At 37.7% G+C, this 243,793-nt stretch overlaps 8 protein-coding genes across 11 annotated transcripts; 1 reads left to right on the top strand and 7 right to left on the bottom strand.

Moving 5' to 3' along the window:
• Positions 1–110,154: 110,154 nt before the first annotated feature.
• rnf213a (ring finger protein 213a) lies at positions 110,155–146,320 on the bottom strand. Of its 2 annotated transcripts, none has more exons than XM_028454403.1 (67): positions 146,209–146,320; positions 144,562–144,680; positions 144,215–144,363; positions 140,833–142,248; positions 140,158–140,306; positions 139,868–140,017; positions 139,460–139,656; positions 138,983–139,266; positions 138,677–138,903; positions 138,381–138,593; positions 138,084–138,276; positions 137,884–137,939; positions 137,291–137,465; positions 137,054–137,209; positions 136,846–136,944; positions 136,632–136,754; positions 136,210–136,393; positions 135,926–136,099; positions 135,660–135,812; positions 134,955–135,571; positions 134,692–134,851; positions 134,369–134,586; positions 134,031–134,168; positions 133,787–133,951; positions 131,452–132,649; positions 131,178–131,359; positions 130,892–131,047; positions 127,186–130,797; positions 126,987–127,111; positions 126,105–126,221; positions 125,896–126,020; positions 125,698–125,811; positions 125,526–125,587; positions 125,225–125,378; positions 125,012–125,153; positions 123,686–123,880; positions 123,459–123,598; positions 122,396–122,553; positions 122,096–122,302; positions 121,703–121,890; positions 121,495–121,615; positions 121,266–121,366; positions 120,843–121,025; positions 120,503–120,669; positions 120,294–120,399; positions 119,680–119,794; positions 119,393–119,597; positions 119,114–119,310; positions 118,896–119,027; positions 118,702–118,812; positions 117,871–118,113; positions 117,704–117,779; positions 117,584–117,618; positions 117,405–117,505; positions 117,152–117,308; positions 116,910–117,081; positions 115,729–115,823; positions 115,395–115,646; positions 114,393–114,525; positions 114,113–114,196; positions 113,868–114,048; positions 112,866–113,067; positions 112,706–112,783; positions 112,434–112,631; positions 112,153–112,242; positions 111,880–112,055; positions 110,155–110,773 (listed from the first exon to the last, which is right to left on the bottom strand). In XM_028454403.1, the coding sequence occupies exons 2-67, from the start codon at positions 144,659–144,661 to the stop codon at positions 110,617–110,619; spliced, it is 16,239 nt and encodes a 5,412-aa protein (XP_028310204.1). In that variant the 5' UTR covers positions 144,662–144,680; positions 146,209–146,320; the 3' UTR covers positions 110,155–110,616. The 2 variants fall into 2 exon arrangements, with proteins under 2 accessions (XP_028310204.1, XP_028310203.1); XM_028454402.1 differs by having other exon boundaries at positions 110,617–110,773; positions 146,225–146,320.
• Positions 146,321–150,212: 3,892 nt separating this feature from the next.
• Positions 150,213–151,415, top strand: LOC114468746 (neuropeptide B-like). The gene is made up of 2 exons (XM_028455798.1): positions 150,213–150,576; positions 151,235–151,415. Exons 1-2 carry the CDS (start codon positions 150,325–150,327, stop codon positions 151,349–151,351), a joined length of 369 nt encoding a protein of 122 aa, XP_028311599.1. The 5' UTR covers positions 150,213–150,324; the 3' UTR covers positions 151,352–151,415.
• Positions 151,416–151,786: 371 nt separating this feature from the next.
• On the bottom strand, positions 151,787–160,771 carry LOC114468244 (guanine nucleotide-binding protein G(o) subunit alpha-like). The gene is made up of 10 exons (XM_028455028.1): positions 160,766–160,771; positions 159,847–159,979; positions 159,683–159,774; positions 159,479–159,571; positions 158,381–158,541; positions 156,885–157,013; positions 154,525–154,654; positions 154,351–154,422; positions 153,798–153,885; positions 151,787–151,974 (listed from the first exon to the last, which is right to left on the bottom strand). The coding sequence occupies exons 1-10, from the start codon at positions 160,769–160,771 to the stop codon at positions 151,787–151,789; spliced, it is 1,092 nt and encodes a 363-aa protein (XP_028310829.1).
• A 528-nt stretch (positions 160,772–161,299) lies between these two features.
• LOC114468919 (ethanolamine-phosphate cytidylyltransferase-like) lies at positions 161,300–185,570 on the bottom strand. Of its 2 annotated transcripts, XM_028456092.1 has the most exons (13): positions 185,245–185,569; positions 175,045–175,133; positions 173,441–173,602; positions 170,563–170,629; positions 169,365–169,449; positions 169,026–169,067; positions 167,454–167,586; positions 164,589–164,671; positions 164,396–164,473; positions 164,241–164,306; positions 163,425–163,490; positions 163,256–163,344; positions 161,300–162,360 (listed from the first exon to the last, which is right to left on the bottom strand). In XM_028456092.1, exons 1-13 carry the CDS (start codon positions 185,373–185,375, stop codon positions 162,219–162,221), a joined length of 1,233 nt encoding a protein of 410 aa, XP_028311893.1. In that variant the 5' UTR covers positions 185,376–185,569; the 3' UTR covers positions 161,300–162,218. The 2 variants fall into 2 exon arrangements, with proteins under 2 accessions (XP_028311893.1, XP_028311894.1); XM_028456093.1 differs by lacking the exon at positions 169,026–169,067 and having other exon boundaries at positions 185,245–185,570.
• Positions 185,571–191,578: 6,008 nt separating this feature from the next.
• On the bottom strand, positions 191,579–213,814 carry LOC114468752 (transcription factor MafG). 2 transcript variants are annotated; one of them, XM_028455809.1, is made up of 3 exons: positions 213,634–213,814; positions 194,810–194,882; positions 191,579–193,854 (listed from the first exon to the last, which is right to left on the bottom strand). In XM_028455809.1, the coding sequence occupies exons 1-3, from the start codon at positions 213,798–213,800 to the stop codon at positions 193,402–193,404; spliced, it is 693 nt and encodes a 230-aa protein (XP_028311610.1). In that variant the 5' UTR covers positions 213,801–213,814; the 3' UTR covers positions 191,579–193,401. The 2 variants fall into 2 exon arrangements, with proteins under 2 accessions (XP_028311610.1, XP_028311611.1); XM_028455810.1 differs by lacking the exon at positions 213,634–213,814 and adding an exon at positions 211,684–212,078.
• Positions 213,815–215,888: 2,074 nt separating this feature from the next.
• Positions 215,889–224,678, bottom strand: LOC114468545 (pyrroline-5-carboxylate reductase 1, mitochondrial-like). The gene is made up of 8 exons (XM_028455514.1): positions 224,592–224,678; positions 222,224–222,295; positions 221,987–222,057; positions 221,032–221,211; positions 218,394–218,615; positions 218,225–218,317; positions 217,467–217,630; positions 215,889–216,624 (listed from the first exon to the last, which is right to left on the bottom strand). The coding sequence occupies exons 2-8, from the start codon at positions 222,288–222,290 to the stop codon at positions 216,456–216,458; spliced, it is 966 nt and encodes a 321-aa protein (XP_028311315.1). The 5' UTR covers positions 222,291–222,295; positions 224,592–224,678; the 3' UTR covers positions 215,889–216,455.
• A 1,495-nt stretch (positions 224,679–226,173) lies between these two features.
• Positions 226,174–228,654, bottom strand: myadml2 (myeloid associated differentiation marker like 2). The gene has a single exon (XM_028455315.1). The coding sequence runs from the start codon at positions 227,969–227,971 to the stop codon at positions 227,060–227,062; it is 912 nt and encodes a 303-aa protein (XP_028311116.1). The 5' UTR covers positions 227,972–228,654; the 3' UTR covers positions 226,174–227,059.
• A 5,087-nt stretch (positions 228,655–233,741) lies between these two features.
• notum1a (notum, palmitoleoyl-protein carboxylesterase a) lies at positions 233,742–241,663 on the bottom strand. Its single transcript, XM_028455236.1, has 11 exons — positions 241,106–241,663; positions 238,887–238,939; positions 238,713–238,808; positions 238,317–238,377; positions 238,174–238,232; positions 237,874–237,976; positions 236,637–236,828; positions 236,435–236,532; positions 235,426–235,573; positions 234,450–234,497; positions 233,742–234,356 (listed from the first exon to the last, which is right to left on the bottom strand). The coding sequence occupies exons 1-11, from the start codon at positions 241,417–241,419 to the stop codon at positions 234,053–234,055; spliced, it is 1,476 nt and encodes a 491-aa protein (XP_028311037.1). The 5' UTR covers positions 241,420–241,663; the 3' UTR covers positions 233,742–234,052.
• Between the last annotated feature and the right edge of the window lie 2,130 nt (positions 241,664–243,793).

The raw sequence follows: 243,793 nt of genomic DNA on the forward strand, positions 1-243,793 counted from the left end.
ACGGATAAAATTAAAATGAGATTTTTTTTCAGAGGCGGAGAAGCATGAGGATTACTGACACAAACCCTTTAAGACCAACTTCAATTATTTCCTCAGAGATGATAAAACATTGAAAAACCAGAGCACTCAGAGGTACTGTAGCTATAGCTTCCAGATCATCTCTAAAATCAAACTTGTCATTGATTCTCAGCTCACCAAATGTAATTTAAATCAGTTCTGAATTTTTGGAGATATCCTGCTAACAAACATTCACAGACAGAAGTAGGGCCCTATAAAATTCATTTTTTTTTTTCCAAATTCCATTTAATTTTTTTCCTAAATTCTGTTTTTTCCACTCGTTTTTTTTTTTTTTAAATAAATATTTATAATTTTTTAAAGAAAATGTTAGTTTTTATCTCCTGTGAGGAAACAAAATAAATAATAATAATTAAAAAAACACAAAAAAACGGGTGGAGCTTTTCAGGCACAGCAAAGTTAAACGGGCACTGGTGGCTCTGTATTTAGGAGTCAGTGATGATTTGCGTTGCTTTTTAGACGATGTTCGTGGTGGTTTGAGATGAGTTTAATGCAACCAGGACGGGAGGAGAGGGGTCGGTGCACCTAATAAGCGGTCCCCGGAAACATTTCTTCATAAAAAAACGTTCTTTGCCCCACAGTGACGGCGTTTCATGCCGATTTTGTCCATTTCTGCGTTTAACCATTTGCATTGGTCGATTCCATGATGCAAAGCTACAAACACAGTGAGTCAATAGGCTGCACAGTGTAAAGTCAAGGCAGTTGACTTTAACCACATCATCAACCCATCAAACTTTGTGTACTATGTAAGATGGCGACCCCACTGGCTCTTTAATTGTTAAATAAGGCTCATCTTTAACAGGCAACAACAAAAGGATTATGGGTCCATGTAAGACGCAGATGTTCTAATGAGTACATTAAGAAGCTATTAGGCCCAACTTGTCGAAACAGTGACAGAACCTTTGAGGCCTTTACTTGGATAAAATGGATCTGTATTCCAGTAATGACAGTGTAAATGTAATAATACTCACTGGCGTAATGCTAATCATAATGTGTGTCTTCTACTCAGCATTAAAACGACTTGCAAAAAAATATCTAACAATGGTAAGTGGATTTGAGTATGTCATGATATAGATGTCTGATATTGTAATTTTGGGTTCCATCTTTTGTTATTCAATTCAAGGGACCTCTCAGACTTCCTGCCACCAACATTGGTCAGGTTACACCAAGAGGCATATGAAGATTGTTATCATCCGGTGAGCCGTCAAAGTAAATAAGACATCTTCTATGCCCAGGAAATGCATACATTCAACATGAATTGAATGGTCAAAAGTCCCAGGGCAGCTCAGGATAAGCAGTTCATTCTCCCAATGATAAAATGCCGAAACGCGAACAAGTATTGTTTGCTCCGCAATTTGTCTTCAATAGAGACAATGCTTCTTTGATTGTATCCCCGAAATTCAAGTTCAATGCCAAAGAATCAATAGGCTGTGGTACTGGGGCCCCAGAAGTCAGAGGTCAAATGAGTGGGAGGGTGTACTGGGTGTGAGTAAGGGAGGGGGGAAATAGGAAGTAGATGTGTTTTAGGGTCAAACAGAAAGAGTTCATTCTTTGTATTAAAAATAAAGGAAAGACGTCAAGTGCTGTAAGTTTAGGGCGATCTTTGACCCCAATCATTTAATAAGGCTTTGACCATACTGCACTCACAACTGTTCCTGGTTAACAAATAATTAGTACAAGCATGTTCAGAATGGAGTAGCATCGGCAAAAGAAGCTGAAATCACAGTCTGAATCCTCTTTTTTATAAACAAACAAGATATAGTTCCTAAAATGTTGTCCACTTTATTCTGGGATGCACTACTATAGATATAAATACTGGGGTAAGATCTTCCAAAGAGCATCAAAGAGCACTTAACTATATATAAAATGTGTCCATAGTTACATGACATTGTGAAGTATTTGACCAATATTATAAGCTATGGTTTAATAATGTGATTTTTGTCCTCATTGGTGTCCTCTCTGCTTCTTTGCTTTTACTCTACAAAATAAAACAAATGCAATTTTTCTATTGCTGTGTCTATTTTTCCATCAGATTTTAGCCTTTAGCAACATTTCTGTGCTGATTTCACATCAGCACTGCTTTGTCCGCAATTTATTTTCAGTTCACATGCACTTCAGTGACCCCTCACTGATTAGATTGTGAGGTTGTTGCGTTTGGTACAGTTTGTATGTCTAGCCAGGTGTTTTTCTTTTGGTTTTTTTTAAGTTTGTTTCACAAACAATGTGATAGTGACTTGCATTCTACTCAATCTCACACACCGGAAAGTAACTTTTTAATACTTTGTTTCCAAAAAGTATTTCTATTAGCTCACTACTGATAACACTGACGTAGATTCCCTGGATGTGATGGAGACATAATTTTTCTTGGTTTGTACGGTAGTCAGAGGTAACGAAGTATAAATACTTTGTTACTGTACTTAAGTAGTTTTTTTCTGGTATCTGTACTTTACTTGAGTATTCATTTTTTTGGTCACTTTTTACTTCTACTCCTTACTTTTTTAAGCAAAGATCTGTACGTTCTACTCCTCACATTTAAAAAAATGAGCTTGTTACTTTTAAGACCTTTGAAGATGATGCCACGATGTAAAAAGATGCAAAATGTTGGTAGTTTGAGCTTTTTTCAGTTGGGCGGGTTTTATGGTTAACATTTTCAAGTATTTAAAAATGTTAAACTCAGGGTTTAATTAAATATTTGGTTTTTTTTTTCTAAAAACATTTTATTTACACATTTTATCTATAATGAGTGCTAAATTCTCCAGGTGTTCATAAAGGGTAGCATGTACCAGTTCTTAAAAATGTTAAACTCAAGCTGATCTGGGTTTTATTGAGCATTTACATTTTTTTTTCTTAAAACATGTATTTATTATGAGTGCTAAACTCTCCAAGTGTTCAAAGGTAACAGAAGCTGCGTTTCCATTGCGAATTTTCCTCTGGGATTAATAAAGTACTTCAAAAATTACCCTCGGAAATGCAAAAAATCTAAATAGGGCAATAAAAACTGGTATGGAAACACCCAAATTTTGAAAAAAACACTCAAATATCGCAAAAAAGTTTTTTACGCTTTCACAAGGAGCTATTTCAGATGTTTCAATATTGAAATGTGTCGCAAAAGCGCAATAGAAACAATTTTTCCGCAAATACACATCACAGGACGTGACGTACCTGGTCACATGACCGCTGCTCTCCGAGTAAACATGACGCTTTACGTGTAGACAGAAGTGGAGACCGGGACATTTTTTAACTATACACTTATGCGGAGTGTCATAAGGAGCTTTGGAGCGTCCGTTTTCCTGTGCCGAAGTCTCAAGGGATGAGATTTCAGGGGAGTCGTGAGGATCCAGCCCAAAACAACGTCCAATGGAAACACATTCAAAGCGCAATTATAGTTTGTCAACATTTAGAATTATCACTTTTATTTTGCCCAAATCTGTACAGGAAACCCAGCTTCACTTGTTTCCATCTACCAGTATTCTACAAGTTCTCAGATATAGAATTTGCTGGTTTAAAAACCCTGTCTTATTACTGAAATGACATTTGTTTTACTTTTTACTTTTTTACCTAAATACATTTAATAACATGTACTTTTTACTCAAGTAAGGGAGGAAAGTCAATACTTTGACTTTTACCAGAGTCCTTTTTTGTTCAAGTATTTACACTTTTACTTGAGTACTTAAGACTAGTACTTTTGGCAATTCTCACGCTCGTCATGGTTTGATTTCACTCACAAATGCATATTTCTGTTTTTCTCTATCGGCTGTTTAAGATGGCTCCATCATGAATCACTGATGCCTGTCTGGGGGAAGCATCATTGTAGTATTTCGCTCAGACAATAGCCAACTGTCTGTGTCTGAGGTTGCTGGCTTTGTGCCCACTCAGTGACTGTCTGAGGGGGCAGTAACGGAGGAGGACATGCTTCAAATTTGGTAACAGTCTCCGTAGATTAGGTTTAAGACAGAGAAAAAAGGGATTAAACTAAACTAAACATGAACCAAAGAAAGCAAATGTCCCAATGAGAAAACACAATAACATGAGTGGCATCCCTACTATTATTAAAAGGCATTGAGGCAATTTATCACTAGTCCTCGGGGTACACCAGTTGCTTTTCTTCCAACAATCTAAAAACATACCCGATAAGTCTCTAATTGAGCTGAGAGTGTCAACAAATGTGTGATCACATGTTCTCATCTCATTTCACCTTATGCGCTGAGTCAGCAGGGATAGGCTGCAGCATCCCCTGCAAACCAATACAAGACGAGCAGGTAGAGAAGACAAACGAGTAAAGGAATGATTTGAATATTCCAAAAACAAGAATTTCTTGAAGAAACGGTTCTTTCCCACTTCATAGCTGACAGGTGAGAAATCTACAGTAATCCCTCACGCAAAGCCTTCTATACGGAACATAATATGTGAAAGGGTGTGTGTATTCTTTAAGCTTCTGTGTAAAACTACCTGATGTGCAAGTATGAACTATAATTGTTCTCTGGGGATTTTTCTTCAACACACGTACAACTGAAAATACAATACATTTATTATTCATAACAAGAGCACTCAGAACGCAAACACTCGCCAAGCATCAAATTTCCTTTTTTGCCTGATATTGACATTTATCTGGATCAGTGATCCTGATCATGGAACCATGACGATTTACAGTTTAAAGGCATGTAAAAAATGTTTATCCCCAATAATAATGATACATTAGATCCAAACGTATGAGCACCCACATTTTTGGGGGAGAAAATCATGATGAAATGTGATGGAAGATTTGAATTTTTGAAGTTTGATGAGAAATTAGTATTATTTTAAATTTTTTCTTCATACTGATTCAGAATCAGTATGTTGGATCCACTCCAAAATGTAATGAAGTCTCCTATGGAGTAATCTTTCGATAGGTATTGTCAAAATTTGTTAAGTACATGACACAATCCTGTTAAACAAATAAATAAACTCTGGTGGGGGTATTACTGGTACCTCCTTGGCAGAGGTAAATAGTCACTTTTTTTTTCTCCAGATGAGAATGTTAAAAAGCCACCAACTATTCTTCCTAACTGTGCAATGGCTCAGTGGATTCTCCTTGTCTGTGATCCAGCAGAGACTATAGCCCTATTCGCATGGGATTAGAATGGAGCCTGCATTGGTGTGTTTAGAAAACATTTTGGGTCCTGGGCCAGGACGTTTTCAGATGTCCGTAAATTTTAGCAAAATCTCAGGCTTTGGTTATTCCGTGCGAATGCGCCACATAAAAAGCAGACGTTGGTGGGTCATTTATTTATTACATGTGGTCTATAGCAGGGGTTCTCCACTGGTCTCACCCTGGGACCCACATTTTTCAAAAATAGCTGTTGAAAACGCACACTCTCTTTTTAAAAAACATAAATCTATGTATTATCCTGTGCAACATGCACTTGACGGCATGCCCGTCAAAAGACAAGTTTCATTCAAAAGAAAAGACAAGTCCAACACGAGAGACTCCAAGTATGTACTTATTTTTGACCAGCTATTCGCGACCCACTCAGTACAGGTCTGCGACCCACTTTTGGGTCCCAACCCACCAGTTGAGAATCACTGGTCTATAGGTAAAACTAATTCCGTGCGAATAGGGCTTATGGCTGTGTTCAAAATCACATACTCGTACTACTCATACTAAGTTGGATGTCAAAATTAGTTTGTTGTGCGTTCACATTAGATAGTATGAAAAGATTCAGTACGCGAGAAATACCCGGATGTATACTATATCGGTATATTATATGTATACTATACATGTACGGTGGGCACCAGGGTTGGAGTAAATTACAATTATATCTTCATTAATCCATGTTCAATTACAACCTTTTTTCCAAGTTACAACTAAAATTACAATTATTTTTTTTCCCCCTAAAAGTCAATTACAATTATTAAAGTTCACATACAATTAATCATGATTATTGAGCCTCCTCATGTGTTAGCTTTCTGTTAGCATCTCTTATGATAACGGGCCAGTTTTGACCCATGTCTTTAAATCAGTTGTAAAATACACTGAAAAAATTATCATCTATCATCCAATTAGTTTTTCGTCTCTTGGTTACCTTGTTAGGCCTCCTTATCCATGAAGATATTGGTATTAATCTTTTTGGGGTCAGTATACCCCTATAGATTGAATTTTTTATTTTCTTTTTAAATGGTAAAATGATTTTCAAGAGAACTGACAGGTAGTAGGACAAGTTGAATAATTAACTACGTAAGTGTAAGCCACAGAACTGTAACACGGCTCCACAGTTTTGCGTTTAATTAATTTGTAGTTGACCATTTTTATATATTTTCAATGGCAATTACAATTTCAAAGTCAATCACCTGAACTAAAATTTAATTACGATTACAACAGCAATACATTTTTTCAATTATAATTACAATTACAATTATGTCATAATTATAAGTAATTATCAATTATGCAATTACAATTAGAATTGACCCCAACCCTGGTGTGGGCCCATGATGCTTTGCGAGCAGAATGTAGAATCGTCCTGGGACCGGCTTCAAGCTAATAATCAAACGTCCCCTTATAAAAAAGCATCTCTTCTTGTCTTCCATTTGTTTTATTTTTGTAACTCTTTTGTAAATAGGGCTCTTGCTTTGAAGCTAAGCAGGAGTTTAGTCAGTAGCACAACGGAGCGTCTCCGAAAGACCCTGAAGTGTCTGCTTCGGCAGAGCGTCATCTGAGCAGTCGCTACACCTGGATGTCATGTGATCGCCCGAGATGCCTCCAGCCAATCCCAGAGCACTCGGATGGGACAGCCCCTCCTGCTTCCAGCCGTTTTGGATTACTCAACGCGCGCTCCATTGCAAATAAGGCATTCTCCTTGAATGAATTATTCTCCTCAAAACATTTGCAGTTCCTTTTCCTCGTCGAGACGTGGCAAAAGGAAGGAGAATTCATCCATCTGAACCAACTGTGTCCGGTCGGCTGCTCGGCTGTGGGTGCGCCCCGCCCCTCCCGCCGCAGTGGGGGCCTCGCTACCGTGTATAGTGATGCGTTCAAGTGCAGAGTGTTAAAAAACGGAGAACTTTTGCACCTTTGAGTCTCACATGATGCAAATTGGTTCTAAAAACTCGTTTTATTGTGTTTTAATTTATCGTCCCCCTGGCCCTGCTGGTGCATTCTTGTCTGATTTTTCTGACTTTTTATCATCTATCATTAGGCTGGAAAAAGTTTTAATCCTAGGAGATTTTAACTTGCACATTGATAATGATGTCTCTGCCCCAGCAGCTGATCTTTTAGCTATGACTGAAGCTTTTAACTTTATCCAACATGTCTCAGGCCCCACCCACCATAAAGGGCACACCCTGGACCTGATCTTCTCACTTGGTTTGAAGGTGGAAAACGTGAGTGTCGAAGACGTCTACCTAAGCGACCACAGTGGTGTCTTCTTTAACATGGTGGTCCATCCTGAGCCCCGTCCTCTACCCGTGAAAGTAGAGAAGAGGATTATTACAGAGTCAACAGCAGATAGATTCTGTATTAGTTTTGATCCCTCTGTTTTTAATGACTGCACTGAAACCAATGAATTCCTGCATTGTTTTAATAGTCACTGTGCTATTATCCTGGATCAAGTGGCCCCTTTTAAAACTAGTAACACGGCTTGTCGACAGTCGTCTCCCTGGATTAACAACAAGATTGTGATTCTGCGGAGATCGTGCGTAAAACCGAGCGCCTTTGGTCATCATTTAAGTCCGTCACTCAAGTGGATGTTCTCTCTTCCATAAAAAGCATGAAAATGTCATCGTGTCGTCTTGACGTTGTCCCGGCTAGACTTTTTATCAACGTTTTAGAATCAATCGGTCCATTGATCACTAAAATGTTCAACATTTCACTCTCGGCTGGTGTGTTCCCGTGTTCCCTTAAACATGCTGTGGTGGAACCCCAACTGAAAAAACCCAGCTTGGACCCATCAGAACTTCAGAATTTCAGGCCAATTTCCAAGATCCCGTTCCTGGCTAAAGTTCTAGAAACGCTAGCCTGTAAACAACTGACATCATTCTTGGAGAGCAACAACACATTTGATACTTTCCAGTCCGGCTTCAGAAAGTTTCACCCCACTGAGACAGCACTGCTGAAAGTGTCAAGTGACATCATGATGGCTGCAGACTCTGAAAAATGTTCCGTCCTGGTCCTGTTGGACCTGTCTTCTGCCTTTGACACGGTGGATCATCATATCCTGGTTGGCAGACTGCGGGATGTGATTGGCTTGTCGGGCCCTGTGTTGGAGTGGTTCAGATCGTACCTGACCGGTAGAACATTCTCTGTGTACTACAACAACGAAACGTCAGAAACTGCGGATTTAAAGTGGGGTGTACCTCAGGGCTCGGTCCTTGGGCCGCTTTTGTTCCTGATTTATTTACTCCCTCTCGGTGAGCTGATCCAGCAGTGCCCTGATGTCTCCTATCACCTATACGCAGATGATCTCCAGCTGTACTGCAGTTTTAAGCCCTCCAAACCCCAAAACGTGCTTTCCCTCACAAACTGTCTGGTAAAGGTAAAACAATGGCTGAATGAAAATAGCCTCCAACTGAACTCCAGTAAAACGGAAACCCTAGTCGTTGCCCCGGACATTATTGCTCCTCTTGTCAAACAGCACCTTGGCGCCCTAAGTAGCACTGTTAAAAGTTCTATAAGGAACCTTGGAGTAATTTTTGATGAAGGGATGTCCCTAGAACGTCACTCTAAGCAGCTCATCAGGAACTGTTTCTTCCACCTGAGAAACATCTCAAAGCTGAGACACATAGTCTCTGGTCCTGAGCTTGAGATGGTCATCCACGCGTTTGTTTCCTCACGGTTGGACTATTGTAACAGTCTGTTTACATGCCTTAGCAAAAAGGATCTGGCTCGTCTTCAAGTGGTCCAGAACGCTGCTGCACGCCTCCTGACCCGTACCTGTAGGAGAGCCCATATCACTCCTATTTTAAAAACTCTACATTGTCATCTACAGGATGAATTTTAAAATCCTTGTGCTGACTTTCAGGGCCCTTCATGGCCAGGCGCCTGAATAAATTGAGGGTCTGATCCAGCCCTATGTTTCAAACAGGAGCTTGAGGTCTTCTTCTCAAAACCTGCTGATGGTCCCCCGCACCCGCTTTAAAACACGAGGTGATCACTCTTTTAAGGCGGTAGCTCCTCGTCTCTGGAATACTCTTCCACACACTCTGCGGATGCTGGACTCTGTGCATGTTTTTAAAAGTCATCTAAAGACTCACTTTTTTATGGAGGCTTTCTTGACACACTCCTGTTTGTGAATGGACTCTTTTATACATTGTAGCATCATTGTAGTGGACTTTTATATGCATTGTGCCCTTTTTAAACTGTAAATTGTGAAGCACTTTGTGACCCTGGTCTGAAAAAAGTGCTATATAAATAAACTTTACTTACTTACTTACTTACTATACATGCGTTTTATGGATCAAATGAGCACATGTTGATATTCTACTTGGTCACTTTCTCTCTTAAAATAAAAGGATATATTTAGCCTTAGGGTTCTACCGGTTAATGTCAAGGGATTGAAATGCATCTTGGGAAATATTTGTCATCCTAATCATGTTTATAGCATATAGTAATTATATACTCATTGAGTTTGTAGACTTTAGTATGGCGTGTGCCATTTCAAACACCAGCTGAGACATGTGAGCACCTATCCGTTATGTACAGTAAATAGGATCTAATTTCCAGTGTCAGTGTTTCTAATGTGTCCGTTCGTGCTCGCAAACATCATTTGTAGATCCACCTTTCTGCAATTTCCTCTTTTTCTATTGTCTAATGAACACAGAAAAACACACTTTAGCAGTTCTGCATTCAAACCACATTTGAACAAACTTTGTGGGACCTGTGGAAGAATGCATCATTGCACTGTCATCCTGAAGATGAAATGTAAAACACTTGAAACATGAAAAGCCTGTAATTATTGTCTAAAAGTGGTGGTTAGTGTACGGAGGGTGACCTTTGTGTTGGTGACGAGTGGATAAGAATTTATGTGGATTGAATTCTTCTGTCTTTGATATGCCGTCATCACACTGTGGTTCACAATTAGATGTTTGTTCACATTTAACATTTAGAGATTTTTCCAAATAGTTAAAAAACACATGTTTATGTTTCCTGATACAGCCATCAGGATAAATGAAGATGGTTGACATGATGAAAATTATTTTGAAAAATACTAATATTTAACGTTTCTTTATTTGTATTTCTTTACGCCATACTTATCCTGAGAATCAATTAATCAATCAGTCAGAATGAATGACATTTTATATGTATATGTAGGGGTGGAGCAGAGATTTTAAAAGTGAGGGTATTTTAGTTTATTAAATTAGTTTATTAAAACCATGATAAAGCTGTTATTAAGTTAGTGACACTCAATATGTAGCTCTTTATGAAAATATTTTAATACAGAAAACCTTAAAAGGGGGAAACTTTTTAACCCTTTTCTATTTTTTTTTTGGCCATTTTGCAACTTCCTTTGTCTCACCATTTTTTTTATCTTTTCCAAAAAATGTTGACACTTTTTTTATTTTTATTTTTTTTTAGATTTTTGCTTCTTTTTGCCTAAAAATATCCTTTTTTCCACATTTTTGTTCATTTTTGCAAGTTCTTTTTGACACTTTTATCCAATCTTTTTTATTCTTTAATCATTGTTTTGACACTTTGCATCCAAATAAGCAACCCTTTGCCCATTAGATAATACTAGTTTCCTTATTTCCCTACATTTTGCCTCTTTTTGTTCCATATCTTTGCCTTTTTTCACTATTGTTTGCCACATTTTGAGCGTTTAGGCTACCTTTTGCCATTACGTCCCACCTGTTTTCTCTTTCTTGCCCAGATTTTTGCCATTCTTGACTAGGGCTGCATACCAAGAACCGGTATTTTGGGTACCGCTTCCTAATCAGGTCGGTACAGGAGGACCGCTAAGATTCTGGACAAATGATACCGCTATCGATATTTTTATCTCGCGAACCGTGGCGTAACTATGACGCGGGCCGTCGACAGCAAGTGATGACATAGCGCCCGTTAGCCTCGTCTCTAGTCAACATGTCCGTGGTGAGAGCTAAGCGTTCAAAGGTGTGGGCTCGGTTTACAAAGAACACCAGCAATCTAATGAAGCACTAGCGAGGTACGCATGGACTAAAACAGTGTTTTTGACTGCATAAGTCGCGCTGCTAACGTTAGCGCTGCGTCTGCAGTGCAGCCTCCCAGCTTAGTCTCTGACGATGGTCCGCCAGTGGATGGTCTGCAGTTATAAACTCTGCTGATATTATCTGACATTTCTAAATGTAAATAACGTTTATCCTTAAAACTAGTATTCGGAGTTTCTGAGAAATCTATTGTTGGGGCAGAATAATTAGTTATGCTTAATAATATAATTACTTATATATTTTAATCCTTAAGCCTTGGGGTGTAACTTTTCATTGTGTGATTTCTCATGTCTTCAACTTTAACTTGTCTTCACTCTGGGTCAGAACAACCTGTCCAAAGTTTCAAAACAACCACAAGGACAGACACACACACTCACATAGCACACCCCATACACATTCATTCATACACACAAACACATAGTTCGCACACACCTCCGTTTCCATAGCAACCAGATAACGAGGAGCGAACTGTTTTGACTCAAAGAGTAAAACTGTCTTTCTTTCCATCTCCTGCCCTCCCTCTTTCTCCCTGTCTCTATCCCTATCTCTCGGGGGGAGGAGGGAGGGGGGAACTAAGGGGAGATATACGTGGCTTTAATATTGCTTTAATATTGTGTCTCGTCACTCTGTCTTTGGATCGCCTGGCCAGGGGGTCACCATTTTTGTTTCCACTTTGTATTCTTTTATTTAGTTTAGAATAAAATCATTTTTATTAATTCACCAACTCTTCAGTCTGGTTTTCATCACTTCCCAACGCAGAGGGTGTCATACAGCCAAAACGAGGTAACCTTCCTCTTTTTCCTGTTTTGGCATTATAACCGCTTCTTTTTTATCCCTAGCAGCCCTGTGTGCACTTTCTTTCTGCCAAATGTGTAAACAGCGTTCATGTGCCATCATTTCTTTCACATAATTGCTTTTAACCTTTGTTTTGCTCAAAAGTTGCTGTTTATGCTCAGATAGCGCGTCTCTCAGCTGTGTGAGCTGGCGTTCGCTCAAGCTGCCTCTGTTTGGAAAACCAAAGCATTCCACCCAAACCTGCAGCTTGTCACAACAATTTTCACCATACTTTTTCTTCATCTGGTCTACTAATGGTGCACTCCAGTCCACCTCCGGCTTAGCGGGGTTCACACTTAGATTATTGCCCATTATGTCCCCTAACAGTCTGCTACTATCTGCTGATCAGGCAGAGACGGCACGGCCGTGCGCTTAGTCACAAACTCAACCCCGGTCGCAACCAGGGGAACTCTCAACAGCTGCAAATTCCAGAAACTTAAAACAAATATCTGAATTAGCCGGAGACCCTCTCAACCTCGCCTTATGAAAATATAAAGTAGGGAGAATTTCCAGGGGAACCTTCCAACTTCTGACTTTATGAAAAAATATAAAGTTGGGAGGAGTATGGGGGAAGGGTAACCTCTCGACCTGTGTCTTTATGCAAATATAAAGCTAGGGAGAATTTCAAACTCGACCACTCGTTACTCCGGAGATTAAAAACCCTCCGAATTAGCAGGAGAATAATAAACAACACCAACGCAGACTGTCAGGACTCGGGCATCCCTAATATTATTCAACTTTAACTGGACCGGAGTGACCTTCTCACGCACCACAGCAGAGGTGTCAAAATAAAACAGAAACAAAAAGAAGCATGAAGGCTTTGTGAACAAAAAACCAGCTTCTCACCTTTTTTTAGCCGAATTGTTTGAGGTCCACCGTGGTCCGTTTTTGTCCCGTGCCAACCGTGCGACGACCCGATGCGAGCCTTCACGGAGGTATCCTGCACATTAAATGCTGGCTTAGGATCATTGACGCGTCCGTCACCCCCGTAATGGGTCGCGGGCCGCGCACACGGTCCGGACAGGGATCTCGTTCGTGACGCCAATTGTTAAGGTGGAAAAAGAGGAAGGTTACCTCGTTTTGGCTGTATGACACCCTCTGCGTTGGGAAGTGATGAAAACCAGACTGAAGAGTTGGTGAATTAATAAAAATGATTTTATTCTAAACTAAATAAAAGAATACAAAGTGGAAACAAAAATGGTGACCCCCTGGCCAGGCGATCCAAAGACAGAGTGACGAGACACAATATTAAAGCAATATTAAAGCCACGTATATCTCCCCTTAGTTCCCCCCTCCCTCCTCCCCCCGAGAGATAGGGATAGAGACAGGGAGAAAGAGGGAGGGCAGGAGATGGAAAGAAAGACAGTTTTACTCTTTGAGTCAAAACAGTTCGCTCCTCGTTATCTGGTTGCTATGGAAACGGAGGTGTGTGCGAACTATGTGTTTGTGTGTATGAATGAATGTGTATGGGGTGTGCTATGTGAGTGTGTGTGTCTGTCCTTGTGGTTGTTTTGAAACTTTGGACAGGTTGTTCTGACCCAGAGTGAAGACAAGTTAAAGTTGAAGACATGAGAAATCACACAATGAAAAGTTACACCCCAAGGCTTAAGGATTAAAATATATAAGTAATTATATTATTAAGCATAACTAATTATTCTGCCCCAACACTATGTTTATGTATAATTCTTTTGAAATGCAAAAAAATACCTAACTAGTCTTTTACTATGGTCTACTGCCGGTGGTCATTCATATACATTAATGTATATAAGTCCCTCCTATGTCCTAAAGACCCCTATACAAATTAAAACGATTGCCGAGTGCGCCCAGCCAATAGGCTTCAACTTCCTGTTTTTGAGACTGTCAATTAAAGTGGATGTGGAACTCTGCACGGAAACAAGGCCGCGCGTCACGACAGCAAACAGGTAAATATGATGCATTGTGAAGGATCTACAGCCAGATGTGATGATGACTGAGGTTGAGGACAATGATGATGAAGAAGAGGAGGACGGTGATGTAAGTTAGACATCTTTATGTGATCTTAGGCTGTGTTGCAGCAAAAAGCAATAAACTTGACTACAAAAATGTGTTATGACTTTGTATTTCAGCATCCAAAACCAGCATCTGCACTCGGACAACTCTTCGCAGAAGAAGATAGACAGCTGCAAAGGCGGCTCAGTCAACAGTAGCACAGTGCATCACCATCAATACGAGAAAGACACAGAAAAGAAAGGTCTTCCCCGTATCCCTACTGGCCATGACCCTGTCCACTGATGGTGGGGTAAGACAGACACACTCCCCTTGCTCTCACAGCTGGTGCTGGTGACGTGCTGACGTGGTGACGTATCGATCATTTCCTGTTTACACTCTACCGCTGTTTGCAGCGCTCTACTACTGTGTTCTGCTAACTCTAATCAAACTTGTTGTCATTGATATTTTAGCCTTGAAAACACTTGTTTTAATTTTTTACCGTACAGTTAAACGTACGAAGGTTAAGTAAAAAGCAATCTCGCCTCTTATAGGCAGTACAATCTCCTTTAAACTTCCTTTTGTCCTTAGCTTAGCTTAGCTTAGCTTAAATTTAGCACCTATGGCTTCTCTCTCCTCCCCTCCGCTCTCCTGCCCGGTGTGTCAGATGTTTAGTTACTCCTCGTCCTCCTTTAGGGACAATGGTAGTTGCATAAAGTGTAGCGTACTGTTAGATATGGAGGCGAGGATCAACAATCTGGAGAAGCGGTTCCGCACCCCTGATACCAAAACCGAAGCTAGCAAGCAGGACCTAGCCGGTGCGGACCGTGCTAGCTCTAGCTTAGCCTCCCCCCCGGCCAGCAATGAGTGGGTTACTGTCCGTGGTAAGCATAGTCGAAGGTCAAAAAGCCGCTCGGGACACCACCATGTTCACGTCTCAAACAGGTTCTCCCCCCTCTGTGAGGACAACACACTCACCGGGGAACAAACTCTGATAATTGGCGACTCCATAGTGAGAAACGTGAAGCTAGCGAAGTCAGCGGGCATCGTGAGGTGCATCCCAGGGGCCAGAGCGGGCGACATAGAATCAAATCTAAAGTTGCTGGCAAAGAGTAATCGTAAGTTTGATAGGATAGTCCTCCATGTCGGCACTAATGACTCCCGACGTCGTCAGTCGGAAGCAACCAAAGTGAACATTGAATCAGTTTGTGCTTATGCTAAAACAATGTCGGACTCCGTAATTTTCTCTGGTCCCTTACCAAATCTGACCAGTGATGACATGTATAGCCGCATGTCATCATTTAACCGCTGGCTATCGAGGTGGTGTCCAGAAAACGAGGTGGGCTTCATTGATAATTGGAGATCCTTCTGGGGAAAACCGAACCTGATAGGAAGAGATGGAATCCATCCTACTTTGGAGGGAGCATCTCTACTATCAGAAAACATGGCACATTTATGACATCTCATGAATGAGACCATGTTACAGAGGGGGAGTCCTCCACGCCCCTCTGCGCTTGCCTTAGGACAGTTTCCCTCCCATTGCTATCAGGATAGCTGTGTTCATCGCCATGACAACTGTTGTGATGGTGATGAATATTATTTTATGGAGACGGTGTCAGTCCCCCGACCCATATTTCACAATGATTTTAACATAAAATCAAATAAAAGAGCTATCAATTATAAAAATCTGAAAAAAATTAAAATCTCAAATCTAGAAACACCAAAACATAAAACCATTAGATGTGCTCTATTAAATATTAGATCACTGAGATCCAAATCTCTACTAGTAAATGACCTTATCTCAGAAAATAACCTTGATTTATTCTGTTTAACTGAAACATGGCTGTATCAAGATGAATATGTTAGTTTAAATGAAGCCACTCCTCCCAGTCATTTAAATACTCATATGCCACGAGACATAGGCCGTGGAGGTGGTGTAGCAGCTATTTATCATTCCTCTCTCCTAATCTATCCTAAACCAAAGGCCAGTTACACTTCCTTTGAAAGCCTGGTTCTAAATTTATCTCATATCGAATCAAAAACCTGCCAGCCAGTCTTATTTGCGATAATTTACCGTCCTGCAGGCCCTTATTCTGAATTTCTATCAGAATTCTCTGAGTTTATATCAAACTTAGTCCTCAGTTCTGATAAAATACTGATAGTAGGAGATTTTAATATCCATGTGGACAAAGATAGTGATAGCCTGAGCTCAGCCTTTATGTCCCTAATAGACTCAGTTGGCTTTTTTCAAACTATTAATGAAGCTACTCATCGTTTAAATCATACTCTTGATCTTGTTCTAACATATGGCCTTGATATTAATGAACTAAAAGTCTACCCTGAAAATCCTCTGCTATCAGATCACTTTTTAATATCTTTTAACATTATCCTAGAGGATCTCGCACTGTGCAATAAAATAGTTACAAGTAGAAATCTATCCAACAGTGCTGTGGCTAAATTTAAAGAGGCCATTCCTGCTGCCTTAAACTCAGTGCACCATCCAATAAATAACTATGATATTAATTATAACCCCTCTCAACTGGATCTGCTTGTCGATAGCTCTGCTAGTCTACTAAAATCCACCTTGGACTCAATTGCCCCATTGAGGGAAAAAACTATTAAACGTCAGAGGAAAGCTCCGTGGTTTAGCTCTGAAACTCACACACTCAAACAAACAACCCGTAAATTAGAGAGAATGTGGCGCTCCAATAAAACAGAGGAGTCACGAATACTTTGGCAAGAAAGCCATAGTAAATACATGACAGCCTTACGACATAGTCGATCTACATACTATTCCTCACTAATTGAAGAAAATAAAAATAATCCGAGGTACCTTTTCAGCACTGTAGCCAGGCTAACACAAAGTCAGAGCTCTATTGAGCCCATGATTCCTCTAGCCCTCAGCTGTGAGGACTTTATGACATTTTTTAACGATAAAATTCACAAGATTAGAGATAAAATTAGCCACTCCCTGCCTTCACCTGGGCCTGCTGTACCATTAAATGTAAATAGGCCTAACCTAAACTGTTTCACACATATAGGACTTCAGGAACTTAACTCTATTATTTCATCCTCCAAACCATCGACCTGCCTTTCAGATCCGATCCCAACTAAGCTGTTTAAAGAAGTTATTCCCCTAGTCTGCCCATCTTTGTTGGAGACAATAAATATATCCCTATCAATAGGCTACGTGCCACAGTCCTTTAAAGTAGCTGTAATCAAACCCCTTCTCAAAAAACCTACTCTTGATTCCAGCACTTTAGCAAACTACAGGCCTATATCTAATCTTCCTTTTATTTCAAAGATTCTTGAGAAAGTTGTGGCAGCTTGAGGCCTGTCTAAAGGACATTAGGGCCTGGATGGACCAAAATTTTCTTCTTCTCAACTCAGACAAGACTGAGGTCATTGTACTGGGCCCGCGACACCTTAGAGAAACCTATGCTAGCCTAACTGCCCTAGATGGCATTACTCTGGCACAAAGCACAACTGTTAGAAACCTTGGGGTTCTATTTGATCAGGACTTATCCTTCAACTCTCACATAAAACAAACTTCAAGAACTGCCTTCTTTCATCTCCGTAACATTGCTAAAATCAGATCTATCCTGTCTCAGGGCGACGCCGAAAAACTAGTCCATGCTTTTGTTACCTCTAGACTGGATTATTGTAATTCTCTTTTAGCAGGCTGCCCGAGCAAGTCGCTTAAGACACTTCAGCTGGTTCAAAATGCTGCAGCACGTGTACTGACTAAAACTAGGAGAAGAGATCACATTACTCCTGTATTAGCCTCTCTGCATTGGCTTCCCATAAAATATAGAATAGAATTCAAGATTCTTCTTCTCACTTATAAAGCCCTAAATGGACAGGCACCAGTCTATCTCAAGGAGCTTGTAGTGCCATACAATCCCCCCAGAACACTACGCTCTCAAAATGCTGGACTACTCGTTGTTCCATTCATCTCTAAAAGTAGTATAGGAGGAAGAGCTTTCAGTTATCAGGCCCCACTTCTCTGGAACCATCTACCAACCACGGTTCGGGGGGCAGACACCCTCTCTACCTTTAAGGTTAGGCTCAAAACATTCCTCTTTGATAAAGCTTTTAGTTAGGAACCAGCTCATAGCTCATAATTAAGATGCAATAGGCATAGACTGCCGGGGGGGGGGGTCTGGCATGCTCGGTTGGAGAGAGGTTGGAGAGGGCGTTAAGAGAGAGGTCATTTAGGTTAGAGAGGGACCGGAGAGGGTCCCATTCCTCTTTCAAACACTCCCTCTATGTCTGCTTACTCCCTTGTGTGTTTGCTCCTGTACTCCTTCTGGCTTTTGTCTTGCAGGTCCGTGGGATCCTCAGTGTGGAGTTACAGAGACTCAGCGGCTCTGTCTCCACCCTTTCCTCTGCACACACCCAACACAGCATAACGTGGATGGCTGTTCATCATAGGAATGGGATCCACACAAGGTTCCTGCTGCTTAACAGAAGGTTTTCCTTGCCGCCATGATGAATTCATGTTGGGTGTGGGATACATATGTATGTGTATATACGTATATATGCATATGTGTGTATCCATAAAATGAAGAGTCCGTCCTTAAGACTGCTCTACTGTAAAGTGCCTTGAGATACCATTGGTTATGATTTGGCGCTATACAAATAAAGATTGATTGATTGATTGATGACAGCTGTCCTCCTGCTACCTCTGTGTTCAGGCTTCTTCAACAGAGAAAGTAAACATTTGGTTTTCCTAAACAAGAACTGTTAGGGCCTCTACATTTTTCTGTTTACATAAATGTTTATTTGCAGGCTGTTGGGTTGAAACCAATGGATTAGTTCATAATGTCTCTGTTATTTTTAATCACTTTTTAAATTATTTCTAAAAAGCATCTGTTGAAGCATTGCATTCCTTTAAATGTACTTCATCAGCCTCACTGTATGCATGGTATGCTGCTACTTTGTTTGGCAGTACTGTGCACTACAAAAATAGTTGACTTACTAATGATTGAAAAAGCAGGTGTTGAAAAAAATCTTCCTTGATGTGAGATGTTACGTTACATTGTTTGTGTTACCTCTCTTGTGGTAATAAAAATGGTAATACATTTTTTAATCTTTTCATGTCTTTTATTACACCAAATTACATATAGTTACACCGATAAAAAATATCGGCATCGGTAAGGAGTATCAGTATCGGTATTGACAAAATCCGAACGATATGCATCCTACTCTTGATGGCTTTTGGCCTGTTTTAGTCACTCTTCAAACTTTTCGTGCCACATTTTTCCCACTTTTGGACCATTTTTTGCCACCTGTTACTCATTTTTTGTCACTTTACTTACACTTTATTTATCGCTGTTAACTCTTTGTTTGCTTCATCAAATGGCTGGCTGTGATTGGCTTCATCACTGTTCAATCAACCTAACTGGACTAATATGTTTTCTACATTGAGTCCCTCTGTAAAAAGTGTGGGGGATGGATTTTTGTTTTAATGACAGTGCGGGCGTCGCATCCCCTGCATCCCCATGGGTTTATATATATATATATATATATATATATATTTAAGCATAGCAGTGTGTTACCAAAGGCAGCTTATATGGGGGAACAGGGGCAACACCCCAGTAGAATGATTAAAACGCAGGCCTAAATATAGATATATCAACAAATCAATACTATTTTTTTTTTATTCTATTGCTATTTTCCTGCAAAAAATATTGGTAAGATATAAGACTATTAATATCTATCAATCTCATAGACATTCGTGACGATTTGTGTGAAATTTATTGACAAGTCACAATGTGGCGCAAAGTTAATATTTTTGGTTTGCATGTCCAGTGTTGTAACTTTGATTCCCGGTCAACATGTTTTCCGTAGGATGTATTAGAGTTTTTCTGTTTAGTATTTAGTATTGGGTTGGTGGTCACTTTTGGTGTTTTCTCTGGTATGTAACAGTGTGGTGATAGTTACTGACTTAAAACAGAATTACATTTCAACCATCATTTCTTCTATACACCCCTAAGCAACAGTCCCATCACAGACTTTATTTAAAAGTTTTTAGGAAATAATGAAGTCATTGGTAGTAGCCTTATTGCTAGTATTTAAACTGCAGTGCAGACAGGGTAAAAGCAAATGTAAGGTGTCATTACCATGACTCATCCAACCTCTGAAATCTGTTTTTCCGCATTTTTTCTGTCCTTTTGTTAATACATTTGGTTGATAAGTTGATTTGCGTGACAAAAAAAAAAACATCCCTATATTTTTGTTCCTTTGGCTGTAATAAAGTAAATATTATTTTATTTAGTGCCATGAAACTAAATACAATTAATCATCATTAAATAAACTTTATTTAACAATAAAAGTTCCAGATGCATGTTGTTTTTCATCTTGTATGAAGGCACATTTCTCAAATGATTCTCCACACAATTGTTTCCCTCTGTGTAGTATTACATTTTAGAGTTTGTCTAATCCATGTCAAAGTGATATGATCCAAATATCCTGACAGACCGGTTACGCTGATGTATCACCAGGATCTGGGAGGCCCCCTTAAATGAGATCAAAGCAGATTAGCCCAGCCCAAAAAGATGAAACCTGAAGACAAGGATCAAAGAGAAACATTCCTTCCTCAGCCAGACTATTCACCTGCTCTGCAGAAAGCAGTCCATCCACCTGTACGTTTAATGTGTGTCCAACATTTTAGTTTTAGAAACATTTTAGAAATGTAGCACCAAAAGTATGCAGCTAATCTTATCATTTCTGGTTCCTTGAAGAAGAAAAATACTGCAGCTGCTACATCACTGTAATTGACTTGGTTTTATAGGTATTTGTACTTTATTACTAAATCAGTCATTTTACCTGTAACTCAAGTACATTTTAAACGAGTAAAGTAATTTGTTACATTTCTACACCCAACCGTTACAGAGCAAATTATTATTATTTTTGTTTTAAAATGATCAACAGACATTGTGAAACTACAAAAAATGAAATGACCAGACAACAATCAAATGCATCACATCATAGTCGACCAATCAGATTAAACGTAATACATCGCACCAAAACAGATTGAATGAAGGTTATTTTCATGAGTTCATAAATGTAGCTATACTATATACTATATTTTTTTTACTTTGAATTGAATTAATTGGTGTTCTTTTAGTTAAAAAATAAATAAATAAATAAATAAATAAAATTAAAAAAAAAAAAGAATTACACATTTTGACAAACCTTTTATTTTATACAGATGTCGTTCCAATTGTGCAAAATTTGGTCTCGTCCTTTTGAAGTTTCTTGTATGTATGTATGACTTACTTGTACTTGAGTACAATTTGAATCAAGCAACAATACTTCTACTTGAGTAGGATATACAGTATCAGCACTCTTTACATCTCTGCCTTTAGATACAATGTAGTCCATGTTATCTTAAAAATGTCTTATTTTAATTGCATAATCTGTCATTTTAAAACAGGAGGTTAACATTCATAATGCTTAATGATATGAAAAGACTAATGTGCAAACATATAGGGTAAATATCCTTGGTGTATTACTATATCCTATTATTAATTGTCTAAGTCCAGGGTGCTTTAGATCTTCCTGCTCAAACACACCTGATTCTGATCATGGTTCTCTAAAATATCAGGTGTGGCGGACCAGGGAAGCATCTCTCTCCGAAGCAGGACTGAACTTAGTAGATCACTGAATAAAACAAAAAGTAAACAAAAATCTGATTTATTGAATGATAAGTACATTTAATTTGGGCTGAAATGTTCAATGGTATTTTTTTCCTTTTTTTTATTTTTTTTCAATTAAACACCATTTATTTATGTTCTTTATCTGCCTTTTTTTCTATTTTGCAAAACTTTGCTTTTTTCATTACAAGAATAAAGCACACTAACTGATAATAAACACACAAGGCTTAACTAAATAAGCTATTTATAAACTAATGAAGGTTTTTTTTTGGTTTCGGTTTTTTTTTTTTTTCAACTCTGTTGGGAAAATCCCAGAATATTAGGTATCTGTACACACAAAGAGAAAACATTACTAACAACACCACAACGACGAGTTAATTATTGCTGTGAGGTTGCAACACTATACTTCATGTATGCTCTTTTAGGATCACAATTACTTAATAAATGATGCTGTACCAAGGTGCCATACTATGTGTATGCATGTGTGAACAGTTTTTCGCATACATAATACTGTTTTTAATAGCAATCTTTAAAAAAATAAAAAATAAAAAATTACATATATATATTTAAGCATAGCAGTGTGTTACCATAGGCAGCATATATGGGGGAACAGGAGCAACACCCCAATAGAATGATTAAAATGCAAGCCTATATATATATATATACTGCTTATTAAAATAAACATTTTGTGGTCAAAGATAAATTGGGAAGCAGCTCAACAAATTAAACTCAAATGATGCAAACATTCAACAACCGAGTATTAAATAGCTTTTATTAAAGAGAACATCTTGCTTAATGGTAGGATATATATTTATCTCTAGGATGTGTTCTAAACCAAATCTCAGAAATAAAAAGACTATTTAATATCATATAGACAGTTATCTGATGATGATTTTATGGACTGATTAATGATGTCTTGCAATGACACAAGCACGTTGTTCCATTGTGGCTCCCATCTTTTTCAAGGTGACTTTTAATGTAACCGTCAAACAAAGACCTTTCTTCATTTCCGCTGAACAATTGTATTCCCAGCTGCAGTGGTATGGTATTGTTGTCTATTTAGCTGCATTAGTTTTACATATTTTAACATTTGCACATCTTATTTGTTCAAAAAGTCAACAGTTAATGGAGATAGCAGTTAGATAGGTGTTTCTTCGGGTTGGGGCGGTTGTGTATTAATGCTAACCTGTGTCACTATGTGGCTACTATGCAAATGTTGCTTTTGACGGATGAGGGGGATTTACCTCAGTTCCGCTATAAGACCTCAACCTGAACAAACATACATTCTGCTCATCTGTATTGCACTTGCTTCCATTAAACAAAAAAAAAAAAAAAAAGCACTTTATAGTGTCCCGCTATGTAGCATTTGGCAAACAAGCAGTTATTTGCCTACCCAAGAATGTTTAATATGTTATTATTTTGCGGTATCAGTGTTTAAATAAATTGATTTTTCTCATCGGACGTCTTTTCCTGTTCCCTGAATGTGAGCACGGCCTGTTTATTTAAAGCTGGTGGTAAAACACACAGGGTTGTGGGCAATGTGGTAACCATTTTTTTTCCAATGGTGTGTTTAATGTACCATAATCATGAGTTTTTAAAGAAGACATACTGTATATTTTAAGAAAGCTCAACACTATCCCTCTACGACAAGTGTCCGACTACTGTTCGAGGCTTGGTTGGATTTCAAAATGTCTGAACATGAGACGGCTAAAAGAAGGAAACGGCTGACATGAAATTGTAGGCCTCTGTATTTCAGTATTCAAGCGCTGAGATGTGTCTTTTGCAATACTTTGAGCACAAGCATAAGTATATTTAAAACACTAAAAAGATGTTTGTAATGAATAATTGCAGACAGTCAGTGTGCATGGTGTTCAAAGTTTGTTTTAAAGTAATTCATAGCTATCCTGAATTGGCTACAGTAATTACAATTCATAGTGTTTAAAATATGTGCAATGTCATAATGTTTAAAGTAGACATTGCCTATGTCTACTTTAAACATTACTGGCGGCCCACTGTCTAATTCTGGGCGGGGCCCCAAGACAAATCCACCAAAAATTGTAATTCAAGAAATTGGAAGTAATATGAAGCCCAACGTGATACACAAAATAACTCTAAAAACACACAAAACAACAGCAAAATGCACAGAACGTCAACAAAAATACACAAAGCAACAACAAAAACACAAAAAAATACTCATAATACACACAAAACAACTACCTAAACTCACAAAACAACAACAATTACACAAAATGACAGAAGAAAATACCCAAAACAACATAAATACAGAAAAAAAAAAAAGGCACAGATGGACAATAAACAAAATGCAAATATAACACACAAGAAATAACAAAAACACATATAATGACTCAAAATACAAAAAATGATAGCTGTAAAAAAAATCACAAGGTTGTTATTCCTAATACTGGCATGACTGTTAATAAGAATAATGCTTTGGATTTCATAGACACTCAAGTGCTTTACAGGATTAAGGAATTATCTTTCACTCCACTCTTAGTGGTGGTAAACTACTATTGTAGCCACAGTTGCCCTGGGGCAGACTGACGGAAGCGAGGCTGCCATAGTGCGCCATCGGCCCCTCCGACCACCACCAACACTCACTCACACACTATATTCATACTAGGCAATGTGGGTGAAGTGTCTTGCCCAAGTTCTCAGTGGTCTCCCATCCAACTACTAATCAGGCCCAGACTTGCTTAGTTTCCCAGATCTAACGGGATGGGGCAAATGACAGGCTGGTATGGCCACAATGATTATGTGGCCCTTGTATCAGACAATCACATTTTTGTGGCCCCGCTGTGTAACAGTTGCCCATCCCTAAAGTATTGCTTCACCACCTGTCAAGTAGTAAAGCATATACAGTAGTTGTGCAGTGCAAACAGTCCTTCTACAGCCTCACCAACTCACACAGCTATTTGGATTCACACCAGTGACTATGTAGGTTCCTATGTAACTCCTTGTGCAAGTAGATGAAGTGGTAGTTAACACTGTTGCTTTACAAAAGCTCAAATCCAGGGGTGGGTCTTTTATTTTGTAGAGTAAAACTTTTCCAAGTGTTATTTGAAGAGAATAAACAGGTACAGGATTGGCTTCAGTGTCTCAAACATACTGTTTCCTTTCTAGTCAGACATTCTGTTCATGACGGCATTTAAAAATAACTTTAGGGATATTTATCAAAATTTCATAGGCCAACTCATTCAACATCCCAACATGTGTGTTAGTGTGCATGTGTGTGTGTGCGTTTGTTCACTGCATACCCACTCTTTTACTGGGCAACTCAGAGAACATTTTGTGTGTGGTCCATTCCAGTGGTATTTGCAGTCTCTGGTCAGAGAGTGAAAGATGTCAGTGGTGAGGAGTGTGTGGCGTGGCGTTGGGTGGAAGCCACTGCTGCTGGCCAGAATCTGTGGCGCAAGACATAAACTTGTGCCAACCCTATTGATTTTATGCTCTGAGAGAACAGAAGCACTCTATGAACAAGAAGATAAAAAGGTGTTTCAGTATTTTAATATGATTTATGGATTACTTAATTAACAATATTTTTTTGATTAACAATATTTTTTTAGGCTGAGATGTTTTTTGAATGGATGAAGCCTAACTGCAAAACAAGCTCTGTACATTGCATTTGACTGTGAAATAGTTATAATTTCTAGGTTTTTTGTCCAAAGGCTTTTATGATGAAACAGACTATTTTTAAAAACAACAAGAGCACAAACCTCTGCCTGATATTCTAAGTTAACTGGATCAGTGATCCTGATCATGGTATCATCATCATTCACACTTGAAAGGCATGCACTGTGCGATTTTTGGCCCATTTTGAGCTAGTTTTTGACTCGTGCGTTTATTATTGGGATCGGGCCGAGTCTTTGCTAAATTCTGTGTCGTGCATCGTGTTGTACACACGGGGTCGAAGCGATTAACACACCTCACGACCGCTCCTGATCAGCGATCGTATGGTAGCATGCAAATCAAATATGCAGCGCCGCGGAGCGGCTTACTTCAAACTCTCACACTGCGCATGCGCGAACACCGTAGGACCGCTGTAGAATTGACGGAGTGTCTATCCACTTCGGTTCCTCTTCTTCTGATTCTTACGTTACATTTTCAGAAACAAGACCCCGACGTGTCGTGTATGAACGTATAGCGTGAGCAGTCAGATCGTGTCAGCGTGTTGGTCCGTATAGTGTGAGAACATGAATCATGAGCTGCGCACATTCAAACTCTGCAGTCAAGAATTATAGCTAGAGCTGAGTACAACAATGGAAAAAAATCGCACAGTGTATGCCCGCCTTTAGAAGAAAATGTATTTTTGAAACTTATCCAGATTCAGTAATTTAACCCAGATGCCCGTTAAAATGCAATGAAATTTTGGTGTAAGGTCTGAGTTTAATGGGGTACGGTTTATCTTTGGTAAAATTCTTGTCAATATCAGTTTAGTACTTTTTAGATAATCACGCGGAGGTAAAAAAGAAAGCCGTTCCAAACTTCTTTACTACTTGGTTCCAGAGAGTACGGGCAGGTAGAGTTGCCCTTACCGGCTTTAAAAAACTTCCAATATGATGCATGTGTGATAAAGGGTTTCAGTGCAGAAAACCTCAGTGAAACTTGAGTTTTTATATTATATTATGTGAGCCATGTTGCACCGTGCATTGCATGTACAGTAGCCTACGCCTCCTGCAGGGCTTTTTCCTTCTTAAAAGAAGGACCTTGGTGAGAAAGTTGGAAACCACTTTACAGCTTTTCCCCCGTATAAACAGAGTCCTGGCAGTAAGCTAATGGTTAACATTTGTATTCAGAAAATGCTTTTTGTTTTTTTGTATTTTAATATTCAAATGCAGTGACAAGTGTAGCTTGAATAGAGAAAATGGCCAAAGTACATGTAAATAATGTTTTGTTTACTTTACATGGGAATGTGCGCTGTGTTGCACGACTAATCAAATGATTTATGGTGGTAAACCGATGTGACAGACGTCATAAACACAAACCTTTAGTGATGAATTGCTCTTTTGCAGTAAAAGTGATGATTTTTTTTCTGAACAAAGATCATGAATAGTGTCAGAAATAATACACCTCTTTAATTGTTACCAGATCCTTTCTGCAGCTCCAAATACTGTTCATTATCCTTTTAAAGCCAACCAAGCTACGACATGCCAGTTTGAATTTGTTCAATGGTTTCATAACTCTGTCTTGAGTGGCTTTAATAAGTCAAGTCACCCAAGGAAAGGCGCTTGTTCTGCCACCTTCATAAAAATTGGACGGGGATTTCACTCTTTTTCCGAGCCTCTCGGACCAGCTCAATTCTTTGGGGACACCTAAGCCACTGTTACAACCACTTTTTACACATTGGACTCAAAAGTGATGTGGGTTGAATTAAATTGCAACATTATATCTTCGACTGAGCTTATTTAATGGGCGTCCTCAATCAGAGCAATAAATTGAGTGTGATGGCTAATTTTAGTCGAAATCCAATCCCTGACAATAAGTTACAAGCCTTGTGGGAATTTTAAGTCAAACCATGTCTGGCACTGCCACAGTCTTAAAGAAGGTTTTGAATAAACAATTGGAACAACAGTTGTATGATTTCAAAGCTCCTCTTCCTCCTGATACAATGGGAACACGATGTTGAGATCAAGTTTGCATTGATGGAGGAAGAAAGGTGTGAGTTATGGGGATATTATACCATTAAAAATTGGTATGGATACTAACATAAATAATCCAACTTACTTGTGTTTGCATTGTTACCTAACCATATACTGTATACAAGCAGAATGACAGAACACAGACGGGGATTCCAATACTAAACATAAATACACAACAGAAAACCATTCATGGCCCTGCAGTGCACACAAACCCAAATGAACTCTGTGCCACATGAGGATGTCAAATCATCAAAAATGTCTGAGAGAAATATATTGACTATATTAAAAGATTAATATCAAGCAATAGTCTTCAGCTGAGGCCATCAATATTTACAGTATATGCAGTAAAATACCTAGAAAACCAAAAATAATATCAAATTTTCAAATTATATTTAGGCAATTCTAATATTTCTAATGGGAAAAACAAATAGCTTCCTCACTCTATTGTTATTTTTTTTTTTTTTCTTTCTTTTTTGGGGGGAGAGTTGCATACTACTCCACCCCCACCGTCCCCATTCTTCAACCCCGATGGTTTGCATTTGCCATAAAAAAAAAAATAATAATAAGAAGAAGACAACATAACAATGTTTAGCATTACAGGCAGCAATGTTTGATGAATATATAATTAAACGAAAAAAATACAAGAGCATTCCAGGCATCCATGCACCACGACTGTCTTTTCTTATTCACATTCACCTTCTATACCAGTGATTCTCACACTATTTTGGCTCACGTACCCCCTTTTTCTTATTCCTGAATCTAGCACCCCCTCTTTCCGACTACAACATTTTGCTCAGATTCCTGAAAAAAAACAACTGTAGAAAATATATATATATATATATATATATATATATATATATATATATATATATATATATATATATATATATATATATATATATATATATATAAAATGAAGGAATGAATAATAAAAAACACATTTTTTAAACAAGTGGAATGAAACAGCATTTAGTTTCTCCTGAGAAGGTTTATTTCTGTAGTTTTTACCATTTCTGGCCACTCCCCTTGTATTTTCAGTTGATGTTCCAATCAAGATCATTCCCATCATCATTATTATGTTTATCATTTTTAATTAAAAACTAATGCTGGGCAGGTCAACGCGTTATCGCCTTAACACTTTTATTAATTAATGCCGACAATCATTCTATCACGCATTAACGTAGGTTTTTTTTTTTTTTTTTCTTTTTTTGAAAGTCTGTTGCTCATTGGGTCGGATGTTGTCACATGATACAGAGCCGGAACAAAAAAGAACACGCAGGACAGAAACATGAAGAAATCAGTACCGATGCCTGTCCATTAGAGTGGTGGTCCAAACCAGTGGGTGTGCCCTGTAGCTGTCATCACTCTAGTTTTTGAAGGCAAAATACAACGCTTAGTGGCACTTCCATCTTGCAAATTTGACGTTATTTAGAGCCAGAGTCTGCGCAGTAGGGTCCGGTGGGAGGGGCCCTGGTAACACGCCCCGCCCATGTAGCGTACTGCCCTGATGACTTACGCAAGCCCAGCTACGCCAAGAACATAAGTATCTTTACCACTGGAAATTCTATCAACGTCTTGTTCAGATCATGAAGGTTAGTACAAAACCATGATATATTTCAACCCAAATATAGCTAAATGACGTCTCGGCTTTTTTCACAACTTAACTGCTATTCACAAAGAGCGGCTGTCAATCATCGTCATATGACGTAAAATCCCGTTTTTCAACCTCAAATAACTTATTTAAAACAAACTTCACAGAAAAATGAGCACTTGAACACAATGTAGGGTGATTATAACTAATGATCACAGCAGAGTTTAAATTTGGAAAAAAATTATGTGACGAGTGTTTTAACTTTACAGTTTGACCAACATCCCATCTGTGATCATTGAGGAGGCGGGGTTTATGACCTATACTACAGCCAGTCAGCAGGTAAAGCTCTAAAAATAAAAGCTTCACTTCCCCAGGGAGCTTGTCTCGTCCATTCTTTTTACAGCCTATGGTCCAAACATGCAGGCTCACCATTGCACAAAAGTACCTGGCCACACCTGCCACATCTGGACCCTGTGAACGGTTGTTTTCTCTTGCTGGTCATATCATACAAAAGAAAAGAATTTCCTTATCATCTGGAAATGTAAATAACCTTTTGTGTGTTAGTAACTGGCTTGGTGTAGATGAGTAAGAACATGTAACTTTGGAGGAATTTTTAATCTTTTTTTTTTTTTTTACTAAGATTTCCCAAAAAATCTAGTACAACATGGACTTCAGACTAAAAAATCCCCTGCTGAAGAAATCAGAGCTATTTTGTGTGTGTGGTCAACCACTTCATCTCACTGTTAACAGGGACACTCGCTAATGATAATAGCCTGTTTATGCTGCTCACTAATAAAATAAAATGTTTCTGCTGTTACCTGTGATTTAGAAATATTGCTGTTGCTCAGTTAATCCTGGCTCTGGGTATAATATGTTGTACTGCCGTGTAAGGGAAATTCTGCTCTTAATAAGCACCTTATTTGTTTGTGTTAAGTGTTTACAAGCCAAATGTTACTGCACTTTTCTTCATACAGCAGTACTTTTCAAATAAAAGTGTGCAATAACACTATGTTTGAAATTACTATTGAATTTTGCGTACAACACTGTGATTAATCGCGATTAATTGCAAATAATAATAATGTGATTAATCATTGCCAAGTAAAATAGTGTGTGTGAGTTATCTGGTTTAATTCTATGGGACATGCGTATGATACATTTTTTTAATTTTAATTTTCAATTTTTTATTCATTTTCATATTTTTTTCGTTTGGTGCATTTTTCTGTAATGTATGTTTTTTTGGAGTCATTATGTGTATTTTTTGTATCTTTCTGTCGTGTTTTTGTGCATTGTTTGTATATTATAGTTTTTTGTTACCATTGTAGTGTGATTCTGGAATCATTTTGTGTATTTTTCTATCTTTTTTGGTGTAGTTTTTTGCATTTCCTTTGCCATTTTGTGTATGAATATTTATTTTTGTGTATTTTGAGTCATTTTCATATTTTTTGTTTGGTATATTTTTCTGTAATGTATGTTTTTTTGAGTCATTTGTGTGTTTTTGGAGCCTTTTTGTATATTTTTGTGCATTTCGTTTTGTGCACTTTTTCCATAAATATTGTTTTGTTTTCTTTATGTTTTATTTTACTCATTTAGTATATTTTTATTTTAAATATTGTGTGTGTGTCTCCATCTCCTCCGCACGTTCTCTCACACATGCGCGCGCATCATGCACATAATGTATGTATGTGTGTGTGTGTCTCTACCGCCATCTCCTCATGTATATAATCCCTGGCAGGTTGTTGAGAGATTTTAAAAAAAACAAAGACCCGGAAGTACCGCGAAAAATAAAAGTTTTGCAACACCAAAGTCGCAACTCTCTCTCTGACATCATGAACCCGGAGCCCAATGCACGAAACTTGAGAGAAAAAAAAAACGGACCCGGAAGTACCACGAAAAACAAACGTTTTGCAACACCAAATATGTCCAAAATAATGGATACACACCATGGAGCCATGTGGAAGCTGTTAAAAACGTTTCAGGTGGAACAGACACCACAATATCAACGTTGTTTTGTGGACTGGAGGAGGGTCTTCTTCTACTGATTATTAGAGGTTGTACGTAAATGACCGGATCGGTGCGCTAGCGCCCCCTCACACTGAGGTCAAAATCTGAATAGGTTTAATTTCTGGCTAAACATGAGCGCACCGTCTGGGCTAAATAAAATCAAAATAAATGTTTGGCAACACCAAATGAGTCCAAAATAATGCATGCACATACTCAAAAAAGTTTCAGGTTGAACAGGCACCGCGTCAGGGAAAAATTTGCTCAACAAACACACGCACGCACACACACACATGCAGAACTTCCTTGTTTTATTGGAGAGATATAATTTGTTTTCTGATGTTTCAAATTGATTTTCAACTTTTTTTTTTTTTTTTACAATTAAAACTCAACCTGACCTTTCTGTGCTGACCCCCACCTGAGCTTGGTGTGAGTTCACTGTGATCTACAGTGCAATAGCAGTGACGTGATCATGATTACTCCTAATCATGCTAGATTTACTGTGTGTTTATTTTACAGCACAGTTGGCAATGTGGAAGCTTGGCCATTCTATGAGAGAAACCCCGCTGGCTGCACAAGGAGGGGGAGGAGGACTGGGGGGACTTGGATGATGTTTTCCTCGATACTCGGCTGTAATGCTGGCTTCTCCTTAGGCCTCCTGACTGAACAGAGGTTGTGTTGTCAGTCATGAGTGACTGCAAACATTTCCTGCTTAAGGAAAAAAAAAAACAAACCTCTAACTTTTCTCATAAAGTTGCCTTTATTAACAGAGAAATGATCTAATTGTGTTGTATTCATTTAATTGGAACTCAGATGTTTGACATTAAAGTTCACGCGTGGTGTCCACAGTGTGATTGAAATAGTCCTTTTCATAACACTGCCAGTATTGTCCTAGCTTGCATGCTTGGTACCGAGTGGCACAGAAAGCTGTATGTGTGCCAAAGATGGTGCAACACTGCCACCATGTTGATGTGCACTACAGTGTGGTAACTTCCTGCCTGTTTTTAACACAATAAGCACTGAATAGTGAGAATGATGGAAAAAAAAAAAAAAATGTGTATACAGTCATAAATTGAGTAGGTGTGAAAAATATATCCACAAATCCAAAACACCTGAAATCCAAAGGGCTCATTCAAAGTTTAATGTTGCATTGATGGAGCTGTAGTTTAGGTATTTCATTGCAACACTCGCACTTTATTCTAACGAAAATGTTCTTCAATATTTTCTCAAGTCCTGCCCTCAAAAACATAGAATAACAGAAAGGCTAAGATAAAATCCCAGTGTGCATTGTATCTGCCTTGTTTACACTGACAGATCCCCTTACCACTTGTGTTAAATGTAGCCCTCCATGTTATTCTACCAAGCAAGAAAGATAACAATTACTGAAAATGAGGCTGAGTTGAGAAGAGGCCTGTGTGTAAAAAACAAAGGACGTGCGACTGTTTGGATCTGATAAGCCCTGTCGAGTGTTTCCTCTAATGCCTCTGAAAATAAACAGCTGGACTGATGAGGTGAATGGAGGCTTGGTTTGGCTCCTAACCGCTGCTGCAGCCCAGGAGCTTGTTTTAGGGGCTGGTCCACGCTGGGATCTGCAAAGGGCCCCCATTAGTGGCCGAGGCGCCGAGCTAGTTAAACAGGTTAGTGTGTGGCCAACTGAACCTGCAGTGACACACACTCTTTCATAGAAATGGTGAACGGGCCGGACCCTCACCCTCACACACAAACGTACAGGACCACATGAGGCTCTAACAGAAACACAAACAGGAGCATCCCTAGGGGTCAAGCTGTGAACCTCATAACTGTGTTATCAACATGAAGATGTTGCTTTAATGAAATGTGTGCAATGGCTTCACTCAAGCATGTGAAACACATTCTGTTATATTTTCATTTCATTTCTGTGGATTTAACTCAAAATGACTAGAAATACACAAACGTAACAGCTGCTTACAGGGGTGGACTGGACCAAAATTCCACTCTGGCATTTTCTGTCCAGACCAGCCCACTACTTTATCAGCGACACCATGTAGAAGCCGTTAATAAGTTAGTAATGCTCAACATGTTGCTCTTTAAGTCTTAATTTTAATTACTATTCCCCAGAAAACCTTAAAAGGGGGAAACTTTTAAACCCCTTTTTACCTTTTCCCTTTGGTTGTTTTGCAACTTCCCAATTTTGCCCATTTCTACCGTTTGCCAATAAATATCCTTTTTTTCCTCTATTTTTGTCGATTTTTGCATGTTTTTTTTATACATTTTTTGTTGTTTCTCAAAATGTTCTGCCACTTTTCATAATAATAAGCCCAATAAACAGAAGTTCATTTTTTCCTCACATTTTGTCTCTTTTTCACTATGTTTCCCACATTTAAGCTACTCCTTTTCACTACATACCACCTGGTTCCTCTTTATTTGCCCATTTTTGGCCACTCTTTATTGCTTCTGACCCATTGTAGTCACTTTTTGCTGTTTCTTGCAACTATTTTGTCACATTTGGACCATTTATGGCCACATGTTACCATGTCTGCTCCACTCGCTCTTAAAAAAAACACTTAGCCCACCGGACCGGCCCATTTCGGGTCGACGGCCCCACCGGTACATTGCAGGTATGTCAGAAGATTCACCTCATTCCTTTTAATTATAACAGTTTCTGTTAGAAGCTTGAAGAATGTATTTCCCCTGTAGTTTCTATTGTCTGTGGTCAAACCAACCAATCAGGGGTTTTTCAAACTGTTTGAAATTCCACCACAGAGCAGTTATGATACTAGAGTTGTGTTACAGTTAATTAAGTAGTTAGCTTTTGTTTTCTTCAATCAGGGCCAAAAAATACATTTCACCGGCTTAACTTGAATGAGGTGCCGCCGTGAAAGAATTCATAGCATGCTTTCAGTAGCTTCCAATGCTGGGAAAAGAAACGGTTCACATCTTTGAAGTAAATACTTTATAACCTTAATTTATAATTAAGATAAAAAAATAACCTGCATTTATTCAACTTTATTTATATATTGCAAATTATAACAATAGTCATCTCGAAGCACTTATAAATATATATAATTCTTATGACTTAGTAATACAACATTTTTAAATTTGTGAGGTGGATTTAATCATTTAAAGATGTTTTTGTGTTGTTTATTTAGCTTTTCTTTTCCACGAGTTGCAGAATGCCGTCCTGTTTTTGTATTTTCTTTTTAAAAGGACCCTCCACTGTTTTTTACAAATATATCCCAAAACCTTTGATTATTAGAAGATCTATGCCTAACAAAACTCATTATTTTTGCACCATATTTGTTTTATTAACTTTTAAAAATGGGACTACTTCACCATTTTAGAGCCTGTGCGCCGCCATGTTGAAATGAGGTCATTGATGACGTGAATCACCCCTTTTAGCCCATTGAGTTCTATAGCAGTGAAGCATTCAGGATCATTTAGCAGCTTTTTCAGTCAAATGACAGCGTGTGTGCTGCTTTGGGTTGCTCTAAAAATCAGTAAAAAGTTAAAAAAAAGTTGACGTAAACCACTTTTGTTTACCGCAATTTGATAGAAGAAGAACTCTGGGTGCATGTAAATACAGGCAACCAGGATGGATTGCTGCTCGATTGTAGATAAAATTATTTTTATTTTGGAAATTGAGTTTGAAAAAAAAACATATATAAGTATATATATTTTTTTTTTTTTTTTTTTGTGAATGTGAGCAAGCCTCGTTTTTAAGTGCATTGAAATAATAAAAAAAAAAAAAATCGAAAATCTAATCGAGATTTTCTTTTTTTTTTAGGTAACATCACCCAGCCCTACCGCCTAAACTTGTCGCCCCCTGCTGTCACAGATTTTTTTGGCTCACGGATTTTGTTTATCAGATTTCGGTAAACAAAGAGGTTTACAAAATTTTTATTGATTTTTTAAAGCAACCCAAAGCAGCACAAGTTATCATTTTGACTGAAAAAGCTGCTAAATGATCCTGAATGCTTCACTGCTATAGAACTCAATGGGCTAAAAGGGGCGATGGGCATCATCAATGATGTCATTTCAACATGGCGTGGTGCAGGCTCTAAAACAGTAAAGAAGTCCCGTTTTTAAAAGTTAATAAAAAAAAAAATATGGTACAAAATAATGCGTTTTGTTAGGCATAGATCTTCTAATAAGGACATTTCAAAGATTTTTGTCCACATTTGTAAAAACAGTGGAGGATCCCTTTAAATATTTTTCATAATGACTTTTGCAGTTGTCAGTCCTCAAAACAAACACATCTGAACTGGTTATTATACCCAGTATGTTTGTTACACACTGAGCATTCAACCCCTCAGTTTTACTTGAGTTTCGAGCGTGTATCCTGTCCAAATTAATGAAACATATAGGGTAATTCCGCATTTCACTTTGCATGAGAAATCAAAAGGGAGACAATAAATCACAAGGCAATGAAAGTACTACACCTTTAATGAAAGTGACATTTACAAAATGAACTTCCCTTTGTGATCCAGTTCACCAAGACACATACGTGCTCATCGGGGACAATTCACGTGAGCAAGTCAGAGGGAATTTGGGACTTTTTCTGTCAGACACGTAGAGACAAGATTGCGCCACCGGCAAACACAAACTCATTCATGAAAGGAATAGAGCAACCAAAAAAAAAACAAACCCACAGAAAACAAAACATGCTTTATCATCCGGAACACATTCAGCTCTTTCAGGCTCCTCCCATGTCTTTCATGCAATATTCATTACATCTATAGTCACATAAAATGAATGAGCAGGAAATATTGGGTAAATTGGGTGAATAATGCAACAAAACATGCATATGTGTTTAATTCTTTTAAGAGTTCATAGACAACCACTAAACAAGATATTACAACCCACTTCACTGCAACATTAGTAACCTAATAAGCCATCTACATAAGGAACTGTAGGTAGATGCCATAAGCCTGCAATACAAATATAAAGTTTTCAACTGATCAACTGGTTTAATTTCAAATACCATCTGAGAAGAATTATTTCCTCCATCAGTGGGTAACAAACCTCTCCGCTTCCAGCAACAGAAGCCTTGGATTGGCTCAGATTGCTCATTGAGCTGCTGGGCTTAAATAAAGACACTTAATCACTAGAGCTCAGTGGAGCTTTCATGGACTGTGCAGGACTTTGCCAAGACCTGCGGCAGTCACATCTCCCAACTGAAAGAGAAATGCTCCCATCGATTACTCCACGATGACTCACAGGAACAACTACAGAGTGAAATGTGATACACGTATCATTTAGATTTCAGCCCATCAGCAAGTCTATTTCAGCCAAACCTAAGCCCCCTCACTCACTTTACAGCAATGCAATCTGGAATGTCACCAAAGACATGTTTATTTATCTCCACGGTATTGATTTGAGAATGTACATTTCCAAGCTGGTTAAAACAAGCAAATAAAGGCAATGTTAAAGAGATATAGTCAAACCAAGTTACAAACAGAGCTGAATAAACATAGGTGGAATAAAAGGTGAAGAGAATAAAAACTTTTTGCAAACTGTGATGTAGTAATTAGTCAGAGTTACGTGAATGGTGTACTTCCTTGACTGGTTTTATAAGGTTAAAGGTATCCGTTACAAGGTGTTTTCCTAGTTCAGCTGGAAAACATACTTGGATGCCACTATCACGGCTGATAGTGGCATCCAAATGCTACCAGCATTTTTAAAGTCTTGTTTCCTGGAAAGTGCAACGTCAAAAATCCTTCCACCCTAAAATTCCTGGTCTTTTTAGGAATGACCTCACAGGATACAAGCTACGTGCTAAATATTAGATTGAAATGCTATTCCACCATGCACCGACACTGGAATGAAAACATGTAATTATGACGTGCCGAGAACATGATTTACTATATGAACTCTGAGTGAATATAGAAAATGGCACTTTCTACATATGTAAGAAGAAATACTTTTGATAATGTAAGAATTGTTACTATTGTTTTGGCTAAAAGTGGATATAAATGTTTCCAAAGACATTTCTTACATGAATTGGATGCAAAGACCCTCCATTATGCTATTGCCAAAATGTCCGGTTAACTTCAAAACCCTATTTACAAAAGGGTAAAAACTAATGGAAGACAAGAAGATGCTTTTTTTTGTGAAAGGGGATATTTGACTTTTAGATGGAAGCTGGTCCCAGGATGATTTTAAGTTCCGCTTGCAATGCATCATGGGTCAGTTAAGTAGGACTTGTGTGCCGATGGTGCATACTTCAAAAATGTCACGATATAGTATACATTCGGGCATTTCTCACATACTTAATCTTTGCATACTATTAAATGTGAACGCACTACATACTCATGTTGGCGTCTTAGACTTAGTATGAGTAGTACGTTAGTATGTGATTTCGACCATGAAAACTTAAACACTCGCTTTAACCAATAGGCGAGACCCTCTTCTTCTCATTTCTGCTTGTCTGCCTAGGGAAGTCTCCAGTAACTGCGCCCCCAGGTGACCAGCTAATGCAACTGCATCAGAAAGTGCACTGTGAAAACAAACCGAGCCAAATCAAGGCGATAAAATTACATCTGGTGCGCATAAAGTTAATTATTGTAAAAACACAACAACAAAAAAACATTGTTAATTATTTTTTCTTCATTGGAAGCTAAATGAAGTTCATCTGTTTTCATTTTAAAGCCTGGTTTATTGTTTCGCTGTTGCTTTAACTCTCCAATAGTCTTCCCTCACACTCGCCAAGTTTCCATACATTGTGCAGGAAATAAATGCATAGTTTTTTCGATAATAAAATTAGATTTTCAAAGTTAATTGATCTCTTATTCTGTGTCAAACTGTTTGATGGATATGAGTAGAATGCAAATGTTTTGTTCCACGGTTTGGGGGAATTATTGATTTTTACTGTTTTTCCTCAAAGGTTTTAACTAGCCAATACATTCCTTATGTTAAAAGCTACAAAATAAAAAACAATCACATTGCTGAAAATCCGTGTAATTAGGCAGGCTGTAACTACAGGTTTCTGGTGGTCGTTTTTTTATTGTCTGACACGTTCTACCCTGTCGTTTACAGGGTGGGCAGGGCCGTCTGCCCACACCATATAAAAATGGGTCAACTTACCTGGAAAATAAAATGCTGTTGGAAAGCGTTTGTCTTCCAGGGTAACAAAAAAATCTACCACCTCTGCTCACGGCTAATTAGCTGTTAACACCTTTTTCACAAACTGAGCTGAGGTGTTACACTGATGCGCTAAAGAACAGGCTTGATTGGAAGAGACGTCATTGAGGTGAAAGTGTGAAGTGAGAGGGATTTGTTTTACGTACATGACTTCATCGTTAGGCAGCATGTTGGTGTAGTAGGAAGCACTCCTGCCTCAGTGAGAAGGTCCTGAGTTTAATTACCAACTTTGGACTTTTTGTGCTTGAGTGAATATTCTCTATATACTGTGGCCTCTTCCCATAGTCCAAAAAATACATGTGTCTTTGTTTGTTATTTGTCTTAATATTTGCCAGTAGAAGTAAATGACTATGTTTGTTGATTTCTAGTATTGGCTCTGTGATGCACCTGCTTCCTGACCAGGTTGTACAGTACTTTCCATCTGATGTCATTTTTTTCTTTTCAATCATCAATAATCAAAATTAAAATAATAAAATAATTCATGTTTGGATGTTGTTGTTTTTTTTTACAAATGTTATGACTCAGTACATCTTGTGGTGATCTGTAGAGGGGGTTGAGACACTATCTCTCCAGTAGCTATAATCCCATCATCTCTTCACTCCATAGACGACTCAACAAGAATCTGTCCAACTTAAATGATACCAATCAACTGTTTTTAAAGCTAATGTTCAAACTAAATAGGTTAATTATTCAGGGCTAATTAACTTCACAGTATCAGTTGGACTCCCAACTATTCAGTTTCAGAACTAAATAAGTCTTCAACTTCAAGTCCAGTTGCTTCAACAAAGATACCAGGATCTGTAGACTTTTGAGTTTTTCTTTTCATTTTTTTTTTCTACAAAGAACAGTCTCTCTCTGTCAACATGTCAGTGGATATGATTCGTATGCCCAGCTATCCATAATATCTAATGTACTGTGTAAAGTCAGCGTTCTACTAAGTCTGAAAACAGATCTCCTGAGTGATACATAACAAAGCACTCTTTAGCCTTCACTAAAGCATCATGACTGCAAGTTTAAAAAAAAAAAACACATTATGACATGAAATAAATACAAAAAAAACACATTTATTTTCCAGGGTGTTATTGTACCATTCAATGACACACGTCAATAACTTTTTTTGCACCATTTCCTGTTATCTCCTACATGGCGACAGAACAGGTTCTAGGAGGAAAGGCTTCAGTGAGATGGAATTTACCTTTTACAGGAAGAGGGCAAACAGATGACTCTCTTTGTTGTCAGAAAAGTATCAAATGACTCTTCAACAACTCTATAGTTAAAATTGAAACTGCTGAGTCAATGTGTCTATCCTAAAATGTATCATATGGTGGAACAGAGCAAAGGATAATTGGCCTAAAGGTTTTATTTTACTGTGAAAAAGATGGAGATTACAAGACAAAAGGGTATAAGTTTGTTAATACGCTTGGAGTCATCAATCCATCAGTTTATTCATATTACCTTATCTTATTCTGAAGGCTATATTACCAAGGGTACTTCGTGGATCATCATCAGATCAACACAATTCAATTTCAATTCAACTTTATTTTATAACGCAAAGTCATCTCAAAGCCCAATCAAATTATAAAATGTGTAAGAAAAGAAAAAACCCAACAAATCCACGTGAACAACTACTAAAGCTTTTTTCTGTTTGCATTAAACTGCTTAAATAAATAAATAAATAAATAGAATGAAAAAAAAAAATCTTATTTTGATGATTAGTGATGGAAGAGTTTCCCATTGAGTGTATTTGAACCAGTTGTGTTGATACTCCCATGACGATGTCCCTAAAGTATTTTTTAGAGAAAAGTTATTAACAACATGAAGATATTTTAATAACAATGCAAGGGTTCATAAGACTGAGATTCTGTAGCAGCGTACATGTGACCGCGTCATGAAGCTGCCTGTCAGGATTGAGGCTGATTGTTAACATCCCACAGTGAGACCTGTTGCCCCGAGCTATTAGTCATCCTGACAAGAGCGGCGTTTGCACCGCTCTCTCTAGTCATGATGACAGTTGTTTCCACCATTCTTTCCACCTTCAGCTGTTATTGAATCTCTGATGTATTCCTAACACATAGTGGCAACTGGCAAGTGTGACACACCACAACTGAACCACAACAGGCACCGATCAATGACTTTAGAAAGGAGCCTTTTTTTAATATATATCTTTTAAATGAATGATGATCCCTGAGTTGGAGAATAAAAGATTATAATAGTTTATAAGTCATAACTGGAAATTTGTTGTCAAAGTTTTAAATTATTATTGTGAAATAGGTATTATTGGTGAGATTTTTTCTTCACTGAATAATAAGTCAAAGATGGTGCATGCGGAATAACAAAAAAAAAATACAGTCCAGTCTTACTACATTTTTGACAATGGCCCAAAATGGATTGATTAATTTTTCATGCGTGCCAACATGATTTCCTCATAGTTTACGTGCTACAAAGAACAATCACATTGCACGAAATGGAGTGAATGGGGTATCATGGTGAGGTGTCATTAGGGAGGGTCAGCAGAAGGAAATGCTGGCTCCTGATTGGTGGATGACTTTAGGTTCTTTTATTTTTTTCTGCAGTCAAATAGGGGTGCGTTACAGTTATGCATCCTCACTTGCGGTTTTTTCAGGAAATGCAAATATTGTAGTTATTATTATTGATTTAAAAGAAGTGAATCAACACATTTATGATTCAAACTATATCTTTCAGCTGTTCTTCACCATCCATTATTATCCACCGCCACAAAGTGTGAAGGGGGAAATAGATTTGGGCTCCGTCCATCCGTCCTTGCGTCCGTCCGAGTTAAAGGAAACAGCTTTTCTCATAAACTGTTTAAGATAGGATAACCAAATTTGCTGTGTGGCTTCAGGGTATCAATACCTGATGAAATTCGAAAATGAGAAGTGCGCAATTATTTTTTTCCAGCGTTATTGCCCTTTTTTCGTTTTGTTTACTCTGGGTGAGTTTGTGTGTTTTGATCTACCACTGTTGCTGTAGTAGTCGGAAGGCTCCATCTTGAAAGCCCATGGCCTACTGGTCTACTAATTAAGTTCTTGTATTTTCGGCTTGAAAAAACATGTGCTTGTGAGTAAGTTTAAGTGTACTATTTGATAACACCACTAAGACTTTCTTTATGAAAGTTAAGCATAAACGGTGTGTTATATGAATCACTGCCGATTGCGGTAAATGTTAGCATGAGCATATACATGGGTTTTCCAATAGATGTTAGCATGAAGCTAACAGACTTTTTGTATAGAGGTATTTTTTATCCCCCGCCACAAAGTGTGGAAGGGGGATATAGGCTTGAGCTCCGTCCGTCCGTCCGAGTTAAAGGGGACAGCTTTTCTCAGAAACAGTTTAAGATAGGATAACCAAATTCAGTGTGTGGCTTCAGGGTATCAATATCTTGACGGAGTTCCAAAATGAGAAGCGCGCAATTTTTTTCCGGAGTTATTGCCCTTGTTCCGTTTCTATTTTTTTTTTGGCGGGGGATGACTATGTCTTCTTGTTGGTTTTGCATTAGAATCTGGCTCTACCCACACAAAGGACAAGTTAAGCATGTGGATTCATCTTTAACTTTGAGAGAGGATGACATGTTTCTTTTACAATCCAATCAGTCAGATTTATGCTGCCATTGATACACTTCATTAACAGATACTAAGTCTTATAACAGCCATGAGACCATTGTCTATTGATGTCAGCATGTCAAGCTGAAGTTTTGACCGTTGAAGAATGACGGCATTAAAAATAAAAAAATAAATAAAACTACTGTCGACCACAGGTTTGGAAGTGATGATACAACCGATGACATAGTTTAGACTTTAGAGAGAGGCTGTAAGGAGTGATTTCTTATTAAACAGTTTACATTCAGTACAATGGTAAAGCCATTAGAGGCTTTCTCTTCTTTTTCATCATTTCCAGGATAGCAGGCCCTCACGTCAACCACTACAGACAAGACGGTGATTAGCAGACCAAATTCGGGGCCATAGATAATGCATGCGTTTAATTTACAGCTCTGAGGTTTCTTAACCTTGTCCTGTGCTGTTACGGAGGTGACTAGCTCAAAAACTCTGAGGTGTAATCAGCAATCAGAAAAAGGAAGTTGGATGTCAGGCTTTTATAAACGGCTTCCTCTAAGGAGGTGGATTTACTGTCCAGAGCTCTACTGACCCTACAATGTGTGTGCAAGTGATGAAGGAGAGCGAAAAAGGGGGGATGGTGGGATTACTAAAGCATTTTTAAAATAATAGCATAAACAAACTCATACCCTCTATGTCTGAAAAATCAATTTGTGTTTACACAAAATCCTCATAAAGCACTGAAGTCGTAAGCTTTGACCTTTCTCTGACTGTAATAACACAGGAACTTTCTGTTCTCGTTGAAGAACATACTGTAACTCTCATTGTTCGCTTTCCTGCATTTAAAACTTTACAACTGTCGAAACAAGAATCCACAATCAAATTCAGCTTTTGGATGACAGCGTTTCATTTTCACTCACCTGCAATTTATTTTTTTTAATTAATGACACAGGGAAAATGTTGCCAGATACGGCAGATAATTTCCCTGCTCAAAGAGCCACATAGATTAATTCATTTATTTGACAGGGACATTTCACAACAAATGTGTTGCACAGACCAGAGATAGCTACAAGCTAATTTTCATCTGTAGTCCCTAGATCTGCAATTTATGAAGGTGTATTATTACTAAAGCCAACTTTTTTTTTGTACTTGCCTTTTTAATGACGTGCCATTCTAGTGTGATATTGTGGAAAACATGCACAGGGATTGGAAACTAAGTCGACTTAGAGATGTTAATTCTGGGAGTTTAAACAAAAATTGCTTTAGTGTGGTCCACAATAAATGGCTTTTTTTTTTTTTTTTTTTACAAAAGATCGCATTTTGCCTTGTTCGTATTGATATTTTGAACATCTGTGCAAAAATGTAGCCAAAAAATACATTTACAAGTTTTATTGCTCAACCAAAGAATGCGTATTTTTCACAGATATCACAAACTTTAAAGATATAAAGGTTAGAATGGTCATAATGGTTTATCCTTGTATTTATATTAAATGAGTAAGAACATTAAAACAGTTTAATTTGGTGAACCTCACTAATGCGCTTCTGATGGTTTTAGATTGGTCTGAACTATAAGACTTTTGCATCAGTTTAAACAGTAATAAGACTTCCTATTTTTCATTCTTCAACATATATTGAATTGTGATGAATCAGGTTGAGAATGTGTTTTCTATAGCATTTTTTTAATTCCTATTATAATAAACGCTGTCAGTTGTTCCAATCGGTGTTGTCGAGTTACAAACAGAAATGTACTCATCACTGGTTTATTTTAAAATAATGCCAACACAATATCTGTAAATCCAGAAACACATTTGGGGATAAAATATAGGTCTAAGGATGTCATGACGTATACAGTTATCCTTTTGTCCTCCCTTAGGGACATTCACCAAAGCAGGACAGGTCCTCATTATTCACATTTATGGAAATTATCTGGGAGAGTTTAGCTGGTGGTGTGTAGGCCCCTCAGCGGGTGCCATGCAAACAGAGACAACGATCCCTCCAGCTGCTGCCTAACCTACCTGGGTCCCATCAAAAGGCCACTCAAGGGTTTTCACAACAAAACGGAGCAAATACAGTTCAATCGCTCCTGCTGCGTGGAAGAAGCAGAGTGAGTTGCTTGATGTTTTGCTGATGTGACTTTATTGAGGGATGTTGATCTGTTTTTCTAATGTCGCAAATACACGTACACGGAGGAAAACAAACACTGGTAGTATATTTTACACCTTCTGGAATTAATATTAAATTCTGACATTTTTACTGCAATTGAGAACACTGCATTTGGACTTAAAGCTGAAGACGTAGTGTAGGCCGCATAGATGAAGAAATCGAAGATCATTTGCTCCAAAAAAAATATGACACAAAAGTTTGTTTTCAACTCCGCGTAAACACTCCTTTTGTTGACATTTTTTGCATATTGTATTGTAGGATGTGGAGTCCCATGAACACATGCATAGAAGTGTTTTTACTTCATTCTGACCATGGTTTTTGGTGTTTCTTTGCCAGAAAAGGACAGTAATTTGCTTAACACAGTTTATGTTCTAAATTGTTCCCGTATTTCCCTTGTCATCAAAATGAAATAATTTCCCTATAATCCAACAATTTTATATGTTTCTGTCGTGTGGCTGCAGCACTATAAGACAAGGAGATACAGAAGCACAGAGATGTTCAACGTATAAGCAACCTTCCAATGTGTTTAACAAGGGTGAGTGGCACTAGTAAGTTTCTGGATTTTTTTGGGTATATTGCAACCTAAGTTTAATTTAAATTATTTAATTATAGGTTTATATGCACATATTATAGATGTTACGCATGTCAAGATGGTAAAGGCAGTTTTTACCAATCTTTGATTGTTAAAATTCAGTTGATGACCCCTGCTTTGACATTTGGGACCTCAGGTTTCACACAGCTAACTAAGATTTTGTAGGCATGGCCTGTCAGCAGGTCTCTCAGATCTATGGACACAGGTCAGATAGTGGAGCCCAGAGCTCACAGTGAACATGGTGATGCTGCTTTTAGTTGTTATGCTGCAAAGAAGTGGAATAAACTGCCAGCAGAGCTGAAGTCAGCATCCAATGTGAACATTTTTAAATCAAAGTTAAAGGCACTTTTTTTCTCTACTGCGTATGATTGAGAGAGAGATTTTTAGTCATGTTGTTGATGTCATGATGATTTCAATTGATTTTACTGATGATTTTAAATGTTCTTATTGATTTTAAACAATTGAATGTTTTATCATGTAAAGCACATTGAGTTGCCTTGAGTATGAAATGTGCTATACAAATAAATTTGCCTTGCCTTATATAGTTGACCTTGATTAGCTGTTCTTTGCTGGTGTGAGGTAAGGAGACAAAAAAAGCAGGACTTAAATTAAAGTCCATCACACTCAAGCACGCTGAGATGTTGGTAAGCTAAAGACCTGGACCAACACAGCTTTAATACATCTGAGTGAGATGAGCTGATTAGCTGCAGCTGGGATACACAGGTGAAGTGAGTGAGGCTGATTAGCTGAGCAGGACTGTGACAGCCAGGGGTGGACTGGGACCAGCCCACTACATTATCAGCAGACAGCATGTAAGCTATTATTAAGTCAGTGATACTCAACATGTGGTTATTTATGTCTCAATTTTAATTATTATTCCCCCAAAAAACCTTAAAATGGGGACACTTCTTAATCCCTATTTACATTTTGCAACTTCCTATGGCCCATTTTGGCCCTTTTTCAAAAAGTTCTGACACTTTTTGTCAGACTTTAGCTACCTTTTGCCAATAAATATCCATGTTTTTCTATTTTTTGTCCATTTTTCATCCAAATAAGCTAACTTTTGCCCAATAAATACATTTTTCCCCTACATTTTGCCTGCTTTTGTTCTACATTTTTGCTCTTTTTCACTATTGTTTGCCACATTTTGCCCATTTAAGCTACTCTTTGCCATTACATACTAGGAATGTGACGATATCTCGATACGGCAATATATCGCAATATTTTTTTTCGCACGAGTGATTATCAATATGCTCGCTCTATCAATTTTTCATTTTATTTTATTTTATTTTATTTTATTTATTTTATTTTTTTTCAAAACCTTTTCTGCAGGTAGGTCTTCACAGAAATGTTGTCACTCTTTGTTGAAGGAATTAATATATTATTTACTGGAACATTGCACTATAATGGTGTCACTGGTAAGAAAGACCCACTTTTTGTTTACAGAAAGTAATATTAGAGATACTTATTCGTTTACATTGACACTTATTTACAGAAATGTTGCACTAAAATAGTGTCACTGTTCATAGGACACTTTTTCAATGTATTGTCTTTCAGAGATATAAAATAAAAAATTATATTTTTTCACTTAATCTTTTTTTTTTTCTTGTTATGTCATAGAGTATCGTAGATTGATTTCTGACCAATATATCGATAATCGCATCAGAGTCATATCGTGAGATAATCGTTACTGTGAGCTTTGTATTGTGTATCGTATCGTGAGGTACCCAGAGGTTCCCACCCCTACTACCACCTGGTTCCTCTTTATTTGCCCATTTTTTGGCCACTCTTGTTCTTTTTTTGCCACTTTTGGATCATTTTTGGGCACCTGTTACCATGTCTGCCTCCATTCGCTCGTCAAAAAAATAAATAAAATTTTTTGGCCGATGCCCGGTATGTCAGAAGGAAGGCCAGTCCACCCCTATACACAGGTGAGGTGAGTGAGGCTGATGCAGGAATGTGACAGACATTTAAACATATTTTAAGTTTTTCAATCTTATTCTCTTAAATTGTACTGAAGCTTTGATTGTTTTATGAAAATATTCTGCTGTAGTCAGCACTGTACGCGTCAATATGTTTTTTGCTGAGGAATCAGACCAACCCAAAGCTAAGTAAGTCCTCCTTTATTTTTGATGGCCTGATGAGAAAGTGTACATCAACTATTTCAACATTTTCAGCCTTGGCATGGACAGCAGGCGCCAATGGAAAAGTAGGGAGGGTGCCACTGACCGTCATGCCATAGCGCTCTGGCTTCTCTCCTCTGTAACAGACTGACAGGAAGGCCCAAAGCTGGCCCTTACTAGTATGGATGAGCGCCATCTTTTAGCCCATGTAACCTGAGTGCCAGGGGAAAGAGAAATATGAATTATAAACATTTTATTGAAGCACACCTCCATTAATCACTAACTCAAAAAAACTCTTACTTCAGTTCTGTATTTTTGCTTCGTATCTTTTTTCAAAATGAACGAATCTCTGCAGTAATTCTACAACCTACAAAATAAGAAGAAAAAGCTATTTGGCTTCCATTGGTACTGTTGAAAGAAGCAAATAGGTTAAGTGATAGGGGATTTTACACTTTTTGGTTTTCTTATGTGACAACAGCCATCCAGTGACCAAAATCACATTGTGTTCTTCACTTTCTTAGTTTTCTTTAAACATTAATAAAATCAGCTAAGTTTCTGCCAAACTCCAGTCTTTTTCCTGAAAGCTGAAATCTAAAGTTTCTGATAAATCTATGATTCTTTTGAAATGCGGAAAAATACCTAACTAGTCTTTTACTCTGGTCTACTGCCGGTGGTCATTCATATACATTAATGTATATAAGTCCCTCCTTCGTCCTGTAGACCCCTATACAAATGGAAATGATCGCCAAGTGTGCCCAGCCAATAGGCTTTGACTTCCTGTTTTTGAGACTGTCAATCAAAATGAATGTGGAACTGTGCACGGAAACAAGGCCGTGCGTCACAACAGCAAACATGTAAATATGATTTTGGCTCTTACCTGACCCATAGACCTGAATCAATGAGATCCAATGCAACCTTGTTGTGTTCCGCGATGCGCGTGTAGAAAAGTGGAGGCGTGGCTTCCGGTAGATTGGCAGCAGCAGTGGGACAAAGTGAGGATGTTTAGGGCGGGACATTGAGACGTTTCTCAGAAACTCCATACAACAGCTTTAAAGACACCTCCTTTAGTCATGAGCAACAAGATGGCATGAGAACGAGTTGCCTAGCACAGGTTTACTGCTTGTGTTTGGAGGCTTTTTGATCAAACAATCAAGACAGAAGATGTAACCCTTGTTTTCTTTGTGTTCCGTATACAGCCCTCGTCAAAATAACCAGTCTTCGAATATAGCAGCTTAATGGAATTTTTAATTAACCAAATCAATTTTTCTCCGTAGAAAAAGAAAATTTTTACCAATTTGTGCGTGAATACCTATGTTTTCCCTCAGAAAGACTGTATTTACTCTGGGGACATTATTTGTTACCTTTATTTATTTTATTATTTTATTGACTCATCATTTTGAATGTTGTTTGTGAAAATCTGTATAGTATTTTTTCCAAAAAATATGCAGCACTAAGTCATTTTTTTCTTGGCTTTTGCCACTATAATGAAATATACGAACCAAAAATGTAAATATATGAAGCTAATACAAAACAATTGAGGAAAAAACCGTCACAGAGCAATTAGTCTTCAATTGCAGAAGCAAACGTAGGACAGTATGCAATTTCACAAATATATATATTTGGCTCCAGCTAAGGTTTCTTAACATTCGGTCAGTGACGTGCGGTGAGGTTTGTGGCTGGTGAGGCACTGACTTTTTCAGAGTCAGATTTACAAATATATGAACCCATTTATAGAGTAGCTTCAAGTCACCATTCAGGTTGCACATTGACTACTGGTTGTGTTTTACAGTATATCTCATATCAACATTATTACACACACACACACAAAAGAGGCTTGTATTATTCTTGTTCGTATTTTATCTTAAAAGAGCATCAATGCTGACAAAATTATTATCATTTTTTTTTAATTCACTTTTTATTTGGAAGACACAATCTCAACAATACAATTTTACAGAGTTTCCGTGGCCCTATCCCCATAGTCCTTCGATGAATAAAATGAACAGAGGAACAACAAAAAACGATAATGAAGAAGAGTCAAAGTATGTTAGTCCACATTGTCTTTCCGGAGTTTCACCATTTTTTTACATTAATACAGGGAAAAAGAAATCATTATTTTTAAGAAGATCTTTGACTGATCGGGTACAATGATGAAAGCTGAAACCCAACACACCCAAAGGTAAAATGAATATTCTGAAACGTAAAAAAAAGTGGCCAGAAAAACTGAAATACACATGTATTTCAAGTTTAGCTTTAGGACATTATACACACATGCACACACACACACACACTGACGTGTATTTCTCCTCTATCTGGCTGAATGCAGCACAATGTTAGAAAAAACAGTAAAACAGTGAATCAAAAGAAAAACCAAACTAAAATATGAAGAAAACATGAAAAAGCAACAAACGTGCCCAGTTAGTTTGCCTAGTGACACACAGACAGACACCAGCAAAAACTAGTCATGGTACAACTAAAAGTTTCAGGGTGTCAACAAAACAAATGTTGGCAACTTTGAAGTAATAATGAATCTATTTGATTCCTATCACTGTGTTCCATCTAGATGGGCAAAAACATGGTTTATTAATTGTAAGTGCATTTACAAAACCTATGTGTATCTGATGCATCAGGGGAATCAAATAATTACTCGATCAGTTGCCTGTTCCAGGGACATGGCGCCTGGTTTGCTATGAAAACCACAGCTGGTCGTATGTTAATGGGAATTAATTAACATGCTCATGGTTCAGCACCCTTGTTTGGACTGAAAACAGTCTCCACAGTCCGAGCTGTGGCAGGAGAGGCTCCACCAGCCTGCTGTGGTCACAACCCATCTCTGTCGGACAGAATAATTTCACCTCATTACCTCTGCCATGTATAAATAGAACTCTTTCCACCCATGGGCTCCTTAACAACATGTGCTCTTTACACACCTACAATTAACCTCTTGTGACTACAGCCCTGTGTCCACCTCTGTGTATAGCCTGGTAGTTCCCACCCCTTAGTCCCCAGGGATCAGACCCCACTTTTGTTGAACCTTATTCAGCAGCAGTCCAGACTACTACACCTCTAACTTGGCTCACGTTTATTAAGCAGTCATATATCTTGTGTTGTGCTTTTCCCCCCAGCTGGATTTATCGGATGACTGATAGAATTTACAATGTGTCCTGAACAGCTTGAAACATGTCACGGCAATCCAAACATGCATCAAAATGAGCTGCTTTCTCCATACACATCTAAATATGTCCCGCATAACTCAGTTCAGCCTCAGCAGAAAACAGTACACATCAACCAACAGTAGGAGTTCCTTGACTGAGCCATTTCACATTATGAGACGCTCAGGTTTTTCAAGGAGAAATAAAGCAAACGTCCCTGGAGAATTGTCGGTAAAGGGTTTTTTGTGATGGGTATCCAGCTGATGGACTGTAACGCGCCTGACATTACGACTCTTCAGGTAGAAATATATAGTTTTTCCGAACCCACAGAAGCTCCCACATCTCAATCCTTCAGTCCTGGAGATTTGCATGAAAGCTTTCATCTGGTATAACTGGTAACTAGAGCAATACACAAGCGCTTAACTGGAGTGAGCATTTTGTTTGCTACAGATTAAACCACCTAATGTATCCCAGTGTCTATGTTCAAACAAATGAAATGTCTAACACACATGTGAATGTGTATTTGTAACACCCAGACATATTCACTCTAGAGCATGACTGAGATATTACTCCTCGTTGCCGATTAGGGACTCGCTCGCTTCCTTCCTGTGGCTAATAATTCAGTCAGGGGCTACTTCAGAAAAGGAGAAACTCACAATGGATTTCTCAGATATTCAGCATGAAACCGCAGCTTTCCTCACCCGCGAGCACCACCTATAATCACGATGTCAAACCTGGGCTGTGCAGCAACCTCAGACGAGTTGTTCTTGGATAGGTACCACACCAGCGGCGAGAGTCACTCGTGCTAAAACTGGCACCGCACACGTTTTTTTTTTTTTTTTTTTTTTTTCTTAAACCTGTTGTGAGTGCCTTCCTTAAATGTTCAGTGACTGTCATAATGATTTTGGTCCCTTTGACTCATTTGTCTGTTTCCTATATTTCTACGTCTCATTGACCAACCACTTTGAAATGGTTATTTTTACTCCTGTAATAAATGTTAAAGATGTCTGAAATGTGTTTTATGAGTTTCAACTTTAGGTCACCTACAAACTGAACACAGCAAAACATCTTTTTTTTTTTTTTTTTTTTTTTTCTGTGTGTCAACCATTTATTTGTGATGCTTTATTTTTCTGATCTGAATTCCATCTCAGTGCTGATAATGACATTACCACTCTGTTTGCTTGAACTTCAGTTTCAGGGTCAGTTTAAAAAGAAGCAGTGCGTAATAGTTCAGCTGTGCCGAATGATATATAAAAAAAAAATAAAAAACTGACCAATAAATTGATTGATGTGATATTGAGGACAGTGGGATTATCCAGCAGAGCAGTGTTTCTCAAATAGGGGTACGTGATGGCACTAAGGGGGTACTGTGAAAGAGAAACTTGAAAATTAACAAATGACAGCATTACAAATGTGAAGTTTTATAATGTTTATTTTTAGTTAAAAACGATTAATCATAATAATGATGAGGAAAATGATCTTGATTAGAACGTTAACTGAAAATACCAGAGTTTCACCAGGTGGGAGATGACAGGAAATATTAAAAACTATAGAAATAAATCTATTCATGAGACACTAAATACGCATTCATTCCATCATTCTGCTCAATAGTTTTTTGTTGTTGTTGTTGTATTTTAAGTATTTGAAGTATTCTGAGCAAATTGTTGTCAGACAAAGGGGGTACTTAACGGAAGCCCTAAAGCAGGGGTTCTCAACTGGTCACACCCTGGGACCCACATTATGCCACGGTCAATAAATTGCGACCCACTTTTATTTTTAGCTGTTTCACAATTTTATTATGTATATAATATTTTTTAAAGCATAAATCTATATACTTTCCTGTGCAACATGCATTTCACAGCATGCCTGTCAAAAGAAAAGATTATTTCAAAATAAAGGACAAATCTAACATGACAGACAAATAGATATTAATCCATTTTTGATCAGATGTCCACGACCCACCCAGTACAGGCCCGCAATCCACTTTTGAGACCCGGCCCACCGGTTGAGAATCACTGCCCTAAAGGGCTGTGCTTTCATACATTTTTTTCCCTCCATTTTCCCGTGATCATGACTTAATTTTCTCGAGATCTCGAGATAACGAGACTTTGCTTTCCCGTGATAACGGGATAATTATCTCGAGATCTCGAGATTACAAAACAATAAATCATTGCAGGAAACATCATTCAGTGTAACAATGTCAGAGGAGCAGGAGCATAGAGATCACCACGTCAGGACTTCAGTAAGTTATGTCTCATTCTAACCGCTATGAGATAGCCAATGAGCTACAAGCTGGCAACGAGCTGATCGTCAATACCATTATTGATCATTTCAGCAGAGACGTTTGCGCAGGGACCGTCAACAAAGTGCAACCACCGAAGCAAAAAATATTGAATATTCAATATGTCTGTGGTCATGTGTAGCAACGTGACCAAATTTACTGTGGACGTTGATGGTCTTTATTTGGTCATACTACAACCTTTTGTATGCATATTATATTGATTCTTTTTTGTTATTTTTTATTTATTTTTTTTAATCTTTTTAATTTTCAATAACTTTTTCAAAAATGAATTTACAAAATGAGAGGAAAACACTTTGATAATTTGTATTGAATATTACAAAATTTCAATTAATGGAGAGATAATCGATAATTGAATCAAGTCGAATCAAACTGAACTGGAAAAATGAATGGTTTGATTAATCGATGCATCGGAAAAATAATCGCTAGATTAATCGTTTAAAAAATAATCGATTATCCCAGCCCTAGTCATGATATAATGACCGTGGCAAAAATGTGGGTCCCAGGATGAGTTGAGTTGAGAATCCTGGTCTAAACTAAACTTACAGTCACGCACACTTAACATCACCTGCTTTATAGAGTTTATGCTATCCGTAAAAAGACATAACAGGGAGAACATGCAAACTTCACAGAAAGGTACCATGTTTACCCTTGATTTGCTGTGAGACAGAGGTGCAACCACTACAACACCAGGCTGGTCCAAGCATGAGGTAATAGTTAGACAAAAAGTAAGATGAAATTCTGTGTTTTCCTTTATGGTTCCTACAGTCTGAAATCCTTCCAGCCGTGCAGTGCTGGTAAGTTTTTATGTCAGACGTGAGGATGTGGTTGATTTCAAACATTTATAAAAAGCCCATAGCCTTCACAGCATTGAACTTTACCTTAGATTGATAGAAGAATGGTTTTCTTGTACACTGACAACTTTCTGTAATTACTTTAAATGTTTCTTTGATTGGTTTACCTGAACTGATGGAAATTAATGATGAAGTTTCAATGTATCCAGGACCTTTATTGAGTTTATATATTTGGATTTCTGATATGGCTTAACGTAATCACAACATATTCATACTCCTGCCTAAAGCGCAGCACGCGCTCATGTTTGACTTTGTGGTTTTTCGAAATTGGACTCTGGCTCCGGTGGCTAAGTTTCTATAGCAAAATTTAGCCTTATCGGCTACTGAGGTGAACCAATGAGGTCTTTGACGTTTCCAAACTTTTCTAACTTTTTTTTTTTTTTTTTTGAAAGAACAACTTTAAATGAAAAGGCCATTGATCTGAACTCACACGCTCAATGAGGAAAGTTGTAGCTGACATTTGAAATGAATTTTCTGTTGGGTGACATGTTGAAGTATATACTGTAGAACATAAATGTCTGGTTGAATTATATTTTATAGTTTCCTGAAATGTTTTAATCTAACCAATCAGATTACGGTAAGTTTTTGTTCTTTTTTTTTTCTTTAATGAAATAAATGAACGTGTTATCGATCCCCGCGACCCTGAAAAAGAGGAACAAGCGGGTCTGAAAATGGACGGATGGATGGACGTGTTATTTGTCTACTTGACTTATATTACATCATCTACAGCAGTGGTTCCCAAACTAGCCTTTATAACACGTGTTATCACTCATATCATGTATAATATCTGTAAATGTGCATAATTATTTACTAATGCCAAATAAAATGTGACAAAAGCAACTATTACTCATGAAATATTTATGAATTAAATATTTTTAAAAGAAATTAAGGCATAGAGTTTGCCTCTGTATTATGAAAAGAGTGCATACAATGTAGTAAATGAGAAAATAATTATTTTGGTGTAGTTCTATATTGCAATAATGCATGGTTGTCACAAAATCCCACGGCACAGCCCTACTTGCCTCACGACACACCAGTGTGCCACGACTCACCGTTTGGGAACCACTGGTCTACAGTGTCTACAACCCATAAGATGGTACAAACAGAAACACCACAAATTTTGTGGAAACAACTGACTGAAACAATATAGATAGATGAGTAGATGATAATTACATGAAAAGTATATTTGGTAAGTTTTTGTTGTTGTTTTTGACTTGGTAATCCATGTGTCCTTGATTTCTAGAAAGGAACACATTCTCTCCTTTTAAAGACTAATAGGGGATGAAAATGAAATCAACAAAATCACTAACTACGTGATTTTGTAAAAATAAAAATAAAAAAATAAAATGTTGCTATTAAGTCTTAGTTTTAGTCCTTTGATGATAATCCAAATTAAGTCTAAACGTACAACTTCTAAGTTGACTAAACTTAAGTCAACTAAAATGACTTTTACTTACATTAATAAACTGGTATTGGTATGTTTTGATTTCCCACACCATCCAGGAACAGCCATACGCAATTTGTATCAATACCAGTCAATTTGTATCAATCCTTTGCGTCACAGTAAATTCTACAGCCAATTTATATATTCTCGTAGAAGAACTCTGATATCTGAAAATCTTTTTCTTTCAACATTTCTTTAATTTTTAGAAAACCAGAAACCAATGAAATGATTTACCTGAAAATAATACACATATATGAATAAAAATGCATTTAAAATAAACACAAAGCATCATTCCAATAATGTATATAAATAAGATAAGGAATAGTCAAAACAAAATGATCAAAACAAAACAAAACTGGAAACAAGTTTTAAATTATATACAAATGAAAAAGGCACTGCACAAAATAAAATATAAAGAAACCAGTACAACATAGCGGATGGGGATTGGTGCACAAAATAACTGTATTAACATTTAAAACAGACCGCTAAGTTGACACAAAAATATTGAAATTTAACAAAAACAACATAAATATCAGGATATTTGTTTAGATAATGGCACTGACACTGAGGCAGCACCATGGTGCAATTTAAACCTGCAAACATTTTTCAACATTTTCATGCATGCATGTTTTTTTTAATTTTATTTATGTATTTATTTTTTTATGGATACTCCCACACTTCATGTGTAATGTGAGCTCACACACGACCCACGTCTATGAGTACATGATGAATGAAATAACACTAACTACTAACAGCTACTTATCATACCTGATGTTGCAAACAATCTATTTAACAGTGTTTGTTGGCCACTTTACATTAAAGGTTTACCAGCAAACAAACATATGCAAGAATATTTTAAACATCACAATACAAGACTAGAAAGAGCTACAGCCCAGTGTGAGACATAACCCAAATTCATACTAAAAAAAAGAAAAATTGTGTATACAAAACGTTTCCAACATAAACTACTTAGACCAGTTGACAACCCTAAATAAGACGGGTTGAGGAGGACAGTTGCTCTAATGCATGAATGGCTCAGTAACATATGGAACCTCTGCATGATGATACTTTACGTCTGTGTGCTCAGCCAAAGCATAATAAACAAAAAAATAAGGAAAAGTTTGGTGTTTTTCTTGGCTTAAGTCATTGGTCTATCAATGTGTTCAATGTGAGACGTCACTATTGGGGAGTCTATCATAAAACTTAGTTATCACTAAAACCTTTTTCCAGACGTTGCAGCAAGAACTTAAATGTTGAAGGAATTACAGTAGTTTTACCGTGAAGATATTCAGCCACACTCTTAAACTTTATATTTATATATATATATATTTTTTCCTCTTTCTTTCTTTCTTTCTTTCGTTCTTTCTTTCTTTCTTCTTTCTTTCTTTCTTTCTTCTTTCTTTCTTTCTTTCTTTCTTTCTTTCTGCCATTGTTGTTGTTATTTTCCTAATTATGTATGTTAGTATATTTATTTTTGTTCTTCCTCTCTGCTCTTTATATATATATATACATAAATAGATAGACATATAGTTAAATAAATAATTCAATATATAATTAAAATGTGTGCTCACAGATCTACATACATAGATTCCCTTATTATTATGTTGTTTTCTTTTATTCACTTATTATTTAGTTTGAATTTCTAAGCTTTCCATTAAACTTTTATTAAGCGCAGTGGTTAATAATTCAAAATACCTAAAGCAATTAACAATATAAAAGCCATATGCTTTATGTTTCTTTTTTTCCTCCAACAAAACTTGTGACTTGTGATAGAATATCACTGCAGTCCAAACTAAACCTACAGTCATGCACACATTAACTGCTTTTTAGAGTTTATGCTAAAAAAATTAAGCCGAAACTTGAACTTTATTCACCAGTAACTGTTTTTTTCTTCACTCATATAAAAATATATGTATATATATCATATAAATAGTTGAAAAAAATACTACTGCAAATACTAAAATAGTCACATTGACCCTAAACCTTTTAGACAGTCCCACTGGGTCCTTTAACACGCACCACAATGACACCTGAAAGCAGTGATCTGCCCATCGTACTCCAATGGTAATAATACTCATTCTATGTCAGCACAGCAGCATGAAAACAATTTAGGACCATGATTAATGAACACCTTTAACTACTCCCAGACTGACCACGGTGATGGGACTCCCAGTAAAGAGTGCCTTCTGCTCTCCGTGCAGACGTGAGCCCATTTACCATCAACGCTGACAATCCCTGGGCTCCCATCAATCCAGTGCTGACAAGTGTACAATTCTCTTTCCTCAACACTTTATAGGCCTTTGTTTTAAGGTGCCAGCCTTATTTCTTTTAGTTTGTGAAAATTCTTAGTTTTAAAATGCTCTCAGAAGTTGCTGATAGTTTTTTGTTATTAACATAGATTTGAGATTCATCATTTTATTATGAAATGACAAGGCATCCTTACCCCAACATGGGAACTTAATAACATAAATAATCAGTATCCTCACAAAAACATCCTCCGGCATGATCCACGTGTGCCAACATGCAGCATTTATTTGATTTACATCCCTGGTGGTGATGATCCTTCAGCACGTTACTTAAATGCAACCAAATAAAGTGTGTCTGCTTTGACTAAATGAAATCTTTGTCCCCTCACTCCTCCCTGCTGGTACTGTACAATATGAGCAAACAGCAGGGGAGAGAATGCTGGCATGAATAGTGCGCTTCTGTGCTGACAGCAATGCTGGAGTTGATAGACATAGCATGTCAGCACCCAGAGTGCCCTGAGAGAGCAATGCTGGTGGCCTTTACAAGGATGTCTTTCTGCAAATCACTCATTGGGCAAATATACAAAAACCCCTGCCCCTGGCAAGCTGGTTGTCCATCACTTGTTCAGGTCCCCAGGTGCCAGTCAGGCTAATTATTGAGGCTAAAAACGTCCGTCTGAATTCAAAGTTACATCCTCCCTCTTCAATCAGCCTCTAGTTTTTCTTTCGATCTCTCATCACGTTGGCTCCATCAGTGTTGAGAGCAACGCCATACAAAAGAAACGCAATTACAGTAACACAGTGATGTAACGCATTGCTAATAAAAAATTTGGTAATATTATACCCGTTACAAATCTCAGTAATGCGTGTTACAACGCAATTTAATCTGAGATGTGAAAAATAGCGCCAGTGATTTGAAGAAACATCTGGACCAGTGCCACGCTAACACCAAATTGACAGAGAGCAGAGGACGAAGGAGTCAGACAAAGCAGCAGAAATAAAGTTTCTCTCGGTCTGCAGTGCTACTTGAACCAAGTATGGCTGAGACTGAGACTCATACAGATCAGATTCCTGCTCTTAAAGGTGCAGTGTAGAAGTTTTTGGTTTAGAAGTGGTTTTTATAGAGACATTCACAGTAGAAATGCCGCTAGCTGGCAGCTAAAAACAATAGCAGAACTGACTGGAGCCGCCAACGCAGCCATCAATTTGACTGGTGGTCATGTTATCTCTTGACTGGTTTTAGCGTGACACTTTGACTGGTGGTCATGTTATCTCATGACTGGTTTGACTACTTTGTATTGGGCGCTCATAGAAAATAGTTACACTTTGACTGGTGGTCATGTTATCTCGTGACTGGTTTTAGTGTGACACTTTGACTGGTGGTCATGTTATCTCGTGATTGGTTTTAGTGTTACACTTTGACTGGTGGTCCTGTTATCTTGTAACTGGTTTGTATTGAGTGCTCATAGAAAATAGTGTTACACTTTTACTGGTTACCATTTATTAGTGGAGTTACGGTAATTTAAACCAGTTTCAAGTACCCCCTTTTTTATTTCTGAATTCAAGTACCCCCTTTGTTCACTTACAACATTTTGTTTAGAAAACTATTTTAAAACAACTATACAGCATAATGATGGAATGAGCGAGTGATAACGCACATTTTAAAGAATCTCATTTTGTAAATTGCAGTGGTTCCCAACCGTTTTTGGATTGTGACTCCATTTTGCAATCAATATTTTTTTCTAGAATTAGTTTTTGATCTTTTTTTTAATTTATTTATTTTAGTTTAGTTTTTTAACATAATTCCAAAATTTTAAAAAATCAATTTAAATTTTTCAGAAATTTTGGGCTACCCCACATGGAGTCCCAAACCCAAGGTTGAAAACACTGATTTAGTGGCTCCATAATAGATTGATTACAATAATTTTTATCATTTCTGGTCATCTCACGCCTGGGGTGGGACCAAGACTGACACTTTTCCGCTCTCTCAAGTACCCCCTGTAATGCCATCACGTACCCCCATTTGAGAAACACTGATTTGCATTAACGTGTTCCCCTGAGATGCATTCAGGGTCCCTGGGAAACCCGGACATTCTGATTCATTTGTAAAAATCCGGCCAGACAGTCCAGACAAGAGAGGACATGTCCTGGTAAATCTGGAACATATGGTCGCCCTAACTGTAAACAGCTGCCACACACCTGTTGGATGCCCTACCACAAATATTCACTCATCATCAATCTTCAAGCGTTATCTGCAAAAAAAAAAAGAAAAAACATGCCCACAGAAAAATGTGTGTAAACATCTTTCATTTGCTTGTACATGTAATTGCTTTGATTAGTCTGCGAGTGCGGACGGCAAATGAGTTTAAATGTAAAGCTTCAGGGGGTAAAGTACACTGCTTACAATACAAGGTAATTACTTACATTCATCACTATGGTACTGAATGGAAATCTTTGCCCTCCTCAAGGCAAGCAGTAAAATAATATAAACATTTACCTATAGCTCAGCCTCTTTATTAGTGTAGAACACACTGTATTAGGCCGCGCTGCAGGCGTGTGACGTGCTGTAATCACTCTGTTTAAAAGTCATTGGCTTTAGGGCTAATAAAAAAAATATGATGGGGCCATTTTTTGCTTCACGGGAAAAGCCATAAATCACAGCATATCCACATGGATGACAAATGACTGATGTCACTAACATGTAAAACTCAAAGCTGAGTCTTCGTGGTGGTCAGTCAGAAGTTTACAGATGGACAACAGCAAACCTACACCAGGATTTGTAAATGTGTTGCAAATGAAATAGGATTACTACCTTTTTTAATGCATTTTTTAAGTATCACATTTATATGATTATTTTGTATATAGTAAGAAACTCTAATTAAATATTTCTTTCACAGCAACTATGAAAATAATAATTTAAAAAAACTAGCATTGAATGCATAGAAATAGAAAAAAAAATTGACTGTTTGAATATTTATTTATTTTAATTTTGTGTGTGTTTGTCTATCAGATATTGCCAATGAAGCTTCATTTTTCTTGTGTTCTTGTATCAAATAAGTTGCTCTGTCCTGCTTCTAGAAAATTGACTCAAACACAGGGTTCTTTATTCAAATTAAGTAAACACAAGAGTAACACATCTTTAAATTTTTTTCAAGAATAATTTTTGCAATATGGGCACATCCCTAATAAATGTGTCACTTTCTACATCCAAATTAGGCTTTGCATCACTTTATTAAGTGGATAGATTCCAAGGAAAATGGTTAAAAATAAATAAAAGAACAGGCAAAGAGATTTGTAAAATACAGCGTAATTTTGTTGTTATTGTTATTGCTTATTTTTCAGGTTCATATTACCTTTTTATTCTACTTGCATGACTCCCTGTACCCCAGTTTGAGAAACATTGCTTTAATCACCCCTCACTGAGCTATCTATTTTATATTTAAGACAAAAGATAAATCCTAAACCAACAAAGGGAGGGTACTGACCATGAAAAGCCAAAACAAGGTCAAAGGGAGATACCGACATAAATTCTACTGCATCTCTCATACAGGTGTGAAATCTTAGTTTTACTGATTCATGCTCACCAATGGTTCCTCCCTGCTATAGAGCATTAAATAGTGTTTATTTGGACATAAATTCACAACTTTAGGGGTGACCAGGGTGGGCCTGGTTATGGTGCAAGGGGCCCGTCTCGCTCCAATGATAATTTGTGGTTTGCTGCATGTTCGACTGCCTACAATGAGGGTTCAGACTGCTGCAGCCAGTAACCTCATTCTGGGAGGGACATATTTACATTGCATAAACTTAACTTACCTATGATTATTGCTTTAAAAAAAAAAAGAAGGAAAAAAGATTAAAGAACGAGAGAATTAGAAGTCAGAATAAATTCAAATCAATTTCCAATTCAACTTTATTTATATAGCGCAAATTACAACAAAGTCATCTCAATGCGCTTAACAAAATATAAAGTCCATAGAAAGAAAGAAAGAAAAAGTAAGCAAAGCGATTGGTATATTTACAATCAATCTTGTTTTAATGGCAGTCTGGCTGGATTGTTAGGGGACAAGGTCAAAGCAGCAAGTTGTAAATGATTCAATACATGAAAAATTCCCATCTGATGGCAAATCTGCACATCCCACTGATGCCCTGTCCCTCTTAACCTCCGTTCTCCTCCCACACTCTGAACTCAGCCACCCTCCAACCAACACTCCCTCTATCACTCTGTGTTTACCAAACTCCCAATGTCGAAAAAGGGCTGCAAATTAAGAGCTACGTTTGTGTCATCTGGTGAACCTCATGCCCCAGGATCTCAATCGGAACTGCTACAGGTCAGAGGTGAACGTGTGGCCCCTGGCTTATCAAAGCTGTGTTTATTTGAAGTCTATGCAGCGATCGGAGACAACAAACAGAAGGACCACAGGCTATGGGGCAAATTGGAGGAAAATCCTGTTTAAGAGTACAGATTAAGCAAACATGTTTCAGTGTGTGTAGCTGGTGCACTGTCAGAATTGTCACTCTTAATCCCAGTGACGATGCCTTGTACTGTTCTGGATTACTGTAAAACCAAGGCATACTCAGAAGATATCCAGTTGAACGTAGGGCTGGGCGGTATGGCCAAAAATGTATGTCATGGTGCGGTTCGACCCGCACGTCAAGAGCGTTTGCCGTGCGAGCGCGCTCCCAATTTTTCGTCATATTCGCACATTCACACAAGTTGAAAATATTGAACTCCTGCGACTGTTTCGCATGACGAAAGCCAATCAGAGCATAAAAAGGAGTGCAGCTCCTCGCTTCAGCAGGCAGTGAAACTCACCGAGTTGGATGTGTCGCTGGTAGGCGGTGCTTCACTTCAGACGCGCATATGAATCGAATGGGGACATTTTTTGATCCTGCGGAACTTGCTGAATGTTTCGTGCGGCAGATGCATCCGTTGCCTCAGAAGACGCATTCGGTGTGAACGCAGCAATAGTTTGCAACAGCAGCTCAATTACTCTTTGCCGCGCTAGCTAAGCTTTAACATTAGCTTGGTTTCTAGCTTTACATGCTGCATACTCAGTGCTGTGGTGGTTTCTTGTGGTGAATAAGGTAGAGTTTTGTTTGCAGCTCCACCAGGATTTATTTCCGCATTATAGTAATTACAAATTGTGATCCTTTGCTCTCTTTTTTTGTGCATTACTGCCGAACTGCCGACATACTAAGCTAACCGTGCCTCTGTGTCCGTGAGTGTTGTTCTCCTGTAGCATAGGCATGCACACGCAGGCACATTCAGCTTCAGAGCTTTCAATTGTGTCTTTCTTATCCATTTACACATATACATTTACACCGTAAATAACACCATAGCGCTACTGTTTACCTTCCTATTTAGAAGTGCAACATTGAAAAGTGTTCGATCTGAAACGCGGTGCAACGTAGCGTTTCGAAATTTGTGTAATCAAATGCATTGGTACGGCGGTATATTAAAAATTCATATCATAACAAAAATATATACCAGCATTCGGTATGAACCGGGTACACCACCCAGCCATAGTTGGACGACTGCTCGGGATGTGTTGACAAGTTTGTGCTTCACACTTTCACAAGTTCTTCAAAACATCAGATATAATATTTAGTGAACTTTTGAGCAACCTATTTTGATGGAAAAAAATAATTCTAATAAAGTCGAAATTTCGAGAAAAATGTTGAAATATTATGTTGAGATTAAAGTGGAATGTTTGCAATTTACGCATGCGCCGCGACCCCCTGACGTCACACGCGTGGTCATCTGGAGAAAACAACATGCACTCCACACTCCCCTCTCATTCTCGATAATTTGACTTTAATCTTGAAATTTCGACTTTAATCTCAAAATTTTGAGTTTAATCTCGAAATTTTGAGTTTAATCTCGAAATTTTGGCTTTAATCTCATATCTCAATATTCTCTCCATCAAAATGCCACAGTGGGGGGCACTCGCTCTAGTGGTATCTGTCATTGTGTCCTTAGGCAAGACACTTCACCCACATTGTCTAGTATGAATGTAGTGTGTGAGTCAGTGTTGGGGGTGGTCGGAGGGGCCGAGAGCTCACTATGGTAGCCTCGCTTCTGTCAGTCTGCTCCAGGACAACTGTGGCCACAATAGTAGCTTTCCACCTCTAAAGTGTAGAGTGAAAGAATAATGCCATGTAAAGCGCTTTGAGTCACCAAAATAAGGCGCTATATGAATCCAATGCGTCATTATTATTATTATTATTATTATTATTATTATTATTATTATTATTATTATTATTATTATTATTATTATTAAAATTGGCCCTAATCCTCTTTCATAATAACCAAAATCATACATGTTGAATAGCACAACCTGAGGAAAGGTGAGGTGGTAATCATGCTTGACCCATCTTTGTTTTCCTTCCAGTCTGCACAGTACATATTCACACATGGTGTCAGAGATGGCTCAAGCCTGGTTTATTTATACTCATCGCTGGATCTCTGCAAGCTGTGTGTGGCCCTACCGTTCTTGAGTTGTAAAAACTCTGCCAGAGGAAATATAACATTTTACAGTATTCCTTGCTGGTGACAGATCCCGATCCATGTGGCTGGTGGCTCTCGGGAACAATGAGAGGGGAAGGTGGGATCACGTGTGGGTGACAGAGGGAGCAAAATGTCACCTCTCTCAAACCTTAATCTGTATTTGAATTTGTATTGCCAAAATAGTTTGCCTGGGCCAGTGCTCACTTAACTAAACAGTAGCCACATTTTTTGTTTGCAAAAAAAAAAGCAGTGAATTATTACTTTCTCAGCTTCAAGAAGTCACTCATTACGGCTGTTTTCCAAACTTGGCATTACTTAACATTTATCAAATCAACAAACTTCAAATTGCTCAATTCATACATGTGTCATTAAATAAAACAATCCCTCTATTTTTTTTATTTTTTATCAATTATATTGCAGCCAATAATGAAATACATAATTATCCTAAAGCTTTCAAACTCTGATCAAACTTTCCCCGTGCTCAATTAAAAATTCTATCAAAAACCTCCTCCTTAATAAATAACCAAACAATGTTTGTTTTTTGTTCTGTTATTTGTTGTTTTTGTTTTTTTGTTTGACTTTTGATTTTGATGTCAATGTTTTTGTTTTTTCCTGTTTTCTGCTCCAATTCAAAGTTTTGCTGTCTTGATGTTTGTTTATTTTTTCGTTACTTTATTTTATTATTATTATTAATTTTTTTTTTCCCTCTTTAGTTAAGTTTAAATGTTTAATTATGTTTTGTTGCATTTTAAACTGTGCCAAATTAAAAATGTCCCATCAATGATTTCACATAGTTTTTCTCGCAGTGGTTATATTAAATGATATCTGTTGTGATGCCGAAGCAAGAGTGTGATTGGTTTTATTAGAATCCGAGCCAGTCGGGGTAAATAAAGAGAGATGATGAGGACTCAGGCGTCTCATTGTGTATGTACATGATGGAAAGAAGTACTGTATGTGATAGACAGTGAGTCACAGGAGAGGCCCTACAGTCCCAGAGGTTTCACAGAGGTCAGAACACTCAGCACTTATAAACTGCACATAATATGGTAAAGCAATTAAAAGTGTTTTCTTCTTTTCTTCTTTATTCTAGGGCGGATGGTAAGAATAAACAAAACCTTGTATAAAACAAAAACATATTTTAATCAGATAAAGTAATGGGGATTTTTTTTTTTTTAATATAACTTTATTTTTAGTGACTTTGAAAAAATGTCAACCAGTTCATAAGCTACATGACTGGACAATCTAAAACAGATTGTGTTTCAAAAAGCCGACCTCATTTTATATTCTTCAACTTGTCTAAGCTAATTAAAACTGAACCCAAAAACATTAAATTTCCAGTTGGACTTGAGGGGGGGTTAACTGGTCTTATATATTCACCTCTTCATATGCAACAAGGCACAAAGACACATGTGGTCTGAATTATGTTGTATGATGTAAAAACACTGTGGCACGGAGAGTCAATGAGGTACGAAGGTTTGTCATAACTTTTGAATGCCATCGTTTGCTGCGGCGTCTCATCATGATGTCGCCTTTAGCTCCAGGAGTTTGTTGTGATTCGTTGCTAATAGTGATTATCGTACGTCAATGTAGCATGTTTAAAGTTCTTCAAACAGCATTTAAGCATGCTCAAGTAACTGATCTGACCACAGGAGAGGATTTCAGGCCCGTTCTTTGTCTGTGAGGCTGGGGGATGTGACGCCCAGCATGATAGTGGAGCTCCATGCACGGCCTGCCACCCTCGCCCTGCCTTTCAGCACCTTCTGCCTCACAGAAAGGGGTTCTTTGTTCAACCCTGTGCTTGTGACGTCCACTCAAGTCCACGCTTCCATTAGCAACAGCCGACCAAATAACCAGGGATTGTGATTAGGCCCAATACTCGCTGCAGTTGTAGTGTTTGCTGAAGGAGGAATAAAGAAAATCTCTTCTGTGGCATCAAAACATTCTAATTCATACAAAAATCAACCAAATAAAATGATCACTTTAAGGCTTTAAGGGGAAAAAAATTATTTTATTTTCTCAATGTTAGTGTGAACGCAACATTCACATTAAAAAAAATACATAACAAGTACATAACATTCTAAAATATTTTAGCATACATGGTAGTGTTTATGTGTCATGCATAAGCAGGTTGCAGGGTGAGAAGAGCATTCGCATAAAGGTTAAAGCATTTAAACTACTCAAAGTAGAAGCTGCAAAAGGTAAGTGAAATAATAGGAACAATTGGATTTTTTTTTTTTTTTTTTTTTTTTTACTGGCTGTCATTTTCACCTCAAAATCCATCCTGCCACCTGTGTTGGCTATTTGAGTCAACGCCGTTTTTGAAATGGAAGTTTTTGTAGAGTTTTCCCAGTTTGCAGTGGTCAGTAGGCGTTCTAGTTAAACTGGTCCAAAAAAAAAAAATGTGGTATAGATATATCTGCACTAGTGAAGTTTACAACAAGATTATGTTTTATGTGTACGCCAACGATTAAACAAAATACATGAATATTAGTGCATTCAGAAAGTATTCAACCCCCTTGCCTTTTTTTCTACATTTTGTAATGTTAAAGCCTCATTCCAATACCCCATAATGACAAAGTGAAAAAAGTTTTTTAGGATTTTTTGCCATTTCATTAAAAATAAAACACGAAAATATCACATGTGCTTAAGTATTCACACTCTTTATTTAATACTTTGTTGATGCACCTATGGCAGCAATTACAGCATCAAATCTTCTTGGGTAGGATGCTACAAGCTTGGCACACCTACATTTGGGGATTTTTTCCCACTCTTCTCTGCAGATCTTCTCAAGTTTTAGACCAGGGGTTCCGGACTCCAGTCCTCGAGGGCCAGAGTCCAGAGACTTTTAGATGTCTCCCTGCTCCAACACACGTCATTGAAACCAATGTGTTGTTATCAAGCTCTGCAGAAACATGATAACGAGCCATTCAGTTGATTCAGGTGTGTTGGAGTAGAGATACATCTAAAAGTTTCAGGAATCCGGCCCTTGAGAACTGGAGTCTGGCACCCCTGTTCTAGACGGAGAGCGTCACTGCACAGCTATTTTCAGATCTTTCCAGAGATGTTCAACTGGGTTCAAGTCTGGGCTCTGGCTGGACCACTGAAGGACATTCACAGACTTGTCCCGAAGCCACTCTTTAGTTACTTTTTCTGTGTGCTTCGGGTTGTTGTCCTGTTGGAACGTAAACCAACGCCCCAGTCTGAGGTCCAGAGCGCTCTAGAGCAGGTTTCCATCCAGGATGTCTCTGTACAGTGCCACATTCATCTTTACCTTATCCTGATTAGTCTCCCTATCCCGTCCGCTGAAAAACATCCCCACAGCATAATGTCGCCACCACCATGCTTCACTGTAGGGATGGTATTTGCCAGGTGATGAGCAGTGCCTGGTTTCTTGTCAACGTGACGCTTAGCATTCAGGCCAAATAGTTCAATTTTTGTTTCATCAGACCATACAATCTTGTTTGTTATGTACGTAAGGTCATTTACATGCCTTTTGGCAAATTCCAAGCTGGTTGTCATGTGCCTTTTACTGAGGAGAGGCTTCCGTCTGGCCACTCTTCCATAAAGGCTTGATTGGTGAAGTGCTGCACTTGCTCAGAGTAATGCTGAAGCTCTGTCAGAGTGACCATTGGGTTCTTGGTCTCCTCCCTGACCAAGGCCCTTCTAACCTGATTGCTCACTTTGGACAGGCGGCCAACTCTGGGAAGAGTCCTGGTGGTTTTGAACCATTTCCAAATGATGGAGGCCACTGTGCTCTTCGGGACATTCAATGCTGCTCCAATTTTATTTGTATCCTTCCCCAGATCTGTGCCTCGAAGTTCGACAGATAGTTCCTTGGACCTCATGGTTTGGCTTCTGCTCTGACAATCACTGTCAGCCGTGGGATCTTAAATAGACAGATGTGTCCCTTTCCAAATCAAGTTAAATCAGTAGAATTTACCACAGGTGTGCTCCATTCAAGTTGAAGAAACATCTCAACAGCAGTCAATGGAAACAGGTTGCATCTGAGCTCAGTCTGGATTGTCATAGCAAAGGGTGTGAATACTCATGGACATGTGACGTTTCAGTTTCATATCTTTTATAAAATGGTAAGAAATCCTGATAAACTTTTTTCACTTTTTTATTATAGGGTATTGTGAGTAGATTGACAAGAAGATAGAAGAAGTTCATCAATTTTGGAATAAGGCTGTAATTACAAAATGTTGAAAAAGTGAAGGGGGTTAAATACTTTCTGTGTGCATATATATATATATATATATATATATACACACGAAAAATGCCTTAAAACTACTGTCATGGAGAATATTATATTATTCCATTCGGTGTTATAGGTCTACAATATAGATATGAATATGTACGTACGTATCTGAGGACAAGCATGTGATGACCAAAAGACGGTGCGTCACTAGCAGCATTTGAAGAAGCCAAAATGGATCTGACTCTCCTTTCCTGAGGCTGCTTTACAAGGACTTATGACAAACATTACCTAACTGAACCTCAAGTATTATACACAATTTTTTGACAAAGCTTGCAATTAAAGTCCACTCTCGGCTCTCTCTTTAGGAAGGTTTCCCTCTCCAACTTAGTCAATGGTCAGAATGCTTTGGCTGGTTCTGAATTAATGTGTTATAATGGATTTTTAAAAATTAATTTTGCATAAAGACTATAGTTTTCTGAATGTCAACAGTTTGAAAATAATATGCATATTTCCCCCAAAATTACCAAAGCTTGGTTAAATTATATTAAGTCCCTGTACCTTTATTATTATTTGATCATTAATTAAGTACGACAATTCTATTGATGTGCTTTTGATTATTTAGGAAAATACATCGTGAGCTGCAGCAGAAATGTTTCTATCTGCAGACCTTTCACTGACACTGAATAGGTTTATTTGTATCACTTTTACTCTGAATTTACAACATGTTTGATTTTACCTGTGGTATTTTTCCACAGCCCATAGGCCTCATAATCCACAGCCATGTTCACAAATAAAGCTGCAGCAGAATTCTGCTTATTTTACTTGGATACGGTGACACTGATTTTTTTTTTTTTTTTAACGCATATATTCTTTTACACGGCTGTCCTTTTAATCACACTGTCTGAGTATAAATTTCTGCTGCACATGAATTAAATCCAGGCTCCTGATTCGAGCAACGTCTCTGAGTCCGAGTGACAGGTTGGGCAAATTCTGCAAGTGCATAAAACAAAAATTCAACATCCCTTTGAAAATAAACATTTGTACCTGGTTGACATTGCTGGCATACACCCTTATATACACTGGTTCTATTTAAGGAAACCCATTACATATGCCCACAATACATATATCTAAATGGATTATAATGTTGGCCATATGGCATTAAACCATCATGTCAGAACATATTGTGGTAGTAACATCATCCAAAAAATAACCAAGATAGTTTTGCAAAGTTCATCTAATTAAACAAGCATGCATGCCAATCAAACAATGGGATGTGTACAGGCAAATGGGGGTGTGACCACATCAATCACGTGATGTCAAGATCACAGAACACTGTTTTTAAAACTGTAAAGTATTCCCATTTTTAAAAGTTATTAAAACAAATATTGTACAAAATAATGTGTTTTGTTAGGCATATATACTAATAAGTTCATTTCAAAGACTTTAAGGATTGTAAAAACAGTGGAGGATCCCTTTAAAATATTTTATTGGAGGTTAAAATGCCAAACAATAATGGTAAACGTTTTTTTTTTTTTTAAAGCTGGGTTATATCTTTCCTCATTGAGTTCGATGTGTATCTGTTTTTAAATGCAAATTGTTATGCACACCCTTGAAAATGGTTGTATGTTTACGGTTCAGATGCAGTGGTTTGGAGAATAATATATATATATATATATATATATATATATATATATATATATATATTTTTTAATAATAATACCGAATTTTCTAAATTGTGTGGAATTTTGAGTATTTTAGACTGAGACTAGATATTTTAAGAAATCAAGTACTATAACATTACAAAAAGTAATGTGAAAAAGTGTAAAAGTGTAAAAAAAAAAAAATAATTAAATTAAATTGAATTCACTTAAAATTTACAAAAAGAAATCCCTTAAATTATGAGTATTGATCATTTCAAGTTTTAAGTACTATAGATGAAAACTCAAAGATATTAAATTACCTACTCAAAAACTTTGAAGTAATCGATTTCCACAAAAGTTTTGAGTATTGTGAACTTATCTAGGTTTACAGTGTGAGGACAATTAAAAAATAGGAGCATCCGATAAATAAATCATCTCCTCGGGTATTCAAAAAATGTGAATAACTTTATTATGTGGTGTAAGCTTTAGATTATTAAAAAATTAGGATAAAAAAGTGATTACAACGTTACACAAGTTGTATTTTTCTAAAACACTATTAACTCGTTCATTTGTGTCTTTGCTTTGGTGGCAAAAGTTTCAGTGGGGGGGGGAAAGTTGTGTTTATTCATGCAGTAACTGGCAGTAACTGGCCATTAGATGTTGAACTTGACGGGGTTTTCAGGCATCCAACCTCTGCAGTGGCTCCAAAATACATGGTTGTAAATCATGCAGGTAGAAAGATGCCTGGCCTGCATTAATTTTCTTCGGGCCCACCACACACCTTTCCACTGGCCTTCACCTAAAAAATGTTGTGTGGTCAGTTTTTCCAGTCTGACCTAATTAAAGCAGATGAATATGAATCACGTGTCCTGTGCTTACAAAGGGCTGTGGCGAGTACATGCATCACCAAGATCAACACATATTTCAGAAGGCAACAGCCATTTAATTGTTTATTGTGGGGCATGCGTTTTAATGTGGAAAAGTTAAACCAAACACAGCAGAATATTCTGATGCAGCGAAGAAGGAAACTTTGATGAAATACTTGTAATCCTAAATCTAAATACCCTAAATGTTGAAAAGAAACATGTTCAAAAAACCAAAATGAGCACACATTTAAAATATCATTAAAAATGCAAAAAATGGTTAAATCAACTGAAGCAGGGCCTGAGTGCAATATAATAACAAAAAAAGAGCTAAAATGTGCAAAATTTTGTGGCAGAATTCAAGTGCAAATTTAGTCATTTTATGACATTTAAATCCTACACATTAACACAACATCCCTGTTGTACCAAGAGCACTGCATAATGTTTACTGGTACAAATTACGACAACAATGCTGAATGAAATTGCATTTACTTTCATTTATTTATTCATTCCCATTAACAGTCAAGCAAAATAAGAACAAAACTCAGAAATTCTACCAAACCCTCTGATCAGAAAAGATTTGAGCTAAACTTGTGTCTTTCAATAATCTATGATGTCAATCAATATTATTTTTAATATCTTAAAGATATACGCATACACATTAGTCTCTTAAATTGCTTTAGCCCCAAGTTTGAATACTAGATATATTGCTTTATAGACTAATTCTTGTTTAAAGCTGCTAATTCTGAGAAACATCTCGATGTCCCGCCCCTAAACAGTTCAACTTCCTCCCACTGCTTCTCCCAATCTACCAGAAGCCACGCCTCTACGTTTCGGCACGCGCATCCAGAACATAACAAGGTCGCATTGATATAGGTCTATGGGTCAGGTAAGAGCCAAAATCATATTTATCTGTTTGCTGTTGTGAAGCGTGGCCTTGTTTCCGTGCACAGTTCCGCATTCACTTTGATTGACAGTCTCAAAAACAGGAAGTCGAAGCCTATTGGCTGGACAATTGTTTCCATTTGTATAGGAGAAGCTTATATATGTTAATGTAGACCATAATAAAAGGCTAGTTAGGTATTTTTTCGCATTGCAAAAGAATCAGACATTAACATAGATTTCTCAGAAACTCTGGATATCAGCTTTAAGTGTTATAGCAGTTTAAAAAAAAATAAGTTCATAATTAATCTCAAGGAGTCAAAAGGCTTGTTGTACTGCAATCAAATACATGCTTTTCCAAGGAAACTTTTCTTTTGAACATGATATTATTCATATTTGAAAGTTAACATAAAGGGTGTGTTACCTGCATTCACTGCCTGCCTATTAGTAACAAACAGAGGTGCTTAGTGAGAGTTTTGGCTTCTCGTGCCAGCAAACACATCAGTACCTGGAAACCAGACTTCTTCCTCTCACGGGGAAATCCTGTCGGAATGAAAAGTGAGATGATGTGTACTAAAGGTGCGTTTCTTTCATTGAAAAGTTGTTGACCAGCTAAACTTGGTTAAACGCCAGTGAACACTCATCGCAGACTCTGTGCTTACTCTGGGTAAAGTTTTTCATTTATTCAGCAGTTTAGAGGAAATACATCACTCAAGTGATATCGAGTAGGTAACACAGTGACCCTCAGCCTTTATGTGACTTCACATGTTGGGTCCTTCATGCTATTCCTGGAAAGAGGGCCTGATCACATTATTGGAGCCATGCAGTGAATGAGCAGTATGGTGATTAATGAGGCTCTTTGCAGGATAGTGGCAGCCAGGACAGCTCCAATGTTATCTCACAGCGCCCTAACACAGTGCACTTTTGAAGGCCGACTCACCTGGGAGAACCCTTTATTTAAAGACTTCATCAATCACAAGCGGGTCACTTTGTACAGGCAAAATTGTTTGAACGGTCATGTCGCAGCAGTAAAAATTAAATGAACGTTTAGGCTCTGATCAGAATCTTTAGAGTTAAAAATGTACGACATGAAGACATATTGTAGATCAATAAATCAATGATAATTTATTAGAAACAAAGATGTAAAAGTGTCTCATTAAGAATCAAAATCTTGTTTTGATCTCCACTGTAAATTCTCTCTCATTGTCATTGTTAAAAAAGTTTGGTGCATTGCATTGTGGGATGTGGAGTCTTTTAGAAAGATGCATAGAGGGTGATTTTACTTCATTATTGTGTTTGCCACCAAAAACTCAGCCAAAAGTGACTTCCCAACACTTTTCTGGTGGGCAGATGTTAATTTTGATGTTTATATTGAAAAACCTGAATCTGGCCAAAATATGACGTCTCGCTGAATGAGGTGATATCACGGGGAATGCCGGGAACAAACTAGAACAAAAATGAAGAAACAACAGAAATCATGGTAAGGAACATTTCTATCCATCCATTCACAGGACTCCACAAAACTTTTCAGAAAATGTCAACAGACCAATTGTTCATAATGGAGATCAAAATAAACTTTTAAGCGACAATTTCAACCTGTTACATATTTTATTTTAGCAAATTATTTTTGATTTATTAATATAAGGCTTATTAGCTGATATTAAAAAAGATTGTCTCCTGTAAACCATATATTACAAAGCTTTAAAGGGAGAATGTTAATTGTTACATCTTCGATGAAGAAGAAAAGTTACAGGAAAATAAATAATGCTACCTTTACAGAACTATCACTCAAACAGGACTATGCATAGGAACGTGTAGATTCTGTTGCAAACAAACCTTTTTAAACTCACTTGTGCCAGCCATTATCAGTCCACAGGGACTTGCAATTCCTTTTCACAGAGTCATATTATCCCTGCCGTTGCCAGATGCGTTCAAAAGCTCAAGCAATTAATGAAGAGTTAATGGAGCCAGTCTTGGGGCTCCTGTTGCTCAAGGTCGCACACGCTGAGAGGCCCCAATACCTGTGACATCTATTCATGGGTGAGATATTCAAAGTGAAAAGGCCTACTGGTAGCAGGCCACACTTTATGGAGGCCAGAACAATTGGGAGTAAAGCACACCCATTCATTCAGGAGTCCGTGTGTGTAGAAACGCTGTCAACACACAAGGGAGAGCGAAACCCATGGGGGTCAGACGTGGGGCAGGGCCCCTGCCAGAGACTCTCACCTTTGCTCATAAATCCTGGCAATCTGAACTCTCACTCACTGTTGGGTGAAGGTCAGGTGTTTTGGGAACTTTGTGGTCTACATTTCCCTGCACACCTTCATACATGTCAACCCCAGAGAGCAGTCACCCAAACACCAACCCCCTAAAAAAGATCTTATTTTCTATGCATAATTCATACAACCATGTTGAGAAACATCTTTGCACAAAGGTCTGATTTAGTGATGATACTTTTTTAAGATTATTTAGGTGAATATGTATGAATGCAAACTAAAAAAAAAAAAGAGTTAATATTTTAGATTTACTGCAGTGAAAAGTTGATATTTTTTGTGCTGAAATGATGGGAGGCTCACAATCAATAACGGGCTGTTACCTGAATCAACCTAGTAGTTTTTGATGATTCACAATCAATGGTTTTTCCCATTACTATCATCTAAACACGTTCATTGGTGGTGGGGTGAACCATCTGTCGCCTTTTCATTTCATGTTTTTGTCTGAGTCAAAAAACTGCAGCCTCAAGGGTTCCACTTCCAATTTGGTGTGATTATTGTGGAAAAGAGTGTAATAATACATTTTCTTGTGTTTTTCTTACTTTTAGTTTTAACCTTCAATTGAAGGGCCAAATCATTCTAATAGGGCTTCCAGCACTCTGTGGTCTAATGTGGTATGCACTGAGGAAGGTGTGTTGGACTCTGGTGGTGCATGTCTGTCTGCTGTCTGCAGATTCAGCTCTGAGGCTGTGGGAGAAAACGAAGGTCGGCTGCCATTTGGCTCGGTCCAGATGAGCCTGTTCTGCAGTTCGCTGGGGTGTACGGATATTGGTACTGGAAGCTGGCATGCTACACACAAACTCATTATGACATGCACACACGTATGTCCAAGAGGCCACGCCACACACAGACAGACAGGCACACATTCACACAGCACCTCTAGTGGATCCGTTCCCAGAATGCTTTGGATCCAACCCAGCTGCATGTACGGGGCAGACTGTATGCAGGTTGGCCGTTTGGTTTGGCATTGCTAGCAGACTGGAAACAAGTCACGTGACTTCTGGTAAAAGTATTTCCCACCAACTTTATGTCAGCATGCCCAACATGAGGGATAGCATGTGTTACCATCTATTACAAGCTTTCTCCAAGAGTCAAGGTGGGTTATGGATACCAGACAGCACAGAGGTCAAAAATTGTACATTGTAAGCAGTTTAGAATGATTTTTTCCTGTGTTTTTTTGCATGTTTACTTCTACATTAAATTGTCTACTTCACAATTTAGGTAAAAAGCTATATCACTATAGAAGTTTGTTACAATTATTGAAAACTATCAATGTTGTGCCAGAATGCACCAAGACCGAGACGAACACCAAGACCATCAAAAATTATCATTTTAAAACAATGACAAAGTTCAAAAAAAATTCTTTCTTTAGTTTCTTTTAAATACATTTGACGGACAAAAAAGGTGTCTGCAACTCTATCAAAGCAGAACATATAAAACTCTCAACTACACAAAAAATTGGTGTAACTGAAATCTCGGACTTGAACTTCCGTAACACGCGCAGGTATGGTTAAGGGACTTGCTCAACATCCCACGGTGATGGCCCAGGTTGGATTCAAACCAGTGGGTCAAAGTATTTTAATTTGGCATATATTTTGTTGTAAAAAAATGTAAGAGAGACTGCCCTCTATCGGTCCAAACCCGGCAATTACAATCAAATGTCGCTTGATTGGCTGAGAATGGAGGTTTTATAGCGGCTTCTGATGACATAAACAGCCCTGTTAGCAACAGGGCTAATGTGTTGTTGCAATAGGATTACTATTGCAACAACACATCATCAGTAGGGTAAAACTAGTGGTATAGTAAAAACTATACCACTTGTTGACTCTGCAATCTGCGGCAAGTTTGATTGAATGAATTGCAAATAGAGAGGTTTAGTGAATATTGAGGTATCAGCCAAAGTCTTGAGGTTTAGTTACGCTTTAAAAAAAAACTACATTGATCAGCATGTTATTTTTTACATTTCTTGTGTAATCACTCCACATACATTTCAGACATTTGGAGTTGATATGTTCACCTGATATGCAGCTTTAACAAAAAATCATAACTTAGGCTCTCATGGCTTCCTTTTGCATGATTAAAATAGCTCACAGGATCTGAGTAGTCACTGGTCTACATCACTGTGGTGGCCCGGCAAGGTGGCAGTCCACCTGAGCTGATAAACAGACCCACAACTCTGTTGCCTTTGGAGAGTTTTAAACCGGGCAGACTGGCTGGGGCCTGCAATGACACTGACAGCTTTATAGTAGCAGGTCTGAAACAGTAAAAGCACCAGGACAACATGCACCCAAAGAAATAACAACTCTACCCCTAAGTATGGGAAGTTTGTTTGTGCATGGTGTGTGCAAATGTGTTTTGCGAACCACAATCGGGCGTGAAAATACACAAATCTCCATGCAAATGTAGCTGCTTGTGTTGAGCTGAGAGAGGGAGAGCAGGTCCCCAGTGCTGAGTGAATATGTGTTTAAGAGAACTTCACTGAGGCCTGTTTATAAATCTAATAAGAGGGAGTGTCGGTGAGCGGGAATGTCATGCTTACTTCAGAAACACAATACCGCCTCGCCTTTCCGAAGTGAGCTCAAAACAGGACAAACCCACGAGTGACTCGTGTGCTACACGGGCTTCCCCAGTCAACACACGCAAACAGGCAAGTACGGAAAAACGGGGTCGGATATTAGCGCTTACCACCATGCTTGAGCTGACGCCTCATGGGTGACACATTGCTGTACTGGTCAGAGCTGCAGCATTAGCTAGTCCCAGTCACAGAGGACAAAGACAGCCTTCATGTGGTGTTCACTCAGCCCTGGAGACTACTTCTCGTTTTGTGTGTCTGGAAATAAGAATGTGAGGTGGCAGTGAGACGCCATTGACCCGAATTCTCGCACATGATTTTGTTCGCACACTCGACATTTATTGGAGTCGCCCCCCCCCCCCCCCCCCCCCGTATGGACACAATTCCTATCTACTCATTTTGAGGTGACAATGATTATAAAATAACACAGATATAGTGAGAGCCTTTCAATGAGCAAACACTGATTTCCCTCCTTGGGATTTGGTTTCATTTTTCAGTAAACTACATAATGACAAAGACAAGGCCGTCACCAAGGTAACGGCTAATTTCAACAAGTAACAGTTTCAATTCGTGCAACACAAAACCTTTAGCCTTCTTGAGCGCCTCAGTGGAGGAAATATTAGTTCCTTAATAAAACATAACTCTGTCTGCAGGCTGAACTTGGAGGCCTTGCGAAAACAGATGTTGTCTTGTCATGTTAGTAATACCACGCGTGAGTCTAGGATCCATTTCATTGTGTTTACATACGGACAGTATTTCTCCCGCTTGTCCGGTGTCTCTCACTTGAGTTTTGGTTGAAATTGAGCCACATTCCACACACAGTGTCTTCTTAATTTGCCTGGCTGATTTGAGGCCTGGTCTTGAGATGACACTATTAATTAAGGGATAATTAAAGTTGTGCAAACAAAAGCTCATATTCTTATTTTTCTTGTAAAAAAAAAAACACATTTAACCAGATGAAGGTATGGGTTGTACGGAACACAAGAATTGAAGCGCTGTACGTCACAGTGACACCTCTCAGCCTGTTGGCTCAGAAATCGAAAACCATCCACAACACAGGACACATTCCAATGCTACGTTTGTGTGTCTTGGAGTCGGGCCTCAGCAATTGTTAAAGCATGACCAGGCCACCAGAGAAGAAGAGGAATTATAAAAACGACCAACCATATGGCATGATGGGTGAAACATCTCACCACGCCTTTATTTTGACAAGCTCTCTTGTGCAAAGATTTAGTGTGAACTGTAACATTATGTGTTGACTACTAGTTTTCTAACTCAATCAGGTTCATTACAATTAATCAACAGAAACACATAAATGACTGCATCATTTGATTGTAGAGCATTGTTTCATTATCGAAACATGTCCTCTTTATTCTTGGAGTACCCTAGTTCAAACTAAATAAAGTTAAATTTGCCCACGTTTTTTGGAAGAAAAGTCCAGATGTCAAAAACACTGTTTCATAATCTCATCAGCTCTATCAGAAACTCTGTTCTGAGACTCTCAGAGAGAAGGAGTCTGTTTTTGCAGCTATTTGATTAAATTTGTCTTTGAAGTAACTCCACAAGAGTGGAACTCGGGGCCTCTTCATGTGCTTCCGTTTCTCTTTTCCTTTTGTTTTGATCTCAATCCAGTCGAGACATCTATCTTTCTTCCTCTGGAAATGATAGCGGAAGAAGAAGGTGGAGACCGGCTTCGTGGTGTTGAAATGCAATCTTGATCTTTCGCAGGACCCAACTCTGGAACGAACCAAAAGCTCTAAATTAAGCCATGAGCAGTTTTCTGGCTGTCCACCTACACACATTGGTACAATCCATACAAAGGTGATAAGATAACCAATACCCTCTGTTCCTTCCTCAATGATACAGTTAACATGTAGTTGTGAACATCGGATGGACCAGGCCTATTGCCTATTTTGAGTTAAAATATACAATATAACTGCTGTGTGTGTTGTACAGTAAGTATGCACATGCACTGTCCTTAGTTTTCGCATTTGATTAGTAGATATCTTGAGTCCGTCACTAATGACTTCACATCTACAAGCCTCTGAAACCCATCAAAGCAAACCCATCCAGAGAGTAATGCCTTAGAGAAGAATCACAACCTTTCAAGCAGCAGATGAGCCTCAATCACGGTGCAGACTCTGCCTTTTCCCTGACAGATATAAACACACGGATATAAGTCAGTGCCTCACAGTCAAAAGTTCATTTTCAGGCAAGGCCCACAGTTGGATGAAACCACAAAGCAGTCATATAATGCACATAGAGCGTAAAAGCCAGTCAAATGGGCCTTGGAAGTTACCTTTACTGTGATTCCCATTCAGGGAAGGCTGAAATATATCATTCAGTGTCTGGTAATCAGGTCTAACTTAGAGCACTAAGAGGTCCTGATGACAGGGGTGTACCTGTAATGTACCTGTAATTACTGCTTCAAATGACCTGTGCTCGGATGTTGTTTTATTGTTTCATGTAAAAGCTTTAGTTCTGTTGGAAGATGAAAATTGGCCACAACATTGAGGTTTATGTCACCTACCCAAAATGACAGCCTTGCACATGTATTTATTTATTTAATGTTTTATACCGTATGATTAAAGTTACGATTGCATTAATAGGGTAACTAAATGGCAATTAAAGGGAAGGAAGTCTAAATTCTAGAACATTAGTTTTACATCCCTGCTCTAAAAGGTCACCATAACCTAATGTGTGCATATGACATGTTCAACCGGAGCATGACAAAGAGTAGGAGTTTTGTCTCGTGGTAATCACTGAAATGACACCCATTGATCCTTGGACACCCTGAATGAGGCTGTAGGATTGCAGAGATTTCCTCCATCCTCCAATATAGTTGTGTCTGTCTTCACTATGACAGGTTTTTGAGGTGTTGTAGGACCCAAATGCAGAGATACTAAAACCGACTGACAATGTTTGATGGACAAAATGACTTCTTTTAGTGGCAATAAGATATCATCACCTTTGATCAATGAATTTCAAACATTGTTCTGTGTAAAAGTGCCATATTAAACTGTACTGTTGTCAATTGGTCCAAAGATGAGTTTAAAAATGCAAATAAGCACTATAACAGGACAAAAGAGCTTAAAAACCAGCAAAAATGACCCCACTCCCACTTCTCAGGATCCTGTGCATTAAAAGTATATTATCAGCCAACCAAATGAATAACCAATACATGCATATAATACCACTTTAACAAAAATAATATAGTGTTCTTCAGTACTACAAAAGAATGCCATAACTCTGGGTTTACAATTGGTGATCATGCCTTAAACCATAAACTTGTGTAAAATAATTACCACATACAATGTGAATTTGAAAGCAATAAAATCATATGTGCGCGAAGGACACGAAACATGTTGCCAATCCACCACAGGGCTGACATACAGAAGCAGAAAGTCACAGGCCTTCATCCATTACATTCATCGGTGACTATTGGATAAAACAAATGGAATCAAACTAACATGTTTATGGACTGTGTGAGTAACCGGGAGTATTTACGTGTGTACGCTGGAGGAGGCAAGCCCTTGAGGAATGTGATACACCATCCTACTCAGGAAGACTGTCTCAGTCACAGCAGATAAAAGCCCCTAGAGTCAGGCAGTGGATGTTTGGATAAGGCTGCATGCATTATGCATGCTCTCTCACTGTAAAAGTACACATGTGTCAAAAGGTTCCAATCATCTTCACTTCACTCGACAGATCTGCTACCACGAAGGAGCAGTCGCACAGGGAGACCTGGACTCAAGATTGGAAGGGAAATCAGTGGTGACACTAATGAGGGCCCAAGAAAAATGCTTTGAGATGCATTTAGAATCCTCCTAGTTTATTGGTGTTTTTTTTTTTTTTTTTAATTTTAATTAATTTTAGATTGTATTCATCAGTTGATAATTTATCCATGAAAAAAGCAGTATGTGAAAGAGAATATCATGATTGTTAATCCTTGTCTTTCATCAAATTAAGCTTATTAAAAATGCAATTATATTTTACAGTCATATTAAATTGAAATGATCTGTAAAAAGTTGCAGCAGAAATTGTATCGTCTATGCTTGCCCAGAATTCCATAAGCTACAGCTGCTGCAGTAGAGGCCTTGCTATAGCAGGGCCTCACCTTTGACCTCCAGAGTGCAGGAAGAAGCAGAGGTTTGACCCTCAGGGGGTCATTCCCAGAAACTGTGCTGAAGGACCATGTGTGGTTTTGATATCCGTGGCTCTGCAGAGCAGGAAGCAGAAGTGTATGGCACTGGGACTCATCTGCAGATCATCTGGGAAGTAACACCTAGTGAGAGCACCAACTGCACCCCAAAGAAAATACTTAAATAATAATAGGTGTGTAGAAGTGGCGTATTGCTAAAATTAATGTGGACACGCTGTCATTGCATTCAAATGATTTCCAGAATTAAATGATGTAATTCATGTCAGAATGCGACAAAAATGAAAAATTAATTGCACATTTCATGTTACTTTTCTAAGTTTTGAAGGATAGTCACAATGTTGACCTTTTTTGATAAAGGTTACAGTCTTTACGCATTTTGTTCAAATTTTATTGCAATTGCTTCTTCAAAGAGGGGCACAACAGAAGAAGTTAGTCAACCAATGGGTTAAACAGCAGTCATTGTTAATTTCCTTGATGTTAACTGCTTCCTCTTCTGTTATACAAAAAGTTGTGGCTATCATCTTATCTCCTCCAGGAATTAGTATTAGCCATGGCTTCATTTAATATGTTGGTAGAAAGATGAGGAAGCAATAACCTTAGTCATCATGACCCTATGATATAGGGAGACACTTATAAATCCTAAGCAGTGTTAGCTGTGCATTGCTTGGTGATGTTTCCTACACCTGAATGTGAGAAGGTCCAGAGACTTTAGCCTCATAACTCAAAAAGACCTCCTACTGCGCATTTGCTTGCTTACATGATAACTGTCAAAGAAGTCTTCTTTGGCAAAGCTTAAACTCTGACATTGATAAATGGCCGAGTCCGATGAATATGTATTTGGTCCTGCAAAAATGGACAACTAAGGTAACATTATTTGTACAGTAGGATGTGATGATAAATTCAAATTCAACCCTGATGAAATGGCATATAAGCACACCGAGAGAAGTTCTCCAGTGATTATTCGGTGGATAAAAGAAACAGTGTGGTTTTTCTGGTATATAATAGTTATTTTTACTTCCAGTCACTTCATATGTGATTAGGCTTCTCTGAGACAACAAAACAGGGGCTCTCAGTCCAAACCAAAGCAAGTTATGTTATATGATCTGCGGTGCTTATGAGCTGTGAACAGCAGCTTTATTGATTTTTAGAGGGCTATAGATATTGTCACATTTAAAACGGTGCAACATATCTGTTTTCAAGAAATTCAGCCTCTTTTGCCAAAGTAAACAAGCCTAGTGAGAGGGGTGTGGTAGGGTTTGTGGGGGGTGGGATCATGTAGTAGATGGCGACACATGCAGATCTTGTCAGGATCAGGAGCTGCTCATTGGGTTGATGACAAGGCAGAGGTGGTCATGAAAACGAATCTTTTCCTTTGGGGCGGCTGGCTGTAGCGAGGCTTCTAAGTTGGGGACAAAGCCACAGTGTACGTTAGGATACTGTATCACCTTCAACAGTCCCACGTCAGGCCACATCACCTCGTACTCTCCCCTATCCATCCCCACCTCCACTTGTACTCTGATTCCTTGCCAAAGCAAACAGCAAACTACTGGCAGCCCACAATCCTAGTTCCCATGGCGACCGAGCACAGCGCTGGCCTTGATGATTTGAATCAGCAGGGGAGGACAAAGAGACCAATTGAAAAGTCAGCCACGAGGTTTGGAAGTAAGTAGAACTTTCTGCTGGACACTGCATCTGAATACAGAGAAGTGTGAGACTTATCATGTCCAGTCAACCAAATGACATTAACACATCCTGTCATTAAAGTGAGGCAGGATCATGTTCAGGAGGATCCTCCAACAAGGAGGTCTCTTGTTAATAATGGATCGGAGGCGATAAGGGTTTAATGTAGAAGGATGCAACTTCAGCATATGTAATTAACTTTGTTCACTGCTTAGAGTCACGCTGCATCGGGTTAGCGAGCCATGGTGCAGACGTGGATTTTACAATCTATCCGTTGGAGTTTTATGCCTTACTGTGCAGTAAATCTTCAAGGTACAATACATAAGAATGTGTGTTTTGTTTATAATATGTTTGGGTAAAATAATTTATCTTTAAAACAAGAGCACAAACCTCCAACAAGCACCAAATCTCCTCTTTGTCAGATATTGGCGATTATCTGGATCAGTGATCTTGATCATGGTACCATGATCATTCAATTTAAAGAACCTTCTATCCCCACTAATAACAATACCGTAGGTCCAAATGTATGAGAACCACCATTTTTTTAAAAGATCGCGATTATGAAATGCGCCAATCTGGATCCAATCAGAATGAATCTCAATAAGGTAATTGAGGAACAAACCCAAGATAACGGAGTCAAATTTAATTAAGATCAGTCAATTACAAACTGAGATGTAAATATTGGAAATTTCATCAATAATGAGATCTTGTATTTTCAATTCTTGCAAAATGTAATGGAATCTTCCATAGCCTAAGGTCTATCTTTGGTTAAAATTTTGGTCAAAATCCATTAATTACTTTTGAGGTAAACCTTCTAACAGACAAACAAAGATACACTGGTGAAAATATATGTATATGTGGTTAGTTATATCTCATCTTTTCTCCTTCTTTATTCATCTTGCTAGTTTTCCTTAATATTCCAAAGACTTAAAGATTGTAGACGATAAAAGACAAGTTTCAAAACTATGTAACATTGTAGTTTTAATATTCAATTTTAATTCTTCAAAGCAAATTGTTAGTTTTGTCGTCAAGCTTCTCCTATTGGTTTCACAGTGGCCATGTTATGTGCAATATTTCAAAACTGAAGGGAAACTGCTACCTAAACTGTAAAAACAACAATATTTTATTTTGTGACTAAAATAATCCAGCTGAAGTATCTCTGATTTTGCATGAAACATCACTCACAAATGTTATGCTCATTTTTTTTTTTTTTTTTTTACATTCTGAGTCTGTTAAAGCTCTCAGGAGTGGTTATTTGTCATTTCAGGACAGAATGAGTGAAGAAGCCGGGGAGAGTCGTCTCTGATGGCCGAGGATGACATCAACTTTCTTTTGCAGTTAAGCAAGAGTCAAAGCACTTCTGCTCATTCCTGGGGGGGAAGTGGTTGAGCTACGTGATCTGTAACTTAGACAATTTGTGCCAAATAAAACCTTCATAAATCAAGGCCATATTTCAGTGGTGCTTTGCAGAGATGTAAATCTGGGGCTCTGAAAGGCCCTGCAGCCTCGCCCCCGGACTGGATGCAGTGTGTTATTGTTGATTAAAATGGATTATAGGTGAGATTACAGTCTGTCTCCTTCCAAAGTCCATTCTAAACTAGCCCTGCCCTAGAGTCCAGGTCGCCCATTAGAGAGGTCCTTTTAAAAAGTGTGGTTTCAGGGACATCGTGGCCTTTTTTTTCTTGGTAGAGGAGGTGAAAGAAAATATTCGATTGAATAGGTAAGTTTATGTGAAAAAGGACAGCCCAGGCAGAGCTTTTTTTCAGGGTATTTTGGGGCTGGAGTTGTGTCTGCAGAGTGGAACGACTGAACTCAAAACGCTCTTTTGTGTTTAATGCATTCACGCATCAGTATATGCTTCCAATAGTGTTGTAGATTAAATAAAATGCATGGAGAAGTGTTGTCGATAGTCATTATTAGAATGAATCAATCTCCAACAGACAATCTATATTTATGGTTGTACTCACCATGTAACATGTTTTTGTGGGCACAATTGTGAACTATTTAAAACTAGTGGTGTCCCGACACAACTTTTTCACTTCTGATCCAATACCAATGTTGCATTCTTGCGAAGTGGTCGATATTGGTCAAATGCCATATCAGCATTAATCATACTTGCTTTTATTAATGTGTAGAGTGGAATGTTAAAAAGGGCTTGATCAAGTAATATTACTCAAACAGAGAACAACAGTCAAACAGTAGGTATGAGGAAAAACAGGAACCCATTTATTATTAACCAAAGGGTCACTTCAATTTGAACCTTAAACACAGGAACATCTTACAGGTGAATAAAATAAATTAGAAAATTAATTAGAAGATTTTGAAATATAACCTCAATAAATGAAAACAAAATATATCATATTTGAAATTTTAGATACAGGTCGATATAATCCGATACTCATTTGTCGTGCTGATATCGGACCGATATCAATACGTGATCAGAACACCCTTATTTATCTGATACGACAGCTGAATATGGATTAACTAAAGCTCATATACAGAGTTTCTGAGAGGACGTCTCAATGTCCTGCCCTCAACAGCTCCACTTCCTCCCATTGCCTCTGCCAATCTGCCTGAAGCCACGCCTCTACTTTTCTGCACATGCATCGTGGAACATAACAAGGTCACATTGGGTCACATTGATATAGGTCTATGGGTCAGGTAAGAGCCAAAATCATATTTACCTGTTTGCTGTTGTGACGCGCCGCCCTGTTTCGTGCACAGTTCTGCATTCACTTTGATTGACAGTCTCAAAAACAGGAAGTCGAAGCCTATTGGCTGGGCGCAATCGGCGATCGATTCCATTTGTATAGGGGTCTATAGGATGAAGGAGGGACTAATATACACTAATGTATATGAATGACCACCGGCAGTAGACCATAGTAAAATACTAGTTAGGTATTTTTTTATATTTTTTCAAAAGAATCATACATAAACATAGATTTCTCAGAAACTCCAGATATCAGCTTTAAATTATTTTATTTTATTACACAACAGAACTAAAAGTTATGAAAGTTCATCCAATAGCAACCCACTGACCTGAAAACTACTGAGGACAACTGCATGCGTCAATCATTGCATGCCCAATCAAAAGTACAAAAACTGTAAAAATCAGAACAAATGTATATTAGTACAGTATTAAAGTTAGCATTGGGATTTTTTAGACTTGCCATGTGAAATTTTATTGAAATGCGTCAGTATTTTAATAAGTATAATTTTTAGGCATTGAATAACATACATTTGATCAAAATCACACAACACTGTTGACTTGATGGGCCCTGACTCGGCCTGAAGAAAAAAAAGAAATAATTTAGACCATGAGCCTGAAGTGTACAACACCCAGAGTGGTTTTGTTGTCATAAGGTAAGATTTATTTCTGCTTTTAATTAAGGAAAATGATTCCCATGTGTTAAAAAGTTATTGTTGTTCTCCTTATAAGAGGTTTCAGTAAATTAATGGAGCATGTCCTCGGTGCTGCTCTCGGGCTGAGGGCTGACCAACCAATTATCATAATCCAGAGTTGTTTATTTTTTCTCCACTGCCAGTCAGGACATGTTGGCTGAGCCAGCAGAGAGCTAATGAAGCGAGGCCTGCGACAGGGAGATGCTCAGTCAGTCGCCGGCCAGACGGAGGGAGCAGGCAGTACAAGGTCTGTTCATTATGTCAGTCAGTGAAAATTCTGTATTGACTGAAAGCCGATCCGTCTGCCCTGGCTCAACAAGCCGTACGCTGCTGACAGGAATCAGGGAGACACTGACACATTCAGATCACATCACATTTCAGCTCATTTACAGTATTAGCTATGATTTTTTGTTTCCTACTTTTACCTTTACTTGGATTTGATGAGACCACACAGCGAGAGGACTGTTCGCGATGCCATAAAGTACAGACACTTTTTAATCATGATGTAGCAAAGAATGACTCAGTAGTTTTTAGACAAGGAAATCCACTGTTGTGCAATATCATTAATCATCATTTAAAGTTATAATAGTATTTGTTGAATACGGCTCTACTTTTTGACATGTTTTTTAAGCAATAATGTTGGTATGTGTACATTCACAGACATTGAACTTGGTCACATTTGGTGACCATGGTGGACTGGCCATCTGGCATACCAGGCATTGTTCCGGGGCCGTCGACCCAAAGTGGGCCGATCCGGTGCTCTACGTTTATATATTTTTTTGACGAGCGAGTGAAGGCCGACATGGTAATAGGTGGCCAAAAATGGTCCATAAGTGACTAAAATTGGCCAAAAGCAGTCTAGAGAGGCCAAAAAGTGGCAAATGAAGAGGAACCAGGTGGTACGTAATGGCAAAAGTAGCTTAAATGGGCAAAATATGGCAAATAATAATGAAAAGAGGCAAAAATGTGGATCAAAAAGAGGCAAAATGTAGGGGAAAAGGAAACAAGTGGTATTTATTGGGAAAATTTGAATGAAAAGTGGCCACATTTTTTTTTAATAGACAAAAATTTGATAAAAGTGTTAAAAAGAACGAGCAAAAAAAAATCGGCAAAAAGTGTCAGAACTTTTTGAAAAGGGGCAAAAATTGCACAAAGGAAACAGGTAAAAAGAGGTTAAAAAGTTTCCCCCTTTTTTGGAGGGAATAGTAATTCAAAGACATAAAGACAATTGGTCATCTGGCATACCAGACATCATTCCGGGGCCTTCGACCCAAAGTGGGCCGATCCGGTCCGCTACGTTTATTTATTTTTTTGACGAGCGAGTGAAGGCCGACATGGTAATAGGTGACCAAAAATGGTCCAAAAGTGACAAAAACATGACAAGAAAAGAGTGAAAAATGACTAAAATGGGCCAAAAGCAGTCTAGAATGGCCAAAAATTGGCAAATGAAGAGGAACCAGGTGGTACGTAATGGCAAAAGTAGCTTTAATGTGCAAAATATGGCAAACAATAATGAAAAGGGGCAAAAATGTGGATCAAAAAGAGGCAAAATGTAGTGAAAAAGGAAACAAGTGGTATTTATTTGGAAAATATGAATAGACAAAAATTTTATAAAAGCGTCAAAAAGAACTAGCAAAAATGGGCAAAAAAAAAATCGGGAAAAAGTGTCAGAACTTTTTGAAAAGGGGCAAAAATTGCACAAAGGAAACAGGTAAAAAGAGGTTAATAAGTTTCCCCCTTTTAAGGTTTTCAGGTGGAATAGTAATTCAAAGACATAAAGAGCCACATGTTGAGCATCACTGACTTAGCATTAGCTTCTACGTGGTGTTGCTGATAATGTGTTGGGCTAGTCTGAACAGAATTTTTGTCCCATTCCACCCATGCTGGTGACCACATTAGTGGGGTTAAATTGGCCGATGTCATAGCCATAATTCCATATACCCGCCATTAGTTTATTTTCCATCAAAACTGGACATTTACAGCGTGTCGTCGATTTAGATTTTTGGCAGGAGAGAGTTAATGTCAAAGTTAATAAAAGGTTATCAGGAAGGAAGAAGGAATTAAAGTCTTTCCCCTGAGAATGAGTTCTTTTTACAGTACATGCTGGCAGATATTTCTTCCTTTTCCTCTGTCTAGACACGCAGGGCAGGATCGTAACTTATACTGGACAAAAGAGCCATACAGGTCTCATGAGAACTGGCCTTGGTTACTGAGGTGAAGAAAACTGGAAGAAACACCGATTCTGGTAAGCTAGGGTGGAGAACACGGCAGGAAAGGAAGTTCTGTAGTGAGCTGATCCGTTTGCCCATAGGCTGCAGGGAATAAGCAACACTCCTTCACTGTTGGTGAAGGAACCTTTTCAGCTACTGTTTAAGTAGCCATAAGCATTGCAGTTTAACAATGGTCGAAAGAGGAAATTCAATTTCCTTTCCTGTTTCCCATGTTGCATATTGGCCTTTTCCAGAGACCTGCTCCCTCCTGACCTTTGCTTTCACCTGTTGATGTCCCGATCTGGCTCATGTCACTCACCCTATAACACTGACAGCACCCCTTCCACTGGGCGTTAATTGCTAACCAGTGTCCTGGCTAATAATCTCTCAGCTGTATGCGTGGCCTGGCTTTAAAACACACAGTGTAACCTGTCCCAAGGTCAACAACAACATATAATGGGTTTTTTTTTTTTCTTCCTACACTGTCGCACCTATTTCATCAACACCTCTTTTTCTACCCAAAAACAGTATTTGCCAATTTAGCTCAACAGAATCGGTTTCTAATCCTTGTAAAACTTTTTAAAAGAGTAAAAAAACACGTTGTTAGTTCCCACTGTTTGCAGGGGAACGGCATGCAACTGGCTTCAATGTACTGATGAATGAATGTATTAAAAAGAAAGTATATATCAATATTCATTTTCAGTCAGCAGTTGAGAATTCATTGTAAAAATAACATTGAATTCAAGTATTTGGGTTTTTTTTTTTTTTTACTTTCTTGTCAACCAAACACAGACATTATATTGTAATTTAAATCAAAATTATTTGCCAATTTTTTGCTTTTGTTTGTTTTTATGCACATAGACAGCACAGACACTTCTTCTTTTTAGGACTTATTTAAAAATAATAATAATCTGTCAGGCTGAAGGAGTGCTGAGCAAGGTCAAATAATATTCTAACAGAAACCCCAAAACACAAAAGTTGACAGGCAAGGGTAACTTAAACGAGTGTTTCTCAAATTGAGGTATCCTTAGGGGTACGCGATGGCACTATAGGGGGTACTTGAGAGAAAGAAATAGGAAAATAACAAGCTAAAGCATTACAAATAAGGAGTTTAATGATGTTTATTTTTAGTTAAAATGACCTGGGTAGCACAAAAAGACAAGAGTTAACAAAAGATGAAACAAAACCCACAGAAAAGGAGGACCACAAGGGCTAAACCAAAACAATACAGATCATGACAAAAATCACGTTACTGCAGTTTAAAAAAACATGGATTTTTATTTATTAATACTTTTGCACAAAAACACTAAAAGTAGCCAAAGAAAGAAAAATAAAGAAAGAAATCATCCAAAATATGAATAGACTATGTCATTTAGATCTTCTCTTGTCTTACAAAGTTGTTTTCAGTTGCATAGTTTTACCATGTGGTGTTGTTAGTTTTAGTTTAACATGCTTTTGTTCCAACCTTTGCATTACTGTTTTAAATTGAGGCTAACCTGCATCCTTCAGCAACCCATAAATAATCAATGCTGCATGCACTCTGCCATAGACACGTGCAGAGTTTTTTTCCCCAATCTTAAGCATGACATATTTTGGCAGCAGCAGCCAGAGCAGCTACTGTCATTGGAGGGAATTAAAATGAAATATGTGGATCCCCTGACTGACTCTAAACTTCACTAGACCATAAAGTTTTCAGTGATTGTCACCTTCACAGCTTATATGTGTGGTATTGTTTAACTGACTTTTAATGTGAACAAAGAAATCAATATTAGTTGTTTGACTACTGCTACGGGGCAAGCACACTTAGAAACAGACAGCTAAAGTGGAATAAAAAACTTGGAGCATTAAATAATGTTTTTTTTTTTTTTTATGTCAACTGCACACAGACATATTTTTGACTTTTTTTTTTTCTTTTTTTGCTCTTTTTTTAACTCACACGGACCACATGTACATTGAAGCGCTTTCTAAAGTTGTTATTTTGTTAAAACTAACTAAAGAGTAACTAAACCCTGAAGTTTTAGCTGATGTGCCTTTTTTAGGCTGAGATTAAAATAAATAAATAAATAAATAAAAACTTAAATATGGGCGGGGCTACTGGAACAGTACACTATGCTAAATACCTACTTCATTAATAGACCCATTTCGTGTGACGCATGCATACTAAATTAGGTGCATGCGCGCGCAGGCTTGGTGCAAAACAACCGGAGAACTGCACTGTACTAGCATCGGCACGCGATTGAAACACTTTTGTTTTAGTATAAAAACAACACAAAGGTCATCGTGTTGCACTGTTGATAGAGAGGCTGACGTATCTGACACACGCACGGAGAGAGAGAGAGAGAGAGAGAGCGCTGAATCATTCCTGATAAAGTAAGATAAACAGCATAAAGTTGCCAAATAACCACGTTACGTTTGTTCAGAAGCGATCGTGTCAACGTAATCGCTGCTGAGGCGATGGTGCACGGGGAGCGGACGGAGCGTTATCTCAGTCTGGATCCACTAAAGAGTGACCATAAAAAGCTGTAAATGGAATGATATGCAGACGTGGGACAGTGAGGAGGAGACTTAATGTAGAGATGGAAACTCATTCGTTGAAACTGATCAGAATACGCCGATATACGCGGAAACCTTCGTTACCCGGAGTACAGCAGCCCGCCTACCTGCCTGTTCATAACAAGCAGTTATACGCCTCTAGAGACTTGATGCTTTTAGGCTTTATTTTGTTTATCCACTGGGTTTTCTATCAGAAATCTATAAGTGTCTGGCCATCGAACATCGGGCCAGGATCGCACATCTGATGACCACTAGTTTTCGAGAATGCTGCATAGGTCCCGCAATCGTTCACCCGTACTTAAAGTGAGTTTCCTTAAATAAGCAGTCGCAGCCTCAGGTGACAAGCTTTCTACATACTTCCAACAATTTTCGAGCCTTAATAGCGATTCATGTATTTCCATTTTTAAAATTTTCAAGCGTCACATATATGGAAACAACATGGTTGTTATGCGTGCGCACGTCAGCCACGTGACTCGTGTTTGTCCACATTGAAATGGGTCTATACTCACTATTAATCTTTATTCGCAATTCTCTCAATCTAACCTACTCGCCACAGATTGCTGAGTCCACAGGTGCCAGTTTCTATTGGAGGGGCGGGGCTAACAGCGGTGGTTTGTGATGTCACAAAGCACCTTTCTCAACCAATAGCAAAATGATATTGTAATAACCCGTTTTCAACCCTCACTTTTACATTTGTATGACAATATATGCCAAATTAAAATACATTGCCTAAAATAACAATTTAACAAGAAATTATCAATCAATAATTTGGATAAATGAACTCCTTGCTTGCTATCAGGCTACAGCATTAACCAATGAGAGGCAGTTATTAGTGTTGTGGTGGTCAAGACCGGTCTTGGTCTCGAGACCGGTCTCGAGACCAAATTTTAAAGGTCTTGGTCTTGTCTCGGACTCTGAAGCATTTTGACTCGGTCTTGTCTTGGACTCGGGCTGCCCGGACTCGGGATTTTCCGTCAAGACCGTTCGAGACCAGCACTAATTCCTGCTATTTTTAAACATTTTTATAATGTGATAATAACACGGAGAAGAACGGGATAAAACAATCCTTTATTCATTAATTAATCCACCCCGTATAATGACCACAACCTTCCTTATTGTGACTGTGTGACGTGTGTGACACATTCATACTGTGTGGCTCCGGTGTCAGTTTGGACCGCGGAGCGCAAGGGAGAAATGAACTAATCACCGGTAAAAATCCCAGTAAAACTCCTGAAAACAATCACCAGTAATAAATATTATCTCCCTGGTAAAGACAGTAGCTCTAACAACTGGTAAAATGATAAACTGATGATATTACAGCCTGTGAATGCTGGATAGGGGACGCACTTACTCTGCCTCTGGGTCCTAGTGCCAGCCGAGCGATGAAGCCTGTTCCGTTTACCGTGTTTACTGAGTTCCGTGTGTGTTTAATAAGTCTGTGTGTGTTTAATAAGTCCGTGTGTGTTTAATAAGTTTGTGTGTGTTTAATAAGTCCGTGTGTGTCCGTGTGAAAGTCTGCATGTTTATGCATCTGTCCATCCACTCTTTTCATTATATCCATGTCTTTTAAGGCTTTATTACATAATGTCGGCTGTAGTCCGGGCCGCCGCCATCTTGGTTTTTGTCGTCACCAGCGCGTCATCGCCGCAGAGTTGCACTCAAATAATATTAAATATTTTTAAAGTGGTGGTTTTTTTGTGACTTTAGACTCCAATTACATGTATGTATATAATATGTTCCCCACAATATAAACAGGTTCAAAATATAATTATTTTTTATAGTTTCTGTTTCCACTGTATCCAGAATAATAATAATTATATATATATATATATATATAATAACTATTGATTAATTTGTTACATGACTTTTCCAGGGTTTGAGTTTGTTTTATTTAGTTTCACATCTACCTGTAGCTCTATGTTTTTTACACTGCTGACAACTTGTTTTTAGTTTTATTTCAGAAAGTTTCACTTTTACAGTTACAGTTGGAAATCTTTGTGAATTGAATATCCAGTTATATTACAGCAACCAAATTAAACTATATCAACTAAGTGAATTAATAAAAATAACCTGTGTAAAGGCTTTTTCAAACTAAAATCTTATCTTGTGAAATCTGTGACCTGTTAAACCTGAACAACTGAAAGAATCAGAATAAAGAATCATTATTTCTTGGTAGAAATGCTTTTAAACACTTGCTGTACATTCAGCTGACATAAAAATCTTGTTTTCAAATATGTAGAATAATTGTGAATGTATCAGTAGCAGTAGTAGTTTTAATATTTTAGTTAATTTTTTGCAGGCACCTTTTTTTTTGTCCGTCAAATGTATTTAAAATAAACTAAAATTAAAGAGAGATGTTATTTAACTGTTGAACCTTGCCATAATTTTATTTATTTATTTATTTTTTTAAATTGAAAAAAAAAATGTTTATGGTCTTGGTCTTGGTCTTGGTCTCGGTTTGTCTCGGTCTTGGTCTTGACTCGGTCTCGGCTCCCGAAAGTCTTGGTCTTGTCTTGGTCTCGGTGCATGCTGGTCTCGGGCAAGTCTTGGTCTCGGATAGTGTGGTCTTGAACACAACACTAGCAGTTATTCATTAATAAAGTCATAGCTCAACTCAATAAGTGTATAAGCATGTTCTTTTTTCCATCCAGATTAGGTGTAGTTAAAAAGATGTCACAGAAAACTCCTCACCTACAGTTTCTCCACTGAAGACTGTGATTTTTTATTGTTATTCTTTTATTCTTTTTTTATTTTCTTGAAGCCTTAATTCAAAATATATGAGATGTACATAACAATGATCTGGGTGATGGAAATGAGAAGACAAAAAATATCTCGTAAAACAACGTAAGTTTAATTCTTGTAAATATTTTAGATCTAGCCAATAGTCCATATTCATTAGCCTGTACTGAGATATACCAACAGGGGATTTAGCCAGAAATCTAAGAACTTTAGAGCTGTTTGTTTCAAAACGAAACACAAAGTAAGAAAAAAAAAAAACCCTGAAGTCAGAGATGCAAACATTTACATTTGCACAGGTCTGTTTTTTACTGATGCAGAGGGACTGTATACAGTAAGGCTGCTATGCTCCATATAAATAAATCAATGTAGCGTTTCTGAGGAAGAAATATACGAGCTGGTCAGAGCACAGATCTCTGAGGATTAACCTCATTCAACAGCACCAGGTTCAGGTGATGCAACAGCTCAGTGTTCATGTGCTGCTGGCTCAGATGAAGGCCAGATATGATTAGGGACAAATCGGGTTTTAAATCATTTCAAGTGGAACTTTTTCTGCTGTTTGGTACCTACAGCAAACTGCTTTTTCAGCGCAAACACACAGACGCTGATTGGTTCCCGGGCCTCATGAGAGATGCCCATGGGGCAGTATATCACATCCATCTTTAATGTTTAAAACACTCAGAGGAAAAACCAAAGTGTTCACAGTGGACCTGCGACTGGGTGAAATGAACCAGAAATCTACAAGTGCTTGTGTGTGCCTATGTTCTATGTTTGCTCATGGGTGTGGAATTTTTTAAAGGCTTTTTGTTCTTTATAATGTGTTTTTTTGTGCGTTAAAGTAGAGAACTACTTTATAAAAAATGTCTACTATACAATATTTTATGTCGTGATGGCTTGGATTGAAATCACTGAGGTGTTTGAAATCGAACATCTGATTGTGTTAGCTGGTGACACAGTTACTGGCACTGCATGAGCCGTAGTTTATATAAGGACAATGTTTAACAATTCATATTTAGTAACCACAGTTACTTCACGCAAATTGACTGCAAAGGCTCGAGATAGACATCGCACAAAGATAGTGAGCAAATTTGCTGATTTGGGAAAGAAATAGCCGATTGGGCTATTACCAAAACAAGGAGCGTTTATGTGCCATTAGGGCCGCTTATGTTCAAAGAAATGGAAACAACGAGCTGATTAGGTTGACATTGCGCCGCCCTCGTTCCGATCTAAAGTAAGAGCCTGTGTGTCAGGTCAAACTGGGAAGAAAATGTTCCTGCTTTTAATTTGTGTAATGCCCCTGATAATCAAATTGGATCTTACTCACCGATTATTAGATGTGGTGAATTTAACACTGAACGTTGGTCAACGGTTTGGGGTGCATTGAAAGGTTGCACATTTAGATCCAAATTCTCAATTTGTGCACCGTTGGTGGTATATGAGCACATCGCAGAGTGTATAGGGAAGTGTTTACCAATTCATTCAAACTCAAATTCATTTTAAATGCATGAAGGTTTTTCTTTTTTTGTTTTGGTTTTAAATGTGCAAGAGCTGTGCCCTACTAACACTTCAACCCAGTCAACCATTAAAAAATGTAGCTAAAATATGATAAATCTTAAGTTTAATCCAGGAATAGAAGCAAAATAAACTTTCATTAGTTGATGTACAATTAGGTTAAATTCTTAGCACTTTTAAAACCCCAGAATACATGTTGATGATACTTGCTTGTATTGCACAGGGTTTGCCAGAGGTCATACCAGCTGACTGAATGCTCATGCCAATGTAAACACCCCTTAGGTTGCCAGTCTAATGCAGGGGTGAAAGAGAAAGATAATTTGGGGGTCAGCAGTGGGACTCATACCCACAAAATCAGCACTGAGAGGCAGCTTTGATGTTAATCAGTGCATCACAAAGCCAGAAGAGTGAAATGTCTATATGAAACTGTTGGTGACTGTGCGAGTATTTCCAACATGATCTCAGAGGTAAACGTGACACTGTCGCAAAAAGGAAGGTTTCCATTTTCACCATTGGTGGAGTTTGAGATTCTTGGCAGGGGAGGGGCAAAAGAAAAAATAGAATTAAATATATAGACCATCTTGAAATTCGCACCAACCACAATGTGTGTAACATATCCAATAATGCAAAAATGATTATTAACATAATTGATCATTCTGACAAAAATTTGGGTCGACGCGTCACTTAATTTGGTAAATTCATGATAAAATCAAGTCAGCGGCCGCTTTCTGCTTCATTTTTGCTACACTACCCTACATAAACTGCTGGGCGCAGTGTCGCTTCACCATTTACATTGTGAAGAAGAAATGAGCAACAGAAGAAGAACCACACTCAGATCTTACAAGTTTGGGACCATTTAACTGAAAACGTATACTACACACCTGATGTAGATTATTATGTATATCATGTGCATGATTATATTAAGAATTTAATTTTTTAGAATGAATTTGTGAAAACTGTAATGAAAACTTTTGACCACTGGGGGGGCAATACTCCCCCTGCCCCACCGCACACTCCACGTAGGATTTTCATGCATGCCAACACAATTTCTGCATTATTTTCATGCTCCAGGGGCACGATTTTTAAACTCTTGTGTTTTGTTCGCAATTATTTTTGTGCAAAACAACTCAGAAGTTTTCATTCTGTTTTCGGGTTACGGCTATGGGTATGGTAATGGGTCATGGTCAAAGTGAAAAATTAAATCGACATACGTTTGCAATTCTTCCCTACAGCTCCACACAAATGTGTGCCACACAGCAGGAAAACAAGTCACTGAATGCAGCACAAAAAATATGAAGAAATTGTTGCCACGTGTGAAAAATTACATAAAGAAATTTTCTTGACATTTTCACAAACTTGATGAGACTGGGCTGAGATAATTCCTGGAAAAAATTGAGAGGTTATCTGATGATTAGCACAGACAGCAGAAGAGATTTGTACTTCATTATGCAAACAAACAACTAACAACAGCTTATTATAGTCATTTATCCTACATTTATTTTTATGAATATTAGGGATAAAGACAGGTCAGTTTTATTCTTCGCAGATTAGGCTTTGGAGGGCCCCCTAGTGGCTCATCAGGACCTATGCAATTGCATAGTTCGCCTATAGCAAGAAACGCATATAGTAGAAATACCAACATAAGCACAGATTCAACAAGTTACTTATTTTTAATCATGCATTTAGTACTGTTATATGTGCATGAGCATTGCAGACACAAATACTACAGCTGGTAAAAATACTCCGATTTTTTATAATAGTAACAATAACAAAAATAATAATAATTTTTAAGCGGATCACTTTGGTTAGAAGAGAGATCACTTTTACCCATGGGTTAGTTTGGATCAATTTCTTTGTTCAAAAAAGATGCCAATTTAGAAATAGATTAATAAATAAAATAGAATAAACAACATTTTGTATTTGATCGGCATTACTTGTAATTTGTTTTGTGATCTGAAACCTGCAAGTTTGACATAGATAAATAAAGTTGAAGTTTTCCCCTGCACTGAACACTGAAATAGGCGAAGCACTTTGAACACCTAAATCAAAACTTGCTGGGTCAGAGACAGGAAGCAGATGCCCTTCCTTCACCCTCCATATGGGAACATATACACTCTATAAGCCCATTAACACCTAGGATACAGAAGCCACGCTTCACAAAGTGCACGAAACCACGATAACATCTTCAGTTGGGTCATCATTGTTGTCTCCTCTCATGAACACAACGTTTCACTACACCTCAGTGAGACCATTTAGTTGTAAAGTCAAAGTGTAAAAATCCCAGTTGAAACCATGTGGTTTTAAACTGCCTCCTGTGCACCATGTTCTTTGAATCACTTCCAGCTGCTCGACGGCCACTAATGGCAGCATGGGCCCACAATGCTGTTTTAGCAGAGGCCAAGTCTCAGCCCCTCCCGCCTGCATGAAGCTATAGGGAGGTTTTCAACTACTGCTAAAGAAATGATCTCAGACCATTTAAATAGACATCCCACTGAGCACATCTTTCAATATGCAGGCGGTTTGTGTTTCCTTGAAAATTGTGCAACTTTTATAGAAATCTACAAAGACGAGAGGGCAATTTAATACAAGTTAAGATTTAAACCCAAGAGCAGTTTTAAACCAGGCTTGAAATTGGGCCACAAAATGCCAGAATCAGGACAAATAATGAAAAGTTTCAGGTATTGTATTGGTTGTTTGCTTTTGATATTCTCAGTTGTCTTTTGAATGCAAACTTTGGGTAAGTAAATATTTATGAGTCGATGCAGACTGCATGGTTCAACCATAGATTAATGACATCTATGGATGAGAAGATAACATGGTTATATGAGAGGTCATGAAAATGTCTTTAATTAAAAACCATGAGTGAATGAATTTAATCATTGATTAAAAAAAAAAAAAAAACATTAACATTGTGTAGTTTTTTAATAGTTATTATAAACAGCAAACACTTTTGTTTTGTTGTTTTTATCTGAACAATAGTTCTTTTACAAGACACAAACACTTTCATTTCAACTTGTACCAAAACCGGATAACTTCATTTCAAACAACTAAGTACCGGTAAAACAAATGATATAAAGGTTTAAAAAAAAAAAGTATAAATACCATTTAAAAACTACAATTACCTTTTTTTAAAAAAATAAAATAATAATAATAATAAAAAAATTGTAAAAATATAAATGTTAAATTTTAAAATACACATTCCTTCTATAAATATGTATATTTATACTTAATGTTAACTTCTTAGACTGTCTAAAATGACCATTATCATCTGCAGACTGTAGAATTGAAAACAAAACTGACTTAAAAATATTATTTATGGGGGCACGAAAAAGTATACACTTATTAACTTTCACCCCTTTGTTCAGTTTAGAGCACTGTGGAGCTTATACTTTTAATATGTATATAATGTTTTTTGTTTTAACGTAGAGTTATACGTTAAAACATTTAACAGTTCTTACGCCTGCATAATATATCACGTGCTTCAGTGTCAACTTTGTATGTATTATTTTAACTTTATTTTTATCTTATTAGATATCTTTTTAGTCTTATTTTGCAAAGTGAAGGTTAATAGCATTTTATTTTACATTCTACTCTGTGTATAGCTATTGAAAAGTATGTAAAGCAATAAAAATGTGTTATTCTTAAAAATAAATTATATATATATGAATATTCATATATAAATAAGAGAAGAAGAAGAAAAAATAAACATGCTAAAGTTAGCGTAAACGCATGTGCACGCTAATAAAAGCTCACAATGAGTCACAAAGTGTTGTGTTGAGGCACAGTGTAAATGTTTGCGTTAATGATATTCAAGCAACATCTTCGCCGCTTTCGTGAATACATGTACGTTATGTTTGTATTTACATTTCACACAAAGGATCACCTTCACGTGTAAAACACAGCGTGTCAGTCAACAGTTAAGTAGGCTATCGGTTTGAAACAGCTCATAAAAGTGAGCAGAGCACATAGTCACACAACAGAGCTGTTTAAATATCCTGCTCAGAGAGTCAACACATGACATGGCCTCCTTTGTTTACGGCTTGAGGTAAATGGTTGGAGAGAGATGACTTTCTCTGATAAATGGGATGCGAACAGTTGCTGGATTATTGTGTGTTTGTGTCCGTTCGCTTGTGTTTGTTAGTGGTGATTGTATGTATATATGTATATATATGTATATATGCATGGAGTAATGGCAGTTTTCTGAACTCTGACCAAAAAATGTATACTCATAATAAATACATAAAAAGTATCATTAAAAATGGTAGTCAACATCTCTCAATGTAAATAAAAACTTATACTTGAGTTAAACTGTTTTGATTGTGTATATCATCAATAATAGTTCAATAATAGTTTTATTTATGCTTGGTTTAAAGAGCTATGGAAGCCCCTCATTTACATAGAGCAACACTGCCCTCAATGGACTCATGGAGGTACTGCACAAAACACTGCAAGTGTGCCCATTCTTAGCCTTCACTTTATCAAAAACATTACCCCAAATTATTATTATTATTATTATTATTATTATTATTATTATTATTTAAGGAACTACTACTAGCAAGCATAGCCTACCATTTAAAAATATATGTATGCATTACATAAAGCCCTCTTGAAGCAATATGAGAAAATAAGGGTCAAATGCAAAACTTTGTATTATTCTAATTGCACAAGAAAAAAACTGTGAAAAAAAGCTAAAGGAGAAAATAATTAATTGGTCAGATCTTCCATATTATTGACAGAAACGCTAAGACCGACACCCAAAGAGCGTGCAAAGAGACAATAAGACCTCATTAAAGGTCTTTGTGTGCAATAAATGAAGTGGTAAACTGCACTCAGTCAAATTTAAATGGTCCCCACCATCCTCTAATACATGGGTTCTCAATCTTGGGGTCAGGACCCCATTTGGGGTCGCGAGACACTGGGAGGAGGTCACCAGATGCCTTCAGAAACTAAGAATATTTTTGGAACAATTTTTTTTTAATTTTTTTTTACCCTTTTTCTGCAACTACACCAAACTTGTCCCTTTTAATGCCTTTTTGCTACATTACTTTCATTTCTGCCACTTCTCCATCAAATTGCAATGCTTATTCTGCATATTTTTCTATTTTCAAGACATTTCTAGCACTTGTAAATCCTTTCTATTCATTTTCCCACCTAATGTTGCATATATGTTGACCCATTGTTGTCACTTTTAACATATTTTCACCATATTTCATGCTTATTTTTGCCAATTTAACCATATTCACACTTTGTTATGCTCATTATTTGCCAGTTTGTTTCTACTTTTTAAAATTGCATTACCCCAACACCCCCCTCCCCTCACTTCTGCCACTTTTAAGCCAATATTGACACTTTTTCTCTTCGTTTTTGGCCACTCTCATTTGCAACTTTTAACCAATTTCTGTGGTTTTAAAAATCCCATTTCACCACGTTTTCCACCATTTTTACTCACATTTAACTCATTTAATTTCTGATTAAAACAAAGATTTACATCTTTAAGATGACTATATACTTGGGCGCAAATAATAATACAATTCCTGGATAACAGTGGATATTATTCAGATAGATAAATAAATAAATGTGGTTATCACAGATTCATAGAACAATAAACCATAATTTTGCTGACTTTATGGAAAAATGCAATATACAGGCTCACATGGAATACTGGAGCCTATCCTGAGGCACAAGGAGGCTAATCTACACAGACGGACAATCACAGTCAGAGTCACACTCACTCTACTGCTAATGTAAAAAGCCTAGTGAACCTACGCTGAGAAATTGTCATAGATGTTGTATTTCGGCATCACATTTTGAAAAAATATAATATGTCTTGCTTGCTGTAACCATTAGGTAAATTTTAATGCAGAATGTCATCAACTATATGACCAGTTTATTCATTGTCAATGGGGAAACAGGAAACATCTGAAGGTGTAGTCTCCATAGACATCGAAATATGTGGATCTTATTTATTATGAATACTAAAAGTTGTAATAACATTCATTTCAGTTAGTGCACTCATTAATAATCTGTGATTAAATGTCACCTTCCAGTTATCACCAGCGAAGTGTAATTTAAGACACCCTGCAATTAGGAAGTATTGGTCGTGCAAGCTTCATGTAAACAGTTTAGAAACTATCGTACGAAGCATTAGAAGCTAGAATAAACAGGCTATTTCTCAAAGCCAAGAGCACTTATGGAGAATATTTATAAATGGTCTGATTTCAGCATCGTATACATTTAGATATAAACCGAGTCCTCTGGATTTGCTGGGAAATATTTCTGCTGTTGACAACAGAAATATATACATGCTTCATTTTAGAAATCAGAGACAGAACAATTTTGTGTTGCCAATGAGCAGCAGTAATAACCAAGTCCCTGCTTTTGGCAGGAAATGACACGCATGTCGTTCCTGGGCATCACAGGGTGGTGCTGACTTGCCCAAAATAGGCTATGCCAGTAATAACATTATTACACACAGATCTCTGTATGAATGTGCACGTAAAGAAAAAGAAGAAGAAAAAAAAAAAGGCTCTGGCAGTCATTACCTTCCTCTCATTATTTCCATTTAGTTCTCATGCAAGAAAATCCTCAGCGCTCTTATGCCATCTCTAATAGCTTCAACGGCCAACAAATCACAGGCTGATCCTCAACACGGACTCAGGCTTGTACTGGATGCTGCATGACTAGCAATGCCATGGGTGATCTTAAGATATACAAGGTTCCACATTGGAAGAAATAAGGTCTGCAGGTTGTGGACAAAGGTACTTTCAGACCAGCCAAGTGAAACAGTACTCTTGATCTACATGACTTTCAGTATAAAACCCATACTTGTTTATGTGTCCTATTCAGAACAGCTGCTCTATTTGTCTGACAGAAAGTCATAAAAGATGTACTTTTTAGCCAAATCCCCCCTTTTCTTTTTCTTTTTTTCCCAAATCATTGCATAAAAAAACTGTTTATATATCAATACTAATAGGCAGAACATCTAAAAACTCAAAGTTGCTCTTTAACGTTAATGACACACTCCCTAAAAAAGTCCATCATCATCATCAATCATGTTTCCCTGTTTACAATGTTTTTTTAGAATCAGTGAGAGCCACACACGCTCACAGTGTACCTCTGTATATGCCAACAATATCTAATAGTTTCTGCTGGGGAATCTTTAATAAACTACTACAGTACATCAGTGAGGTGCAGTCAGAGCCGCATGTGTCACCGTTACATGTAATACACAAGAAAATCAGCTTTAAATTGAAATTGACTAATACTGACTGAGCAGGCAGTTGGTGCATGCCCATTGTTGTCTTCTGTACATCACCAATACAATATACATGTTTGATTATACACTGCACATGCTGATGTTTAACAGTCTGTCTAATAAATGTAATGAATGTGTGTGACAGATTAAGTCGTTCTTATCGCCTGCATCATTTATAATTGCACGGTCAAAATGTGCGGCAGACAGTACTGTGCCTCATCGACTGAGGTATACAAACCCCTTCCAAAAAATTAGAATATCATGGAAAAGTTGTTTAAAGGACAGAACATTTCACCCCAAACCATGACTGACTGTGGATATTTCACACTGAACCTCAAGCAGCTTGGGTTCTGTTCCTCACCCGTCTTCCTCCAAACCATTGGACCTTGATTCTTGAATGAAAGGCACACTTTACCTTCAGTGGAAAAGAGGACCTTGGAGCATTGGCCAACAGTCCAGTCTGCAAAAACTGAGAAGTAAATGGTGATTTCTTTACGTTATTCTAATTTTTTGAATTCCTGTTTTGGTGGGTTTTATGAGCTGGAAGCCCAAATTATGTAAAAATAAACAAATAAATACTTGAAATTGTTTAAATTGTGGACCCTGACTCTATAATCTATGAAGGTTTAACTTTTTGAATGGAATTATAGAAATTAAACAACTTTTCCATGATATTCTATTTTTTTTTAAAAAGGGACTGTAATTAAGACAGTGGCTATCAGTACGTAATATTTGCCGATTGACCGGCAGTCTATCTGTACGCAGCGCCCCTCATTGGCCAGTTTAGGTCACGTGACAGGTGCACCACGTGACTTAAAGTTTCATCATTTTTATTTTTAGCTACCCAACTTACCCTTTTATTTTAGCCCTAACCCTATCCCAAACCTTGGAAATACCCTAAAATGTTTATTTTTTTACGTATATATATATATATATATTTTTTTTTTTTATGGTGGAATTTGCCATGGTAAATATGTTAAAATGAAACAACATATATGTCAAATGTGGGATTCAAACCCACGGGCCACGGTAGCGGAAGGAAGAATCGTTGAGTCAGGCGCCTTAGACCACTCGCCCATCCTGACACAGTGAAAACACAGGCACATTACGCTTATGTAGAAAAGGTCATCTTTCGTACGAATAGACTGCCGGTATATAGATATGTATTACGTACTAGGAGACACTTCCTATAATTAATGGATTACAAGTACTCACGTTGCTGTAGTTGAGTTGCTTTTATGGGTACTTGTACTTTTTTGAGTATTGTAACAGGTCTCTTGATGAGATAGGAATCTTTGGAGACACCAGCACCAGCAGAGTTAAGGCTTTATTTGCCACTTTTGTGTAATTGTGGTGTCAGTCCTCTAGCTCCAGCAGCTCCCCTGCAATATATAGATAGCAGGTGTGATTAATCGCAATGTGCTACACCTGTGATTAATCAGCAACAGTCCCGCCCTGAACCACATCTCACACATGCTACTATGCTAACCACCCACCACAAGTATATTTCTAAATCAGAAATTTTACTTGTACTTAAAGCTGATATCCGGAGTTTCTGAGAGGACGTCTCGATGTCCCGCCCTAAACAGCCGCACTTCCTCCCCGTGCCTCTGCGATCTACCAGAAGCCACGCCTCTACTTTTCTGCATTCGCATCGCGGAACATAACAAAGTCGCATTGATATAGGTCTATGGGTCAGGTAAGAGCCAAAAATCATATTTACCTGTTTGCTGTTGTGACGCGCAGCCTTGTTTCCGTGCACAGTTAAGCATTCACTTTGATTGACAGTCTCAAAAACAGGAAGTCGAAGCCTATTGGCTGGGTGATCACGGCGATCTCATAAGGGTCTATAGGAAGAAGGAGGGACTTATATACATTGTTGTATATGAATGACCATATTTTTTCGCATTTGAAAAGAATTATACATAAACATAGATTTCTCAGAAACTCCTGATATCAGCTTTAAGTCAAAAAAAAAATTAAAAAGTACATTTCTACACCCAACCATTAATGAGTAAAGTATGTTTTTTTTCTTTTTGTTTTTAAATGATCAATGGACGTTGTGTAACTCCAAAAAAATGAAATGACCAGACAACAATCACATATTCCATAAATTAAGTTCCAATTATGCAAGAGTTGGTTTCTTCCGTTTTAAGTTTATAAATGAGATGTTTACTGTATGCAAGGGAACCATAGAAAGAAGTATTAGCAAAAATAAACGTGGAGGGTGAAAGTAACTAGTAACTTTACTTTAAGTACTATTTAATTGAGCTACTTTTAGTAGCTTTTAGTATTTTATGTATGACTTACTTGTACTTGAGTACACTTTCAATCAAGTAACAGTACTTCTACTTGAGCAGGATATATCAGTACTCTCTATACCTCTACTCACCCTTAACCCCCATATACAGTACAAATAAAGGTATGATCATTCACTCTTTTCATTTTGAAAGAGAGATCAGCCAAAACCTTTTTTTATTGAAAAACTAAAAGTTTCAGTTAACGTCAAAATTCAAATATAATCAGAATGTTTATTGTAAATTACATTAGAACTTGTACCATTTCAGTGCGAGGACATACAATATACGCAAGAAGATACACTCGCAGAATAAAATAGAGTTAACATACAAGGAAATTTACAAATATACAGTGAAATAAATGTACAAATGTAAAATAACGTTTAAAAAAAAGAGATGTTGCACATTTAAGCTTAATCTATTGGATTCATAAAATTCATAACTCATAGTGTGTCAACGACAGGGACCAAATGTGTACTTGCTAGCGAACAGGTGTCACAGGTCTACTGGTTGTACTGTTCTCATCGTGGGATGGATACAAATCTAAGCAGTGATACATTTTTATGAAGTGAAGCCATTTGTCTGAATATCTAAACCTTGTTAGTCTGCTTTAGGGCGTTAGCCTACTGCAGATAACCAGAAACCAGACTGATTATTTAAACTATGACCACTCGTTGACACCAGTGTGCATTCCAAGTGGTTTTACATTTCACCGAAGCAGTGCATACACTCATCACAAGGACAAATATACAGCCAAGTCATTCTGGAGCTCTTAATGGCTGCCTTGCTTATTTTTGCCCCACTGCTGGGGAGAACATGAATTGTCTGGGGTTCATAAAAGAGCCCACCTTGACAAGGCCTCGGTGTGGACTCAAGGTCACTTTTCTTTGTCTGGTGCCACTGTGCTCCACTCAAGAATCCATATCTGTGGAATTATAATTGAGGATAAATATTGTCGAATGCAATCGGAGAGGGTTTTGTGTGTTTGTGCTGGGGCCGTACGGAGAGGCGCTGAAACCAAACACCAGCAAAAGCACCGACCACAGGAGAGCTTATAGTCGGGAGGCAGAGGAACCATCTCCCACTCTGGGCCGCCACGAGCTTCAGCCAATATAGTAGAAAGTAAAAACCAACATTGTTTCCACAACTAAGTCGAGGCATTAAGCAGCGCCGTGAACACAAGTCTGAAGAATGAACGAGCTCATGTCAAAAGCAGGATTATTTTCACTCAGGAAGACACGGTTCCTTAGGATCCTCGCTATTGTGATGCCGGTGCAGTCTTTTCTGCTCATCTCTCATCACCAGGGGGACAAAAAAATAACCCATAATCTCATTTCTCTAATCTTGTACAGGATAACTGTCAGCACCCCCCAAGCACTGGGAAATGCTTTCTTCTTCCTTGTTAGCTAAATAAAAGCTAGAGAAAGAACAAACACAGAGAGGAGAGAGGTGGAGAACAGTACTTCACTGTATTATATAACAGTCTCTGTGGTGCTCCAGTCAGCAACAAGTTTTCTCTCTTTCAGCAGACTTTTCTGTTGCATGAGCTCCAGGCATCTCTCATCCTTGGTGTAAATGGATAGTCTGTTGTTAGGTTTATGCAACCTGATCCAAATTCTCCCAAGAAAGAAAAACCAAGCACTGTCATGCTTCCGTAAATCGTACATAATAACAACTTGGAGACATTTATGACTAAGCCCTAAAAGTGTAATGATGGCAAGCACTTTAATCTTTTTATGGAACAGTTATCCATCACCAAGCTAAAGGAGGGGAACTGAGTCAGGGCTTTTAGGGACAAACATACATAAAAAGAAGAGAGAGGGGAAAAAAACGATCTTTGATGGAATCTGAAATGTTTTGGTAATCAACCCATGAGACGAAAAGAGAGCGTTTGAAAACTTCACCTATTTACTCTTTCTTCCTGGTACTGGAAAAATCATGTCTGGGCGGGTATGGATTCTTTCAGAAATAATAAAGTCAGTGAATGCCGTGGTAACATGCTGCACTGGAAGCAGAGCACAGGAGTTACAAAAGCTTTATTGGCGTTGGGAATAAGTTGGATTGACATATTGTTCATTGAAGGGTGTGGCATGATGATGATCAACTAGCGAACCTTACGATCAATGAAACTATCAAGGTCAAGACTGCACCAGCTCGTCCATTGGTAAATGTTTATGTTTCAGTGGTATTATTCATCTATATTGGCTACACCAAGCTAATGATCTGAAGCACAAAAATTCAGCCCAGACATTTTCTGTCCAGACCAGTCCATTACATTATCAGCAGACACCATGTAGTAGCCGTTATTAAGTCAATGATGCTCAACATGTGGCTCATTATGTCTTACTTTTAATTAATATTCCACCAGAAAACCTTAAAATGGGGAAACTTTAGCCCCTTTTTTTTTACCTATTTACATTTACAGACTTTAGCTACCCTTTGCCAATAAATATTTTTTTTTTTCTATTTTTTGTCAATATTTGCAAGTTGTTTTTTTGACACTGATATAATTTTTGTCCTTACTTTTGCTCAATAAATCCCACTTGTTTCATTTTTCCCTATATTTTGCCATTTTTTGTTCCACATTTTTGCCCTTTTTCACTGTTGTTTGCCACATTTTGCCCATTTAAGCTACCCTTTGCCATTACATACCACCTGGTTCCTCTTTATTTGCCCTTTTTTGGCCACTCTTGACTGCTTTTGGCCCATTTTTGTCACTCTACACTCTTTTCTTTCCACATTTTTGCCACTTTTGGACCAGTTTTGCCACCTGTTACCATGTCTGCCACCACTTGCTTGGCAAAAAAAAAAAAAAATTTGGCAGACCAGACCGGCCCACTTTGGGTTGACGGCTGATGCCCGGTATGCCAAATTGCCAGTCCACCCCTGATCTGAAGCTGTGAACCACTAACTGTGCAACCCAACAGGCTGGATAATCTCTTGGCCGCACCCTGACCTACGGGGACATATATTTAAAATGACGTAGTAATTAAAATACACTAATTTGATAATAACCCAATAACAGCAGCACTCTGAAGGACTAATTTAAAGAAAACATCGCCTCAGACCACCGGTAAAGCAAACGGCTTTGCAGAAAATACAGTAGCATGTTGGAGCGCTTTCCGGAGCCTTTGGGGTGTTTCGAGGTACTGATTTCAAACCAAAGTCATTAAAATCTTTGCTCGTATTCATCTGCCAGCGTCTGCCTGGCGTCAGAGCTTAACAATGATATTGGATCTCAAGGTGTAAACTTGATGAATATCGTAGGCTGTTTTTCAAAGGGTTAAGTTTGAAACCCCTGAAAGATGGAGGCCCATGGTGGCTCAGACCTTGAACAAGACTTTATTTGAAAAGGATTATGAAGTTCAGAGGGCATCCCTGGAGCTCATGCCTAGGATTACTTTTAGAAAGAACGACGAGGAGACTCGTTTGTGACTGATGACCTGGATTTCACAATGATTATTTTATACGTTTTTCTTGCGACATTTTCAATGTAGCATAATACAGAAAAGTGCAACCAGGTGCGGAGAGTCTCCCAACACATGGGAGGATATACAAGTTTCAAAACAAGCACGTTTTTAACCACCGTAAAGTTTTTCTTTTGAGGGGGGATGACTGACAACGATGCATGATTTGGATGTTTAATTTAAGCCTTTAATGTTCAGTTATAAGTATGTCCAACTGCTCTTTTAATCAAAGGCTTTTCTTAATGGACCTCTCTAACCAAAGCAACAATTACATTGTTAACCAAGATTTGCTATTACGTTGGAAATTAAATTTCAAGGTTTTGTAAAACCAAGACATTTTTATGGACTTCAAAAATCTTCCTGACTTTACTGACACTGAAAGGCTTTAGAAACTCTACAGTCAGAATAATTTAGCTTTTGTTGGCTGTAAGAAGAAGAAAAAAAACCAAAACACTAATCTTCATGGTTTGGCCATTGATTTTTAAAAGATATTGCTTGTGTTTGCAGCTCATGTTGCCTTGTGAAAATTATTGACGCCAGAACTATTGTGTGTTGCATTCCATGGTGGTAAACTGTAAAATTTGCAGAAGCTTTTGAAGTTATAAAGTTTGGATCAATCAATAAGCAAGAACAAAACACAAGATTTCTATCAGATCACGCGGCCATTGCCACCAACCTCTCCAACTCACTGTTCAGCTTTAAATGATCATCATTCTTGTCAACCATTAACAGCAAACCACGGCATTCAGCATTTTTGCTCCTAATTTCTCCTCATCAATCAACACCAATAAAAGATGCTCAGCAGAGGACAATGCTTCAGTCTTTTTGTTTTACTCTTCTTTGTACCTCTAACGTGCTGGACAAAAGCTTACAGAAGTGGAATTAAAAGTGTTTGAATTTGGTCAGTGAGGCTTATACAACAGGAGTTGCACCACTTGTTGTACAGTGTGTCCAACATAATGAGTTTACTAATGAGCAGCAAAGCTACAGCCAGATAGCCCAGTGTCAGTCAGCATCACCTATTCCTGATGGAACCTGACAGCTTCAGCTACAATCAGAATCACGCTCACCTTAGTTCTACTCATCCATTATCTCCATCTAATCCAGGGGTCACCAACCTTTCAAAAACTGTGAGCTACTTCAAGGGTATTAAATAATCTAAAGGGCTCCCGGTTTCACTTTAATTAAAGAGTAATATAACGAGGAAAACTAGCTGTAACTCAAAAAGGTAAGAAATGTTTCAACTTGCAACATTTCTTTTTTCTTAATTCATGCCATTGTTTCATTTCCTTTACATTCCATGAACGAGCCACGAACCAACAACTTTTTAAATAATCGATACACGTGTCAAATTTGTACATTTTTGTAATATTTTAGAAAAATCCCCTTTGCATTTTTTAAAAAACAATCTGCAGCTTCTTTAACAAAATCCTATTTGCATTACACTTGAAACAAATTTGCCTCAATGTCTCAGTGAAAATAAACATTTAAAGGAGGTTCATTAAATACAAAAATGAATCAAGTGCAACATGTATTCTATTAAAGCTCTCAATACACTTGTCATCTGTATTTATCTCTGTGAGTTTAAAGCCTGGCATGTAAATCAGATTTTAGACAAATCTCATTGGTTAATAGCGCTCTTGTTAGAAGAGGCCTAAGGGCACCTATTATGATCCATACAGGCTACCTGGTGACCACCAGCTCCATGTCAGTGACCCTTGATCTAATCTAATCTATTATTATCTTTAGCTATATTAAAGGTGCAGTCTGCAACTTTTATAAAAGTGACTTTTTGTCATATTTGCTAAAGCTGTCACCATGTAAGGACAGCTTTACATGAAACTTGTAGTTTGTGTGAAAATAAACACTCATTGAGTCCCCCCTGCTGCTCCTGCTGCCTTTGGCAGATTGCCAGAATGCACCGCGACCGAGCAAAAAGAACCAATCAGAGCCAGGATTGTGTTTTATGGGCTGTCTGACAGCTGTTGCTCACAGGCCCCGCCCCTTTCCCGTGGCTGGATCGCCGTCTTTTTTACAGTGTATGGTCAGGAGGAGTAGAACATGGAATTGGTGACTTTTCTGCTTGAAAGGTAATTACTGCTGCTTGATTTACATTATGTTTGATTTGTAATTGTTACACTAGAACTCTGTAGTGCATGTGTTGTTCATGTGCGTGCAGCAGCCTCCGTGTGGCTGCTGTAAGTGACACTGTGTTGCTGCTGCTGCTGCTGAGGTGTGTGCACATAGAGCGAGAGAAGCACTGCAGTAATATGCTTTTAACAGAGCATGTTACATTACTGTGATGTTGCTGTCGGACTAACGTTTGCTTGTTAGCACCTTTGAAAAAGGGACTTTGGAAAGTTTGGAGGCAGGGCAAGAGAACAGCGGGGAGGGAGGGGGAGAGTTGCGGGCTGCACCTTTAATAGGAGAATTCAGCATGGAGAGTTTGATGTAAATAGCCGTCGCAAGCTGCATACTCTGGTTATATAGTTGCTCTCATAGTTTATACTAGCAAAAAGCTTCCATTTGCTATTGTTATGCTAAACGCTAGGTCGTGCATGGAGGAAATTGAATCAAGGAGCCATCCAGCAGCGTTCTCGTGGCTGTCTTGTCCTTGTTATCAGCAGCATCAGCCTAATCAGAAACACATTGAGCTCCCACCAACAGAGGGTCAAAAAGTCACAAAACCTTTGGCAAGCACACATTTCCTGAACACTGCATCACATGCAGCCTCTTGGCTGTGATGTACTGTGTATAAAGTCGTCCATGAACCCCAGTTTGACAAATAATGCAATAAGCAGTCAGCACCAGGGTTGGGGTCCATTATAATTGTAATCGCATATTTGATAATTACAGTTATGGCATAATTCTAATTGTAATTTAAAAAATCTGTTGCTGCCATAATTAAATTGAAATTGAATTTAGTTCATTGTAATTGCCATGAAAACTGAAAAACTTGTCAATTATAATTTAATTTTACAGTTCTACACACATGTAGTTAACAGTTAATAAAATGTGTTTCATAGCAAGCTTTCCCACATCTTACCATTTAGAAAAAAATCTAAAAAATCTTGGGGTATACAGACACAAAAAGGCTCAGATGCCCACACCAAAAATATCATTTAAAATGTATTTTACAGCTGATTTTGAAGGTGTTATCAAAAGAGATGCTAACAGAAAGCTAACATGAGGAAGGGTAACTTTTATTAGGTTGTCTATTTGAGGCTCAGTAATTGTAAAGACTTTGAGGATAAAAAAATATTTGTAATTGAAAAAATACTAGTCACTATAATCATAATTGAATTGATTGAAGATGGGTAATTGAAAACAGAATTGTCACTGAAAAATGTAATTGACCCCAACCCTGGCAAACAAGAGCATAGGGTGAATAATATGCTATTGTTTAAATATGAATGAAAAACAATCACAATTCAACATTGTTGCTTGGTAGGAATGTGCTTTATTAAGATTGCATTGCAAAACTATGGATATGATCCATTGGAATCATTTTCAAAGAAAAAAAAGACAAAGTTAAGGATTTTAACTACACTAGTAGTTAAAACACAACCCAGTTGTGATTGGAAAAACTTTCTGGGAAAAATGATACATTAACTCTTTGGACTTAATCTACATTTTGGACTTAATCTACATTTTGTCCCTGAGAGAATTAAAACAATTAATCACAGTGCAAAATTAAACTTCTGCTACACATAAACCTTGTAAAAGTTAGGAAAACAAAAAAAAAAGTGCAACAAAATAAGAGCAGAAATGACATTGTCACGCGTAAGCAGAAAAAGGGTATTACACAATAAGGCTCAATTACAGTACTTCTAATTAAAAGGCACATCAATACTGTCATTTTAAGATGTAAACGGAGACATTGAGGGAATTACGTGAACAATAAATCTTGACCTCACTGTCTCGGTCCATGATCCTGTTTCATTTCAACGATGAACTTCCAGGATTCCACATAATGTGCAAGAGTGATTTCCTCAGGGAAGTGCTCCTCCACTTCAGGGGGAACGTCCACGTCTTTACGCTCCAGGTATGACACCAGTGTGTCTTTCAACCTGTGGTAGAGAAATACAACAAAGCTAAATCAGACAACGACGGGCCTGTAATACACATGGTTTACATCTATAAAAGGCTGATGAATTCTGTATTGGGCCAATGAGCTTAGTTTTTGTGGCCAGTGTTGCCATATTAGCTGCTTTCTGCGTGTGAATTTGGAGCTAGTGAACAAATGCCTTTTATTATTAGCTAAAACCAGGGTTAGGGTCAATTACATTTTTCAATTACAATTACATTTTCAATTAACCATGTTCAATTACAATTCAATTACAATTACAGTGACCAGCTTTGTTTCCCAATTAAATTTCAATAATTTTTAATCCTCAGAAAAATCACTTACAATTACATTCTCAATTACAATTAATCACAATTAATGAGCCTGAAATAAAGAACTTAGTAAAAGTTAACCTTCCTCTCATGTTATGATAACAGGTCCTAAATCACCTGTAAAATACACTAAAAACAAATATCTATCATCTAATTTATTTCCTATATTGGTGACCTTGTGAGGTTTCCTAATAAATGAAAATATGGGTTTTAATATTTATGGTGTGGGCATCTGAGCCTTTTTTGTGTCAGTATACCCCTAGATTTAATTTTGTTTTACATGGTAAAATGTGGGAAAACTTGATATGAAACACATTTTAATAAATGTTAACTACATACAGTATGTGTAGAACTGTACATAGAACTGTAATATGATTCCACAATTTTACATTAAATTATAATTGACAATTTCTATAGAATTTTCACGGCAATTACCAAGTCAATTATCTAAACTCAATTACAATTTGATTACGATTACAACAGCAACAGATTTTTAAAATTACAAATACAATTATAATTACATCGTCATTGTAATTAATTATGTGATTATATCTATAATTATAACAGGCATTTTTAGGTTCTTTTGGCTATTTTAGAGCAGGAAATCATCGGCTATATTTGGCAACGCTATTTGTGGCACAACCCCAACATTGGCTATAAAAGAAGTATTAAAACCGATGAAAAACGGAATAACTGTAGCTATAGTTCAAAAAGCAAATGATCTGCTATATGTATTCTAGTGAAGAGCTGATGAGATGGCAGTAAAAATAAGTTTTACCCCCAGTCTGGCCTGTACGTTTCAGGTGCGTTGGGCGTTTTGAGAACAAGAACCAGGAATTCATGCATTTCGAGGATGAATAGGTTGGCGCTGTTCCTTGAGAAGAAGCTAGTCAACAGACGCCTCTCGTTCTCGCTTAGATGCTTTTTATAAACCTCTGCAACCTGAAACGGGTCCTGTCGAACACATAAGACGCATGTTAACAATCAAAACCACCCTTAAAGTGAATACTGATCCATCTTGGTAAATTGGAAAGAATGAGCTCTGTCTTACCCTTTTGAGACGCAGCATGTTTTCTGATTTTAGTGACGCCAGTAGCTGCCACATAGCCACGCAGTGCTTCAGGCAACACATGCTTAGAACCTGAGAGATAAAAACAATAATATTTAGTTTAATCACATCAACTGCAGTGCACAAATGTATTGAGGAATAATTCAATTTTCAATCTTTTTTTCCCCAATTGGCAAGTTTAAAAAGTAGCAAACGACAAAGATTGGTTTCTTTCTGGCAGTAGGAAAACAAAATAAACTATGCAGTATCTCAGTGTGGCTGACCTTGAGGATGTGCTGAGCCATCTGGTTTCCCATCTGCAGAACCTCCTCCAGGAAACAGGACAGCTGCATTTGCGGCTCTCCCCCGGTCATGGCGAGGAAACCCAGGGCCACTTCCAGCGTGGACAAGGCCTCACACACATCGCTGTAGGAGTTGAGCTCTGCGGCCACGGCAAACAGAGTGAGGGTCTGAAGCGCCTCCTGTTTGCACAAACACACACGTGAGTGGATATCTTTAAAAGCACGTGGATTACCTGCACGAGATTCCAACTCACCTGTTTGATTTTTGCGCTCACGTCCTTTAGGATTATCTCATAGTTGCGGTCGTGTCGGTTCACCAGTGTTGGGATGCCCTATGGTAAACACACAGATGCATGGAGGGAATCAGTGAGTCAACAGTTGGTTTTTCTTTATTTTGCTTTTCTAAAAGCTTACAGTGAGAGTGATGAGAGGTTTGCCCAACAGGAAGTGGGAAATCAGCTGCTGCTGGATCTTAGGCAGGTCGTACTCATGAATGGTCTCCTGCCCTTTTTCCATGCTGTACTGAGTGTTGGCCAGAATGAGGGGCATCACGTCTCTTTCCAGCTCATAGTGAATCACATGCAGGTCAGTTAGATCTGCAGGGCTCACTTTGTAGCTGAAATGAAAAGTAATGAATTAAAAACAGAAGAAAATAACAGTTATCCAACAATTTTTTTATCATCTTGCACTAATTCTTTATCTCTCTTCTTAACACTTGACATACTAGCAGCCTGATGTTGTATTTAAATCTTGTGTACTCCTTTAAATTTACATAAAATTTACTACTTTTGTTTACTTTCACTGCATCAGATCTCTTCATCTACTTCAGACCTATCCATAGATGTAAAACGTATTACAACTTTCGAACAGTTTTTATGTTTGCATGAACTTTTTGTCATGAGAACCCCTGATTGTTTTTAAACAGCAAAAATACAAAATTTGCGATATCTCCAAAAATAAGGTGCAAAGTGAAATATTTTTGATGAGAATATTACAGCCTTGACCATGTCAATAATTAATAGCAGAACTGATTTGAATGCATTATTATTTTTGGCACAGGGACAGTTTTAAAGAAAAAATAACACTTGTACACCTTGTGTACACAGATGGTCCGTCTCAAAAATGTTCTGCAGTAGCCTATATGGAAAATATGTGGTTACAATGGGAGCCAATGGGGCAAATTTGGTCACAAGGTTATTTAGTGTCAGTATGATGTATATCTCCTTTTCTATACACCTCCAATACACAGGACTTTGGAATTAAGCAAATAAACATGAAAAAACCATTGTGGCAAAATTCTATACAACTAGCCTTTAAAATGACCGGAATTTTGAGAGGAAAACAAAAAAAATGTCACTTTTGGAACCAAAGACGCTCCGAGGGTTAAAAAAAAAAATAGCACAATGGCGCCCCCACCTGGTGTCCTCGCCAGTGTTTTTGTCCACACAGTAGACCATGTCATTGTGAAGAGCGATCAGATAGCTGATCAGGGCTGTAGAACACAAGCCTGGGCCTTGACGTCGTGGCAGTAAAACCTTAAAGTCACTTGTGACGCTCATGTCGCGTTGGCAGAACTCAGCAGGGATCTTAATCTCACCTGGAGGATGATGTAACTTGCGTTAATCAATTAATCAGACAGGGAGGAGATAGTTTGTGTTTACCATTTGTTGCCAGAGAAACTCTGAGCTGATTCCAGGTTTTCAGGAAAAGGTCAATGTGCTTCTGATACCAGGACTTCAGTGTAACTGCACACAGAGTTGAAACGCATGGATCAGAAAAGCTCAACTGAATGAAGACGTGATCCCTAATCAATGACTTTCACATATGAGATTGATTTCCCTCTTTAAAAACAAGGCAATGTGTCCTTTCTGGGCAAATTAACTCCCTAATTATAAGTGAAATGCTTCTATGAAGCTTCCGAGTTAAGAAGGGTTACAATACCTGCTCTCTCATTGGCAAGGAACTCATCAATGGTGCGAAAACGCAGCTCAGAGATGTTCTGAAACTTTTTGACCAGATCCCTCAGCAGTGTGAGGATATCAGGGAGATGCTTCACCAGCCGGATTTCAGCCTCCTGAAGAAGAAATAAAGGAGCATTGATAGATTCATCACACAGAGAGAAAAGATATATACAACAATCAGCCTCTTACGGTCAAGCAACAAATACAAAAATATACACATAAGCATCAAAATGCAAAATACAACCCTTAATATAAAAGCACAATAATATAAAGCAAAATACACAAAACCCATAAAAATATTTACATATAAAGGCATCGCGTACATTAAAGTCTCCCTCAGAGACAGAATCTAACTGCAGTAAATCAACACATTTTCAGTATTAAACCAGGTATTAAAGAAAGCAACCCTTTAAAAGGGACATATAAATGGGTGTGGTTTTTTATTTATTCATTTGAGAATCTTTTCAACCAGTGGTTGGTGTGCAACCACTGGTCTGTAGACCATGTGGTACTGGGCCGCCAAGAAAGAGTGGAGTTTATTACTGTATGTTCAGGCAAAATAGTATTTTGAAAAATTGCCACTTCCACATTTGTGCTTGCAACTCCTGCACTTGACAGCCTTTGATTAGACTTGGTGTGAAAACGAGGTGCGCATGCGCCACGACAGAGCAACACACGTACACTACTTAACCAGGAACAAAAAAAACTGTCTCGACCCAATGTTCTTGGTCTGTGTGAGTATCCTATCTGTTCCAATGGATTATTTTGCAAAGGGTGAAATTTTGTCCGTCGGGAACAGTAAATGCATAAGTGACTGAGACACAATACTGTTATGCTTGTGTACTTAATTTAGCAATCCCTCATTAACATTTTTTTTTTTACATGCATCCATGGACACATAATATAACATCCTATTTTACTCATAACTCCTAATTGCAATGTGTTATCACAAAGGTATGTTCACATGTTTGCTTTTTGTTACCCTTTGCAAGAACCTCCACAGCACTGGCAGTGTGTCTTTGCCATCATTCTGCTCTACGACGTGAGCGAGGCTCAGCAGCGACACTTTCTCTCTGCAGCTCCACACAGCCGGGCTGTGGATCAGAGAACGCGGAGGCAGCGAGGCCAAAAAGAGACGAGGGTCGCCAAACACCAGCTTCATGACTGGATTGGATGAAATGCGGGAGTCGGCCCGGATGATCACGTTTGCTTCCTTCAGCTGTCTGTCCAGCTGCTGTGGATGAAAAAAATGAGTTCATAGAATATTAAAAAACAACATGGTCCGTATCAGATGAAGAGAGGACAATATATTATACCTTCAGTAGAGGTGTAATTATGGCGTTGCTCATTTCTGACTCCCAACCATTTCTTGTTTCTTTGGTGGAAAGCACTTGGTCATACGGAGCAGGCCCTGTGAACAGTCCAGCTCATATAGAAACACATCGCAATTCAAGACACAGTTGGTTCTCAAGTTTAACAGGCCTAAAGGATTTAACTTGCCCAGGTATTCTTATTCCGAATTTTATCTATTTAACCCTAATCATAAACTTGAAAACTACTGTAATTTCCAGACTATAAGCCGCTACTTTTTTCCTACACTTTGAACCCTGCGGCTTAAATAATGACGCGGCTAATTTGTGGACTTTTTTCGGTTTTACAAGCTTCTTTCCGCCGTCACATTAGACCGATAAAATTGCCGTTGAGGTGGACCAATGAAACTGCTTACATTAAATCCAGTGTGCTCCTACTGAATCATTCTGATCAGTCATTTTGTCATGCACACACCCTCATCACGACAAAGACACAGAGAAATGAATAAGATGTAGCATTCAATTTGTCTCACACAGAGCGAGAGAAAGAGAGCGCTGCAGAGGTCTGGATACAGTAAAATTCAGCCAGTTTGTAATAGAAGGAAACAAAAAAACAGCATAAAGTTGCCAAATCACCACAATAAGTTTGTTCTGAAGCTATCATGTCCATATTCTGAGTCTGGACTTGACGTGATCGCTCCGCTGTAGTGCATGCTAAGAAGAACAGACGGAGGAAGCGGTATATCAGTCTGGATCCAGTAAAAAGTGACCATAAAAGGCTGTAAATTGACTGATATGTAGACAAGGGGCAATGAGAAGGAGACTGAATGTGGAGAAGGAAACTTATCAGTTGAAACTCATCAGAATAAACGGAAATGCCCGCTAAAGCGAACAGGAGTACAGCAGCCTGCCAACCTGGCCGTTCTGATTGGCCGAGTCTTTTGAAGGGCACCCTCATCAGCCAATTTAGTGCGGCCTTCATGTGGATTTTTCTTGTAAAATTGTTAAATTATTGGAATGCAGCCAATACAGTGGTGCTTTCAATAGCCTGGAAAATACAATATATGTGGTCTCAAAATCTCAAACCCCTGTTTTTTTGGGTTTTTTTTTTTTTTTACATTAAATATGGTTACAATCAATTCCATATAGAAATAAGTTTTATAGTGTGATGATAATTTGTTTCTTACATTTCTGTTGGTGGGCTTCCAGGAGGCTGCTGATGAGCAGGTGAACAGAACTGATCGTGTCATCTGTCCCTTTACCCAGACATCTAATGAGACAGTCAATGTCTTTCTTCAGATGTGCATGTAGAAATGCTCCCGTGTCTTTCACTCGAGGATTGATGATGGTTTCGATAGCCTACGAGCAAAGCAAAACTTATTTTCACAGTAAATTGATTTAAAAACAGCAAATTTTCAAGTTAAGCTACCTGTGGGTTGGTGCGACATCCGAGCAGCATGGCCATATGAGTGAGCATGCGGATGATGCTGAAGGGAACGGGCGAAATGTTTTTGGTGTCCGACATATCGGGACTGTCTCTGCGTTGTGGATCACCCAGAATGTGTCCTGTCTGAGTACGGTCTCCTCTGTCAGACCACATGGTATTTATTGAGAACATTTTTCCTAAACGTCGACATGGCATCAACTCACAGATATGATTTGAAATCAAACCAATGACATACTGAATTTGAAGGTGTTGAAATCCCATTACAGGCCTGTGCCCCACTCCTCCAATGTTGGCCCCACAGTCTACACATCGACTCGTCTGCATTGGCTGTCCACACTAAGACACAGGCAAAGACAGTTTTTAAAAAAATTAAAAAAAAAACACTTGACTCAAAAAAAAAATAAAGTATTTTACCTCGCCAATGGTGCAAGGGTGACCATTTGGGCAAACTGTAGTCAAAAGAAATTATGTTAACTTTTGCAATTACTTCAATGAATTAGAAGGTTTCACAGGCAACGGATATGTACTACTTACTGTACCACGTCAGTGAACCTAAAGCTTTTTGGGCCACTGCTAACATATCCTCAGGCATGGTGGGCAAAAAAGCCTTCTGCAATGACAGATGCAAATATGTAATTCTGTTTAAAGAATGAATGAGGATAAGTAGCTTTATTCTCCTTTAGTTTAGCTACACTTGATACCTGCATGTTGGCAGGATTCCCCGCCAGGTGTTGCAGAGGTGCTAAAAATGGCTGGTTTGAACACAGCAAGACAACAGCCAAGTGAATTGTCAAGTCTGCCAACACAGAATGCACACCAGAGGCCCCTTGAACAGTTACTAGCGGCTGAAGTTGGTTTTTCACCAGACTCTGAGCGAAGTCTTTTACCGCTGGGCTGGCAAGAATTCTGGAAGCCTGGATGTATTTTACCAGAGAATCAAGTAGCTGTTGGAGCAAAGATCAACAAATGTTAGCTCACGAACAAAACATAAAATCCCAGAGGCTTTCGGTTAGAAAATCTTTGTGTTACAGTGAATACTGGTAGCATATCAGCAAAGTTGGCAAAAATTCACATACAAAAATTCATGCTAAATATTAGCAGTCGTGCAATGAGTTACTGCCAGCATTTATTCAAATTCATATTAATAGGATGTAAAACAAGACAAAGGAATCTTAAACTTTGCACAGGTTTAGAATTGAGCAATGTTTTGTTTTGTTTATTAAAATAAAATAAAAAAAATACATGTAATTAATGTTATTTTTCAGTAAAACAGTGAAGTAAAGCAACACAAAAAATGCATCAGGTAAGCATGGAATCAGTTTTAAAAATAATGGATGTTATCGATTCGGAGTGCATTGGACTGCATGGCTGGGCTCTTCTCCTCCCTGAGCCAAGCTTGCACCTTGCCACACACTAATTCAGGACTAGATGGACCAAACCTTATATATACCCAGAGAAGCTGTTGTGAGGTAGTTGAGGATGTTGTGGGTTCTGATGGCCAAAGGAGCAAAGGGTCTTTGTTAGAAACCTACCTCAGGTTTGGGGTGGAAGGCCGTGTTCGTATCCCTGTAGAGTGTAGTGACTTCTCTGTAAAGTGCCAAAAGGAGGTAAATGGTTTTCCACTGTGGTGTGCATTTGCAATCCTGTGTAAAAAAAAAAAGCATAAACATATGTAAACAACAAAAGTTATGAGTTCACTTTTGATTTCCAATAAATTTGCCTTTACCTCGCAGGCCTCGTCCAGTTTGTCCACTTTCCCTTCTAAAACTCCTTTCACAACAACATCCCTAATCATCTTGTAGTTTTCTCCATACACAAGATAATGGTCTACTAGGATTGAGTCTTCATTCTGTGTGAGCTGTGAGTGAATGCAACCAAAATATATCAGAACTCGGAAATGGCCTTTAACAACAGTACTGGTAATTTATTGCAGTTGAGCAGAACCTTCTGGAGAACTTCTTTGGGGAAGAGCCAATGGATTTCCTTCTCTTTGGCGAGTTTCAGAACAACTTCCACTCCTTGTTGGCAGCAAATCTTACGGATCAGATACACACGATACCAGTCGTTTCCACTATGACTACACAGGTTCTTCACACTGGTCAGGAAGGTTGAGATTCCACTTCTACTGCCTTCCTTAGAGCCTTCAATAATAAAATGATACATTATTGTGTTGAACATAATTAAAATATGTAGGAAAATAACAGGACAGAGCAGATTTCACACCAGTGTGTCTTTTTTTGGCGATTAGCCTCGCAGTCATATCCAGATTCATTCGCACTCTTGCCAATTGCTGCAGATACTCTACAGTGGCCATTTCTGAAAACGGTCTTTGTGATTGTAGGTAGTGATCCACAAAGACACTTTCCTGCTGCAAACATGTCTGCTCATCTGCAGTGGACCTGAACTGTGATCGCTCAAACATGGAATCCTTCAGGGAATAAAAAGCGATAGGAAGACATTACAAACAATCAGTATCACAATAAACAGATACTTTTTTTTCCAAAATGTACCTCCAAGCAGTTAATGTACAGGCAGTAGAGCTCAGTTTTATCCATCTCCTCCAGTAGGTTGCTTTGTTCAACTGCTCTTAAATGCTGCTGCAGGTAATCCTTGACATCCTCAAAACTTTAAGAACAAAACAGAGCATGAAAGTCACTGCTAAGCCACTGCTCAGTGATTTGCATTTAGGGGACACATCTTGACACCTATATAAATGATAAAATAAATAATAAATATGCATTTCTAAAACATGTTACTCATCTACTAATACGAGGGTGGCAAATTTACTTAACCTTGTTGCTAATTTCCTGCTTATTTATGTGAAAAATGCCAAACATGGAGACTAATGAAAAAATTACAGTAAATTTCCCTAATGCGGGATAAATAAAGCTAATCTATCTATCTATCTATCTATCTATCTATCTAATAATATAAACATTCACCAACATCTGCAGCTTGTGTATGTGTTTATAGATGAATGACAAAGTATGAAACACAATTGTTATTGTGTAAATTTGTAAACAAAGAGCTTAAAGTGTAAAAAGGCAAGTCTCACAATACTTAAGGCTATAGTGCAACTCCTGTTTCAACCACATTGCACATCACTGGTGCCATTGCACCTTACCTGTACTTCAACAGAAGTTTGAGCATCACCGAACGGACAACTGGATTTTTATCTATACAGTCATCGAACGGTGAAAGCACCTTGGTGCGAAGTTGTCGTCTGTCTGCTAAAAAAAACCAAAAACAAAGTGCAGATTAAACATAAGTGTGAAAATAAAGAGCATTTGACAAATTACACAGTCGAGTAGGGAAAGGGAGAATGGACAGTACCTTTCATAATGGGAGTAAAGTTGGCTTCTGTCATTACAAATGACAGCAGATGAAGGATGACCTCTGAGCAAGGGGGAGAGTCATCTTTAAAGCACATCGAAGAAACCAGGTCGATGAAGAATGCATTACACTGCTTTATGAACTGAGCATGTTGGTTGATCAAGTTCCTACACAAAACAAAAAAGTATCAACCGTGAAAAAATATAACTTCTTCAAATAAAACACATCCGTCAATATGCTGAGATTTAGCAAAGCAACAGATTTGCCAGAGCAGAACAACACATTTACTCAACACACAACAATATTTGACGAGTTGGTGTGCGCAAGTACGAGGACCAACCTTGTGTCTTCTGATGGAACCAAGGGGAAATCATCAGCAACTGGTTGCATGCAGAGAGGGCAGAACATCTGACCAAGGTTTAACCACTGTTTGATACAAGCCATGCAGTACATGTGTTCACAAGGAAGGCAAAGTGCATCCTGAGGGTCTCCCATACAGACAAGGCACAGCGTGAGACCAAACCTGAAGGAAAATGATATGTATGCATGCACTGAATGAAGATACAAATATCTTATATCCTTAAAGCAGTGAAGTAAAACTTTTTGTTATGTTGACACAAAATGATACAAATGTCCTAAATGAGTAGTTTCTGAAAAAAATAGCTAATATCAAAATATACAGTATGAAGGTAGATGGAAACATTTAGATATTCCTAAACCTTCACTCATTTGGGAATGTGTAAGAAACATTTTGTATTTTTACCTGAAGCTGCATTCGACTGCTCCTTCTTTGCAGGATCTGAGCAAAGAAATCACAGTCTCAAAAGACTCCTGTGTTTTGAGATCTGGATTTTTCTCCAGTACCTTATTAGAAGAGAAAGGAGATAATTATTATGAGCTGAGCCGTATGAGCTGCAGGTGTGGAGGAAGTTTTTTTTTTAATAAAAAAATATAAACAAAAATGTTAAAGATTAAGGGAAATTATGACAAACCTGGCCAAGCTTCCTTGTACTCTGCAAAACTAAAGGAGCCAGCTTCTTGTTCAACTCCTCAATTCCAAAAAGCAAATGCTCCACAAAGAGGGAGAGAGAAAATATACGATTCCAGCCAGCTCTATGAACAAATAAACAATAACCAGTCATACTTTATAATCATGGCTACCAGATATTTCCAGATTAACTCTTTAAAGTTGGAACTCACTGCACTCTGCTGGCCAGGGTTTTGCACCTCTCTCCATATTTTTTGACACTGTCCGCTGAGCAGGCCAACTCAATAGGAACCTGAAGTTTCTTTACCTGCCTTAACCAAATTTGCCTCTGAGCAGTCGTATCCAAGAATCTGGGCTCCAGGTACTCAACACACGCAAAAGCAGCATAAACATCTAGAACCTTTGAAACAGAATAGGGTTAGCCTGTAGTCAAGGCTCTCTGAGAATTTGTCACAAAATTGTGATCAGAGAAGTTATAGTTTGTAATGATTTTACATGTATGTCAGTTAATTTGAACACCAAGCCACAATTTTACATGCAAGTTAAAATACCACTGTACTCAACAAACACGCCCAAAAGTTCAAAATTACTTCCTTCAAGCTCACCAGTTCAACCCCGTCTCTTGTGTGTTGATTCCCCAGTAGGTCGCGGGTCACCTGTGCTTCAAGACAAATCATCCTCGACAGATTCTGAAGTCTGTTCTTAAACTCATGATAAGCAGCATGGACCCAGGGGAGAGATGCCACTCTTTTGGTGTCTTTTAGTTGCAACCGGAGCTCATTAACGCAACAGTTCAGAGCACATGATAGAAGCTGGGAAAACAGATAAGGATGTTAAGTTTTGAACCATTTGCTCCAAGAAAAATATTTCAAATGTGGTGGTTTACAATGTCATAATAAAACAACCTGCAAATCCTCCTGGCAGGATGTGTTCATGGTCATCGCAGTGAAATCTTGAAGGTAACGTTGGAAAAACTCTGCCTGCATTTCTGGATCTGCTCTTGCAATGTAGCGCCCAAGGGGAGTCTTCAAAAAGAAGTCATCAAACTCTTTTTGCGTTTGTCCTGAATAAAATACATCATTAAACAAGAGCACTCGGAGCACAAACATCCACCAAGTTTAAAGGTGCAAAGTCTCCAGCGGTTGGTGCTAAAACCAGCCAAACATCCACACTATGCTCTATAACTCTATCTGAATACTGTATCTACAGTAACTTCCGGATCATCTCCAAAATTGAACAATGTCTATCAGCTCATGAAATTTCATTTACATCTGTTCAAAACTATTTGAGATATTCTGCTAACAAACATCCACAATAACAGACCGACAGAAAGATGGGCGGACAAACGCCCATGGGCGAACAAAAAATAAAGATGCACCGAAATGAAAATTCTTAGCTGAAACTAAAAACCGAAATGAGAAAAGCAAGGCCAAAAACTGAAACACTGAAATAAATAAATAGACAAAGTACAGTTGAGATGAAGGGCAGAGGATCTCTGTGAAACGTGAGCTGACAGAATCTTAGTCATACTTCTGATGCGCAGCCACGATTCAAGTTGCAGTGTAAGGGTCTGTGTGTCGACACAGAGGGCTACGTGTACATGACACAGAAAACATAAGTCACACTTAAGGGTGTACTTTTCATAGTTTTCACACTGTGATACATGTCAACCTTTGCTTAGTCAATGCTTTAGTGCTCAGATGTATTGAAATACGGCTGCTCCGCGAACCTGTTGGCCCTTTTCCAGACATGAACGCGTTGACTGCTGTGTTTGCTCGTGTCATCACAACATCCTGTTTTGGTGGGGTTGTTTTCGGTGAATAAAAGCATTGGCCGAAAATGGCCCAGAAGTACATTTTCGGTTTTTGGCCAAAAATTTTCAGTGGCGGATTTTTCGGTGCATCACTAGTAAAAAGCATACACACACTCATAGGGCAGCAGAAACACTAGGGGGAGTAAAGCAGTTACCTTCATGGTGAAGAGCATGAACCCAAAGTTCCTCAAGGTAATCCCTAATCCTCCAGCTGAAAGGCATGCTGCAGCTCATGTTCTTGTTTTGACCAATGTAGCTTTGTACGAGAATTGTTCTGGTCTCAGAGCTGTTAACACTTCAAATGGTAGTTGTCAGTCATGAGACTGGTATACTCAGTAATTTCTTAAATAATCACTAATATAAGTAATCTCACACTACTTACTTGGGATGATCATGTTTTTGGTGTGAAATTTCGAGCAGTTTATCATCGCTGAAGATATCCAACCACAGGCGTTTGACTGAGTCATCACAGGCTTCGTCCAGAAGAAGATTCAAGTTTTGGTCACGGTCAATAATTGACACCAGATGTGCAAGGAGGGGAACAATTACAGCCTGAATCCGCCTCCATAAGGTTTGCCTGTGAGGAAAAAACAGTAATAAATATTTGTGCTGCCAAAATTATCGTGTTAATTTTGTCGATTAATTTAAGATGTTCAATTCAATAAAAAAAAACTTTAACGCAATTAACACAGGTTGGTTTACTTCCGGTGTCCCAACCTTTGGTCGAGTGGGCAGCCCGTGCAGCCAAACCCAGAGACTAGAGCTTGAAATCTTTGCCCAAACCATCGAGTTCGGGCTTAATTGCAATCGTTATATCACAGGCTCAGGCCAGGTTTGGAAGGTGATGCATTTTGATTAGCACGAGAAAGATGCAGAAATGGATGCTAACTCAATGTGGACCTGTGTGCTGTCACATAGAGAGCAGGTTGCTGAGCTGTATGTGTTACAGCAGTTGTACCACATGTTTTACAGCAGAAGTAAATCGGTACATACCGTGTAGCGGCTCATGAAGCTGCTTGACATGTTTATAGTTGTATACAGAACAAATACTAGCAAACTAGAACTAGTAAATAAAGCTGAGTTAGTAAAGAAATTCAACTCGAATTATTCTACAAGCACGCGTGTTCAGGCTTAAAGAGACATCGGCTTCATTCGGGTCAGATGGGTTCAGGCCATGTTCAATTGGGCTCGGGCTGGGTCTTCTTTTTTTGGCCCGATTAAAGTTCTACCAGAAACATAGAGCAGCCGAACACCGTACACTACAGGAGTGAGCTACTCAAGGGCAAATATCAAAACCTGGAAGTGACATTTTTGGATTATTTGTGTCAGTGGATATTACGGTATATTTGTTCATGTAACAAGTTTAAAACTTATTTTCTTGAAATATGTATTCTCAAAGTGGTGAGCCTGTTATATTCCATAAGTGGATATCAAAAGGCTTCTTTTCTTTTTTTTGCTGAACTTGAAAGTGATTTCATTCAAAGCTGAAAGAAAGTTATTAAAATGGTATTTCAATTTAAATGTACTTTCTGTGTATTAATTACATGAATTCCTGGACTTACCAAAAATAAATACTGTTTATTACAAGCTTCAGTCTTAAGTAGAAAAATGTGATTAATTGGAATAATTGTGAGATTAATTAGTTAGTTTTTTTTAATCGATTGACAGCCCTAGTAAATATACATGAAATGAACTATAAAGTACTCACATGAAGGTGCCTCCTTCTTGTAGTGCTTCAATGTTTGAGGCCTCGTTAAAGACCCAGTTGTTACCAATAGATGCAAAGGTGGTACAATCAAAAGTTCCCAACAATGTGTGGAGATGCCTCTTCACCAGTTGCAGAAATTTCCCTACAGACACACAGAATGCTAATGAATTTAATTGCAATAACAACAAAATAGAAACTAGAAATATTTCCTACCTTCCATTGTATCATTGTCGTTCATGAGTGTGAGGAGGATCTCAACTCTCTGAGTACTCCGGAGACCAGTGTCCATCTGGTCTCTCAGCATGCTGACTGCATTCTGCACACAGCTCCGCAGCAGAGCTGTGGTGTCCACAGCGTGACTTGAAGCCTACAATAAGACAAATAGTATCTCAAAAAACAAAACAAAAAAAAGGCAATTATGGCTGAATCAAAAGCCAAACTAATGGCGCATTTCCATTGGCGGTATGTTTCGAGGGGTTAAAAAATACATAAACACACTGTCCTTTACACTCACATTTTCCTCCAACTGTCCTTCCTGTGGCTCATGTTCACTGTATATGTCATTCACTTCCATAGCTAGAAAAAAGTGTAGAAATAAAAAAATAAATATTTCATGGTAATACATATGTAAATGTTAAAAATGTATGCATTTATTACGGTTAAAGTCCAAATATTCAGTTTGCTACCTTCAGTTTGATTTAAGTCAAACATTTGACTGATTGTCATGTTCTGCAAAGTCTTGACATCTGAAATGTCCTTTGATCGTCTCAGATCATCAATATGAACTGATCTCCAGGGCCCTGAAAATATTAACATTCATCAGATTATTTTAAGTTTTACTAAGAGTTCAGAAAAAAAATATAGCAACAAATTGGAATTCCTGCCTCCGTGAAAACCAATGTAAGAGGTGCCTCCTTCGATTCGTGGCAGCCTGGTGATGAAGTACACAAATGCATTGCAACCTTCATTCTTTTGAGTTATTTTGTTGATTTCGTTGATTGACGAATACCTGAAAAGTATCAACCATTCTCAATGTGGAAAATGTACAAAGTGGATAGAAACAGAAACTTTGCACTAGGATAAATAGACTTACTTGGCTGATGCTATGAGATTAGCACTGTGAGGGGCTTCATCAAAGTCACACTGAATGATGAGGATCTTGAAATATGACTCAGAGGCATCGGCTCGCTTTTCATTAGTGAGAAAATTCCTAAAAAGAAACAAATATGTCATTTCTATACTTTGGTAACTATTCATTTATTTCTTCATTTTTAGAGACTCGGTTACTCTATGTGCAGCACTCCTAGAAATATTAGGATAATCAATATCTTCTTAAAATAAGGCATAGGTTTGAAGTCAAGTTTCATAGTTTTCATATACAACTGTCCCCCAAAAAAATGAATGAATGAATATTTTACAAGATATTTTCACATTAATTTTATAATCTTAAATATATTTTAATTAAGAAAATTAAATAATCTTGTTATTGCATTTTAGATATTGTAATTTAGTTATATTTTCTTAACTGGTTTGGGAAATAGGCAGTGACTTTAGCACTGTGACAAAAACCTGAAATTCTAATTTTGGCACATGAATTTAAGATAAAAGGATTTTTTGGTTGCAAACAAAAAGTATTGACTGAAGATGTTCTCATTTACCTATAGAAAGAAAAGTATAATTTGAAAAACTATACATTTTTAAAATGTGTCCTTTATGAAAATCAATATGCTTGTGTTAAATTTTTCAACTTAAAAAAGTAATATTTCGTCTTCATTTCCTGTATGGATTCGTAAGTTTGCAATGTTGTTCAGAGGTACAAAGAAGCAATGGCAAATGTTAGAGAAAATCTACAGTCACAAATTGTAGTCACTTCAACAATTAAGTAAATTGTATTTGTGAAAGTCAATTTTGCTTTTCTTTTTGAAGTCTAATCATGGGCACTGAAAGAGATACAATTACACTGTCATCTACATACCTGATCTTCTTCAGGAAGGAGAGTTCTGTGTCAAATTGCTGGAGAGAGAGAAGCTGAACACTTTGCAATACTTGCTCCAAAAGCTCCAAGTCACAAGCAGTTAAAAGTCTGGAAAATGTCGTCACCTATGGTTGACATTGGATGAGTTAAAATTAAGTTTTACACAAAGGCTTCAACTAACAAAAAAAACAACAAATACCTCAGTGAAAGAAGAGCGACACTTGAATTCTTTTCTGGTGTGAGCAAGTATGTAGTCTGCTAAACAAGTGTTGTTCAGCTCTTCAAAGTAGATCCTGGTGAGACTTTCAATCTCCACTTTTGAAAGGCCTGTGCAGCCCAACCGTACCACAGAGTCTGGTGTTGCACATTTGAGCAACAGGAGTTTAGCTTCGTCAAGCATTTTACGCTCTGCCTCTTCTATTTCTGAATTGTCCTCTTGCTTCTCTGTTACTTGGAGTATCAAAGAGGCACATGTGTCAGCGTGGTAGCCTATGAAGACATCTGCTGGCTGGTACTTGTATGTCTGAACATGTCCTGTATTTTGACTGACCAGAGAGACAAATATTTCCACCCATTTCTCCAGTTCCTTGACATTTCTTTTCTGCTCAGTTCCGAGGACAGTGTTAGTATCCAGATAGTGTTTCTCCAGCCTGTTGATGAGTGGTATTGGAAACTCTTTATAAACCACATCTCTTTCCTCAATGACAATTAAGCGGAAATGTGGGTGCACTCTACATTTGACACGATGGGTTCCCAATCCAAGGTCAACATATTTCTGCCCCCCTAAGCTGACATAGTATTGGTTGAGGGCATCATACAGACTCTCATAAAGATTCTGCAAGTTTAACAGAACAACAATCTTGCCGGTCTCCATGCAGATCTTTACTCTGTTGATATTGCGACAGATCTGCATGTACTCTTGATCTCTTGGGAAGCTGGATCCAAAGATTATCTCTGGTTGACTACTTTCTGAAAAGAATGTCTGCTGGAGGATCTGTAAGGCAGCATAGTTTTTTGTGAGCACCAAGAGGTATCTGCATTCTTCTTCTTGTCCAGCAGCTTCAAGGTTTTCTCTTACAAACTCAATAGCATTGATGTTCTCTATGTTTGGCTTGATTGAGAGCCTTTCTGTAAAGACTTTAACTGCCTCAACATCAACCTTGCCACTGAAATTTCTCAACACTGCCATGGCAATCTCTTCTGCTGTGGGTTTCTTTTGGGATGCTTTAGCCATTGAAAAGATCATCTTAATCAAGCTGTAGTAGTCACGAAGTCCAAAGAATCTCTTGCAAGTTTTGCGGCATATTCTCAAGTATGATTGTGCAAAAGGTTGGAAGAATTCGCTCACCTTCTCTAAAACCATTGGATCCGATGAGCATATGCCTATAGCACTCTCAACAAGTTCCTTTTCATCTGGATCACCACGGCAGACAAAAATACCCCTGTTCATCTTTGCAGGATCCAATGCCCAGTTGGATATGCCAATGAAGCCAACTTTTTTATGTGGTAGTGGTTCATCATCAATGCATCCCTCCTCCAGCAATGGATGAAGAGTTTTCAATGGCATCTTTGGAGAGTCTTCCGCAAGACCAATCTCATCAAGAACCACAACTGAAATGTACTCATTTAAGTTTTTGCCCTCCTGAAATCGTCCACATTGTTTGAAGGTATTGATGATTCCTTCTGGTGTGGAGTGTGGACTACACTGGAAGGACACTAAATGTATCTGTTTCAACTTTTTGTAGAGATCGAAAGGAGCTGCCTGGCCCTGCATTGCATCTGCAACTAAAGTTTTGGAGAGCGATTTTGAGCTTCCAGGCTTTCCAACGAGAAAGAGAGGGATCCTTAACTCGATGCAGAGAACCATCATAAAGACATTTTCTTTGAGGGCACCGTTTCTTGCAATTGTATCCCCCATCGGCACACCACTTAAAAGTAGGTCTTGCATAAGTGAGATTTCCTGTGCTACTCCTCGTGCATTGCAATGTGATGGTAAAAAATGGCAAATGATTTGCCTGTATTTATCCTTTTTTTCAAGGCAAGCTTGGTAGCATACTGCAGTAGCCATGATCAGGGACCAGAGAATCGGATCTTTGGCTTCATTCACACTTGGATGGGCATCAGTCATCTCATCATTTTGACCATTTTTAAATTTTCTGAGTTCTGCAAAAAACATGTCATGATTTTCATAGAACCAAACAAAAGCCTGCATGCAACGTTCTACATCTCTGAGGCTGACAAAGCTGCATTCATCTTTTTTTGTTCGCAAATACTTCTGTGATACTGAAAGGACATCAGTGATCCAGCCAATGTATTGGTGATTGATCATCTGGTTTTCTACCACTCTCTGCACAATTTGCTGGATGTACATCTTTTCTGTCTGATCACTTAACTGCCCAAAGTCCCACACTAGGGGGATCATGCTTGGTGGCAGGGCTTGGACTCTGTACACTAGCTGGCGAAGTGGAATGGACCCAAGCTTTTCATCGGTCTCTTCAGCTCGAACCCGGTACCCAAGGCCTGCTGATTCTAACTTGTGTATCATTTCATCCGTATGTTTTCGATAAGGGTTGCATGCAGCAATTATCTGCAATCCACTGTTTGGTTTTAAACATTTTCCCTTCACCGTTTTATCACAGAGGACTTCCTTGATACTGCTGATAGCCTCAGTGGTATTGGCCTCATCAAAAAAGAGAACCGAATCAAATGCATAATCTAGTTTATTGATAGATGCAATGTCCTCAGCTTCTCTCACTTTGGAGTAGATCATCTCCGCAGTTGTTCCACCATGGACTTTGACCAGTTTCATGTTCTCTGTAGCCACTCCAATCCTCCGCAATTCACACATGAATTTGATGAGCCTCGTCTTACCACAACCCGTTTCTCCCATTATGATAACAGGGATGCCACACCTGAACCGCATGTGAATTGCCAACATCTTCAATATGTTATCAGTTGTAAGTTCATAGGTTTCATCGGGATCAAGAGGCCACTGAACTCCAAGAACATTGCAGATTCTCTCTATTTTTTCCCCTCTTGGAAGTTTATCAAAGTCAATGTTAAATGGGACTCTCTGTAGCTTCAGGCCATCATATAATGTCTTTGACATGACATTCTTTTTTATCAGTCTTCCAGAAAAGGGATCAATAGCATCCACATGGTTTTGCCCATTAGGCTGAAGATGAAAACCAATAAAGGTCATGGATACATGGTCGTCATTAAAGAAGATGTAAGGGTGTGGTTCAGTTTCCCATCTTTTCCTGATGAGGAAAGGTGCCAAGTCCTCATCTCGAATACCACTTAGATCCATCTGCAATCGGCCAGGGCTTTGGTCAGAGATACTCAAAGATGGAGTGGCAAAGTCCTTTGCCATGAGAATCATGAAGTCAACCACAAAGGTTTTAAACCCTCCAAGTGTTTCTCCGGTGATAGCAGAATCACAAAAGACAGATGTCTCACAGTCTTTTAATTGAAGGTTAAGAAACCAAGCAAAGTTTCTAAGTTCTGCCCAGGATGGGTCCATAATGCCACAGTTCATGAGAAACATCTGAAGACATTCCACATGTGACCCCTCAATACCCTGGTAAGTGAAGCCATCAAGATCAATGTGATTATGGAACCGCATGAGATACTGGAAAGGTCGTTGAAAGGCTTCACTTTTGAACTCATCGTCATCCATCAAAGGGTCACCATTGTTCAAAACGGAGGGGTCCTCCTGCTTCCTCATTTCTAGCATGAGTACTTCTTTGGGTGGTCGACAGAAAATATTTGGAAACATGTCTGTGAAGGTGCTACGCACAAATTTTTCACTCTGTTGAAGAAAATCAATAATGAGAACCAGAATCTCAGAAAATTGTCTTCAAAATAAAACCTTTCTGTGTTTATGGGTTACTTGTAGCTCTTACCTGATGGGATACATTTCTGGTAGACTTGACAGTAGGTTGCAACATCTCTATCACATACAGCTGTTGGTCATTGCATTTCCACATCTTCCCCTCAGAATCCACCAAGTAGCGCAAGAACAACAGTTTGAAAAGAAACTCATGAAGGCCTTTGCACACCTTTAAAGAAACAATGATTCCGATTAAATTGATTTATTTAGTTATTTTTTTCCATAAATAAGTCCTTAATATTTCTAACTTTAGGTTGGAATATGAACAAAATTAGAGATTGATTCAAATGTTTGTTTACCGATGATGTAACATCAAAATGGTACATGGTGAGGGATTTTCTTTCAAGAGTCTCCAACAGAGATTGTATTATGACATTCTCATCTACTGTAGGTTCAATCAGGCGAATACATTTACAAGCTGTTGCTCTTTTAGTTGAGGACTTGAGTTTTTTAAAGAGCCTCCTAATGTACAAAGATTTCCCTGTAATTAAAAAAAGTACATTGTGACAGGCATATGTACTGGATGCAAGCAAATTTGTTAAATCATCAATGTGCAATATTGCCGATACATACCAACACCAGCTCTTTTGGAGGAGATGACACCAACACATTGTCTGCCTTTAAATACAGCAGCAGCACTGTATGCATTTGTTGGAACAGTATAGTGTTTCTGAAGATATTGCTGGACTCGCAACAATGGCTCCTGTGGAACCAAATGCAGTCTGTACTGGCTGAAAGCTGATGGGAGATAGGCATGTTCTTTTTCTGAGCTGCAAATGATAACAAGCCTGTAGTCCTTTCTGCAACGTAATTTCATGCTCTGAAAAAAAATCTCAAGTTTGGAGCTCACATCATAGGTAAGGAGGTCTCCATAAAGTAAAGAGTAAATCTTATGCCCTCTGTAGCCTTCGCTGAGACACCGCCTGAGAAAGTTCTCCACTTCTTCATATGATGTGGAAGAATTACACAGAAGGACTTCATCATATGTGGGGAGGGGCATATCTGTACTTGTCATGTAAATGGAGATGCAAGATGTCAAGACTTCGTTGTGTGGACAGATGATTAGGTTTGGGTTTCCTGTAGTCAAACCTTTAGGCAGCTCTCTCTTTATGAAACAGCCAGCACCTTTGTCAGAAGTATCCTCCTCTCTTTCTTCAGTGCAATCATCCTTGTTTGCCAAGAGTTTCAGCAGTCTCCCAAGACTTTCCAGGTCAAGAACACTGGGAAGAAAACTCTTCATGTCTTTCATGTAATCATTCCAAATGTGATCGAAAGAAGAATCATCAACTGAGGACTGAAACTCCATGTCCATTTTTTCTTCTTGCCCTTTGTTAAGAATTTCATACTGAAGTAAATCCCAGACTTGTCTCAAATCAGAGGGCGTGCAATTTGGTTTGATAAAAGACAGCATCATGAGAACCTGGTCCTCCAAGTTTGTCACTTTTTGCTGAGTTAACCTTCCGCATAAATAGACAATCTGCTCAGCTGTGAAATAGTTCAAATAGTAATGTTTAGATCTTTGTTCACGGACAAAATCCATCCAGTAATTCAAACATTTCTCAATCTTTCTGCAAAGTTCTGGAAGCTGATCCACTACGTTGCCGTCTAGAATGATGGTGGGAACATTGCTTAAGTTAAATTCCATCATAATTTTTGGTCCTTGGCTATTTACACAGCCGTTTATTTGTGCTTCCCAGTGTCTGAACAGAGGGCTTCCAGCATCGAAAAGAGCAATGAATGCCACAGCAAGTCTTTGTACACTGGCAAAAACCTGAAAAGACAAACTTGTTACAATAACATATTCTTAACAAATAAACATAAAACCAGTGGAACACATAAGTGATGCGCTATCATGACAACAATGACTAATGCACACCAGATCAAATCTTGAAAAACTAATTTGAGCACCTAAAATTTGGGGATAGACAAAAGTGAACGATAAGTGCCGTCTCCTGATTGGGAACCAATTTGTTTTCATTTTTTAGCCACAGTTGTGGCTCTGTCTAGCTGTGTATCAGAGTGGAGAGGGGTGGGGCTACAGAGACCACTTAGGAAGCTGGCTCCACAACAAAGTCGTCGAAGGGAGAAACGGGAGTGAAAGAAACTAATTATTCAGGGTATACTCAGTTGTTGGAGGTGAGGAAAAAGAGGGAAAAATATGAAGAAGCGTTGGGGCACATTTTATATCATTGACAGTTTCAGAGAAGATTGTGTGATGTGAAATATTAGCAAACAGCAAGACACATGAAAAGCAGTTCATGGTATACTTAATATCAAATACTTGATGTATTTTTTTTTTTCTACATTTTTCCCAATATTTGCTTTTACCAAAAATGTGAATTATTAACAGATGACAGTACTTTTAAGTAGTAACTGTTGAGAGCTTAAAAATGCTGTACAATATCAGCTCATTTACCCATTTACACTCACATTCACACACCCAATGGGACAGAGATTCATTGGGAGCAACTTAGGGTTTAGTTTCTTGCCCAAGGACACTTCAACAGGTATAGCCCTGGGATCAAACCTTCAACCTTTCGATCAGAAGACTCTGGCACCTGAGCCGCAGCCGCCCGTTAAAAAGCCTTCATTTCATGTGGTTTTAGGTGTAGGAAAAGCAGATATTTGTTCCAAAATAGCCATGTGCACCCCTTGCTTTTGTTTGGTAAAATGTATATTAGGTCTAGTTGATGATCTAATGAATGTATTGTATGTGACAGTGAGTCAATTGAGGAAGAAAACTAACTACCATAAATACATGTGCGCGGAGAGTACACACTTAGAAATAAACATTCCTGATTATGGGTGCTGAGGTTACATGGTTCTCAAACAAACTTAAATATCAACATCTGAGCTTTAAATATTCTGAAAAAAAATCACTATCTGTATGAATGTATAAATGGTTTACCTCTACAAAGTGATCAACTTCCTTCTGCCCTTGATCTTCTTTCCCAGACATGAGCATGAGTTTATTCTGCAATTCTCTTAAATCCTCAAGAGAATAACAGCGCATCTGATTAATCCCATCGCTTTCCTCTGGGATCTGTAGTTTCAGGGCTGTGTCAAGTGTCAACTAGGGCAAAAAATATAGAAATGAACTCACACACATAATGTCACATTATTATAAAGCACTTAGAGATTATTTCTCTTACCTTTTTAACACCCTGTGCACTGATCAAGTAGATCCCCTTATGGTTGATGGCAGTTGCTAATGAAAGCGATGACAACTCCACTGACCCATGACTTTCCTTCACAGTCTTCAACCATTCAATATGGCGAGCACTGTCCCGCTTCAACAGAAAATATACCCTTCATTCATGCTGTACATGGCTCATTTTCAACATATTTACTTGGATTACCAATTAATTATCATACATTCATACTTCTTTTCCAAAGACATTTTATCTCAGAATCATTTTACTTATACCAATCCATTAGAGGTATGAATAATATTTTTCTAAAATGCAGTTCTATTTGCCACATTACTTACCAGTTTTTTGGGAAGATTGATGTCATTTTCCAAAGCTCTCCAGAGCTTCTTGATTACTTCTTTAAAGGCAGAAAAGCCTGAGTCTGGTTTAAGCTCATAAAGCATTGAGGAGTATCCTAGGATGGCATCATGGAAGCAAGCAACACGATCTACGTCCATGTCATTCTCTCCCGCAGAGATGGATGCCAGATCAACAAACACCTTTAATTCATTGATATCTAAAAAGAGTTGAAGAGATTTTAGAGGTTTTTTCTTTTACCACTTTTTTCCTTGAACACCACAAAAGGTTACTGATACTATGATTGCTGACTGAGAACTCTTACCCTCAAGGGCATCTTTCACCCATTTTACAAATCGTTCCCGACATCCCAGCTCATACAGACACTGCTTCCGTGGCTCCGTGATGTCCACCAAAGCAATCTTGGCCTCCATCAGGTCATTGTCAATGCTTGAAAGTTCCTCTTTTTGAAAATCGGCATGACTCTGAGAGACAAAAAGAGCGCCATTATAGATAAAATGGACACAGTAAAGCTTAGGCATTTAATGCACAGCATGCATTTTAAACAAACACTTTTCATACACTTACAACTCTTGTAAGTGTCTCCAGAACTGTGAAGTCCCCTCGGAGACAAAGCACCTCTTTGACGGTCATGATTATCTTAGCAGAAGCCACAGCAAGATGAAGCTCGTGATACTGCTCAATCTGTCGAACTCTGGTTGTAATCCAGTCGTAGTCAGTTGAATTATCAACTGTGCACATAAATTCTAAATCCTGTGCAAGCTCTTGATACTTTCCCTTGAAGACACTGAATATCTGATTGACCTCCTCAAGCCTTATACTGCCATTCTTTAGACGAGTGTAGATGTCTTTGAATTTCCCAAAGCTTGCCAAGAAAATGTCATCATATATTTGTTCTGGGGTTGCCAAAATGTCCACAACAGAACGATGATCAGGATCACCTTCCATTTCTTCAGCAGCCAGGAGTTTGGCTTGTTTCCCCCAAAACATTTTGAAAACATAACTTTGTTCCAACTTGTGCAGAACTTCAGCCATTTTTCTGATTTCATCAGTGAGACTAAATAAAGTAACAAAACAATCTTCTGGGCATGGAGTTTGACCAAGTTGATGAACCATCATGAAATGATTCAGCTGCGAGACTTCAATATTGGTTTGTTGTTTCCTTTCCAAGTCTTCAATGTCAACTATCATAAGAATTCAAGCACAAGTCAATTCTTGTCAACACTTCATAACCAAGTAAGCAGGAGAATTCCTGCGGCATTGTCACCATACCTGTGATGTGTTCCTCCAGTCTGTGGCACATTTTTAGGACAACATCAACCAGCTGCTTTTCATGGTACACTGCTTTCAACTCTTTCTCTCTGCACAATAGAAGCCTTCTCATTTCAGAGATGTTTTTGTAGCTTTGATTCTCAGCGAGGCAGTCTTTTTACAATATGGCAGATAAACACAGAGAGAAAGAGAACAACCATAAGGTCAAAATACATCAATTAAAAAAGTGTGAAAATCTTAATAGTTAAAAGTGTTAATGCTAGTACCAATTTTCAGCAGCTCTAGGTAGGTGCTTTTCGTTTCCAAAATAACGTTAAGTAGTTTTATTTGGATGTCTCCTCGAATAAGTTGATCGTTTATGGCAGTAAAGGAGGATATGGCTACTGCGAGTTTGTCCTGGGCATCTTGGCTGAGCTGACTAATGAGCTTTTCATCTGCACCTGCAGTGACAAAATTTGCACATCAGTGTTTCTTTTTAACTAATTGTAGCATTAACTGTTTTGTGCATTTCTGATATGGAATTGTTATCAAGATTGAAGAGTTTTATTACCATGAAGTTGGAAAATGTCTTTGACCGCTGGCCAGGAAAGGAGGTGTTGAAGAACCACTTGTTCATCTTCCTCGTATTTTCCAAGATCATTTATTGGCCAGGACTTTTGGATTATTGTAGAGATGAGCTTCCCGAACTTCCAGTTTATTTTTATTCTCTCAAAAAGTTTGCCTTCCGACTTTTTCTATACATTATGGAACAGATAAAAAAAGGAGACATTTCACTTTCAAATAATAAATAAACAAAAGCAAGTTGAAAGCAAAACTTACTATTTTTACAAAAATAAACAGACAAATTAACAGGTGTGGTTCTCAATATGGTGTTGAAAAAGGAATATTTTATAATGCAACATACTGAATCTAATGAAAAGCAATAAAAAAAAAATTAAATAAAGCTTCAAAGTCAAAGAGAAGTCTTAATACCTGGCACAAAGATGTAACAGCCTCAAGAGCGCATTTTTCAATAATTGAGGCAATGCGTGGACGTGATGCACTCAATTCCTCAATTGTATTACAGTAGAATTCAATTTGATCCAATGCAGATTCCTAAATCCACAGTAAAACACACATTAAATCAGTGTCACATGAGCCTCTAAAAAAATTCCAAACTTAAATCTTCAAATCATAAAACACTAACTTGTTTAAATTTGCCCTCAAAATCATTTGTAAATGTTTGCTTCCATTCGTTAGTGAAATCTTCATCTTTGAAGCCAATGGAGATTGTGTTGTTCCACATCTAAGCAAAAACATTCAGTTAGTTCCCGGCATTATGGCACTGCGTACAAATGATTCAGGATGAGGCTTTTTTTTTTAGTTTTGTGATCAGTTATATAAAAGCTGTTTACCTCAATTTCTTCTTCTGTTGCCTTTTTTCCAGGCCACAATATATAACTACTGCTGAGTAAGTTTGCTCTATAAGACAGACTAATCCAGTCTCTCATTAGTTTCAATGCACATTTGAGCACAGAATAGAACTGCTCTCTGTCTCCTTCTGCAGTATCCTAAATGGGATTCAGTATTTGGATTAATACAGCAATCATCCCAGTTCAATTTTTAACCCCACAGAAGTTTGTACTTCATACCTCTGCCTTGTTGCACTGAGCAAAGTCTGACACTGATGCGACCAGGTTCATACAGGCTACAGGAATATCTGGGAAGTTCTGAGTATATGATGCTGGTTTTACACCTTTGCAGATTTTCTCCAACAGTGTCAATGCATTTACAAGGCACTGGCTCCTGTAGGCTTGGGTAAAGTACCTATAAAAAGAAAATCAGAAATAAGGTAATAAATAAAAAAATCCTGATAGGATAGGAGCAGCCAAGCAAGTACAACACTAACCAACAGTGACTCTTACGAAGGTGAATGTTTGGTAGATTCCATGTAACAAATATTGTAACTTTTGCTCAAGTAGTTTTCTGCTCGTTTCACAAGGCAGGTGTTTCTTTTTTTCTTGTTTTTGCCAGAGAAATACCATTAACTCACAGTGACTACTTCTCAACTGAGTTAAGTGTCAAAACAGAATGGATGTAAAAGTAGTCCATCACATTATCTTTTTTATTTCTATACTTTTGCATCAAGTCTAAATTGGAATAGTAAGTAAAACAAAAGTGTCTATGTTGCCATATGTATATTGCCCTTCAATTAGATACTGATGTTCCTAAAAAAAATAATCACCTGTATTTTCCATCCATGAGATTTCCTTGGATGTGTGAGAGAAGAGCTAAGACTTCCTAAAAATCAAAACAGTCTTGAGGTTATGTCATGAAATACCCTATAATTATTGTCACTTTAAAAAATAAACAGGAAAATGGTGTATTAATTAAAAAAAACTAATTCTCCATTAAATGTAATCATGATGAGATGTGTCAACACACCTTCATATTGCTTGCAGTTATTGCCTGAGGAGTTTTATTGATGAAAGCACAAAGCATGTCCAAAAGCTCAGCATTAATGTTACTACTACAGTACTCCAAGTCATCCAAAGACATCAGGTACAAGCAGGATCGAGCCAAAAATGAATCCACATCCAGCAAGTGACTTTGATTTTTAACAGCATTCACCAGTTCCCTGATGAAAAAACATCACCAAAATTAAGCAAATTATTGTGGAACATACATACTTTTTCTAATAATAGTAGTCATACATTTTGTCAAAGTTACTGTAAATCTCACCTCCTGTTTTGACTGTTCATGTCTTTTGCAGTGCCAACGTCAAGTCCTTGCAAACCTGCCCAGGACACCAAATACTTGTAGGTCCCAGTAGGTGGTGCTTCAAAGGGCTTAGTTAAGCCTTTAAGGAGGTGAAGAAGTGGTAGTACCACAATCCATCGAGGCATCCCTTCTTTTTTCACAGTATTTATGAGATGAACCAGGTTCTCTGGCAAACTGCAATCAAAAATAGCATGAGGGACTTTATGGGTTACTAATACAGAATGCTCTATTGATCATTCAATTGATTCTGTATCTACCTTTTAAGTGGAGATACATCCTGATAAAACTTGTTCCAATACTCAACAAAGACGTCCTTTTCAAGTTTGGGTAAACACAGCGAGGTGCAAAGCTGATGGAGCTCTGTGTTACTAAGTTTAAGCTCATACTCTCTCCATAGATGAAGCATAATCACTGCTGCTCTCAGGGGATCCTGGATGTGCCTCTGAATATGTTTTAGCATGAATTCTGTCAGCAGAAGCTTCACCTAAAAGAACCAGAGGATAAATTAAGTTGGTCGTGATATAAGGGTTTAAAGAAGATGCTCTCAAATCTTTTAAACTCACATCATTTTCTCCATAGTCCAAGGACGACCACTTCATGGCTTTCTCCTCATACACATAAGGGTTCCCATAAACCTGAAAAAACTGCTTCAGCTGAATCAGAAAACTTTTCAGATTGGTTTCTGTCCAACTCCCAAGAAGGTCAAAGATGGTTTCCAGCATTATGTTTCCTGCTATTTTTTTGCCTTCAATCACATTTGTTGTTTGTTCCCGCCAAAAGAAATCCTTGAAACGTTCAATTTTTGACGGCTGAGTACAAATGATGTCATCATACTGGTGCCAGTCACCTTTGAAAAGAGAATGAAGATAAAACCTACGGTAACTTGGGCGGTAATGCTCCTTGCCTTGGTTGCTAACTGCCGTAAAACTACACTGAAGACCAACAGTAACTGTCAGCAACCAACGCATAACACTTTACAAAGCATGGCTATTAGTTTACAGCAAATTATGACTACAACTTAAAGTAAAGGTTATACTTACCACTGTCATTAATCAGGTGGGGCTTCACAAACAAACATCGGTTTATGTGCGTATTGGAAGACTTCTTATAAATGAACTCAAAAGCAACCTTTTTCTCCCTACAAACTACATATTTATAAGGTATGGACCTAGACATGGCTTCCTGTTTTGTCGTCACTAAACAGCCTTCGACCAAAAACCCATGTTCTCCCAGATCCCTGCATGAAAATGATGAGAAACAAAAGTGTGGTTTAGTGAGAATACAGCAATAATTTGTCATTGCAGGAATTACAAAGTGAAGTTTGAACAGTTAACAAAGTCTTTCAGTAAAACAAATAACATGTATAGCTGAGTCAAACAGGCTTTTTCCCAACCAACTGCATACTATTTACCTTGGACATTATTAAGTGAATGTAGATGGATACTTACTTTTGCAAATGAAGCTCAGCTGTATTTTCCTTCCAATTTCCCAAGCAGGAACCAGCTCTGATGACAATTTGATCTTTTTTTGGATCAAACTTAAAATGCTTGGAGAGAATTGCATGGAAGTAAATCGTGAGCCTGTCTTTAGCAGGAATGCTAGTGTTCCGGGTCACCGAAAAAAAAAAACAAGATTGAAAGAAAACTTTAATACTATGTTATTAATTTATAACTCAAACAAAAAACCGTGAAGACTAAAAAAATATGTAATGTAATTCTCTTAGCAAAACCATTCTCACATTTTGGGGGATGGGTCTGAGAGTTTTTTCTTCTCATTGGTGTTCTCCTTATGCTCTTTGTTCCCACCAGAGGTCTTGTCCTGCGTGCTGCTCGACTGCTGCACCTCTGACGCCACCACTGGGTCCACACTGGAGCCCTCATTGTCAGCCTGTCGCATTAAACACTGAAGATTCATATTTACTCGAAAACCAGACGTTCTCAACTTGGGTCAAAGGGAAGTTTTCAAAAATAATAATGAAATTTAAAGTTTTTAAAGGGATTGTATGAAGTGCAATATTTTCAGACTTCTAATAATTTTAGCCTCAATATTTTTGCAATATTTACCTACTTAAAGTAATCAAAATAAATGTTCCTTTTGGTAAAATTTTTTCTTTCTTTAAATTGAATGTTTTGTTTAAATTATTCCAAGTAATTTCAATAAAGCAAATGCCTCCTTTGTGACAAGTGCCACAAACTAAAGCCTTTCAATATCTCTTCTTTTAACTGCACAATATTTTTATTCAGTGACTTTGAGAATTTGAGTCACTGCTTTTATATAAGGAGCAATGGATGGTCACAAACCCACCATTGCTCGAGAACCACACCCTAAACAAATAAAATGAATCTTCCTTCACCAGTAATAAATACAGAAAAGAAATAGCGTTGATTATCATTTAGCTTTAGTATCTTATTACCATTGCCGAGGTTGAAGAATCGGTGACACTCTTTTGTCCCGATGATTCCGACTGCTTCAGTTTCTGCTCCTGTTGATGCTTTCCCTTCTGTTTTGTCACTTCACTTTGATTAGCATTTGGATCCGTGTTAGCATTTTGATCCTGTGCAGATGACTTGTTAGAAACAGGTGCTCTCTTTTTGGGGTCTTTTTTGTTAGCCTCTTGATCTTTAGGGCTCGTTTTCTTGGTGCCTTTGTTTGAATCTTGCTGAGAAGCTGCACCCTTGCTGTCCCCCGACTGTTGTTGTTGATTTGCTGATTGATCTGTATCCATCTCTGATGTTTCATTGCTGTCTTTGGGATCAGATGTAGTCCCCTCTGTCTTGGGTTTTGCACTTTCCTCATCTTTAGCAGTTGTTTTCTGCCCCTCGATGTTGTTTGCATCCTTAAGGGATGCAGCAGTCTGAGAGGAGGGTAAAGATTTTGACTGGCTGTCCAATGACTCAGACTTTGTTACTTCAGTCTGATTATCATTTGGATCTGTGTTCGCATTTTCATCCTGTGCAGATTGCTTTTTAGGAACAGGTGCTTTCTTTTTTGGGTCTTTTTTGTTAGCCTCTTGATCTTTAGGGCTCATTTTCTTGCTGCCTTTGTTTGAATCTTGCTGAGAAGCTGCACCCTTGCTGTCCCCCGACTGTTGTTGTTGATTTGCTGATTGATCTGTATCCATCTCTGTTGTTTCATTGCTGTCTTTGTCATCAAATGCAGATCCATCTGTCTTGGGTTTTGCACTTTCCTCATCTTTAGCAGGTGCTTTCTTCCCCTGGATGTTGTTTGCATCCTTAAGGGATGCAGCAGCCTGAGAGGAGGGTAAAGATTTTGACTGGCTGTCCAATGACTCCGACTTTGTTACTTCAGTCTGATTAGCATTTGGATCTGTGTTCACGTTTTCATCCTGTGCAGATTGCTTTTTAGAAACAGGTGCTTTCTTTTTGGGGTCATTTTTGTTAGCCTCCAGATCTTTAGGGCTCATTTTCTTGGTGCCTTTGTTTGAACCTGGCTGAGAAGTATCCTTCCTGTCCCCCGACTGCTCTTGTTGATTTGCTGATGGATTTGTATCCGTCTCCATTGTTTCATTGCCATCTTTGGGATCAGATGCATTTCCCCCGGACTGAGATGTTGCACTTTCCTCTGCTTTACCCAATGTTTTCTGCTCCTGGATGTCTTGTGCATCTTCAGAGAAAGCAGCATTCTGACTGAGGGATAAAGAGCATGACTGGCTCTCTAAAGACTCAAACATGTTGCTAGTTGGACTTTCTGAACTTTCACATTCAGAGGAGTCCTCTTTCTCTCGTTTGTCTCCCACTGATAGTAGTGATTGATCTGAGATGCTTTGCTGCTGCCCTTTTTTCTTTTTATTCTTTTTTCTCTTTCGTTTCTAAAAATACAAGAAATAAAATCAATAAGAGAACAGAATATTACGTTTCTATTATGGGAGTGTTTTGCATGTTGAAACACTAATCAACCATTAATGTGGAATACTTATTGTGAAAGGCTGGTTCCACTTCAAAACAATAAAATCTATAATTTTTTTAAGTTTTCAAGATTCAATAGCAGATGACTTTTAGCAACTCGGATACAGAACACATCTTCAGACACTCCTTTCGTACTGTGTGGAAGGTTGTAATCATAAGAACAATATCATAAATAGAGTTCATACAGTGATAAAAGAAAGGTTCTGTACTCATCAAATGGCAAAACAAATAGAAAGAACTATACTGTAAAAATATGATCATACTTTTAATTTATAAGTATAAAGTTTATTGGTTGATAAACTGATCTTTAACCACTGTTTAATAATTTAAATAATTTAGTTAGTTATTCCAAACATGTAGTATTGCATTTGAGGTGCAATAATGCTTTTTCCCTTATGGAATGCTGCCAGTGCCTCGACAAATTAGGTAGGTTATTGAAAAGTGTTTGATGGTGTGCAGTGGACTTTTTCTAATGCTTTGGTGTGCCGCAGCTCACATAAGCTTAATGGGAACCCCAGCTAAAAAACATTGCCCTTTTTGATCAATGTTTTTACCATCCATCCATCCATTTTCTGACTCGCTTATTCCTGTTTTCAGGATCGTGGGGGTATGCTGGTGACCTATCTCTAGCTCTCAATAGGTTTTAGGCGGGGGTACACCCTGGACAAGGTGCCAGTCCATCGCAGGGCAACACACAGAAAGACAACCACTCACAGTCACATTCAAGAGACTCCAATCAACCTAACAGTCATGTTTTTGGATTGTGGGAGTACCCGGAGGAAACCCACGCAGCATGGGGAGAACATGCAAACTCCACACAGAAAGGACCCAAGTGTTCACCCAGGGCTTGAACCCAGGATCTTCTTGCTGTGAGGCGCACGTGCAAACCACTGTGTGCATTATCCGCTTAGTAACAGTAATTAGTGTCCAATATAAACAGTGTAGCTTCAACCAGACGTAGCGCGTAGCGGCATATGAAGCTGTTCATCATGTTAATAACTCAACAGACCAATCCACATGCGCGCGCGCGCGTGCACGGATGTTAATACCATCAGCTTGAATTGTGTTCGGGCTTAAAGAGACATCGGCTAAATTCGGGTCGACCATGTTCAGGTTTTTTCGGCCCAATTACAGCTCTACCGTGTGCATCCTCCACTTTGTAACCCATAATCACCGTCCAATATAAACAGTGTGCCTCATAATCTAGCAATGCAATCAACTAAATAAAACAATAGAGAAATATGAAATGAATGAGTGTGTGTGCGTGTGTGTGTGTGTGTGTGTGTGTGTGTGTGTGTGTGTGTGTGTGTGTCTTTGAATCAGTCTTTTGAATAAAATGTTATTTATTGCCTGTACAGTGTGAGTGAATATTTATTAGTGGAGGACCTATACCAAGCATGAGTAACTCTAACCACATTCATCATCACCTTCACCAAATAACTTTTGGCTTTAAAGTAAGGCAGTAACAAAAAATAAAAAACAAAAAAAAAAACAACTTTAGCTTGACTTCACTAATATTAGCCCTCAGAGAATTATACATTTCAAAATGTTCCGCACCAGTGGCGCTCGCTTCCACGCCACGTGATCCCCCTACGCTGTAAAAACTTCCTGTTGAGAACCCTGGTAACCTTTATAAGTCATCAACAGCTTGCATCGCATTCCATTTTTAAATAAATAACACTTTTTTGTGCTTTTTTTGGCAAAACATTCTGGTACGAGACAAACATCAAAGCTTATTTATGCCTTTACTCTTCACAAATGGATTCCCTTGAAAATATGATAAATCCAATTTTTCTTTGATAGGTCAATGTATGTTTATGCAATCTCTAATATCTAGTAGATACTTGCCAGCATTTCATTTCCACCCACCTTTTTCTTTGTATCACTGATGGAGTTATCATTCTGTTGTCTTCTTTGGGGAGGCTTGTTGTCCACAGGCATGTCGTTTTTCCGAGTCCCTGATTTTTCAGCTTTAGCTCCCAAATCTTCCACCAAAGACTTGGGCTGATCTTCAGCATCTAAGTGAAACACACAGGCTTTTAAATAAAAATGACATTTATAAAAGCATCTGAAGTGTTAAATCTACAGCAATAACCAGAAATGTTTGCAAGTGCAGCACTATTTATGCAAGTGCATATTTATACATTAATGGTTATCAGAGCTAAACTGCGTGATAGTCTGTAATGAACAGGGAATTCCTACACCTACGTAATTACCTTCTTTATTTGGAGGCTGTGTTGATAGCTTATGGCCACAATTGCTGCAGAAATTTGCAGATTTCTGCACAATATTTAGTCCACAAGCTGCGCACTTCATCTTCACACGGCGTTGATTCCTGAGCACAAAAGGAGAAACCTACAGTGAGGAATTCCTTTCACTTTCGCTTTTCTAGTAAGAAGTAAAAGGGTGCACCTCTGCACTTTCAACATCCGTCATGACACATTTTCCCCTTCTCTGAACATTGAACAGTCCTAACACACAACCATATCTGAACAATCCTTTTCATATGATTACGATGAAACAAAACAAAAAAGGAATAAAGTAGTTTTTAATTACCTCTAATGTAGAATAAAAATAACAGTGCAACAAAAAGCAACACTTTGATGAGCATAAACATGTCACATACATAGTACAGACATTCTGTGAATACACATTTAAAATAAAATAAAAACTTAAATAATTAACACCAACTAACAAATCATTGTGTTATATATATATATATATATATATATATATATATTTCTTTTTTTTTTCTTCTCACATAAATTCAAGAAAACCATTTTAGAATAATTTGCTAAAAAATGTTTTCTGACTACATTTGGATTAATACTGGGGGTGGGACCAACTGGTTTTAATAAATGAATAATGAAATAAACCGTGGTTTTGTTATAAAGACTGTATGAGTATCACCACATATTACATAACAAAAACACTGCAAATTAGTTTCAATATCGAGTGATTCATTGCAAAAAAAAAAAAAAATATATATATATATATAATCATCTTTCTTTAATCATAGAACAACCAATCACACATTTCTCTTGCAGAATACATCATTTACGTCACTCTTAATGTGTCACACTTAAACCGTATTTCTTAAACTTATACCCAGTCACTTTAACACACAAACACATTTACCAGTAGCAATAATTCAATATTGAACATAATATATTTCTACACAGACGTATTAAGGGCTACTAATAACTAGCTGTGCTGCTGTCAGGCTAATGTAGCTTCTCACTAGTGCGTCTTTAACTTACAATGACAACACATTTAGCAGATATAGCAACACATATCACTACTGACACACTACACAACACCATAACATTGCATGACAAACAGATTTACCCTCACTAGTGGCGGGACACCGGGATGACCGCTGGTGTTGCCAATCTACTGGTTATGCTCTTACCTGGTGACTCACTTCCTGCTGCTGTTCTAGTGAAAAGCCTAAATATAGATTTTTACTGAGCATTTATCACACCAAACAAAGCTTTTATAATATAACCAATATTATGAGGATTTGATGGAAATGTGAACACGAATTTGGTACCAAATGGAAAGTACCAACATTAAATAACATGAGATTAAAAAAAAACAACAACGTTAACAACATTAACACGTGCGTCTACATTTTGCTGTGGATTTAATATTATTAATTCAAGTTTACAATGCTATGTATTAGAATTAAGAAATGTATGTCAAGGACTCCTAACACGGAAGTGAATCACTAGTTGAGTAGGAAACCAGTACATCCGCTACACTAGTCCGTCTAAATAGGTTATTCTAGGTTCTGGTAAATAATGTAAAGCAGGACGTCACAGAAGTGGCCTCAGCCCTCAGTGTGTAGTGGAGCCTCTTACCCGGTCCAGGGCTCACCTGTGCACTCCGGTCCTGTCCTTACCGCGAACCGAATGCTCGTGCAAATGTCAAAGCCCCGAAGATAAACTAGCACTGCATTTCCGCATCTCCCAAAGTTTCGTTTTGTCAGAAATGGGCGGTTGTTGTTGCTCCTCAAAATGACGTTTGTCCTTGTTGAGAACCGAGAATAAAAACAGAAACCTAAGAGTGGAAACGTTTCGATTTCAAATTAGAGATGTCAAACTATAAAAAGTGGGCTGCAAACAGCTGTTTTCCTATATCACGGAATCATTCCATCAATCAGTCATTGAGCTTGAAGTGCTTTGTAAATGAAAAAGATCCACATTTTCAACCTCAATATAGGATAGAAAACAAGTGAAGAGTTCGTTTGCAAAAACAAATAACTCACAGATAATTTAATATATGAGTCAAATTAAACTCATTAGACTTTTGAGAGGTGGTGTCCTTTCCTTGGTTGAAGACATTCAACTTTGATTTGACTATTACATGAACTAAATCGTGATATATATATAATTTTATTTTATTTTTTTTTTAATGAAAAAAAACGTGAATGTATTCACCTATCTTCAATTTTGATACACTATGCCAGTATTTTGCATCCTTGGGGTCAGGAACCAACGTGGAGTTGCCTGGAGTTTAAATGAGGTATTCCTGAAATGTCTAGTAATTAATAATAATGAAAAATACTGATTAAACATTTATTTTTGAAAATTTTAATTATTATTCTTTACAAATCAAAACAACTCAATCTTAAATAACTGTATTCTACACTTCCACTTTGTCAAATATAAATCTAGTTAATAATAATAATGACAACAAAATGCAGTATAAAAATATCGGAGCTGGCAAAACTTGTTACTAATACTGGCGACTCTGTATTTGTAACAGAGTATAACAAAGATGAAATTTCTGAAAAATTTGAATAGATTTTAAATTTTTTGTTTTGTTTTTAAAATAAAATAACACAATCTTAAACTGTATTTTTATACGTTCACTGTGTGAACTACATATCTAGTTGAACTAAAATGCAGTAAAAAAAAAAAAAAAACTGAGCTCAAACAATATCAAAACCTAATTCTAGAAGAAAAAAAAGTCTTTGGGGTCGCCAGAATTTTTTGATATCAAAATGGGGACACGATCCAAAAAAAGGTTGGGAACGTTGCACTATGTAAAGTGACTCAATGGGCAAAACTGCACCCTCTATTGGCAGAACTGCACCTTCTATTGGCCAGATTTTGGTGTTATTGGCAGAATGTTTACTGCTTAAGGAATAATATATCACCTTTACTTTTCAATATGTACAGAAATAACGAACACATGGTCACTTATTTAGTGACATGAGTTTAGTTTCTTTGATATATTTCAAAAGAAGATGCCAATGAAGCAAGTTAAGGCCAGGAAACAAAAAAATCTCCTTTAAAAGTGTTGGAACACATCGTACAAGCTCAAAAAGGTTATTCTCACAAAGCTCTTTTCCAACTATTCCATGAGCTGCTCTCACATGACAACTTCTCACTTTTACCATCCCTATGACAACTTAATACAGCTTTTAATTATGTTACTCATGCAGTAACCTCAAAGGTCCCATAAAGCCATTCTGTTCTTTCCTTTTACAATGGTGGGAAGAATAGGTCTGAATTACATCTGAACCAGTGTCTGTCACTGAAGTTATGGTCAGACTAATTTTCCCTTGTGTTATCTTACAGAAACATCAATCATTGGTGTTTCTCTGACCCCATCTTAGAATGTCACTGTCATTTTGTACAGAGGAGTAACCATAGGAACCATGGCTGTCAAGTCCAAAGGTATCACCCAATACACATTCTGGCAACATGCAGCAGGAATGTCTTTACAAAAATAAAAATGGATGTTGTAAATCTTCTTGGAGAATTGTCAACAGACAATTTGGGTGATATTAATTTATTGATAGACATCTATTAAAATGAGCTCTTAAAATGAATGAAGTCAGAATTTTCAACATGGCAGAAAGCAAACAAGAAACTAGCCCTAGGGATGGATAGGGTTAGAGTTAGGTTAAAATCCTATATCATAACAATTTTTAGGGTTAGGGTAAAGTTTAGTATTAGTCACGCAACCTAAACTGGCCAATGGCTGACCTATCACGTGACCTAAACTGGCCAAATAGGGGCGCTGCGTTCGGATAGAATGTCGGCATAATGATACGGCAACCGTACGGTTAGCCACTGCCAATTTTAAATGAGCAAGATACTCTAGTGCCCATCATGGGGAAAAGTTCAAAATTAGGTGTAATAAACTTAATGAACTTTCCTGAGTGCATTGATTCATTGAAATCAGTGCAACTTTTAAAGTTAGCAATGTAGAAAGTTCCAGATCATCAAGGTCTGTCATTGCAAAGTATTAACGCGTGTTTTTCAAAAAAGAGTATTGTGAACATAAAATGTTTATAATATGCTAAAATTTGAATGAAACATGAATAAAATAAAAACACAGTGCAACAATGCACACAACGATACTATCATTAATTTATTGTTGGAACATAATCTCAAAAGTTTATTTTGCATATTGGCATTGTGTGAAAGCATTCTTTTTTTTCTTCTTTTATGCAATATTTTTCCTGTTTTTTTTTTGGCAGGTAGGTTAAAAGGTTTCCTTTGTCCCTGTTGTGGGCTGCAGTCCACAAGTTGCACACCTCTGAGGTTTGATCAGTTACACATATGTCAACTGTCCTTGCTCTGCAGAAATAAATCAGACTCTTCTTTGAAGAATCATGAGTGATATATATATTAAAAAAGAAGTAAATGTAATCATTGCCTATTGGTTATGTTTGCTTTTCATTAGTTAATTATTACAAACACTGAAGTTAAATGTATATCTGTGTAATTCGTTTTGTCTCTATGGCTTTTATTCAGAAAGATTAATTACTGTGCACTGATAGAGGTAAACTCACATTTCAACTTAAAAATATATACATGAAAAATAAATATTTTGTTATTTCCTAAGAAGTGTAATATGGGGAGAATTTGTGCTGTTTACTACAATACAATCAAAAGTCATGTTTTTCACTGTGGTGCAGAAAAGATCTGAAAAAAGAATTGGACTTAGTTAAATGAAGTCATTTATTTAGCACACATTAAAGGTGTGAGGAGGGAACAAAGCCTAAAGGGCTTGAATGAGTTCCATCTTTTTCAATAAATACAATTTAAAATAAAGGCTGACAAATAAACATTTATAAAATCAGGGGACAAAATGCACAATTAATCTTTGAAATAATAATAAACATAGTACCCAAAAATGTATATCAAAAGACAATACAAATATTTAAGAAAATATTAATTGAAAATCAAAAAGATATACAAAATGAAACATAAATATGCATACATACACATGCAAATACAAACATACAAAAGGCAAAGAATAAAGTGAAAGAGGGCATATCCTTTGCTACTCCTGCAACTGCCTAAATTAGACATTCCAAAAGCAACAGAAAACACCTGCAATTGTTTTATTTGGACTATCAAAAAAATGTCTTCTATTTAAATAATTGTTGCATGAACTTCCCATAAACTGCACTTAAACGTTATTCAGCTTCTTTTTTTTTTTTTTAGATTTGTGTGAATAACTTTGAAGGACAATAAATTAGCATGTTGATACAAACATGACGTGATGTAAATTGACCTTTTTTTCCCCTTAAATTTTATTGTAGATTTGATCAGCACAAAGGTGCAGCTCCAGTGCGTAAAAATGGAAATGAATCTGATTTGTTGTTGAAACAGGTCAAATAAAATTAATATTTAGAGTAATAAATTATCACAGATCTTCTGTTGTCAGTACAGTATTTTAACACCAAAAGGACTGTAGAGTTATAGAGAAGAAAATATGGACCACTTTGAGAATGGAGAGTCTTCTTCAATAATCCAGTCTTTGACGCACAGCGTTGATCAGTAATGTAACAGCCCTCTCACTCTCACGGTCACTTTTTGTTGACGAAACCAGAATGATGATGATGACGGACGAGCCTATACTTAAGGCACGCACTGGGAACCAGGATCTAGTTCATTCAGTCCGCGGTGACTAGCAGGACGACTCCAGTGCCAAACCGTGTCATTACTCCACAAATGTCCTCCAAACTCATGCTTCCCGTCCTGCTTATTGCGGTGCTGGGAGCGTGCAGCCCGGCCGAGGCATGGTACAGGCAGGCGGCTGGTCCCAACTACTACTCGGTGGGCAGGGCGTCTGGGTTGCTGTCCGGTATTCGGAGGTCACCGTACGCGAGGAGGGAAGCAACCCCACGGTCTGACAGTGAGGAGTCAGACACCAACAGCGTGTTTTCGGACTTCACTTCGAGCAACGTCATCTCGAAGACATTGGTAAGTGGGCGCTTATCCGTTTGGACATCTTCTTTACGCACGGTCTTTACGCATTGCCATTACGCATTGAAACCACCATCATTAACCTACGAGTGTAGTTAACCACTCCGTGGATAATATTAAGAGAACTTAACTCAGTGCTATTTAGACATTAATTTTATGATTTTCAATAAAAACTAAGTTGTTTTTTATTAGAATATATTTTTATTGTCATTGTAACAGGTACAGCGACATTTAAGTGCCATCCAGTGCCAACACAATTATACAAATACAATAAATAATCATTAATCAATAATATAGTTTTTTGTTTTGGTCGAAATCAGGCAGAAAGAAAACCAGAGGCAGTACATCTTCCATGGACTGTTTGCTAAACCTGTCCAAAGTGTACACACCAGGACGGTCACCAGTTCATCACTGGGCGTGCAGACATTTACACCCTGTCCATTAAAGACATTTAACTGTTTGTTTTTTCAGACTTTGATCCATTACATAGCCGTGAGGCAATGACCATCATCCACCCTTAATTTAAAATGTCTTATGTCATGCACGTACTTTTTATAAGCAACTTGAAGTGTAGTTGTAAATACATTTGCTATTCATTCAAGTTATATGGATTCTGATAGCTGTTATCTTTATTTTCTCGTTTGTTTCTCAACAGCCCGTTTGCATCAAGGATATCAACCCAAACCTGCAGAGCTGTGAACCCTTTCAGGAAATTAAGGGATCGTTCAAGTGCAAAGCGGACATCTTCCTGTCCTTGGACTGTGCAGACTGAGAATGAACGACAACTGGCCTGCACCATGAAGTGTTCATTTAAAGAGTTTAAACTGTATACCAACTGCACCAATTCTGTATTTTACCTTATTTTTCATTTATTATAAACCTTTTAACAGTACAAGATGAAATGCATTATTGTACATACTTGGTGTTAATATTCTCTAATAAATGACTTGTGCTGCTACAATTTGTTCCATGTAAATACTGCACACACAAACAGTGAGTAACTATTCCTCATGGCTTGGAATAAGAGGCCAATTAAGGGTTGAGATAAACAGAATGTATTCCAAAAGGGTAAACAAAGAAATGAGTTAAACTTCAAAATTATTTATTAAAAATAGTTTAAAAGACCAACTAAATAATGTGTGACAGTCTTTAAATCTACAAATATATTAAAACCAATGATGAAAACAATACAAGTGTTGTACAGTTCTTAGAGCAGTTGAATGGCTGCTAGATTCTCTCTGACAATCTGATCGATAACCATGTGAAAGACGTCCTGCATGCTTGTGGTGTCCGTGGCTGTGGTGAAGTGGTGGTACAGCGGCTTATCACGAGTGTCACATGCTGAAAACATGGCAGTGATATGTTGTGCTGCAGCCGTCACGTCACCATCGGGCCCTGGAGGAGCCGAGAGAAATGTGTCTGTGTATAAGTATATAATGGTGTCACCGACTGGTTTACAGTGGGTACGGAAAGTATTCAGACCCCTTTAAATTTTTAACTTTGTTTCATTGCAGCCATTTGCTAAAATCCAAAAAGTTCATTTTATTTCTCATTAATGTACACTCAGCACCCTATCTTGACAGAAATAACAGAAATGTAGAAATATTTGCAAATGTATTAAAAAAGAAAAACTGAAATATCACATGGTCATAAGTATTCAGACCCTTTGCTCAGTATTGAGTAGAAGCACCTTTTTGAGCTCGTACAGCCATGAGTCTTCTTGGGAATGACGCAACAAGTTTTTCACACCTGGATTTGGGGATCCTCTGCCATTCTTCCTTGCCAATCCTCTCCAGTTCTCTCAGGTTGGATGGTGAATATTGGTGGACAGCCATTTTCAGGTCTCTCCAGAGATGCTCAATTGGGTTTAGGCGAGGGCTCTGGCTGGGCCAATCAAGAATGGTCACAGTTGTTCCAAAGCCCCTCCTTTGTTATTTTAGCTGTGTGCTTTGGGTCATTGTCTTGTTGGGAGGTGAACCTTCAGTCCAGTCTGAGATCCTGGGCACTTTGGAAGAGGTTTTCTTCCAAAATTTCTCTGTACTTGGCCGCATTCATCTTTCCATCAATTGCAACCAGTCGTCTTGTCCCTACAGCTGAAAAACACCCACACTGCATGATGTATCCACCACCATGTTTCACTGTTGGGATTGTATTCGGCAGGTGATGAGTAATGCCTGGTTTTCTTAGAATTAACACCAAAAAGTTCTATCTTGGTTTCATCAGACCAGATAATTTTATTTCTCATAGTCTGGGAGTCCTTCATGTGTTTTTTGGCAAACTATGCAGGCTTTCATATGTCTTGCACTGAGGAGAGGCTTCTGTCTGGTCACTGCCATAAAGCCCCAACTGGTGGAGGGTTGCAGTGATAGTTTGTGGAACTTTCTCCCATCTCCCTACTGCACCTCTGACGCTCAGCCACAGTGATCTTTGGGTTCTTCTTTACCTCTCTCACCACGGCTCTTCTCCCACGTTTGCTCAGTTTGGATGGACGGCCAGGTGTTGGAAGAGTTCTGGTCATCCCAAACTTCTTACATTTAAGGATTATGGAGGCCACTGTGCTCTTAGGAACCTCGAGTGCTGCAGAAATTCTTTTGTAACCATGGCCAGATCTGCGCCTTGCCACAAATCTGTCTCTGAGCTCCTTGGACAGTTCCATCGACCTCATGATTCACATTTTCTCCGACATGCACTGTGAGCTGTAAGGTTTTATATAGACAGGTGTGTGCCTTTCCTAATCAATTCCAATCAGTTTAATTAAACACAGCTGGACTCCAATGAATGAGCAGAACCATCTCAAGGAGGATCAGAAGAAACAAACAGCATGCAAGTTAGATACGAGTGTCACAGCAAAGAGTCTGAATTCTTATGACCATGTGATATTTCAGTTTTTCTTTTTTAATAAATTTGCAAAAATTTCTACATTTCTGTTTTTCTGTCAAGATGGGGTGCTTAGTGTACATTAATGAGAAATAAAATGAACTTTTGATGTAGCAAATGGCTGTAATGAAACAAAATGAAAAATTTAAAGGGGTCTGAATACTTTCCGTATCCAGTGTATGTGATCAATTCTCAAATGGCCACTAATCTCAAATGCACGTCACAAGCTCCGCCTAAATCTAAATTATATATGCACATGATCCACTGAGAATATATGACAATTGACTAAAGTCTGAACAGTGATTCCCAAACCATCAGGGAGGAGTGAAGCAGAAACACACCTTTGTAAGTTGGGAGATACAATCTTAAGTGTCTTTCAGAATGTTTGATCTTCTCATGAAATAGATCTAGTTTGTTCATGAGCAAAATCTGTAAGGGGGAAAAAAAAGGAAGCATGTCTGGGGGTTAGTTACACATACAGTACATTTGACTGTACAATTAGATATTGGGGAAATATTCACTTGAGTGGGAAGGGAACACCAAGTCATTTAAGTCTGTTAGGCTTTGCACAGGACTTAGAAGCAATTTGTGAATATGCAACCAGTTCTAAAGTTTAAAAATGCATTTCAGGTTTGTAAGTAAGTCTTAAGACTCGTGTGTATAAAAAGGGCTGTTAAATTATAACTGGCACGGAATATGAAGGTTGATTGTATTTGAAGCAGAAAAGGCTTATCAGTAAACACCAAGATAACAGTTGTCCTAAGTAGAACTTTTACGCTTGTATTTTGAAGGCCGTCACAAGAGAGAGTCACTTGTTTTTAAGGCAAACTCTACTTAGTATTTGTCACTTAACATTATTAGTGTGAATGCAGATGTCCTTGTAGTTTGTCTTACCGTGGAGGTTTTTTCAAAAGCAGGGTTTGAACAAAGCGACGAAAACAGGTTAAAGCTTTCATACAGTTGATTCTAAGGAGCAAAAAACACCACAAAACGTCAAAACTAAAGCGTAACAGTTTGATATTATTTATTAGTAATTTAAACTGTACGGTAATTTATTTTTTAACATACCACTGATGGATCTTCAAGTAGCATTGTGTCAAAACTGCTGAGAGAGACAACAAACAATGCAGCATGAATACCATCAAAGAAGCTCAACCACTTCCTTCTCTCAGTCGGCTGGCCTCCGACATCATACAACCTTCAGGTAAAACAGGAAAGTACAAATATTAATGCTTGACAATTGGATTTTCAGATTTCCAGCTTCATAAAACTTGACATGTTTATTGTTAACATGTTTTGCTATGAATGTGTTGATAAAATGGTATACTTGATATCCAATATTAGGATGCCTTTCACCCATGGAAAATGACAAAGAAAAAAAAATAGAAAATTTCAGCATGTGGTCTTGCCGAAACTGAACTGAAGGGTCTTTGTGACACAGGTAATGAGTTCCCATTTGGACCAGAGAGCCTCCAGGTGCATGATTGCAGTAGTTCTGTCAAAGGTAATGAAGCATTTATCCTCTGGGTCAAGAGTCAGTTTTAACAAGCTTTGAAACAATAACCATTGCAATTGACAGCAGTTGTTTATGTCGAGGGAAGACAGGAAAACCACCCATCACTACAAGGCTTTTTGGGCTCTTTGTGCACTTGGGCTGATTAACTAAGATCTAAGAAATTAAGGTTGGTAAACCAGGTGCATCCCTAAATCCTTTGGTGACGCAGTTTACTCACCTGCTGTGTGGAATTCATTACGATCACAGCAATGATTAGCGTGCAGAAGTGGTGGAAACCTCCCTATTTAAATGAGCATTTTGCTTGTTCAATGTGGAGACGTGAGTGCAAAGAAGCACACAATGACATTTGAGGAAGTTAAATTGGAGGCAGGTATACTTCTGTCTGCTGCACAAACATTTAATAATTTAGAAAACTTAATAAACAAAAAAGTTTTGTTTTTAAAAAAAGAAAAATTCAAACCTAGTGATATTTTTTCCCTGAAATTCAATGTGGCTGCTCCGTCAGGTCCTGTAACTTTGCTCTGATCAGTCCATGAAAAATAGGCAAATTTGGACACAAACCTTTCTATTGATCTGTCTTAATGCAGTAACAGAGCTGTCAATCAGTACCATTTGAAGATGATCTACTGAGCATCATCCAGCAAGTCTGAGCTCCTGAGTAGTCACGCACACTCATTTGTAAATATTGTGCCATTGCTGCATAAATTACGCATGTGGCTCAGCTGATTCTGGTCTGACACTCCTGCCATCAATGCAACACGAGAGTTTTATGGTTATAACATGTAGAAAAAGACACAGGAGCTCCCTGGAGAGACATCCATGATCTTTGCGCAAAGCATCCTCTCTACACTGCAGCCACTGGACTCTATACGCGCCGTCGCGGGTGCACGTCCAGATTTTTCTCTGTCTCTCTCACATGAACACACAACTCTACATTTTCTTATTCAGTGGCTGTTAATATTGACAATTGTTATATTTAAATGATTTTCTTATAATGGAGAGGTTAACTGGAGCCTTTTGTTTCCATCCTCGCTGTGTTTTGTGTCTACATTTAATGCAGCGGATCTCTGCGTGTGTGTTTGCACCTGCTTGTCAGTCGTGCTATTTTCCGGTGGTAAAACAATCACCGCCAACAGTTCCAGATTTGATGAATTGCATTGCGTCTCCTGCATTAATTTGCATTTCCTCATACCATTTATTTGCTCCCCTTGTGAGATTCGCTTACTTTACATAGTAATTAGGGGGAAACGCGCTAAATGGATTCAGGCCGCATTCTGAAGCGAAGCAGCTGCGCACTCCTGATTCCCTGGGGTTTGTATTAGCGCGTGGAGTGATGTTAGCACACGTTTTAATACCCCTAAACCTTTAGTGAATCCGCCCCTCAGGGTACTACTGTACACAAGCAGCTCTATTTAAAGAATTGGTTTTAAATGCCTTAAAGAAATAATAGGCACGAGATGTTTTATATACTCCCAGTCTAATGAGCATGAGATTGTGTCAGAAGTTGAATATACAGTAGTTGCAATCCTGGAAGTGACTACATGAATCGCAATATTTATGAAACCCTAACCTGTACTGATTACAATTTATCAGTCACAATCACCCATGGGATGCAGTTATTGCAGAGGGAGCAACAGGAGTACTTCGACTAATCCCACACTATAGCTTTTGCATATATGTGTTAATATTCCTTGGCTAACCAGAAAGTGAGGAATATTAATATTTCATAGTGAATTCATGACAAATCTGTGCTTTTTTCCAGATATAAGAGCTACTGAGATGCTAATTCTCAGTAGCTCTGTTGACTTTTCAATCTATAAAAAAAAAGAACAAATTTTCAGAAAAATGTGATGATGGGTCAAGTGATTCAGCCAGTTGTAAATTGTGCGGCAGATGTTCGTGTAACACTTACCGAAACACAATTCCATTGACTTGAAACTGTGTTTCAATGATCCCACGGGTCCTCACTCGCACTCTTAACACATCAGCCTCAGTAGGGACGTAGTTGGGCATGATGATCCGAGTCAAGTTCTCAAAAAAACTGGGAGACAAAGACATCTCATTAACCCATAAGTCCTCAAGAAGGCCAAATCAGCCACATCTGTGAGTGACATGTTTGTAAGAACCAACAAGTCAATATTTACTGTACATCAGTTGTTTTAGTGGGAAAGAAAATCCAACAACGCAATCAAAACAGCATTGTGTTAGTGTTAATTGATCATATTCCATCTAAAAGCTTTTGGACTATAGACTTGTTATTAATTTAACTTCAAGTTGAAATTAGAAGACAATTACACGGTTTGAGGCTGAAATTTCTGCTTTTACAAGAAACAGTTCCTTTCACACAGATTATCACAACAAGACGCAACACTTAAACATCTTGAAGGGTCATGACAAAGTCAAATTCAACATTTCAGGTGGAGAAAACATAGTAAAGTGGAGAGTGTGAACACTTTCCATCCTTTTGTCAGCTTGATACAGTTTAAATAATGGAGCTGTTATAGCCTTGTCTATGAGGAAAAGGTCAAGTCCATCATTTTAAGGAACAGGACTACCAAATACATTACTGCAGTGATAATTAAAATAAATTGCTTACATCTAATAGAAAGCACAACTTTTTTATTTTTATTTTACTGCTAACAGAGCTGTTTTCCAATCTCAGATCTGTAGTTAATTTGTTGCTGCCCACATATGCAAATACATATCAAGTGCTTCACAGCTTTTCCCCTCCTGCTTAACATTTCTGATACATGCTCTCATAGATAGTATAAAGGCATCAACTCCATTAAACAAGGTGTTAAAATGTAATATGATGCAGTAGCTTCCTGAAAAAGTGCAATGTACGAGTGAGATTTGTTTTATAATAGACATAATTAGCATAGAAACCTACTAGAAAAGCAAGTTTTTTCTATTTGTGAAATAGTGCACAATAGCTATACTTCAGCTAATGCTGTAGCACCCTTATCTCCACTCAAAGGTAGAATTACAAATACATTTTCAATGAACAAATGAAAGGTCAATATCCCCAAGGACAAAGTTTCCCACCACAACATCCCACACATGGGAGGAAAAAAAACAAAAACAGATCTAATTTTTCTGCAAATTGCTGTTCACTGTTTTTAGTACACACCAACTATTAACTTTGTGTTTAAGTTATCCGTCCACCCCCAGACATTTCTATTTGCAAACCCTGCTTTCCAAAATGTGATCCCAATTAAACTAGCCCTTCCACAAATGTCACATGAAATCATTTCCTGAGGATGAGTTTGTGCCCTGCACTGCCTTCACAAGCCATCTCTATATTGACAACATGCAACAGCGCACTGCTTACCAGGCAATTTCCCCCTGACATTTCCACAGTTTGTCATAATTGGGTTTGTGCAAGAATAATCACTCCTGGTTACTCACTAGAGTGCAGAGTCATTCAAATTAAACTGGTAACCTCTGGCTGCAGCTGCTCGCACGCCGTGGTCAGCCCAGAGCGAGCAGAAGGCATGAGCCACAAAAGGAAGGAGCTCCTGATCATCGCCCAGACACTGGCTGCAGGACAGGATGGAGGAAGCATGGGTCTGAAAGAACATTAAAAAAAACTAACGTTTTAAACAGAATTAAGTTATTCTCCTCATCGACATCTCCAAAGTTTGGTTTAAGAGATGCAACCTATAATTTTGACTACCAGAGGTGAAAGTAACTGATTACAAGTACTTATGTTACTGTAATTGAGTTGCTTGTAGGGGTACTTGTGCTTTTTGGAACATATTTCTAAATCAGTAATTTTACTTGGACTTTAGTACCTTTTAAAACTAGTAAATTGTTATATTTCTGCACCCAACTGTTGCTGAGTAAATTATTTTTTGTTTTAAAAGGATCAACGAAGATTGTGAAATTACAAAAAAAATTTAATCCATCACGGTGCCAAAACAGCCTTGAATAGAGGATATTTTCTCAGTTTTAGAGTTTGTAAATGTAGCTGTACTATAACTAATTTTAAATTAAAATCATTGGTGTTATTTTATTTTAAAAATGATTGTACAATTTGACAAGCCTTTTATTTTATAAAGACATCTGTGGAAAATAAATTAAGTTCCAATTGTGCAAGATTTTGTCTTTTCCTTTTTAAGTTTATACATGAGATGTTTACTGTATGCAAGGGAACCATAAGATTTATTACCAAAATTAAACGTGGGGTGAAAATAAATAGTAAATTCTACTTTGAGTACTTTTTAATTGAGCTACTTTTTATTCATACTTGAGTATTATATGTCTGGCTTACTTGTACTTGAGTACAATTTCAATCAAGTAACAGTATTTCTACTTGAGTAGGAAATATCAGTACTCTTTACACCGCTGTTGACGACAGATTTAAATAAACATTTGTTTCACAAAGGTTTTTTTTTTTTTTTTTAAGGGACAAATAACGACCTGAACCCACACTATAAAGCAAAGAAAAACACTGACATCTAGTGTAACCATGAGAATTTGCAATAGTAGTGAACAAAGTGTTACCCTATTGTTCTTGTTGACAAGGTTTATCCTAAGCATTCCCATTCCCTGCAGAACCATCTTCATAGAAGTCAGAAGGTTATCCACTACTGCCGGCTGGGAAAGACATCAGATTCAAGCAAGCTATACTCGCACGTTTACAACAAATTATTTCAGAAAAATAGGAGAAAAAGCAAAACAAAAACTGTTTAACTGGTGTTCATTTACCTTAAAACTGATAAGCTCCTGTTTGGAGAATCCATTACTGTAGATTATCTTTATTTGTTTAATAAGTGTACTTTTCCCACTCTCAGCAGTTCCTAAAAAGCAGAAAGAAAACTTTGGGTTAAAAGACACTAACACACACAAAACCCCCACAATTTCAATCTTACCAAGCATGAGGATTTTGAGCACATGTTTCTCCATCTTGGCATGTTCACTAATAATCTGCTCTATTTTAGAGCTCTGGACTTTAGCCTTTTTTTGCTCCTCTTTGTCCTGCTGAAGGCATGTTCCCAAGCAGACCTTTGGAAAGGGGGAAGTTTCACATTTAAATAACATTTGACCTTAACACAACCTGGAAAAATCATTAAGACCCCAATAACGTACAAATAATTAAAAATGAAATAAGTTTATTCGTAGGGTTCCTATAGGCCAACTTTATAATTTTAAATATCAGACAAAAAAAAAATAATAATAATAATAAGTTGAAAGTCAGTCTCACCACATTTTAGAAGCAAATTAAATGAGTCAGGAATTGTGCTAATAAATGAAAAGCTAACGACACGCAGCTTATTGTTGATTAGACAAAATTTTCAGATTTGTACCTTCAACCAAACTGGAGGAGGTTGTAAACAACAGAACATGTCCATTGCTGTAATGCCGCTCACAATAATTCATAATCCACCATTACAGAGATGTGAGAAACTGATTTACTTCCCTGTCATTAATTGTCTGCTTCAGGCACGAGCGAGGCAATCAGAACAATTGAATTCACGCGTGTAGTGTGCGGCTGTTTTTCAAAATAAAACCCGTTTTCAGACTGCCATTTAGGTAAAGAGGAAATTGAATTAATCGTTTCAAAATAGAAGTATAGTACTAAGTTTATTTACTTTTTTAACACTTAATTTTTACGTCTTGAAGTCTAAAAATGAAATATATTTTAAAACGTATTCTTATCAATACATATTTTAAAAAGTGAAGCATTTATGCGTCCACATTCTGTTATTTATCTGTTTATTCTATACAACAAGGCTGCTACGCTAACTGCTGTGAGCAGCACTTGAAAAAATAAATACCACATGTGCTAACTTTCATTTCGGGCTAAAAGCATTTATGTTTGAAAAACATCACACTGTCCTTTTGTCATCATAAGAATAAAAGGTCAGTGTATGTTTTGGTCATTGGATTTTCTATTTAGAAAAGGATATTAAAAAAAAGTGTGGTTAATTGGTTTTCATTTTCAAATTTCCAAATTAAGAATACATTTCAAAGCGCTGTCCTCAAAAGCGCTTTATTTAGAAAACATCTTCCCATCCCAACAACTTCCTGTCTTCTAACATTTCAATGTAATTAGAAACAGAAATGAAAATTAACCAGTTTTTAACGTTTTTTTTTTCTTTTTTCTATTGCTTCTTCACGTTATAAAGATGTCTCCAATTTCAATCTAAATTTGTTTTATTTTAAAATGAAAATCAAATAACCATTATTTTATTAAATATATATTTTATATCCCTTTTCTGAAAGGAAAATCCAATGACCAAAAAAACACACTGACTGGAAAAGTTTTGAAGGCGGGGCCCCAACTTCCACAATCTCTGTACAAATAAAAGACAAAAAGACAAATAGTTTCTCAGAATAAAATCTTAATATTATTAGCAGTTTTATAATGTAATCCAATCAGCTACTACTACAGGTATTTGTCAATAACATATATAGCTGATAGCCTAGATTGCATACATTCTAGACTTGACATACATACATAACAAAGTTCAGCAACCATATGAAACATTTTATACAGTTGTTGATGAACGAAGGGTGAGTAAAATATAGATCTACAAAAAAATATATTTTTTATTTCTATCATCATTAGCACACTGAAAACATTCATCAGGTTTGAAGTGAAATGATCTTACGCACACGTGTCAGTGTTCCCTATTAATGCAATGAAAGCGAAAAAGGTCAAAACAGTTTTCTTTACACTCAAAACACCAGGTGTGCATAAAACTCTATATATAAAACAGAAATGTTGTGATGAGAACATGGGATCACAACAACAAAAAGTAATTTGGTCTGGCATTCTCTGGAGAACCTGCAATCAGTTCAGTTTGTATATACAAATATATAAGTTCACAGGCGGAGCCCGCGGTTAGGCAAAAATCAGCAACAACCTCACAAAACATAAATGAAATCGTTTATTTGTTATAGCTAAAAGGCTTGATCGGCATTGCAACCTTCACGCCTCAATAGTCATTAAACATGAAGAACTATATTAGATTTTGAAGGCAGAAAAGTGCTTGAGGAGGTACATAAAATAGTCATTTCAAAACATAGTGATATCTTAAAAAAAAAAAAAAAAGAACATTTTACATTTTGTTTTTCATTTTTAATATTGCATATACAATAAATATATCATCAGAAACTTTAGTTCTGCCTGATGACTTAACACTTAGTACCAACAGCTTACACACAGGCTGTTGTGAAGTCCAGTGGTATTAAAACCAGGTGTAATAGTTGAAAACTGGGCTCATCCATTAGGTTTTTGTTATTTGAGCTTGTCATTGTGAACAGTCCTCCGCACTGCTTCAGCTTTTTCTTTCGTCTTCTCCTCTTCCTGTCGCTTCATAGCTTGGATCACTGCGATCTCTTTAGCCTCTTTCTTCTGATTCCTCGCTTCAAAAAGCAATCTGAATTAGGTAAAGAATAAAGGGTAAACATGGCTGATTTTACACACCAAAAAGCCTGTTACACCGTCAGAAGGATTTTCATCAGCGATTCCCAAACTTTTTTAAAGTCCCAGACCAATAATATAAATATCATATGCAAAGCAAGTGCATTAAACTGTTGTAGGTTTGAAGAGCGTATCCAAAATAAATAATGGTATGTAGTTTATTTTAAAAATAAGATTTAACTTTACTCACTTATGAGCTGACAGTGATTCTCAACTGGTGGGTTGGGACCCAAAAGTGGGTCGCGGGCAGCTGGTCAAAAATAAATAAATACTTAATATCTCTCATGTTTGACTTGTCTTTTATTTTGAAATAAACTTTTCTTTTGACCGGTGACATGTACTGAGTGCACATCATACTGAGATTGAATATGAGCATGCGCGCACATGCGTACTACCGGAAAACTAATTTTGCTAAAAAAAATATCATTTATTTTTGTTTAATTTTGTTTTCAAAGTGAACGGACATGTGTTTTATTTGTCTATTGGATTATGTTAGGGTTAGGGTTATAATCTCAGTACGGAGGTAAACACAGTATGTGACACCGGCATGCTGTGAATGCATGTTGCACAGGACAACATATAGATTTATGTTTTTAAAAAAGATTATATATGTGTGTTTTCAACAGCTACTTTTGAAAAACCAAATTTGGTTGGTTGAATTTAAAAAAAAAAAGTGGGTCACGACTTAATGACCGTGGCAAAATGTGGGTCCCGGAGTGACCAGTTGAGAACACCTGATCTAAAAAAGTTTCCGTGATCACTTTTAGTTTTGGAACCATAGTTTGGGAAACACTGATTTTTCAGATGCTAAGGCGTACGTTATGGATTTTTCAAGACTTTTCTTCCCTTACCTGTTTTTGATTATTCTTTGCACTATTGCATCAGTAGTAAGGCTGTTCCCACTGTCGACTGTGCGGAGAATTCCTTTTCTCCTGGGCTCCTGCATTTAAAGAATGAAATAGAATTAACAAAAACATTATCTTTGGAAGTGCAGCCCAATCAAACTATTTGTGGCCTTACGACATAAGGATCAGATCCATCTTTGTCTGGATAGATTTCTGTCTTTCCGTGGCAAACAAGATCCACCTGTGAATACAAAGTCATTATGTAAATCAAGATATGATGATGGCTGTGTTCAAAATCACATACTAACGTATGTACTACTCATACTAAGTGTGACGTCAAAATGAGTATGTACTGTAGTGCGTTCACATTAGATCGTATGGAAAGATTGAGTGTGTGAGAAATGCCCACATGTATGCTATATGGGGACATTTTTCAAGTATGCACACAAGTCATGCTCAACGGCCCCATGATGCATTGCGAGCGCAGCGTAAAATCTTCCTGGGACCATCTTCAAGCTAAAAGTCAAACATCCCCTTTTCAAAATAAAAGCATCTCTCCTTGCCTTACATTAGTTTTTAAGGCTTATGTAAATTGTTGGCTCTTGTTTTGAAGTTAACCAAAAGTTCTGTCAGCAGCGCAATGGCAGGTCAGAAAAACTCCAAAATGTCAGCATGAAATGTGTTTTCCGTGAGTTTTCTGGATCAAAATGACAACATGTTGATATTCTATTTGGTCACTTTCTCACTTAAAATGCTTTCAGAACTTTCAACTGAGATATTTAGCTTCAGTGTACTTCAGCTTTTTGTCGTTGCAGGTTCAAAATGCATCTTGGGAAACTTGGAAGTATACTTCAGTGGGAACGCACCATACTAATCATCCATCATCCTAACCATACGTTTAGTATATAGTAGACAGTATATACTCATTGAGTTTGTAATGCATAGTACAGTGTATGCCATTTCAAATGTATGAAAACAACATAACAAATACCTTAAAGTGATCCAGCAAATCTTTAGTGACTGCAAAAGGTGCTCCAATCACCACCTCTGACACATACTGGAGAAAATAAATGATTGATGGATGAAAATGATATATTTCACAATATTATGTGCAGTGATTAAGGAACGCTAGAAGGGAGAAGCTACCCGACAAGCCAGCACGCTGAGGGTTCTCTCGTGGACATTCATGATGGGGTAGTTCTTGCCTTTATATCGATTCACCTCCTGCAATATGTGAACAGAAAAAGTTCCAATACTGACCTCATGGTGCCAATGCACGTCTATAAGCAATAAAGAAATGATAAGATTGTATGGATAGATGGAGTATAAAAAGTCTCACCTGATCAAAGTGCAGCCCAACTATAATATATGGTTTTTCAGAAAGCTTATGCACCGCTTCCAGGAAGTCCACATGTCCAATATCTGAGCAGGGTCCAGTCAAGGATACGTTTCTTTGTAATCATTTGTATCACCTGTTAAACACTGCTGTTTCGTGCCTTATCTATTCAGTGTTAATTGTTAAAGCAGAACAAAGTAACTTGCGCTTAGCACTCCCCCTAAAGGTCCCTTTGGTTATGTCACTGTTGTAAAAACTCCGCACCCCCCGCTGCCTGCCCCACCCCACAGCTACATGCGCACCTTTGCTCTCCCAAGACGGTAGCAACCGATCACTGAAAAATCCTAATACAACAGTGACACTAAGGGTGCCTTCACACATATAGTGCCATGTGACCATGTGAACAGTATGAGGAAGAGAGACAAGTAAAATAAATTAATGATGTGGGAGTAATACCGAAGGGAGTGTGGAGATGTGTGCGATGTGTTTGTTTGTGTGCTGACAAAGCAGCTCTGAAAATGGATAGATGGAGAGATAGACGATAGATGGATGGATATTTGTGTGTGTGCTGCCTGATGGAACGCTGGGTTGCGCAATCACAGACACGACGACGGCGGTACATTGCTGTGTGATGGGCTGTCACTGCATGGAGTTGCTCCGTTCCTCAGACAAAGGTCTTCTCTGCCTTTTTTTTTTTGCTGGCTCCGCCATGATATAAGTTTGAAAAAAGTAAATTTGTAGACAACCGTGTGGTCATAATCTAGCATTAGTTTGTATTGGGCTGCCGTAAAGCAGCAAGTCTTGCCACTGGGTCGGAGGCAGGAAAGTTGCAAGTGTGGTTTTCTGGCCAGAGACTGCAGGGGGGGGGACGACCAATCACCACAAAAATACTTGTATTACCCTCATGAGGACTATGAGAAGAATTTCTTAAGGTGAAAAAGTTACTTAGTTCTGCTTTAATGTGCACATGTGAGGCCAAAATATTTGTATCTTTGTTAATTAAGAAGTCCTCAAAGACTGTTGGACGGACGTTGTTCCTGAAATAGTCACATCGTTGTTGTAACATTGAGTGATGAAGTTTTAGTTCTCCTAATCTGGTTTGTTTCTGTTTTTTTTCATGTTAATGTGAGAGTGAGAGCTCTTCTGTTATATAAGATCTTTGTGAGTTTATCAGCAGGGATTGGCTTCCTGGAGCTGACGTCACAGTGTGGTTTCAAAGGAACTGTTGATGCATTGATAGATTTAATCTCGATCAAGATTTATAGATTGGGGATTGATAGAGATAACCCAGTGTTCATTACACCATTCCTTGTTATTGTTTTTCCTCACACTACATTGAAATGATTTCAATCTCGAAACAGTATTGAAGTTACCAGATCTAGCAGCATATTTTGGTTTTAATGTTACTATTATTTTCAGTGGAATTGTTCTCCTATCCACTACAATGGGATTGTCATATATTGGAGGAAAAAATGTCTTTTTTTAAACTCTAAATTATGAGTTGTTATTTTAGTGGGACATCACAAAGAAGTACATTTTTCTTTGGTTCTCTGGAGGAAACATATTATTTTGTTGTTGTTTGCAGACTTTAGCAGAGTGTTTTTAAACCTTGAGGTCGAGACCCCATGTGGGGTCGCCTGAAATGTCTAGTAATCGATTTAAATTACTGATTAAAAAATTATTATTGCATTTTTTAAAAATGATTATTCGTTTACAAATATAAACAACACACAATCTTAAAGAACTGTATTCTATACTTTGACTTTGTGAAATATAAATGTAGATAATATTAATAATAACAAAATGCAGCATAAAAATATCTGAGCTGGCACAACTTGTTACTAATACTGGCAAATCTGTATTTGTAAAACAGTATGATAAACATGAAAAAAGAAGTCTTTAGGGTCGCCATAAATTCTTGATATGAAAATGGGCGGGCTAGATTTCTAAAGGAATCATTTTTCCTTTTTTTTCAATAAGGATTTAAAAAAAAATCTTTATTCATCCATCTATTTTTCTGGATTTCTTAGTCTTAGGCTGTGTCCAAATAGTCCCTCCTATCTCCTTTCCTATCCACTTTTCCATAACCCTGTGGAGAACGTCACGGGGTTAAGGAAAGGTGTTAGGAGAAGAGATAGAAAACAGCCATCACGTTTGTTTTGACAATCAGACGCACTTCCAATAGGTGACGTAATAATCTGACGACCGCGAAGGTTAGTGAAGTCTGCCGTGGTGAAAAAACTACAAATTTCCAAAAATGGACTAAAAGCATATTTATAACACTTTCTGCTGATATAATCTAAAAAAAATCACACTGTTTGCACGAGGAACAAAAGTGAAACTAAAGAACGTCACATTGAGAATGGTTGCTCACACTCATCTTCCACTCACTAATATGAATTATGTTGAATAAAACATAATGTGCCTAAAAATGTCTCTGATTTCGTATTCTTGAACCACAGAGTGTCTGTTTTATGTCAGTTATAATCTGATAATATGCCTTACATATAATAAGATATGGGTTTTAGAGTATTTATTTAAAGTTGTTCAAGGCATATTATTGCATTGGTAACTTACATGATCTTTGTTACTTGTTAGCGCTCGGGTGTGCGTGTCCCTTTAAATGTTGTCGCCGCAAGGAATTGTGGGTCAGCATTATCCTTTGTTAAAGGATGCATCACTAGGCTCAAGGAGGTAAAAAAAAGAAGTATTGAGCCTCTTTTCCTGAGCTTAAAGAGAACTCCGACGCTCTTTATCATGGCCACCACTTAAACACTTCCTGGGGTGAAGGAACAGTGGATAGGAGGGACTATTGTGTTCCAGCAGATGAAACACGTTCCCCAAACATGTAAAGTGCTGAAAGGATACGGAAGAGGTCGAAGCCTCCTGCCACATAGATGATGGTGTCTCCAGGCTGAGGCTCCTGCCCTGAGGCAAACTGGATAATCTTCTGCGATGTCTGCAGGAACTGAGACACTCCTGTCCATGGACTGTGGCTCTTCTGAACACGTGGACCCCAAAATCAAAACAGCAGTAACAATGAGCACAAATGGATGGAGTAGCAATGGGAAATGCATGCATGAATATTTATGCTTGTCATTGTGGAGCTAAAATCAAGTATTGTTACCAAATAATAAAGCAAATATATTTACTTATTGCATATTTCACACTCGTATCCTAGTTCAGAGGTGTCAAACCTAAACTCTAAACTTCAATACAATCTTAAGTAGGTCAAACTACAAAAAATATGGGACAATAACCTTTTAAATAATGATAATTCCAACCTTTTTTTTTAACATTTGTTTTAGAGCTGCTGCTATTGAATATTGAGTTTTGAGGTTTTCTATTAATATACTTTTGCTTCATTAAAGCTACATTTTTAATAAGACTGATCACAATAATACACACCAATGTGTTTCCTTATTAAGATTTTCTTTCTTTTCTTTAAATAAACAAAGATTTGATTGCAGAGTAAATTCATCCATCGTTTTTGGTATTCAAAGACCACGAGGGATCAACATTTTTCAAGTGCATGCCTGCATTACAATTTTACAGATCACAGTAAATCTAAGAAGGAACATAACAATAAGTCACAGGCATCTGCAAATGAATAACATTAGAAATTCATATTGACCAACATTTCTACATCTGTGGGGAAAATCATTTTTTTCTGTAATCTGCTGTTCAGGTCTAGGCTTTGGTTTGTTTTCATTTTTAATATCTGTTACGTATATGAAAACAGTGCAACTACCATTCCACAAATTAGGAATACCAATTATTTTTACTGAATATTTTTTTACAAATTGTAACAATATGACATATGACATCCCTGTATTGAATAAAGAATTTTACACCTTAATAGTGCCTCAGATCTACAGTTTTGGCTGCCACTGGTATTTTGTATTGTTTTTTGACATAGTGGAGAGGCAGGTCATATAATTCGGCCCGCAGGAGACAGTTAAACTGAAGATGTGTAAATTAAACAACAATAATTGCAGGGGCTCTCAGTTTTCCCGGTGCTTATATCGCATGATTGCAGTGATTATTTATGTTACACTGTTGAAAAACCCAAAATTCTTACAAAATCCTTCACTTTCCCTCAGATTATTACATAATATTTCCCTTAATTAAATAGAAATTGGTCACAAAATCTAGGAAATTTAAAGTGAATTTCCTGTTGGAACTGATATTAATCACTTATTGCTTGGATATTGTCGGCCTCTAACAAATTTAGTATTTTATGTATATGTAGAAGTGCAAACTGGGGCACAATAACTTCAACATTTCTAATTTTCCTGACAAAAATCTGTGGCCCACTTGAGATCAAACTGCTCCATGTTGGACCCCTGAACTAAAAAGAGTTTGACGCCCCTGCTTTAGCACTTTGTCCTAAATGTTACAACTGCTTATGATCTGCTGCTACATAGTCGCTATACTTACCGTTCCAAAGTTGTCTGTGTGCTGCTGATAGTCTGAACTGTCCTGAGAGGAACAAAGAAGAAGAAGAAGAAGAAGAAGAAGGAGGAGGAGGAGGAGGAGGAGGAGGAGGAGGAGGAGGAGAGGAAGAAGAAGAAGAAGAAGAAGAAGAAGAAGAAGAAGAAGAAGAAGAAGAAGAAGAAGAAGAAGAAGAAGAAGAAGAAGAAGAAGAAGAAGAAGAAGAAGAAGAAGAAGAAGAAAAAGAAGAAGAAGAATCAGAATCCTTTAGGCTTTGAACACTGATTGATAGAGCAGATAGATATAGACAGACAGATAGATAGATACTGAAAGACCTTTACTCACAATGTTGCTGTGGTGTGCTTTGGTCAACAGCAGCATCCGACCAACCAGGTCTGTGGTTGAAACTCCCTGAGTTCTCTTACACTCCCTGTAACAGCAGCACATGACTGAATGACACGTCATCTGGATCCAAATTATCCGGATTTGGAAAACCCTTTTTTTTGCTAGCCAGGATCAGGTAATCCTTCTCACTTTTATGCCGGTTTCTCAAAACAACATTGGATTGGATCAACCTGATCCAGATACACAGTTTTCGAGATTACCAAATCCAGATTGCAAGTGCTCTAAACGGAACAACATATAATAATGTGGGCTACAGCTACTGTATGTAAAGAACAAGAGGTAGAAGAGCCAACATGGGGTCACTGTAAAGGTTTTCTATTTTGAGACAAAACACAAAAATAACAAACATCCACTTTCATTCATAATTTCTTTTATGACCCCTCATCGGAGCCACAAAAAATATACAATAACAAATACATTGTGGATATTTTGAAAATGTCTTAAACAAGGCTAAATGTCCAATAGTTACAAAATAAATAATGTTCAGGGTTCTTCCTTATCTGAGGAGGACAAACCAGCATTTTCAAGCTGTGCTGTACAACTGTTTTTGACAGTTTCATCTCTGATGATTGTTTCTTTGAAATTAATATACAGTGATGACAGAAATCTTCAATATGTTTTTGTTTGTTATTGAAATCTGTTTGGGAGGATTGTTTCATTGTTTTCACAAGATCATTTTTCTTTGTTGTCAATACTAAAAGGCTTATTTGGTAGCCTATATCTACGTTATTTACTTTATCACTGTATTGGTTAAACAAGTCAAGGGCAAAATATAAATCAAAGTATATACACTAAATGATACAAATGTATTATTTGACCAATTTTAAAGTTTGACTACATTTTCTTCTTGAAATCCACCTTGAAATCCTCCCCCCTGTTGGGATCAAGATAATCCTGTTTTTTTTAGATCAAAGTTATCCAAATCCTACTGAAATGCAAACTGAAGGTTTGATCCAGATTAAAACTAGGATTGGAATCTGTGATCTAATCCGTTTTCATAATCCTTATTTCCCTTTCGAACAACCGTTTTTTTTAAGATTTGATCCCATCCAATAACCAAAATCCGATCAGATTACTTTTGAACAACTGGCCCCTGATTGTTAATCTGAGCCTGTGTGTGATCAGAAGGAAAGCTCACCTGTAGCGTCCTGACTTCTTCACCTCTTCATAGGTATCCTTCCCATCCACTGTTAGTGTGATGTCATCTGAAAGGAGTGCACACATGATACTGCGTCATACTGCGTCTTTAAGTGTTGCACCATTGTATCACCTCATCTTATCAGATCATTATTATGCCTTTTATATTTGTTTCTGCTGTGATTGTGTGTATACGTTCCTTAATTTACAGTGACCATTCTGACTAAAGTAATGAAGCTGCTGGAGATTATATTTTTTATCGAAAACAAACTTTAAAGCGGCAATTTCTCTCTTTTTACTGGCAAATTTTCTTCGATTTATTGATGTACGAGGTCCACACTATGGCTGTGTTTGAAATGGCAAACTCTGTACTATGCACTACAAACTCAATGAGTATATATACTGTTTACTATATACTATAAGTATGGTTAGGACGATTAGGAAGTATACTTCCAAGTTTGCTAAGATTCATTTCGAAAAAACCTGAAGCACACTGAGGCTAAATATCACCGTTGATTTGCCACCTTTCAAAGTTCTGAAAGCATTTTCAGCAAGAAAGTGACCACGAAGAATATTAACATGTGCTCATTTGATCCATAAAACTTGTGGAAACACACCCGCCATTGTGCAACTGACAGAACTTCCAGTTAACTTCAGAACAAGAGCCCTATTGAGTAAATTGTTAAACAACTAATGGAAGACAAGAATAGATGCTTTTATTTTTAAACGGGGATGTTTGACTTTTAGCTTGAAGCCGGTCCCAGGATGATTTTATGTTCCGCTTGCAATGCATCATGGGGCAATTGAGGCTGACTAGTGTGCCCACCGTGAATACTTCAAAAATATCCCGATATTGTATATATCCGGTTATTTCTCGTGTACACAATCTTTCCATACTATCAAATGTGAACGCACTACATACTCATTTTGATGTCAGACTTAGCATGAGTAGTACATTAGTATGCAATTTTGAAACAGCTTATGTCTTTTATCTGACAAAAGATTATCACCTCCAGCAGCTGTAACCCAACTATTATCCATGGGGTCAGTTTGACCCCATTTAATGTTTATCATTCAAAAAATAATAGTTGACTTTATTTTTTGCTTCATATTTCATGACGTTTCCTAATTTGATAGGTACATCATGCTGCTTTTTTTTCAATGTGCTGAACACATCAGTTCAGTTCAGTTTATCAGCCATTTGCAGTATGTACATATTACACACATTGGCGTTCCACTAGGGTCAATTTTACCCCAAGCTGTTTTAGTTGTGTAAAACTTCCGTCTGTCAGCTCTTTCATTGAAGTAGAGGAGAACGTGTCTGAGACAGAGGGTTTCATGGTGAAAGTTAATAAATATGGGGGGGGGATAATTTTGGGATATTTGTATATGTATATATTCTGTTTTATTGCTTTATTGTGCAATTAAATTTCTTGCAACATGTTTTTCCTTTTTTCTATCTGTACCGTGTAAAGGCCCATGTATATATATAGTGTATTCCTATTATCTACTGCTGAAACTCTTTATTCGTCCGCCTTGTGGGGACAAATAATGGATATCTTATCTTATCTTATTTTATCTTGTCTTATCTTATCACCGCAACCAATAAGGTTCATGATCATTAATGTTGTCAGTGAATTTGAGAAGATTTGGATTAAAACTATTCAAGATAAATTAATTATAGTTTAAAAGTTTGGCCTGATGGTGGCGCTAGAGAACAGGTCATGGTTTCATTATCAAGAGGTTATTTATATAGTCAACAAATAGGGATGTAACGATTAATCGTAAGGCAGTTAAAATTCATATTTTATTCGATTCATAGGTATCACGGTTGACATCGATACTGTGAAAATTGAATCGCAGTACTTTTTTTAAACAGCAGAGGGCACTACATATTTATCCTTCTCTTGTCCAGAAGTGTGGGCGGCGGGCGGAATCTGCTACTACTTTCTTTCTGGCCGCCTACTACTCTTAAACATGTTCATAAATGATTCCTTACCCCTTTAGCACCGAAAGAATATCTGTAATATTATGTGAATATCTGAAATAGTCAAGTTTTTCTATTAGCTCTGTCTGCTAGCACATAGCATCTTTTCTTCGCTGCAAGAATATCTGCATGCCAACTGATCACTGGGTTACCAGCACCCTCTGCTGGTCCAAACAAATATCTGACTTAAATACAGTGCAATTTTTTTTAAAAGTCCAATTGTTAACAAAATACATTTTCAGTTGCACTTTTAAAAAGAAAAAGAACTATTATGCAGTTTTGCATTGTTTACTATAGAACCAGAATTTAAATTAATAGGCTTCTTCTTCATTTGTATTATTCCTTTATTTATTTCATTCAAGGTTTATTTTTAGTTGAATTGCATTGTTTTGAATAGTTTATCAAGGGATTCTTTTGACAATAAAAATAAAAGGAAAATAGTACAGTATTTTTCCCCAAAAAAATAAAAGAATATTTTTCAGTCATCATTTGTCTACAGTCCCATTTTGTAAAATAAATCGTGAGAGAATCGTATTGTGAACCCAGTATCGTGAATCGAATCGTATCGGGAGTTGAGTGAATCGTTACATTCCTATCAACAAATAAACAAAGTGCTTGACACAAAAACACGGTCAACAATTTCTGAACATCATTTTCTGAAGGCAAATGTCCATGGGGTCAGATTAACCACAAGGGTAAAATGTGTAATGTAATATTTGAGGATAATAGGGGATGATAAAATGACTAAGGAAGAATTACCTAAAATTCGAATGATATACTTTCCCCAAAATGTAATGTAGCTCAGGTTGGGAATTAGTACAATTAAATCCAGGCTCAAACAAACATTTGACTATAAAGATGATTGTGGACATGAAGAAGTGTGTTCCAATACCTCCATGCACGCAGAAGTCACAGTTGTACTTGTTTAGAGTTTCCAGGGTGGTGACGTAGGGAGCACCTTCCACGACCTCATCCACCCATTTTATGGCCCGCACCATCTTATATCTTTCTTCCTGAGTGAAGACTGGGGGACCTTTGTGCTTTGCAATCTCGCCTTCAAGACAAAACATGGGCAACATGTGATACTAGTGACAAGGATGGAAAACCTAGATCTCTATATGCAGGAAACAGGAAAAGATGGAGTTCATTTTCGTGTCAGTGGGACACTTCATCATTGCCATATATAGACATGTTGCTGATATCTACAAATAAAGAGAACCTTAGTTACCACAGTCATAATGTTGTAAAGTCACCACAAACGTGCTGAGTCATCCTACTGCAGTCATTACGAACTCTAGTTTGTAGGCACAACAAAGCTGCTGGTGATACAACTTTTTTTGCAGTTTGTAAATCATCCACAGTGAGTAAATGAAAGTGAGGTTGTGTAAAATATAGAAAATATAAGGTGAGGTGGAACAGTTATATATGCAACACAAGTAGCTTTAAGAGTGTTAAAGTGTCATTTTAAAAATGCAGGATATTTTCTTTGTTGAAAGGGTTTTTTATTGCAGTTGATAAAGTATTTTATTCGTCAGTGTTTTTGAATCATAACAAAGTTGCTCACAACCCTGCTATCAAAACAGATTTTACAGTGGATGATCAAAAATGTTAATAAAAGCAAGGAAGTGAGATTTTCAAACCATATTTCAACCAAATGAAAGACCTCGAAAGTACCTCAAAAACATTGTTTGTTACTATGACTAATCAGGACCTTGGCACTAAAAATACCATTGCATTTATCCATTTTTGAAAGAATTAGAAAGATGTACGTCCCTGTCACTGCAAATGGAGAAGAAGCATGGTTGCATCGCCTTCATTTGACCTGAATAAACACATTAAAACCGTAGTAACGTGTGTGACTTACATTAATATTGTTTAAAGTGTATTATCTGTTGTTATTTGTTTTGCTATTTGCCCAAAAAATCTACTTAAAAAAAAATACTTTGTTGGATATTAAAGTTAAAGTGAAACTATGGATACATAATTCAGGACAGTAGTTCTTCTCACCTGCTTTTCCTTCAAGACACACCTAACAATAAGTTGTGCCCCAAATTAAAAAAAAAAAATAATTCACTTTGTCAGATTTATATAGTGAAAAAAAAAAAATCAGTTTGAACATTGCACTTGAGCTGATACAGATTAGTACAATATGGTGGCAGAAAAACAGTTGGCATTTTGTGAAAAACATGAAATTTCCAGCAGGTGGTGATGCTAGAAAGTGAAATATTGTACAAACAATAACTGTCATTTTAGGCTGAAGAAAAAAAGGCGATGGCCAGTGAATTATCACACAGTGAATGAGTTCATATATAATCGATTAATATGCAATAATATGTTAAAGATGTTTTTGAAATCTAAGGATTATAGTAAATTGATTTCCCTTTAGTTGCCTTACAATAGGCGGCTCCAAAATCACCTCCATGTGATCACCAATAATTACATTAGTTGTTTTCATTTCTGGAAATAAAATAGTGACTTCAAAGTCCAGAGTCTTACTGTCAGTGTGCACTCCAACAATGAGGTAATCTCCCCTGGCCTTGGCTTGTCGCAGCTGGTTGGAGTGTCCATAATGCACCATGTCATAGCTGTGAAGTAAAAAAAACATTGATTATAGTTGGATTAATAATTCACATCAAGCATTTGTTTCTGGGTTGTTGTTTTTTTCATTCTAGCTGTGATGCTTTTTTTATTATTACACCTTATTGGAGGAGGCAACCTCTGTTTATCTCTCTGTCACCATGGGATACAACTCTTTATAGTGTTTTCTTTCTTTTTTTTCAAATCCCATCATTACATTATTCCACATGACCTGCTAAATATCAGATCAAAGAATTACGATGGTCAATGTTTTTTTTTTTTTCCCTCTATCGTCTCTCCTCCAGGATGAAGATGCCATCTGTAGATAATTAGATTAGCACAGATTGCAGACTGAGGATGTAACACAGTAATCTATCATAGTAACAGAGACCAGATGGGCATTAGTCTTTGCCATTATTATCATTGATGCCAACAGCAAATATCAGTCACTTTTCTTTCTTTTTTATATTTCAGCTCTACTATGTCTTTCCATAGGAGAAAGATGTGCTCTATAGCAGAGGAAGTCAAACTGCTTGATCTCAACTAATGGGTAACACTTTACTTAAAGTTTTATACATAAAGGCTGACATTACGCTGTCATTATCATCTGTCGTCAGCAGGAATAAGGTGTCATAAAGGCTGTCATTAAGTGTTTGTTACCCTAACCCCTAATCCTTTGTCAATTACATTTTTCAGTTAAAAATATGTTTTCAATTACCCATGTTCAATTACGATCACAGTGACCAGCATTTTTTCCAAATACAATTAAATTGCAATTATTTTTTTATCTTCAGAAAGTCAATTACTAGTACATTCTCAATGACTAAAGTTCAATTACAGTTAATCACATTCACAATTACTGAGTCTGAAATAAATAACCTAATAAAAGTTAACCTTCCTCTTGTGTTAGCTTTCTCTTAGCATCTCTCATGATAACATGTCCTAAATCTGCTGTAAAATACACTAAAAACAAATATCTATCATCTTATTTCTTTCCTATTTATTGGTTTCCTTATTAGGCTTCTTAATCAATGAAAATATAGGTTTTAATATTTTTTGTGGAGCGAATACCAGCGTGCGCATAGCACGTGTTTTTACATCCATTATTTTGCACTTATTTGGTGTTGAGAAACATTTATTTTCATTTTATTTTGAAATCACCGCAGAATCAACGCGGGTTACACCGGTGTCATGTACTGAGTGCGCATCGTACTGAGATTGTATATGTGCATCTATGTCCATGCATGCACATGCTCACTACCGGAAAACACATTGTTGCTAAAAAAAATAAATAACAATTTTTGTTTATTTTTGTTTTCAAAGTTAACGGAGACCTGTTTTATTTGTTCATTGGATTAGGTTAGGGTTAGGTTAAGGTTAGTACGGAGGTAAACTCAGTACATGACACTGGATGGAGGGTTAGACCGTAGAGGGGGAAAGGGGGTCTGAGCAGCTGCACTCACACTGATATACAAGCACAGCTCTCAAGTCTCACACGTTGGGCCTGAGACACATGCATTTCAACTTGATGTGAGTCACTGAGTGCGTGCATGCGCGCGGCTGATGTGCATGCGTGTGTGTGAGAGTGAGCCCACAGAGGAAAGGTAGGCTGGTAGTGAGACACACACACACACACACACACACACACACACACACACACACACACACACACACACACACACACACACACACACACACACACACACACACACACACACACACACACACACACACACACACACACACACACACACACACACCAGAGGTTAGATCGGGCCCAAAAAAATCCAGCCCGACCCAACCCGAGCCTGACCCATTAACTTAAAATGTAGGCCCGAGCCCTGAAGCAAACCTGACGTAAATTATTGTTTTATTGAATGTATTGCTGCCGGTAGATTAGTAGCGCGGCGCCTCGCATGGTTAAAGGAGAGCGAGGGTGTGCACACACGCACTGCAGCTCTGCCCAAAAGGTATTGTAATGGCGTGACTCGAACCGTTATCACAGTTTTACAGGCTTTAATGGAGGTCAAACTTTATTAATTTATCATGCGCGTGTGTCATAGAATTAAACCAGGGAAATTGCACACGCTATTTTAGTTTGCACCTGCACATATACCCCTTTATAACACTACAGAGTACAGAGTATGTACACCTCTTTGTACATCCAACCTTCAAACACATACTCATTTGGTCATAATGGGCAACTCTAGTTAAGCCCGACGACAGTATATGAATACATACTTCCGATGGGCACTGTACTAGTTCATGTTAATGACAGATTATGACAGTGTAATGTCAGCTTTATGTATATTCAAGTAAAGTGTTACCTGCTAATGTTATTAGCATTAGCTGCTGCAAAGCAATGTTAGCAATAATAACACACAAACTAATGTTTAATTAAAACATATAAACAAATAATCGACATCATGTTCATGTTTGGCACTATGTTGCATTTAAAAAAAAAACAATGGAAAAGTTGCACTTTCTGTTTCACAGCTAATGGTAACTGAGCCAGTTGCTGTTTCCAGCCTCAGGCTATGCTAATGAAAAACAGTAACGGCATCTTAGATGTGGTGTCACAATACACACCACACACACACTGAGTCTGGACTGAACTTTGGAGTTTAAATAAAGTTTGACCAAAAATAAATTTATAATATAAGGCAGGGGTCACCAACCGTTCCGAAACCGTGAGCTATCAGTTTGATACACAGAATTACTACTACAATTTCCCAGTTTCACTTTAATTAAAGGGAAAGATAACGAAGAAAGATTTTGCATCTACTAAAAAAGTTAGGAAATAGGCCTACTTAAGTTTCAACATGCAACACTATTTCTTTTTAATTTATGCCATTGTTTCATTTTCAAAAGACCACTTCTAAAACATTTCATAAGGAATCACCATGTTCCTGTTTTAATAGCCGAAACATGTTCTTACAATTTAATAATTATGTAAGATTTTATAAAACTGTTTTTTTGAAACAAACATCAAAATCTAAATACCAAATCTGCCGCATCTTTAATGAAATCCTATCTGCGATAGTTGAACACATTTGACTCAATGTTTCAGTGAAAGTAAACATCTAAGGATAGTTAATTTAATACAAAAATGTATCAAATGCAGCAGTATTTAACTCTACTAAAGCTCTGACTAGATCTGTCAACTGAATTTATTTTTGTGAGTTTGAAGCCTGGTAAATCTTATTTTTTTTAGATGGAGTTAACTAGTGACTAGTGCTGTAGTTAAAACAGGCCTGAGGTTCACCTCCCATGGTCCATGCGGGCTACCCGGGGCCCGCACGCACCGTGATATAAGGCAACTCAATGCCCCCAGATACACACAATGAAGATGTGGATGAGTGGCTCATTGAGAAGAATATGTGTTCAGTTGTAATTAGATCCACGTGTCCGAAGGTCTTGGGAGATGCTACAGACCAAGAGGAATGTACTAAGAAAGGAGGAGCGTTTGGAAAGGCATGAAAAGAATAGCTTTAGAAAAAAAAGTCTCAAAGTTACATAAGAGCAGTGGGCTGAGTTCTACGTGCCGAAACAGCTTGATGCCTGCAATGTGACCACTTTCCTGCTGTATCTCCTTGGCATGGCATAGATCAGGAGTATATCTAGTGAACTAAATAAAATATTAATTGCTGTTGCTTGGTAGCAGATGCCAAAAAAACACCTAAGCCTCTCAGGGGCAAAACAACATTTGGACATAAGTATACAAAGTGATAAAGTGAGCATAGGTTAAACATGCAGACACAAGACTTTTAAGAAGTAAACAGATATTGTCTTGCATCATTGAGGATTTAAAGATCTTGTTTGCACACACACTGACTCAGCAGATACCAAGGAGAGGACTTTAAACTGCTATGTGATGATGCTTCTCATATAACTGATCTTTGGCCCTTTTTATTTCCTCTCGTGGTGACAAATGAGAAAAGTAATCAGGAGAGAAATCCAAAGGTTTCAGTGCCTGGCCTTATTTCATGGAATGTTCCAATACTGCTGACACAGCAGGACGTCAGCAAGAACGTGACAGCCAGGGTGGAGGTCAATTAAACTTCCCAAGATGTACGTTTGTACTTTTATAATTTGTAACTTTTAAATTTTTCTACTTTTAAGCCCTTCATCCCCAGACATTCTTCAACCCATTTTGACCATTCAACCTTTAACATGTTCAGATACTACCTTCAACCTATTTCAACTTTTTTCAACCTATTTCAACTTTTTTCAACCTATTTCAACTTTTTTCAAACTTTTCAACCCATTTCAACCTTATTGCTAATAATCAGCTATTGCTAGGTTAATTCTTAGCTAATGCTAGGTTAATGCAATTGCTAGACTAATGCTATTCATAGGTAAATGCTAATGCTAGACTAATGGTATTGCTAGGCAAACACGAATGCTAGGCTAATGCTATTGATAGGTGAATTCTAATGCTAGGCTAATGCTCTTGCTAGGTGAATGCTCATGCTTTGTTGGTGTGAAGGCTTTGTTGGTGCTAATGCTTTGTTGGTGCACAGGCTAAATTAAGGCTAATGCTAGCTAATAGAAATGCTAATGCTCGTGAATTCTAATGCTAGCTAATTTTAATGCTAGCTAATGCAAATGCTAAGATAATACAGTACCATGGGCCAGCAGCTGCATCCTCACTTGTATTTTCTTCAGAAAATGTGAATATTCTAGTTATTATTGTAATTGCAATTTAAACAAGTTCGGATTAATTATGGCCCGGCCAGCGCAACGTTTCTGCGCCAATTAGCACATACCATGTTCCCAAGAATACAGGGGCCCCTGGCGTCTCCGTGGCACATACGGAGTAATGGGCCCCATTCATGTGTCAATGATTCGGTACCACCAACTGTCTCAATATTTGACACAAAAATAAATGGGAAAACGAGTTTAATGGAAATTGCCGAAAAAACCCCAAAATTGAGCATTAATGCGTACACATCCATAGATTATACCTACCAAATTTGAACTAGTGTACACAACAAGAACAACAAGAAGAACAAAGTGAGTGGCGTTTTGAGTCCGGTAGCCCAGCCTAAAAATCTGTTGCAGTCGTAATCATAATTAAATTGTATTTCAGTTTAGATAATTCACTTTGTAATTGTAATTGCCATGAAAATTCTATAAAAATTCTCAATTATAATTTAACGCAAAACTGGGGTACCGTGTTTCAGTTCTATGTACAGTTCTACACATATGTAGTTAACATCTATTAAAATATGCTTCATATCAAGCCTTTCCACATTTTACCAATTTCAAAAATTGAAATCGAGGGGTATACTGACACAAAAAGGGCTCAGACACCCACACCAAATATATTAAAACCTATATTTTCAATGATTAGGAAGCCTAACAAGTTGACCAATAGATAACACAAGAGGAAGGTTAACTTTTATTAGCTTATTTATTTCAGTCATAGTAAATGTAATTTAAATTGAACTTTAGTAATTGAGAATGTAATTGACTATCTGAGGATAGAAAATAATTCTAATTGGAAAAAATGCAGGTCACTGTAATCATAATTTAATTGTAATCAAACATGGGTAATTGAAAACGTAATTGTAACTGAAAAATGTAATTGACCCCACAGCAGTGGCTCTGTTGACGTTAGCTCTCTTTGCATGCTCACCCCACCGGTTAATATTCCGGCATCCGAAATATTCCATCAAACTATAGACGTAAATGACTGGAATTCTGCAAGCAAAAGCATCCATTATCCCAGTGTTGATACACAAAAATTCCAACTATCCGATTAGAAACAGCAGCCGAGGCTGGGTCTGTTGTAAACTCTGCTGATGAAGGGATTCATCATATTTACAGTACGGCAGAATCTGCAGGTCTCAACCACTAACATGTTGTGGTGACTCAGTCGTGTGTGTTTATATTTAGACAAAAAACAAACCTGAATAACAAAAATAAAAGCATTAATAATTGTTTAGAATGAAAAAAAAAAAAAAAAAAAAAACAGAATAGAAAAGAAAAGTAATGCGAAAAAATGTGTCCACTTTTCTAAAGTATAAGCCACACAAAAGTTATTGCTGGCTATTTTGAATTGAGTGACACATAAATATTTACTCTACAATGTTGTTGATTTTTACTGCCAAGCTACAGATTTAACATTTCCCAAACTAAACATAAAACACTATATTGGCTTAAATGAAGTAAACGAAAAAATATTGATCCACAAATATGTTGCAATTTTTTTGTCCCAATATCAAAATTTGATACTGCTCTGCAGAATTTATTTTGTTTTTATTTATTCATTAATTTATTAACCACCACACGTGTATATGTCCTCATAGGTTAACACTGCATGTAGTGCATGTTTATGTGCAGTTGAAATAAATGTCTGACTGACTGACTTGTGATGGGCATTGCCTTTTGGAACTATGACTCATACATTGTTTCTAGAAAGGTAGGATTCAACTTTTAGTTTTTTTTTTTTTGTTTGGAAAAGGAAAATAAGGTAATTAATCACAATAAATCACAATTGCAATATGAATTAAATCGTAATAAAATTGACTCGGGACAAAAGCATATTATTCGAGCCCTGATAATGGGCAGTGGTGGCCTAGTGGTTAAGAGCCATCACTGTGGGATGTTGAGCAAGTCCCTTAACCCTTATCCCTTAAGCATCCCCAGGGATGGGTTAAATGCAAATAAAGAATTTCATGTGTGTAGCTTTACATATGTGACAACAGCAAAGATTATCTCTCACTCCTATGATTAATCTTTATTTCATCATTCAGACAAGGGGCTCTATTTTGAAAACTTAGTCAAACTGACACTTTAATTCCTTCCTTATTTTGTACTTAGAGCTTATTATAGGGCTTATAATAAGGGAGCAGCCAGTTAGCTTAGAGGACATAATGCAAGTCGTGAGTGCTTGCAAGTTTCTGCTTGTCTTTTTTAACCACAATGTCCTTCCTATTTACTTCTACAGCTGCTTTAGTAGTTATACATCCACCTTACTAAGTATGACATCTGATCCACTCTTTTTAACCTGTGCTAAACTAACTAGATTCAATCTCATTTGTATTACTACTATAGCTTTAAGTTTGTTTGTTTTTTTCCCCATTAAAACGTTAGTTTTTTTAATCTTAATAAGAAGCAAATACAAATAAAGCTGCGAGCGGCGTCGTACGGTCCCAAGGAGTGGCCGGGGTTGGTAACCCATGTGAATCAAATAAGAGACTGTTTGAACTTTGTATATGAGAGTTATTGCGGTTTTCGATTATGGCGTGCACCATCTGAGAACGCAAAGTATTTATTTATTTATTTATTCAGTTCATTTCCGACATGGTTGCATTCACAGAAATTCATTTGTGGCCGACTTCCTGTTGGGTTTTGGGCGGGGTCATAATGTAACTTTTTGCTCATCTTGGGGTCAAGAACACATGTAAATTTGATGAGAATCCATTGAAAAATAGCCAAGATACAGCATTTAGAATGTGATGGCGAAGGATTTTCCAGTGACATTATAGGCCCCTCCCACTGATCACAGAATGTTTTTTTCTTCATCAGCGACCTGCTCCCATTCTATAAGATTCATCCAACACTATTTTGAAGTCAACACAACTGATCGGCTTTCTGCTAGAACTGTTAGTGTTGGACGCCACTATAAGCGGCACCCTCTGAGAACGCAGGGCATGATGGGTAATTTTAACATGAATTCTTGTTTAGGGCTGGACAACCATCATGTGTATCAAATATCAGGCGGTTTGAACTTTGTATATTAAAGTTATATGCATTTTCCTATTATGGCATGCCATAGTTGCTAACAGTGAACACGACTGTAAATGGCGCCAGTCAAAAACGCAAGGCATGATGGGAAATGTTTCAAGGCAGTCATAAATAGGGTAGGGTAAATGTCATTTGTGTAAAATTTGTGTCAGAGTTATGGGTTTTTTTTAAATTGTGGCATGCTTCAGCAATTAGCATTGCAACTTTGCGGCGGAGCCACAACCAAACCGTTAATCGGGCAAACCAATCGATTGTGCGGCTCCATCGTATTTTTGGCATCTATAATGCGTGTTGTGCGTGCATTTTTTAACGATTTTTTTTTAAATTTGCGTCAAAATATCTAATTGTTCAGCAGGCCTGAGGTGTGTGCAAATTTTGGTGAGACTTTGGGCATTCTAAGGAGCAAAACCGAAAATACTCAAGAAAAGCAAGAACAATAGGTTCCTACGGCCAGTATGGCCATCGGACCCTAATAAAACTATATTGGTACAAATTGGTACATTAAATAATTTTTTTTTTTTATTTTTATAAATTTTTAGAAATATTCTAGCAACAGTATTTATTTATTTATTTTTTTCATTTTTAAATCATCATTAGTAAGAATAAGAAAGAAGAGCAACAATTTCACTTAGTACAGCAATAGTATATAATATGTATATAACGGTATAATATATATTAATACTTCCTCAATACACATAATAAAAGGTATATATTGGGATATAGTATACTGTGAATTGAAATATTGCTACACTATATTTTGTATTTAAAATGTAATTGATGAAATTTGTGTAGTAAATATTAAATAGTAAAAAATTAATATTATGTACATGCATGTGTATGCATGTATGAATTAATGAATGCACAGCATGTGTATATGTTTGATGTGTATGTATAAAACTTTGTGTAGAATATATATTGAATGTGTTTTGTAAAAATATTAATATTAGTTTCCTAATGGATTTTTTTTTTAATTGGTGATATTATTTAGAGAGCTTTTGCTTCAACCTGCACCCTTATGGCTGATCAGTTAGACAATTGAGCGTTGTTTGTAAATTTCAAATTCAAATCTTATGAAATGTTGGAAAATGTCCTACCTCTGCTGAAGCAACAGATGCTGAAATTTTCCAGCATATCATCAGATGTTCAATCTGGTTTATGATCGTGGAGGATGAAGGAAGCAACGCAGAGAAGGAAATAATCTTCTTATGTGTGATCGCTTTTGAATGTAGATGTAGTTCTTAAAACATTTTTTAAAAAATCTTTATTGGTAGTTTTTTTTAATTTTTTTAATTGAAGTAAAATACTTATATTTGGTTTTGTTTACTTTAATTTAGCTAATTTAAGATAATTAAATTAGCTGAAATTAGCTAAGAGTTTACGTGGTGCTTGAATTTATTTTTATTCTTTTTTTTTTTAACTGTTGGACAGTGTTTAAAAATTTTAATACATTTTATGTTGCTTTTTTTATTTTTAAAACACATACTGTTACATGTCCTGACTGAAATAGATTTTATAAATGGCTTGTGATATTTTTTTTGTTTATTTATTTTCAATAAAACACCATTGTTACACTTTTGGATTACTATTATTATTATTTATTTTTTTTGTGTGTGTAGTGCAGATTTTTTTTTTTTTATTCTGTTGGTGTCTTTACTTCATTATGACTTATATCTTTTTTTCTTTTCTTTTCATCAGACAGTATATGTATTAGGTCAGGATGTCTTGCCTTATTGCTAATAGTTGTGGATGTCACCTCGGTTCTCTCACAGCTGACATGGTGGAAGGCTGCAATGACAACCAAACAGTTGGCAACAATCCTCACCTAAATACACTGTGTCTGATTAAAAACAAACGTGGGCTACGTTTTTGACGTCGTCTGCAGATCCAAACCGCATCAGACACAGTAAGAACCCAGCTTTTAAACGGAACTGGGACACCTTGTGGCCGAATCAGCAGCAGACCCGCAAACCTGAGCCGTTACTGGGACGAATGTTAACGGTTGTGTGGCACAGACACGGTCCAGCCTCTATTTGTTATCTGGTGTCATGTCATAATAATGACAGCGTAATGTCGGCATTTATGTGTAAAACTTCAAATAAAGTGTCACCTTCATTTCTATGTAATGATTAAATCATATTGTGAGAGGGTGGATGACAGGTTTAGGGGTGTATGTAACTATAGAGAGGGACACGTCCATCAGGGTGTGATTTAAAGTAGTGAGGCTTGCTGACATATGGAGGAGGAATAGGATGCATCATGGCAACAACGCTGCAGCAGGGCCTGAGGTGTAAGCACGACGCCCGGTTTAAGCTCTGAGGACCGCTGCAGCATCTGCAGTGATCATCCATCCATTCATTCACTCACCAGCCATCGCACCACACCCGGATCCTCCGCCCCTTCTTCTCGGGACTGCATGCAGCAGCTCCGGGGCTCGTCCCTGCGTCTTTACCGGAGTCTGCGGTGACTTTAAGGTGATGGTGTCCGTTTTTGATCATCCCTGATCCGATGGGTGGGTGGGTGGGTGGTGGGGGGTGAATGATCCCTGCTACAGTCCAGAGGAGCTCCCCGGACCAGGTCGTTGAACTGCCCAGTGTGACAGCCGGTGTGCGTGTGCGCGTGTGGTTAGCAGCGATGACGTACGAGCAGTGGTGCGATGCGCCAACGCCTCCTCTACGACGTAACGACGTACGGAGCGTAATAACGTCTAGTGACTGCTTCTAGTGACTGAGAGAACTCTCCGGTTGGCCACGCCCCCGAAAGATCTAGTAAGGACACATTAGATGCTGTGACGCTTTCCTTATAGGGATACATCAAAACAATCACTAGATGCCTCTGAGGAAGACTGGCAGTTGGCAGTCAAAACATGTCAGGAGATCTAATTTCCTGAAAAAAAAAAAAAAAAGGTGTCTGAATAATCAAAACCTTACAGCAAGTTCATTTTGTCTTCTTTTTTTAAATAATATTATTTCAGATGAACTTGCTGGAATTATCAAGAAAGATTTATGCCAAAAAAGAAAGAAAGTGTAACACACTATTATTTATATTACTGATGCAGTGCCCGTAAGTACTGTATATATTTAGCACTGTAATATAGGCTAGCATACATCTGCGGCTTGCTGGGAGAGAGAACTACAAATTAACTTTCTTCTGTTGATTCTTGTTTTTATTTTTTTTTATTTTTTTGCCATTAAAAGAGGCCATTACGTCTCAAAATAACTATCGATCTTTATTACGTGTTATTAATGTGTTTGTCTGTTTGTGTACAACGATAACTTGAAAAGTTGTGAACGGATTTTGATGAAATTTTCAGGAAATGCTGAAAATGTGTCAAGGAACAGCTGATAAAATTTTGATGTGCGATGTTCTGGCAACCAAAAGAAAATATATAGATATATATTCATTTTCACATCCACACTGCAGAACTCCTGTTTAAACACTGTTTTAGAACACTGATGATGTCATCAGCGTACGATCGTGTACACAGACACACACACACACACACAAACAAACTGACCAACATACTTCTGAAAACCTATTTCGTTTTGGAACAGTGTCTCCGTGGAGACGTACGGATCCAATCGGCCATTTTCAAAAGTCTGCGCTAAACAAGCGCGGGTTCATTTGCATAGTGCCATTTCATAACACATTATCGCAAGACACTTCACAGAAAGCATGTAAAAGACCTTACTGTTTGTTAACTATTTACTTTATGACTTTGATGCTTTAGACCCACATTACATAAATCAATTTTGTCCTGTATTGTTATGTGGGGTGGAATTGCTATAGCTAACGTCCAATCCTCCTCCTTTACATGGGCTTGGGACTCTGAGAGAACCTATGACATCATCATCACCAGCAAAGAAACGTCTTTATTCGAGAGAACCTGTGAAACAAATTTCTTAACATTGAGCTGTTCTGCAAAGCTGCATTTATGAAATAATTTATTAACGGTCTCATTGCAGTACAAACAAATCCGACATTGCACACTCTTGAACCAAGCAGCAGCCATGTTGAAACTCTCAGGTCTGTCTGATCCTGATCCGCTGAGATATTTGAGGAACAGACACACACAGACAGAGTTTGCTTTATAGATATAGATAGATAATAACACAAATCCTGATCCTCACACCCAACCCTGACATTATCATCTATTTCCATCCTTTAAGACATGTAAAATAAAAAATGAAAATGAAATGCAATCTTACACTTGACTTTTATTTTCTAATTGATATGAAGCACCACAATATAAAAAAAGATTGAAGAAAACAAAAGTGCTGTGATTATCATTAATGGGCTGTCGCATAAATTAATCTATCGGATGTTTTGTGCGCACCCAACACCATTTCAACTTTAAGTTTTCGTGCTGCTTGGAACAAATTTCAAACAGATATATTTTAATCAGAAGCTGTTTCCCAATCTCCAACCCTTAACCTCAGCCTCGCCCTGAATAATATGTTGTTTTCGTTTCTAATCAGAAATGAGGAAAATGAATTAATTACGGTGAAAGTTTCACAATACCCTGTGAGATCATGTTGATCATTCTCTACTTTTGAACATGAACACGCACGCGGAAAACAAAATTACCGGCTCGAACGTTAAATTAAAACATGTTGCCAATACAAAAGTAATCAATCAGTATTCTTAGATTCACATTTTCCCGCAGTCTTTATATCGTGACCCACTTTCTTTTTAGAATTCAACCACCCAATTTATAATTTTTTTTTTTTTTTTAAAAAAAACAGTTGTTGAAAACACACATATGCAATCTTTTTCACTGCATGCCTGTCAAAAGAAGTTTCTTTCAAAATAAAAGACAGGTCCAACATGAGAGACATTAAGTATTTATTTTTGACGAGCTGTCCGCGACCCACCAGTTGAGAATCGCTGCTTTAGAGCGACAAATCAAAGAAGTAAAACTGTTTTTCAGCTTCTTTTAAAGAATGACCTTGATGTGACCTTTAGCCAGTCCTACTTAAATGATGCTGTAGCAACAGCATCATTTTCAGCAGTCACACATTGTTTTTCTATTAATTTCCCAATACATGCTGAAGGCAGGTTTTGTCGATTTTGCTGACGTGAGTGCATCAGGCAGGGGAATCCATCAGTGAGGAGAATGTGGTGTCATCTGGTGGAAAAATAAAAAGCTCTAACACATACAGCAATGGGCCAGCAGAGGGAAACCAAAGGCCATATTCCACCAAACAGGAGCACAGTTGCTTCCAGCTGGGTCACTGGGGCACCAGATCTTCAGTAACATTCAACAAGAAAAAAAAATAAATATATGGCACTTTTTTGGTTTGGTTTGGAGTTTTACATTCAGTCCTTGGGTTAACATTTAATTAGGTTCAAGAAGTGTTGGAGGTGAATCACTTGCTTGGTGTACACAGGGTTCCTACAGATTCAGTCAAATTGAATTCATTACTTTTTTAATAGTTTTTTTTACTGCCATTTGAAATTCAATTTAAGACTGACTTCACAGTAAACACAATTGGAGAAAAAGATCAATTGCATAGGGTTAGGGTCAATTATTTCCAGTGTCTAGCGCAAACGTTTAACTGGTTTCCCCCAAAGGAAACACACAAAAATGCACAAAATGACAGTAAAACACACACACACACACACACACACAAAAATAAAAACAGATTAAAATAATCAAAATTACTCAAAACACACAAAATGACTGCAAAAAAATAGCCAGAAAGCTATGAAACAACAAAAATACAAAAAGTAAAAAGCATTAAGAAAATCCAAGAAAAAAATAAAATAAATAAAAAAATAAACTATATATATTATTTTTAATTTAAATGTATATTTCCTCATGTGGTTGAAAATCCCGCTGCAACCACGTCACTGTTTTGTAGTTGGTTGCGCTGTCGTGATTGCGCGATGTTACGGTAAATTATTTGTTTTGTTTTTTTTTAAACTTTTTTCACCATTTATTTATTTAAACGTGAGACTTATTACAGTCATAAAATCATACTTATGTGTTAAAATGTAACACTTTTAAAAACATTGATTAAAGACATTTTAATGAAAATTAAAGCCTTATTTTTAGATTCATGAATTTGAATGCCTTTTAAGACTTTTTAAGGATCTGCGGGAACCCTGGTATATCTAAAAAAAGAACAATGTGTGTGTGGTGGAAAGATAGTGATTGAAAGAGAGAGCCGGCGTTAGCTGTACAGCTAGAGGTGGTCTAAAAAGTAGGCCACGCACCTGCTGCAGAATTGGGTGAAAATGAAGAATGCTGTCCTAGATACGCACCAGATCACCTGAAACGCTCACACCATATTAATCAACTCTTCTGAGGCCACCCGCTTGTCTGGGGCAGGCATCTGAGGAGGGAGAGGAGCTGTTTTTTTCAGGCACAGGTCACTCAGACCTGTAGAGGCCTTCTTTATTCAGGCTATAGCAGGAAAACAACGTCCATGGGGTTTACACACACCCTACAGGATGAAGTGCTTAGATGTAGCTTGTCATCTGCCATCTGTCTCTTTACTTCCTCATGTTCTCTTACAAGACACGTGAACTGGCGGATGTTTGATGAGGCGGCCTGAGACAAAGGGGTTTATAGGAGCTCCGTGGAGAGCAGGGATGACTAACTCAGCCTTCTTCCTAAACGAGGACTAGCAACACCTAGACATCCTTCATGACTCTAATGTTTTAGTCGTGTCGGACCAAAAATATTTCCACCGAGGTTAGCTGAAGTGGGTCGCCCCACAGCTTTTTTTGGATCACAGAAAATGAAAATGTGCCATCTAAATGATGGCAGTCTTCTAAAAACCCACCCTGGATGGGAGGAAGCCTTCCCCGACAGTTTATTTTTACAAGTACCAAAGTGGGTCAATGGCACCACTTCTAATGACAAAACCCAATTCCTCTAGAGCTGGTAGAAACTCAATCCAGTTACATTGTTTTTTAAAACATTTTATTGGTCTTATAGAAAATAAAGAAAGCTGTATCAACAAACATACAATATATACATCAATAACTTAAACACCTCAGAGAACCACGATTAAATCCACAGTTGTAACTGTATATATGAATACATAGTACTTATCTACAGTTTGCAAAAAAAGTACAATAATTTAATTTATAAATAGTTACAATTAACTATTGTCTGTTTTCATACAAATTACTGCAATATTTTTATTACAACCCATACAGAAAAAAATAAGTAAACAGATTCACTTTGTATCACTCGCTTTAATCAGACTCGTATACATTTGGAACACAAAGCTACCCCATAGAACAGGAGGAAGAAAACCTGCACAATCCACCTCATACAAAGCAGAGTTTTGTGGAAAAAGAGCAAATGTCTTGAGAGCTTAAAACTCCACTGCCACACAAGTGCTCATATTTATCCTCTAACACATTACCTTAAAAAAAAAAAAATAAGAGCCATAACTTATTATAAATTAATCCTGCAGAACATATTACAGTGTCAACAACAACGTCAAAAACACACATAATGACAACAGAACAGTGAGCGCTAAGAACTTGTGTAGCAGCAGAGGATTCTCAGTTGTACACACACACACAAACAAATATTAAAACATTCACGCAAGGGTATACAAAAATAAACAACACAACCACCACAACAACAACAACAAATAAAAGATATTGCAAGTGGCCCTTGTGACAGAATCTATTGTAGCGTTCACTTAGTGCACAAAGTCTTTACAAAAGCAGGACCTTTCATCCAAGGTTAGCATCTGGATCTGGAATTCAGCTAATTTAAGAGCAGAGGATTTAAGTAAGGCGTGAGTGCAACTGTCCCAAGTTTCCTTTGAACCCTTTTCTAACACGTTAGCTGCAATGAGCAAGGGCCGATTGCTCTTTCACTTCCATGGATGCAAAAAACATCTGACGAAGAAAACGCACGTTTTACAAAAAAAAAAAAAAAAAAAAAACAAAGAAAAAGTTTTGCAAAACATCAAGAACTATTAAATAACAGACCATTGTAACTCTGACAATATTGATTATTCTTACATCTACTCTTTCACACCTTTCCACTGAGTTGCATATTAAGGGTCACTTTTTCACAATGGTCAATATTACCTAGCTACATACTATACACCTGTATGTGAGTGAGAGATAGGAGTCTGTGTCTCCAGAGGAGACAGAAAGATTGGTCAACAGTGCCACTCGAACACCTTAAAGACACTTGACACGAATAAGACTCACTCCACAAGACGGCCACAGCAATAAAGACGCCAACATCAATACTGGGCTATGTCAAGAGTCAGATATAGAATGTTCCCACAGTTAACCAGTCGATGCAGCTAGCCAAGCACGTATGGGGATATTAGCTTCACAGACGGCACGGGCAGAATCCAGATCTCTGGCACATGAATTGTGCTGAGGCGTAACTTTTGACACCGACTGCAGATTAACACCTCGCTCTCGACACCGTGGAGACGTTCTGACCAGCAGGACCGTGAGATCTAGATGAAGTGCATTCTTGTAATGTCATTACACGGGGACTTTCACCTTGACGTGTAAAAGTGCTTGAGTTTGGAATTCCTCTGAGAGGACCAAGGAGTGACGCAACGCTTGGCACAGGAGGAGCGCTGCTGACGGCTGTTGCTGATTGTAATTCTACTTGCTGTGTGTCTCTTTCTGTGTGTGGATTGAAGCCCTTTATGACATGTTTAATAAAAAAAAAAACTAATAATAAAAAATAAAAGCTGTCATCTTTGACTGGAGTCTTTTCATCCTGAACCTTTTTTTTTTTTTCTTTTCCCCGCGTTGACCTGTTTTGTCCTGAGCAAAACATACCGAATCTTAGTGCATACAAACCCAACTGCTTTCAATGTGACACAAAGAAAAAAGTTAATTTACAGGAGTGGTGCTGGTACAATCATTTCAACGACCTCAAGAAACTGCACAGTTTGGTAAGATCTTGAAAGAACAAACGAATATAAAAAAAAAAGCATAACACTTGAGCATTAACCAACTTGTGATTCAATGCGATGCAATAATAAAAGAATTTTACCTTGAATTGACAGAGGTATGTTTATAGGGCATCCGACACCTGGTGCAACCATTCTTCTGCATCGCATTGAGCCTGGTTTCAGCTCGACGTGGTAAACTCTCAACGACTGTATGACTCCTAACTAACACCGAAGGAAGCGGAGGATATCGAAGATGCCAACACTCACAAAAAGACGACTGACCTTGTTTACACCACCTACTTTAGCTCTACAGATTTGTTTTAATAGCACAGCATTGACATCTATACAGTGAACGACACTGCCAACTTGTCACTTACACGTCACGTCACGCGCTACCCCACAGTACGCGCCTAGTCACTAGAAAAAAAGCTATCAGACTTCAATAGTAAGCCACTTTCGGTACAATTGCAAAAATGATGTCACAGGTTGTTGTTTTTTTTTTTTTGTTTGTTTGTTTCTTTTCTTTTTCTGTATTTCTATAAACAATGGAAGGTACTCTACTAAGTAAGAAAAAACAACAACTCATCATAGGACAATCTTTTCTACACTTTTAACAGTTCAAACAGTAAAGCTTGTGTAAAGAACTTCTTTTGGAAACATCTGGTGGCCCTGCCAACAATTAACTGCAAAAAAAAAAAAGAAAAGAAATACGTTACTTTCAAACAAAAAGAGTTTTTTTGTTGTCTGTGCCAAGCTATCTTCAAAAAAAAAAAAAAAAAGACAAAGTTTTGTACGGTAGGTTTCGCTGTTCCCACAAAACAGGAAGATATAACTGTTATAACATTCAGGTTTTCTGATATTGTAGAAGATGCTTTTCATACTGGAATGGCACACAGTTCCACATGGCCTGTTTTAACGTTTCTACTTCACCATAAAATATGCAGGAACTATTTGTATTTTCAGTGCATACGTATATTATTGCTTCTACTAGTCTTGTTTATCATGACAAGTTTGCCGAAGCCTGCCAGGGAGCATGAAACAGAAATCAATGCTGCATATGGGAGCATCTTTTCAAGCTTATCTTCTTGACAGGTGGCCAAAGAATTGGACCAATCAGTAGCTTTAAAACCAAGAGGGTGTGTTCATTTGATATATATATATACATATATATATATATTTTTTTTTTTTTACAGTGCAAAGTAACAAGCAACAAGGTTAATGATGAGAAATGTGCTGGTTTAAACTTGTTTTTAACTTAAGATTATTAAAATGACATATTTTAGGATGGAAAGACTCTCTCCTATAATACTATAATACTTGAAACCAATAATCAGTCAAAAAAATAGTGAGAATGAAGGCCAGACAAATCCTTGACTTTAAAAAAACTAGGAGGTCACTTTATACATGAATAAAAAACAATAATAACTTAGATTTGCCAAATGTGGTTTCTGAATTATATGCATACAGTATGTATACAAATCAGTACATAGTACACTAGGATCAAATTTGGAGGTGAAATGCTTGTGAGAAACCAATGCACTACCCCTGTCTCCCCTTGTATGTTACAATGCACTGTCTGGGTTCATGAAGAAAGTCTTCCAGATGTGGTGTTGCTACTGTGCTACTACGACCTAGCCTCGGTTTTGGATTTGACGATGGTGATGACGCTGGTGGCGGCTACTTTACCAGGGATGAGGGGCCCGATGACAGAAGCCATGGGGCCTCTTGCTGAAGTGACGGGGCTGCGAGCGACAGTCCTGGCGAAGCTTTGGAGCGCCTCGTACTTTGAGCGTAGAGCGTCCAGCTCCACCTTCATACTGGCATTCTCTGTGGCCAGCTTGTCCACTTCCTGTTGCAGCAGAGCCTTCTGCTTCTCCAGCTCTTCTTTCTGGGTAACGCGCTTCACCCTGCAGCTGGCAGCGTAGCCGCGGTTTTTTAACGTGCGCCGCCGCTGTTTTAGCTGCAGTATTTCCTCCTTCGTTAAGCCTCGTAAATGCTGGTTCAGTTCCCGCACGGACATGTTTACTAGCTCGTCATCTGTTAGGGTGGTGCCATTCTCCCCCGGCTCCCGCTTCACCTGCAAAAAGACAAATGTGGACAAATACGTCCAAATCCACCGATAATCCAGATCAAAATCTTGCTACGTGTTACGGTGACACTAGTGATCATGCTATCCTGTGGTTGAAAATAAATGCAAAGCTAAATCTGAAGTGTTTTAACATGTTGTGATTATTAATTATTAACACTGCATTCAAATTTGAAAAGGCACTGGTACGAAGGCGGGTTTAGCTGATGGTGTATTAGCTGAACTGGTGGTCATTTTACCTGGTGACACGTCACGGCAGAAACATCTCCAATCTGCGTGGGGTTTGGTTGGGGTTTCACAAATAATGTTTTGGTACCATATCACACATTTACAGGGTACTTTTCCCAATAAACGGGTGGCTGAAAGTTTTGGAATCATTTGAGGCAGTGGTTCTCACACTTTTGTCCACCAAGTATCACCTCATCACTCTCCAAGTACCACCATAATGACCAAAATTAAAATACAGTAGCGTAGTAGGCCTAAGCATTCATTAAAAACAAGACTGAGGTTTTATTTAACAAATATATTGAATATTGTTGGCTACTGTAACATTACACACAGTTTAAACAGTAACACTTTGTTTAAATATAGGAAAATAAAACACTGTACTTAAATAATGAATCAAACTAAATTAATTTGGCATACCACTAGATTGAGCCCGCGTACCACAGTTTGAGAATCAGTGATCTGAGGCACATAATATGTAAAATTAATGACGGTTATTAACTCTATTAACTCTGTTTAGTATGTCTGGTTTTCGGGAAGTTTAATAGCCAGTAAAGTCATCTAAATAGGGAAAGATGATGGAGCGGACAGGAAACAGAAAGTGTAATGTGACGTGGAAATCATTCAACCCTGAAACAGAATTTGGGACAGCTTGAAAAGGAAAATTGGAGACACTACTATAATTAGTCCATTCAGGTAACACCATTTTTATTTACGGTACCTTTAAGGCCTTGTTTCCCTTGTTTGTAGTAGTCATGCCACGATAGCAGGGTCCACCTGCAGTGTTGGTTCTTCTGTGAAAACATTTAAAAACAAAAAGAAAATCAGCAATACTTGACAAAAAAAAAAACACACCTACATTTTTTTAATCACAACATGGGTTTGTACAATTTATTTCAGAAAAGACATTTACTGTAGATCTGTTCTTAGTGGAACAGTAAATACTGCAATAAGAACCTGAGCTGGGACTAAACAAGCAGAAAGGGAATGGGCTTCCAAACAAACAAATTTACCACGGATTCAAGATATACCAATATTTCTATTTTGGCGATATAGTAAATTGCAATATCGCCTATATCTATATTATTTTATTTTATAGCTTATTTTGTATTAAAATACAAATACTCATTTCAGGAGTCAATGCTTTTGCTACTTCTCATAACAGCATGAAAAGCACAGTTAGACCAAACCTTCCACTAAACAAGTCACACGACAGAACTCACTCACACGTGCTGTCCCTTATAGGAGAAGAAGACAAAAGTGGCACATACTGTGCAGCTGTGTGGCATTTTGCATGAGCAAATTTAACCTAGAATTGTCTTTCTGGTAAGACTTTGAGTTAACAATAAGGCTGGGCAATATATCAAGATTCAAGATATTTTGGCGATATAGAAAATCATAATATCGCCTATATATATATGTATATACACATACATATATATGTAGCTTATTTTGTTTTAAAACACTATATAAAACAAATTTAACCCTAAATTTTCTTTCTGGTCAGACTTATTTTGAATCAAAATTATCGAGATTTATATCGTATATCGCCATTTTGAGAAAAAAAATATATCGAGATATGAGTTTTGGTCCATATCCCCCAGCCCTAGACCATCTTCTATATTAGTGTGTGTGCGTTGGCTTTAGAGAACTTCACTGTGTTTGCAAACAAAAACTGGACCTAACAGAGAACAATAAGAATATCTTATAGTAAAAAGCCACCTTGAAAATAGAACTTGATACCACAACTGAGTAGAGTTGTGTGGAATTGAAAAGGTATCACATAGTAGAAAGTTGCCTTTAATGTCAACAGGGTACCGAAACAACAGCCAACTCTCCAGCAGTCTAGTACCACAATTCTGGGACTCGTGTTCAGCTCATTTTCATGGCACATTTAGGAACATTTCATTTTCTTTCCCTCCTCAACTCACATTGACACAAATTGGCAGTTCAGAGATAATAAGCCTGATACTTTTATACTTTCCAGGATGTTTGTGGCATGGAATTACACAGTAAGTACCTATCCAACCAGAGCTATTAACTTCAACCATGCAAGCCGTGTCACAAAGTGTAGCACAGGGGGCTGTCTTGTCACACTGTGGAGATAAATGCATTTTTTCATTAAAACTGGTCAGTGGTTGAGGACCATTAAGAAAAGAGACAAATTGTCCTAACATGCATGTTGTTAGACCGTGAGAGCCAACCGTACCAGGGTTCCTACAGCTTTAGTCAAATACAATTCAAGACTTTTTAAGACTTTTTATTGCCATTTGAAATTAAATTCTCCACAGTAAACACAATCAATCAATTACATAGGGTTAGGGTATTTTTTTCTCGTGTTTAGTGCAAACGTGCAACTGTCGACCCCCAAAGTAAACACACAAAATGATAGTAAAATATACAATAAAAACCAGACAAAAAAAACACAAGATGATGAGAAAAATAGCAACAAAAAACAAAAAAATTAAATTTCCCCATGTTGTTTATACATTTAAAAAAAAAAAAAAACAAATGTTACCATTTATTTTGAAATGTGAGACTAATTACAATAATAAAGTCATACTTATGTGTTAAAATGTAAGACTTTTGAAACATTGATTTAAGACATTTTAATGACAATTAAGGCCTTATTTTTAGATTCATGAATTTAATGCCTTTTAAAAGGAAAATATTATGCCATTTTTCACCTACTATTGTCATTGTGAGGCCGTCTCAGCGCTTCAGAGTCTGTGTTTATCTCAGCTGCAGCAGCAGTCATTCAAATTGTCACCGGAGTGTTAAGCTGCTACGTCACTTCCTCCTCCTCCTCTGCTCTTCTAACTACAGGAATAGTGCATTTAAGGTGTATAATCATTTATTTTATCCAACCGCTGGATCACATTGTGTCACAAACACGTCAGATCAGCAAAACGAGGCAATGTAACAGGTACTAAAAATGTGACTGCTCCCTGGTGCTGCATAGTGTGCCGAACAAGATGCACTGGAAACCACAAGAGCGGAGTACACCTCCGCAAGAACAAAAAAAGCTTACACTACAGTGTATGTTCACTGCGGAGGCGCGGCACGGGCAGCAGGCAAGTTCTGTATATAGTTTTACCGGTAGCCATCACTCCTTCGTTAGCGAGAAAAACAATGGCAGACTTCTGCAGAAGTTTTCATCAGGTTGGGGGTGGAGATACCAGCAGAGGGGTGGGTCTTTTCTTTCCTGATGAAACTTGTGACATCACAAATGTTGAAAATTTGAAACGGAGCAATTTTCTCTGTTGTAAGACTTACACAGACCACAAGCAAAGGATTTCATGGATTTATTTCACATTTTGTGTGCCGTAAGGACACTCTAGTTATTTAATTTGTGTTAAAAAAAAATGCAAAAGTGGATTTTTCATAATATGTCCCCTGACATTTTTAAGGATCAGCGGGAACCCGGTGTACTTCACAAGAAAATGTCACACCTGTCTAGAGCTGGCCAGTGCCCAACAATAATCTCAAGAATCAATGAAAAAGGGGATGAGCCTTAACTGCTGCAGAGGCTCAGTAACTATCGAGGGTAACAACAGGCTGCACTGCAGTTTATTCTCTTCATCAGATCTGAGGAAACAGCTAGCAAAACAGTGCATGTGCTCAGAAATCTATCCTAATACTTTAAACAAAGAGAAAAGACCATGTTTCCTGAGCTTGGTCATTGGATAAGCACTCGGGCAGATACATGCACAGATGCAGTTGCAGCCCGCGGTGCTTCACACCACAGGCAGTAAATGCTGTGTCAGCGACATTAGCACCCACCACAGTCAGCCTAGCCAGCACATTGCCTCAGTAAGCTGATTTACATAGCCCGGCAGCAAGTGTTTGTACTGAGCACAGAAACAAATGTAAAAAAAGCCTCTTCAAAGTTTTCAACATCAAAACAGTGAATAAACAAAAAAATACAAACCAAAACAGAGCCTGAAAAAAAACATTATATCAAGGTGAGCGCTGAGCATTGATTTAGAGTCCCTGTGCCAATAAGGCTTGTTATCAGTTGTATGTAAATGTGTGGAGAGCCTCAGCAAATGGGAAGGAAAGCTCTGCGGTGCAGGCATGCAATAAGATGGCCAGGCAATTTCCATGGCAACAACAAGGGGTACTACAGGTGGATTGGTCACCTGAGCCAAAGAGGGAGAGACAGACGCTTGGCTTGGCTTGTTAAAAATGACCTAAATACGACACTATCACACGTGCTGAGGGACATTACACAAGGTCAGATGGTGACTTGAATTTTTGATGTTTTCCATTTGACAAAGTCCTTATAAAACAGCAAGGTGACAGATGTCCGTTTGGAAAAAAAAGCCTTTTGTCGTTACATGAAGGACTTTTTCAATGTGATACTTTTATCCCTGAGGGTCTGGCTATGAATAGCAGTCTGATAGTAATACCTACTTTTCTCTGCTCTTTTATGGTGACTCATTTTCCAGTAAGCATTTGAACCTCAAATGCAAAATATAATGGGATAATTATCTGCCTGATGATGCAAAGATAATGGACAAAGACAGGAAAGTACTACACTAATAGCTACTGGGATGGGGGACTGGAAAAGAGGCTGTTTTTTTCAAATTTCACTGTAAGCTCATTATTTGCCCCATTGACAGCGAGGACCCAACATTGTTCGGCAACTGCTAGTGTCTTAAAAATGCAGAGAGGTGACAGATTGTCCCAGCTGAGGCGTCGTATTCCGTCACACAGCTGTGTGGAATAACATGGAAGACACCATAGCGCTGGGCGATATGGAGCAAAACTCATACCTCGATATTGTTTCTCAAAATGGTGTATATGATGTCAATCTTGATGATTTTCATTTAAATACAGTCTGACCGGTTAAATTTGCTGATGAAAAAAGCTACACAGGCTAATTTATTAACAAACAGTTGATTTGGTTGATCAATTAAGGATACCTTGATCTGGGATGTCAGGCTTCTATGTTGTAAAATAAAGATATTTTTGGATGTTAATGTTCAATGTCGAATATTCACAGGTGGCCATATTGGATTTTCCAATATGGCGATGCTAGTCGAGGTTACCGTCAAATAGGCATCATATTTAGAATACCTCAGGTCCAGAACCTTATAAATGCAATGACTAATGACTTTTAGTTGGCTTGTAACAAAAAAAAAACGCCATATTGAATTGTCCAATATGGCGACCCCATTGAGAATTGGCTCCGGCTCCTGCCAGATTTTAATTCAGCAGGTCAAAAACTACAAGTATGCCAGATTTCATGCTTATAGACAAATTTACACAATTCTTCCCCTAACAGACCAGACTACTATAAGAGACAGCACATGTGAGTGAGTTCATGTTCAGGTCTGGGTTAGGACGCACTCAGAAATCCATCTAACTGTGTTTTAATGCTGTTCTGTTGAGTAGTGAATGCAGCGACTCCTATAACAAGTATTTTAAAACAAAATAAGCTTTAAGAATATAAATATATTGATATAGGTGATAATGGAACACTTGATATATCTTGAATCTTGATGTGTTGCCAAGGCCTAGCTGGGCATGCTGGGAATTTACCGTACGATACTGTGGAAAAAGTGCTTTAAGAATTCATTGCAGATGGCTTCCAATGACAGCGCATGGCAGAACAACACACAAGGTCCAATGCACAGCTGCTCCCTTCCACTACCAGGCATGTCATACCTCAGACAAAGAGGCTTAGAAACGCACAAAGAAGCTAGAAAATACAAACACCCCTGTCATTTTGTTTATACAGATTGCAGCTTGCACAGGACAAATTCATTTAAAACAGTCCCAATTGAGGAGCATTAAAGGCATGTGACGCCTTGGAGGGATTTGTTTTGATTTTCATGTCTTTGTGTGCCAGAAGCCAAAGGAGCAGCAGGAAAAAAGCAGTCGCTTGGATCACAGCAAGAGAGGGGACAAAGACGTCTTTTGTAGATGCTGGCTGAATTTTTATGAATCGCCTGGAAGAACGCTGACAAATCAGAGCTGATTGCTTGTAGAGGAGAGACATCACACCCACAGGAAATAGAAAATGCTGAGTGTGGTCACCCAGAGAAAGGGAACGTTGAGAGACTGGCATAGAGAAAGAGAAACAGAGAGAGGTTGAGATGAAAAGAAGAGAGAAAGAGAGAGAGAGCCTTGTGTAAAGTGCATGGTCGACACATTTGGGGGAGTTCTAGTAGAAGAGGTTGAGAGAGAAAAAACATGATCTCAGCAAGGACCAAAAACCAAGGTGCCAATTAGGAAGTTGTGAAGTTGAACTAACACAACAAGAGCAACACATTCAACCTTCAAAAACTGTCTTTGTTCATCTAAATCTAGCAAGGAGAACTTGTAAAGGGTCAACTTTGGATGATGCTTGAAAAGTAAAAAAAAAAAAACAAACCTCTGGTGCGATAAATGCTGATCTGACATGAAAGGTCTTGCCTTGAGCCTGTGGCATGCTTTAATGATCTCATCCTTTGTGAATATCTCTAGGGGAGGATGCCAAGGATGGACACCATTAGCGTTGGGGTATAGAGGTACGTCTACAGCTTCCAACACACTGTGTCATACACGTCCCCCCCCCTCCCTGATGAATATTTATCACAGCTGTTCCTCGCCTAAGGTGGCAGAGGGGGAAGTGGGGTGGGAGGCTGAATAAAGATGCTTGGGAGGTGGTTCTTCGAGGATACATCAAGGCTCTTCCATCAACAGCTCCCTTAAAATGGCGGTAGGGCTGGTGGGGGCAGGGAGGAGGAGGAGGAGGAGGAGGAGGAGGAGGAGGGATGGATCTCTGGTATTGGAGGTGGAATGTGGTGAGGTTCAGTGCTGCAAGGGGAGGCAGCTCCACTTGACAGCAGTGTAACAAGATTACCAGGACCATAAGAGCAAACAAAAAGCCCAGCAAGCTGCCACGGAATCCAGATTACGACAACGCCTGCTCTCTGAATACTAAGCACAGCTGGGAAGGACGGACGGGGTTTGCTGAGATATGACACTGGATTGTCTGAGTTACGCGCACACTCATATCCACCCTGTGGACAGGTTACCAAAATTGCACAGGCACATTCAGATTTTTCATTCTCTGACAGAAGTATTTAATGAGTTGGCAGTAAAGTATATTTAACCACACATTTGGGGGTGGATACTGAAGCATTTAGTTGCATTTAGCATTAGCAATCAACAAATAACATTGTAAGGTAAACAGGCGTTTAACAATGGTTTAGTCATATTAAACTAGCAGTGGTGTTCTGGCTCTACAGCAATTAATTAAAAAATAACTTTTATAATCTTGAAAATTAATATAAAAGTCAAAGTGAGAACAGGAACCATTAAAGGGAATCAGGGGCACCCACGATTCCCTTTATCGTGTGATCATGGAAAAATAATAGAAAAAAAAAGGAATTCACTTCATGAAATGGAAATGACATTCTTGCTATTGTTATATTTTTTTAAACCATTATTTGTACTCTTTTTTTAAACTAAATTTAGCAGAAAGATACTCTAACTTACATACATATTTTGGGACAAATTCTCACACATAATGTGACGCCGTTCACCTCCTGAAATGACAATGGCTAAAGGAATACGATACACATATTTCAATCAATTTTTCTGTCCCAAGCAAGTTTGTCTTTTCAACTACAGGACACACAGTCATTGCCTAAAGGTCTAAACATGTCCGTACCTTAAATCTGATATGTGTAGGTTGTTCTAGTTTGATATTTAAAATTAAGTTGTGATGCAAAGTTCATGTCATTATGATGGCATGAGTTAGTTTTCATCTTAGAAGTCTGTTTTATATATATTTTTAATATTCCTATTGAGTTGAAAAGGTAACCAAGCCCAGAGTTAAAGTAAAATAAAAGCATTGTTATTTATTCCAACTCCAATCTTTTTGTATCTGTATTCCCTTCTCAAAATGTCAGATGGTTATTGTGGGACTATGATCATCTATCGTATCGTATCATTAACTTTCTCTATCGTACCACTACTACTGTTTAGCACCATATCGTTCTGCACTTCCTGAAAATTCCATCTCGTCTAGGGCCGGGGCACGTAATCGATGATGCCGAAGCAAAAAACACGCTGACGCAAAATATGTGCGCCGATGCGTCGTCTGACCCAAACAAAGGTGGCGGCGCCGGAGAACAACTAACACGAGTGGCTCCTCCAAGTTTCAAAAGTGGAAGGCAGTCAAGGCACGCACTCGTTTGTCGAATGTAGCTGTTCCCCGTAAACCTCGTTCTTTATCCCGGGTGTGACCGGACGGCAGCGCGTCGACGGGACAAGGAAGAAACGTGACATCAGCGGCAGCAGCAGCACACCGAACCAAGCGTACAAAAACACATTCTCCTTTACAACCGAGTGCATAACATCAAATGGCTCTCACCATTAAAATATGAACAAAAAAAGCTTTGCTCTTTTCCTGAGTCAGGGTGAGAAGTTTCTCTACACCAGTGGTTCCCAAACTTTAATATGGAGCACAATGATGGAATGAATGAGTGATAACACACATTTTAAAGAATCGGATTTTGTAAATAAGTGAAATAAAACAGTATTTAGTGGTTCCTAAATAGATTAATTTCTATAGTTTTGATCATTTTGTGTCATCCTCCCCCCCAGTGTGAGACCAAGACTGACCCTTGTATTTTCAGTTCATGTTCTAATCAAGATCATTTACGTCATCATTATTGTAATTTTTTAACAAAAAAATGAACATTATAAAACCCCATATTTATTTGTTAATTTTCCAATTTATCTATCTTGTTTTTTGTTGGAAAAGCACTTTCATTTGGAATTTTGAGTTGAAGAAAAATGTGAGTGGCAGAGTGTATAACTTTAAGTTGTTGTTATTTTCATGTGAATGAAAAATTTAAATTTTTAAATTTTGTTGATTCAGGAAAGATACCATGACAGGCTGCCGGCTCCCACTGCCTTTTTATTTTTTTAATGAACGCTACCTCTGACTCTTAATGCATTACTTTGTACTTTTATATTCTCACTTAAACTTTTGAGTTGAAGATCAATAAACATATATTGCAATGTTAAGGAATTCGTGTTTTTTTTTTTTTTCATTTTAGATATGTAAATCAACATGTATAAATTACTTTTAGTCAATTAATCGGGAGATAATCGATAATCTAATCGAGTCAAATCGAATCGGACTGGAAAAAACTATCGTTAGATGAATCGTATGAATAATTGTTTATCCCAGCCCTAATCTCATCTTTTCTACAGCCAAGAAAACCAAGGTTAAGATGTTTATGACCAGTCATCAGCCAGCATTTAAAACAAGAACAAGTTCAAATTAACAATCTCAATCCTTCTTAGCAGACTTGTCGAAGGCACACATTTAAATCCCTTCTTTCCAATCCAAAGTAGAAAATATTGCCGGGATATTCAGATCTAATCATTTCAGCCGTCAGCTGAGCAAAGTCAATTACCAACCAAGCTGCGTACGTCGGGCACCATTTAACTGCAAATTACAAATCAGACCCTTCTGACAGAGATACTGGATGAGTGTAAACTTGAGGATGGAGAAAACAATGTGTGAGCGTGTCTATGGAAGAGAAAGGAATGATGAGGAAGATGAGAGGGAAGCTATTAACCACTAAGTATACAGAGCGTGAAATAAGTGTGACAAAAAAGGGAGTGGGAAAAAAAAAAAAAATTCATTCAGCAGCTTTCACAGGGAAAATGTGATATGCCTGTAGTAGAGGGCAAACAGTAATCCACTATTTCTGACCGGTGGAGGTTTAAAGCACTGCTAAAATAGTAATGATCCAATTCATATGGCAACTTTGCTAACATTGCTCTGTAAGAAATGATTTCAAGCTGAATCAGGAAAACCTGATATATACTATACTATAATGTTTGAAACACATTGTTATCATCAGTAAAAAAAACAACAAATAAAACTATGCAAAATGTCACAAGGCTAAAATAACATAACGGTGCTTTGAGATCGGTATAAAAAAAAATAAACAAATAACTAGGACAACTAGCGGCCCCAAAAGTAAATGCACAAAATTACTAAAAAAAAACACAAATGAACAGATCAATAGTAAATACACAAAAGAACAACACAAATATTACAAAATACCCAGAAGAAGAAAAAAGTGCACAATGGGACAACAAAAATACATACAAAGAACAACAAAAACACACAAAAAAGCCTACAAAAACATACAAATACACAAAAGAACAATGACAACAAAACATAAAAGGAAAAACAATACAATGGGACTGGGACAATTACTAACAATCCGCTGCATAATATGTTCCACTTTTTCTCCTCTAAGAGACAGCAGTGTGAGTGAGTTCTGTAGTGTGGCTTGTTTAGGGGAAGGTCTGGGTTAAGACGCATAAGGACAATTCATCTAACTGAGCTTTTCATGGTGTTCTGAGAAGTAGTGAAAGCAGCAACTCCTAAAACAAGTATTTCGATACAAAATAAGCTATAATTTATATGCGTAATACTGTAGTTTTCTTTATTGCCAAAATGGAAAAAAGTAACAAACTACACATAATTAGGGATGGGCATTGTTTGGATTTTAACAGTTCTGATTCCGATTCTCAATTTCGCTTCCTGTTCCAAACGATTCTCAATTCCAATTATTTGAGTTGTGCAGGTAAATGGGTCTTAGATTTCCAAGGATAATTTTTTCATTGGAAAAAGCCTTTACACAGGCCATTTTTATGAATTAACTGAGTTGATACAGTTTAAATTGGTTGCTGTACTGCAACTAGGGTATTCAAATACAAAGGTCCCCAGCTGAAAAAAAACTACAAACAAGTTGGCAGCAGTGTAAAAAACAAAGAGCTACAGCCCAGGTACATGTGAAACTAAATAAAACAAACTCAAACCCTGGAGCAGTCATGTGACAAATCAATCAACAGTTCTTGTTGAGAAAGATGAAGTTAATTTGGGTCGTTCTGTGCTTGCGCGACTTGTGGCGATGACATAATCCAAGATGGCGGCAGCCCGGACTCCAGCCGAGACTATTTAATAAGAGCCTTAAAAGACATGGATATAATGAAAAGAGCGGATGGACGGAAACATAAACATGCAGACTTTCACACGGACTTATTAAACACACACGGACCTCGGTAAACGAAACAGGCTACACCGTACCTGTACTGCATGTATAGGCTGTAATATCACCAGTTTATCATTTTACCAGTTGTTAGAGCTACTGTCTTTACCAGAGAGCAACTTTTTATTCCTGGTGATTGTTTTACTGGGCTTTTTACTGGGATTAGTTCCTTTCTCCCTTCTGCTCCGCGGTCCAAACTGAAACCGTAGCCAGACACACACACACACACACACACATACACACAAACTGCAGTCGCGTTCTGAACGCACCTTATACTAACCCCGCGTAAACAAACAGAGCAAACCGTGGAAACAAACTTTTAGGAATTGAAAAAAGAATCGAAATTCAAACATCTTCGTAACGGTTCAAGAACCGGACGTTAGGAACTGGTTTTTGATGCCCAACCCTACAGGTAATCATGAACAAATACCACAACATAAAAAGCTTAAGTAAATATTACAAAAATATTAACACTGAAATAAAACGATTTCAGAGTTTTATGAAAGGAACCAATGAAATAGAGTGTTTGTTTGTTTCTCGTGGCGATGCCAGCCTGTCATTGCCCGATATTGTTAAATCTCGGAAACTACGCAGGTCTGGGCCTGGTTAGTAGTTGGATGGGAGACCACTTACAATTCCAGGTGCCACAGTGGGGGACAGTCGCTTCAGTGGTATCTGTCCCCAGTGGTATTGTGTCCTTGGGCAAGGCACTTCACCCACATTGCCTAGTATGAATGTAGTGTGTGAGTGTTGGTGGTGGTCCGATGGACTGATGGTCCATCAGTCCGGCCCAGGGCAGCTGTGGCTACAATAGTAACTTACCACCATTAAGTGTGGCGTGAAAGAATAATGTCTTAATTATGTAAAGCACTTTGAGTGTCTATGATAAAGCCCTATATAAAATCCAATCCATTATTATTATTACTTAAACGCAAGTGGATTCAAGTGATTTTTTTTTTAGTTGGAGCCACATTGATTGTCTTACTGCTATGGGGAAAAAAATAAAGTTTTAACTCTAGTTGCTGTTATTTTTTGACAGTTTTACTATACGCTCTCAGGCGAGCATTATTTCTTTCCAAGTGTTGCTTCAAAAGCTTTTCTATCAGTGAGTTAGAGAGAACAGTAGCAGAGAATAGCAGGGATCATAGACACCTATTATTGCAGTTTGAAGTAGAAAAGGAAAGTGTCTTGTATTTATTTTAGTAGCTTTAACCACACGGTAAAGCATGTGGCACACTTATGTCTAAATTGTGCATCTAGTTCACGTCTTTCAGAGTGAATCATTGCCCTCCAGGGATTCTGTCTTTTCTGAAGTCACTGATAATGTGAGGCTTATTTAAATGGACTCAAACCAAACTGGTTTGCGATACAGTCCTTTTCCTTACTCATATAGCAGCTCTTTTTAACATTCTTTTGCATTTTGGTGCTCGCAGGAAGACAAGAGGAGACTTCATTGGCCTTGTAAAGCATCCACACAATTTGCCTGAAGGGCTTGATTAAACAGGAAGAGAATAGCTCTTCATACTTGCAGAGGAAGTAAGGGTTACAGACTACCCACACACTGGGAAAATATCCAGCAGCTTTGCTTCAATCTCTGATTGCATATGGATTTGATGTGTATCCCTTCGCCATTAGAACACCGTAACACGGCCTTCCCAACATGCAGGGTAAACAACAACTTAATACATTAAGCTTAAAAACAAAACAACTCCTACATTTGATTAATACCACTGTGAAGCTCTCATTTACTCTCTTCTATTGAAACGCCTCTCTGTGATACGACCATCAAACACATGGAGCTTAGTGGCATAAGTACTTTAGAAAACACCACAGCACAGCAGAGCCCTGATGCAAAGTTGTACTGTGGAGAGCCTTGATTAAAGAGCAGCTTTACCTGAAAATGACAAACATCAATTGCCAAGGTGCTGCTGAAAATATAATGAATGACTGATGAGGTCTAAGTAAAAAATAAATATCTGACAAAGCCTTACAGATATTGTCCAAATCTCACTTTCTATACCAGTGTTTTTTCAAATTGTGTGTTATCACTCATTCATTCCATCATTATGCTCTAGAGTTGTTTTTTTTCATAGTATTCTGAGCAAACTGTTGTAGTCGTACTTGGAATCAGAAATAAGAGTGTAAGGTTTTATTGGACTAACTACCTTTAATCCTCTAACTCCCACCGTAAAGGGTGTGCTTAACTGGTGAAAAGTGTGTCACTCAAGCTCGGACATCGGATTGGTGTCTTTTAACAGTTTTATTTCCATGCAACGCTAACTATTACTAGCACAGTAACCGTGTCGTTTGCCAGCCAGGTAATCAACTGAAACGACATTAAAACATAAAAGCAAACACACCCACAGCATTAACAACACGGACATAATATCAACTGTATAAACTGCACACATGAACATTTAAGGTAGTTAACACAGGTTTAACATCTACACATTAACTCACCAGCTCAGCTTCACCAGTCAAAACAGCGACATCCGTACAAATGAAATCCGGCAGGTAAACACATATGCGGGAAACACACAGCACGCCCTGTATTTTGATAGATTAATCCGCCCCAAATAAAATACAGAAAATGCAGTAATTCCTCAACATAGATACAGGGGGTTTGGTTGGTAATAAATCAAAAACAAATGTAAAATATACACCAACATATGAAAAAAATAGGAGAACTCCACACAAAGAGAAAGGTGCTACTTGAGCTAAAAACGTTTGAGAACCAACCACTGTTCAAATACAATGCAAACAAAGTGACAAAACACCTGGTTGACTACACTGACAGTTCCTAGTCAACTAGTCTATTACACAAGGTTTTTCAATAGTCTCATTTGAGAACAAAATAATCTACAATGGCAAAACACTGTCTGCATTAACAAACCATCTGAAAACATCCTCATCATACCAAATTGTTAGTTGTAATAAATTATAATACTGAGATGTGCACACACTGTGACCCAGACGACCATTTGAACACTGCTAAACATCAAAATCAAAATCACACTAAAAAGAATGATATTGCCATCAGAAGCAATGAGTGGCACATCCAAGATGTACCTGCACATTTTCATGGAAAAGCAGAAAAGGTGCAGACAAGTTAAAAAAAAAAAAAAAAAAAAAGACAAGCAGAAAAGGTTTTGAAAAAAAAAATAAAAATAAAAAAAATAATAGAAAAAAAATCAATACTTAACGGGAGCATATCGATAATCGATCGTGTGGAAAAATATCGGGATATATCGCCGTATTGAGATATCGTCACACTCCTCAATATTTTTTTTTAATCAGGTAAATCCGTAGTGTAAGCCTCATGTTTTCGTGCATTGCATTGTTGGATGTGGAGTCATGGAAAAAGGTGCATAGTGGCGTTTTTACTTCATTCTGATATCACAGGGAATAACGGGAATAACTGTTTCCTTGTCTGGTGAAAAAGCCAAAAAGTCACAGTTAGAATGAAGTGAAAACACTATTATGTATCCATTTATGGGATTCCATATCCCACAATGCAATGCACGGGAATGTCAACAAAGCTGGTCGTCATTCCTAAGTAGGGATGGGAATTGATAAGAATTTAGCGATTCTGATTTTACTATCAATTTGATTCCTTACCGATTCTCTTATTGATTCTCAATGGGTGAGGGAATATAAATAAATGAATTTGTTTGCTTTAACTATTTATTATATTATCTTTGTCTCTTTAATTTCCTGCAGGGATATCAGCTCTCTTTTAATCCACCAGGTATAGATTGTTTTCACTGGATAATAACATAAACAAAAGCTATATAAAATTGATGAATTATTATTATTATTATTACAACATATGACACATTTTGGCTACAAACATTTGAGAATATTTACAGTGCTCCTTTTGAACTTGAACAACTTGATCCAACACTAGAAAGAACATATTAACCAAAAGTTCAGCTGCACTTATTGTTATGTATTTAAACGGTAAAGCTCTTAGCTTAGTCTTTGTTTACATTTCTATAAATGGACCTTCAGAGACGCCGTCCGCTGGTTGTTACAGTCGACGTCACCAGAAGTGTGTGTGTGTGTGTGTGTGTGAAAGAGCAAACTAAAGACAACGATCAGTACCGGTCCGCCTCCCGTGTCTGATTACTTGTTATGATGACATAAACTGGCGACAAAGTGTGTGTTCTTGCTGAAGTTTGGTGTTTTCGGAAGAAAAGTCCGTGCAAGAAGCAACTTTAGTGCGAGTGTACAGAACCCGGAAGTCAGTAGCGTAGTAACAGAGACACTACAAACACAGCATGGAGGACAGCACAGCTGGGGTGGAGGAGGTGGATTATCCGCAGTGGACAGCAAACAACTATATGGTGGAAAAAGCTTCACTTGGTGCTAGCATAAACACAATATACAGGACCTGGGGGAGTTTATCGTTACGTAGACATAAGAGGAACCGATAAGCAGAATCTACAGGCAAGCAAACAAACGACTCCACGGAATTGCATTACTGGGAACCAGTTCTCGGAAAGAACCGGTTTTCGATTCCCATCCCTAGTCCTAAGATTGTTGTCGCTGTGCAGAATATATTGTTAAATAATTTCCTTGGAATGGGCACTATGGCTCCATTGTTTTTCTTTTATAAATAAAAAAAACAATATAGAAGCTAGGTTTCACTGTAAGTAGGAGGAATGACAGACACCAACTACCAGAATGCTTTGTGCCTTTTCTCATTCTGTCTAATACTGACATGGAGAATGGGGAAACATCAGGCAGTAATGACCATGGCAAGCAAAACTCAAACTCAAAACTCAAATTCATCAAACACACTTGTTTCCGTGTCTGGATGAAAGTAATACTTTGAGCGGTGGCGCGGGCATATCGCAATTCTAAGCAATCATAATCCACTCTACACTTGCAGGAGGTTTCATCACCAACATTGCCTTCAATTTGCAAAAATGGCATGAAAAAAGTATATATTGATTCTTTTCTCCCTTCCTTCTAAGCATCTCCACTTTCCCTGTGGAGCTTAAGCAGCACTTTTGTGGACAAATCCCACATTTGTGTTCCTTTCTGAAGGCTATTAATTGTCCTGAATAGGCGGAACTTCTCCCTCGGCACAGCTGAGTTGGCCATACGGCGAACGTTTATGGTCAGACTGTACTACTCTGTGCTCAGGGAAGTCTTGCCTTGTGTTTCATCAACCTCCCACATCCCATTCCAGCCTCTACTTTGACGGCACTTTCTGAGCAACGCCAGAGGGGTGTGTGAGCGCGGTGCATTTGGTTCACTTCAGAGGTATCCAGCCTTATTTTATCTCTGCTTGCACAATGAAAGGTGATAAATCTAGTAGCTGAGCACCACCACTCCCTGTCTCCATCTGCACACCACTGCAGCCCCATTGGACTACGAGGACTATCATCTGTTCTTGTTACCTGCAGAGAGGGGCAGAGATAGGCATTACGCCTTATTGCAAAGCCATGCCTCTGATGTACGGTCGGCCCTGTCTGCTAAACACACTTCAATGCCCCCTGAACACAGATGATGAAATAAGTTGGATATCTGAGCAAGAATGGGCAACTTCTGTTTTTTTTTTTTTGTTTTTTTCCCCTCTCTCTCTCTGCCTACATGCATTTAATAGTTTCCAAGGTGACTTTACAAAATTACACTGAGACTCTCCATGGATAATTAATTACCTGCTTCCCTCTGTAAGTGTGTTCTTTAATAAGCGGCAAATTTCATCATGTCACACAGAGAGAAACAAGAGCATATGCCTCGCCAAAATAAGAGAAGTGTTGCACCGTGTAAAAACTGTTAAAAGTAAGCCGTGGCAAATTACACAAACATGTGGGAGAGTACTTGTACTTACTTACCAAGAAACACAAGATTCATGAAATTAGAAGCTGCTGTGATTCCCCCATCACACATGTGCTTATTATAGAACTATTATCATATAATCAGATGCATGATATCTATGTATTAAGCCTTATCTGAATAGATTTGACAACTAAGGACTTTAGTGTTGGTGTGCAGACACCCTGTTTGTGGCACCATGACAGTGCTACATTAAAAAACAGACCATAGTCTCACATGAATACAGATGTGGCTATTGATAAATGCATTGTGGCCATCACTTGGTGCTCGTGACTGGATGACTGATATAGAGATGGGGAGGGGGGTGATGGGGAAATAAAGGGTAGATTGCAGATAAGCATCGACCCTTATCACACAGCAGACCTTTGTCCGATGGTGCCATGTTCCGGAGGAGGATTCTTATAATACATCACTGTGATGATTCAGCATGATAATAATAAATCACTACTTATTTATCTGGCTCTGATACGACAATAATCTCGTGCTTATGTGTCGGCAGATGGAATACATTATGTATTACATGAGGTTAATCAATTTGATACAATTGATTAATCCAATGCATCCACAGAAATTGCACACACACAAAAAAACAAAACAAAAACAAAGCCCATCCACATCAACACTGGTCTTTTGTGAGGAATGGAACGAGAGGGAGATGATAGCGACCGACCTGATGTGATGTGATGTGGCTAAAGCCGCTGGCTGTGCTCGGTGAGCTGATGAAGCAGCAGGTTTGAAGAGCATGAGTTGACAAAGCGAAGGAGAATCGCTGTGTTTGCGTGTGAAAGAGGAAAGAGAGTCTCTCTCGACTACGGAGCAGCTTTCAGTCACCGAGGCGAGCCTACCCTACGCGGGCACCGCGGACTTTGACATTCCGCGACTCTCCGACCTCTCTCTCCCCCCGCCTACAGACCATCATGGCAGCGAGGAAACCCCCGGGCTCTGCCTCTGTCCCCGACGCCGTCACAGCGGCTCCCCGAGCCGAGGGAAGTCACCACAGCGTGTCCGGAACCCCCCCGAAAAAAACCCCAACTGACATGTTTTTACACACATTTACAAAAGGTTAGCTGCTCTCTGAGAATAGCAGGTCAACATACTACGGTTACCCCCTGCCCTCACAGCCTCAGATAAATACATAAAAAAAAAACAAAAAAAACAACAGTATTGCTTAAAAGCTGCATTTTAAAGCTTGGTCACAGTTTCATTTTAAAACAATCAGAATGTAATTAATGATAACTTATGTGAGTGAACGCTAGCATGCTAACCCAAAGCTAGCTGTGTTGAGATTCTCAGACTATGTGCTGAAGTTAGCCTTTATTGTGTATATTGAGGGGAAGTTTCAGCACAACTCTACATTTAAGGATCTTATTTTGTGTTTAATATGGTTTACTTATGTGGAAACATTTACCAGGTAGACCATGTTTGCTACTAAAATCTCAAATAAACACTTTTTTTTAAATTTTATTTTACAAAGGTAGTCAGGTGCTTTATGACTTTTATAGCTAAAGCTATGTTGAGATGTTTAATTTTATATTAGGGATTGTGTAATAAGGTAGTTTCAGTAAGCTAGTTTTTATTTTTGCTACATTATGAGACTCAGTGGCTAAATGTTCACTGGGCAGATATCATCACCAAAATATATGAAAAACCCATTCAGAGCTTTATCAACTCAGCATTAAAATGTATATACAAAAAAAAAAAAAAAAACCCCTGCTTAGCACTTTTTGTTTTCTGCTCTCACACGTGTTTGTTTACAAAAGCTAACACTGTAACAGCCCTATGACCTTTTGTTGATTTAACCATAAATAATAGCATCCTTACTATTAAGTTACAACGTGATTTTTCTTTTTACTGTTGGTTTTTGTTTCAGGGAAATGTGGATAAAAACTTGGCAAAATATGTTCCAATCAAGGCATCAAGAAATATATTATTCTTATCGATCAACAAACGTATTTTCAATTAAAAACACAAAAACTTAACTTCAATTAAAAAAAATAAATAAATAAAAAACATCCTTTTAATCAAAGAACAAAGTGTTTTTATGCATTTTTGGAGGGGCATCAAATATTTATTTGCATTTGAACACTTTTTCTTTTATTAAAAAAGACATTTTCTATGGAAACTTATTCCTGCCAGTATTTAAAAAAAAAAAAAAAAAAAAACAGGGAAAAGTTAAATAATAATAAAATCTATTAAGAGATACTAAGTCATAATTACGAGATACTCTTAATTATGACAGATTTTTTTTTTTTACTAATTAGTTTATATTTCCTAGTTTTGGGGGTTTTTCACTGGCGTGAATTGGCTCCCATAGTTTTCTGATTAAAATGAAGCTTTTTTGTTTGTTTTTTTAACTGAAAATACATTTTTGGTTGAATAATAGACACAAATCTACCTCGTGTGTGGCACACGCACATTCATTCACACGTAATGACCTCGTTATCTTTTCACAAACTTCATTTTGCAAAGCTCGTGAGTTTTATTCTACATCTGGACTCTTATTAACTTCCCTTTAAACGGAAACCGAAAGCTACGAATCAGAGGCTGACTTCAGTGTGGTTCTCAGACGAAGGCATGCACACTCAGCATAACACGGACTCGGAGCGGTTCGCGGACCCACCTGTCAGTGAAAATCACCGCCCCCCCTCCCTGTGGAGTTGTAGCCGTCAGAGTCCTCCTGTTACAGCCACATAAAGGTGAGCGAACATTAGCGGCTCCGCTTACAACAGTCTCTCCCGGACAGACGCGTTTAGACGCCAGCTCGTGCTCCCCTTTCTCTTGTATCATCCAACCACGACGTCATCGTGTTTGGTCACGTGTCCTCATTCATGATGAGCGATCCTCGGGCAACACACACACACACACCACCAGTGCTAAAACACCTCCTATTGTTGCATTGTTTACAACAAATCAACATTAAGGACGAGGGCAACACATTTTTAGTCCTTTATTACCCAACGATTCAGAAAATATGCACAATCTTTGATAAAGGGCTTTATGAACATATTGTGCAGATGTACTGAGGTAGGTGAACATACATGGGGTGAAAAGGCACCGAAATTCACTAACACATTTTAAAATGTGGTGTGTTTGACACCCAGCAGGGGTGAAGTGGCCATCTGACGACCGAGTGGAGGCAGATATGTTAACAGGTGGCCTAAAATGGCAAGAAAAGAGTGAAAATAGGCCAAAAACAGTCAAGAGTGGCCAAAAAATATGGCAAATAAATAGGAACCAGGTGGTATGTACAGACAAAGGGTAGCTTAAATGGACAAACAATAGTGAAAAAGGGAAACATGTGGCAAATGAGTGTGAAAAGGGCAAAAATGTGCAACAAAAAGAGGCCAAATGTAGAGGAAAAGGAAACAAGTGGTATTTCAAAGGTTACCTTCTTTGAATGAAAAGTGGGCAAAAAAAAATGGATAAAAGTGTCAAAAAGAACTTGCAAAAATAGAAAAAAAGGGATATTTAACGGCAAAATGTAGCTACAGTCTGAAAAGTTTCCCCCTTTTAAGGTTTTCTGGGGGAATAATAATAAAGATTAAGACATTTTGAGATGACTTGTAATTTGCACTAAATAAATAAAGCTGAATTGCAGACAAAGAGCCACATGTTGAGCATCACTGACTTAATAACAGCTTCTACATAGTGCTACTAATAATGTAGTGGGCTGGTCTGAATTTTTGTCCCAGTCCACCCCTGCAGCCCAATATAATGCAATGTAATGTTTGTGAAACCCTTTGAAAATCTGCTTATCAGCTCAAATATTTACCAGCGGATGGTTGACCTGCAAGAAGCTCAAGATTTCAGCAGTCGCAAAGCAGCAAACAATTGTGTTTCGACAGCCTTTTGTTGTCATCCTGTATAATTGAAAGAAAATGTTGCAGTCCAAAATACAATAGTGTCACATTAAGCTCCCATATGATACTACAACTGTCTAAAGGTGCGACTGTAATCACTTCAATCGCCCATGATGAGTCGCTTGAACATAGTGGTGCTTTTTGGTCACTCCAGTGACGTGATGACCAGGGAACAGTGTGTGTGTGATATTTGCAACTAAATTATGACTATCCGTAACTCCATTTAGAGATACTGTATCGACAAGTGCATTCTGACTAGGCGTAATTCAAGTTCAAGATATCTATAATGTCAATTTGACTAGTTAAAAAGTGATTAAAGAGATCTAGAAATGTTGTTAACGATATCTTTAATGGATGGGAGTTGAAGATATCTTGATTTGGAATCATGACAAGTCAGAATGCACTTGTAGATAGACAATTTAGTTGCAGATATCCACATCTCACCTATCCATAACTGAATTAAAGCTTTATGTAATGACAAACTCCTTATACATCAATGGGGAAAGTGACATCCTTTATCCTAGGAGGAATTATGTTGTGGATATCTGACATTACAATTGTGGATAGGAAGAATGCCATTTTAGACATCTGAAATGTTCAGTTTGACTAGGAAGAATCAAATTGCGAATATGTATAATGTTAATTCTGGATAGTCAAATGTAGCTATTAAATGTTAAAGGAGCTTGCCATAGTGTGTGTGTGTGTGTGTGTGTGTGTGTGTGTGTGTGTGTGTGTGTGTGTGTGTGTGTGTGTGTGTGTGTGTGTGTGTGTATATGGAGCAAGGGACAGGGGAGAGAGAGGGCTGATCACTTCTTCTCCGGCCGTACATTTTTACAGTTTAAATGATCAACTTACGGACTCACTAAAGGACTCAATTCAATTCAGCTTGAGTTCACTCAGAATGTAGGCTTATTCAAGAAGTTAACCGCTTTAATTTTGCCCTGGTAAGTTGAGGAAGTGTACAGCCTCTCACTGTAGCGGGAGGGAGGTGCTGCTGCCTCGGCTCTACAGACAGTGAAGGACAGGGAAGTTGTTGCTTGAAGTCGCTCGAACAATGTTAATTTTTTTTTTTTTTTTTTTTTTACTTTGAGCGACTAGGCAAATTTACTTGCAGTTTTGACTGCCAACTGTCAGTTTTCCTCAGAGGCATCTACTGATTGCTTTGATGTGTCCATGTTAGTTCTTTCTCGACTTGGCCAAATTGACAGTTCTCGGGGTAATTCGTGATAATTTTCCGGGTTTTAGAAAAAGATTGCGATTCAATATTACTGCTAGCACCATCATATTTTGGTGGAGCTTTCTTAGTCTTGGGAATTTGGAGGAGTGGGATATCTACAACCTATATGGTGATTTACATTTACTAAGAGTCATCTCTTTGCTGTAATTTTTACTTTGAAAAAAAATTTTCCCACAGGTTGAACTAGATGTTCTGGCGGGCCTTGAGTTTGACCCATGTTGTCTAAGGTCTAATCTGGAAGTGTCAGTTTAATCGTATGTACTACATCAACAGTGACGTGATCGTCCACGTTCCAGTTTTTGTGTTTCACTAAATGGATAAAAAAAAAAATGTAAAAAACAAAGATCAGTTCTTGTTAGTCTTGGGGCTGCTGGTATTAAACATGTTGATCCCTCGAGTTTTGACTCCTGCTACTTCTGCAGTGACTCCTGACTGTTGCATCACTTTGTTTAGAGTCGTCTTCTTTATGGCAGCGGGGGAAATCTTCTCCTGGTCAGCCAAAAATTGCAGTTCTCTTCAAAAAAGAAGGGAAAGATGGTAGAGAAGTTTACAATATACCACAATAGACCACACTATAATGATTGTTTGTAGGAGCAGGGATACAGATGCTAATTGCAAATCAACATCTAGCTCTAATTAAAAACTATAGCATGCGTTTTCCTTTCATGCTAGTGAACAAAAACACTGAATCAAATCAACCTTTTGTTATACAGCACATTTCATAGATTTACATTAAAAACCCTGAATACTTCAAACATAAACACAATGTTGAGAGTAGTATTAACAAAAGTAGGATTAGAAGCACTTCTAACGTGGGTGCACTGGCATGCCTGAAGCTTTGGGGTAAAGCTCACATTGGAACTTGACTTTAGATACGTTGGATCCCAACCAAAAGTTCCAGAACAGGTGTAAGTACCACTACCCACCCACTCCCTTTGTTCACAGTCACCCTCATATCTCAAACGTGATGTTTCACCCTCTTTATTCTCTACATGTCACAACACTGGCACAGTCGCTCACACTCAACTGCACAATAGTTATATCACGTTATACTTTCAGCACAACCAAAATAGCTTCGTGCAAATCTTTTCTTTAAATGTCCCACCCTAACTCCCTCTCCCCTGTTCTTTTCCCCCACATAATCCTGCGTGGAAATACTATAAAATTAGATCATTCCTATGGCATTTAGGGATACAAACATCAGTAAATTGTGTTTAATTTACGTGAGGATTATGTTGGGGTCCTCTGTAAGGAGTCACTGGATCCAAAAAGTTTGAAAAACCCTGATTTGCTGTTTTTAATTCCAGAAAATCAATTTTGTATTCTTTATTATTGAGTATTCTATTGATTACCCACCTTGTTCTGACACAGGAGGCCTCCACGGCATTGATGAGGAGGCTGCGGAAGCCGCCGCTCTCCATGACATGTAGGGCGTGGATCGTAGCGCCCCCTGGTGAACACACGTTGTCCTTCAGCTGCCCAGGGTGTTGCTCAGAGTCCAACAACATCCGGGCTGCCCCCTAGAGGACAACACACAGAAATCTTATCTCTATGCAGCCCGTCACGTTTTTCAGATTTGTTTAAAACACAAGTATAAAGGTTAGACTCTACTCCAGTTTTTTTTTTTTGGCTCAAGTGCCCCCTTTCTTCTATTTCTGAATCCAAGTTCCCCCTTTGTCAGTTCTAATTTCAACTTTAACTGTTTTAACACCACCCTGGACAAGTGGGCAGTTCATTATGAGCTGATATAAAGTCAGAAAGGCCAGCTAGCTTTACTCCTATAGTTATTTAAGAAAGTAAAATGAAGCTTTGAATATATTATTGGCTAATGGGAGGACATCAGAGTAACTGAAATCTATGCTGTGAAAAACTAGAACCACAGGGGTCAGAAACCACAACCTTCACACTGTGAAGCAGCAATGATACCCACCACTTCACAGCCTGCACATTATTGACCAGCTGTTTAAATTGTGCCATTATTAAATATGCAACACAATCAAACTGTCCAAACCAAAAGCACAATAATAACCCTGCAGATAAAACGCACCACTGAGCAAAGCTGGACGATAACAGTTTAAACGGGTTACTTTGTTATAATAACATAATGATCGTACCAGCAGCGCTTGAGCTCCGAGGCGTACGGCCAGTCTCCTCGGCAGGCCCATTTTTACTCCACCATCAGCAAGGGCATCAACAGCTGTGAACGCCTGCAAGACCACAACCATCTCAGCTGCAATGATCCAATCCAAAGAACACCTTTTATCATTCCGATCACTGACTCACATAGGCCGGCCCACTACCACTCAGACCAGTGACAGCATCAATGAGGTCCTCCTCTACCTCAGTGCAGTAGCCCACACTGGCCATGAGCTGTTCCAGGAGCTTCCCATCCTCCACCTGTGCGTGTGTGCCAGTGGCGTAGACGGTGGCTCCTTCTCGCACCACCACAGGTGTGTTGGTCATGCAGCGCATCACCTTTGGTTCAGCGCGATGCAGCTGCAGCTTCTGCGAAGAAGAGTAATGCACTACAAAGCTACATGGATAGGAGCATTTTAAAAGCTTTGGAAACTGAAAAAAAATATATAAAAGTTATTTTTAGTAGCCAGAATCCGTGTACCCTTTGTTCTTTGGTTATTCTGTTTTAAAATGAAATCAAAATAACAAATAAACAGTGTGGTTATTTTGTTTTACTCATTAAAAACCAAAACAGAAATACAAAAAACCAGATAAGCAGTTTTTTAAACTTGTTCTGTTTGTGTGATATTTTTATATTTACAGGGAAATTACAGCTAGAACTGAAATCCGATGCACCTGGTTTCCCTCCCCAGGTCTCTTCACATAATAGGACTGTTTAGGATTTATTTCAGCAGTTTTCTGGTCCTGCTCATGTTTTCATTCAGTCTGTGGATGTTGTAGCTCGTAAAAAGCTGCTCACGTTTATGTTTTGTTTTGCTGTGTTACAATCCAAATAATATCCAAATAAACTGGTGACTGACGATCAACTGTAAGGCTGGTGTGAGGAACAATAGATGTTAAAACTTCTACAATTTGACACTTTTTTGAGGGCAAGTGAAAATGTTTATTTTGCACGTTATAAATACCGCTAACAGCAGCCGTCAACACACAAGGAAGTTGATCACAAGAAACGAGGAGCACCAGTAGGTTCATTACACCACCTCTGGTTCCACATATGTGCATGTTTTACGCAACATCCATTTTTTGGTTTTGATTTTGTTTCAATTCACCAGTAATGTGACTTATGCATAGCTTCTTTTTATGTCCGGACCGGGAGCAAAAGTCCGCCCAGTCACCAGTTTATCTGGATACTATTTGGACCGTAACACTGTTTGGTAAAGTTGGCAGATATTCACAGTCGGACTTCCAGCATCAATAACTCTTAAAGAAACGTCATCGACACACAAATTATCGGTGTGAGGTGGAAAACATGATCATTTATCAAACGCAGCAGAGTAAAAGTCTGTTTGTGTGTCCACTCTGTGTGGTGAGATTAAAACATGAAGCTATCGTCCTAGTTTCCCCATAAATATCCAAACATCACAGGAGAAAAATGCTGCTTGTTTGGTTTTTCCATTTACCTGTTTCTGGTTTTAAATTAATTTTATAAAAAAAAAAAAAAATCAGTTTTTTCTATTTTTAATTTGGTTTTGAAACAAAATAACCAAAGAACGAATGGTACACGAATTTAGCCAGGCTTGGGGTCAATTCATTACTTACATCAAATACAGTGATCATTTTTTCCAATTACAATTAGATCATAATTATATAGTTTGTTATGAAAGTCAGTTACAATTACCATCCCAATTTTCAATTACAGTTAAATACAATTACCGATCCTGAAAAAAATTAAATTTTATTTGTATTTTGTGCCTAACAAAAGAAAAGACAAGAATACATGTGCAATAGCATTTCATTATTAACATCATATTTATAATCCCTAATAGCTTTTTTATAAAAATATCACATTTAATATCATACAATTTCCAGTCCAACTTTTGGCTCAAATTGCACAGCAGAAACACTTTGCTGCAGTGTTAATGTTGTCGACTAAAAATGCACGTCAGTTTTTGTCTGGTATATTAACTAGATTATGATGAATTAAAAATAAAATAATAGATCAAAATGTTTTTTTTATGATTCCATAGCCCTAATAGAATAAAGGCTTTTTAACAACAGTGCCTCAGATCTTTTAAAAACTAGATCAAAATATAATTGTATTTATATAAAAAAAATAAACTGTAATAAAAATGTGGAATGGAATCATAATTGACAATTTTAATACCAATTACAAAGGTAATTATCGGAACTCAATTACAATTATATTGCACAATTTATTTTCCAATTACAACAAAAATTCTGCCATAATTTCCTTTCTACTTGGAAGCTAAAGCTAAGGCTGATTATATGTCTAGCAGATTAAAAGCTAGGCTAATAGTTAGTAAACTAAAGTGAATATTACTAGTTATGAATCTAAAACATGGACATCGTTAGGCTTTCAACATGAACTGGAATGTTGGTTACGAGTCCAGGCAGCTCACTGCTGTCATGTTAAAAATGTGGGGTTTTTTTTTTTTTTTTTTTGCCTGAGGGGCTCCTCTGATCAGAAATCTACAGCAATGCGGAAATACGTGTTACACCCTTCACATGTCTTCTAATTTGGTTTATGGTTGCCCTTACTGAACAATTTAGAGTAGAAAAAGAAGTTTTAATGAATTCTTGTTTCAAGGGTGGAAGCATTCCAAACCACTCTGAACCAATGTGGTAAAAAAACGAATTAATCCACCAAATTTTTGCCAGCCAAGTTTATTCTATCCAGAGCCAGGCATTAAACTACTGAAGAACCAAGACCACATGAAGAGGCTTAGAGATGTGTTTGTGTGGCTAAATGTCATTTCCAACACACCTTCTCTATGGAGCTGATGGTAACACCTGCTGCACACGACACAATGAGGTGACGCTCTTCAATATCAGGTCCAATCTCATCCAGCACGAACGGAATGATGTGAGGTTTCACAGCCAGAAACAGGACGTCACTCCTGCTCACCGTCTCCTTGTTGCTGGTTGTTAAGTTCACACCCATTTTCTAAACAAATATCACAAGTTTCACAGTGATAATGAAAGACAGATAGGAATATCTGTCTTTCATTATTATAATATACAAGTAAACTGAATAAAATACACACACGCACAAACTTGATTAAAATGAACCAACACAGTTTGGGTTAAATATCATGTAACCATGATTCATTTGATTTAAAATAAGGTTTTTTAAGTCCTGAATGTTTTTTTTAATAGATAAAAACTGGCTGGTAAAACTTGATGAATGTTAAGTTATCTTAAGTTGAACGTCTATCAAATATTAGCTGAACGATTTTGGAAAAAAATGCGATTTAATTTGCGATTATTTTTTCAAGAGCCTCTTGTCATGTTTTTTTTTTTCAATGAACACAAGCAATAAATCAATCTGTTTCATAATAAATTATTTCAGATTTATTTAAACTTTAAATAAATATAAAATATACATTTTAAAGCATAGATTATGTCAATAAAGCAAACAAATCTGTGGCTTTACCTCTTCGACATATCTAACTATCATGAAACATGTGAACTGCACTTCTTAAACACTCTCTGAAGTTAACAGAACAGTACAAGACAGGACAAGAATTTTTTTTTTTTTTTTTTTTTTAAATTGGAGCCTTTGCGATTAGAAAATTATGTTTTATAATATCGTAATATCACAAATGAAATAATCATTCAGCCTTATCAAATATACTAATAAAATTTCCAAAAGACTGTTGCTCTTCTTTATAAAATGAGCATAACATTGGTGTAAATGCACTCAAAGCTCATCCACCCACCCGTAGCTGCTGTATTGTGGGAAGATCTGTGTCCGGAGAGCTGGCTGTGATTCTGTGGGTAGCAATCACACCTCGAATAGATGGGGGAAAAAAATACAATAAATAATAGAATCATATATTTTGTTCTACACATTCTTTGTATAGAATTGTCTAAGTATTTGGTTTTTGTGTTTGTTTTGTTTGTGTTATGAAATATGTTTGGGATAGTGAGTGAAAATTAAAATCAATCAAACTCACCAGCAGCTGCGAAGCCTCGTACCAGAGCATGGGCCAGCTGCCCCGCTCCAATGAAGCCCACACTCATCCTACCTGGAAATGTGCATCAATAGGGACATATTTAATCTGAAGTTTAAATCAGCTTGGTGTGCCCTACATATCAAACAAACATGGAACTGTGGGACAAAGATTCACTTACGTTTTGTTCCATTTTCTCAGAAGTATAATTGTGACACGGTCTTCAAAGTTACTATATTAAAAATTATCTTCTCCGTTTGCTCAACATCCTTACAAAACAATAAGTGCAATTGAAAGGTTTTTACTGCTTTTTTTTTTTAACCTTGTCTGCACATGCTGTAGTAGGTCAACACTACATGTAGTGCAATATTTTTGCGACAGCTATGCATATTTTATTATTGCATGTTGTATAAAATATATATATATATATATATATATAAATTCATACATGCAATTAAATAGATACAATTATTTTATTGCATAATTGTTTGTGACCAAGAAAAATATTATTAAAGGTAGATTATAAAAAGAAAGGACAGTGTTACCCCTTGGTGAAGGGGGAAAGGAACAGGGAAGAGGGAGTTAGGGTAGGACAATGGAAGGGGTGGGGAGAGTCGACTATATTAAGATGAGAGTGCAAAGTGATGTTGCAGTTGTGCATATTGAAGGTTTGTACTGAGTCCTGTAGAGAGCTATGGTAGGCTGGAAGTCTTTGCCAATATATTATAAAAAAAATAAAAATAACAACAAGGAGAAGTTTAAATTCATGTTAAAACAGTACTGCACACTTTGTAATCAACAGTAACGAATGTCATCATTTAAACAAGTGGTTTTGGAATGACCCCTGCGACCCTGTTAAACGGGAATAAGCGGGTATGAAAATGGATGGATGGATGGGTTTTGGAATGTTGGTGAGGTATGAAATGTTTTTTCATCTCTTTTTTCCTTTGGGATTATTGTGTTTAATCATGTTTGTTAAATGGATAGCCATTTTGTTTTGTTATTGTCTCGCTTCTCTATGTTGTGTTTTTAGATACAATATAGACTGTTGCTATAGTTCCGGACCCCAGACAAACCAGACTATAGTTCCAGTACTTCCTATAAGCAGTAAGCCGAATGCTGGTAGTTCCGTCACTGCCGGACCCGTCCCCGTTCCTTTTTAGTTATTTTAGCCCTAAACCTAACCCAGGAAATTCCCTAAAATGTTTCTTTTTTTCGAATATGTATTTTTAAAGGTGGAATTTGCCGTGTTGAATATGTTAAAATGAAAAAAGATTTGTCAAAAGTGGGATTCAAACCCATGCTAGCGGAAGCAAAAGTACACATACACACCACTTATGCAAAAAAAAAAAAAATTGCGCATGTGCACAGGAAGTGCCGGAATTATTGTCCGGTTTGTATAATATACAAAGTGTCTATTGATATGGAAAGGTATCAATAGACCCCGGGACCATTGATATGGAAACATATGTTTTCTGGATCTTTTCTACATAAGTGTAATGTGCCTGTTTTCACCGTGCCAGGATGGCTGAGTGATCTAAGGTGCATGACTCAAGAATTCTTCCTTCTGCTGCCATGGGTTCAAATCCCACTTTTTTCATATATATATTTTTTCATTTGAACATATTTAACACGGCAAATTCCACCTTTAAAAATACATGTACAAAAAAAAAACATTTTAGGGTATTTCCTGGGTAAGGATTAAAATAAAAGAGTTAGCGGTGTCGCTAAAAACAAATATGAGCTAAAATAAAACTGACGGTACTTTAAGTCACGTGGTGCACCGAACACGTCACCTAAACTGGCCAATGAGGGGCGCTTTCCGTATGAATAGCCACGGCGTATAATATATTTTTGGAAGGGCTGTGTGTTTTGTTTGTTTATGTAATTATTGTGTGATAATGTGTTTGATTTTATGAGTGTCGGACCCCAGGAATAATAGCCAAAGCTTTTAGTGCTAATGGGGATCCTAAAGAAAGAATGTGAACATAGGGTCGGATTATTCTAGCTCACTTGTTGTGGACATGACGCAGAAATAACCCATTTAGCCACATGGAGAGAACATGCAAACTCCAGATAAAGGTCCCAGCTGTCCACAATTACTGTTATTCTGTCCCATAAATGAGTAATTCTTAAAGAAATATGTTTCCGATGCATATTGTTTCTATATGGATGAGATGATGATAAGTGAACATTACGTCCTTGTTTAGCAGTAGTAAACAAACTCACTTCCTGTGTCAAACACCTTAGCAAAACTACACAGAAACTGTCCAACAAACGGTGATTAATAAGGACCAAGACACGTATACAAGGCATTAGTCATTTTGTTTTCTGACATATTGACCAATTCAGCAAAACACGCTTTATTTACCTGATTTTATCGCTCTGTCAACTTGTCCCACCTGTCGAATCTTCGCTTTAGTACAGCCGAGTTTAGGTTGACTGACAGGTAAGCAGACCAATGGCGGTGCATATACGTAACACGACCGACCAATCACAGCATCAAGAGGTGTCACGAGCCCGTGCTGTAAATTAAAGACTCCAGTTGCATCAGTTTGTGCCTAAAATAGTTCAAAGGAAGCTGCAGTGACATCTGCTGGTAAAAGTGTGTAGCGCAAGAGAGAAATTGACTATATTTTTTCCCCCTGGGAATAACTAGTCACATAAATGTCAACAAAAGTCGAATGAATAAATCATATACAAAATTAGTTGACTTAGATTAAAATATTTTTGAATTTAGTGGAACTAGTACAGTGCCCGTCGAAATTATGCATTCATATAGTAGGGCTTAAGTAGAGTTGTCAATTATGGCCAAATGAATATGTGTTTGAAGGTTAGATGTACAAAGAGGTGTACAAACTCTGTACTCTGTAGTGTTATAAAGGGGTATATTTGCGGATGCAAAGTAAAATAACCTGTGCGATTTCTCTGGTTTAATTCTATGAGACATGCGCACGATAAATGTGTGTTGTTTTTTTTAACTCATTTTTATATATTTTTTTATTTGGTTTATTTTTTTGTTATGTATGTTTTTTGGAGTCATTATGTGTATTTTTTGTATCTTTCTGTTGTGTTTTTGTGCATTTTTTTTGCATAATTTTTGTTTTTTGTTGCCATTGTAGTGTGATTCTGGAATCATTTTGTGTATTTTTGTATCTTTTTGTGTATTTTTTGTATAAATATTTAGTTTTGAGTATTTTGAGTCATTTTCATATTCTTGCTGACGTTTTGTGTATTTTTCTGTAATATGTGTTTTTTGGAGTTGTTATGTGTGTTTTTGGAGCCTTTTTGTATATTTTTGTGCATTTCTGTTGTTGTTTTGTGTACTTTTTGTATAAATTTTGTTTAGCTTTTTTGTTTTACATCATTGTGTATTTTTGTATCTTTCAGTTGTCTTTTTTTTTGTTGCCTTTTTTGTATAATGATTGTTTTTGTTGCCATTGTCGTGTGATTCTGGAGTCATTTTAGGTATTTTTGTATCTTTTTAGTGTAGTTTTGTGCATTTCTGTTGTTATTTTGTGTATTTTTTGTATAAATATTTAGTTTTGTGTTTTTTGACCATTGTCAAAGTTTGAGGTCGAACAGACACCGCGTCGGGGAGATATTCATTCCACAAACACACACACAAAGACCTTTCTTGCATTATAGATGATTCTGATAGATAGGCGTTACAGAATCAATGTAATAAATACATTTATAAGTCTGTAAAGTTGCAAGATGATCAATTTACTGCAGGATTTCAACACACAGTCACTCCTACAGTCTATTTAGATACTCCAACAAACCTAACAATCATGTCCACACAAGCTCACCTTTGAAAATCTTCAAATAAAGATAATTTATTTCACTGTAACTCATCATTTAATGCACTTTTTACATCATATGTGTTTGTAAGATGTTCAACTAACTGTCAAAATAAGTAATGTCCAGCTCATAATGTATAATATGGGCAAACAAGTTTGGAAAGGCATTTATATGATTGATAAAATTATTTGAATAAATACTTTTCTAGTTCACTAATATGTGAACAATTTCTTTTTTTTTTTTTTTTTAAAAAAAGGGAAAGAAACTGCTTAAGAGTCAAAGACAAATTTTATCTTCAGTGCAAACTTAACATATGCCTAAAATTAGTTTTTATAACACTTCTTTGACAATGGCATTAACAGATTAAATAGGCCATCGTTCATGATTCCCTATGAGACCAGCCAATGAGTTAGTTTGATCACAATTGTCAAAGTCAAGGCCCGGGGGCCAACTAATTAAGTTGTAGATATCTCAGTCCCTCCAAATACACACATTCAATGAAATTATGCAATATTTGCAAGCGCTCATGGTTTTCCATTACATGATAGCAGTCATTTTAAATTTCAAATTGAAATAACTTCCACTTTTTCCAAAATCCTGGAATATTCCTCAAAATCTCCCCAAGTTAAATGAAAAGTCAATACAAAATCCAGGAAACTTAAGTGCATTTAAATTAAAGGTCACTTATTGCTCAGATATTGTCGGTTCCTTACATACTTACATAAGTGCAAACGAGAGCACAATAATGTTAACATTGCTAGTTCTTCCCACCAAAAACTGCAGCTTAGTTGAGATCAAACTGGTCCGTATTTGGCCTATGAACTAAAGTGAGTTCACTTTATGGACTAAATTCCCGCGATCATCAGTGCACCTATAGAGGGATGCCCTCTTTGCTGGATAAACATCAGATGCATGTATAACACTGCTACAGGCACTTGGCAGACCTACAAGTCAAATACTGATTGGTAAAGATTCACATAAACTTCACACAAACTTCATTTAGCATCTGAACCTGTAAAGGGTATGGTTTTCTTTTCACACAGCAGCATTAGAGACAAAGCGAATCCTCTGGGAGTAAACAAGATCCACAAAGTATAATATAAGGTTGAGATTTGTGAACACTGCGACCACCAGCTTACTGTCCCATGGACATTGTCCTCGTGGGCAGTCCTCGGGTCGAGTTGCTGTCCCGTACTTCTGGTCAAAGCTGAAAATTGGCCAGATCAGAGCAGTGCTGAGGTAGAGGACCACGGCAAAGAAAGTGTAGATAACCACAAAGCGATCAAAGGGGAAACGCAGGGCAGAGGTCCTGCCGGAGACTGTCAGTATGATCACAATCACAGTGACGGAGAAGCACAGGCTGTACACCACCACACAGTACTGGGTCGCAATGTACACATTGTACTCGCTGTCGTTGGCCAGAGCACCAAAAATGATGCAGGCGATAAAACCCTGAACCACCTTCAGCAGTCCAGACACAGTGGCCATGTAGCCCACCACGGCTCCTGGTTTGGCTCGGGTCAGGAACACCTCGACGCCATAAGGGAAGCAGCAGACACAGGAGCAGACTGTGACCGCAATACGGTAGATTTGGACTTCACAGTTCTCATCAGGGCACTCCGATTGGAGGAAGTAGACTGGGTAGACCACAGAGGCTGTGATGTACATGAGCGTAGCCAACATGGCGAACGCCACCGTGAAGTTATCCCAGGAGATTGGCATACAGCTGTGGAGCCTGGTGATGTCCAAGGTGAAAACAACCAGTGTGACAGCAAAGCAGAAGCACCACACAAACATGCAGAAGGTTCCATAGTTGGCACTGTATCCAGCACTGTGGGACACAAGAGCCATGATGGTGCAGCCCAATAGCAACTGGCACATTCGAGCTGCACCCAAAGGTGACAGCACGGCGTCTTTGTTGAGGAAATGTCCTCCATGAGCATCCATGGTGTCCCTGCAGAAGCAGCTGTTGTTGCTGTTCCTCTTGCTGGTGTCCTTGTGGCCTGTTTCCTTTCCTTTGCACAGGCCTCACCCTTTGCCTGGTTCCTTTTTATAGATAGCCTTTAATTACAAATGTCTGTAGATTCTTGCAGTCCTTAGCAATTACAGTAGACCTAACATCATGATACATTTAGGCACAATGAAGTTTCCAGTTGAAATAATGCAAGTTTTTTTAGATGCTTGAATGTTTTTATTGTCCTTTATAGAAACAAAAGGGTCCAAATTATTGCTCAAAATTGTTGTATTTGTCCTTTGCAGTCTGAAATTGGTCTCTCCACTTATATCATCCAGTTTCTCAAAAACAAAAATAGAAATGAAGTCCTCTTTATACTGAGTTAAATCCTTCCCCAACAGGTGGATGAGTGTGTTGTCCTGTCACTCATTCAGTGTCTCCACGTATAGTTTCTTCTCTCCGACTTCATCCAGCTGTCGAACTTTCTCGGACTACGTTCCTTCGTCTTGCTGCTTCTGTCTCCTGCCGTCTCTCAGATATGGTCTCCTGCTCACTAACAGTGTGGTGCACTGCTTTAAGGAACGCCTGAACTGAGCAAACAGTCACGGGCCTCGCCAGTACTATAAATAGGGGGTCTATGTTCCACAGAGGTGGAGGGAGGCTCCATGTGGCAGGCAGTATGAGGGTTGTATTTCTATTGAGCACCCAGAGAGGCTGAGTCAGAGCTCCCACAGTAAGAAATAGGCAGTTATACACTGTGTAATGACAGGGAGGAACGCTACAGAACACCCAATTGAGACGTAAATTACACACAGGTTCAGAGGGATGATTATATACAAGTGATGGCAGATTTGGCCTAAGTAGGGGAAAGGAAGTGGAAGTTGATTGGTAGTTACTAAAAATATGTATTCAAATTGTTTTTTTGCTGTAGTGAGATTTGTGTAAACACAGGGAAATTGATTTTTAAGGCAACAAACTACAATGTTAAACAGCGGAAATAATGTCAAATGTCACGTTCGGGGCCGGCTTTAGGTCATTCGGTCAAATAGGTCAAATAATAAATAAATACATTTTTCTAAAGTTTGGGTACACATTATCATTTATTTTAAATATGAAGTCGAAACAATGCAATTCTACAACACCGTTAAAAAAAAAAAAACCCTTTTCATTGCATCTGGATATTTGAAATGGTGTACATTAATTTATTTGGATAATAGACTACATCGTAGGCAACAGCCTTGCTAACATTAAACTTATATTTTAACTTACAAGTTAGGGTTTCTAACTTTTGTAACCTGCCATGCATTCTTGGTGTTTCTGTTTCATATATTATCTTGTTTGTTTCTATGTTGTTTTGCTGCTCTCTCTCTCTCTCTATACTTGTACCTTTATAAATCATCATTTATGCAATTTGGCGCCCCTCCAGCAGAAGGAGCCCTAGGCGGCCGCCTGGGTTGCCTAGTGACAAGGCCGGCCCTGGTCACGTTGATTGAAGTGTAGTTGTAACAGTCTCACTCCTAGGCAGTTATGAGGAGACCTCAGGCTGTAGTGCTCTGTCTTCTTGCCGCGACCTAGAAGATATAATGCAGGTGAGGAGTAATTAGTCTCAATGCGCTACACCTGAGATTGACCAACAAAGTTCCGCTCTGAACCACCGAACCATTTATTCTCTCTGCCAGCTAATCATGCAGTATTCATCCCTAGATTTTGGCTGACGTGCATCCAGGCTGTAAAGTTTTCTGCATTTTTGTTGTCGATTTGTGCATTGTTTGGGTCACTTTCTGTTTTTTTTGTATTTTCCTGTCATTTTGTGTAATTTTGTTTACAGTTTGTGTGTTGTTTTGAGCTATTCTGTAATGTGTTGCCATTTTTGTGTGTTTTTTGAGTCATTTTGTTTGTTTAAGTGCTCGTTGTGTCTGTCTTTATTGTCATTTTATGTTTTATTATCTTATTTTGTGTATTTTTATTTATTTATTTTTTTGTACTTTTTTGTTGTACATTTTGTAACAGATTTCTGCGTTTTGGGAGTTATTTTGCGTATTATGTTGGGTTTTATATTCCTTCCAACCTCTTGAATTACAATTTTTAGGGATCTGCTTTGGGGGCCGCAAAAAATTAGACTGAGGGCCACATGCCCATGTCTGGTCTATACTATAAAATCTGCAAAGAACAATCTATGCTATGCTAGCAACCTACTCAAAACTCACTAAATTCTCTCAATCCTATACTCACCACAGATTGCAGTCGACAGGTGCTAGTTTTCATAGGTGGTTCATGCAGAAGAAGCCACCAAAACCATCATTTAAACCACCATTCTCAGCCAATAGTGAAATGTTATTTAACAGCTGAGTGAAAAAATGTCAAGAGTTGGACTAGGATCAGTCATCAACGCTATTTCATACCCAAAAAACATTAATGACTCCTTAACATGATTCTTTGTTTTATCTCACTGCTATTTATCTTTTAAATGCATATTTTTGGGTAAATATGAATTAATGTGTTGCTTTTTGTTGGTTTTTCTTACCTCAACTTATAAACTTTGACAGTGCATTTTGTGGTTTTGCAATCAAAAAATCTCATTGATGATGTACTTCAGCCACTCATTCTAATCTAAACCCTCAATGGTTTCTTCATCTTCAACATGCAAAAAAAAAAAAGATCCTGAATATCAAAAAAGCATGACTGAGAAACATTATCTATGTGTGCACATCTATCCATCATATCCTGATGTTCTTACAGATTTTAAGCTGTTTTCTGTTGCTCTTTTTGATCACGTAAAACACATGCCTTAAATCCTAGAGTAACTAAATATGAATTATCAATCCTACCGTAATTTAATGTGAATCTAACATATACATGTTTATGAAGTGCAGGGGTCACCTATGGAAATGTAATTTTTCTGTTTGATTTATTCACTTTTTAAGCTGATACATGTCTGTATTATGATGCCCGTGTTTGCATATACTGTATGTTATAATGACTGAGAATCACTCTTCCGCTGCAACCACTGCAATAACACGTTTACCACCAAAATTTGAATGGTTTGTATTAAAAATACCAACCAAAGACCAAATGAGTTTAAATCTATTTGGCACCATCACCACCTATAATGAGTCTTTTACATCCTCCTGTTGTCTTTTGGGTCAATCGGACCCCCAGGAGAACCGGAGGGTATGTCAAATACTTTCATGTAAACAAGTTCTATTGGCTCTATATAATATAATATAATTTTTATTATTTATTTTTAAGGAAAATTATGTGTAGTAGTGGGTTGGACTGAAGTTATTGAATAAATGTATGTTATTACCCATAAAATACAGTCAAATCAGATGTATAGAAATCTTACATTTTCAAGTAACATTATACAAAGATCTGCATTTCTATTGATCTAATGCAGCCAACCAATATATGTGTTCCTAAATATAATATTAGATTTATATTCTAATTTCTAATAATTCAATGCTGTTGTGTCCAAAATACCTGCTGTAAAGTACGTACTATTAAAAAAAAACCCAATGCTGCTACTAATACTACCTGTCACTAGGTCAATAATATTAATAACACAGTACAACACGTTTACTTTGAAGTAAATGTAATGTGTCATTTCTTTCAGGTTTGATACAAAGACATGCAATCAACACAAAGAGAAAAGCAGCTCTGTATTTACAATTTACAAAGAATCACTTCTCTGAAAATAGCACTTATAAATAGGATTTACATACGAAAAATAAATATGCAAGTTGTCACTGTAGCTGGAGTGTTTTTTTCTGTTCAAGAAAATATGTTACAGAATAAAATTACAATTAGTAATACTTAAATTTTTCTGGTTTGGTGCGAAACAGAGGTCCTTTAAAAACATCCTTTATAAAGACACTATTACATACAACATTGTCATTATATTAAAAAGTGATCTCTAAGATGAAATATAGAAAGGGAGTTAAAATAGTGAACACTTGAAAGGTCCTATACAAATACTTAAAAAATATACATTACACAATATCTGTCTCCCTTTGAAATGTTCATTGCGTTGCTTTGAAGATCCTTTAATTACTGTATTCTCTATGATGCAAAGTGTACATTTTGATCAATTTTAAACTGGCCTGTGCAGGAACAATCAGTTTTAAAAACACAAAAAAAACCAAGGCTTTATGAACATGTTTACAGGCTTTGATAATAAAAAGAGTATGAGTGAGTGACTTGTATGTCTGACCTTGTCATGTTTTATTTTATATATATATATATAAAAATATGTATAATGGCTGATTTTCAATATAATTCTGGTCTGTTAGTGTTTCCTTTTTGGTAAATGGACTTGCTTCTTTCTGTATTACAGTGGTTCTCAAACTGTGGGGTGTGCCTTGACATCATGACAAGGGGGATACGAGAATAATCAATAATCCCTAATTTTTTTTTTGGTCTTTATTATTATTACTGTTCTAAAATATGTGACTGTACATTGATTGTGGGGGGTTTTTTAATGGGTTTTGAAGAATAGTCACAATGTTTTACCTTATTCAATAAAGGTTACATTTTTGACCCATTTTGTTGACATTGTGTTGGGATTGGTAGTAGGTGGGGGGGGGGGGGGTAATTGGCACAACAGAAATAAAATTGAGAACCACTGGAATATTATGAGTCAAACCAGTCAAATTAGTTTTTTTAAAAAAAAAAGAAAAGATAACTTGGTTCCATTTTAGAAACATCACCTCTGTCACAGGCAACTTGTCAAACACTTTAAAAAAAAAAACTTGCCATGTCACCACATTGACCACTAGGGGGCGTTAAAAAACCACAAGTGGTAAGAGGCAAATGAAATGTTTCATTTTTAATCCAGTGCTTATTGTTATTATACCTCTGTGTGTTACGGATTGATTTGGATCCCCCAACATTTTTGAGAAATGAAAATTGAGATTCACTGAGTGAGTAATAGCTGCTTAACAAAGGCAACAAATGGTGACAATCAATATTCAGGGAATTTAAATAACACGGGTGAACAACCTCAAAACTTACGTGATATTCTGCTTTTATGATGCATAAATATATGGGACAGCGATTGTAAAGTTGCGCATTATAAAATAAACAGCAACTTTTTTTTGCAACATTTAGCAACAAAGCACGTTTAAAAAATGTATGTGAATATTTTTGTTATTTTTGACAAAATTTCATCGATGTTTAAGAAATTTGTGACATTAACTTTTTTGTAAAAATTGAAAGTCAATGTTAAATTTAAATAATAAGTGTTAAATTTAAATATGAAATGTTAAATGTAAATCATAAATGTAAATGTTAAATGTTCAATTTAAATCTAAATCTAAATGTTGAATCTAAATGTTAAATCTAAATGTCACGGGTGAAACTAAATATTTAGCTAATATGTAAATTCACCGGACGTAGCAAAACAAAATGTCATTGATGCGAACGAGCGTTATCCGCGGTCTATTTGGATGGAGTGATTGCGCTACACATTTAGATTTAATATTTAGATTTAACATTTACATTTAGATTTAATATTTAACATTTAGATTTAATTGTAACATTTAGATGTAACATTTAGATTTAAATTTAGATTTAATATTTAATATCTAATATTTAACATTGCGATTTCAATTTAGATTTAGATTTAATATTTAATATTTAGATTTAGATTTAATATTTAACATTTAACATTTAACATTTAGATTAAATATTTCAAACTTAGATTTAACATTAACATTATATTTTACGAGAAAAGTAATTATCACAAATTTCTCAAACATTGCTGTATATCTTTTTTTTGTAATCTTTTTAAACGTGGTTTGTTGCTAAATGTTTTGAAAAGTTGCTGTTTATATATTAGCATGCTCAACTTTACAATCGGCGCCCCATATAAATAGATGACGTAAATTTGTAGTAATCTGTGCTGATTCACACTGATGTCGGGTGTGAATGTGAGGGGATCCAATGGGAACAGATGTTAATGAGTTTTGGTTTTGTTATTGGATCTATTGCTAGAGGTATGAGAGGATGAGCCTGTGACTCCTTTCCGCTCTGCTTGGCTTTAGCTTGAAAATGCTGTGTTTCAGTGCGTCCCATCCTTAGCTGCCACTGCTGAGCATGCTCAGTAACTTGCTGGGATCCATGCCTTGCTGCTGGGCCATCTTTTGCACGTCAAAGCCCATATGCATGAGGAACTGGATGACGTTCATCTCTTGTCCAGTAAACTGGTCTCGGATGGTTGGGCATGTGGGGTTGCAGTGGGGCCAGGGACAGCTGTCGATCAGGTGAACTGGGCAGCCTTTAGGAGGAGCCTTGTTGTGCCTGTTGTCGTGAAGACTACGATCCCAGCAGTGCAGAGCTCTGGGTAAGGAGGTACCTTTGACCTGCACATCAGTCCAGTAGCTGGAAAACAACACAAGAAAACACCGTTACGCACTGGTAAACCCAAACCTTTTCCCATTTATTTATTTATTTTAAGCAGAACGTGCCACTCACTTTCTGGTAATGACTTCATGTGATAGGCATGCTGGAGCAAACATAGCCCTGGATACGAAGCAGAAGTTAGTTTGGATGCACAAGTCAAAAAAGTCAAATAGAAAAAAAAAACAGAAATCAAAACTTGCTCTCATAGAAACAATGGCATGTTGGACGGTCAGAAAACAAATCTCACAGGACGATGAAGTGCAATGATCAGCAGCTAAAACCTTTTCTCTTAATTTTGAATGCAAGTATCCCCTTATGTCCAACTACATTTTGCTCAGAATACTATGAAAAAATAATTATAGAGCATAGTGATGGAATGAATAAGTGATAACACACATTTTAAATAATCTAATTTTGTAAATAACAGTACAAAAACAGTATTTAGTGCTTCCTGAAAATATGTATTTCTATATTTTTTTTTTTAGCATTTATGGTTATCTCCCTCCTGATGTGGGACCAAGACTGATCCTTGTAGTTTCAGTTGTTTGTCTGTTCTTTTTATTAATCAGTAAATTTTTCTCTTATTTTTTTGTTGTTGTTTTTGTGTGTTGTTGGTATTATTTAAATGATTCTATCTCGGTGCGTGTTTTTTTCGGTGTCGATTCGTACGTCACTTTGTATGTTTCTCTGTTATTTTTGTCCATTTCGTAGTGATCTTGTGTATTTTTCTCTCATTTCGTGTGTTTTTGTTGTCGTTTTGGGAGCTGCTGGTTATTTTCAGGGTGATTATCATTTTTAACTGAAAATAAACATTACAAAACCCCATATTTTTAAATCCCTCTCCCGCTCAAGTACCCCCTGTAGTGCCATTGCATACCCTTAGGGGTACACGTACCCCCATTTAAGAAACACTGTCGTAGTTTGTATGATTGTGCAATGACAATAAAGACCTATCTATCTATCTATCTATCTATCTATCTATCTATCTATCTATCTATCGATATCCAAATGTTTCAATAGGCCTTAAATCACAGCAACAGGCACTTACGGTACATCTTTAAGTGTGTTTCTCAGCTCAGTGCCCAGGTTTTGAATATAGCGCCACTGGCCTTCCTGCACAGGCTGACCCGTCAGCTGGATGTTGTCCACCGTAAGCTGGGCCTCATCAAACAGCCACTGCACCACAAACACGGGGCCTGAACAAAGGAGAATAGACAGGGATTGGGGTCAGTTACATTTTTCAATTACAATTATGTCTTCAATTATCCATGTTCAATTACAATTGAATTATGATGACTTTGACCATCATTGTTTTCCAATTAAAATCACAATTATTATTTTCCCCCTAAAAGTCAATTAAAATTACGTTCACAATTATGAAAGTTCAAATTCAATGAATCACAATTACTGAGTCTTTAATAAATAAGCCCATAAAATGTATAAACCTTAGCTCTTGTGTTAGCTTTCTGTTAGCATCTCTTATGATATATATACTGTAAATATGGAAAATATAAATATAAAATAAAAAAGGAAAGGAAAGGGTTGGGATGGAAATGGATATTTACATATGAAATAAATATTGCACAGTGAAAACATAAAAATATTATCTATTATCTAATCTCATCTCTTGATTACCTTGTTATACTTCCTAATCAATGAAAATATTGGTATTAATAATTTTTGTATGGGGGTCTGAGCCTTTTTTCTGTCAGTATACTCCAAAATGTATTTATTTATTTTTTTAATGCTAAAAGAGAAGTGACAGGTAGTGGGTAAACTTGATCTGAAACATATTTTAATTAACTGTTAACTACATATGTATAAGACATAACTGTAACATGGTTCCCCAGGTTTGTGTTTTAATGAAATTGTTTTTATAGAGTTTCCATGCCAATTATAATTAAAAAATCAATTATTTGAACTCAGTTACAATTCAAATATGATTACAACAGCAACAGATGTTTTTCAATTACAGTAACAATTATATTTGACCCCAACCCTGATGGCAGACATCAAGCAAAACACTTAATGAACTAAAAAGTAGATTCTCTACTCACTTTTTATTGAGGGGAAGACCCTATAACCAAAAAAACAGTTCCATTCTTCTCCTTCATGCGATTGCTTGCACCTTTCTGGTACCACTCCTCCCCAATACCTGACAAATTGATAAAAAAATAAAATAAAATTTTAAAAAATGAGTTATTAAAACCATTTTTGACATGTTGCAACAGAAGTTAAAACTGGTCATCTTTGATTTACTTAATGCCTCTCTTGATGGTTTCTGTTGGTGCACAGCTCACAGCGTCTACACAGTCTGTGTGGTGGTACTGCTTGTTGTCCAGGAACCAGCCCGAGTCCGAGAGACCTCGTACTTGTACTCCAGCATATCCCAGACCTTCCAGTAGCTCCGCCACTCGATCAACATTCAGCAGAACCCCAGTACCACCAGCGCTGTACGAGTAGATACAACAAAAGCCTATAAATACTGATTTAGACCAGTGTTTCTCAAATTAGGGTACGTGTACCCCAAGAGGTACGCGATGGCACTACAGGGGGTACTTGAGAGGGAGAGAGAGGAACATTAACAAATGAAAGCATTAAAAATATGGGGTTTTATAATGTTTATTTTCAGTTAAAACTGATAATCACACTGAAAATTACCAGCAACTCAAAAAAAGACACAAAATGAGAGAAAAGCACACAAGATCACCACAAAATAGACAAAAATAACAGAGAAACATACAAAACAAGATACGAATCGACACTAAAAACACACACACTGAGATAGAATAATTTAAATAATACCAACAACAACAAAAACACAACAAATAAAAGAAAAATGTACGAGAGAGTGTAGAAAATTAACAACTAAAGTGTCATAAAATGATTAAAACTATAGAAATAAATCTATTCAGGAGCCACTAATTCAGTGTTTTCCAACCTTGGGGTTGGGACCCCATGTGGGGTCGCCTGGAGTTTAAATGGGGTGGCCTGAAATGTCTGAAATATGAAAATTGATTTTTGAAATGTTATGATTATTACTCTCTCTCTCTCTCTCTCTTTTTTTTAATTCAAACAATCTTAAACAAATGCATTTCTATACTTTCACTTTGTGAAACACAAGTCAAGTTAAACTAAAATGCAGTAAAATATATATATAAATATCTGAGCACAAACTAATTCCAGAAAAAAAAAATGTCTGTGTTTGTCAGAAATTCTTGATATCAAAATGTGGTCACAGAAAGGTTGGGAACCACTGCACTAAATACTGTTTCTTTCCACTTTTTACGTGTTATCACTCATTCATTCCATCATTATGCTCTATAGTTGTTTTTAAACAGTTTTCTAAGCCACATTTTAGTTGGACAAAGCGGGGACTTGGATTCAGAAATAAGAGAAAGGGGGTACTTGAGCCAAAAATGTTTGAGAACCACTGATTTAGACAATACTGTTTTAAAATGTGGAAGATCACACAAACATGGTAAACATTGTATACCTGCTTCCTGCCAACAGCAGGACCTTGGCATTATCCAGACCTTTGTTCAGGAGATCCTTCACCACTGCCTGAATAATCAGTGAGCCCATAAATGCATAACCACCTGTAAGGGATAGACAATTAAAAAAAAGAAGAAGAAGAAGAAGAAGAAGAAGAAGAAGAAGAAGAAGAAGAAGAAGAAGAAGAAGAAGAAGAAGAAGAAGAAGAAGAAGAAGAAGAAGAAGAAGAAGAATGCTCAGATTAGGTTTTCCTAAATCATACAAATATGTATGTGTCAATTCATGTTTTCTGATGTCGTACTTTGCTCGGTTTTGGCTGTAGCACCACTCCACACGTCACTGGAGCAATACGGAATATACCTGCACGATCAAAGGAGAATTAGTGTTGCCACTTGTCATTACAAATTCACTCTTGGTAAACAAGACAAACACAAGTCAGCTTACACCATGTTGGCATTCCACCAGTGAGGGTTTTCCTCGGGCAGTGGAGACAGGATTCCCGTGCCTACAGAGACGGATCGACATGTATCATTAGCCTCACCGGCTCTTCCAGACACATCCTCTTCTAACTCATCATCATTACCACATGGATTACAGTTATTACACAGCAATGAGAGAGGGAAGGCGTCTCTGTTCCTTCAGCAGCGGGCGCCAAGTAGCCCCGCACCACAGGAACATTATGAGCGGGTGTCGGTGTTTGTAACTCATGACTGTGTACAGTTACATCCGATTCCTTTCATCACTCACGCGTTCAAATGCTATGTAGGTATTGTTTTTCACCCAGTGGTCAGGGTTTAGCTTTAGGCCACATACTGGAAGTGTAAACTAGCGCAGGCTGACCTGTTTTGGTTTGAGGCCACTTGGAGGAGCTCATCAACCTCCTCATGGTCTCATATCTGCTATCGCAGTTCTCCTTGTTGAAGCAGTACCAGCCGCCTGGAAACAGAAGCCCAGAGTTTGATTAAACTATTGATGTAAGCATTTGATAAGGAACTATGATTTTGAAATAGTCACCTTCTAAAAATATCAGCCACCGTCTGCTGCCTCTGGATTCTTTTAGGTAGTACCTGAAAACACCAAAAACCAGAAGTTAGCACATTACAGGAGCTTCTTCTTCTTCTTCTTCTTCTTCTTCTTCTTCTTCTTGTTTTTTGTCTTCCTTCTTCTTCTTCTTTGTTCTTCTTTTTCGTCTTTCTTGCCGTCATCTTCTTTGTCTTCCTTCTTCTTCTTCGTCTTCCTTGCCGTCATCTTCTTTGTCTTCCTTCTTCTTCTTCTTCTTCTTCTTCTTCTTCTTCTTCTTCTTCTTCTTCTTCTTCTTCTTCACTAACTTCCTGATTCTATAAAAGATAATACCTACACTCCACCCTTCAGCAGAGATACATTTCATTGCAGACAAGATGAGATCAACCTCTAAAGGTGAAACCCTCATTTCCCCCGCGCTATCGTCGATGTCATCCAGGCATGCGATATATAAACAAGCATTACGCCACAACCTTTTGAAATAAGAAAACTTTGTTACTTTCTCGATTATGATCTTTTAAACGTGATTTTAAAGATTCTTGGTTTATTCAGAGGAGAACAAAGACGTCTGTCTGCCTTTTATCCTGAGCTCAGGTCAACCTGATGATAAACATCATCCTGTCCCCTATGCTAGCGCTCGCGTGGAGAACAGGTAATGTACCCTCATCTGTTTACTCTGAGCTCAACCGTCTTCCTTTGCTTCATGCGGCGAGGTATCGTTGGAATGAGTGGGAGAGCAACAAATTGTAAATGATTAGAATATTCATCTTTAGAGGCATTTTTGTTCCACTTTTTGAGCTGTTAAGTTTAGTGATAGTGTTGGGATATAGAGGCTATGTGCTGTGTTTAACAGCCCAGAAGAGGGCAACACCACCCTTACATAATATAAGATCCCTGACATCAATGACAGATAAAAGGTCAGGCAAGGAAATGGTTCCTCAGTCAGATATTATTAAATCATGAGCTAAAATCCATATGTGAACCTGTTTTACCTCCAAAGGGTAAAGTAAAGGCGGGTTAGGAATTAAGTAAAAGGTGCTCCATCAATCAAATGCACCTCAACCATTGTGTGTCCAGTAAACACTGTTTTCCCATTACCGGTGTTTCTAACACTACCAATGTATTCTGTAAATTTGATGGATTTTCATCCTAAACCGATAACTCCTACAATGTATGAAAAGACCATCTGTCACTAACCATCCCTGATGTTTGTTCCCATGCTGAAGCACGATAGAGTTAAGAGCTTTCGTGGGTTAACTGGACAGCTGTATACACTGAGCACTTTGGGGGTTTAACAGGAATTAGACAGGATTCTAAAAGCATAAATAGACATATAGATCAAACTCCATCTCTGCTGGACTATCATCACCAAATACCTCTTAGGAAATTTGCAGAGCAAAACCCCCTGATGTCATGAGGCATAATGCATGTGCCCGGTACTCAAAAAGCACACTACAGCCTGACAAATAGACTTATTTATTATTTTTTTATTGTAGCATATTTTGTGCACTAATATGTGCTTTTGGAAGTAAAGTGGAAAGAGGACATCGCTGAGGGGAGATTATCTGTCATAAATGTACCAATAAAAAAATAAAAGATAAATAAATAAACTTAACTTAATTCCAGCTTAATAAAAGCATAGTTGAGGTGTCAAACTGAATCTGTCTTATATGTCCTAACCTTTTTTTTTTTTTTTTTTTTCAGTTTTTGAGGACATGGCATCAAAGTGTATCAACTATGATCAGTTGCTAAATGTTTATCAATGAAGGTGCACACGGGTTGACAGTCTGATAATGCAGAGTTTTATATATTTTTAATTTTGAAACAATATCAGGCTATTAAAAAAAAAAAAAAAAAAACAGAAAATTGAGATCTAAAATCTTAAATATAAACTTATTATATATTAATTTCCACCAGTTTTACGCACAACTGACCGTAAAAGCACCTGTAGATATTCCCAGTCTGTCAAAACGGAGTGAAGGTTTCTACATGACATTTTAACAAACTGATATGTGTAGGCTGATAGTTGTGAAATACAGATATTGGATTGTATTTTTTTTTTTTTTTTTTTTTTTCAATAGCATTTAAAGCACAATATGAACACGTGCGCATTGAGGCACCAGTAGCACAAATGAATATCAATATTTGATGATCCAACCTGCTGAGCTTTATAATGAATCCTATAGGAGACATCCTGATCTATCGCTACTCACCCTGCGGGACTCCCGTCGTTACAGGTGACTGATGTATTCCTCAAAAAGTTCAGCTTCATGTCGTGGTCGAGCTTTTGCGCCGAGCACGGGTAGAGGGACTGCGCTAGGTTCTTCACCTGCGTCATGAAGTTATCCATGTTCTCCTCCACCGCGGTGAAATCGAGGGGGAAGCTCTCCGTTGTGTCTCCGCGGTTCGTAGGAGGAGGCTGCGGGCGTCGCGGCTGAGAGGTACGGCCTCCGCGGACCCTCCGTGCGCAAAGCGCCCCGGACTGCATCAGCATCAGGAGCAGCACAGAGCAAATCACTCGGATCATCGTTGAAGTCACAAGCCCTTGTGTCAGATGGGATGACTTCTCTTCAGCTTTTTTCCTCGGTGGAGCTGATGCGCAAACTGTACGTGTCCAAATACGCACAGGGACGGCGTTTGTCCGCCTTTAAATGTAATGTTATCTGAGTAAAAACAGATTTGTGGTCATTAGTGTGTGTTTCTGGCAAGTCTTTTGGCATTTAAAAAGTCCGTACACATCTGTCGAGCACAACTGTAGCGCATCTGGAACAAGCACGCAAGCAGGAATGACAACAGTGGTGCCATGCTCCTGTATTTTATTCAAACTTTCCCCCCTTGTGGGTCTGTCCAGCCAATCAAAGGAGCGGGGCAGGACTCAGGGCACGACCCAGAATGGCAGACCAAACCCCCCTTTTTATTTGAAGAGGGGAAAAATGTTCATGCTTCAATTCTTTTGATCTGTAATGTTGAATTTGATGTGGTGGCTTTTATTGACCTTGAAATGCCAATTTCCCATCGTAACTAAATTTATGAAGTGAGAATAAGCATCCAGTTACATCTTTAAAAGAAAGTGGAAAAAACAGATTAATAAATAATATATTGCAATATGTATCACATTAGAAGAAACAAACATTAGCCCACACACTGAGCAAGAATATCCCATTTCTACACTGAAAGACCAAGACTTAAACGTAAAAACATTAGATGATTCATGCGCATCTCTTTTGCCCTCCATCATCCGGAAATAACATCAAAATAAGTGACTTCATGAGCACATATCACTGAGCAATCAAAACTCAACCTCTTCTTCTTTCCAAGAATCAAGTTCAGCTCAGAGTTACACGTGTAAGAACAAGGGACTTCATGGACAGTTTTAGAAAAAATCTAGACGGGGCCTCCAAAGATCAAAGCAACCATCACTCTTTCTTCCCCTGTTTTCGCCTCCTCTCTCCCACTTCAGCCTCTTCCAAACTTTCCTGGTCTACTGTATATTTTAAGTCGAGCAGAGTATCCTGATGGGGAGCCAGCTTCAGGAATGCCTCATTAGGTAGGCTTCAGTTGAACCTCTCGTTTTTCAGTTTAGGGTAAATATGTGCTGTTATCGTCACTTTTTTAAAAGAGTGAACTGACGCCATAGCTTCATAAAAATGCATTTTTTAAATGTATTTGGTGGATTCCTCTTTTGGGGAAGTCAAACATATGCCAACCTCAAAATCACCAAGGAATTCATTGATGCATGGTCAAATTCTTCAGCTATGTCATAAGATGAGGAAGCAATTTTTACACATTGAAAAGTCACCAATGGAAGTCAAAGCTGTCCAGGGAATCAAGACCAAAAATTATTGTTAGTCCGTCATTGCGGTAAATGTGCTCATATGCGACCTGTGCCAATCTGACAGTTTTAAACATGTCATAGACTGTCATAGCGCTTACTTTGGTCGTACAAAGATATTTATCAGTGCCACTCACGCAGAGACGAGAGGCATCCATATTTACGTTCATTAACGCATGTATTACTTTAGGACCTCTTTTGCACACACGGGTCACTTTAGGATCACATTCAGTTCATACTCTAGACAGTGGTTCTTAACAAGCGATTGATTGAACCTCAGGGGTTCTTTGAATGAGTCTCAGGAGCTCAGCAGGGGTCAAGATACCCTGTAAAAACGTGTCACAAAATAAATCTCCACAATAAACTAGTTTATTAAAAAATAAATTACGATTACAATGTTACATTTTTATTTTTAATTTATTTATTAAAATTCAAAAAAAAATAAATTTTAAAGTGTTTTGATCAAAGCAACAACAATTTGGGCCCAGGCTTAAGTAAGCTACATGTTACCAATTACAAAGGGTTTGCTTATGCATTGTTGAAGCTTGCAGGGTTCAATCCCTCCGATAAGGCTAAGAACCATTTTTCTTAACTTATAGCCATATTTAAAGTAATATGAATGAAAACACACACACACAAATCTAAATTCTCCACAAAGTCAGAATTGTGCATTAAGACCTGCTGTCTGAACTTGGCCATTATCATTGGTTTAGCCTCTTGATGAACAGTGATAGTGAAATTTCTCAGTCATCCGGGTTGTGTTGATCGTGGTTGCTTAGTTGAGGTAACTGGACTTAAAGTTTTGTCTTATTGACTCATTTAACATCACGTCCTGCACTTGTCGTCAGCTTCTGATTTGACAAAAACGAAATCTGATTGATGCAATAGGACAAAACAAAAAAAAAGCGTAATGACTGCCATTTTTTTTCTTACGTTTTGTCTCTTAGTCACGCTCATTCAGTTGAGTTTGGTAAAGTGTTGTTGATAAAAACTAAAACAAGTATTACTGTTTGGGTAGCAGCCTTGGAACAAGTTAATGTAATAAAGTATAATGAAATACAGTAAATAA

The sequence above is a fragment of the Gouania willdenowi genome, chromosome 8 (genome assembly GCF_900634775.1).
Source record: "Gouania willdenowi chromosome 8, fGouWil2.1, whole genome shotgun sequence".
Classification (NCBI taxonomy): Eukaryota; Metazoa; Chordata; class Actinopteri; order Blenniiformes; family Gobiesocidae; genus Gouania; species Gouania willdenowi.

What these genes read in the sequence shown, in the direction of transcription:
- rnf213a (XM_028454403.1), bottom strand. Translation starts at nt 144,661, where the DNA reads ATGAAGTGCGCAGCTTGTGGACTAAATATTGTGCAGAAATCTGCAAAT. An exon ending in GTCGCTCTTCTTTCACTGAG is followed by an intron (nt 127,112 to 127,185) that starts GTATTTGTTGTT and finishes TGTCAACCATAG; the next exon opens with GTGACGACATTTTCCAGACT. An exon ending in AACCTCTCATCACTCTCACT is followed by an intron (nt 112,784 to 112,865) that starts GTAAGCTTTTAG and finishes TGTTTACCATAG; the next exon opens with GGCATCCCAACACTGGTGAA.
- LOC114468746 (XM_028455798.1), top strand. Translation starts at nt 150,325, where the DNA reads ATGTCCTCCAAACTCATGCTTCCCGTCCTGCTTATTGCGGTGCTGGGA. An exon ending in ACGTCATCTCGAAGACATTG is followed by an intron (nt 150,577 to 151,234) that starts GTAAGTGGGCGC and finishes GTTTCTCAACAG; the next exon opens with CCCGTTTGCATCAAGGATAT.
- LOC114468244 (XM_028455028.1), bottom strand. An exon ending in CTTTTGAAAAAACCTCCACG is followed by an intron (nt 153,886 to 154,350) that starts GTAAGACAAACT and finishes TCCCCCTTACAG; the next exon opens with ATTTTGCTCATGAACAAACT. An exon ending in GTATCTCCCAACTTACAAAG is followed by an intron (nt 151,975 to 153,797) that starts GTGTGTTTCTGC and finishes CGGCTCCTCCAG; the next exon opens with GGCCCGATGGTGACGTGACG.
- LOC114468919 (XM_028456092.1), bottom strand. Translation starts at nt 185,375, where the DNA reads ATGATCAAAAACGGACACCATCACCTTAAAGTCACCGCAGACTCCGGT. An exon ending in ACACAGACAACTTTGGAACG is followed by an intron (nt 167,587 to 169,025) that starts GTAAGTATAGCG and finishes CCACGTGTTCAG; the next exon opens with AAGAGCCACAGTCCATGGAC. An exon ending in CAAAGAATAATCAAAAACAG is followed by an intron (nt 162,361 to 163,255) that starts GTAAGGGAAGAA and finishes TACCTAATTCAG; the next exon opens with ATTGCTTTTTGAAGCGAGGA.
- LOC114468752 (XM_028455809.1), bottom strand. Translation starts at nt 213,800, where the DNA reads ATGATACAAGAGAAAGGGGAGCACGAGCTGGCGTCTAAACGCGTCTGT. An exon ending in GCGGTGATTTTCACTGACAG is followed by an intron (nt 194,883 to 213,633) that starts GTGGGTCCGCGA and finishes ATGTTTTCACAG; the next exon opens with AAGAACCAACACTGCAGGTG. An exon ending in AGGGAAACAAGGCCTTAAAG is followed by an intron (nt 193,855 to 194,809) that starts GTACCGTAAATA and finishes GTCTTTTTGCAG; the next exon opens with GTGAAGCGGGAGCCGGGGGA.
- LOC114468545 (XM_028455514.1), bottom strand. Translation starts at nt 222,290, where the DNA reads ATGAGTGTGGGCTTCATTGGAGCGGGGCAGCTGGCCCATGCTCTGGTA. An exon ending in ACGAGGCTTCGCAGCTGCTG is followed by an intron (nt 222,058 to 222,223) that starts GTGAGTTTGATT and finishes CATCTATTCGAG; the next exon opens with GTGTGATTGCTACCCACAGA. An exon ending in TCGGAGCTCAAGCGCTGCTG is followed by an intron (nt 217,631 to 218,224) that starts GTACGATCATTA and finishes GTTGTCCTCTAG; the next exon opens with GGGGCAGCCCGGATGTTGTT.
- myadml2 (XM_028455315.1), bottom strand. Translation starts at nt 227,971, where the DNA reads ATGGATGCTCATGGAGGACATTTCCTCAACAAAGACGCCGTGCTGTCA.
- notum1a (XM_028455236.1), bottom strand. Translation starts at nt 241,419, where the DNA reads ATGATCCGAGTGATTTGCTCTGTGCTGCTCCTGATGCTGATGCAGTCC. An exon ending in TGGTGGAATGCCAACATGGT is followed by an intron (nt 238,233 to 238,316) that starts GTAAGCTGACTT and finishes TTGATCGTGCAG; the next exon opens with GTATATTCCGTATTGCTCCA. An exon ending in ACCATCAAGAGAGGCATTAA is followed by an intron (nt 236,533 to 236,636) that starts GTAAATCAAAGA and finishes TCAATTTGTCAG; the next exon opens with GTATTGGGGAGGAGTGGTAC.